Source organism: Salvelinus fontinalis, chromosome 15 (genome assembly GCF_029448725.1).
Source record: "Salvelinus fontinalis isolate EN_2023a chromosome 15, ASM2944872v1, whole genome shotgun sequence".
Classification (NCBI taxonomy): domain Eukaryota; kingdom Metazoa; phylum Chordata; class Actinopteri; order Salmoniformes; family Salmonidae; genus Salvelinus; species Salvelinus fontinalis.
Window position 1 is genome coordinate 26,039,089 of NC_074679.1, and position 288,358 is coordinate 26,327,446.

Here is a 288,358-nt window from a genome sequence, read left to right on the forward strand (position 1 = left end):
TTGGGCTCCATTCCGGTCTTACTTTAAACAGTCCATCCTCTGATGGCATTCATATTAAAACAAAAATAAGTCTGTGTTTGACCCCCCTGTGACTTAAGGGTTAGATGAGCATTTCTTTCAGTTTTTTTCTGGGGGGGGGGGGGCATTAAGGTTGATGTGCTTATTGATAGTGACCTACGGATGCCTTGTTCATCTTTCCCGGTCAGAGACTAAAATGTGAGCTTGTTTTTCACAGTTTTTTATTTATAATTTTAAAAAATTGTTCACGCCTACATAAAATGATTTTTAGTCATTTTTCATTTATTTTAAAACATTGTAAACTTTTTATTTTTGGTCCAGTGGATGGTCGGTCTGTGGCCATGACTGTTTGTGAGTGGTTGCATTTGTCCACCCCTATCCCTTGACTGTTTACAGGAACAATGGTGAGGTGTTTGCTCTGTCCCTGTACTATAGATTGCCTTTTAACCTTTGTAGCCTTCTGCATGGTGTGTTTAACTTGTCTAAAGTATGGTATGTTTAAAGCTATTAAAAAATATATATATTATTTGTATTTTTTCTAGTTGAGTATATTATTTATATTGCTTTGTGTTGTCTTGTGTGTGTAAAACTTAATAAACAGAGTTTTCAAAAAGGTACAGAACGGAAGGCAGTCTCAGGGTCAGGGCAGAAACCTAGAAAACAGGAACTAGAAACAGACAGGAGCAAGGGCAAAAACACTGCTAGGCTTGATGAACAAAACGAACTGGCAACAGAAACAGAGAACACAGGTATAAATACACTGGGGATAATGGGGAAGATGGGCGCCACCTGGAGGGGGGTGGAGACAAGCACAAAGACAGGTGCAACATTTCAGGGTGTGACAGTAGTGGCTTTGCTGGCATGCATCAAATATTTTGGGAGGGGTTTGCCCCACCAAGATTTACATGCTAAAAACGCCAATGGTGATATGTTACATTTGGTATGGTTACATAAGACAGATGGTTACTTAAGGCAATAGGGTGGTTGGTAAGTCAGTTGGTCAGGGGTGGGCATATAACGCGAAGTCGGGGTGTGCGGGCATATAACACGAACGTCCAGCAACCCAAAGGTTGCGTGTTTGAATCTCATCGCAGACAAGTTTTGTACATTTAACTAAGGATCAACTTTGCAACTACTAACTACTTTTTAGCTAATTTGCAACTACATAGCATGTTAGCTAACCCTTCCCCTTCCCCTAACCCTAACCTTAACCCTAACCTTAACACTTTATCCCAACCTTAACCCTAACCTTAAGACATAACCCCTAGCCTAGCTAATGTTAGCCACATAGCAAACATTAACATTAGACACTTAGCCACCTAGCTAACATTAGCCACATCAAATTGGAATTGATAACATATCATATGAAATGGATAATGGACATCGACCATACGAAATGTAACACATCATACTAATTGTCGTGTCCCGGATTTGCATTTACTATATTACGTGAGTCCAGGTTGCAGCCACCCAATTCATCCTCTTGCACTGTGTCCTCACTGAACGCTAGAATACCTGGAGTGATTCTTCCTATCCTCTTTGTTTTAGTTCTATTAAAAGGGAAGTTTAGGCAGAGCCACCCAGCAGTAGAGGAAGAGAGTGAGCATTGCATATTCTCTCAAACAGTCACATCTACTGCTGGCTGAGACAGAGAGACATTGCTGCTGAGTAATGCCCTAATGTCATTTATGCATTGTCAGCCCTTGGGGAGATCTGTGACAACAGTTAAGGATTCTCTGAGACTTGTGTTTTTTGCAAGTACAATGAGTGCCTTGGCTAATGTAAGACTGTAGCTCAGTCCAGAAACAATCCATAGTCCCTATACCCCATAGGCAAAATGAACACAGATAATAAGCCTTTCATAACCCATTAGAGTAACAGAAAGCTGATATGACATGGAAATGATTGATTGCATTCAGTCACATTGACTGATTTGCAAAGTATTGCAGTTGCTTTCACATGTTCTGTCCTAGATAGACCTTGTTATATTTTGGGCAATTTCAAAAAGAGCTTCAGCAGAAACACTACCAGGTGAGCAGAAATTGCTTTGTTACCACAGTAACGTTCGCTTTATTGTATGAAGCCCTCTCGCGAGATTCCAGTACAGTGACGGGAGGGTGGTTGGTAATATTGGTATGATCTCATCCCTACAGCAACTGCATAGCGCAGCGAGGCAAACCAGTAACTTTGGATCCAACTTCTAAGTTAGACTGCATCTCTGAGGAAGGCGCAAAGATCATTGTGATTTTAACGGGAACGGAAACATCTGCTTTAAAGCCATATAGTTAACGTTGTTCCTGTATATATTTCTTTTTTTACACTGAAGGGTCTTCCACTAGAAGCAAAAGGGGGGAAAACGCGTAGTATTGTGTTCATGCCATCCAACGGTTAATAAGGGAGAGACAAGAAAAGGTGAGTCGCAAACCTGCGTTATGTCGTTGGGGAACGATGCATGTCATGTGCATGGTGTTTTGGGGGTAGGCTACATGAGCGCAAGCAACATCTGGATTGTCTCCCCAAACAATTAGCATGTTAAACAGCAAAATATGACCGATTTATGTGCTCTACTAGTAAGTAATCTACATTTGAATACGCAATCAGGGTATTTTCTTTCCCAAAATTAGGAGGGATCCAGAAAGGTTGCTTTGTGGGTTTAGAACGCGCACGCTGCACGTGACTGGAGTGGAAAATGTCAATTTTGGTCATGTCATGATCAATGCAATGCATCACTGTATCATGATTTTCAAGGACAATGTGCATTGTTTCGAGTCCAGCTTGGGTTTGCTGATTTACAGGTGGTATCGAGCAAATTGACATGGTTTAATAGCGCTGTAATAGACCTGTTATGCTGCAGCTTTCGTTGTAGTACTCTCCTTTGGTATATATAAACCAGTGGTTCCCAACCAGGGTAGCCTACTAGGACCCCTGGAGGTACTTGGCCTATCCATAGGGGGTACTTGAGAAGACTCATGAGACCATAGGCCTATGGTAAAATGCACATGAGGGGGTACTTCAGGGGTACTACGGGTAGAGGAAAAATCAGTTGGTACAATAACCGAACATTTGTGAAAAAGGTTGAGAACCACATACATATTGTTAGGTCTGTTAACCCATGCCTCTACAAGTGGTGGGTTAATGTTTCTGAAGGGTTCATGTTGATGGATCTTTCTATAAGCCAGGCAACACATATGCAGGTTGGACTGTCACAAGGCATAACACTATTGTCTACTCAACCACTATAGGTACAGAAGCTGAATTCATGTACAATATTGCTCAACACTGCGGTTAGGACATACAGTATGCTAACTTGGCCTTTAAACTGTCTGTTTGTCTCTTTGTCAGTGAGATGCCTCAAAGCCTGAGGGTTCGTCTCGAACTCAAACAAAGAACACCTACCTTGCATTCTCTGTTTTGGACAGAATGGCCAAATTAACACAGTTTGTTTGGGAAATTGATACTTTACATCAGCTAAAGTAGGCTAACTGATGATCTGACACAGCTGACTAGACATTGCTGTTGTAATAAAGCAGGCAATGTATTAGTTTAGTTCTTAGTTTTACATTGTTGCTCTCAGGATGTACAGCTGTTTAGTAAGTAACACTGTAACTATTGAACTTGTAAAGGCAGTCAATGTTGTTCTCCCCCTTAGACGAGGAGGAGCATGGATAGGACCAAGATGCGGATTGAGGGAAATAAGCCATCTTTTAATGAAAAACAGCAAACAAGACACTACAAACTACAAAACAACAAACGTGACTAACCTTCAACTGTCCTGTGAGGACACAGGAACAAACACCCACAAAACACCAGTGAAACCCTGGCTGCCTTTGTATGACTCTCAATTAGAGACAAACAATACACACCTGTCTCTAATTGAGAATCATACCAGGCCGAACACAAAACCCCACATAGAAATACAAACATAGACAAACCCACCCAACTCACGCCCTGACCAACTAAAATGAATACAAAACAAAGGAAAACAGGTCAGGAACGTGACAGAACTATTACTACGCCAACCCCCTCTACTCTACTGATACTCTCTGTTTATCATCTATGCATAGTCACTTTAACTATATCTACATGTACATATTACCTCAATTAGCCCGACTAATCGGTGCCCCCGCACATTGACTCTGTACCGGTACCACCTGTATATAGCCGCGCTTCTGTTATTTTTGCTGTTTTTTCTTTTCTTTTTTTTCTTTACTTTTCTATTGTTTACCTAATACCTATTATTTTCTTAAAAAAGTCACTGTTGTTTAGGGCTTGTAGGTAAGCATTTCACTGTAAGGTCTACATCCGTTGTATTGGGCGCACGTGACAAATACACTTTGATTTGATTTTAAAGCAAATACTAAAGTATTATTACAGAGTTACTACACAAGAATTAGAGCAGGTTAATGTAAAGTGTTATACATTTCTGGAATATGAAGTAGAGTAGTAAACATTTTATAGGGCATGCAATGTTTTGGCATTGAAGGGCTCCTACAGTGGCAAATCTGGATGCGCTTAGACATGAGATTTTAACTTGGCCTCTCTGGCCAGCTGTTTCTGACAGTTCCAGTAGCTGTCACAAGGAGTCCAAATACAGTCGATTTAGCACTCACTCACTGTTTGTACTTTCTGTCTTCTGCATATAAGAGCTTGAACATCACAGTGTTGAAATTGGAGTCCCCCTGGTACAGGGTTCCCCAACTGGCAGCCTGTGGTTTTCTGAGCAAATTTCATAACATGTTAATTGTTGGACATGAAAGACTGTAAAAACACCAGGACATCATCTCCAAGTGATTTTAATTTTGGAAATATGTTCCCAAGTATTTACAGTCTACAAAGAAATTGTAATTATATTCTGGCCCCCCGAGCATCCGTTCAAGACAACATCAGCCCACGGCTGAATCTAGTTGATGATCCCTGCCCTACTATTTCTTCCGTCTCTCTCTACCCATATTAGTGTATGCTGATCCGTGGCATTGTTCTGTAGGAAACTGGATTGGTTATGGTGGGATGAGTCAGAAAGGGGAAGGAAAGAATATTGAGTTGCATAGTGGACAAAATATTAGCATTCTTTGTAAACATGGCAGATTGATGACTGGGATAACATCAGACAGGTCCATAGTCATAACAATTGAAGACCTCTGTTTTACTGTTGAATAAATATTTTCTTAACCTCATTACTCTTATATTTAGTCTGATATTGTTTTGCTGAAGCAAAATCATCATGCAAACAGGACCAGTGCCTCATGATGATGGAGTTTTCACTTTAAATAAATCTAGTGCTGACACTGTTATGGGGAAAAGTGTCTTTCTATTTTAATCTCCCATGATGGGTGAACCATTCTCTGCTTTGTGCCATAGACAACCCCCCCCCCCCCCCCCCCATGGTTAACATAATACAATAGTATAGGGTAAATGCAGCTCACATATCTTATCACAAGAGTATGACAGCAGGGTCAGGGAGGTGGACTCCAGGGCAGGCTCTTCACTCCTAGCTCTGAATGCTAGATAGGAGGAGCAACAATTGGAGCATAGTTCAGTTTTATAAAGTGCCTCTCTGGAATGTGTTTGAAGTGAAATACTAAAACTAAATGTTTGCTTTGTTCATGACAGGCCTACTCTTATGTATATGTATAACATGTCATGTTAATATAACAGGGTGGAATATGCTTCCAGGCCAGTTAAATACCCTGGCCCGCTGCCTGCCTATTCAAGGTGCTCAAATGTTTACATCCAACAATAATTAGAATAATCAGTTAGAATTCTAATTAGAAAGACACTGTCTAGTCCACCTTGATTTAAATCGTCTTTCTCCTCAAGTAATGTGTTGCTTGAATGGGCAATGTTGCCTGCATTCCCTCCTGTTGTTCCCTCCTGTTGAAGGCTGAGAACAGACATAACAGGCCCTGGGATGTGCCACTGAATGGACTGATACACATGTCTGGTGTCAAGTACAAGGCCATGTTATTTTCCTTTCTATTCTGACTAAGCTCTGTGAAATCAAAGAAGCGGATTGACCTTTTGGCCAACCGTTCCGTAACCATAAAGGATAACGACTAGAAATATATTACGTTATGAAAAAATGAGTAGGCTCCTGTTCGAATGATTAAGCAATGTTTGTCAGACCAAAGGCAGAAGAGTAAATGATTGTCTTGGCAATCTGTCCTCCGGTGCCCTACGATGTCACCATTGAGTTGAATGGGGGTGATAAAGCTGACTGGGATGAGGATGACTGTGGTACTGTCTCCTGTTAAACTGTTGGAATGCCCCGGCTTTGTCTGCTTGGGCCTGCCGGGTATATGTCAACCAATGGAAACAGCGAAAGAGCACGGAACTCACAATGGAGATGATGTAATCTCTTTCAACTCGCTGTCACAGAGTAAATGCAGACGAACAAAGAAACTGCCCCTTCCACCACGTTTGGGGAACGTCGACCTCACAAAAATGATATAGGCAACTGTTAACTTTTGCGGCTTTACAATTATTTATGTGGAGGTCACATTATTTTGCGTTGTGACCCCCCCCCACACACACACACTTATTCTCCTGATGAGGCAGAATGTAATATAGTGGTGCAGTTGCAACATAGCTGATGTGCTGATTTGGGACAAGATGTCTATTCTAATCTAGCCCTGACAAATAGGCCTATTCCCCACAGTATCAATCCACTTCTTGTGCTGCCCTCATAGTCTCAGTCTGTTGCTGATGCGGATGATTTTAAGTAACCTCACACTAAGAGACAGAGTGATACCCTGACTAACTTAATCTAACTCTCAACTCTCAACTCCAACCCAAAGCCACAGTCTCACAAGTCCAGACAGGCTGTAATTCCCATCTTTCTCTGCCTCTCAGGCACAACAAGTGCTGGAAATAGTGTGTTTTGGGGAAAACACATCTCCAACAAACAACCACACAGAGAAAAACAAACTGTTGGAAAGAAAACGCTTCCGTAATAAAATGTTGGTACCTGAGGATGTGTTGAGTTGCTTTAGGCTATCTTGCCTTATAGTGATGATCTGCCTGGTTGTGTCTAAACATGTCAGTCACTGCCTACAGTATCACACTGTCAGATCTACTCCCCCCTGTATCTCCCTCACATACAAAATCTTTGCAACCATTCCTAGTCTATAAACAGAGAACAAGGCCCATGCCTCATGCTGTGTCTTCCATACAATAGTGACATATTATTTTCCCATACGGGGTCGAAACCACACAGCTATACTGTTGTTCTGTGGGCAGAAATCTGAGAAGCAGATTGGAATATGCAGTGGGTTGAGCATGCCTGAATCAGGATATCAATTTGCAGACAGGTCTGTTCAGCTAGTCCTCATTCCTTCACTTTAACGGCTCAACTGTTTTTGTTACTTTCAGGTGCAGCGTCGCGTACAGTGAAACTGAAATTCCATGCCACACAGCACCGCATGAGTTCTGCTCAGAACTTATTTGATTTGAAACCCCCAACACAAAATCTAAAGACGCTGATTGTTAACATTTCTGAAAGAGTTGCACTTTAGGTTCCCTCCTCTTGGTTTCCTGCATCCCAACTAGCAGAAATCCCTGTTCATATTGCTCCAAGATTCCACATCCTCTCTCCAGTCAAAACACGTACTACATTTCCATGGTGTGAGTTGAGTTCCTGCTCCACTCCAGGCATGGTTGGGGGTGAGGAATGAGACTGCTTGGCTCTAGTTCCTTCCTTGTGCTGTGGGAGAATTTCAGAGGCTCTCCTCTGAAACACAGGCAGAGAGAGTGAGGGAACACAATGGAATAGTCAATTGACTGTGTTCTCACCTGATATTGCTAGGATTCACTGACAAGGGGGGACAATTCTGTGATATTCAGAATAACCCCTCCTTTCTTACTGTTTAGTTTTCAGTTATTTAGCAGAATCTTTCCTCCATAGCTACTTACAGAAGTGAGTACATACATTTTAAATTGTATTAATACTGGTCCCCTGTTTGTAATCAAACCCACAACCCTGGTGTTGCAAACGCCATGCTCTACAATCTGAGCCACACGTGACTTTCACTTTGTTGTTGACAGTGCCACACCTCATAGATTAGGAGAATTAGAAATGGGTAACACATCAGCACCCTGCCTACTTTCTGACTTGATAAACTGTCCCACTCCCTATTAATTTGACTGCTGCAGAGAGACACTCTTTCCATCTGTTCCCAGGTGGAGAGAGCAGATGAGGCCAACCAATAACAAACATGGCTGCTGCTTTTCCGGGCTTTCCCCCCAGCCTGTTTCCTGTGTATTTCATTGATGTTTTCCTGGATATCTTGGCTACAGCTTTTCTGCTGGTATGAGATACATACATACATCAACTCCATATTTGGGAGCTCATGCTCTCAGAAATAAATAACAATTCAGTTTTGACAGATTTCGTCTGTTTTCAGATGTTGTTCTTGAGGCCAAGGACGAAGAGCTAGACTACTAAACTGACTCTAGATCTGATAGTTTTAAAGTGTTGAGTTGAAGGGCGGTCTTCTGTTACAATACATTAATTTGTTGATGTGTTGGGAGGAGGGACTGCATGGGAAAGAGGTGTGCCGTCTGCTGTGCAAGGTATCACATAAAAGCCTGCCTGCCAGTATTGCTCAAGGAGAGGCAGGGAGGATTCTTTGTGATGTGGGCCTTTTGCGGCAGGTGGGCAAGTGTTTATGTGGCGCGGCTCCCTGCTTTGAATGCTAATTAGTCGCTAGGGATCATGTACTGTTGGATTCAAAACACCGGCACACCCTGGCCTCTCGCCCCTCTGCTCCACTTGGTAACCTTATCACACCGTTACGATGAACTTTGATGTGTTGTTAGTTAACCTCTGCAGATGTCACTGTGTCTGTAGTGATCCAGGTTGAAGCTCTGATGCAAACATGAGTGTGTGTGCCTGCGTGTGCATGTTTGTATGTTCCTTGGGGAGAATATTAGTGTCTATGGTGTGTGTGTGCGTGCGTGAGATACTCTTATTGTAAAGATGCAAATGAAGGATCACACAGAGCTCAAACCTAAACTCTGCATGTTTTTTCCTTCAAGACTTCTGGGGATTCTGAGCCTTGATTAGAGCGAAGTGGGGGTATGAGTGGGGCGTGGTAATTGCAATCCGCTTTTTCCTGAGTCCTGTGAATCAAGACTAAAATTGAAAAATTGGAACAACTGTCAGATGTTGTCAACCTAATAAAGCATATGCTAATCTGTAGGCCTTTTGTTTTTTTGGACTGTGGATGAGGTCTCTGTATTTTTGCTTTTCTTTTTGATAAGAATAGGAAAGCGCTCCTCCCTAGGCCCTGTGTAGATTAGTTTTGGCTTTTGATCAGCACCGTTCCAGAGCTGTCTACACTGTGGGCTACAGTGTGGTGTGTTTGCAGGTCAGCAGCAGTGCATTATGCAGGTTGGACATTGGTTTCCTGGCACGGACAGTGATTTAGCACGGCTCCTGTTATGCAATGCTGCCTGAATTACTGCTGCACAAATGACTCTGTATGAATTGATTAACTCTGAGGCTTTACTGCACATAATAGGACCAGAAGTGCATCAAGCCATAACTGGAGCCATGCCCTAATCAATGGCTGGAAGTAGTTAACGTGCAAAGGAAACATTGTGGAATTGATGTGGTAAATGGTATAGGCCTAATACAATATGATATGTTGATCTTACATATTTGACTTCACATTGCAACATCTTCCTGCTGTGAGAATATGCTAAGGGGTGCCTACATTTGGCCCATTCACTCCAACAGTTGGTTTCTGTTAGATTTAGCTCATTGAGCAGCAGTACCTGTGTATTTGACGCTGTCACTCTCTCTCTGACTGAGCCAGCTCTCTGTCAGATGGGCTCCTCAGTGTGGAGATCCAGTGTTTCTCCTCTTTAGTATTCTCCTTCGTCATAGCTTGGGACTCCTAACAGCCACAGCTTTCCCCTGTAGTCAGCACCTGCAGGCAGCTAGTACCGGATGTTCTTTAACCGCTTCCATGGTCCTGCAGAACATGAGAGTTAAGGCAGCACTTCCTCTTCTATGAGGTTTGAATGGATTAGCACCTCTTGTTAATCCACAGTCGGTCGAGGGGTTAATTAAAAGAGCTCATCTTTTCCAGAGCACATCTTCTTGTGTGGTAGAGAAGCAATTAGTATGTGACAGCAGCAGGGCAGATTTTTGGCAGGTGTGAGGAGATATTAATGAGGCTTTCACCTTGAGATCTGTGTTAGCAGGGAAAGAAAAGGGTGTCTCACTGTGCTTCTGCTTCTGCTGCATCAGGCTTTCTAAATGACACTGATTGTCAAACATATGCTATTACTCTGTTACTATTCTAGAAAAACCACAGTGTTTGTTGTATTCCCTTCTATTTGTTGGCAATGAGGGATCATCATGTTTTGTACTGAATCACTTTATTATAATGTAGGTCATGGTTATTGAGTGTGCTCTCTCCTGGTCTCATGTTCCTGGTTACAGGCTTAGGCTACAACATATGGCAATGTGAGACTAGGCTTACTGTAGCTGGTTTGACTGGGCTTACTCTAGTCCAGCCATTTGTTTTGCTGGTGTTTGGATGGTAGACGGGAGCTCATGGTAGCTTATATATGTTCACTTAGTGAGTTCCTGACCTTTCCCATACTGAGGTTTCTTAACTGTCACTACAGCTCCTCTCCCATCAGATCAACCCAGCCTACCTTCTCTGACAGCCCTATGTCAAAAAGAGTCATAATAAGCTGACACATCACTGTCCTGTCCTGAGCAACAGTTCTTCTGTGAGGGAAAATGTTAAACCACAAGAATGTATTATAGTAAATCATGCAGTTTATGATTAGGGCATGGTGTCTACCTGTGTAGTATTAATATGTCCTATATTGTAATTAGTAAGCAATATGTAACCATGATTTAGAGGCCTGTTATTTTATGTCTGTGTTATCTAATATGATTAATGCAGTTGTTTCATCATCAGTGTTTTGACAACAGATTCTTTATTTAGTACAGTATATGCTGAGTAGTAACTTAGTTATAAGTATATGAGTTGACAGGTCTGTAGATAGAAGACAGGAAATTGTGCTTTTTTGGAGAGAGGGTTACCATTACCTGCCCGTGAACATTCACTCTTTAGTATAATGTGTTGTCTGTACCTCAGATTGCAGGTAAGCCTTACATAGTGAAAGATATGTTATATTCTCAATTAGCATGTTTGATGTAGCTGGAAATTGAAAATATGAATAGTCCAGATTTTGATGTTGAGCAGCAGTTGAAATACTTTCTGCGTCCACTGTGATTAGTTGACATAGATAAGCTGTGATGTCTCAGTCATTTTTACATTTAATGTGTGATTAATGTGTAATGGACGTTAGTTAGCCTAGCGATAAAGAGCGTCGGGCCGAAATCGATAGGTTGCTGATTCGAATTGCTGACAAGGTGAAAAATACGTTGATGTGCCCTTGAGCAAGGCACTTAAGCCTTGTTGCTCAGGATAAGAGTGTCTGCTAAATGTCTAAAATTAAAATATCCGATTATTCTCAGTATGTTGTTACTACAGATGTAGGATCTTAATTTGATCACTATGTTGTTGCTGAAAATGTTCTTGCACGGCAGGTAATGCATATATAATGTATTCCAGTTTTAAAAAGGCTATAAAGTTTGTAATTTCTCATTTAAAACGTCAGATTTGAAAAACGTACCAACCCCTACAAAATATGTACATTAATTATAATTCACAATAATTCACATTTCCTGTTGCTGCAGGATTATTTTCTTGCGGTAGCAAACTGGCTCCAATTAATGTCTTACATCTGTAGGCTCTGAATAAAAAAATGTAAAGGATGTTTACAGTGCCCTCTGTAATTAGTGGGACAGTGACACATTTTTTGTTGTTTTGGCTCTGTACTCCAGCACTTCTAATTTTAAATGATACAATGACTATGGGGTTAAAGTGCAGACTGTCAGCTTGAATTTGAGAGTACTTTCATCCACGGGGAGTGACTTTCACAGGGGACAGAGGGGACATTCTGAAATTGCATTCCTCACAGTTTTATCATTGGAATGTGATACAAAACGAGGCAACGGTGTGCTGTATGACCATGCGGACGACACTGAGCGGTCGGATAGTCTGTTTGGACTGTTTATCCGGCTAGATAAAAAAAGAAGTCCCCCTCCCCCCTTTTAAAACTAAAGCGCCCCTGTTCATCCATATCGGGTGAACCGTTTAGACATTTTTGTACATAGTCCCACCATTTTAGGGGACCAAAATTATTGTGTCATTTTGGAGTTACTTTTATTGTAAATAAGAATAGAATATGTTTCTGAACACTTCTACATTAATGTGGATGCTGTGGTGTTATTTGTGTATTGCATCCTGATTGGCCATATGAGGGCCTGTGGGAATATATACAGTATAAGTAAAAAATTTAGACACACCTACTCATTCAAGGGTTTATCTTTATTTTTACTATTTTCTACATTGTAGAATAATAGTGAAGACATCAAAACTATGGAATAGCATATATGGAATCATGTAGTAACCAAAAAAGTGTTAAACAAATCAAAATATATATTTTATATTTGAGATTCTTCAAAGTTGCCACCCTTTGCCTTGATGACAGCTTTGCACACTCTTGGCATTCTCTCAATCAGCTTCATAAGGTAGTCACCTGGAATACATTTCAATTAACAGGTGTGCCTAGTTAAAAGTTAATTTGTGGAATTTCTTTCCTTCTTAATGCGTTTGAGCCAATCAGTTGTGTTGTGACAAGGTAGGGGTAGTATACAGAAGATTGCCCTATTTGTCCATATGTGACTCACCCCCTGGATTCCGTCTTATGTAGTAATATTGTGTTTTTTACATTGGATAAAAGTAGAGATTCAGAGATATAAAATGGTATATCATACACTGCATTTGTGAGGAACAATGGGAAGTAATTCTGCTTTGAAAGATGATAAACTTGTAAACTCACTTTTGAGAAAATGGCCTTTGAATGTTTTGGTATCTAGTGAAGAGCCATTCTTTGTCTACACCCATTCAGCATCGTTCAAACCCTCTTAAGCTTTAGCCCCACCTATCTCGTTTTGCTCTCGGGGCGTTCAGAGTGCTCACTTGCCGCTCTGGCCGATGATTTGTTTACCTCTGGATAACATGAAAACAGCCTAACCAGCTCTGCTGGCAACAATTTCATTACGCTTTTTTGCCAACGTTTACTGACACCTGCCATGTTCAACGGGTGTTGTACACTTTAGCTTAAGAGATGTAGCTAGCTAGGTTAACAATGAACTTAGCTAGGTAAACAACGTGTAAGATCACACATGTCTCGTAACGTTAGCTAACGAGTCATCTAGCTAACGCTAGCTAGTTAACCTTTTATGGCTGCATCCCTTCTTCTCAATTTCCGCCTGAAGACATACCCTAATCTAACTGCCTGTAGCTCAGGCCCAGAAGCAAGGATATGCATATTCTTGGTATCATTTGAATAGAAACATTCTGAAGTTTGTGTAAATGTTAATTGAATGTAGGAGAATATAACATAATAGATCTGGTAGAAGAAAAGAGAAAGAAAGAGCATACGTTTTCTGTTTTTTTTATTGTTGTCATCTTTCACATGTACTGGAATAGCCAAACAGTCAGAAAGGATGCTGGGGACAATTTAGATGGAGAACACAAGAGGGCAACTGTAGTTGTGCAAAGTTTTAGACTGATAACTTCATACATACATACATACATACATACATACATACATACATACATACATACATACATGCATGCATACATACATACATACATACATACATACATACATACATACATACATACATACATACATACACACAGTGGCCATGTGGCCCAGTGGCCATGTGTGTGTTTGCTGTTCTACTCCATTCCATTTGAATCAAAAATTGAAAATATATATATCTGACATGGAATATATATATACATACATACATACATACATACGCACGCACGCACGCACGCACGCACGCACGCACGCACGCACGCACACACACACACACACACACACACACACACACACACACACACACACACACACACACACACACACACACCCAAACAAACACAAACACAGGTTATGGGTCATACACATACATACATACACACACACACACTATGTATAGCCAATGTGTACTTTACACATTTCATTACTGATTATATTTCTATAAATTGCACACAAAAAATATTTCAAACAACGGAATTAGCATTGACCAGTCCAGAATTATGTCCTCTCCTTGCAGAAACATTTCTTCAGTCTTTGAGTCAAAACTATGCTCACTCAAAGATTCTTCAAGAAAAAACTCTGTCTCACGTTCTCTATCTAGTTCTTCTATAAGTTGGTGCAAATCTGTATACTTAGATTTTGACTTCGCTTTTCCTGATTTATTCGCCATGATGTTTTCTATGTTTTCTATGCTTTCTCTGTTTTCTATAAATGGTAGAAAATACTCTTCACAAAATACTGCTGTGCGTAACACGTGTGTCTGCAAAAAGTCTGATCGTCAATGGTGGAATGAAGTTCGTTACGCGTGCATTTACTAACAAGGGCTGGTGGTTCAACCCATAACCATCACAAACTGGCGTTTACCTCAGCTCATTGGCTATCTACCCAGCTAGATTTCAAGAAGATCAGTGGTCATTGGGCAGAAATACAGTCAATCAACGAAACTTCGCTAATATTATTGGTGCGCAATGAGGTCATTGCTCGTTGTCTTCAAATCAGTTCCTTTCGGTCAATACGCCCCGCAAAAAGAACTATCACGTTTGGCTGTGTTGCAAACATCCATAGGATTGCAATGAAACCAACCATGACTATATAAACGATTGTTTAGTGTGTGTAATTACGTTGAATGCTTCGTCAAAAGTTGATAGAGACGGAATTCACGACACAAGCTGTTTACAAAATGTTTTGTGTTAGGCTATAAAAATTGATTTTAGCAAAGAAAACAGCACTTCATTTGATCACTGGGACCCTCAGGAGGAGAAATAAGAGCAAGATATCAGAATGTAAGTCATAATTTTACCTTCAGATGTGAATGTGTCAAACCTGTCATGGCGGAAAAAGTTTGTTGTTGTTGATCGCTCTTCTCAAACAAAAGCATGTCATTTTTTTCTCTGTAATAGCTATTTTAAATCGGAAAACACAGTTTGATTACCAAGATTCTAATCTTTTGAAGGATGTAAGACACTTGAATTTTCAAGAATGTTTAATGTCACGATTTTGTATTTTTAGTTTGTCGTCCTGAAATTTCCCGGATGTTGATCCCGTTAACGGGATTGCAGCCATAAGAAGTTATTAAACAACAATGAACATAGTGCCAAATCATGTCGTTACTACCCTGCATGAATCTGCTGGGAGCTAACCAACCAGATTCAATGTTAGCTAGCTAACATTAGGCTCTAACTAACAAAGCAAACGGTTCTGGGATACGAATAATAACATCATACACATAACGTTAGGTAGGGAGCCAGCCAGCCAACGTTTGCTAGTTAGCTAATAGTACACTTTAGCTTGAAATGAAACCACTTTCTGTCAAAATTAGAAATGTGTAACATCTGAAAATGTTGGTAGCTAACATTATATCTTCTCAACTTCTCACGCGTAACGAACTTCATTCCACCATTGACGATCAGACTTTTTGCAGACACACACGTTACGCACAGCAGTATTTTGTGAAGAGTATTTTCAACCATTTATAGAAAACAGAGAAAGCATAGAAAACATAGAAATCATCATGGCGAATCAGATCATATCTTACCTGTATGATGGACGCTTCTCTCTGTCACGGATGTCATACCACGGTTGCCCTTAATTTGAAGATGTAATCCAAAGACAGGTGTTTTCCATCTCTTTAGCCATCATTCCACTGATTTCAAAACTCGATCCTCCAGAAAGTGGAGAGCAATATTTATGCAGCTCCACTACACGATACATACAAAAAAAGCAGCATTCGACAGGATTACCAACACAGACTGACCAGCTCAAATAGACAGAAGCCTTCTATATGGCAGACCAATCCGACGTCCTCTCTCGGCATGTCTAGCCCACTCATTATCTCAGCCAATCATGGTTAGTGGGAAGGTTGCTGTTTATGTCTGTGGCTTAACCAACAATTCGTAATGTAACTATTTTATTAGTATTTACAGATGGCGTACGGCAGGTAGCCTCGTGGTTAGAGCGTTGGACTAGTAACCGAAAGGTTGCAAGATCGAATCCCTGAGTTGACAAGATAAAAATCTGTCGTTCTGCCCCTGAACAAGGCAGTTAACCCAGTGTTCCTAGGCCGTCATTGAAAATAAGAATTTGTTCTTAACTGACTTGCCTAGTTAAATACAGGTAAAAAAAACAAAACAAGATTGTTATTAAGGCACATGAAAGTTCACATGTTCCAGAAGGCATTTCTACACCAAATAACGCATTGTGATAACAAAACAAAAACTTAAAATGGCTCTCCTGTGAAGTCGTGACTTGCCACATACGCCTAGTTTCCTGAAACAGGTCACATATTATGGCAAGAAAAGCTCAAATAAGCAAAGAGAAACGACAGTCCATGTTTATTTTAAAACATGAAGGTCAGTCAATCCGCAAATTTCAAGAACTTTGAAAGTTTCTTCAAGTGCATTCGCATAAACCATCAAGCGCTATGATGAAATTGGCTCTCATGAAGACCGCCACAGGAAAGGAAGACCCAGAGTTACCTCTGCTACAGAGGATATGTTCATTAGCGTTAACTGCACTTCAGATTGCTGCCCAAATAAATGCTTCATAGAGTTCAAGTAACAGACACATCTCAACATCAACTGTTCAGGGGAGACTGCGTGAATCAGGCTTTCATGGTTGAATTGTGAAGCATGGAGGAGGAGGTGTGATGGTGTGTTTTTTTTGCTGGTGACACTGTCAGTGATTTATTTAGAATTCAAGGCACACTTAACCAGCATGGCTACCTCACTGCATTCTGCAGTGATACGCCATCCCATCTGGTTTGCGCTTAGTGGGACAATGACCCAAAACAAACCTCAGGCGGTGTAAGGGCTATTTGACCAAGAAGGAGAGTGATGGAGTGCTGCATCAGATGACCTGGCTTCCATAATCACCTGACCTCAACCCAATTGAGATGGTTTGGGATGAGTTGGACCGCAGAGTGAAGGAAAAGCAGCCAACAAGTGCTCAGTATATGTGGGAACTCCTTCAAGACTGTTGGAAAAGCACTCATAAAGCTGGTTGAGAGAATGCCAAGCGTGTGCAAAGCTGTCATCAAGGCAAAGGGTGGCTACTTTGAAGAATTTTAAATATAAAATGATTTGTTCAAGGCACACTTTGATTTGTTTTAAAACTTTTTTGTTATTATATCATAGTTTTGATGTCGTCACTATTATTCTACAATATAGAAAATAGTGTGTCCAAACTTTTGACTGGTACTATATATGTATATATATACATATATACAGTGCATTCGGCAAGTATTCAGACCTTTTGACTTTTTCACATTTTGTTACGTTACAGCCGTATTCTAAAATGTATTACATTAGGTTTTTTCCTCATCAATCTACACACATTACCCCATAATGACAAAGCAAAAACAGGTTTTTCACATTTATAAAACAAAAAACAAAAAAATATCACATTTACATAAGTATTTAGACCCTTTACTCAGTACTTTGTTGATGCACCTTTGGCAGCAATTACAGCCTCAAGTCTTCTTGGGTATGATGCTACAAGCTTGGCACACCTGTATTTGGGGAGTTTATCCCATTCTTCTCTGCAGATCCTCTTAAGCTCTGTCAGGTTGTATTGGTTAGCTGCACAGCTATTTTCACGTCTCTCCAGAGATGTTTGATCGGGTTCAAGTCCGGGCTCTGGTTGGGGCATTCAAGGACATTCAGAGACTTGTCCCGAAGCCACTCCTGCGTTGTCTTGGCTGTGTGCTTAGGGTCATTGTTCTGTCGGAAGTTGAATCTTTGCCACAGTCTGAGGTCGTGAGCGCTCTAGAGCAGGTTTTCATCGAGGATCTCTCAATGCTTTGGTCCATTCATTATTTCCCACGATCCTTACTAGTCTCCCAGTCCCTGCCGCTGAAAAACATCCGCACAGCATGATGCTGCCAGCACCATGCTTCACCTTAGGGATAGTATTTTCCAGGTGATGAGCGGTGCCTGGTTTCCTCCAGACTTGACGCTTGGCATTCAGGCCAAAGAGTTCAATCTTGGTTTCGTCAGACCAGAGAATCTTGTTTGTCATGGTCTGAGAGTCCTTTAGGTGCCTTTTGGCAAACTCCAAGCGGGCTGTCGTGTGCCTTTTACTGAGGAGTGGCTTCTGTCTGACCACTCTACCATATAAAGGCCTGATTGGTGGAGTGCTGCAGAGATGGTTGTTCTTGTGGAAGGTTTTCCAATCTCCACAAAGGAACTCTGGAGCTCTGTCAGAGTGGCCATCGGGCCCTTTTTCCTCGATTGCTCAGTTTGGCCGGGCGGCCAGCTCTAGAAAGAGTCTTGGTGGTTCTAAACTGAGATTAAACTGAGACTAAACTAAGATAATTTTTTTGTCGGGGAAGGCTCTACTTTATAAAGATACCCTGTTAGTAGTTATTTTACTCACATACATACAAGTCTGATCACACAACATGGTGTCAGAAGTGGACTAGAACGAGTGTATTTACTAACAGATTTTAGCTTACCGAGTTGAAACATTTTGGGAAGAAAATTGAGGAGGCTAATCAGCATGAAACAACAGCGCAGGAGAAGCGCTGCAGCCACCTGCAGCAGTGGGTTGAGGAAGAGGCCAGCCCCCCGTGCAAGATGCAGCGGGAGGGGCACAGATGCTCGCGCACACAATCCCAAGTGCTACATTTAGCATACAGCCAGCAGAGGTTCGAGCACTTTCGTCAGGCGAGTAATCTTCTACCGAGGAGAACCAGGTAAACACTCTCATGTACTGTATAGGTGACGAAGCCGATAATGTTTTGAGGGGTCTAAACCTAAACGAACTGGAGCAACAACAGTAAGGATAAGTAAGAGATGGATTTCAGGCATTCTTTATTGTGAAAAAGAACATGATCTAACTTGCAGAGACAGGCGGAAAATGAAATAGTGTGTTATTTTGTCACAGTCTTATATTCCCTAGCAGAACATTGCAACTATGGACTTTTAGATGATGAACTAATTAGAGACAGGCTAGTCGTTGGGTTATGGGAAATCCCTCAGTTAGCAGAAAAGGACAAACTTCTTATAGACTTACTCTCAATTAAAAAATACTGGTACTAGGGGGCCGACCAAGTCAAAGCCTTCAAAGAGCTGAAGGAGAAGCTGACATCCACACCCGTGCTAGCCCTGTACGACCCAAACAAAAAGTTCAAGGTGTCAGCCGATGGGTCCTAACTGAGGGATTTCCCAGCTGGTTCATCATTCATAAGAAACTTTGCAGCTCACAGACGTTGGATGGCTCCGCCATCTCCTTGACAGCCTTTGTCGGGTTGGGCTGTACTCCTTTGTACGATATAATGTGGCCCAGGAACTTCACTTCCTGCCAAAACGAACACATCAGCCATGTGACAGACCACACCTTCCAGGTCTACAGTCATCTCACCATTCTATTCTGGAAGTGTTCAGGCGCTGAAGCGATGCCGAAAGTTACACAGTTGAAGTAGTAACGTCCGAAAGTGTGATGAAGGTTGTTAGCTTAACTGTCTCTTAGACTAGCGTGATCTTCCAGAAGCCCATGTTTGCATTGAGCTTGCTGAAGGTGTGCTGCTGCAGAAGAAGAGTGAGGAATGAGAACCGTTGCCTATGCTTCCTGGTCTCTCACACCGACCGAGTAGAGATAGGCTCAAGTAGAAAAATAAGCTCTGGGGCTGACATGGGCATGTGAAAGATTCAGAGACTTTCTCATTGGTCAACACTTTCAGTTGGAAACTGATCATAAATCTCTCCTGAGCCTTCTCGGGAACCAACCCTTAGACACCCTTCCCCTACGAATCCAGCGCTTCAGGATGAGACTTAGAGATACATTGCTAATGTCCCTGGAAAGAGTCTGTGGACTGCAGACACGCTCTCACGTGCGCCAGTCAAAGCCAAAGCTACTGCTGCAGAAAGGAGCTCATTGAGATTACAAATATATATGTTAATACCATCATGGAACAGCTTCCAGCAAGGGTTTATTACATGGGCAATCTGAGAGATAAACTCAAAGCCGACAGTGTGAGCTTAAAAGTCATGATAGTGTGTCAGGAAGGATGGCCTGAGTTCAGTGGACGCGAAGGACCACTGAAACTGTACTGGGCAGAACACGCTTTTCTCACAGTGCACGACAGTCTCCTGTTGAAAGGAGCAAGACTTGTCATTCCATCAGCCTTATGAAATTATGTCCTCACTAAGCTGCACGAGGGTCATCAAGGTGTGGTCAAGTGCAGAGAACGCGCACAACAGGCTGTGTGGTGGCCTGGTCTCAGCCAGCAACTGAACGAGGTCACTGTATATTTGATTTGTTCCGTTTACCTGTACTTTAGAGGGTCTTCACACTTACTAGACTTTTCACAAAAATACCTTTGCTACACATATCACTGCAATGTAAACTCGTGAACTTGTCACGTCTCGACTGCTACCTCCAGAGGTAGCGCACAACACTCGCCCGATATTTGCCCCCCTCTAAGCAGGGCCAAGTAAACAGAATTGTCTTGTTGAGCCAACACTTACAGTAAAAATTGTAATAGCGGAGCAATGGTTTTGAAACAGCTGAAATATACTTACATTTTCCTTATTTTTCACCTGTAATTTACCTGTAGTAACAGTCTTTTACATTCTGAAATTGTCACCATAGCTTTAAATAAAATTGTTATGTTTTTATTGTTGCATGATTACATTGAGCCACTGATGTCCAGGCAAGAAGCAACTCCCCAGGGAATTACCAACGTTTTCAATCACAATTTGCTTAAACCTCTAAATGACTTCCATGATATTGATCAAATTAAGCCTGGTTTGTTCTAAGATAACATTAATATGCTAGTGTACGCTTAAGAACACCTATCTAGCTATGGTTCAGCTAAACGTCAGGAGAAATGATTTTGTTTAGCTAGATAGATTGCTCACTAATGTTACCTAGCTGTGTAACTTATGTTATAATATGAATTACACTGTATGATAACATTACTGTACTTTTATACTCGTATGGGAGGGGTAAACGTTCATTATTAATATGCTAACGTTACTTGATCATGAAGCATGTTGTTAGTTAGCTAGCTAGCAGGAGTTGGATGTGTATTGTTAGCTAATTTAATGTGTACGGACAAGAAAATAAACCCCTTAACTGTCTGCTCATGCTAGTGAATTGTTGCATTATTCAAGAGTAATAGGGTTTGGTTGCATTATCCGAAGTGTAATATGTTTTAGAAGAAAAGTTGCTTGGATTCTTAAATAGTTTTTGCTTACTGGATACTTTGATATTTATGGTTAATTTGAGCTGCGGACCAAGAATGTTGCGTAGCCAGCCACAATGAAAAGCAAGGATGTGATGTGAATAGAAAAGAAGAAATCCCTTTCAGCACTCAGCACCTCAGACTCTCCATCTCTCGTAGTGGGATGAGGGCCTTAGCCCCAAGTATCTATGTGTCCTGGCCCACAGTGTGAGAGGATTCTGGATGGCTTCAGACATCACAGGTCTGTGCCATATTGACACCTCTGGAGAGGGAATCTGGCAGGTCACTGTCAACTGACCTTGCTGCTATACTGCAGTTTGTCACTAGAGCCACTCAGTCTCATTTATCTCCCTCTCCCTCCCTCCTTCTCTCACATCCTCATGCACGTTGTGCAAGTGCGCTCACACACAGGGACATAGGATAGATGTTGTTGCTTTGTGTACTTTGTTTGAAACGAATATGATATTTAATCAATCAATCAATCAATCAATTTTATTTTATATAGCCCTTCGTACATCAGATAATATCTCGAAGTGCTGTACAGAAACCCAGCCTAAAACCCCAAACAGCTAGAATGCAGGTGTAGAAGCACCATTTACATGACTTAAGCGTTGTCTAGGGCTGTTGTTAAGTCCCTGTTGTACTGATACCTACAGTGTCCAGTGTGGGAGAAGTAAATGGTTATTTTGGCTGTGTACCAGAATGGACTGGTACTGGCACACATAGCACAAATCTACCCCCACACAGCACCAGCACAGAGCCCGGACATGCACTGTCACTGGCTACCCTTACTGACCCCGGCATGTGTGAATGCACTGCTGCTGTATTGAACACTCACCCAATCATCTCTTGCACTACCTAACGAAAGGGCAAAATCTAAGTGTCTCTGTTCTAATCGCCATCGTGGAAATAATAGCCTATCATTCAGGTGTTATTTGGTTTAACTGCTTGCATTTTCCCTAGATTCCCCCAGACACTACATTCCCCAGACATACATTCTCTCATAGTGAGCATTATCTGCTCCTAATTGTCTCTGACATTGATTAGTGTAGCATTCAAACTATGCTAGGCTACTCGCTACTGTAGCTTTAGCCTGAGAGCGAGCTCCCCATTGTTTTTGATGCTGAATTACTTTCATTTTAGGGCGCGCTGATTTTATTTTATTAGGATCTCTTTTAGTCCTAATTTGGACTAATCTTCCAAGAGTCTTTAAACATTAAAATACAATTAATAATACAATCACATTTTCACATATAACACACATCAGACATAATACACTGAAATATTGACCAGATAAATACTTGAACAGTCTGAAAAGATAGATTGATTCCATCATCTTGTCACGCCCTGACCGTAGAGATCCTTTTTATGTCTCTATTTTGGTTGGTCAGGGCGTTAGTTTGGGTGGGCCTTCTATGTCTGGTGTTCTATGTTGTCCTTGTTTTGGTGTTTCTGTGTGTTTGGTCTGGTATGGTTCTCAATCAGAGGCAGCTGTCTATCGTTGTCTCTGATTGAGAATCATACTTAGGTAGCCTGTTCCCACCTGTGTTTGTGGGTGGTTTTTTCCTGTTTAGTGTTTGTTTCACCTTTCAGGACTGTTCGTTTGTCGTGTTTGTTGTTTTGTCAAGTGTTGCGTATTTTATTAAATAATATGAACACTTACCACGCTGTACCTTGGCCCTCTTTTCATTCTCCCGACGACGTGCGTTACACATCTACCATCTACCATAGTCCTGCACAACCTTTCAATTTATTATATTTCAATGGTTCAAAAGTATTGTTTCAATTTATATATCGAAAGGTTTCTGGTTTGCTCAGATAAATTATTACATTTCTTTATTGCACTGACTCGAAATGTTCTTTAGCCTATTTCTCTTTTCTGCAGTGATAACACATAGATGGTGGACAATCTATTCCTAGTATTGACTGAATGTCGGTCTCTTACCAACTGAATACTGTTGTGAGTGGAGTTTGGCCACTTTAAATGGTGTACATCGTGAAATAAAATAAGTATGTTTTTTTCAATTATCTTGTTGATAAATGACCATCCTAGAGCATTGTGCATGACTACAACAGAATAGTCATATCTCTACCATAAAACAATCCTTGCTGCTTTGTTCTGTGCAATCTGCAGCCTCCTAATTTCACCGATGATGCATTTCCCCAGACCACAGAACAGTAGTTCACCTGATGCTTGGGTTGTTTGCTTAACCTGTTTGGGCTGCAGGGGCAGTATTGAGTAGCCGGATAAAAGGTGCCCATTTCAAACGGCCTCGTACTCAATTCTTGCTCGTACAATATGCATATTATTATTACTATTGGATAGAAAACACTCTCTAGTTTCTAAAACCGTTTGAATTATATCTGTGAGTAAAACAGAACTAATTTTGCAGCAAACTTCCTGACAGGAAGTGGAAAATCTGAAATCGATGCTCTGTTCTAGGGCCTGCCTATAAATGTCCTTGATATATATCAGTATACATGCACTTCATACGTCTTCCACTAGATGTCGACAGGCAGTGAGAGAAGAAATTGAATGTATAACTTGATCTGGGGTCGAACAAAAGCTCTTTGTATGACGTGTCACCAGTTTCCTTTTTTTCTGGAGAGCGCGTGAAGGGACCTGGTTTTGCCTTCTGTACAGCTGTCGTTATAGACGACTAATATCTCCGGCTTTGATTTTATTTGATACATGTGACAATATCATCGTAAAGTATGTTTTTTCAATATAGTTTTATTAGATTATTGAAATTTTTTCGGGACGTTAGGCGTGTTGCGTTGTGTGCCTTTGTTCAGGAATGACAGCTTCGCGCCACTTTGCTAGCTTTCCGTGCTAATTGACTGGAGAAGAGGACATTCTAAATCCAAACAACGATTGTTCCCGACAAAGGACCCCTTGTACAACATTCTGATGAAAGATCGTCAAAAGTAGGACCCATTTTATGATGCTATTTCATATATCTGTCGAACATGTGAAATAGTCGTTTGCGCCCAGATTTTGGGTACTCTCTCGCTATACCTAGACTGGATGTCGTAATGAAGTTATTTTTAGAATTCTAACACGGCGATTGCATTAAGAACTAGTGTATCTATCATTTCCTATACAACATGTATTTTTTTAGTTACGTTTATGAATAGTTATTTGGTCAGAATAGTTGAGTGTCATAAAAATATCCGCACATTCTGGGAAAAAGATGCTACGTTAGCACAATGTATAACCACTGATTTCAGCTCTAAATATGCACATTTTCGAACAAAACATAAGTGTATGTATAACCTGATGTTTTAGGACTGTCATCTGATGAAGCTTATCAAGGTTAGTCAATAATTATATATCTTTTGCTGGTTTATTTGCTATCGCTAACGTGCCTATTGCTATCGCTAACGTGCCTTGATGAATGAATGCGGTAGTGTGGTAGGCTATTGTAGTAAGCTAATATAATGCTATATTGTGTTTTCGCTGTAAAACACTTAAAAAATCGGAAATATTGGCTGGATTCACAAGATGTTTGTCTTTAATTTGCTATACACCATCGATTTTTCAGAAATGTTTTATGATGAATATTTAGGTATTTGACGTTGGTGTCTGTAATTACTCTGGCTGCTTCGGTCCTATTTGTGATGGTAGCTGTGATGGTAGCTGCAATGTAAATTTATTGTATAACATGTTATAAGACTGTCATCTGATGAAGTTGTATCCTGGTTAGTTTGGTTGGTTCTTGGTTAGTTAGGTTGGCTTTGTGCATGCTACCTGTGCTGTGAAAAATGTCTGTCCTTTTTTGTATTTGGTGGTGAGCTAACATAAATATATGTGGTGTTTTCGCTGTAAAACATTTAAAAAATCGGACATGTTGGCTGGATTCACAAGATGTTTATCTTTCATATGCTGTATTGGACTTGTTAATGTGTGAAAGTTAAATATTTCAAAAATATATATTTTGAATTTCGCGCCCTGCACTTGAAGTGGCTGTTGTCATATTGTGCCCGGCTTCGGGCTTGCAGCCCAAAGAAGTTAAGAATCTTTCCCAGTAAATAGTTAGCTATCCTTCTGATCGTGCATGTGTTTTTAATATATATTTTTTTACATACAGTGCATTCGGAAAGTATTCCGACCCCTCGACATTTTCTACATTTTGTTATGTTACAGCCTTAGTCTAAAATGTATTCAATTGTTTTTTTCCCTTCATCAATCTACACACAATACCACATAATGACAAAGTTTAAACAGGTTTTTATAAATGTATAAACAGGTTTTTATTTGCAAATGTAGAAAACACCCCACTCCTTAAACAAAGTTTTAAACTATGCGTGAGTCTCATGACAGTACTTCACAGGATAGCCATTTGAACGAAAACTAAAAAAAAAAAAAAATCTAAATGCGTTTTTTGGCTTTCTGGAACATGTGAACTTTCATGTGCCTCAATATCAAACTAGTATGCCGTCTGTAAATACAAATAAAATTGTTAAATTACGAGCCTAGTTGGTTTAGCCACAGAAAAAGAAAGCAACATTGGCTGAGATAATGAGTGGGCTGGACATGCCGAGAGATGAGTTCGGATTGGTCTGCCATGTAGCTCGCTTCTGTCTATAACATGAGCTGGTCAGTATGTGTAGGTAATCCTTTCTAACACGGCTTTTTTTTAAAGATATCATGTAGTAGAACTGCATAAGTGTTGCTCTCCACTTTCTGGAGGACCGAGTTTTGAAATCAGTGGAATTAGAGTATGATAGCTAAGAAGATGGAGAAAATTCTTCCTTTAGATTGCAAATATGCAGATGGAGTCGAAAAGAAAACACACAGAAGTCTGTTGTATAAAACACCTGCCTCCGGATTACATCTTCAAACCAAGGGCAACCATGGCATCCACGGTGACAGAGAGGGAGAAGTGGCCATTCATGTAAACGGGTAAGATAGTCTTGCTAGCTACATTTTCAGATATTACTCGTTTCAAATTTTGTATTAAAGTCATTTTCATTTCAAGTTAAAGTGTAAAGTGTATTGTTAGCTAGCTAGCTAATATTAGCTGGCTGGCTTGCTAGCTGACGTTACTTGTGTGATCTGTGTAGTAACATTATTTGTATCTCAGAGCCATTTGCATTGCTAGTTATAGCCTAATGTTAGCTAGCTAGCTATCATTGAACATGGCTGGTTAGCTACCTGCAGATTCATGCAGGGTAGTAACATTATGAGTTGGGATTATGTTTCATTGTTTAGCTAGCTAGCTACAGGTCTAAACAAAAGGCTCCACTATACAAGTAACCATTTCAATAGAATGTTCATGATGTCACTACGACAACTGTCGATAGACGAAGCTGGTAAATTCGCTCTGGCTATCTACTCCGATTTCAGAGCACTCGCGTCTGAGTGTGCCTGAGCGCAGAATAACTGACGCATTTATGAATGCTCAAAACCGGTTGAATATGGCCGGTGTCAGTAAATGTTAGCCAAAAGGTGCCAGCAGCACAGTTGCAGTTACCAATGCCCTGGATAACATAAAAAAGCCTTACCAGCTCTGCTAGGGCGAGTAAAATGGTCAGAGTGAGCTGTTCTCTCATTTGTGTCTGGAAGTATCTAGCCACTGTTAGCCAGTTAGCTTGGGTGCTTGACTGCTGTTGTTAGGTCAGAACGCTCTGATCAACCCTACTCCTCGGCCAGAGCGTCCAATGTGTGCTCTGAGAGCGAAACGCTCTGAATTTACGAACTGACAATCTAACAACGCTCTGAGTTTACGAACACCCAGAGCACAGTCTCACACTCTGGCACTCCAGATTAAATTTACGAACACACCTGTAGTATAAACCAGCCTTTAGTTTAGAAATTTTTGGTTGTTTAGTACATGGCCTCAGTGAATCCTTAAAGAGATGGGTGGGGCTAAGGCTTTAGAGGGTGTGAACAAAGCTGAATGTAGTGTAGACAAAGAAAAGCTCTCCAGTTGGTGTATCAAAACATTCAAGTGGGGTTACAAGTTTATCAACTTTCAAAGCATAATTACTTTCTCGTTGTTAGTCAACTGTAGTGTATGATATACCATTTTCTAGCTCTGAGTCTCTACTTTTATCCAATGTAAAAAACACCATTTCAAATGTTGCTTCAAAAGACCGAATCGAGCCGGTCGGTCACATTTACATAAGTATTCAGACCCTTTACTCAGTACTTTGTTGAAGCACCTTTGGCAGCTACCCCGATTGCTCAGTTTGGCCGGGCGGCCAGCTCTAGGAAGAGTCTTGGTGGTTCAAACTTCTTCTATTTAAGAATGATGGAGGCCACTGTGTTCTTGGGGACCTTCAAAACTGCAGACATTTTTTGGTACCCTTCCCCAGATCTGTGCCTCAACACAATCCTGTCTCGGAGCTCTATGGACATTGCGATCTCAAGGCTTGGTTTTTGCTCTGACATGCACTGTCAACTGTGGGACCTTATATAGACAGGTATGTACCTTTCCAAATGCTAAATGCTAAATTTTGAGTCTTATCATAGCAAAGGGTCTGAATACTTATGTAAATAAGGTATTTCTGTTTTTATGTTTAATACGTATGCAAAATGTCTAAAAAACTGTTTTTGCTTTTTGCTTTGTCATTATACTGTATGTTTGTAGATTGATGAGGAAAAACAATGATTTAATACATTTTAGAATAAGGCTGTAACGTAACAAAATGTGGAAAAAGTGAAGATGTCTGAATACTTTCTGAATGCAGTGTAGATTAGTTATTTGAGACGGCCATGATAAGCAGGAGTCTAGCTGCACCCCTAGCAGTTTGGTTTCTGCCACTTCCTCAATTTGTACTTCCCCCATACTTAATTGAAACCCATGTTGTGTTGACCTTTTCCTTGTGGAACAGACCAACATAACCTTTGTTTTCTTGGCGTTCAAAACAAGTTAGTTCTGGCAATTTCCCAGATCTACTTGTAGAGCTTGCTGTACCTGTTGAACCGATTGTCTTGCTTTATAAATTGTTGTATCATCTGCAAGTATAGTAGCTTGAGTTTCAGATAAGGTATAAGGAAGGTCATTAGTAAAGAAGTGGCCCAAGGCAGCTGCCCTGCGGTATTCCACAGTTTAAAGCACGAGGGGAAGAAAACAACCCATTTATATAGGTGGACTGTTTCCTGTCAGTTAGATATGACTGTACCCAATTCAGTGCTGCCTTCTCAAACCCATAATGCAGTAATTTTGTCAAAATTATTTCATGATACACTAAATCAAATGCTGCAATGAAATCTAAAAATAGTAACTCACAAACCTGCCATTATCCATAGCATTGAGCCACTGGTCAATCATATCAACCAATGCAGTGGTAGTGGAATGGTTTTTGCTATAATCATGCTGATTGGCTGTGATCAGATCATTCTTTTCCATATATCCCCATATTTTTCTTCGCACAATACCCTCAAATGTCTTACTGAGTGAACCGAGTAGACCAATTGGTCGACTATTGGCAGGAGTCATTGGTTCTTTGCTGTCTTTCAGAATTGGACACAGGTTAGCATTCTTCCATACATTTGGAAATGTTCCCTTTTCCAGTGACCAAATAAATATGTATTTCAGTGGAGCTGCAATCTGAGTAGCATAACAAAGTAAAAAAATGTCCATAAGATCATAACCTGTAGATTTAGCATTGGGTAATGACTTCAATAGGTTTAACACCTCCTCTACTGACACCAATGGCAGACTAAAAGAGCCTTTTTTTGCTTATAATATGATAATCAATCCATTGGTCAATATCTTGTTTGGAAGAATGGGTGTTTACATTATCTATCAATAAAATACAAATATTTGTAAAAAAAAATAATTGGCAATATCAGCTTTCAAATCAAATTTTGTTCACATACACATGGGTAGCAAAAATGTTATTGCGAGTGTAGCGAAATGCTTGTGCGACTAGTTCCGGCAGTACAACAATATGAACAAGTAATCTAACAATTCGACAACAACTACCGAATACACACAAATCTAAGTAAATGGATGGAATAAGAATATGTACATATAAATATATGGATGAGCAATGACCGAGCGGCATAGGCAAGATGCAATAGATGGTATAAAATACAGTATGTACTGTACATATGGGATGAGTAATGCAAGATATGTAAACATCATTATTAAAGTGGCATTAATAAAGTGAATAGTGATCCATTTGTTAGAGTGGCCAATGATTTCAATTCTGTATGTTGGCAGCAGCCTCTCTGTGTTAGTGATGGCTGTTTAACAGTCTGATGGCCTTGAGATAGAAGCTATTTTTCAGCCCCTCATCCCAGCGTTGATGCATCTGTACTGACCTCGCCTTGTAGATGGTAATGGGGTGAACACGTAGTGGCTCAGGTGGTTGTTGTCCTTGATGCTCTTTTTGGCTTTCCTGTGACATCGGGTGCTCTAGGTGTCCTGGAGGGCAGGTAGTTTGCCACCGGTGATGCGTAGTGCAGAACGCAACACCCTCTGGAGAGCCCTGCGGTTGTGGGCGGTGCAGTTGCCGTACCAGGCGGCGAAACAGCCCGATAGGATGCTCTCAATTGTGCATCTGTAAAAGTTTGTGAGGGTTTTAGGTGACAAGCCAAATTTCTTCAGCCTCCTGAGGTTGAAGAGGCGCTGTTGCACATTGTCTGTGTGGGTAGACCATTTCAGTTTGTCTGTGATGTGTGTACGCCGAGGAACTTAAAACTTTTCACCTTCTCCGTTCCGTCGATGTGGATAGGGGGGTGCTCCCTTTTGTTATTGTTCTCCCGCCAACCTCCACACTTGACAGGCATGATGAGATGTACCAAGTAAGCCCTTAACTGTATTCCATACCTTTTCTGAATCATTTTTACAATCAATTAAAGCATTTTTGTAAAATAACATTTTTTTTGCTGATAGCAGGCTTGGGGGAAGGAAGGCTGGTGCTTTGTTTCGCCACCAGGGCATTGCATCTGGAGAGGCTGAATTTTAGGATGTGGAGATACAACGATTCAACCGCCCCATCTCTGGGTTAATTATATTCCTATTAGAGGTCGAACGATTATGATTTTTCAATGCCGATACCGATACAGATTATTGGTGGACCAAAAAAAGCCGATACCGATTAATCGGACGATTTTTATATATATTTGTAATAATGACAATTACAACAATACTGAATGAACAATGAACCCTTTTATTTTAACTTAATATAATACCTAAATAAAAACTATTTAGTCTCAAATAAATAATGGAACATGTTCAATTTGGTTTAAATAATGCAATAACACAGTGTTGGAGAAGAAAGTAAAAGTGCAATATGTGCCATGTAAAAAAACTAACGTTTAAGTTCCTTGCTCAGAACATATGAAAGCTGGTGGTTCAATATTCCCAGTTAAGAAGTTTTAGGTTGTAGTTATTATAGGAATTATGACGCATCAACTATTTCTCTCTATACCATTTGTATTTCATATACCTTGACTATTGGATGTTCTTATAGGCACTTTAGTATTGGCAGCCTAATCTCGGGAGTTGATAGGCTTAAAGTCATAAACAGTGCTGTGCATCAAGCATCGCTAAGAGTTGCTCGCAAATACAGTAAAGTGCTGTTTGAATGAATGCTTACGAGCCTGCTGCTGCCTACCACCGCTCAGTCAGACTGCTCTATCAAATATCAAATCATAGATGTAATTATAATAAACACACAGAAATACAAGCCTTTGGTCATTAATATGTTCAAATCCGTAAACTATCATTTGGAAAACAAAACGTTTATTCTTTCAGTGAAATTCGGAACCATTCCGTATTTTGTCGAACGGGTGGCGACCCTAAGTCTAAATATTTCTGTTACATTGCACAACCGTCAATGTTATGTCATAATTATGTAAGATTCTGGCAAATTAATTACGGTCTTTGTTAGGAAGAAACACAGTTCGCAACGAGCCAGGCGGCCCAAACTGTTGCATATACCCTGACTCTGCTTTGCACTGGAACGCAAGCGAAGTTACACAATTTCTAGTTAATATTGCCTGCTAACATGCATTTATTTTAACTAAATATGCAGTTTAAAAAATATACTTCTGTGTATTGATTTTAAGAAAGGCATTGATGTTTATGGTTAGGTACATTTGTGCAACGAATGTGCTTTTTTCGCAAATGCACTTTTGTTATATCATCACCTATTTGGCAAAGTTGAAGTAGGCTGTGATTCGATGATAAATTAACAGGCACCGCATTGATTATATGCAAGGCAGGGCAAGCTAGTTAACCTAGTAATATCATCAACCATGTGTAGTTAACTAGTGATTATGTGAAGATTGATTGTTTTTTATAAGATACGTTTAATGCTAGCTAGCAACTTACCTTGGCTTATTGCAGCCACAAGGTCATTTTGACGCTGCACTCGGGTAACAGGTGGTCAGCCTGCCACGCAGTTCCCTCATGGATTGCAATATAATCGGCCATAATCGGCATCCAAAAAGGCAGATCATCGATTGTTATGAAAACTTGAAATCGTCCCTAAATAATCGGCCATGCCATTGGTCGACCTCTAATTGCTATGTTATCTATCACTTCTATTTTACGCTCATCTCGCCCTGTTTGTGTCACTATAGCGTTATCAACCCATAACCTCCAAATCCGTTGAGATGAGGATGTTTGTTTTATTACAAATGGGTCCAGTTTTACCTAAGATAATTTGAAGGGATTATTTACCTTTGTGGAGTTCATTGAGGAAGGTGACAGTCACTACTAAGCAATCCGTTTTAGCTCACCCTGCTCTGCCTCATTTTATATATGGAATATGCTTCTGCAATCTTCTCAAGCTACCAAAAATAAATAAATGGCCCAGTTGCAAATCCTTCCTGCAAGACAAACTTTGGTCAAGGGCTTCTAACATTGATTACTTTGTGTATTGTGGCCTGGAAGAAAAAGCAGCAAATAGTTTCACTGCAGTTGTTATTCAGAATGCAAGGTGGGTGGATGGATAGGGAGAAGTGAAGTCTGCATACACATCCTCTAATCGAAACTGACATTAGTTGAAAGAGAGAAAGACTATAAATAGAAATACGAGCCTTTGGTCATTGATATGGTCGAATCCGGAAACTATCATTTCCAAAACAAAACGTTTATTCTTTCAGTAAAATACGGAACCGTTCTGTATTTTATCTAACGGATGGCATCCCTAAGTCTAAATATTGCTGTTATATTGTACAACCTTCAATGTTATGTCATAATTATGTACAATTCTGGCAAATTAATTACGGTCTTTGTTAGGAATAAATGGACTTCACACAGTTCGCAACGAGCCAGGCGGCCCAAACTGCTGCATATACCCTGACTGCTTGCACGGAACGCAAGAGAAGTGACACAATTTCCCTAATTATAAGAAATTCATGTTAGCAGGCAATATTAACTAAATATGCAGGTTAAAAAATATATACTTGTGTATTGATTTTAAGAAAGGCATTGATGTTTATGGTTAGGTTTGGTGCAACGACAGTGCTAAATCATCATCCGTTTGGCGAAGTAGGCTGTGATTCGATGAGAAATTAACAGGCACCGCATTGAATATATGCAACGCAGGACACGCTAGATAAACTAGTAATATCATCAACCATGTGTAGTTATAACTAGTGATTATGATTGATTGATGAATAGTTTTTTATAAGATAAGTTTAATGCTAGTTAGCAACTTACCTTAGCTTTTTACTGCATTCGCGTAACAGGCGGGCTCCTCGTGAGGCAGGTGGTTAGAGCGTTGGACTAGTTAACCGTAAGGTTGTAAGATTGAATCCCTGAGCTGACAAGGTAAGAATCTGTCATTCTGACCCTGAACAAGGCAGTTAACCCACCGTTCCTAGGCCGCCATTGAAATTAAATTCTTTTTTTTTTTTTATCTGATTGTTATATAACCTTGAAATCGTCCCTAATTAATCAGTCAACCTCTAGTTTTCAGATGTATGAGCAAGAACATACTTTGCAGATGGATGCACCTGGGTAGACCTACTTTGTGGGTCCTCTGTAGCTCAGTTGGTAGAGCATGGCGCTTGAAATCCGAGGATAGTGGTTTTGATTCCTGGGACTAACCATAATAGCGTCACTTCTATTAGCTTCACGACACACATAGTGTGGAACGCCGTTTGGGTCTTTGCGTGTCAAAACAGATACAGTAGCACTGTCAAAGCTGTACAAAAATGTCTGCAAACAAGCGGACACCGGCCATGAACGATGTCTTTAAAGCGTCATTTGTTAGATTACAACTTCTGGGGTAACAAGCACCAATACAACCAGCTTGAACACAATAACCATTAGAAACAGCAGTATTTTTCATTATTCTTAGCAATGATTTTGGAATCCTTGAGAGTAAGTATTAGCAAGGTTGCCACTTGTTGTTTACCTATTGAAATTGAACTTCAGTTCATGAAAATAAATAGCTATCCAAATAGCTACTTAAACCTGTTGCCCAAAGCAAACGTTATAAGCAGCCAGCTAGCTTCATCTGGCTAGTGAAGCTCAACCGGACCGGGTTATGTGTTGTGAAGTTAGCCACAATAAGGATTATGCACAGTAGTGGAATTTGCGGTTTGCCTTCATAATAAAAGTATGTTATTGACAGTGATGCAAATTAATATAAATAGTAGAATTATGCCATACTTTTATTTTGTGAACTGTCTTATATATTAGGGTTATTTTAGATGATGACACCGAGCTATATAGTTAGCTAGCTAATAGCTACTGAAACAGATTATGTAGTTTTGCTATGTTTCTGGGGAAGAACATTGTTTGCATTTTTATGACCAGCACTGTAGGTGTCCGAGACAACTTTGCCAGCATCATAGCATACATATCAATGAATCGTTGTGACATATGAAATACGAGTGATAATGTAATCAATGTGTAATAACTATGTAAAAAATTGATGAACGCGTGAAATTATTATTTTACTATTTGATACATCAAATAGTGTTATTTGACGTTTATCTTTTTTGACACGCAAAGACCCAAACAGCGTTCCATAGAAATCCTGGTTGAGAATGAACAAAGGAATAACGAAACAGCACAGCAAGTAAGTGAAAGAAATAGGTTATGATTATGTTTTACTGTTAATGAGGACATACGTAAATGCCAACAAAATAACTTTTTGGTCAGTGTGTGTGTGTGTGTGTGTGTGTGTGTGTGTGTGTGTGTGTGTGTATATAACCTTTATTTAACAAGGCAAGTCAGTTAAGAACAAATTCTTATTTACAATGATGGCCCGGACGACGCTGGGCCAATTGTGCGCCGCCCAATGGGACTCCCAATCCCAGTCGGATGTGATACTGCCTGGATTCGAACCAAGGACTGTAGTGACGCCTCTTGCACTGAGATGCAGTACCTTAGACCGCGTCCATGTTTGTGTGTTAACTATTTAACTGTACTAGAATGCTTAAAAGACCACTAAAATGTAAAATATCGGTTATCGGTATCGGCCAAAAATGTCATATCGGTGCATCACTACCGATAACCGATATTACAAATTTTACCAGCCTTTTAAGCATTCTAGTACAATTAAATAGTTGAAACACACAAGTTATTTTGTTGGTATTTACGAACGTCCCTATTACCAGTAAAACCTATTTCTTTCACTTACTTGCTGTGCTGTTTTGTTGTTCATTTGTTCAGTCATTTCATTCTCAACCAGGATTTCATCATACATGTCAAGCAGTGAAGTTTCAGCTCTGTCTGTCCGTGGCCTCTTCCTCGGTGCGCAACGTCACTGTGTCCGATTCCATCTTGTAAAGCTGTGTCTGTAACGTTTCACGTAAAACCTGTTTCTTGTCTGCATCGAAGTAGCGGTCCTTGTACCTAGCATCGAGCATGGGGCGACACAGTACAGAGGCTCAGAGAGAATGCCACCGAATCGCTTGTTCACAGCCTCTAGTAGAGTACTTTTGCAAGTTTTAACTCCACGGCCTGTCGCCAGTTTTGTTGAGCAGACGTTTCAATGCCATGACAGAGGGCATCACATCTGCTGCAGAAGCAGCTTATTTCTCGAGTCAGTTGTTCGAATGGCGCTAGGAGTGTGTTCATGTTTCCAAGTTACAAACGTGTCCTCAAATGCCATTGAAATGGCAGCAGCGGTATGAGAACCAGCACATTCTTGAGCATGCAATACGGCTTTCCTCAGAACTAAATCCTCGCCGACCCACTGTGCTGTCAGACTCAGCATGCTCATGGGGCTGACATCGCTGCTCCAAATGTCAGTCGTGAAGTTAATAGCAGTGACGCCCATAGCAAGTAGCTTATGGATGTGCGTTTCAATAATACTGTGTAACTCTGGTAGGGCAACATCTGAAAAATAATGACTACTTGCTAGTGTGTCCCCGAGTTCGAGGTGCTCGACCAGTCGGCGAAAGCCAACATTATCCACGACAGAGAACGGTTGATTATCAAAGGCAATGAATCCATTATCTTGGCGTTAACTTCTTTGGGCTGCAAGCCCGAAGCCGGGCACAATATGACAACAGCCACTTCAAGTGTAGGGCGCGAAATTCAAAATATATTTTTTAGAAATATTTAACTTTCACACATTAACAAGTCCAATACAGCATATGAAAGATAAACATCTTGTGAATCCAGCCAACATGTCCGATTTTTAAAATGTTTTACAGCGAAAACACCACATATATTTATGTTAGCTCACCACCAAATACAAAAAAGGACAGACATTTTTCACAGCACAGGTAGCATGCACAAAGCCAACATAACTAACCAAGAACCAACCAAACTAACCAAGAAACAACTTCATCAGATGACAGTCTTATTACATGTTATACAATAAATCTATGTTTTGTTCGAAAAATGTGCATATTTAAGGTATAAATAAGTTTTACATTGCAGCTACCATCACAGCTACCGTCACAAATAGGACCGAAGCAGCCAGAGTAATTACAGACACCAACGTCAAATACCTAAATACTCATAAAACATTTCTGAAAAATCGATGGTGTATAGCAAATTAAAGACAAACATCTTGTGAATCCAGCCAATATTTCCGATTTTTTAAGTGTTTTACAGTGAAAACACAATATAGCATTATATTAGCTTACTACAATAGCCTACCACACTACCGCATTCATTCATCAAGGCACGTTAGCGATAGCAATAGGCACGTTAGCGATAGCGAATAAACCAGCAAAAGATATATAATTTTTGACTAACCTTGATAAGCTTCATCAGATGACAGTCCTATAACATCAGGTTATACATACACTTATGTTTTGTTTGAAAATGTGCATATTTAGAGCTGAAATCAGTGGTTATACATTGTGCTAACGTAGCATCTTTTTCCCAGAATGTGCAGATATTTTTATGCCAATCAACTATTCTGACCAAATAACTATACATAAACGTTACTAAAAAATACATGTTGTATAGGAAATGATATATACACTAGTTCTTAATGCAATCGCCGTGTTAGAATTCTAAAAATAACTTCATTACGACATCCAGCTTAGAGAGTACCCAAAATCTGGACGCAAACGACTATTTCACATGTTCGACAGATATATGAAATAGCATCATAAAATGGGTCCTACCTTTGACGATCTTTCATCAGAATGTTGTACAAGGGGTCCTTTGTCAGGAACAATCGTTGTTTGGATTTAGAATGTCCTCTTCTCCAGTCAATTAGCACGGAAAGCTAGCAAAGTGGCGCGAAGCTCTCCTTCCTGAACAAAGGCACACAACGCAACACGCTTAACGTCCCGAAAAAATTTCAATAATCTAATAAAACTATATTGAAAAAACATACTTTACGATGATATTGTCACATGTATCAAATAAAATCAAAGCCGGAGATATTAGTCGTCTATAACGACAGCTGTACAGAAGGCAAAACCAGGTCCCTTCACGCGCTCTCCAGAAAACAGGAAACTGGTGACACGTCATACAAAGAGCTTTTGTTCGACCCCAGATCAAGTTACACACTCCATTTCTTCTCTCACTGCCTGTCGACATCTAGTGGAAGACGTATGAAGTGCATGTATACTGATATATATCAAGGACATTTATAGACAGGCCCTAGAACAGAGCATCGATTTCAGATTTTCCACTTCCTGTCAGGAAGTTTGCTGCAAAATGAGTTCTGTTTTACTCACAGATATAATTCAAACGGTTTTAGAAACTAGAGAGTGTTTTCTATCCAATAGTAATAATAATATGCATATTGTACGAGCAAGAATTGAGTACGAGGCCGTTTGAAATGGGCACCTTTTATCCGGCTACTCAATACTGCCCCTGCAGCCCAAACAGGTTAATGGATTTGGCCTTTGAGTTGTCTCGCTGAAATGTTCTTACTCTTTCAAATGACTGCTCGACTTGTTGACTGCTCGATCCACACAGCAGACATTGTGGGCTAGGTTAGGAATGCTGTGTTGCACGTGTAGCTCTATATTTCTTGTGACGTCATTACTTCATCTACCTACGTTATATAGGTATGCACATCAGCTTTGACATCGGTTTTGCACATCGGCGTTAAACTAGACATCGAGCCGATGCCGATGTTGGCATTTTTAGCTACCGATTCCGATATGTTTACTGATATATTGTGCATCCCTAACTGTTATTTTCCCCTTTGTTCCCTAGTTGAAACATTGCTGTGGGAACTTGCTTCCATCCAGCCACAAGAGCATTGGTGAGATCAGACACGAATGTTGGGCGATTAGGCCTGGCTCGCAGTCGGCGTTCCAATTCATCCCACAGGTGTTCGATAGGGCTGTGCAGGCCAGTCAAGTTCTTCCACACCGATATATATTTTTTCCCCCTGTATGAACCTCGCTTTGTACACGTGGGGATTGTCATGCTGAAACAGGAAAGGGCCTTCCCAAAACGGTCGTCTACAAAGTCATTGTTTGCTGTAGTGTTAAGATTTTCCTTCACTGTAACTAAGGGGGCTAGCCCGAACCATGAAAAACAGCCCCAGACCATTATTCTTCCTCCACCAAAATTTACAGTTGGCTCTATGCATTCAGGCAGGTAACGTTTTCCTGGCATCTGCCAAACCCAGATTCGTCCGTCGGACTGCCAGCTAGTTAAGCGTGATTCATCATTCCAGAAAATGTGTTTCCACTGCTCCAGAGTTCAATGACGGCAAGCTTTACAACACTCCAGCCGACACTTGGCATTGTGCATGGTGATCTTAGGCTTTTGTGCTGCTTCTCATTCATGGAAACCCATTTCATGAAGCTTGGCGGTTGTTGCTCCTAGACGTTTCCACTTCACAAACAGCACTTACAGTTGACTGGGGCAGCTCTAGCAGGACAGAAATTTGACCAACTGACTTGTTGGAAAGGTGGCATCCTATGACGGTGCCACGTTGAAAGTCACTGAGCTCTTCAGTAAGGTCATTCTACTGCCAATGTTTGGCTATGGAGATTGCATGGCTGTGTGCTCGGTTTTATACATCTGTCAGCAACAGATGTGGCTGAAATAGCCTAATCCACTAATTTGAAGGAGTGTCCACATACTTTTCTATATTTTGTGTATATGAAAAAAAAACAATTGTGTCCTGATCTTTCTTATATCTCTCAGATATAGGACAAACACTTCAGAACAACGTTCCTTTAGATTTTTGGGGGGACTATCTGTTGCTCCATGTAGTGAATCTGTTATTCAATGTGTTTCTACTGGCTAATATCAGTAATGCCAAATGTAATGTTCCATCCAATAATTGTTATGTATTGTATATTTTTTTGATACCTCAAGGGGTCTTAAAATTCAAACTCAAATAGCTAAATAATCCTTGTTATGAGCATCTTAAAACAATTCCATATGTTAGCTTAGAATCCCCTCCCCGGCTTAGACAGGGATTTGACAGTCTAGAGGGTTAAAGTGTGCTAGCTTTGTAGCAGCCATCAAGGCCACTGAAGTTAGGAAGTATCAGTCATACAGCTGACTGCTGAGCCCGCTCATCAATAAGACCCATTCACATGTTGTACTACTGTGGTGTGTGTGTACCAAGAAGTGACTCGCAGCATCTAGCCTCTGTCATCCTGTCTTGCCTTGCATCTTGTCTTTCTAATGGAATGAAAGCCCTGCTGGTTGAGAAGTGCGGAGAGGAGAGGTGAGTTGGGAGAAAGATGTAAGTGGTAGTTTAGAGACAGGCAGCAGTGAGGGCAAGGAGAGGGAAAGTGCAGCCTAGAGCAGACTCAGACTGACTGACTGACTGACTGACTGACTGCTGCCGCTCTATAGCCAGGAGCAGAGGCAGCCAGGCACCTCATTAGAATGTTTCACATTCCTTTTCAGGCACCAATGCTGTCTCTGCTTCCTCTTCACTGCTCTTGATACCACAGAGCTAGCTGGGGAAAGTTGACGACCTCAGAAGTCTGAGCCTCTCTGTAAAATGGGTCAAGCTGACACTATTACATATGACCAGTTTTACCACCTCATCTCATCTGCACCCACTTAAACACAAATAGAACTTGTAAATACAGTTGAAGTTGGAAGTTTACATACACCTTAGCCAAATACATTTAAACTCAGTTTTTCACAATTCCTGACATTTAATCCTAATAAAAATTCCCTGTCTTAGGTCAGTTAGGATCACCACTTGATTTTAAGAATGTGAAATGTCAGAATAATAGTAGAGAGAATGATTTATTTCAACACTCAATTAGTATTTGGTAGCATTGCCTTTAAATTGTTTGACTTGGGTCAAACGTTTCGGGTAGCCTTCCACAAACTTCCCACAATAATTTGGGTGAATTTTGGCCCATTCCTCCTGATAGAGCTGGTGTAACTGAGTCAGGTTCGTAGGCCTCCTTGCTTGCACACGCTTTTTCAGTTCTGCGCACAAATTTTCTATAGGACTGAGGTCAGGGCTTTGTGATGGCCACTCCAATACCTTGACTTTGTTGTCCTTAAGCCATTTTGCCACAACTTTGTAAGTATGCTTGGGGTCATTGTCCATTTGGAAGACCCATTTGCGACCAGCTTTAACTTCCTGACTGATGTCTTCAGATGTTGCTTCAATATATCCACATAAATATCCTGCTTCATGATGCCATCTATTTTGTGAAGTGCACCAGTCCCTCCTGCAGCAAAGCACCCCCACAACATGATGCTGCCACCCCCGTGCTTCACGGTTGGGATGGTGTTCTTCGGCTTGCAAGCTTCCCCCTTTTTTCCTCCAAACATAATGATGGTCATTATGGCCAAACAGTTCTATTTTAGTTTCATCAGACCATAGGACATTTCTCCAAAAAGTGCGATCTTTGTCCCCATGTGCAGTTGCAAACCATAGTCTGGCTGTTTTATGGCTGTTTTGGAGCAGTGGCTTCTTCCTTGCTGAGCGGCCTTTCAGGTTATGTCGATATAGGACTCGTTTTACTGTGGATATAGATACTTTTGTACCTGTTTCCTCCAGCATCTTCACAAGGTCCTTTGCTGTTGTTCTGGGATTGATTTGCACTTTTCGCACCAAAGTACATTCATCTCTAGGAGACAGAACGCATTCATTCCTGAGTGGTATGACGGCTGCGTGGTCCGGCGGCTGCGTGGTCCCATGGTGTTTATCCTTGCAAATTATTGTTTGTACAGATGAACGTGGTAACTTCAGGCGTTTGGAAATTTCTCCCAAGGATGAACACTTTTTTTTCTGAGGTCTTGGCTGATTTCTTTTGATTTTCCATGATGTCAAGCAAAGAGGCACTGAGTTTGAAGGTACGCCTTGAAATACATCCACAGCTGCACCTCCAATTGACTCAAATTATGTCAATTAGCGTATCAGAAGCTTTTAAAGCCATGCCATCACTTTCTGGAATATTCCAAGCTGTTTAAAGGCACAGTCAACTTAGTGCATGTAAACTTCTGACACACTGGAATTGTGATACAGTAAATTATAAGTGAAATAATTTGTCTCTAAACAGTTGTTGTAAACATACTTGTGTTATGCACAAAGTATATGTCTTAACCGACTTGCCAAATCTATAGTTTGTTAACAAGAAATTTGTGGAGTGGTTGAAAACAAGTTTTAATGACTTTAATGACCAACCTAAGTGTATGTAAACTTCCGACTACAACTGTAAATGGTATTAATCTAGAGAATTATTAAGCCGAACATGAATGATTTTTTATATACACAGAATGCCACCATGAGAAATAATTGATTGTATAAGCTTTGTCAGACAGGAGATCTCAGAAGTTTTTATGACCCTCGACAAAATTACACAACTTCGTGCCAAACCTCCAACCCACCTATAAACACACCACTTTTGTTTGAAACAGATACTACTCGATTAAATGCAATTTGGATAGTGGTGCCACCCACCCTTTATCACTGCTTTCCCCAACACAAAACAATTGACTGTGGTTGAGTAAAATCCTAGGACAGGAGGAGGAGAGAGAGAGAAGGCCCCAGCAGAGATTCTGTCAGTGTCTTCGTTTGGCGGGCCTCCAGATCTGTATCCTTCTGTAGGGTTCAGTTAATCACACTTTGTCAGTGGTTAGCTATGCTCACTGAACTGAGGTTTGCATCCGCTGAAGGGCTGGACCAGGGCATGCAACACCGTGGTGGTGGTAGTGGTGGTGAGCTGTGTAGGAGCTAGTAGCCACAGCGCTGCTTTGAAGTGTTAACACGCCATGCATATTGTATGTCTGTGTGGTCAGTAGAGCATGTCATCACTCCAATTATTGTTTATTGTGGTGTGCTAAGTCATGTGAGAAAAGTATTCCCATGATCAAAGCTGATATAATTGGCGCTGATTGGGACACCAAAGGGGATGATTATGACAGTTTCGGGGAACTTTGGGTATGTGGCTGTTTTCTTTGTAATTTTGAACAGGTTGTCTGGTTCGGACAGTCTCCACCTTTTATTATCCACTCTAACTCTGTCTGGACTTGCCTTTATCTCTCACACACTCATCTCTTCCTACATTGATGACATTTGTGAAATTCCAGCCCGTCCGCCTGCAGTTTGTGCGGGTGTATCGTTATCATAGCTTCCGCGAGGCATGTGTGTTTTTCTCAGGAGCTGTCAGATTCTCGGTTTGCTCCAACAGAAAGGTTGCTACTTGGTTTGCTGCCAGCCGAACAGAGTGAGGGAGGAGGAGGGTTGTGTACAGTATATGTGCCTCTACTGCCTCGTCTCTTCCTGTGCCTCTGCTATGTTTGTGGGCCTCACCTCTTGTTTTTCTACACAACTCCTACCATTCTAGGAAGAGAAGTAAGCCTTGTGTGGGAGAGACTATACTCTGAGTGCACAAAACATTAGGAACATCTGAAAGCGATGATCCCTTATTGATGTCACTTCTTAAATCCACTTCAATCAGTGTAGATGAAGGGGAGGAGACAGGTTAAAGACAGATGTTTAAGCCTTGAGACAATTGAGACAGGGATTGTGTATGTGTGCCGATTCAGAGAGTGAATGAGCAAGACAAAATATTTCAGTGCCTTTGAACTGGTATGGTAGTAGGTGCCAGGCACACCGGTTAATGTTTCAAGAACTGCCACTCTGCTGCGTTTTTAACGCTCAACAGTTTCTTGTGTGTATCAAGAATGGTCCACCACCCAAAGGACATCCAGCCAACTTGACACAACTGTGGGAAGCATTGGAGTCGAAACGGGCCAGCATCCCTGTGGAATGCTTTGAACACCTTGTAGAGTCCATGCCCCGATAAATTGAAGCTGTTCTGAGGGCAAAGGGGGTGTGTTCCTAATGTTTTGTACACTCTATCTATCTATCCCCTCTCTATCTCTCCCTCCCTTACCCACCCCCTTTTCTCCCTCTTTCTCTGTCTCTCCCCGCTCTCTATCTCTCCCTCCCCTAACCCCTCCTTCTCTCTCTCTGTCTCTCCCCGCTCTCTATCTCTCCCTCCCCTAAGCCCTCCTTCTCTCTATCTCTCCCTCCCCTAACCCCTCCTTCTCTCTCTCTCTGTCTCTCCCTGCTCTCTATCTCTCCCTCCCCTAACCCCTCCTTCTCTCTCTCTGTCTCTCCCCTAACCTCTCTCTCTCTCTCCCCTAACCCCTCTTCCTCTCTCTCTCCCTCTCTCTCCTAACCCCTCTTCCTCTCTCTCTGCCTCTCTCCCCTAACCTTTCCCCTAACCTCTCTCTCTCTCCCTCTCTCCCCTAATCACTCTCCCTCTCTCCCCTAACCTCTCCCTTTCCCTCTCTCCCTAACCTCTCTCCCTCTCTCCCCTAATCTCCCTACCCCTAACCACTCTCCCTCTCTCCCCTAACCTCTCTCCCCTAACCTCTCTCTCTCTCCCCTAACCTCTCTCCATCGCTCCCCTAACCTCTCTCCCCAAACCTCTCTCCCGCTCTCCCCTAACCTCTCTCACTCTCCCCTAACCTCTCCCCCTCTCTCCCCTAACCCCTCTCCCTCTCTCCCTCTCTGCCCTAACCTCTCTCCCTCTCTCTCCTAACCCCTCTCCCTCTCTCCCCTAACCTCTCTCTCCCTCCCTTCTTCCCTCTCTCTCTCCCCTAACCTCTCTCTCCTCTCTCTCTCCCCTAACCTATCTCTCTCTCTGTCTCTCTCCTAATCTCTCTATCTCCCCTAACCTCTCTCTCTCTCCCCTAACCTCTCTCTCTCCCCTAATCTCTCTCTCTCTCCCCTAACCTCTCTTTCTCTCTCTCCCCTAACCTCTCTTTCTCTCTCTCCCCTAACCTCTCTCTGTCTCTATCTGTCTCTCTCTGTCTCTGACATTCATTAGGTCTTCTTAGTGGGCCCTACACAGTCAGGACCAGCCTCTTATCAAGGGCTTCTCTGTGCTGGAGAGGAATCCCAAGCTTCCACGGGACAGAGGGAACTTTGTGCCAGCTGAGCAGGGCACTGGGAAACAACTAGAGGTCTCCTGGACATTCCCAGATATGTTGTTGGTTCTCTCATAGGGCGTAGCTTGGCCTCCATGGTGCTCAGGCTGACCAACAGGAGTGTGCCTCTCATCATTTTAAGCTGGCATCAGTGAGCCCTGGCTGTGAGTTGCCTTGGTAACTTCTACAGAATGTGCCCTCACAAGGAAATCACAAGGAAATTACCAAGCTTGTTTTACTTTCTACTGCAGTTTTTTCTCTGTGAGTGTGTTAGTTGTTACCGGAAGCTTTTAGAATAGCTTAAAAAAAAGGTGCTTTTTATAATCCATTCCCCATCTCAGTGCTATGTGTCCTCGGCAGTGGCTTTGATGTTGTGTGGTTGGTGACCCAGTATCTGTGCGTTAGAGACCTCTTTAACGCCCAGAAAACTCTGAGTCAAACTCCCATTCACCAGCTCTGCAAGTGTTATAGTGTCAAAATACATTTGTTGATCACCAAATATAGTTAAATATGGTTAATGTGCTTGGTAACTGGGTCTGTCTGTGTATGTGCTTCATAACACAGTAGCGAGAAATAGCGGTCTTCAACGTCAACTTTTTGGACCAATGGGAAATGGATCCATGGCTTTCCCACCCGACCCGATATTTATTTATTTATTTATTTATTTTACCGTTATTTTACCAGGTAAGTTGACTGAGAACACGTTCTCATTTGCAGCAACGACCTGGGGAATAGTTACAGGGGAGAGGAGGGGGATGAATGAGCCAATTGTAAATACTGTACATGTAGCTCTTTCCCGCAGTTAATGACCTCTTTGGCCTCATGGGTGGAATGTTATAAACATTTTTCAGAATTTAAATGATATATATATATATTTTTACGACAAGGATGTTTCAATGTCAAACGGTTTTGTTATATTTCAGTTTTCTGTGATGTATATCAAGTGTAATATTGGGATGCAAACTCAAAATGGAATACAACTATTTTTTTTAATGCCATAACCATGTGTGTGAGATATATACCTTTGTTTCAAAGTAGATTTGTGTAAGACTACCAAGAATTACTCTGTGTGGCCCTGATTTACAGAGACCCGTTCCGAATGGACCCGAGGACAGTCAGACTCGTTCCGTGGAGAAAAAAAAACAAACAGACCCGTGCTGGTTCAGATCCGAGGGACCTGTTCGGATCCGAGAGACCTGTTCGGATCCTAGAGGCCTGTTCGGATTCGAGGGACCTGTTCGGATCCTAGAGACCTGTTCGGATCCGAGAGACCTGTTCGGATCCGAGAGACCTGTTCGGATCCTAGAGACCTGTTCGGATCCTAGAGACCTGTTCGGATCCGAGAGACCTGTTCGGATCCTAGAGACCTGTTCGGATCCTAGAGACCTGTTCGGATCCTAGAGACCTGTTCGGATCCTAGGGACCTGTTCGGATTCGAGGGACCTGTTCGGATCCGAGAGACCTGTTCGGATCCGAGAGACCTGTTCGGATCCGAGAGACCTGTTCGGATCCTAGAGACCTGTTCGGATCCGAGAGACCTGTTCGGATCCGAGAGACCTGTTCGGATCCGAGAGACCTGTTCGGATCCTAGAGACCTGTTCGGATCCTAGAGACCTGTTCGGATCCGAGAGTAGAAATATAGTGAAAGAAACCTCCGACTGGGTGCTGCCATCGCTATCAATAAACAAGCGATATTGGCCAAATTTTGAGTTGCAAGTGTCTGACACAGATTACAAGCTTGAGCAGTTCTCACCACACAAACACTACATGAACAGAGGACAGGTCCAATCGGGTCCAGTCGGTAAATCAGTTTTAATATCACATACCCAACACCCGTGGTAATTATATCAGACCCGACCAAGATCCGAGACAAAAGTTCGGAAAAGTAAGGCTATATTACTCTAGCAGCACACAGGGCTTTGTGTCCTGGCTGGCCCATCCAGTCTTAATGATGACATCACCGCTGTCTCTCTGTCTTGAGTGGTGCAGCATAATACTCATCTGTCCTCAGGCCCATTGGAGAGGCTGGGAAGTCAGAGCCCCAATTACAGGAAGTTAACCTCACTTCGTGGACAGACTCACGATGCCTCGACATGTCCCACAGACCTGCTAAAATAGACAACTGATAGGGAGAAGGGACTACTGTATGGGGTGGGGGTGGGAAGTGTCAGTCAGAAGCTTCATTCACCTCTCCCCTCCACCCCGCCCAGTCTAATCTGACAGCCCCATGAATTCGGGCCCTCCAAATGTCTGTCAGCAGCCAGATTTAGGCCTGTGGCTGTGTTTCGGCTGCGGTGGCTGTGTGTGTTGTGGTTCTGTTAATATGTCCCTGTGGACACTGCTCTGTGCTGCAGCAGCCAACCAGGCAGGCAGCGGGCCCAAAGCTGCAGTGATTGAAATGCGGAGTGCAAACAGGACAAGGTTTCCCGTGCCACAGCGAAATACCATCCATTAGAGAAGAACACTATCCGCAGAGCCCGGCCTGGCCAGGTGATGAGGTCATGTACTGTGAGCACGACCAACCGCAGGCTCCATTACACTATTCATTTGGAGGTTGGATTTCATAATTTATAATATGACTTCTAACAGTCAATTGTGACAGTGATGTGGAATAATGATGGATTAAGATGCTACTTTTGATATTTTTTGTAAACTGTCTGCTGCAGGAGCCAATTACAGTGTATTTTAAAATATAGACATAGAGCCTGAAATAGAGTGAGTCTGTATCTGTCTGAGCAGTATTCATGTGAGGGAATCCAGTTTTTTTTTTTTTAATGGGAATTAATTCTCTTAATCTGGCTGCAAGCTTTATGCTACTTAGACTACTAGATTTGGGGCACATCAGGAGGGTGCATAATATGCGCAGATTCAGGAGTTTTTTTGTTGTCAAAAACTCCCTCTTTTCAACTCAATGTGCTTATCAGCTCAACGGGGATGCTCAGCCTGGAGCGCTATGTACCCTGTGGAAACTGTAGTATGAGTATACAGTGCATTCTGAAAGTATTCAGACCCCTTGACTTTTTCCACATTTTGTTACGTTACAACTTTATTCAAAAATGGATTCAATTGTTTCCCCCCCTCATCAATCTACACACAACACCCCATGATGACAAAGCAAAAACAGGTTTTTAGACATTTTTGCAAATGTATAAACAAAATTACAACTGAAATATCACATGTACATACGTATTCAGACCCTTTACTCAGTACTTTGTTGAAGAACCTTTGGAAGTGTTTACAGCCTTGAGTCTTCTTGGCTATGATGCCACAAGCTTGGCACACCTGTGTTTGGGGAGTTTGTCTCATTCTTCTCTGCAGATCCTCTCAAGCTCTGTCAGGTTGGATGGGGATCGTTGCTGTACAGCTATTTTCAGGTCTCTCCAGAGATGTTCGATCGGGTTCAAGTCCAGGCTCTGGCTGGGCCACTCAAGGACATTCAGAGACTTGTCCCAAAGCCACTCCTGCGTTGTCTTGGCTGTGTGCTTACGGTCATTGTCTTATTGGAAGGTGAACCTTCACCCCAGTCTGAGGTCCTGAGCGCTCTGGAGCAGATTTTCATTAAGGATCTGTCTGTACTTTGCTCCGTTCATCTTTACCTTGATCCTGACTAGTCTCCCAGTCCATGTCGCTGAAAAACATCCCCACAGCATGATACTGCCACCACCATGCTTCACCGTAGGGATGGTGCCAGGTTTCCTCCAGACGTGACGCTTGGCATTCAGGCCAAAGAGTTCAATCTTGGTTTCATCAGACCAGAGAATCTTGTTTGTCATGGTCTGAGAGTCTTTAGGTGCCTTTTGGCAAACTCCAAGCGGGCTGTCATGTGCCTTTTACTGAGGAGTGGCATCCATCTGGCCACTCTACCATAAAGGCCTGATTGGTGGAGAGCTGCAGAGATCGTTGTCCTTCTGGAAGGTTCTCCAATCTCCACAGGGGAACTCTGGAGCTCTGAGTTCTTGGTCACCTCCCTGACCAAGGCCCTTCTCCACCTAGGAAGAGTCTTGGTGGTTCCAACTTCTTCCATTTAAGAATAAGGGAGGCCACTGTGTTCTTAGGGACCCTCAATGCTGCCAAAATGTTTTTCTACATTTCCCCAGATCTGTGCCTCAACACAATCCTTCCTCGGAGCTCTACGGACAATTCCTTCGACCTCATGGCTTGGTTTTTGCTCTGACATGCATTGTCAACCGTGGGACCTTATATAGACAGGTGTGTCTTTCCAAATCATTTACAAATGAATTTACCACAGGTGGACTCCAATCAAGTTGTAGAAACATCTCAATGATGATCAATGGAAACAGGATGCACCTGAGCTCAATTTAAAGTCTAATAGCAAAGGGTCTGAATACTTTTTTACTTTAATACATTTGCAAACATTTCTTACAAACTGTTTTTGCTTTGTCATGATGGGGTATTGTGTGTAGATTTATGAGGAAAAGGCTGTAATGTAACAAATTATGGAAAAAGTCAAGGGGTCTGAATATTTTCCAATTGCAATGTAGTCTTGTTTTGTTTTGGTTCCTAATGTATTTTGTTCACAATATTATATTGGGTGCAGTGTGCAAATTGTGCTCTTTTCAGAGTGACCGTTTGACCCATCTCCCTGGGGTCACTGGCTTACAGTAGCAGCGCTGATGGCTCCTGGGTAATATGAACCAGTTGTTTGGATAGAAAATGTATACATTTTTTGTGTTTTTGGTGGCAGAAGCATTTGTTTGTACTGCCTTTGATTTTCCGTCAGCTTGTAATAATTTTCGACACACATTAAGGATATAACATGCTTAGAGAATGTGTTTATATTTTTGGTGTCTCATCAGGTAAATCAATTAACGTTCAGATCAATGTCCATTTTCCCAGAATTTTTGACTGTCTGTGTATGTGTAAAGTTGACACAGATGTTTTCCTTGTGTGAATGTGCCTGGCATGGATAAAGCCCATCACAGCATTGACATCCAATGGCTAATGTAATCACAGCTTGTGTGCTGCAGGACTGACTGAGAGGAACCTTAATCTCTCCCAGTTTCTCGCTGCCAAATTGGCTCAATCTGCCAGGGAGGAACATCACTGAGTTCTCTGCTGCCGCCTTTCAAAGGGCCTTTTTTGATGTGGGCTCGAGGTGTTTAATCCAGTATACTGTATCTCAGCATTTTGATTTGGTGAGTCTGCTGTCCACAGCATGTGAAGGGACTTTATAGGGATCAGTAGTCCGCGTCAGTGACAGAGAGGGGGAATTGAGAGCCCTGCCTCCAGCTGAACAGACTTATGTCGATCAGATACTGTACTCTGGACACATTTTTTTGATAGATTCGAAACCTCATGATTTTTGTAACACCGTATAAGTAATTACATAAGTATGTTTCTATTGGTTTATTGAATGACCTAATAATCTACTTTGGGAATTAATTTGAAAAATTTGATGATGAGGTTTAAGGCATCATTTTGCTTAGGTTGGAGAAAATAATTACAACTTTTTGGATTTGGCTGAACTTTCATGTTCCACCCCAGATGTTTATGCTGAAATTGGTTTGAAAAGGTTAGAGCCGTTATCTGGAATTGAACATGTCAGCAACTTCTAACTGAGTCAGAAAGCCGTCAGGGAAAAATCACATCCAAATATGACTCTGCAGGCAGGTTTGTGAAATCCAGATATCCCTTTCAATCCTAATAGAAATGTCGGCACATTTGTAATGCTGTCCTGGAGTTTCTGAAAGCAGCTAGCCGACTGACTCTGTCCCCCCGGACATGTCATGAGAAAGCACATCTGGAAAACCCTGAAATGTAAAAAAATGTTTTTTTTATTTTTTTTTTTACAAATGCTTCCAGATACATTTTTTGTTCTGCAGCCATTTTCATACTCCCACACAGTCAGATGATTAAACTTGGAGAACATTAGCTTGCTTACCTCAAGGCCCAAAGAGAGAGTAGGTAATAAGACTCAGTCCAGTACTTTCCACTGTGCTGCCTGCTAGCCTGTTACAAAACCTAGGAGGATGGCGGAGGCCACATCAGTAACAGAGCACTGTACACAGCAGGCAATTAGCAGGCAGGGATCCTGTGTCACTGTGGAATTGTTTACCTATCCAGACCAGATCTATATGTTTGTATTATTCAACACCAGTCAGTCAGCTTACTGTACATTCCCCAACTGTTTCCTCTCTTCGCCTAGTTAGAGAAAGTTGGTGTCAATATGAAATATGTGCAATTATTGTGCAATTGTTAAGTTTACAGTACGTTCTAATACAAAAACTCTGTTTATTTCACGGTTGTAGCCAGTTGGAGCAAGATGAGCACCCAGTGGATTAGCAGACAGACAGAGCTGTAGGGTCAGTATGGAAGCCTGAGCATTGAGCAACCAGCTCCACAGTCAGCCTAGCCATGCCCTGCTGCTGAGTGCCCTGGTGACCAGCCCTGGCCTTGGCACCATGACCAGTCTGAAGCGCCCACCCATGGAGCGCATCGTCGGGGGCTCTATCCCTGCCTCTGACGAGTTCTACACCCGCCACCTTCGCCTGGCCAACGGAGGGGCACGTACAGACAGCGCCCACCTTCAAGGGGGCCCGGGTGTGCCCAAAATGGGGGTGCGGGCACGGGTTGCCGAATGGCCCCCGAGGAAGGACTTGGGAGCTCTGTGGCAAGTTACCATGGAGCCAGACTCCCCAGGCCTGGCCGGAGGGGGGCAGAGCCACCTGAAACTAGGTCACCTGATGAGCCCCCAGGACTCCTCCATGCTCCGCAACATCCAGAACACACTGAAGAGTAAAACCCAGGGGGCCAGCTACAGCCCAGACAGCCACTACCTGTCCCCGGGAGACTACAGAGTCCCATCCCACAGGAACACCGGCCGCATCCGCCAGCGCAGCAACAGTGACATCACCATCAGTGAGCTGGACGGTGGGGGGGACAGTGGGGAGGACTTGGGCCCCTCAGGGGCCAAGTGGTCCCCTCTACACAGAGAGTATGGCAGTACCTCCTCTATAGACCAGCACGGGGCGTCAGGGGAGAGTTTCTTTGAGATGCTGAAGGGCTACCAGGGAGTGAAGCCTGACCAGCGCAGCCCCGCGCCAGACAGACTAGAGGATCTGCTGACTGCTGGACTCAAGCAGGCCTCAATAGAACTACATGAGGAGACTAGTGAGAGCCAGGCATCCAGCAGAGTCAAGGAGAGAGAGAAGCCCCCAAAGAGACGCTCCAAGTCTGAGATAGGGGGCGAGTCTATATTCCGTAAACTACGCAGCGTGCGGGGGGAATCTGACTCGCCCCGAGCCGGGTCTGATGCTGAGGACGGCCGTTCAGACGATGGGGTCACCCCCCTCAAGCCCTGGGTCTGCCAGAGGGGCTTCTCCCACTACGACGTGCAGAGCATGATGTTTGACCTGAAAAAGGTGATCCAGAGCAGGCAGACGGCGGCAGTGAAGAGGAAGAACACCACCACGGGGGCGTCTGCTGCGGCTGCAGCCTCCACCACCTCCACCATGTCCTCCACCCAGAGCATGGCCTATAGCTCCCCCACTGGCAGTCAGGAGGAGCTCAGCACCGGGGCCAGGGACAGCCCCAGCATGGACTGCGGGGATGAGCAGAGCAATGAACTGCTCCTCAACTGCCCCTGTTTCTGCAACGAGATTGGGGCCACCTGCAGGCGCAGGGCAGGGAGCGGTCCCCCCAGACAAGGGAGTGGGGGTTCAGGGACCATGGGAGGCGAGAACAGCCTGTTTGAGTCGTCCCTCAGCTCCCACTGCACTAACGCTGGGGTGGCAGTGCTGGAGGGGCCCAAGGACAACCCCAGTGCCCTCAGTGATCGGGGCAAACACTACATCGTAGAACACGTGGACCTGGGAGCCTACTACTACAGGAAGTTCTTCTACCTTAGAGGTGAGAACATACACGATGCAGAACATACACGATGCAGAACATACACAATGAAACTTATTCACTTTATACAGTACATGAAGAACTATAACACTAGAATGTAAAATATAAACAAACAGTCTTACACAGCCCATCGTTTAATACAGTTACCAAATTCAAGTGTATGTTTCTACATAGTTGGAAAGGTTATTTTATTTCACTTTACTTCCCTTTCTCCCTATCCCCTCTCTCTCTCTCTCTCTCTCTCTCTCTCTCTCTCGCTCGCACTCCCTCTGTTCTATCTCTCTGTCACTCTCCCTCCTTCCCTCCCTCTATCTCTCCCTCCCTCTCGCTCGCTCTCCCTCTCTCTCTCCCTCAGAACACTGGAACTACTTTGGAATGGATGAGGCTCTGGGTCCGGTGGCTGTGAGTCTGCGCAGGGAGAAACAGGAGGAGCACAAAGAGCACGGCCAGCAGTACAACTACCGGGTCATCTTCAGAACCTCAGAGGTCAGACAGCTAGCCTTCTGACATTACAACCGCTCTCCCTAGATCATGTCACTTATTACGTGATCAAAGATTCTCTTAGTATAGGGGTGTCAAACTCATGTTAATGACTCCCGCTAGATAGATAGAGATTTCTGTTGTTTTAAAATCATGTCACATTGATTGTCTGTAGATTTGTTTTTCTGTAGATCAGTCCCTCTCCCCTATCTCTGTCTGCCTGGTAGGTTCACATTATGTAAGAAGCTCAGAGGGCCATCAGCTGTCCTCTCGGATCAGCTCTGTGTATAGAAACTATAGGAAACGCTCTCATCCTCCACACATCTCCACGACCTGTCAATGCTACACAACCCCAAACCACTATAGAGAACCCTTCTTTTACATTTCACTGGAAAATCATGGCCACTTTTAGTTGGAAGGTCATGCTTTTGGTTATGGAGGGACTGCGAAACAGCACCATTTCCTTCCCAGCTATAGATTTCAGACACCTGCCTTGGAGTGTTCAGAGATGCTTGTCTTGGGGTTTTCTCCCGGTTGGATGGTGGACAGGTGTGTGTGATTAGACCCTCCAGCTCTGTGTGAGACATCCCGGGACCCCAGGGCCCCAAACTTGGGGAACACTGGACGTTTGTTAGGGTCCTCTCCGGTGTGGGAGAGAAAGTTCCCCTCCGTTCCAGCTGCATATAATAGCAGAGTGATTGAGTTCACTGCCAATGCTGAACACAATGCATACTCTGTGTAAACATTATGCTTTGCTGAACAACCCCCACTCCACCCTCCACTTCCTACTTTCCCCAGGCCAAAAGTTTGATTCATAACTGAGCCTTGTTCTTTTCTGTTGCTTTATGTCAGATTCTTTTAGCTAAATAGTTATAAACTAACTCAGGAGATGTTATGGTGTTTGGGAAGCAGAACTGACATGTTAATTTTGTTCCATCTTAAAAATAAAGTTCCATGAACTGGGGATTCCTGAGGCACATTCCTCCTCTTACACTTCTCTCTCTTCCTCTCCTCCTTTTTATCCCTCCATCTAGTTGACCACACTCCGGGGGTCTATTCTGGAGGACGTGGTCCCCTCGTCCTCTAAGCATGGCACTACCCGCGGGCTGCCCCTGAAGGAGGTGTTGGAGCACCTGCTACCAGAGCTGGACGTGCCCTGCCTCCGCCTGGCCCTCAACACACCCAAGGTCACAGAACAGCTGATGAAACTGGACGAACAGGGGGTAGGAGGATACACACTCACATGACATAAAAAGACTCCCTGAATAGCCCTGAGTCATGCTACAGCTGTATGTTGTTAATGGGGCAGTTATCATATTTCATAGATGGCAGACCTTTGGTTGTCTCTACTATTGGCACTATAACATATATTCTGTAGTTTTGCACTGCAAAAATGTGTTAACATTATATCTCTCTCCCCCCCACCGCCCCATCCTCCTCTCTAGCTGAGTTTCCAGGTGAAGGTGGGGGTGATGTACTGCAGGGCAGGGCAGAGCAGTGAGGAGGAGATGTACAACAATGAAATGGCGGGCCCTGCCCTGGAAGAGTTCCTACAGCTGCTAGGGGAGAGAGTCCGCCTCAAAGGCTTTACCAAGTACCGCGCCCAGCTCGACATCAAGAGTACGATCACACACACACACACACACACACACACACACACACACACACACACACACACACACACACACACACACACACACACACACACACACACACACGCAGCAAAGACAGTGTGTTTAAAACTGTGATTGGTATTTTTATTTGACCAAGGATGCAGTGTGACAGGCTCCTGTGTGGGAACCTCTCTGACCCTCTCTCTGACCCTCTCTCTGACCCTCTCTCTGATCCTCTCTCTGACCCTCTCTCTGACCCTCTCTCTGACCCTCTCTCTGACCTCACAGCATGAATTATGAGTCCTTCTGTAGAATCTGCTTAATATCTGCTGTAGGTGGTGCTCTGCCTTGCATGTTAGCAGCTACAGGTTTGGGGTAATCTCTGTAATCTAGAGAGCCTTTCCTGTCCTGTCCTCTCACATGTTTTATGTGCAATCCCGTTTACTTCATGTAGCCTGTCTTGTAACCCCTCATTTCCCCTTGCTTGTCTTATCACTCCATTATACCTGTTCCTCTGACCAACCCTTTCTCATACCCCTAGCTCTCTCTCTTTTCTCCCTCCCTCCCTCCCTCCCTCCCTCCCTCCCTCCCTCCCTCCCTCCCTCCCTCCTTCTGTCTCTGGTGTATTGAGGACTAAATCAGGTCCGCTATGGCTGGCCCACACACTCCACTACATCTTTTATATTCCTCATGAGAGCAGAGCAGGAAATGGCAGCTCATCCCAATCATGCACTTAATTACATTTGGCTATTTTTGTCACTTCCTCTATCCATAAACTCAATGAATATGAACATTCCTATTTTGTCCATACATTTTGATTGTGGTGGCTGCCTGGGTAATCTGGATACCCAGAACCGAATCACAATAAACTTTTCTCCTAGGGTTATGGTAGACTGATAGGGTTGTGGTATAATTGTCCACCCCTTACAATGCCTGCAGTAATGCACAAGAAGCTGTGCTATATCTTTAATATAGTTACATGTAAAGGGCGTTTTGTTTAAGCAACAATAGTATTGAGAGGGCTCAATCTGTATGACTATGATTATTTGTTTTTGTTTTCCTATCACACTATCCGGGCAGACATTGATCAGTCTATGCTATCATGGCTTGTTGTTTGTGCTATGTAATGGGAGACAGTCTAGTACCAGGATCATCAACTCATTTCAGCCGCGCGCCAATTTGTTCTCAAGCGGATGGTCAGGGGGCCGGAACATAATTCTAAATAATTTGTAGACTGCAAATTGACCGCAAGAAGCCCAAACAGATACAATATTTATCTAAAACGTAATCATTTCAAACCTTGCTTACATTTGTATACAATCACATACATCTCTCTATTATGCATTGGAATACTTTGGAACAGATTTCCAAATTTAAAATAACTTGGAGCTGATTTGCTGGTGTTTTTATTCTTTTATCTCCCAATGAAATAAAATAAATAATCTTTGTTTTTTCTTGGAAAAGTTTGGAGGCCAAATAATATCACCTGTGGGCCAGATTCGGCACAAAGGCCGTGAGTTGGGGAACCCTGACCTAGTACCTAAAGCACTGAGCAGATAGGTTGCTGCTGGAGGACAGAGTTGGGTTGCAGTAGCAGTAAAATGGGGCCTTACATTGTGATGCTCCTATGTCTTCCTCCAGCTGATTCCACTGGAACCCACTCCCTTTACACGGCCTACAGGGACTATGAGATCATGTTCCATGTGTCTACAATGCTGCCCTACACACCCAACAACAAACAACAGGTACGGAAGGGCTCTATGATATCACATAAGGAAAATCAAAATGACATGCATTTGGATAACATGTTATGTCATAGATGGATTAAATTATTAATCAAGTTTAATTCAAGAAGAATAGGATATTAATTGAGATGTTGTCATTGAGATTCCTTCATTCTGTGTTGTAGTTGCTGAGGAAGAGACACATTGGGAATGACATCGTCACCATCGTGTTCCAGGAGCCGGGAGCCCTCCCCTTCACCCCCAAGACCATCTTCTCCCACTTCCAACACGTGTTCATCATCGTCCGCGTACACAGCCCCTGCTCCGACAACACCTGCTACAGGTGAGTGTAGACCGCAGTGAAAGCGTGGTCAGACCACTAGAGGACCTGGCAGTCACAAGCAACCTGGAAATCCCCTGGTGCTACAACAGTGGTTGTTCTGAACAACTCATGCAGGTAGATAACATAAAGAGGAAGAGAACCACTGGAAGGCATGGTACAAACCCAGATCAAATGTATTGTGTAACTATTAGCCCTACTCTCCTCTCCACTCTCTCTCTCTGTAGCCAGGGTACTGTAGGCAGTGTATACATTTGTTTGATTATGGTTGACTAGGAGAGATCACCCCTGCAGCTGACTAGCTGATGGGATGGGCCCCTACTCTACTGTTTTCCCTACCCCCTGTGATCGCGGAGCTCTGTGGCATTCTCACTCAAGCACTCACCCCCCTACCACACACGCACACACACTTACTCACGCACTCACTCAACCCTCCTGCCTGCCACACTGCCTTGGAGCAATGGAGTCGGAGCGATCCGAAGGAGTTAGCGGCATGCACATCAAGGATTCCCTTGCTGGACGAGCGAATCAGAGGATTCTTGAGCAGCCGAGCAGAGCTCTGTCCCTCAGTGCTCACAGACCCTCCACGGGAACACTTGTACTGGCTCTGGGTCTGAGCTTAAACCTCATCAAAGTTGGGCTAATTTATTCTGAACCCTCCCCTCTCCAGCCCCCCCCCCCCCCCCCCAGCGCTGCCTGCTAAAGATTGGACGCCCTCCTCAGCTGAAGTTATTCTTTTTTAAAGGGAACATCTTTTGATTCGAAGCCAACAAGTGTTGTCGAGGAGAAGAGGCTGACTGGGAGACATGCTGGTTTGCCTGGTTTTCCTCGTGGATGAAATGGAGAGCAGGACCCTGAAGCAGTGGAGACTCCACTCCACCCAGAGCAGCTCTCAGCTTCCAGCCTCTGGCTCAATCCCATGAATCTAATGAACACACTACAAGTTCCAAACCCTCTCTGTTCTGTTCTGCCACCAGAGAGCTGATTTGCTAGGAGCCTGATTGGTTTGGAGCCTGGGATGCCATTTCAAAGAGGAGTAAGAAACGCACAAGATCTAGCAACAGAACAACGGTTGGACGGCAGCGTGAGCAGCTATAATTAGTTGGAGAAAGATGTGTGTACCTGCAGTAGTGTGATCAGACCAAACAGACAGGAGAGGATTCACTTCAAGGATACTTCTTTTTGTAATGCCGAGCCAAGTCAGGAGTGAGTAGAGGCACTACGGCAGACAAAGGTGGGTCTGGGGTGTGTGTGTGGGGGGGGGGGAATCTAAGGTGTGATGCTGATGACCTGTGTGAAAAAGAGGGGTCAGTGGACAGAGAGGTTTCAGCATGTTCACAAACACACACACACACACACACACACACACACACACACACACACACACACACACACACACACACACACACACACACACACACACACACACACACACACACACACACACACACACACACACACACACACCAGCCCTACTGTGATTTATCTCATATTTCAATATATATCTACTTTTTTTATTGGATCATTTATTTTGTCTTACGTTATGGTTGCATTTTGATTGATCAGACTATACAGTAGCTTTAAATATTGATAGTGGTACAGCCTAGTGGTACAGCCTAGTGATAATCTTGTGCTATCAACTGCTGTCCAAACACAGATAGATTAACTCAGCCCTATTGCATAACGATCAGAGCTTTGTTCAGAAAAATAGGGAGTAGCCTCCTCCGCTCCACTCCTCTTCCCTGTAATCTGGGGCTGGCTGAGAGTGGCCGTCTAAGTGGTAGCTGGCTTGTCAGATGTGCTGAATGTATATTTATATACGCCGGCCTGGTTTAGCGAGGCTTGGGCTGTAATGTCACATGCGATCGTTATGTTATCTGTTTAATGGACTGAGGCTTGTCATGACTCTGACATCAGCCTACCCGAGCCTGGCCTGCAGTGGGTTTCTATAGTGCTGCTGTTCAGCCTTACCTAACCATTGTTGGGTTGTATGAATCAGAACTAGGTTAGCTTTCATGCTAACTTGTCTCATTGTGATGTGAGTAGAAAAGAAACCTGCCATGTAGCCTGCCAAAGACTGATGTATTGTCAGTGTGTGTATGGGAAATCAGGTGGTTACCAATGGATATGAGACAGTTTTTCAAATCCAGGTCTACTTCATGACTAATGAATAGTAATTCAACTTTAGGAGTCCTATTGTGGAGCAACAATGGTAGTTGACTGGGAAGAATAGTAGATCTAAGGAGAGCCTTGCCTATAGGAAGACTCACACCCTCCCTCAGGAAGACTCACGCCCTCCTTTAGGAAGACTCACACCCTCCTTTAGGAAGACTCACGACCTCCTTTAGGAAGACTCACGCCCTCCTTTAGGAAGACTCACGCCCTCCTTTAGGAAGACTCACGCCCTCCTTTAGGAAGACTCACGCCCTCCTTTAGGAAGACTCACGCCCTCCTTTAGGAAGACTCACGCCCTCATTTAGGAAGACTCACGCCCTCATTTAGGAAGACTCACGCCCTCCTTTAGGAAGACTCACGCCCTCATTTAGGAAGACTCACGCCCCCCATTTAGGAAGACTCACGCCCTCATTTAGGAAGACTCACGCCCTCCTTTAGGAAGACTCACGCCCTCCTTTAGGAAGACTCACGCCCTCCTTCAGGAAGACTCACGTCCTCCTTTAGGAAGACTCACGTCCTCCTTTAGGAAGACTCACGCCCTCATTTAGGAAGACTCACGCCCTCCTTTAGGGAAGCCTCACGCCCTCCTTTAGGAAGACTCACGCCCTCATTTAGGAAGACTCACGCCCTCATTTAGGAAGACTCACGCCCTCCTTTAGGAAGACTCACGCCCTCCTTTAGGAAGACTCACGCCCTCATTTAGGAAGACTCATGCCCTCCTTTAGGGAAGCCTCACGCCCTCCTTTAGGGAAGCCTCACGCCCTCATTTAGGAACCCTCACGCCCTCCTTTAGGAAGACTCACGCCCTCCTTTAGGAAGACTCACGCCCTCCTTTAGGAAGACTCACGCCCTCCTTTAGGAAGCCTCACGCTCTCCTTTAGGAAGACTCATGCCCTCCTTTAGGAAGACTCACGCCCTCCTTTAGGAAGACACACGCCCTCCTTTAGGAAGACTCACGCCCTCCTTTAGGAACCCTCACGCCCTCCTTTAGGAAGACTCACGCCCTCCTTTAGGAAGACTCACGCCCTCCTTTAGGAACCCTCACGCCCTCCTTTAGGAAGACTCACGCCCTCCTTTAGGAACCCTCACGCCCTCCTTTAGGAAGACTCACGCCCTCATTTAGGAAGACTCACACCCTCCTTTAGGAACCCTCACGCCCTCATTTAGGAATACTCAAGCCCTCCTTTAGGAATACTCAAGCCCTCCTTTAGGAACCCTCACGCCCTCCTTTAGGAATACTCAAGCCCTCCTTTAGGAATACTCAAGCCCTCCTTTAGGAACCCTCACTCCCTCATTTAGGAAGATTTACGCCCTCCTTTAGGAAGACTCACGTGAAATGGAACAATAGGGAAAACTCTATAAGGATGTCACTCCTCGTCTTTCCTAGTCTATTCTACTGTTTTCTGCACTCTAGGCCCAGTGTCACCAAACCAAATTCATTTCTGTCTTGTGCAAAGTGTGTAAGTTCTCCCAGAGTGGATAGGTATAAGAAATATAGTAAAAGCTACATATTGTCGTCTTGCTTCCTCCTATTCAATTCTCTCAGATCTAGTGCCCTGGGGATCCATTGAGATTGGGTGTAGGACTCCGTCTTTCAGTGTGCTTACTAATTAGTGACCTCTCCCTCTCTCTCTTTCTCTCTCTCCTCTCCCCAGCGTGGCTGTGACTCGTTCCAGGGATGTGCCCTCCTTTGGCCCCCCTATCCCCAAGGGCGTAACCTTCCCCAAGTCCAGCGTCTTCAGGGACTTCCTGCTGGCCAAGGTCATCAACGCTGAGAACGCCGCCCACAAGTCTGAGAAGTTCGGAGCCATGGCGACACGCACGCGACAGGAGTACCTGCGGGACCTGGCAGAACGTCACGTGACCGGCACGCCGGTTGAGCCCACAGGGAAATTCCCCTTCATCTCATTGGCTCACAAGCGGAGAGAGAGGGTGCGGCCATACAGTGGGGCAGAGCTACGGAGCCTGGGGGCGGTGACATGGCCAGTGCATGCGGAGGACCAGGTAGCCGGGGCAGAGAGGGAGTGTCTACTGGCCATCTCCAACGACTTCCTCATCCTGTTGGACCAGGAGGCCAAAGCCGTGGTCTTCAACTGCGCCACGCGCGACGTCATTGGCTGGTCCTCGGGCAGCCCCGCCTCCATGAAGATCTACTATGAGCGTGGGGAGAGTGTGTCGCTGCGCTCCATCAACAACAACACGGAGGACTTTGGAGAGGTGGTGAAACGCCTGGAGGTCAGTAGCAGCACAGTTAGTCTGTGTATTATTACTGGCTGATGGCCTAAAATAATATTTCATACACCATCTGTTGTGACAATTACAGGTCTTCCATGCTTCAAGCCATATAAGATATTTTCCTCACTAACAAATGTGTTATAATGAATACATCTCTCATCTCCTCTGACTGTCCTCTGACTATCCATCTCCTCTGACTATCCATTATGTTCAAAGGAGATATCTCATAGCACTCAGCATTGTGGTGAAATAGCCAGTGTGACCTTATTTGGGGAGGTAGTTTAATCATTCACATGAGATTAGGCAAAGCCAGTTGTCTTCAATGAAAGATTAACGCTGTTTGCTAAGGCTTATTTAATGTTTGTGTTTAGTTAGTGTGTCAGTGTTGTAGCATAATATCCTGCTCTGGCTCTGTTGTGGTTGCCTGGAGCTCTACAGTACCAGTTAAAAGATTAGACACACCTACTCATTCCAGAGTTTTTTTCATTTTTTTACTATTTTACATCGTAGAATAATAGTGAAGGCATCAAAACTATGAAATAACAAATATGGAATCATGTAGTAAATAAAAAAGTGCTAAACAAATCAAAATATATTTTATATTTGAGATTCTTCAAAGTAGCCACCCTTTGCCTTGATGACAGTTTTGCACACTCTTGGCATTCTCTCAACCAGCTTCATGAGGTAGTCACCTGGAATGCATTTCAATTAACAGGTGTGCCTTGTTAAAAGTTAATTTGTGTAATTTATTTCCTTCTTAATGCGTTTGAGCCAATCAGTTGTGTTGTGACAAGGTAGGGGTGGTATACAGAAGAGCCCTATTTGGTAAAAGACCAAGTCCATATTATGGCAAGAACAGCTCAAATAAGCAAAGACAAACGACAGTCCATCATTACTTTAAGACATAAAGGTCAGTCAATGCAGAAAACTTCAAGAACTTTCAAAGTGCAGTCGCAAAAACCATCAAGCGCTATGATGAAACTGGCTATCATGAGGGCCGCCACCGGAAAGGAAGACCCAGAGTTACCTCTGCTACAGAGGATAAGGTCATTAGAGTTACCAGCCTCAGAAATTGCAGCCCAAATAAATGCTTCACAGAGTTCAAGTAACAGACACATCTCAACAGCAGCTGTTCGGAGACTGCGTGAATCATGCCTTTATGGTCGAATTGCTGCAAAGAAACCACTACAAAAGGACACCAATAAGAAGAAGAGACTTGCTTGGGCCAATAAACACGATCAATGGACATTAGACCGGTGGTAATCACGATCAATGGACATTAGACCGGTGGTAATCTGTCCTTTGGTCTGGTGAGTCCAAATTTGATATTTTTGATTCCAACCGCCGTGTCTTTGTGAGACGCAGAGAAGGTGAACGGATCTGTGGTTTCCACCGTGAAGCATGGAGGAGGAGGTGTGATGGTGTGGGAGTGCATTGCTGGTGACACTGTTGGTGATTTATTTAGAATTCAAGGCACACTTAACCTGCATGGCTACCACGACATTCTGCAGCGATACGCCATCCCATCTTGTTTGCTCTTAGTGGGACTATCATTTGTTTTTCAACAGGACAATGAACCAAAACACATATTCGGGCTGTGTAAGGGCTATTTGACCAAGAAGGAGAGTGATGGAGTGCTGCATCATATTACCTGGCCTCAACCCAATTGAGATGGTTTGGGATGAGTTGTACTGCAGAGTGAAGGAAAAGCAGCCAACAAGTGCTTAGCATATGCGGGAACTCCTTCAAGACAGTTGGAAAAGCATTCCTCATGGAGCTGGTTGAGAGAATACCAAGAGTGAGCAAAGCTGTCATCAAGGGAAAGGGTGGCTACCTTGAAGAATCTCAAATATAAAATATATTTTGATTTGTTTAACACCTTTTTGGTTCCTACAAGATTCCATATGTGGTATTTCATAGTTTTGATGTCTTCACTATTATTCTACAATGTAGAAAATAGTACAAATAAAGAAAAACCCTTAAATGAGTAGGTGTGTCCAAACTTTTAACTGGTACTGTATATTAAGTACTTTGCTGCAACCTCTTTCCACCTGACGCTGGTTCAGAAGGCCAGGCAGGGTTACTACCTGTGTCTCCTTAAACACTCGCCCCTGTACACAAACACTTTAATTGAAGGGTGCTGCATCCGCTGGTGATAGATTCAATCTGTGCTGGCGTGTGTCTGTGCTGGCATGTGTATCAGATCTTTGCCATGGGGCACATTTGGGGTTTTATGGTGTGCTTTACAGTAGCAGCCAACAGAATAGTTAAGATTCAGACTTCAGCCAAAGTTGTCTGTCTTTTAATTTCAAATCAAAGTGTGAGGTGTAGACCTTACAGTGAAATGCTTACTTACAAGCCCTTAACCAACAATGCAGTTTTAAGAAAATACCTAAACAAAGTAAGAGATAAAAATAACAAATAATTAAAGAGAAGCAGTAAAATAACAATAGCGGGGCTAGGGGGCAATGCAAATAGTCTGGGTAGCCATTTGATTAGATGTTCAGGAGTCTTATGGCTTGGGGGTAGAAGCTGTTTAGAAGCCGCTCCGGTACCACTTGCCGTGTGTTATTAGAGAGAACAGTCTATGACTAGGGTGGCTGGAGTCTTTGACAATTTTTAGGGCCTTCCTCTGACACCGCCTGGTATAGAGGTTCTGGATGGCAGGAAGCTTGGCCCCTGTGATGTACTGGGTCGTACGCACTACCCTCCGTAGTGCCTTGGGTTCGGAGCCCGAGCAATTGAATGGTCTCGATGGTGCAGCTGTAAAACCTTTTGAGGATCTGAGGACCCATGACAAATCTTTTCAGTGAGGACACATGCCAAATTTTCTCCACTACTGCCCCGTCGATGAGAATGGGGGCATGCTCAGTCCTCCCTATAGGCTGTCTCATCGTTGTCGGTGATCAGGCCTACCACTGTTGTGTCATCGGCAAACTTAATGATGGCGTTAGAGTCATGCCTGGCCATGCAGTCATGAGTGAACAGGGAGTACAGGAGGGGACTGAGCACGCACCACTGAGGGGCCCCTGTGTTGAGGATCAGCATGGCGGATGGGTTGTTACCTACCTTTACCACCTGGCGGCGGACCATTAGGAAGTCCAGGATCCAGTTGCAGAGGGAGGTGTTTCGTCCCAGGGTCCTTAGCTTAGTGATGAGCTTTGACGGCAGTATGGTGTTGAACGTTAAGCTGTAGTCAATTAACAGCATTCTCACATAGGTGTTCCTTTTGTCCAAGTGTGAAAGGGCAGTGTGGAGTGTGATAGAGGTTGCATCATCTGTGGATCTGTTGGGGTGGTATGCAAACTGGAGTGGGTCTAGGGTTTCTGGGATAATGGTGTTGATGTGGACTATGACCAGTCTTTCAAAGCATTTCATGGTGGTCTCCTTGAAACATGTTGGTATTACAGACTCAGACAGGGAGAGGTTGAACATGTCAGTGAAGACACTTGCCAATTGGTCAGCGCATACTCGGAGTACACGTCCTGGTAATCCGTCTGGCCCTGCAGCCTTATGAATGTTGACCTGTTTAAAGGTCTTACTCACATTGGCTGCGGAGAGCGTGATCACACAGTCATCCGGAACAGCTGATGCTCTCATGCATGTTTCAGTGTTACTTGCCTCAAGGCGAGCATAGAGGTTATTTAGCTTGTCTGGTAGGCTCGTGTCACTGGGCAGCTCTCGGCTGTGCTTCCCTTTGTAGTCTGTAATAGGTTGCAAACCCTGCCACATCCGATGAGCGTCGGACCCGGTGTTGTACGATTTGATCTTAGTCCTGTATTGATGCTTTGCCTGTTTGATGGTTCGTTGGAGGGCATTGCGGGATTTCAAAGCTTCCGGGTTAGAGTCCCACTCCTTGAATGCGGCAGCTCTACCCTTTAGCTCAGTGCGAATGTTGCCTGTAATCCATGGCTTCTGGTTGGGGTATGTACGTACAGTCACTGTGGGGACGACGTCATTGATGCACTTATTGATGAAGCCAGTGACTGATGTGGTGTACATCTCAGTGCCATCGGAAGAATCCCGGAACATGTTCCAGTCTGTGATAGCAAAACAGTCCTGTAGTTTAGCATCTGCTTCATCTGACCACTTTTTTATAGACCGAGTCACTGGTGCTTCCTGCTTTAATTTTTGCTTGTAAGCAGGAATCAGGAGGCTAGAATTATGGTCAGATTTGCCAAATGGAGGGTGAGGGAGAGCTTTGTACGCGTCTCTGTCTGGAGTAAAGGTGGTCTAGATTTTTTTTTTACTCCCTTTGGTTGCACATTTAACATGCTGTTAGAAATTGATTTAAGTTTCCCTGCAGGATTCTGATGTTCTGTAGTAAAAACTCTTTCCTCACTTATCCACCTCTTCCTCCTACCCCTCCTTTTCCTCCTATTTCTCGTCCTTCTCCTCCTCTCCTGTCTGTCCATAGCTTCTGACGAAGGGCAGCCAGACCACAGAGATGATCCTGAGGAGGAACGGTCTGGGCCAGCTGGGCTTCCATGTGAACTTTGAGGGCATCGTAGCGGAGGTCGAGTCCTACGGGTATGCCTGGCAGGCGGGGCTGCGCCAGGGCAGCAGGCTGGTAGAGATCTGCAAGGTGGCCGTGGCATCGCTGTCCCACGAGCAGATGATCGACCTGCTGAGGACCTCCGTCACTGTCAAGGTGGTCATCATCCCCCCGCACGAGGACTCCACCCCTCGCAGGTACAGCTTATAGACAGCCAAACATCTATCCATCTATATACCCTCCATCAGTCATATCAGTAGCATGCATTTGGGTACTGGGGCAGCATTGTAGTGTTTTTAGTGTATATTTCTGTTTCCTCTCACAGAGGCTGTTCAGAGCTGTACCACATGCCCCTGGTGGACTATAAGAACCACAAGGAGGGGATGCCCTATGAGTTTAAATTCCCCTTCCGCAGCAACAACAACAAGTGGCCCCGCACCTCCTCCAGCCCCCAGAGCCGCACCACAGCGGCGCTGGGGGGGACGCTCATCAAGGCCCCGGCTTCAGACTATCAGGACCGGGCCGGAGTCATCCCGCGCAGTGTGTCCAGCGATGGGCGCCCTCTCAACCCCAAAAGGTAAGACAGCCATCCCAGCTATTGATATGATATATAGGAGGGAAGGTGTTCAAGCCTAGTGGTGGATAGTGCTGAGTGATTTGTGGTTTTTGAGGTTGGTTCGGTTTCAGTTTGGTTTTTGAAAAATAGTCACGTTTTCAATTTCGGGAACAGATTTTTAATAAATGCATTATGTGAGTTCGATACTGTAACACAGAATAAAACAGTTGATAGCAGTGACTGCCCATTTCTATCACTTATTAGTCCCACTGCCGTTGAAAGAAGAGGACCAAGGCGCAGCGTGGCAGGCGTACATTTTCCTTTTATTTGAAAAGACGCCAAACAAAACAATAAACACTACAAAACAAACCGTGAAACTGAAGGCTATGTGCCATAAACAAAGTCAACTTCCCACAAAGACAGGTGGGAAAAAGGGCTACCTAAGTATGGTTCTCAATCAGAGACAACGATAGACATCTGTCCCTGATTGAGAACCATACCCGGCCAAAACATAGAACAAAAATCATAGAAAACAAAAACATTGAATGCCCACCCCAAATCACACCCTAGCCAAACCAAATAGAGACATAAAAAGGCTCTCTAAGGTCAGGGCGTGACAGTACCCCCCCCCCCCCCTCCCAAAGGTGCAGACTCCGGACACAAAACCTGAACCTATAGGGGAGGGTCTGGGTGAGCATCTATCCGCGGTGGCGGCTCAGGTGCAGGATGCAGACCACGCACCTCCACTGGCTCACCCCACTTTGGTGGCACCTCTGGTGCGGGGACCCTCGTCACCGACCCCGGACTGGGCACCCTCGCTGCGGGCCCCGGACTGGGCACCCTCGATGCGGGCCCCGGACTGGGCACCCTCGATGCGGGCCCCGGACTGGGCACCCTCGCTGCGGGCCCCGGACTGGGCACCCTCGCTGCGGGCCCCGGACTGGGCACCCTCGATGCGGGCCCCGGACTGGGCACCCTCGATGCGGGCCCCGGACTGGGCACCCTCGTTGCGGGCCCCGGACAGGGGACCGTCGCTGGGGGCTCCGGACTGGAGACCGTCGCTGGAGGCTCCGGACTGGAGACCGTCGCTGGAGGCTCCGTGCCATGACTCCTCACTGGAGGCTTCGTGCCATGGATCATCACTGGAGGCTTCTTTCCATGGATCATCACTGGAGGCTTCGTGCCATGAATCATCACTGGAGGCTTCGTGCCATGGATCATCACTGGAGTCTTCTTGCCATGGATCATCACTGGAGGCTTCTTGCCATGGATCATCACTAGAGGCTTCTAGCCATGGATCATCACTGGAGGCTTCGTGCCATGGATCATCACTGGAGTGAGGAGACGTATGGGCAGTCTGGTACGTGGAGCTGCCACAGGGCTCACCAAGCTGGGGAGACACACAGGAGGATTAGTTCTGGGGGAAGGCACAGGACTCACCAGGCAGGAGAGACATACAGGAGGCCTTGTCCTTGCAGAGGCACCGGATACACTGGGCCATGGAGGCGCACTGGAGGTCTCGAGCTAGGAGCCTGCACAACCCATCCTGGCTGGGTGGTTATCTTCACCCTGCAAATGCGGGGCGCTGGCACAGGATGCACTGGGCTTTTTAGACGTACCGGAGACAGTGCGCAGAGCCGGGCGCAGGATATACTGGGCCGAGGAGGCGCACTGGAGGCCTGGAGAGCAGGGCTGGCACAACCCGTCCTGGCTGGATGCTCACCCTAGCCCGGCAGATGTGGGTAGCTGTAATGTAGGGCACCGGGCTAAGAACGCGCACTGGAGACACCGTGCGCTCCACTGCATAACACGGTGCCTGACCAGTACCAAGCTCGCCACGGTAAGCACGGGGAGTTGGCTCAGGTCTCCAACCTGACACAGCCAAACTCCACGTGTGGGGGGGCTGCATCTCAGACTTCCATGCCAGCCGTGTTCCCTCGTAACGCTGCCGCTCTGCTTTCGCTGCCTCCAGTTCCTTCCATGGACGGCGATACTCCCCAGCCTGCCTCCAGGGTCCCTTACCGTCCAGGATTTCCTCCCAAGTCCATGAATCCTGAACACGCTGCTACTCCTTACCATGCTGCTTGGTCCATTGGTGGTGGGAAGTTCTGTCACGGCTGATGAAAGAAGAGGACCAAGGCGCAGCGTCCTGAGCGTTTTCCTTTTATTTGAAAAGACGCCAAACAAAACAATAAACACTACAAAACAAACCGTGAAACTGAAGGCTATGTGCCATAAACAAAGTCAACTTCCCACAAAGACAGGTGGGAAAAAGGGATACCTAAGTATGGTTCTCAATCAGAGACAACGATAGACAGCTGTCCCTGATTGAGAACCATACCCGGGCAAAACATAGAAATACAAAAATCATAGAAAACAAAAACATAGAATGCCCACCCCAAATCACACCCTGACCAAACCAAATAGAGACATAACAAGGCTCTCTAAGGTCAGGGCGTGACTATTAGGCTCTAACCATCATTTATTCACATTACTTTACTTAAATAATATATTTTGGTTGTTTATACTACATATTTGTTTGAGTATAATGATGTCATTATTATTAAATGAATAAACCCCCAATGAAGGTAGTGACTGCCCATTACTGCATATCACTTTTTAATAAACCATCCTTTATTCACATTACTTTACTTTAATAAAATACTTAAGTTGTGTATATTACATTTTTTTTGATGACTTACTATTTAATTCCAAGTCATCTTCTCATCTCTGCTCAGACAGTAGCAGCCAGCCAGCCATCTATCTCTGTGCTCCCCAAAAGATTCATCCTTCAGGCTAGTAGGCTAGTCTAGCTGGCTGGCTAGCTGCCTATTGTCTGACAAAATCACTCTTTCAGTAGTTCTTCAAACTAGACAAGGCATACTTTTAAGGCTGCTAAATAACAACTACATTTCATGACCAAAAGTATGTGGACACCTGCTTGTTGAACACCTCATTCCAAAATCATGGGCATTAATATGGAGTTGGTCCCAACTTTGCTGCTATAACAGCCTCCACACTTCTGGGAAGGCATTCCACTAGATGTTGGAACATTGCTGCAGGGACTTGCTTCCATTCAGTTACAGGAGCATTAGTGAGGTCGGGCACTGATGTTGGGCGGTTAGGCCTGGCTCGCAGTCAGCGTTCCAATTCATCCCAAAGGTGTTCGATGGGGTTGAAGTCAGGGCTCTGTCCAATCAAGTTCTTCCACCCCGATCTCAACAAGCCATTTCTGTATGGACCTCGCTTTGTGCACAGGGGCATTGTCATGCTGAGACAGGATGCTGAGACTGTTGCCACAAAGTTGGAAGTACAGAATTGTCTAGAATGTCATTGTATGCTGTAGCGTTAAGTTTTCCCTTCACTGGAACTAAGGGGCCTAGCCTGAACCATGAAAAACAGCCCCAGACCATTTTTCCTCCTCCACCAAAATGTACAGTTGGCACTATGCATTTGGGTAGGTAGCGTTCTGGCATCCGCCAAACCCAGATTCATCCGTCAGACTGCCAGATGGTGATGCGTGATTCATAACTCCAGAAAACGCGTTTTCACTGCTCCAATGTCCAATGGCGGCGAGCTTTACACCACTCCCGCTGACAGAACTTACAGTCGACCGGGGCATCTCTAGCAGTGCATACATTTGACTGACTTGTTTGAAAGGTGGCATTCTATGACGGTGCCACATTGAAAGTCACTGAGATTTTCAGTACGGGCCATTCTGCTGCCAATGTTACACCTGTCAGCAATGGGTGTGGCTGAAATAGCCAAATCCACAAATTTGAAGGGGTGTCCACGTACTTTTGTATGTAGTGTAGCTAACAACCGCTCTCTATCCCGCTCCTGTCTGTCTCTATTGCTCTTCTTCTTAGTGTCTGTCTGTCCGTCCGTCCAACCGACCAACCCACCCACCCACCCACAGGCTTGCCCGGCAAGAACCAATGAGAACAGGCAGCTGTAGGCTCAATGGATTCTAGTCATTGTAGTTTATTACCACGTTTTCAGAGCTTAATGGAAAGTTCCACCCAAAAACAATATTTTGGTATTTGTTTCATTAGGCCATTGTTGACATACAGTCCCAAAATGTTTTGCATGTCAGCAATCAAGTTTTCAAGATATATAACTTTAAAAATACAGAAATATATCCGGTATGATTGCTGACATGCAAAACATTTTGGGACTATATCAACAATGGCCTAATGAAACAAATACCAAACATTGTTTTCCTTTAACTATGAGGAGTTGGACAACATGTCTTAGAGACAAATCTCTCTAGAGAAATGGCACAAACAGGTTAACTATGAGGAGTTGGACAACATGTCTTAGAGAGAAATCTCTCTAGAGAAATGGCACAAACAGGTTAACTATGAGGAGTTGGACAACATGTCTTAGAGAGAAATCTCTCTAGAGAAATGGCACAAACAGGTTAACTATGAGGAGTTGGACAACATGTCTTAGAGAGAAATCTCTCTAGAGAAATGGCACAAACAGGTTAACTATGAGGAGTTGGACAACATGTCTTAGAGAGAAATCTCTCTAGAGAAATGGCACAAACAGGTTAACTATGAGGAGTTGGACAACATGTCTTAGAGAGAAATCTCTCTAGAGAAATGGCACAAACAGGTTAACTATGAGGAGTTGGACAACATGTCTTAGAGACAAATCTCTCTAGAGAAATGGCACAAACAGGTTAACTATGAGGAGTTAGACAACATGTCTTAGAGAGAAATCTCTCTAGAGAAATGGCACAAACAGCGCGTTGAGCACACAAAAAAAAACTACAAAAACTAAATGGATTTCAAATAATTGAACCGACTTCGGTCAATTAGTTATTTCAAAACAGAAAATAAACAGACATTTTGGTTAATCGCTCATCAGTAGTGGTGGAATCCTTATGCTTCCTTTCTTTCTGTCGTTAAACATATTGAAATAAACTAAATGATAACTCCCAATGTATGTTGGTATGTATCCCTCCCTCAGGTATTCCCCAGGGAATGATAACTATGCCCTGGCCTGTTCAATCGTGATGGGCCGCTCTCCACACACCCGCAACTCCCCCATCAGTCTCTCCTACACAGACACCGGGAGTGCAGGCTCCAACCACTGGAGACAGAAGTCCATGCCAGACGGGTGAGAGAACACTCAGGCCGCAACAAACCTGGGCCACGCTAAGGCCACATTCAGACCATACCCCGATCATACAAAGACCCAAATTCGCTGCAGGGTTTCACTTTAATTGCTTTATTTCCAGATGTAGTCTGTATTTACTTGAATTACTTCTTTGGGAGTTATCCAACAACAGCAAGGAAATGACTGAAATATAATGATACGTTGTACGAACTGATATGTTGTGCTCTCCAAAACTTAAACTACTCTTCTTCAGTAAATGATGCAGCTTGACATGATGCCCTCTTCTTCCATCTCTTTCCCAGGTTCAACAACAATAACCGTCACTCCCCTGTGTCTGCTGAGCGTCAGGGAGTTGGAGAAGGGTCTAACGGGACTAAGCCTGCTCCCGGGTGGCCCCGAGAGGGGGAGGGGGCCAACAGTGGAGCCGATAGAGCCACAACAGGTATGAGGACATGCTTTAGAAAATGTCCTGTCTGGTGTTTTGGGTGATGCAGAGGGTGAGAGTCAGAGATAGGACCACATCTCTATGTTACTCATTTTGTTATCTGGTTGTCTCATTCCTCTGTTTGCTCCTGTCCCTCCCAGACCTAGCTGTCTCCAAGGCTGCAGTACCTCGTCTCCAGGAGCAGGGGGGACACCTGTCCCCCAACAAGAACATCAAGGTCAGGCAGCAGGCTCAAATATGACCAAATATGTATTTTAAGGTTTAGTGAAGAGGCTGCAGTGGACTTACAGGGACCTTGAGCTCTGGCAGATAGACATAGTAATATAGCTAGCTTGGCAATGTATTGTTGTCTATGCCAAAGTAGTCATCTTTATTTACTGTGGTCAAACAACCAGGAAGTGACTTTATGGTCCCTGTCTCTACAGGTGGAAGCTTCCTACTCCTCCAGCCAATCAGGCAGTAACACACTGTCCAGTAACGCCTCCAGCTCCGCCCACAGTGATGAGAAGTGGTATGAGATTGGCTCCAGCAGGACGGGGATGCGGCCTGACTCAGAGCTCAACGGCTACCTGCAGCGGGAGTCCACAGACAGCGGCATCGACGCTACCTCTTACGGGGCCTCAGGGTCCGGGGGCTCCAGGGCCAAAGAGCGGCGGGCCCCAGAGACCTCTCCTTCAGCCCCAGACTCACCCGCCCGCCCAGGGAGCAGCGAGGACCCAGCCCAGAGCCCCCCTGTGTTCCCCTCAGCCCCAGACAGTGGCTCCTACACCCTCAGTGATGCTGCTTCCCATTCCAGGTGTGTGCCTCCCTGTGTTGTGCTACTCTAGAGTTCTATTACAGTCAGCTCTTTATGCAGCCAATATGTTTCCTCTCACGTATCAATGTTTCATTAAGCAGACAGTGATGCATTGTAGTCCATATATATCCCCTATTGTCCCAGATGGAAAACTCCCAAGCCTTGCACTTTGCAGTGAGAGAGGTAGCAAGCAGCAACCTGCTGTGTGTGTGTCTCTGTCTCTGTGCGTGTGCGTGTGCGTGTGCGTGCGTGTGCGTGTGCGTGTGCGTGTGTGTGTGTGTGTGTGAGAGCTAGTTTCTCACAGAGAGAAAGAGAGCACTTGAAACACTGAGGAATGCTGAATGTGAGAGCTCAGCACGGTTAACACTCCAAACCTCCGTTCCTTTGAGTGAACAGAGGCTTTCCTCCTCTCCTCAGCCTCTCCTCTGTGGCCCTGAAATAACTCCAGCACCACCAGACTAGTGACTTTGTTTTCATGTACACACAGCATGTCTGAGGTGGGAGACGCTCGCTTTCATGACAAACTGAGGAGAAATATTGTTTGAAATGTTAAAGTAGAAGAAGTCCAAGGACACTGTGACCTATTCATTTCTCTCATCTCAGATGTGGAGATGTCAGAAATGTAGTGTGGGGAAAAGTGGTGAAAAGTACCAGGTGTTTTTGAAATAGTTTTGAAACTTTTACCGAAATGTGTTCATAGATGAGTGCACATTACAGAAATGTATATACACTACCGTTCAAAAGTTTGGGGTCACTTAGAAATGTCCTTGTTTTTTAAAGAAAAGCAGAAAAAAATTGTCCGTTAAAGTAATATCAAATTGATCAGAAATACAGTGTAGGCATTGTTAATGTTGTAAATTACTATTGTAGCTGGAAACGGCAGATTTTCTATGGAATATCTACATAGGCTTACAGAGGCCCATTATCAGCAACCCTCACTCCTGTGTTCCAGTGGCATGTTGTGTTAGCTTATCCAAGTTTATAATTTTAAAAGGCTAATTGACCACTAGAAAACCCTTTTGCAGTTATGTTAGCACAGCTTAAAGCTGTTGTGCTAATTAAATAAGCAATAAAACTGGCCTTCTTTAGACTAGTTGAGTATCTGGAGCATCAGCATTTGTGGGTTTGATTACAGGCTCAAAATGGCCAGAAACAAAGAACTTTCTTCTGAAACTCGTCAGTCTATTCTTGTTCTGAGAAATGAAGGCTATTCCATATAAGAAATTGCCAAGAAACTGAAGATCTCATACAACGATGTGTACTACTCCCTTCACAGAACAGCGTAAACTGGCTCTAACCAGAATAGAAGGAGGAGTGGGAGGCCCCGGTGCACAACTGAGCAAGAGGACAAGTACATTAGAGTGTCTAGTTTGAGAAACAGACGCCTCACAAGTCCTCAACTGGCAGCTTCATTAAATAGTACCCGCAAAACACCAGTCTCAACGTCAACAGTGAAGAGGCGACTCCGGGATGCTGGCCTTCTAGGCAGAGTTGCAAAGAAAAAGCCATATCTCAGACTGGCCAATAAAAATAAAAGATTAAGATGGGCAAAAGAACACAGACACTGGACAGAGGAACTCTGCCTAGAAGGCCAGTTACCGGAGTCGCCTCTTCACTGTTGACTTTGAGACGGGTGTTTTGCAGGTACTATTTAATGAAGCTGACAAAAAATGACTTTTCTAAGTGACCCCAAACTTTTGAACGGTAGTGTATAATCAAGTAATAAGGCAGAGGGTGAGACTATAGCTAATATACCACGGCTAAGGGCTGTTCTTATGCATGACGCTACACGGAGTGCCTGGATACAGCCCATAGCCATGGTATATTGGCCATATACCACAAACCCCTGAGGTGCCTTATTGCTATTATAAACTGGTTACAAACATAATTAGAACAGTAAAAATAAATGATTTGTCATACCCGTGCTATATGGTCTCATATACCCCGCTTTCAGCCAATCAGCATTTAGGGCTCGAACCACCCAGTTTATAAATATACCTATACTAGTCGTTTGTTTTTCCTCCCAGTACTCTGAGCTCGGGCCACTCAGGCAGTCCCATGGGTCCAGGCTGCAGCCCCAGCTCCTTCCAGGAGGAATCAGCCCTGACCACCTCCCCCACCTCCCACACTTCCCTTTCCCCTGGAGGCCCCAAGAGCTTCTACCCCCGCCAGGGAGCCACCTCCAAGTTCCTTATCGGCTGGAGGAAGCCTGGAGGCACCATCAACTCTGTGGACTTTGGCAACATACGCAAGTAAGCATGGGGGGAAATAGATAAGGAATGTTGAACATACATGTGTTTATTGATAGGTCAATGAGACCATTACACTGTGAGTCTTGTTGTGAAAGAATGTTCTTTCCCCATACAAACAAATCCTACTGTCCTCGATTGTTGATGTTATGGAGGCTTAAGATCTGAGTCAACTGAGAGGAGATGCATTTCCCACCTCAATCATGGCTCACGTTTGTTTATAAACAAGTGCAACACTTCTTCCCAGTGGTTCAACGGAGAACTGCAACATAACACTGCTGGTCTTCACTCTCCGTCTTCCTCAGACGTCACCAGAGTGATGGGTTGCTGGGTGGAAACCCCCAGCTCCGGGCACAACTCAGGGCCCAATCCCCCCAGCGGGTCAACACGTCCAACCTGCAGGAAGACCTGAAGAAACTCATCACCCTGGACAGCCCCCCGCCCTCCTCCCATGATCAAAAGGTAGCTGGCAGCACTGTACTGTAGTACCAACGCTTTGTCACTATCATCCTATTTACTACATTGATGAGAAATCACATTTGAAATATACAGTACCAGTCAAAAGTTTGGACACACCTATTCATTCATGGGTTTGTCTTTATTTTAATATTTTCTACATTGTAGAATAATAGTGAAGACATCAAAACTATGAAATAACACGTATGGAATCATGTAGTCACCAAAAAAGTTAACAAAAATATACACTGCTCAAAAAAATAAAGGGAACACTTAAACAACACAATGTAACTCCAAGTCAATCACACTTCTGTGAAATCAAACTGTCCACTTAGGAAGCAACACTGATTGACAATAAAATTCACATGCTGTTGTGCAAATGGAATAGACAAAAGGTGGAAATTATAGGCAATTAGCAAGACACCCCCAAAAAAGGAGTGATTCTGCAGGTGGTGACCACAGACCACTTCTCAGTTCCTATGCTTCCTGGCTGATGTTTTGGTCACTTTTGAATGCTGGCGGTGCTCTCACTCTAGTGGTAGCATGAGACGGAGTCTACAACCCACACAAGTGGCTCAGGTAGTGCAGCTCATCCAGGATGGCACATCAATGCGAGCTGTGGCAAAAATGTTTGCTGTGTCTGTCAGCCTAGTGTCCAGAGCATGGAGGCGCTACCAGGAGACAGACCAGTACATCAGGAGACGTGGAGGAGGCCGTAGGAGGGCAACAACCCAGCAGCAGGACCGCTACCTCCGTCTTTGTGCAAGGAGGTGCACTGCCAGCGCCCTGCAAAATGACCTCCAGCAGGCCACAAATGTGCATGTGTCTGCTCAAACGGTCAGAAACAGACTCCATGAGGGTGGTATGAGGGCCCGACGTCCACAGGTGGGGGTTGTGCTTACAGCCCAACACCGTGCAGGACGTTTGGCATTTGCCAGAGAACACCAAGATTGGCAAATTCGCCACTGGCGCCCTGTGCTCTTCACAGATGAAAGCAGGTTCACACTGAGCACATGTGACAGACGTGACAGAGTCTGGAGACGCCGTGGAGAACGTTCTGCTGCCTGCAACATCCTCCAGCATGACCGGTTTGGCGATGGGTCAGTCATGGTGTGGGGTGGCATTTCTTTGTGGGGCCGCACAGCCCTCCATGTGCTCGCCAGAGGTAGCCTGACTGCCATTAGGTACCGAGATGAGATCCTCAGACCCCTTGTGAGACCATATGCTGACACATGCACATTTGTGGCCTGCTGGAGGTCATTTTGCAGGGCTCTGGCAGTGCACCTCCTTGCACAAAGGCGGAGGTAGCGGTCCTGCTGCTGGGTTGTTGGCCTCCTTCACGTCTCCTGATGTACTGGCCTGTCTCCTGGTAGCGCCTCCATGCTCTGGACACTACGCTGACAGACACAGCAAACATTTTTGCCACAGCTCGCATTGATGTGCCATCCTGGATGAGCTGCACTACCTGAGCCACTTGTGTGGGTTGTAGACTCCGTCTCATGCTACCACTAGAGTGAGAGCACCGCCAGCATTCAAAAGTGACCAAAACATCAGCCAGGAAGCATAGGAACTGAGAAGTGGTCTGTGGTCACCACCTGCAGAATCACTCCTTTTTTGGGGGTGTCTTGCTAATTGCCTATAATTTCCACCTTTTGTCTATTCCATTTGCCCAACAGCATGTGAAATTTATTGTCAATCAGTGTTGCTTCCTAAGTGGACAGTTTGATTTCACAGAAGTGTGATTGACTTGGAGTTACATTGTGTTGTTTAAGTGTTCCCTTTATTTTTTTGAGCAGTGTATATAAATATATTTTATATTTAAGATTCTTCAAGGTAGCCACCCTTTGCCTTGATGACAACTTTCCACACTCTAGGCATTCTCTCAACCATATTCACCTGGAATGCTTTTCCAACAGTCTTGAAGGAGTTCCCGCATATGCTGAGCACTTGTCGGCTGCTTTTCCTTCACTCTGCGGTCCAACTCATCCCAAACCATCTCATTTGGGTTGAGGTCGGGTGATTGTGGAGGCCAGGTAATCTGATGCAGAACTCCATCACTCTCCTTCTTGGTCAAATAGCCCTTACACAGCCTGGAGGTGTGTTGGGTCATTGTCCTGTTGAAAAACAAATAGATAGTCCCACTAAGTGCAAACCAGATGGGATGGCGTATCGCTGCAGAATGCTGTGTTAGCCATGCTGGTTAAGTGTGCCTTGAATTCTAAATAAATTACTGACAATATCACTTGCAAAGCACCATCACACCTCCTACATGTTTCACGGTGGGAACCACACATGCAGAGATCATCCATTCACCTACTCTGTCCGTTCACCTACTCTGCTTCTCACAAAGACACGGCGGTTGGATCCCAAAATCTCAAGTTTTGACGCATCAGACCAAAGGATATATTTTGACCGGTCTAATGTCCATTGATCGTGTTTCTTGGCCCAAGCGAGTCTCTTCTTCTTATTGGTGTCCTTTAGTAGTGGTATATTTTCAGCAATTCGACCATGAAGGCCTGATTCACACAGTCTCCTCTGAACAGTTGATGTTGAGATGTGTCCGTTGCTTAAATTCTGTGAAGCATTTATTTGGGCTGCAATTTCTGAGGCTGGTAACTCTAATGAACTTATCCCCTGCAGCAGAGGTATCTCTGGGTCTTCCTTTCCTGTGGCGGTCCTCATAAGAGCCAGTTTCATCATAGCGCTTGATGGTTTTTGAGACTGTACTTGAAGAAACTTTCAAAGTTCTTGACATTTTCCGAATTGACTGACCTTCGTGTATTAAAGTAATGATGGATTCTTGTTTCTTTTTGCTTATTTGAGCTATTCTTGCCATAATATGGACTTGGTCTTTTACCAAATAGGGCTATCTTCTGTATACCCCTCTACCTTGTCATAACACAACTGATTGGCTCAAACGCAATTAAGAAGGAAAGAAATTCCACAAATTAACTTTTAACAAGGCATACCTGTTAATTGAAATGCAATCCAAGTTGCTGGTTGAGAGAATGCCAAGAGTGTGCAAAGCTGTCATCAAGGCAAAGGGTGGGTACTTTGAAGTATCTCAAATAGAAAATATATTTTGATTTGATTTGTTTTAACACTTTTTTGGTTACTACATGATTCAATATTTGTTATTTCATAGTTTTAATGTCTTCACTATTATTCTACAACGTAGAATACAACGTAAAAACCCTTGAATGAGTAGGTGTGTCCAAACTTTTGACTGGTACTGTATATAAAAAACATATTCCAGAGTAGTTGATGTGAGTATTTGCTTGATGAATCCAAACTCCCTCCCCTGCTTTGCCACGTAAACTGTGCAACACGCTAAAGGCTGAGTTCATAGGTCAATCAGTAGCCTCACAGTGCTCCTCTCTCTCCCTCTCTCCAGCCCTCATTCCCCGCCCCCCCTCCCAGCCGGCGCTCCCTGCAGAGGACCCTGTCAGACGAGAGCATCTACAGCGGGCAGCGGGAGCCCTCTTACAGCGGGCACAGAGAGATGCCCAACGACCTGCTCTTCAGCTGCTCCACTGTGCCCCGCTCGCCCACCGCCCGCCACGCGCCACCCCGACAACCCTCACATAAGTCTCTGGGTGAGCCTCAGATTATCCTGCATGATCCTTGAGTAAAGGAAATGCCATTTCATCCCAATTGAGCTCTATCTCAAACCAGGGGAGCACGGTTTATCTTAGAGGTGTTATCAGATTAATGCCATAACTCCTGAAGTGTGTTTAACCACTGAGTAATGTGGAGTATAATTGGTCATCTTTTTTAGTGCTTTATTTGATGGGAAAGGCTTCTGATATGTTGGGGCTTTGTTGTAATCTGCTGTCTCCTCCCTCTCTCCTCTCCCCTGCAGGTGACCTGTGTGAGTCGTCCAGCCAGGACCAGGGGGGCATGAGGCAGCAGCTGGGGGACCCAGGCCTCATGCCCCTACCTAACTCTGGAGCTGACCGCACTCTGGACTGGTCCAACCTGGTAGATGCTGCCAAGGCCTTCGAGGGTAGGCAAAGTAAGCTAGAGATGTACTATCTTTAACAGCAGAGGGCAGTGGCGCTCTGTCTCATTGCTTTGTGTTGTCCAGATGAGCTGTGACTGAAGCTGTAACTGTTCTGTTTTTCTCTGGCAGTTCAGAGACTGTTATCTGTAAATGATGAAAGCTCCAGGTCAGAGGTCACAGACACCAGCCCCCAGCAGGCAGAACCCCAGGCTGCCCCAGAGAGACACCCCTCACCTGGGTAAGACCCATTTACCATGCACGTCCAGATAATTCTGTAGACGTAGGTAGGGCCAGGAGTTTATCCCACAACTTGGGCCCAGTTTTTCCCAGCTAGGTCACATGGCCAGGAATTATTCAACTCCTCTGCCTATTTTAAGCCAATTTGGCCCAGGTCATGCTTGTCTTGTTTTAGTTTACAATATGGTAGTGAACAGTGTGTGCCCTCCCACAGTGAGAGCCCAGCCTGTCTGATGGGGAAGGTCAGCCAGCTGGAGTCAATGGTGAAGCTACTACAGGATGACCTTAATAAGGTGAGACAAGACACGGCCAGATCTCTAGCACCTGAGTCTTAGCCTAGCCATTTTGTACTCTACTGTTCACTTCTTACTACACCTTGTGCCCTTTCCCTAACAGGGGTTCAACCAGTAGAAAGAACAGTTGAAAGAGCAGGGCTGGGAATTGCCAGGGACTTCACAATATGATATTATCATGATACTTAGGTGCCGATATGATATGTATAACGATTCTAATGATTCTATATGTATTGCAATTCGAACCTGCTATTTTATTGCGATTCGATGTTCCAAAAATATTGCTCACCATATTCCTACTGCAGAGGGGCAAGAGAGAGCCATGAGAAAACAAGTTTTGATCAGTCATGGGCATCAAAATGCTGAAAACAAATTGGCTCCCTATTCAAAAAGAAGAGTTTGGTGCAGTTTTGGTGCATGTACAGCTAACTAGCACACATGTAATATTGCAATATTGTCAAAACTAATATTGCGATATATCGTCAACAATAATATCCCAATATGTAATTGTATTGAACCCCCATCACTACTTCTCAGTGTGAAATGTCAAACAGGTGTGCAGGGATATCTCTGCAGTGTGGTTCCAGTTCTCCGTATATCAGCAGACCCATTCAGCACCTGCATTTACTACTCTGCCTCCTGGTTGTAGCTGCCCTGTATATCTCCTGAGGACAGTACTATAGAGTAAAGAGAGCTTTCCTCTCCTCTCTGTGTTATTGATGACTCTCCCTATGTGTGTGTCCAGGAGAAGGATACCAAGGTGTCCCTGCAGGCCCAGATACAGAGCCTGAGAGAGCACAACCAGCAGCTCCAGGAGGAGTCCTACAGCGCCTCGGCCAAGCTCAAGAAGTTCACAGAGTGGGTCTTCAACACCATCGACATGAACTGACTCTGTCTATGTGCAGTAGACAGGAGGAACACCTGAACACACGTGACCACAACACACTCAAACTTAAACTGATTCACACAATGGGTGCTCAGAACCGCAGGAGTTGGTCTTTGATTCCTTCTACATTAACTGTGATTCTGCTATTGACATGGACCGATTCACAGTGGATCTAAATGCTGTATGATCAACATGAACTGAATCACTTTGGTCTCCAGCGGTCCCATCATGAACTGATCTGCCAAGCTTATTATTGTCATGATCATCATAGCCCAGGGAAGTTAATACATCTCTGTCAGACATGCAGGGACACTACAGTACAGTGCCAGCGAATCCTAAAGAAAAGATTGCATGCTGTTGATCTCTCAGTCTTTCTCCCTCTCCATCCTCTATCTCCTCCTATAAAACCTCACTGAGCAGTAAGTGGTTGCGGTATTACAGATCCACTGTGTTGAAGAATGTTGGCAATTCATCATCAACTACAGCTGTTCAACAATTTATTTTGTTAATAAAAATGAACAGAAATGTTACCACTTACCCATGTCTCTCTATGGAGTGACCTCATTTCAGGAGAGTAAAATGGGCTTACTGGATGCAGTAGTTCCAGATTGTATTATTGGTTTCTGTGTGAAAACAACTGGGCTGTCTGGGTAGCCGACTGGAAGGTGAGGGTTACTGTTCAGTCAACTTCATAGTGACAATATTCATTCTTGATCTATTTTAATATCCTACCAGACTATTAGTATGGTTCCTTCCTTGCCTGCCTGCGGTTTTGGATCCACAGTGCCACCTTGTGATTATAACATGTCAGATTACATGGAAATACGTACTCTACTTGATCCTGGTCTACAGCGTTTTAGAAGGCCTCTGGTGTCACACCTGATCCTTTTGTACTCTGTAGATGAAATCGCTACTGTATGCCATATAAAGAGGTTATGTAGATCCTGAAATGCCAGTTACAGTCATCTGTAAGTCTATTAGAAGTCCAACCTGACCATTGGTCTGCTTAGAAGGGAGACCTGACACCTATTAATGATGCGACTTGGTAGACCCTCCATATCTACAGTCAGTGGTACTATTAAAACACCCTGTATATAACAAAGGATTCTGATGCTCATCATAATGTGCACCCTCATTCATGTTTTACAGCAGGTAATGATGTTTCCTTTGAGCTGCGATGTATAAAAATGTTTATATCTATTAAAGATATTTTGTGCAATTTTATCTTTGTTCAGGGGTCGTTGTAGTGATTGTGTCTTTGTACAGCAGTCATTAAAGTGTGGGGCTGCACACCCAAATGAAGATATGGTATGTATGATGTAGCCACAGGACAGGGTTCCGCTTATTTTCCACTAATCCATGTAGATTATTTATAGATGTAGTAGATTATAATCATGGTTAGCTTTTAGCGGCAATAGTGCATTGATTTTATACACTCCCCTCTGTATTTATTTGCATAGTGAAGCAACTTTTATCAAATTTGGCTCTAGAATATGGATTTGAGATCTAATGTTTCATATGAGGTGACAGTACAGAATGTCACCTTTAATTTGAGGGTATTTTGAAACGTATCTGTTCTACCATTTAGAAATGAAAGCACTTTATGTATTTAGTCCCCCCATTTGAAGATGTCATAAGTATTTGCACAAATTCACTTATAGTGTATTAAAGTAGTCAAAAGTAAAGCGTGTGCATGACATTTTTTTATGGGCCTAATAATAAAGACGTAATTTAACGTTAAAATTAATTACCTTTTAATGTGGCATGAACACAACCGGTCATGATATTTTCATCTGGTTGTCAAATAAATCACTTCTAAAAGTAGGCTAACTGCATGGTCGTCCACCAACATAATTCCAGCATCCAAACTGCATGTATTCTGGCGCCATTTGATAAATGGAAATAGACATCTGTTACAAAACAGTGTGCCTAATGATATTTAGCTATGGTCATTGATTAGGTCTATATTGATTAGGTCTATTTTGATTAGGTCTATATTGATTAGGTCTATTTTGATTAGGTCTATATTGATTAGGTTTATATTGATTAGGTCTATATTGATTAGGTTTATATTGATTAGGTTTATATTGATTAGGTTTATATTGATTAGGTTTATATTGATTAGGTTTATATTGATTAGGTCTATTTTGATTAGGTCTAAATTGATTAGGTCTATGTTAATTAGTTATATATTCATTAGGTCTATATTCATTAGGTCTATATGAATTAGGTCTATATTGATTATGTCTATATGAATTAGGTCTATATTGGTTAGGTCTTTATTAATTAGGTCTATATTGATTAGGTCTCTATTGATTTGGTCTATATTAATTAGGTCTATGTTAATTAGTTATATATTCATTAGGTCTATATTCATTAGGTCTTAGGTCTATATTGATTAGGTCTATATTGATTATGTCTATATTAATTAGGTCTATATTGATTAGGTTTATATTAATTAGGTCTATATTGATTAGGTTTATATTAATTACGTCTATATCAATTACATTTATATTAATTAGGTCTATATTAATTAGGTCTTAGGTCTATATTGATTAGGTCTATATTGATTACGTCTATATTAATTAGGTCTATATTAATTAGGTCTTAGGTCTATTTCATTAGGTCTATATTGATTAGGTTTATACTAATTAGGTCTATATTAATTACGTCTATATTAATTAGCTCTAAATTAATCATATTTATATTAATTAGGTCTATATTAATTAGGTCTTAGGTCTATATTGATTATGTCTATATTAATTAGGTCTATATTAATTAGGTCTATATTGATTAGGTCTTAGGTCTATATTGATTAGGTCTATATTCATTATGTCTATATTAATTAGTTCTATATTAATTAGGTCTTAGGCCTATATTGATTAGGTCTATATTGATTAGGTCTATATTAATTAGGTCTATATTGATTGGGTCTATATTAATTGATACATCTTGCTGACAAATGTACATTTTTTGTAGCCTGAAAAGGTTGGACACCTGAAATTAGGCTGAACCTGTCCCGGGAAAAACGTGATGGCCACGCTAACACACACATGTCAACATACTAGGCTAGGCTACAATGTTTATTACCATGAACTTCTACTAGGCATACCGGTAGTGATGTAGTAGTAAAACAAAATTGTCTTCAAATCCAAAATAATGTAGGCCTATGCCGTTGCAAAATTGAATGCTTCTAACAGAAAACTATACTGTCATTAATGTACTTGTTGGATGGATTGGATGCACATTGTTGTCTGGATGGAGACTAGTTGTCTAGTGATATTGTCGACCGTCATCAGCTGATCCAGGAAATAAAACAAATATTGATAGAAAATAATAAAGGTAAATAAATGGTCTAGTACTTCTGGCCACGGACGGCACAGAGAACACCAGCACGAGTGTGCACCTGAAAAACAAAGCAATGATCGCTCTAAACAGCTGACTGACAAAAGCAAACAATGGTAAATCAACTGATAAATCTAATGCATTGGGATAAAGGCTATTTTAATCAAGGACGCATGGCAAACAAATGGAGGAAGTACAAGATAAAAATTAATTCTCAAATGAGCACAGCTGAGGCAGACATTCAGCCCTACTGAGCGGTGTAGTCTTAGATATGACCAAATAAAGGGTGTAAACCATGACAGAGAGGTGGGGGTGTTCATTTCATTTGGAAGCTTGTATTTTCATATCTACCACTGTAAAACATCTACCACTGCATTTTAAACAAATAGAAGACTGGTTAAATTAGCATGATATATTTGTTTTTTTTTTGGGGGGGGGGGGGGGGGGGGGTTAAATTGAACCTTTATTTAACTAGGCAAGTCAGTTAAGAACAAATTCTTATTCACAATGACGGCCTACCCCAGCCAAACCCGGCACTCTATGGGACTCCCAATCGCGGCTGGATGTGATGCTGCCTGGATTCAAACCAGGGACTGCAGTGACACCTCTTGCACTGAGATGCAGTGCCTTAGACCGCTGCGCCACTCGGGACCCCCCAATGTTGTACTTTTGTTGCATTAAGGGGAGCTAACGTCTCATTCAGGGGAGCTGAGCTCCCATTCCCCCGTAATTCGTACCCTGCTTGCCAGTCCAGTGGCAGCCTCAGAAGGTGGGCGGTAGCATGTGTTATTTTGTGATTAATAGTGAGCTGCTGTTTTTCCACTGACAGACCATTACACAACAGCCTAACTGAGGCTACAGCATGTCGCACCCAGCCAGATCCACCATGAGAGAGGGAGAGAGAGGAGGGGGTTTTAGGTGATGCCTTGGCATTGAAGGAGTTTTATACAGGGAGGTTATTTGTTGATATAGTTGTAATATTGCTGACCCTGCAGCTGTCTTGAACCAGGTCTTTCTTGCAAAAAACTTGGATAAATGAAGATTAAATAGAAAAATCAAAAGCTAAAAGGACCATGTTTTTCCAAGTATGTTTTCCCTGCTGAGTTCGGAGTTGCTGACTTCTCCAGATGTTCTCTCTAGGTCCTAGGACAGGATTTAGAACATATGCATGCTGTGGTGTACATAGATAAGAACCAGCCCCAGTTTACTGATCCAGTTGATTAATGCAGTGAGTCCAGAGAGGAGCAGAGGTGATGGGGGATGTCAGATGTGGTGATCTCGTGGTTAATATTTCACCAGTGAAGAACTGGCGAATGTCTCCTCAATAATTCAGCATGAATGTAGATGAAGCCTGGCTCCTTTAAAGCTGATTAGAATGAGAGCGCTTTCTCTGCTTGTTAATGATGCAGAGCCTAGATTGTATTAATGGTACATTTGGCTGATGTAAGCGGGAGATGTTACAGTAACAGCTTTGCAGGTCACGGACATAATGCAATACTGTACGGTGTGGGGCTGTAACAGTAGTCCTCCTCCTCTTCAACCGAAGAGGAGGAGTAGTGATTGAACCAAGGCGCAGCTTTGTGAAATGACATGATTTAATAAAGACACGACAAAACAACTAAGACAGAAAACGAACTAGACTTGAATTAACTAACAAAATAACAAAACGAATGTGTAGACAAACCTAGACATACGAACTTACAATAAAACACGAAGAACGCACGAACAGGGAAAAATAGACTACACAAAAATGACGATGTACAAACATACCGAACAGTCCCGTATGGTGCGACAAACACTGACACAGGCGACAAACACCCACAACGAACACTGTGAAACAACCTACCTAAATATGACTCTCAATTAGAGGAACGCCAAACACCTGCTTCTAATTAAGAGCCATACCAGGCAACCCTTAAACCAACATAGAAACAGAAAACATAGAATGCCCACCCAACCTCACGTCCTGACCAACTAACACATGCAACAAACTAACAGAAATAGGTCAGGAACGTGACAGGGGCATGGGGGATTATCATATTGCCATATTACTGTGGTTTATTTTTTACTGTAAGCACCAACAAAGGGTATTGTTAATACATCTCAGCCATAATGGGGGTGGGTAGTAATAGTATATGGTTAACAGTACTATATGAGAAGGTTAAATGGAAGCACTCTGGGGTTACTTTTCTTTGTACATTTAATAATAGACGTGACACACGTAGTCTGACATCTGACATTACTATTCAGCTCTGACTGGTTTGCTTGTGTTTCTGTGAGCTTGATTTTACACAATTCGATGTTGAATGATGTGATTTGCATCCAAAGTAGAAATGCTCCCTTTGACGCAGTTCATCTGATAGAAGCAGAAGGTAAGCTGCATGTTTCTGAGGTGTCCTTGGTTTCAGTCATAGCATGTGGGGTGCTAGGCTACAAGGGAAGGTGTTACAGAGGAATGACAGGGAAAGAATTAGAGTAGACAACAAGGATAAATGCCGCAATACAGGCCCTTGTGCTCTGTTTGTGTTTATATATGTAGCCGGTTAACTGGTTCTGTGAAAAGTCTTTGTGTGTGTGTCTGTGTGTGTGCGTGAGTGTGTGTGTGTGTGTGTGTGCATGTGCACGTGTGTGTGTGTGTGTGTGTGTGTGTGTGTGTGTGTGTGTGAGTGTGTTTGTATGTATTCATAAATTGGCCAGGCAAAGATTTTCTGGGAGAATATTCATTAGGGGAACTTTGGATCTCATTTATAAGAGAAAAAAAAGCTTCCGCCATTTTGGTTTACCATTTAAGCTTGGATGTTCCTAGAGTGTTAAAGAGAGAGGAGAAGACAGCGAGAGAGAGGGGGAGGGCAAGGGAAAGAGATTATCGTCTCTTGCCATCCTGGAACAAGCACATTTTTAGTTGGAATATGTTTCTATAGCATGTTGATGAGAATTACAGAATAACTACAGTACAGTTTGTCAGTTCATTAAGTGGGTGCAGTCTTAGATATCACCATTTAAAACCCAGTAGCCTTTGACTTGCACATTCATTTATTTATGTGCAGCCTGTAGAATATGGGCCTTAAATTAAATGTTAATGAAACCGTGGATTAACAAGCTACACATGTAATCCTCTCTCCATTATTTCAAATTCATCCTGTACCATCAAAGTGTAACTTGGCCTTCATTATGATTTCAGTGTCCTCTTAATGGAATGATTCTTATTTTCAGCATCAGTGGCCTCAAAGACTAGATGTAACATAGTAAATGTAAATCTGTGACACTCAAATTAGTATGATATGGTATGGTTACATAAGACAGAAGATTACTTTAAAAAAATGAAAGGCGGGAGGTTGCTCAGGGTTGATGGGTAGGCGTTTAACGCGAATGTCTAGCAACCCAAACGTTGTGTGTTTTAATCACGTCACGGACAACTATAGCATTTTAGCTAATTAGCAACTTTACAACTACTTTTGAGCTACTTTGCAACTACTTAGCATGTTAGCTAACCTTTCCCCTAACTCTAACCTTAACCCCTAACTCCTAACCCTAACTTTAGCCCTAACATAAACCCCTAACCCTAGCCTTAACCCGTAGCCCTAACCTTAACCCTAACCTTACCCTTAACCCTAAGCCCTAGCCTAGCTAACATAAGCCACCTAGCCACCTATTATATCAATTGTAATTCATAGCATATCATACGAAATGGATGATGGACATCCATAAATGAATACATACCATACAAAACGTAACATATTATAAGACAGATTTACAGTTACTATGTTACGTCTACCCCTGAGTCCAGGTTCTGTGTACAGCTCTCTCTGCCCTGCTTTCCTTCTCTGCTACCCAGCATCCAAAGCACTCCATCTCATTTCCTCTCTTCCAACCCATCTCTCACTCACCCTCTCTCTGCGCTATCTGTCTTTCGCTCCTCCCTCTTTTTTTCTCTCTTTATCTTCTCTCTAATTCCTGCTTACCTCTCCCTTTCCCAACTCAATCTGTCTCTCGCTCCCTCCCTCCCTCTCCCTCACACACACAGACAGACAGAAACACACACAGACAGACAGACAGAGAGGAGAGCACACGTGAGTCGAGGATCTCCCTAACCGCTCATCTCCACTCCGTACTCCCTCCCATGGCAGACAGAAAACTGGAGAAGAGGAGGAATAGAGGAATACTGCAGTGACCAACCAGCTGCTCCACTGCTTTCATCCTTTCTTTTTTAAATTATTTCTCCCCCCCTGCCAATTATACCATGAACATGCCTGCTGCTTGTTCCTAAGGACAGCAAAACAGGGAGCAGTGGACAAGGTATTCTTTTGTTGCTAAGGTAATGAATGCTTCATTAGTTGGGAGATATCAGGAGCATTGTATTGGCTGGCTGGTGTGAGTGAGGGGGATTGGCTGTGGATGATCAACTGCATGTCTGTTTTGTGCCTATTGTACATAAACTTTTCTCCACAGCTCAGAGTCTCCTGTTGAGGCTATAGGATTAGATGGTGACTGTCAGTGTCTGTATGTCGGTGCCTGTGTTCCATCCTGTTAACACTAACACAGACATCTACAGGACTGATGTTCTGTGACGTTAGATTTGCGTGCTTTGGAAATGAAGTTGTTCCCATGAATAATAGGTTGCAGCAGTTCATAGCAAGGAGCTATTGCAGGTCTTCATCTATTCACATAGGAATATATTGTCTTGTAGGTGTCAGATACTTCATACAGAATGTCTGAATGGTTGGAGAAATTGATAAAGGGTGAGGATGTTAACTTAGTTTAGGAACTCCTGGTTACTTAGACATTCTGCTAATCAATGCAGGCTGCAAACAGCTCCTCAATCCATCATCATGGTGGCAATAACAACATTGGATAAAAAGTGGATAATGTGCATGATTACTGCTTCCTGCTCTATAGGCTAATGCTCTTCGTGTGTTCAACAGTTGAAATAAATCATGACTATGAAAGACTCAAAGCAACCTTGAATGTCTAGTGCTGAGCAGCTAGTGGCTTATTGGATGTATTCAATCTCAATCCGACCCTCTAACCATTATAGTCTATGTTTGTTATGGATTACAATGCATCAAGTGGCCACACTTCAAGAAACAATAATTGTACTGAAACTCACTTAGGCAAAATGTTGTTTTACTGATTTATACAATGTATGAAACTTTCATTTCATGCAATTTTGTACAGAATGTGCCATGATGCTCTCTCACTGCTGTTTCAGAATGCACAGCTCCTCCTTTCAGGAAACCATAATAACCCATGAGACTTTCTTGTAGTGGAACACAAACAGTTATTAAAATAAATATGATAAGGCTTTTTTATAAAACTGTTCTTGGAACCTTTATCGTCCCTCTCTGTTCTACATACTCCAAAAACATGAATGTGTCAAATGATGTAATCCTCTCTCTTTCTCTGCCTGACGCATGATTACAAATGCTTACTCCAATCTGATACACATTATTACTCAACTGGAGAGGAATATGATTGTAGCCTTGTGAACTTAGATTATGAAAATCCTTAGTTAAGCAGAATTAAATATCCTGTAAAGAGGGAGAGAGCGAGGGAGTGAGTGAGTGTGAGGGAGAGAGAGAGAGAGAGAGAGAGAGAGAGAGAGAGAGAGAGAGAGAGAGAGAGAGAGAGAGAAACAGAGAGATATATAGTGGGATGGATATTGATCCCTTACGGTAGTACACAGGACTGGCAAGCCTGATCAAAGCACACTATGTGGCTAATGTTGTCTTAGCTGTGCAAATGGTCAAGGTTTTAACCATAGTAGCCCAATGAATTCAATAACAGGCTTATTGCACATTTCCTATGCCTAACACACTATGTACCTATTATAATTATTGTTTACAGTCTCTGACTCACCAATGTCCTGAACACCACTAAGTATCTATACCTTATCAGCAGAAGGCTGTACGATGCCTGTTTATACATGACTGTCGCCAGGACATTTTGCCACTTTCTCTCACAGGCCTGACATTTTTCTTGGCTTAGTCAGTTAGTTTATATTCACCTCACTGTGCTGCATTACTGCCAGGGCTTTGTTATCTGCCTGTATTGTGACAGGTTTTGTCACCTGAGAGAAGAGCAAACATTTGGGGGAATGTCATAATGATAATAATAAACTGACCGTGTTTTTCACCCTGCACCAAATGAATACATTGCTGTGGGGAACTGTTAATCAAATATGGGATATTTGGCCAACCTGGGTAAATGAGTGCATATTCTGAATAGTCTTTGACATTGATGATGGTCCTTTCATCTTACTCCCCTCTGCTCCCTGTCTCTCTGTGTCCGTGCAGCCTCCTGAGCCTAGGACCCAGCAGTCATGGAGGAGGGATCCAGAGACCAGGGACAACAGGGTGTGGGGACAACAGATCCTGAGGAGGACTCTCCCAACATGATCATCTACAGAAAGGTATGTGTCTGTACGCTCTCTGACAGCTCATATAGCAAGATATAGGACAATTTGATCATTTACAAGATGGTACAGTTTCTATAGGTAAGCACCCAATGTAGTTATCCATTGGAAGCAAATTCATTTGAATGTTTCTGAAGCAGATTGGTACAGTAATGAATCTCACAGTGGTTTCTGACACCTCAGCGGATTATCTCTCAATGTCTATAACACATTACATCTCAATATCTGAGCCATATGAGTATGAAAGGAAGAGGCCTACGCACTGGCAGGCAATGAAACATGTTCTAACCCTCTCTGTGTGTGTCTGTCAGAGACAGCCACTGATGTGACCCACACTGGCCACCACACACTTTCTCTGGCAGACTGTCTGTACTCTGCAACCTTCAAACGTTTTAATAAGCTCTCCATCAGTGTGGGTTTGTGGAAGAAAAGGTCCTTTTATGTGTCAGGGGTAATTATATAATCCCTATGGCACTTGAGTCTCAATGGTTGTGCTTCGATTGGAGAAGAGAGAGGAGAGGGTGAGTGGCACCGTTGGTAATAATGTAGTAGGACTCACAGGAAGTGGCTGCTCCTCCAAGGGTGGGCTCGTCTGCTTTCTCTGGAGCCGCTCATAAAGAGGTTGTTATCTTCACTCTCAGCTCTACAGCTTGCTCGGCACAGGCAGGCACACTCAAAAACCTGCTTCTGATCACCTTAAACTAATCTCCGAACTAGTTCCTATGTGCTGATCATTGCAAAACTAAAGCAAAGAGTTGACAGATCCAATCCCGATTCCATTCTGTTATTTTTGTCCTTTTTGCTGATGACTTTGCAATAGTGGGTAGAGAAAAACAAATGATTTGAGAAAAGAAATGGAGCCAATGGAAGATTGATGATGATATTGTTCAGGAAGACATTTTTCACTGATTGAACTTCTTTCTCTAATGTCTGTCTGAAAATGAGTATGCTTATAGGAGGATAATGAGTATAATGAGCTTGTGCCTTGTTCAGTGCTGAAATAAGGTTCCTAGAATGAGCTTCCACTTCCCCGGGCCACCTGAAAGAGCAGTCAGAACATAAGCAGGCTTAATGTGGTTTAATGTGGTCACACGCCATGAAGATTGAAGCAAAAGTAGACAACTTTATCTCCTAGAGCAGTGGGACCCACTTGTGGGTTGAGGCAGGTGTCCAGAAGGCTTGCGGGATTAACATTTTTGTGCATTGCAATAAAAATAAATATATATACTTTATAAATTCAGTGCCTTCGGAAAGTATTCAGACCCCTTGACTTTTTCCACATTTTGTTATGTTACAGCCTTATTCTAAAATTGATTTAAAAAATAATAATTCTCAGCAATCTACACACAATACCCCATAATGACAAAGCAAAAACAGGTTTTTAGACATTTTTGCAAATTTATTAAATTTTATTAAATTAAAAGCATACCTTATTTACATAAGTATTCAGACCCTTTGCTATGTGTCTCCAAATTGAGCTCAGATGCATCCTGTTTCCATTGATCATCCTTGAGATGTTTCTGCGACTTGGAGTCCACCTGTGGTAATTTCAATTGATTGGAAATTATTTGGAAAGGCACACACCTGTCTATATAAGGTTGACAGTGCGTGTCAGAGCAAAAACCAAGTCATGAGGTCGAAAGAATTGTCCGTAGACCCCCGAGACAGGATTGTGTCGAGGCACAGATATGGGGAAGGGTACGAAAACATTTCTGCAGCATTGAAGGTCCCCAAAAACACAGTGGCCTCCATCATTCTTAAATGGAAGAAGTTTGGAACCACCAAGACTCTTCCTAGAGCTGGCTGCCCAGGCAAACTGAGCAACCGGTGGAGAAAGGCCTTGGTCAGGGAGGTGACCAAGAACCCGATGGTCACTCTGACAGAGTTCCTCTGTGGAGATGGGAAAACCTTCCAGAAGGACAACCATCTCAGCGGCTCTCCACCAGTCAGGCCTTTATGGTAGAGTGGCCAGACGGACGCCACTCCTCAGTAAAAGGCACATGACATCCCACTTGGACTTTTCCAAAAGGCACCTAAAGACTCTCAGACCATGAAAAACAAGTTTCTCTGGTCTGATGAAACCAAGATTGAACTCTTTGGCCTGAATGCCAAGTATCACGTCTGGAAGAAACTTGGCACCATCCCTACGGTAAAGCATGGTGGTGGCAGCATCATGCTGTTGGAATGTTTTTCAACGGCAAGGACTGGGAGACTAGTCTGGATCGAGGCAAAGATGAATGGAGCAAAATACAGAGAGATCCTTGATGAAAACCTGCTCCAGAGCACTCAGGACCTCAAACTGGGGTGAAGGTTCACCTTCCAACAGGACAATGACCCTAAGCACACAGTCAAGACAATGCAGGGGTGGCTTAGGGACAAGTCTCTGAATGTCCTTGATTGGCCCAGCCAGAGCTCGGACTTGAACCCGATCGAACATCTCTAGAGAGACCTGAAAATAGCTGTGCAGCAACGCTCCCAATCCAACCTGACAGGGCTTGAGAGGATCTGCAGAGAGGAATGGGAGAACCTCCCCCCCCAAATTTTTATTTTATTTTTTTTATTTCACCTTTATTTAACCAGGTAGGCAAATTGAGAACACGTTCTCATTTACAATTGCGACCTGGCCAAGATAAAGCAAAGCAGTTCAACACATACAACAACACATAGTTACACATGGAGTAAAACAAACATACAGTCAATAATACAGTGAAAAATAAGTCTATATACAATATGAGCAGGTGAGGTGAGATAAGGGAGGTGAAGGCAAACAAAATATATATATAAATAAATAAAAATATAAAAAGGCCATGGTGGCGAAGTAAATACAATATAGCAAGTAAAAAATAACACTGGAATGGTTGGTTTGCAGTGGAAGAAGGTGCAAACTAGAGATAGAAATAATGGGGTGCAAAGGAGCAAAATAAATAAATACAGTAGGTAAAGAGGTAGTTGTTTGGGCTAAATTATAGATGGGCTATGTACAGGTGCAGTAATCTATGAGCTGCTCTGACAGCTGGTGCTTAAAGCTAGTGAGGGACATAAGTGTTTCCAGTTTCAGAGATTTTTGTAGTTCGTTCCAGTCATTGGCAGCAGAGAACTGGAAGGAGAGGCGGCCAAAGGAAGAATTGGTTTTGGGGGTGACCAGAGAGATATACCTGCTGGAGCGCGTGCTACGGGTGGGCGTTGCTATGGTGACCAGCGAGCTGAGATAAGGGGGGACTTTACCTAGCAGGGTCTTGTAGATGACCTGGAGCCAGTGGGTTTGGCGACGAGTGTGAAGCGAGGGCCAGCCAACGAGAGCGTACAGGTCGCAGTGGTGGGTAGTATATGGGGCTTTGGTGACAAAACGGATGGCACTGTGATAGACTGCATCCAATTTATTGAGTAGGGTTTTGGAGGCTATTTTGTAAATGACATCACCGAAGTCGAGGATTGGTAGGATGGTCAGTTTTACAAGGGTATGTTTGGCAGCATGAGTGAAGGATGCTTTGTTGCGGAATAGGAAGCCGATTCTAGATTTAACTTTGGATTGGAGATGCTTGATGTGAGTCTGGAAGGAGAGTTTACAGTCTAACCAGACACCTAGGTATTTGTAGTTGTCCACATATTCTAAGTCAGAGCCGTCCAGAGTAGTGATGCTGGACAGGCGGGCAGGTGCAGGCAGCGATCGGTTGAAGAGCATGCATTTAGTTTTACTTGTATTTAAGAGCAATTGGAGGCCACGGAAGGAGAGTTGTATGGCATTGAAGCTCGCCTGGAGGGTTGTTAACACAGTGTCAAGAGAAGGGCCAGAAGTATACAGAATAGTGTCGTCTGCGTAGAGGTGGATCAGAGACTCACCAGCAGCAAGAGCGACATCATTGATGTATACAGAGAAGAGAGTCGGTCCAAGAATTGAACCCTGTGGCACCCCCATAGAGACTGCCAGAGGTCCAGACAACAGACCCTCCGATTTGACACACTGAACTCGATCAGAGAAGTAGTTGGTGAACCAGGCGAGGCAATCATTAGAGAAACCAAGGCTGTCGAGTCTGCCGATGAGGATGTGGTGATTGACAGAGTCAAAAGCCTTGGCCAGGTCAATGAATATGGCTGCACAGTACTGGTTCCTATCGATAGCGGTTAAGATATCGTTTATGACCTTGAGCGTGGCTGAGGTGCACCCATGACCAGCTCTGAAACCAGATTGCATAGCGGAGAAGGTATGGTGGGATTCGAGATGGTCGGTAATCTGTTTGTTGACTTGGCTTTCGAAGACCTTAGAAAGGCAGGGTAGGATAGATATAGGTCTGTAGCAGTTTGGGTCTAGAGTGTCTCCCCCTTTGAAGAGGGGGATAACCGCAGCTGCTTTCCAATCTTTGGGAATCTCAGACGACACGAAAGAGAGGTTGAAAAGGCTGGTAATAGGGGTGGCAACAATTTCAGCAGATAGTTTTAGAAAGAAAGGGTCCAGATTATCTAGCCCGGCTGATTTGTAAGGGTCCAGATTTTGCAGCTCTTTCAGAACATCAGCTGACTGTATTTGGGAGAAAGAGAAATGGGGAAGGCTTGGGCGAGTAGCAGAGGGGAGGGCAGTGCTGTTGACCGGGGTAGGGGTAGCCAGGTGGAAAGCATGGCCAGCCGTAGAAAAATGCTTATTGAAATTCTCAATTATAATGGATTTGTCGGTGGTGACAGTATTTCCTATCTTCAGTGCAGTTGGAAGCTGGGAGGAGGTGTTCTTATTCTCCATGGACTTTACAGTGTCCCAGAACTTTTTTGAGTTTGTGTTGCAGGAAGCAAATTTCTGCTTGAAAAAGCTAGCCTTGGCTTTTCTAACTGCCTGTGTATACTGGTTTCTAGCTTCCCTGAAAAGTTGCATATCACGGGGGCTGTTCGATGCTAATGCAGAACGCCATAGGATGTTTTTCTGTTGGTTAAGGGCAGTCAGGTCAGGAGAGAACCAAGGGCTATATCTGTTCCTGGTTCTAAATTTCTTGAATGGGGCATGCTTATTCAAGATGGTGAGGAAGGCATTTTTAAAAAATATCCAGGCATCCTCTACTGACGGGATGAGATCAATATCCTTCCAGGATACCTCGGCCAGGTCGATTAGAAAGGCCTGCTCGCTGAAGTGTTTCAGGGAGCGTTTGACAGTGATGAGTGGAGGTAGTTTGATCGCTGACCCATTACGGATACAGGCAATGAGGCAGTGATCGCTGAGATCTTGGTTGAAAACAGCAGAGGTGTATTTGGAGGGCAAGTTGGTTAGGATGATGTCTATGAGGGTACCCGTGTTTACGGAATTGGGGTGATACCTGGTAGGTTCATTTATAATTTGTGTGAGATTGAGGGCATCAAGCTTAGATTGTAGGATGGCTGGGGTGTTAAGCATGTTCCAATTTAGGTCGCCTAGCAGCACAAGCTCTGAAGATAGATGGGGGGCAATCAGTTCACATATGGTGTCCAGAGCACAGCTGGGGGCAGAGGGTGGTCTATAGCAGGCGGCAACAGTGAGAGACTTGTTTTTAGAGAGGTGGATTTTTAAAAGTAGGAGTTCAAATTGTTTCGGAACAGACCTGGATAGTAAAACAGAACTCTGCAGGCAATCCTTGCAGTAGATTGCAACACCGCCCCCTTTGGCCGTTCTATCTTGTCTGAAAATCTTGTAGTTAGGGATGAAAATGTCAGAATTTTTGGTGGTCTTCCTAAGCCAGGATTCAGACACGGCTAAAACATCTGGGTTGGCAGAGTGTGCTAAAGCAGTGAACAAAACAAACTTAGGGAGGAGGCTTCTAATGTTAACATGCATGAAACCAAGGCTATTACAGTTACAGAAGTCATCAAAAGAGAGCGCCTGGGGAATAGGAGTGGAGCTAGGTACTGCAGGGCCTGGATTCACCTCTACATCACCAGAGGAACAGAGGAGGAGTAGGATAAGGGTACGGCTAAAAGCTATGAGAATTGGTCGTTTAGAACGTCTAGAACAGAGAGTAAAAGGAAGTTTCTGGGGGCGATAAAATAGCTTCGAAGAATAATGTACAGACAAAGGTATGGTAGGATGTGAATACAGTGGAGGTAAACCTAGGTAATGGGTGATGATGAGAGAGATATAGTCTCTAGAAACATCATTGAAACCAGGTGATGTCATCGCATATGTGGGTGGTGGAACTGAGAGGTTGGATATATAGTGAGCAGGGCTAGAGGCTCTACAGTGAAATAAGCCAATAAACACTAACCAGAACAGCATTGGACAAGGCATATTTACATTAAGGAGAGGCATGCTTAATCGAGTGATCATAAGGGTCCAGTGAGTAGAGGTTGGTTGGGGTCACGGCGATCCAGACAGCTGGCCGGGTAGCTGGCTATCGGTAGCAAGATAACATAGGATGGAGGTCTGCTTATTTTTATTTATTTAAAAAAAAATAAAAAAATTGTCACCTTGTTCGTTTCCGTCGGTAGATTAGTGGGGTTCCGTGTGGTAGAGGGGATCGATCCAATTGGCAAAATAGATATAGTGACCCAGGAAAAAAAGAAAAAAAAATTGTCCGGTATATTTATTTAGATAGCAGCCGATAAGACAGCTAATAATTAGCAGATGGGTATTCAGAAACGTCGCAATGGAAAAGCCTGTTGAAACCACCTCGGACAATTACATCGGCAGACCAGTCGTGATGGATCGGCGGGGCTCCGTGTCGGCAATAAAGGGTCCAGTCCAATTGGCAAAAGAGGTATTGTAGCCCAAGAATTCGCTGGTAGGCCTCTTCGGCTAGCCGGCAGATGGGCCTAGCTCGAGGCTAGCTCAAGGCTAACTGGTGCTTGTTTCGGGACAGAGGTATTAGCCAGTAGTAGCCACTTGGTTGCAGCTAGCTAGCTACGATGATCCGGTGTAATTGTCCAGAGCTTGCGTCAGGAATCCGGTGATGTGGTAGAGAAAAAGCAGTCCTATATTCTCTGGGTTGATATCGCGCCTGCAGACTGGCAGGTATTGGCCCGAGCTGAAGATGGCTTGTGTCCGAGTTAAGGGTGAAGACCGCAGCAGTGGCTAACTGACTACTAGCTAGTAGCTAGTTATCTGGCTAGCTTCTGATTGGGGTTACGGTTCTAAAGTATAAAAAATAGCAGATCCGTACCACATTGGGTGAGGCGGGTTGCGGGAATGTATATTCAGTTCCAAGATGGAAAGTGAAATTAAAATATATACGAAATGTATACAAAAAAATACGAGGACTATTTACGCGGGACAAGACAAGACAAACACACGTCCGACTGCTACGCCATCTTGAAATATAGGTGTGCCAAGCTTGTAGCGTCATACCCAAGAAGACTCAAGGCTGTAATCGCCAAATGATCTTCAACAAAGTACTGAGTAGAGGGTCTGAATACTTAGGAAATGTGATATTTCCGTTTTTTTTATAAATTAGCAAAAATGTGTTTTTGCTTTGACATTATGGGGTGTTGTGTGTAGATTTATTAGGAAAAAAACAATTTAATCACTTTTAGAATATGGCTGTAATTTTACAAAATGTGGAGAAAGTCATAGGGTCTGAATACTTTCCGAAGGCACTGTATATTGAAAAATATATATAATAAAATAGCCTATAATCTTTGAGAATTTACAATCACCATAATAAATTCTAGACCAAGGGTGAAAGTAAGCCTGTACCGTCAGGGAAGGCATCCCGGAAAAATAAATGGAGGGTCAGCAATATTGGGGGTCAGCAGTGGACACATCAATTCAGGTGTAGGCCCAATTACAATCGCAGAATGTCTTTACAACACTTTTAGGTGTTTTGTAACAGGTGTCTCTTTCCATTCATCAAATTGCGGGTGCACAGTGCACTGTTTGGTGGAGCGTGCGTGGGTAGCCTACAGGAGTGCCTCTCTGAAGTGATTGTTTGACAATCAGATGGAAATATCATGATTAGAGCTGTTGCGTGACCGCATATAATTGCATTAATGTTTCTGGACCCCAGGACGAGTAGCTGGTGCCTTAATATTTCTGGACACCAGGACGAGTAGCTGCTGCCTTAATGTTTCTGGATCCCAGGACGAGTAGCTGCTGCCTTAATGTTTCTGGACACCAGGACGAGCAGCTGCTGCCTCAATGTTTCTGGACCCCAGGACGAGTAGCTGCTGCCTTAATGTTTCTGGACCCCGGGACGAGTAGCTGCTGCCTTAATGTCTCTGGACACCAGGACGAGTAGCTGCTGCCTTAATGTTTCTGGACCCCAGGATGAGTAGCTGCTGCCTTAATGTTTCTGGACACCAGGACGAGTAGCTGCTGCCTTAATGTTTCTGAACACCAGGACGAGTAGCTGCTGCCTTAATGTTTCTGAACACCAGGACGAGTAGCTGGTGCCTTAATGTTTCTGGACCCCAGGACGAGTAGCTGCTGCCTTAATGTTTCTGGACCCCAGGACGAGTAGCTGCTGCCTTAATGTTTCTGGATCCCAGGACGAGTAGCTGCTGCCTTAATGTTTCTGGACACCAGGACGAGCAGCTGCTGCCTCAATGTTTCTGGACCCCAGGACGAGTAGCTGCTGCCTTAATGTTTCTGGACCCCGGGACGAGTAGCTGCTGCCTTAAAGTCTCTGGACACCAGGACGAGTAGCTGCTGCCTTAATGTTTCTGGACCCCAGGATGAGTAGCTGCTGCCTTAATGTTTCTGGACACCAGGACGAGTAGCTGCTGCCTTAATGTTTCTGAACACCAGGACGAGTAGCTGCTGCCTTAATGTTTCTGAACACCAGGACGAGTAGCTGCTGCCTTAATGTTTCTGGACACCAGGACGAGCAGCTGCTGCCTCAATGTTTCTGGACCCCAGGACGAGTAGCTGCTGCCTTAATGTTTCTGGACCCCGGGACGAGTAGCTGCTGCCTTAAAGTCTCTGGACACCAGGACGAGTAGCTGCTGCCTTAATGTTTCTGGACCCCAGGATGAGTAGCTGCTGCCTTAATGTTTCTGGACCCCAGGACGAGTAGCTGCTGCCTTAATGTTTCTGGACCCCAGGACGAGTAGCTGCTGCCTCAATGTTTCTGGACCCCAGGACGAGTAGCTGCTGCCTTAATGTTTCTGGACCCCAGGACGAGTAGCTGCTGCCTTAATGTTTCTGGACCCCAGGACGAGTAGCTGTTGCCTTAATGTTTCTGGACACCAGGACGAGTAGCTGCTGCTTTGGCAGCATCTAATGGGGATCTTTAATAAATACAAATACCTATTACCGCCACACTGGCAATCATGAGTCATGACCACAGAGTTTACTGACCACATGTCAGTAAACTCCTCTTATGCACTCTGGACATGCGTTGGTAGTACCCAACTCGGTAATGACCTTCAGGTTGCTAATGGCCTGGTACTCAGGGCTCTACTGTCCCGGTAACCACTCTGACATCAATGCAAATGCAATTGAAAACACTTATCATCAAAACAGCAGGCCTATCATACTTTTTAAACTCACCTCACTGTGATAATCAAGTTGAAGAAAGAAGTTCAAAAACAGGTTGAAACTGAGTGGAAAAAATTGTCATTGTGGATGTTGTTCCAAAGCCTAACACAAAGAAATGGACAGCGCTTTCTTTATTTTTTTTCTTTTCTTTTTTTTTCTTTTATCCCATTTTCTCCCCAATTTTCGAGGTATCCAATCGCTAGTAATTACTATCTCATCTCATCGCTACAACTCCCGTACGGGCTCGGGAGAGACGAAGGTCGAAAGCTACACGTGCTTCGAAGCACAACCCAACCAAGCCGCACTGCTTCTTAACACAGCGCGCCTCCAACCCGGAAGCCAGCCGCACCAATGTGTCGGAGGAAACACGTGTACCTGGCCCCCTTGGTTAGCGCACACTGCGCCGCTATGCCAATTGTGCGTCGCCCCACGGACCTCCCGGTCGCGGCCGGCTGCGACAGAGCCTGGGCGCAAACCCAGAGACTCTGGTGGCGCAGCTAGCACTGCGATGCAGTGCCCTACACCACTGCGCCACCCGGGAGGCCCTGGACAGCGCTTTCTAAGTTGATGATTCATTCAAAACACTCACACACATATTAGGGTTTATGTATACACATAAGCCTATGAGCCTAAGTCTGAAAAAAAAAAAATTAAAATACTAATTGTGCCCTTATACAATACATAGCCTACTGCATATTATGCACAGCAGTAAAAAAATAACAAAAACTGATTTCAGATGTCTATGTCACATAATTGGTCTAGCCTATTCTCCAAAATTAAACAAATTATAGTAGTCGCCTTTGAGTGTGGACTGTATTATTATGCATACTGGATGGACTGGTTACCCTGTGCTATGCTTCAAACTTTCTATTCATGATACTGGGAGAGAACATATAGGTCTAAGCGATGCTGTAGGTTCATTAATTTTGCAAGGCGGCTAAGCCTACAATTTTATTGAATTTGTATTTGATTTGGAATAGCCTAGTAATAGGGCATTTTTTATATATTCATAGTTAATAGGCTGACACATCTTTAGCTACAGAATATCTCACCCCCATGTGTTTCCAACTCCTCCTCTCTCTCCTTCATTCCTCTCTCCAGCACGCAGAGAGAGGGGCTGTCAACAGTTTAATTAAATATGTTTTGTTGTGAAAACGTGTTACTATCAATGTTCCCGAACAGATTTCACAAGGTTTCCCAAATTAATCACTGGGTAGCTGCAGGAACGGGGTTGGGGAGCCCATGGCATACAAAGTTTTGGCGGAATATCACCTGTCGAGCATTGAGAGGCTGCATGCTCCTTAAACAGTGGTTGATGCATGGAGTGATATAACATGAGTAGCCTGAAAAAGGAACCAGCTGGGAAAGCGGCCTCCATTCACTATAGAAGTGCATATGGATGACATGTTTTATTTCCCCTGCCACTGTTCTTGCCCATTTGATAATGGGTCATTCTAAATCGAAAACTCATTTTAAATGCAACAGAGCGCAAGCTTTTGTTGCTACTTTCTCAAATAATCCACAGCCTATAGTCACATCATGCAGCCCATATATGTTTTGATTTCTAAGCCCTTCTATGGTTTGTATAATTCATAACTAAAGTTGCAAAATAACTCTAAATATAGTGTATAAGACCTGTTTCAAATGGTCACTTTTATGCTCAACATACAGTTGAAGTCGGAAGTTTACATACACCTTAGCCAAATACATTTAAACTCAGTTTTTCACAATTCCTGACATTAAATCCTCGTAAAAATTCCCTGTCTTAGGTCAGTTAGGATCACCACTTCATTTTAAGAATGTGAAATGTCAGAAAAATAGTAGAGAGAATTATATTTTCAGCTTTTGGTTCTTTCATCACATTCCCAGTGGGTCAGAAGTTTACATACACTCAATTAGTATTTGGATGCATTGCCTTTAAATTGTTTAACTTGGATCAAACGTTTCGGGTAGCCTTCTACAAGCTTCCCACAATAAGTTGGGTCAATTTTGGCCCATTCTTCCTGACAGAGCTGGTGTAACTGAGTCAGGTTTGTAGGCCTCCTTGCTCACACATGCTTTTTCAGTTCTGCCCACAAATTTTCTCTAGGATTGAGGTCAGGGCTTTGTGATGGCCACTCCAATACCTTGACTTTGTTGTCCTTAAGCCATTTTTCTACAACTTTGGAAGTATGCTTGGAGTCATTGTCCAGTTGGAAGACCAATTTGCGACCAAGCTTTAACTCCCTGAGTGATGTCTTGAGATGTTGCTTCAATAAATCCACATAATTTTCCTGCCTCATGATGCCATCTATTCTGTGAAGTGTACCAGTCCCTCCTGCAGCAAAGCACCCCCACAACATGATGCTGCTACCCCCGTGCTTCACGGTTGGGATGGTGTTCTTCGGCTTGCAAGCATCCCCATTTTTCCTCCAAACATAACGATGGTCATTATGGCCAAACAGTCTGTTTTTGTTTCATCAGACCAGAGGACATTTCTCCAAAAAGTACGATCTTTGTCCCCATGTGCAGTTGCAAACCGCAGTCTGGCTTTTTTATGGCTGTTTTGGAGCAGTGGCTTCTTCCTTGATGAGCGGCCTTTCAGGTTATGTCGATTTAGGACTCGTTTTACTGTGGATATAGATACTTTTGTACCTGTTTCCTCCAGCATCTTCACGAGGTCCTTTGCTGTTGTTCTGATTGATTTGCACTTTTCGCACCAAAGTACGTTCATCTCTGGGAGACAGAACGCGTCTCCTTCCTGAGTGGTATGACAGCTGCGTGTTCCCATGGTATTTATACTTGCGTACTATTGTTTGTACAGATGAACGTGGTACCTTCAGGCATTTGGAAATTACTTCCAAGAATGAACCAGACTTGTGGAGGTCAACAACAAAAAAATTGGCTACAATTTTTTTTGGTCAAGCAAAGAGGCACTGATTTTGAAGGTAGGCCTTGAAATACATTCACAGGTACACCTCTAATGACTCAAATTATGTCAATTAGCCTATCAGAAGCTTCTAAAGCCATGACATAATTTTCTGGAATTTTCCAAGCTGTTTAAAGGCACAGTCAACTTAGTGTATGTTAACTTCTACTTGGTCACAAACCCGGATCCGGGAGCACCCCCATCAGTAAAAAAGCTGACTAGCGTAGCCTAGCATAGCAAGTACATTTTTACATTACATTTTAGTCATTTAGCAGACGTTCTTATCCAGAGCGACTTACAGTAGAGTGCATACATTTTATTACATTTTATTTTTTACATTTTTTACATTTCATTACATTTTACATACTGAGACAAGGATATCCCTACCGGCCAAACCCTCCCTAACCCGGACGACGCTATGCCAATTGTGCGTCGCCCCACGGACCTCCCGGTTGCGGCTGGCTGCGACAGAGCCTGGGCGCGAACCCAGCCCAGCCTGGGCGCGAACCCAGAGACTCTGGTGGCGCAGCTAGCACTGCGATGCAGTGGCCTAGACCACGGCTCCATACTAGCATCTAAATATCATTAAATCACAAGTCCAAGACACCACATGAAATATACACATCTTGTGAATCCAGCCATCATTTCTGATTTTTAAAATGTTTTACAGGGAAGACACAATATGTAAATCTATTAGCTAACCATGATAGCAAAAGACACAACTTTTTTTCTCCACCATTTTTTTCCTGCATAGGTAGCTATCACAATTTCGACCAAATAAATATATAAATAGCCACTAACCAAGAAACAACTTAATCAGATGACAGTCTGATAACATATTTATTGTATAGCATATGTTTTGTTAGAAAAATGTGCATATTTCAGGTATAAATCATAGTTTACCATTGCAGCCACCATCACAACTCTCACCAAAGCAACTAGAATAACTACAGAGACCATCGTGTATTACCTAAATACTCATCATAAAACATTTATGAAAAATACACAGCGTACAGCAAATCAAAGACAAAGATCTTGTGAATCCAGACAATATTTCAGATTTTTTAAGTGTTTTACAGCGAAAACACAATATAGTATTATATTAGCTTACTACAATAGCCAACCACACAGCAGCATTGATTCATGCACGTTAGCGATAGCGAATAAACCAGCAAAAGATATTACATTTTTGACTAACCTTCTCAAAACATCATCAGATGACAGTCCTATAACATCATATTACACAATACATATAGAGTTTGTTCGAAAATGTGCATATTTAGCGGCACAAATCGTGGTTATACAATGACAAAAGTAGCCAAGTTGCCAACAATATGTCGGGAGAAATCTTGGGAGAGGCACCTAGTCTAATCAGTAACTAATCCTAAACTTGACTAAAAAATACAGGTTGGACAGCAAATGAAAGATACATTAGTTCTTAATGCAATCGCTGTGTTAGATTTTTAAAATTAACGTTACTACAACATACAGCGTGCGTTAAAGCGAGACCGTACCGAGATTAATGGCGGAATATGAGTTCTACATTTTTCAACAGAACAACGAATTAACAACATACATAGTTCTTACTTTTTGATGAACTCCCATCAGAATCTTGGGCAAGGTGTCCTTTGTCCAAAAGAATCGTTGCTCGGTTGTAGATTGTCGTCTTCAACGTTGGAATTAGCAGTAAACATTAGCCATGTGGCAAAGACGTGTCCGACTCACTAAAACGCAGCACTAATAAATATCAGAAAATCGCAATATACTGATATAAACTGATATAACTCAGTTTAATATAACAACATTATGATGTCTTTAACACCTATATCGAATAAAAACAGAGCCGGATATATCTAAGGGCTATAACGGGAGCGTTCTAGAACGACAGCCAGAGCTCCTTTCTGCGTCCTGGCCAGGAGAACAAAGGACGGTCCTCACGTTCCCAGCCCATTTATAAGCTCTCAGATCTGCCTAGCAACACCATTTCAATTCTCACTATTCGCTGACATCCAGGGGAAGGCGTATGCAGTGCATCTCAACCAATAGAAGACAGGCAGATTTATAAACGGATCTCAGAACAGCCAGCAGATTTCAGCATTCTCACATCCTCATAGGAAAATTGCTCTAACTCCAGTTCTGTTTTACTCACAGATATAATTCAAACGGTTTTAGAAACTAGAGAGTGTTTTCTATCCAATAGTAATACTATGCATATTGTACGAGCAAGAATTGAGTACGAGGCAGTTTAATTTGGGAACGAAATTATTACAAAGTGAAAACAGCACCCCCTATTGAGATTAACTTCTGACCCATTGGAATTGTGACACATAAGTGAAATAATCTGAAATAGTCTGTAAACAATTGTTGGAAAAATGACTTGTGTCATGCACAAAGTAGATGTCCTAACCGACTTGCCAAGACTATAGTTTGTTAACAAGAAATTTGTGGAGTGGTTGAAAAACGAGTTTTAATGACTCCAACCTAAGTGTATGTAAACTTCCAACTTCAACTGTAGCCACTCCGAAATGGGAAAAATATCCTTTCTTTTTTATTCAGTTAAGTTCAATTATATTCTTCTTACTATAAAATCATATGATATAAAATAATGTCGTGGGACTTATAAGCACATCTTTGCTAAATGAACAAGCCTACAGTCTACGGCACATAGCGAGATAACATACTGTAGTCCAACTCATATTCTGTTCTTCTGTAAAACGTGTTCTTCATATCATAATATTTTTTTAGACCTGATTAAAATAGATCATGTATTTATTGAGATGGTGTATATTGAATAGATTTTTTACTTTTTAAAATGTAGATGTTCCAAATGTGCACATCAGCGACTTGTATGCATGGAGGCCTGGAGATGCTAAATGTGTTTATGTTAATTAACGGTCAATTACCGTGAGACCGGCAGACTTTTGCATGACAATAGTTGGCTGACAAAACTTCATGACTACCACAGACCTAATAATTGATTTAATGTGTGTTTATATGCCACAGTACACGGTAAAACGTGTTAACAGTTATAAGACAAATCTTTACTAGGCCATCTAGGCCCACAGAGATCATATTCAATTAATAGGGATTTTATATGTAATTCTATGACTACACCTGTAAAAAGCGAGTCCTGTACCGGTAAGAAATTACCTTACCTTTCACTCCTGAGCTTGACAACTAGGCCCAGATTGATTTTGTTATAATGTTTGAGCATAAGAACATAGCATTCACCATCTCAAAATGTGTAGAATTGCAGGAAATTGGATTTAAAACTACATTAAATTGAGGGCTTCAAAAGTTCTTGCCCAGGGCCCAGACAAAATTCAGCCCCCTGTCATGCCCACCACCTAAGCCCCTTTTTGATACAGAGAAAAACCCTGCATTGTTACAAATAATTTCATTATTATATAGTAAATGTCTTAAAATCGGTCACAAGAGCCCATACTCAAATCTACATTCAGTTAAATGTTTTTAACAAGAGGGTATTGTTAATATATTTGTTACTTTTCTTTGGTCTGTGTATGTTTTTTCACCGCTCAACCCTCATGGTGGGTCGCGACTCAAAACACATCTCAATTGGTGGGTCACAAAGTCAAAAAGTTTAGGAACCCCTGTCCTAGATTACGACATCTAACTGTCTGACACACTTCAATGTCATAAATATTCACCCTCCGTAGATTGCAGACAGCTTTTTCAGCCTCTGATTGTTCCTGGCAGATGTACTCTGACAGTAAATCGGTGCCTGGCCTGTGGGCTGCCAATGCTTCCTGATGATGGCCTCAGTAATCACATTAGAAATGTATTTTTCATGCTCCTTATTCAGCTTCCTTTGAGCTGCAGGCATTCAAATCAAATCAATCAATCAAATCAAATGTTATTTGTCACATACTTTGTAAACAGCAGGTGTAGACTAACAGGGAAATGCTTACTTACGGTTCCTTTTCCAACAATGCAGAATTAAAGATAAAAAGTAGAAATAGTGACACGAGGAATAAATACACAGTGAATTACGAATGACAATGACGAGTAAAAATAACATGGCTTTAAACAGGAAGTACCAGTACCAAGTTGATGCAGGGGTACGATGTAATTGAGGTAACGATGTACATATGCTGTAGGTATGGTAAAAGTGACTAGGCAACAGGAGAGCTAATAGAGAGTAGCAGCAGCGGGTAGCCATTTGATTAGCTATTTAGCAGTCTTGTTTAGCAGTCTTATGGTTTGGGTGTAGAAGCTGTTCAGGGTCCTGTTGGTTCCAGACTTGGTGCATCAGTACTGCTTGCAGTGCGGTAGCAGAGAGAACAGTCTATGGCTTGGGTGGCTGGAGTAAATTTTTGGGGCTTTCCTCTGACACCACCTAGTATAGAGGTCCTTGATGGCAGGGTGCTCGGCTCCAGTGATGTACTGGGCCTTGCAGTTGCCGTACCAAGCGGTGATACAGCCAGTCGAGATGCTCTCAATGGTGCAACTGTATAACTCTTTGAGGATCTGAGGGCCTATAGCAAATATTTTCAGCCTCCTAAGGCTGAAGACGCATTGTCGTGCCCTCTTCACAACTGTGTGTGTATCAGCCATGTTAATTTCTTGTGATGTGGACATTGAGGAACTAGAAGCTTTCGACCCGCTCCTCTACAGCCTCAACGATGTGCTCGGCCCTCTGTTTCCTGTAATCCACAATCAGCTCCTTTGTCTTGGTGACGTTGAGGGAGAGGTTGTTGTCCTGGCACCACACTTCCAGGTCTCTGACCTCTTCCCTATAGGCTGCCTCATCGTCGTCTGTGATCAGTCCTACCACCTTTGTGTCGTCAGCAAACTTGATGATGGTGTTGGAGTCTTGCGTGGCCACACAGTCGTGAGTGAACAGGGAGATTAAGCAAACACCCCTGAGGGCCCCCCGTGTTGATGGTCAGTGTGACGGATGTGTTGTTGTCTACCCTTACCACCTGGGGGTGGCCCGTCCAGGATCCAGTTGCGGAGGGAGGTGTTCAGTCTCAAGGTCCCAAGCTTGGTGATGAGCTTGGAGGGGACTATAGTGTTGAATGCTGAGATGTAGTCAATGAACAGCATTCTTGCATAGGCATTCCTTCTGTCCAGGTGGGAAAGGGCAGTGTGGAGTGCAATAGAGATTGCATAACCACCCTGCATACCACTGCTGGCTTGCTTCTGAAGCTAAGCTGGGTTGGTCCTGGTCAGTCCCTGGATGGGAGACCAGATGCTGCTGGAAGTGGTGTTGGAGGGCCAGTAGGAGGCACTCTTTCCTCTGGTCTAAAAAATATCCCAATGCCCCGGGGCAGTGATTGGGGACACTGTCCTGTATAGGGTGCCGTCTTTCGGATGGGACGTTAAACGTGTGTCCTGACTCTCTGAGGTCATTAAAGATCCCATGGCACTTATCGTAAGAGTAGGGGTGTTAACCCCGGTGTCCTGGCTAAATTCCCAATCTGGCCCTCAAACCATCATGGTCACCTAATAATCCCCAGTTTACAATTGGCTCATTCATCCCCCTCCTCTCCCCTGTAACTATTCCCCAGGTCGTTGCTGCAAATGAGAACGTGTTCTCAGTCAACTTACCTGGTAAAATAAAAATAAAAAATAAAAAAATAAAAATAAAATAAAAATAATAATCTGTTGGAGCGGTATGCTTACTGGAGTGGGTCCAGTGTGTCTGGGAAGATAGGGTTGATGTGAGCCATGACCAGCCTTCAAAGCATTTCATGGCTATAGATGTGAGGGCTATGGGGTGATAGTCATTTAGGCAGGTTAACTTGGCGTTCTTGGGCACAAGGACTATGGTGGTCTGCTTGAAACAAGTTGGTATTACAGACCGGGTCAGGGAGAAGATGTCACTGAAGACAATTGCCAGCTGGTCAGCACATGCTTTGAGTTGTTCTCTGATGACAACTGTGGCGCAGCGGTCTACGGCACTGCATCTCAGTGCTAGAGGTGTCACTACACACCCTGGTTCGATTCCAGCCTGTATCACAACCACCGTGATTGGGAGTGTCACGCCCTGACCTTAGCTATGTTTTCTTTATTATTTTGGTTTGGTCAGGGTGTGACAAGGGTGGGTATGCTTGTTTTTGTATTGTCTAGGGTTCTTTGTATATCTAGGGGTTTTGGTATGTCTAAGTATATGTAGGTCTATGGTGGCCTGAATTGGTTCCCAATCAGAGGCAGCTGTTTATCGTTGTCTCTGATTGGGGATCATATTTAGGTTGCCATTTTCCCTTTTGGTTTTGTGGGTTCTATTCTATGTTTAGTTGCCTGTCTGCACTAGCCATATTAGCTTCACGGTTCGTTTTGTTGTTTTGTTCGTTTTGTTCAGTGTTCATTCTTTATATACTGTAAAGAAGAATGTACGCTTATCACGCTGCGCCTTGGTCTCCTCCCTACGACGGTCGAGACAGGGAGTCCCATAGTGCGGCGCACAATTGGCCCAGCGTCATCCGGGTTAGGCCGGGGTAGGCCATCATTGTAAATAAGAATTTGTTCTTAACTGACTTGCCTAGTTAAATAAAAAATATAAAAAATACTGCCTACTGGTGCTATAGAAATGGACTGTGCGTGTGTTTACATGGAAATGCTTATTCAATGTTGTTTTTCCAGGACCTTACATGTTTTAAAAGAGCTGTCATGTTGCAGAAAAGCGCCCGGAGCTGTTCCATTGATTATATTTTAAAGTGGACACTGTAAGCGTTTTAAATAATATTCCTCTATCATCTTGAAGCACTATGTTTTGGCAGGTAGCTTCTGCTACAACAGGGATGCAGTGTTGCAGTTGAGGTGGTGAAGGACTCTATCCCAGCCCCCCGGCATGCTAATGGCCCTCTGGGCAGGCAGCCTGGCATAGACCGTGTGAGAGGATGCTGGAGCTGCTGAGGTAAGACCAGATGGTCATCAATACGCTCTGCCACCTGGGAATAGGCAAGGACCATCGTCCCCTAATCCTGGTCGCACATCAGCCGGAAGAAATGTATTATCCTAACGCAAAGAGCAACGGACAGTTACAGTACAGCCCACTAGGTATGAAAACATCATGAGGGGTTTTCACCCCAGTCTCTGTAGCTGGGAAGATGAAGCTGTAGTACGTGGGGCCGTTCACTGCATGGACGTTAGTGCCATGTCTAAGCCTATCTTTTGTTGAGAGTGAATTGTAATAATATTAACCTGGATGTGCAGTTAGATGAAACTGACTGTGATGACTACACAGAAAGTGGAGAATGCCTGTCCGGTCTGGTCTTAACAGCGTTGTATTGAATCTCAGAGAGGAATTGTTGAAGCAAAACAAGGCAATAACTGTGGCACACCTTAGAGTGAGCTCGATATGTAGTGGATGCACACACACACACATACTTATTTTACTATCCTTGTGGGGACCAAACAATTGATTCCCGTTCAAAATCCCATTTTCCCTAACCCCTAACCGTAACCCTTAACCTAACCCTAACCTTAACCCTAACCCCAAACTTAATCCGTAACCCTAAATCTAACCCTAAATCCTAACTCTAACTCTAAACCTAACTTTAACTGTAACCCTAAACCTAATTGTAAGCCCAACCCTAAACCTAACCCCTAAGCTTAAAATAGCCGTTTTCCTTGTGGAGGCTGGCAAAAGAGTAGGGCCACAGCTCAGCTCCAACGGGGTAAAGCTCATTAACTATTAATAGACAAGTCAGATATCCAGTCCCCAGGACAAATTGTTCCTTGTTCTTCTGTGACACTGCCCTAGGTCTGGGTTCTTCTCTGTGGGGGTGGCTTGCTGTATACACAGCACATTTTTACCCAGGGACTCATGGTATGCTTTCTATCTCTGCCTAGGAAAATCATGTGTTGGTCCTGTATTTAATCTCTGTTTGTAATCAAGTGTTAAAGTGTGGGATTTGAATGTTGTTATGCATCCCATTTGTACCTGAATTTAGAGTGTACAGATGTGCTTTGCATGGTGGTACCAACCTCCAGTCCAGATGCTTTTTGAACAGTGTGTTGATTGTGAGTGACTAACACAGAAATGAGTCCTGCTGAGACCGAGTTGATGAGGCAATTTGTTGTGCCAACGCCTGTTGGGCATTCTGAGAGTAATGTTTCATTACAGCTCCATTCTCAGAGGCTCCACCGTGCAGAAAGCACACCCTGGCTAAAGTTAATGTTCCAACACAACACATACAGTAGCCCACTCTATGTACTTTCTAAAATACAGCTATTTTCAATGTGAATGTTATTTTTCTTGGTGGGTGTACTCTTTAGGCTGATTTAAAGATGTACTCCAGACATTTTTTAAAAACTGTTACTGTTGAAAAGCGATATCCCAAGTATAAATACAGTAAAGTACACACACTAAAGGGTACAAAAATATGTTTTAATCAAAATAGTGTTTTTTAGATATAACTGCAAACTTCAAGGAGTAGGGAGGACATTGGTGGGAAGTCGTGCTATGTCATGATTTACCTAGACCATCTTTTGAGATGTGCCTTTTGTTAAGTAAATTAGGTGTTACATTAGGTGAAAAGGAGACTGGAGTGCCACTTTTAGCCTGTGTCCTTGGAGTGAGAAGATATAAACATAATGTGTACTTCAACTGATATATTAGTCTCAGTCAAGTAATGCTGCTGATTTGTTAACCATCTGTTATGTTTTACCAGCCCCCTGAGACTTAAAGGTCATTACTGTTCAGTACACATGATGAAACATGTTTTACAACATCTTACACAGCAGATTCAATTTTGACTAAATAGCTCTAATCAGTCACTCTAGTCTATTGTCTCTTGAAGTACGATTACACTGTGTATTTAGGCTCCATTCCACAAAATGGTTGTATGAATGGGTGAAACTAAAGTCCCACAGTACATGTCAGATATATACTGGTTCTCTCTCTCTCTCTCTCTCTCTCTCTCTCTCTCTCTCTCTCTCTCGCTCGCTCTCTCGATCTCTCTCTTTCTGTCTCTCTCTCTGCCTTCCCTCATCTCTACCCCCCTGTCCAACTCTCTCTCATTGTCTATTCCTTCACTCTCATTCTCTTACTCTCTATTCCTCTGCTTATTGCACATGAATAATTGAAGCTCATTTCAAGCATTCCATTTTTAGAGAAATATCGAGTCGATTGGGACGTCATTCCTCTCCTTTCTTTTATTCATGTGCATCACATTTATTCTCATCAGTTGGTATTTTTATCCCTTGATGTGACACATAAATGTGGAGAGTTTGGGAGGAAAATAATGACTGGATATATTTACGTTTCTGGAAGATATTTTAGTTTGTTGTGTCCTCAAAAGTAGAATTTTAAATTAAATAGAACTGAGCTATGCAATCAATCAGGGAATGACAGAACGGAAAGTATACATCTCTCATACAGCAGCTAGTGTCAAACATACTGTATTACCCCTCACTCAGCAACAGCTCCTACCCACTGATGAACAGGAGACTGTATAGAGAGCAGCCCTCACCTCACTTTACCCCTCATCCCAAGTCCATTATCTCACCACAGGAAGGACTTGGCACAGTTTGGGATTGTTTATTTTTTACCTTTAGCTGTGAGAGACACAGACAGGCATGCTTTCCACTGGAGCAGGTCTGAGGATAGAAGTGTGCCTGCCTGTCTGCCTGCCTGCCACCGACCATGACTCACTCGCCAATCACCGTCAAGTGCCTCTGGGAGACTGGAGGATAGTGGAGGATATCTCAATACTTCAACAGACTCTCCCCATCATAGGTGTCCACTGGCTCCTCTTCACGGTTCCTGTATGCAGTTTTGATTACACGGTCCAAATGGACACACTGGTTATCAACTCTACTGCTGGGTATGAGGCCTCCTGCTACTTTATCAAGCATGAATGGTTTTACAAGCGTGTCCACTGGTGTCAAGGCAGGCCTATCAGAAGTGCTGGTATGGTGTCACTCATACGGTTGTACTAAAGCTTGTGTATCGAGGCCAGGCTGGGTCTCTAAACTCTCTGCATATTTCACTTTTGATGCTGTTACATTATAAAGGCCAAACTCCACAAACTGTAGTTAACTCAAACTGTTACTTAACATTAACGCTCCCTTTCTTTAATCGGTAATGGACTTTCTGAAAGTTATTTTACCCATCCAAATTATAATAATGCAGATAGCCAAAAACAAATCCTGGAGGTATTTTATTAGATCAGTCACAGTATGTGGGTATACTGTGTTCAAAGGATTATTCACCACTCAATAGTGAAAACGCTGTGATGGAAATTAAGGGCTTTGCTCCAGCTAGCTAGGGGAAATCCTCTGTGTGGATTCTGTCTCTTCTCTCGCTGTCTGTACTGGTACTCCCACTCAACTGCAGTCAAAAGGAGCACATTAAATAGAGACACAGGCACACAAGAGATGTTTATCGTGCTCATTAGGGCAGATGCATGGGGTTCCATATGTGTACATACGGTGATGCAGGGCTCCCCGCAGGCAGGGCACCACTGTGAGCTTGGCAGGGGGAAGGTTGGCAGGAGGGTGTAGGGAGGGATCAGGCGCCACGCTGCCCCACTTCTGCATGCCCCACAACCCCCCCTGCGTCGCACCTCGCCCACTGCAGGCGGAAAATACAGCTTTGAACTCCATAGTAGCGTAAACAGAACATGTCTTCAATATCATCATAAAGTAGATTACTCCAGAAACTGGGTGTGCAGAGCACTGATGACAACCCACCTCATAGCGTTAGAGTTGAAGATGATTTAAATTCATATTTCAATCAGTTGAAATGCAATGAGGTGGGCTCAGAAATCTTTTATGACGCTGATCGACAATGATGCCCCGGTCCTTTTGTGTGTGTGACGTGTAAACAGAATAGCTGCTCTCGTCATCTCTCTGCCTGCCTAGGTGAAAGGACCGAATCCTCCCTGGTCTGACAGTGTGACATGTCTGACAGGCAGGCGTGTGACTGGCAGGCCTCTCTCTGTGGCCCTGCGGTGCTGCTGACACAGTGAATTAAGAGCTGGACTACAGAGTTGGACCATCCATTAGATCATCAGTGTTCTGGCCATTTTACGTTCTATCAGAGAAGTAGAGCAACGTGAGGCTCAGTGGACCTGCCACAGTCAAACTAAACACTCATTCTATTGTATTCTACCAGTCAGTGTTTGGTTCTTCTAACAGAGCCTCTCTGTTAGTCTCATCCTCATCATGCAATCTCTCTGCATTCAGTTCCAGCTTCAAATGAAGCACCGACTTCAATAGAGACACATTCAAACCTCTGGAGGTGTTTCTAAAAACCACTCCTCTACTTCCACAGTCTCACTCTTCTGCTCTGTGAGGGGAGTGTTTTTGTTAAATGCTCCAGTAGATTTTCACACTGTATACTGTTTCTGTGTTGGGCTCACAGCCACTGATGCGTGGGCCTGCGGACTACACATTCTGTCTCCTCAGAGAAAAGCCACAGGGAAGAGGAGCTTGAGGAAGAATATGAGTTCACAGATAAACAACACAGGAGAATATAGTGACACATTCAATGTTGGGTCAATCATGACAGTTTATGGCTGCTTTCTACAGCTGACAGATAGACAGTGTAGTGTTAGCCTGAAATAAAAAATGAATATTGATGTGTTTCACTATTGTCACCAAATAAAGTCAGGGAGAGACAGTGTTGATCATGTTAAACTCTTTCAGCAATTTAACATATCACCATCTGCTCTCCTTTTCTGTCTGTTTTGATGACAATCTGAGGCATACAGATGAGTTTTCCTGAAAATAGCATTTGAATCATCTCCATGGAGCACAAGTCATCAGGTCTGTAAGGTAATGATGGACTGTGGTGTTCCTGGAGTGTTGGAGGGTCTTGTTAATTGCCTGTCTGATGAGGGTGAAGCAGGGATGAGTCACCCGCCCTTAATGTTAATCATCACAGCCAACTGATCTTCCTGGAGAGCCCTCAGAGGGCCAGACTATTGGCCTGGGTTCAGAACATGGACCTGCATCAGAATAGCTTTTCAGGATTCACTGACAGCTCACCCAATTGGAACCATTCTGGTTTTTCTTCTTGTCTTTCTTGTTGTCAGAAAGCCACAGCTCAATGGCGGAATAGGCAATAAACTAAAGAAACTGGAAGAAATACAACCTGGCTTGAATGTTCTCAATCATGTATCCTTATTAAGCTATTGTCCCAGAACACAATATCACCATACCTAATCCATATGGCTAAGCCAAGTTATAAGTTCAGAGAGGATTGACTACAGTTTTGTAACAACCAGTAGAATATAGAAAATACATAACATAACCAGAATATACAGGTAACTGCCAAAATCAAGGAAACACTTCAGTAAATGAGAGATACAAAGTATATTAAAAGCAGGTGCTTCCACACAAGTGTGGTTCCTGAGTATATTAAGTAATTAAAACATCCCATCATGCTTAGGGTCATGCATATAAATGCCCAGTGGCACATTATTTTGGCTACCATGGCTAGAAGAAGAGATCTCAGTGAATTTGAAAGAGGGGTCTCAAAGGAGCATAGGGGGTTTAACGTGTGTGTGTGTGTGTGTGTGTGTGTGTGTGTGTGTGTGTGTGTGTGTGTGTGTGTGTGTGTGTGTGTGTGTGTGTGTGTGTGTGTGTGTGTGTGTGTGTCACCAGATGTCAACACAATTGAGCACTTATGGGAGATTCGGTAGTGGCACCTGAGACAGCATTTTCCACCAACATCAACAAAACACCAAATTCGGTAATTTCTCGTGGAAGAATGGTGTCACACACCCATTTGTAGAATCTATGCCAAGATGCATTGAAGCTGGCAGCTGGTGGTGGTCAGCTACCAGCTGGTAATCGATACTCATGGTAATCGATACGGCCCAGAGAAGAGTTAAGGCTATGCTGCAATCAGACTGAAACATGAGAATAAGCTAATATGGTTATTCCCACGCTCTGATGCGGTACCAAAAATTGAGTTACCAACAAATGCACATTTGTAAATATATGTGCATTATTCATTGAGCAACGTTTTGGATTTGAACTTTTTTTTGTATGCTGCTAATCCCCTGAAGGCCTAATTGTCTCTGCGATGCTGTCACATACAGTGCATATTCACTGGGAGAATGGAGGAGAGAGCATCTCCAGAACAGAGCAGCGCTGTAGGCTTTACTTGAAAGCCTGATAGATGTTGACTTCACAGCCCAAGCAGAGCAGCACTGTGTTAGAAGAACTGTGGAAACTAGGCCATGGAATCCCATTACAGACACACTGACCAGGCTCTGACTGCCTGGGACTATGGTTACAGATGGTGGTTAGAGAATAATATGATTTAGCCAAGGTACTAAGGTGCAAAATCTGATCTGGGACACATCAGAATCAGATTTAGAATCAGAATCACCTTTATTCACCACGTACATTTACACATACTCAGAATTGTACTTGGTAATATGATGCTGCTAGTGATAGAAAACATTTAATGTTAGAGACAGAATACAGACAACAGAGTTTAAACAAAGTTTCAATACATTATATTCAATTAGAGAGAGTGAGCATAGAGCTATAAGCGAATGTGCAGATATACAAATGTGCAGTGGGTATACGGTTGATATACAGTGGATGTACAAATGTACAGTATCAGTATGAATATAGTGTACATTTTGTGATGAGCCCAATGTGTTCTGTTTGCTGAATATCACTGGCTAGACTACAGTTTGATCTGGAGCTACTCCAACTTAACATGCAGCTTCTACAAAAGGCACTGTATTCTGTGCCAAGACGGCAGTACAACTGTTTCTCCAATGAAATGTCTGCAACACTCATATGAACTTGTGCACAGCAGGATCCATCTAAACGTGCTTATGCTTTATGCATTATATTAGGTGATTTTTAATCTCTACATTTCAGCTCACTCTGGTTTAGGTAAAAATTGGCCAACATTACTCAATATCACATTTAAGGGGTGGGTTATCTCTACTATGAAACTTGACCCCCAGAAATGACGGGCCTCATTTCCACGGTGTGACAGGAGCATCAGCAAACACTACTGCTCTGGGGAGACTTTGACATTTCACATTTCCAAGTCACATATTTGCCTTTTTCTCTCTTTCGTGTCCTTAATTCCTGGTGCATTAACAGCTTACCCGTGTTTTGGAGAGAAATATTCCAATTCCTTTCCTGAAATATGTCCTTCAGCAGGGGCCTTTGTAGAGGGAAATTACAAGATAATTGGGATGTTCAAAGTCCTGAGGCAGGTATTGCCAAGCCGTTTGCCTGCAAACTAACTCACTGAATTACAAGCAGCTGTCACGCTCCGATAGGACTAGCAGAGAGAGAAACACAGAAATGACATTTCACATCATTTTGAAATATAGTGGCAGGATATTAGATTACAAAGCATGGCTCATGTCTCAGTGGGTAGAGTCTTCAATAATGCAGGGGGTGTATTGGTCCAGTAGCAAATTCCACCTCCACTGACATTGTAGTTTGTTATTTTTGTTCTCCATTGAAGTAAAATAATAAAAGATGCATAAGCAACTATACATTTGAGCATTTGTGTAAAGGCAGTCAATGTTGTTCTCCCCCTTAGACGAGAAGGAGCATGGATAGGACCAAGATGCGGATTGAGGGAAATAAGCCATCTTTTAATCAAGAACAGCAAACAAGACACTACAAACTACAAAACAACAAACTAACAAACCTTCAACCGTCCTGTGTGGCCCAAACACTGACACAGGAACAAACACCCACAAAACACCAGTGAAACCCTGGTTGCCTTTGTATGACTCTCAATTAGAGACAAACAATACACACCTGTCTCTAATTGAGAATCATACCAGGCCGAACACAAAACCCCACATAGAAATACAAACATAGACAAACCCACCCAACTCACGCCCTGACCAACTAAAATGAATACAAAACAAAGGAAAACAGGTCAGGAACGTGACAGAACCCCCCCCTTAAGGTGCGAACTCCGGGCGCACCAGCACAAAGTCTAGGGGAGGGTCTGGGTGGGCGTCTGTCCACGGTGGCGGCTCTGGCGGTGGACGAGGTCCCCACCCCACCATAATCAATCCCCGCTTCTTTATCCCCATCCCAATGACCACCCTCCCACTAACCCCACCTAAATGAAGGGGCAGCACCGGGATAAGGGGCAGCACCGGGATAAGGGGCAGCACCGGGACAAGGGGCAGCACCGGGACAAGGGGCAGCACCGGGACAAGGGGCAGCACCGGGACAAGGGGCAGCACCGGGACAAGGGGCAGCACCGGGATAAGGGGCGGCAGGTCCTGGCTGAGGGACTCCGGCAGGTCCTGGCTGAGGGACTCCGGCAGGTCCGGGCTGAGTGGCAGCTCCGGACTGTAGGGCAGCTCCGGACTGTAGGGCAGCTCCGGACTGTAGGGCAGCTCCGGACTGTAGGGCAGCTCCTGACTGTAGGGCAGCTCCTGACTGGCTGGCAGCTCCTGACTGGCGGGCGTCTCTGGCAGCTCCTGACTGGCGGGCGTCTCTGGCAGCTCCTGACTGGCGGGCGTCTCTGGCAGCTCCTGACTGGCGGTTTGTCTCTGGCAGCTCCTGACTGGCGGGCGTCTCTGGCAGCTCCTGACTGGCGGGCGTCTCTGGCAGCTCCTGACTGGCGGGCGTCTCTGGCAGCTCCTGACTGGCGGGCGTCTCTGGCAGCTCCTGACTGGCGGGCGTCTCTGGCGGCTCCTGACTGACGGACGGCTCTAGCGGCTCCTGACTGACGGACGGCTCTACTGGCTCGGGACAGACGGGCGGCTCTAATGGCTCGTGGCAGACGGCTGACTCAGATGGCGCTGGGCAGACAGATGGCTCAGACGGCGCTGGGCAGACAGATGGCTCAGACGGCGCTGGGCAGACAGATGGCTCAGACGGCGCTGGGCAGACAGATGGCTCAGACGGCGCTGGGCAGACAGATGGCTCAGACGGCGCTGGGCAGACAGATGGCTCAGACGGCGCTGGGCAGACAGATGGCTCAGACGGCGCTGGGCAGACAGATGGCTCAGACGGCGCTGGGCAGACAGATGGCTCAGACGGCGCTGGGCAGACAGATGGCTCAGACGGCGCTGGGCAGACAGATGGCTCAGACGGCGCTGGGCAGACAGATGGCTCAGACGGAGCTGGGCAGACGGGCCGTTCAGGCACCGCTGGGCAGACGGCAGACTCTGGCCGGCTGAGACGCACTATAGGCCTGGTGCGTGGTACCGGAACTGGAGGTACCGGGCTGAGGGCACGCACCTCAGGGCGAGTGCGGGGAACAGGAACAGGGCACACTGGACTCTCGTGGCGCACTCTAGGCCTGGTGCGTGGTACCGGAACTGGAGGTACCGGGCTGAGGGCACGCACCTCAGGGCGAGTGCGGGGAGAAGGAACAGTGCGTCCAGGGCTCTGGAGACGCACAGGAGGCTTGGTGCGTGGTGCCGGAACTGGAGGCACCGGGCTGGAGACACGCACCATAGGGAGAGTACGTGGAAGAGGAACAGGGCTCTGGAGATGCACTGGAAGCCTGGTGCGTGGTGTAGGCACTGGTGGTACTGAGCTGGGGTGGGAAGGTGGCGCCGGATATACCGGACCGTGAAGGAGGACACGTGCTCTTGAGCACCGAGCCTCCCCAACCTTACCAGGTTGAATGGACCCCGTAGCCCTGCCAGTGCGGCGAGGTGGAATAGCCCGCACTGGGCTATGCAGGCGAACCGGGGACACCACCTGTAAGGCTGGTGCCATGTACACCGGCCCGAGGAGACGTACTGGAGACCAGATACGTTGGGCCGGCTTCATGGCACTCGGCTCGATGCCCAACCTAGCCCTCCCAGTGCGGCAAGGTGGAATAGCCCGCACTGGGCTAAGCACGCGTACTGGGGACACCGTGCGCTTTACCGCATAACACGGTGTCTGACCAGTACGACGCCCTCTTACTCCACGGCAAGCCCGGGGAGTTGGCTCAGGTATCCAACCCGGCTTCGCCACACTCCCCTTTAGCCTCCCCCCAAGAAATTTTTGGGTGAGCCTCTCGGGCTTCCGTGCTAGCCGCGTACCCTCATACCTGCGCTCCTGGGCTGTGGCTGCCTTCTTCTCCTCCCGAGAGCGGCGATTCTCTCCCACCTTAGCCCAGGGTCCTTCTCCATTGAAAATTTGCTCCCAACTCCATTCCTCTTCTCTCCATTGCTTTAGTTCTTTCTCTCTCTCCTCAATCCGCTTGGTCCTGTTGTGGTGGGTGTTTCTGTAAAGGCAGGCAATGTTGTTCTCCCCCTTAGACGAGAAGGAGCATGGATAGGACCAAGATGCGGATTGAGGGAAATAAGCCATCTTTTAATGAAGAACAGCAAACAAGACACTACAAACTACAAAACAACAAACTAACAAACCTTCAACCGTCCTGTGTGGCCCAAACACTGACACAGGAACAAACACCCACAAAACACCAGTGAAACCCTGGTTGCCTTTGTATGACTCTCAATTAGAGACAAACAATACACACCTGTCTCTAATTGAGAATCATACCAGGCCGAACACAAAACCCCACATAGAAATACAAACATAGACAAACCCACCCAACTCACGCCCTGACCAACTAAAATGAATACAAAACAAAGGAAAACAGGTCAGGAACGTGACAATTTGGTTACTGCTGTGCTGCTGGACGTAGCCAGCAATGGATAGGGAATGCTATCCGCAGAGACAATCATACTATACAACACTGAGTGGGGCCAGGATGGTAGAAAAGATAGCTAGCTATATACAGTTGAAGTCGGAAGTTTACATACACTTAGCTTGGAGTCATTAAAACTCATTTTTCAACCACTTCACAAATTTCTTGTTAACAAACTATAGTTTTGGCAAGTCGGTTAGAACATCTACTTTGTGCATGACACAAGTAATTTTTCCAACAATTGTTTACAGACTAATTATATCACTTATAATTCACTGTATCACAATTCCAGTGGGTCAGAAGTTTACATACACTAAGTTGACTGTGCCTTTAAACAGCTTGGAAAATGCCAGAAAATTATGTCATGGCTTTAGAAGCTTCTGTTAGGCTAATTGACATCATTTGAGTCAATTGGAGGTGTACCTGTGGATGTATTTCAAGGCCTACCTTCAAACTCAGTGCCTCTTTGCTTGACATCATGGGGAAATCAAAATAAATCAGCCAAGACCTCAGAAAAAAATTGTAGACCTCCATTAGTCTGGTTCATCCTTGGGAGCAATTTCCAAATGCCTGAAGGTACCACGTTCATCTGTACAAACAATAGTACGCAAGTATTAACACCATGGGACCAGGCAGCCGTCATACCGCTCAGGAAGGAGACGCAGTCTGTCTCCTAGAGATGAACGTACATTGGTGTGAAAAGTGCAAATCAATCCCAGAACAACAGCAAAGGACCTTGTGAAGATGCTGGAGGAAACAGGTACAAAAGTATCTATATCCACAGTAAAACGAGTCCTATATCGACATAACCTGAAAGGCCGCTCAGCAAGGAAGAAACTACTGCTCCAAACCTCCATAAAAAAGCCAGACTACGGTTTGCAACTGCACATGGGGACAAAGATCGTACTTTTTGAGAAATGTCCTCTGGTCTGATGAAACAAAAATAGAACTGTTTGGCCATAATGACCATTGTTATATTTGGAGGAAAAAAGGGGAATGCTTGCAAGCTGAAGAACACCATCCCAACCGTGAAGCACGGGGGTGGCAGCATCATGTTGTGGGGTTGCTCAGCTATAGGAGGGACTGGTGCACTTCGCAAAATAGATGGTACCATGAGGCAGGAAAATTATGTGGATATATTGAAGCAACATCTCAAGACATCAGTCAGGAAGTTAAAGCTTGGTTGCAAATTGGTCTTCCAAATGGACAATGACCCCAAGCATATTTCCAAAGTTGTGGCAAAATGGCTTAAGGACAACAAAGTCAAGGTATTGGAGTGGCCATCACAAAGCCCTGACCTCAATCCCATAGAACATTTGTGGGCAGAACTGAAAAAGCGTGTGTGAGCAAGGAGGCCTACAAAACTGACTCAGTTACACCAGCTTTGTCAGGAAGAATGGGCCAAAATTCACCCAACTTATTGTGGGAAGCTTGTGGAAGGCTACCCGAAACGTTTGACCCAAGTTAAACAATTTAAAGGCAATGCATCCAAATACTAATTGAGTGTATGTAAACTTCTGACCCACTGGGAATGTGATGAAAGAAATAAAAGCTGAAAATGTAATTCTCTCTACTATTATTCTGACATTTCACATTCTTAAAATAAAGTGGTGATCCTAACTGACCTAAGACAGGGAATTTTTACTCGGATTAATTGTCAGGAATTGAAAAAAACTGAGTTTAAATGTATTTGCCTAAGGTGTATGTAAACTTCCGACTTCAACTATATTATAACTATAATAAATCTTCCAACCAACATTGCTCATTTATTCAAACATTAGACCATCCCCCCGATCACACAGACAGGCTACAGAGCTGTGTTACAGGGAGGCGGCGGCTGCTGCATGTAGACAGACAGGCTACAGGGCTGTGTTACAGGGAGGCGGCGGCTGCTGCATGTAGACAGACAGGCTACAGAGCTGTGTTACAGGGAGGCGGCGGCTGCTGCATGTAGACAGACAGGCTACAGGGCTGTGTTACAGGGAGGCGGCGGCTGCTGCATGTAGACAGACAGGCTACAGAGCTGTGTTACAGGGAGGCGGCGGCTGCTGCATGTAGACAGACAGGCTACAGGGCTGTGTTACAGGGAGGCGGCGGCTGCTGCATGTAGACAGACAGGCTACAGAGCTGTGTTACAGGGAGGCGGCGGCTGCTGCATGTAGACAGACAGGCTACAGGGCTGTGTTACAAGGAGGCGGCGACTGCATGTAGACAGACAGGCTACAGGGCTGTGTTACAGGGAGGCGGCGACTGCATGTGGACAGACAGGCTACAGGACTGTGTTACAGGGAGGCGGCGGCTGCTGCATGTAGACAGACAGGCTACAGGGCTGTGTTACAGGGAGGCGGCGACTGCATGTGGACAGACAGGCTACAGGACTGTGTTACAGTGAGGCGGAGGCTGCTACATGTAACAGATCCTATTATAAAACACTTGTTTTCACTCTCTGATTTAATCAAAGAGCCTCCCTGGCATCAAATACCCCCAGGCTTATTTGTGGTTATTAAAAGGCCATTAGAGGATAATAATGGGGACAAGTGGCCCTGCAGGGAGATGAGGACACGGTGACAAAGGACAGTGCCACTGACACCTTCCCCTCTGTCTGTCATGAGAACGAGGAGCCAGCCATGCCCCGGGCACCAGGGAGGGGACAGACACAACCTCATCTGAGGTGAGCGATGCTAGTGACTCCAGTACCCTGTGGCTCTACGCGATGAGGCCCCTCTTTCCTTGTCACATGAGTTGCTGCTCAGCCTGTTCAATGCGGTTTGATTATCAACCATACGAGTGTGCAGGAACAAGACAGTATGTGAAAGTGGGTAGAATGTCACCTCGCAAGGAAATATGAGGTTGTAAAACATTGTTCTGAACTCATTATTGAATCCAGTGTTAGTGGATTCTCTGAAAATAGTAGGTTGCTCTTTTCTCTCCCATATACTGTAAAGCACATTCTGCACATTGGTACATTGGTCCTGATGTTTTCATGTTGCTCTCAGACAGCAGAGTGGGTTAGTAATAGTATCTATATGTCACTGAGGAAGCCAGTGGAAGCTTCCCCAAGTGATGCACTGGTACGGCTCTGTGGCTCTCTCAGAACAGGCATTTTCAATTTGTTTCCCTGTTGTCAGCGCAGCATCCTCTCCTCTTAAGAGCTTGTGAATGTTTTAGTAACACTCTGGTGTGCCATACATAGGATACAGGTAACAGGCACAGTGCTGCAGAGAGGAGGACTGTCACACTCGGGGGGAAGGGAACGGGACCCCATAAAATCTAACAAGGCAGCAGCGACGACAGATAATCCATGTGTGTTTCAAAGGTCAAGGCCCTTACCTCACTGATTGAGCTAGAAGATGGAAGACGGCATCATTTTGGGATGTGGCAAGTGTGTATTTTTCTATGACAGGGACTGCAACGATGCAGTGTTGTCAGATTGTGCATGGTTCTTTCTCATGAGAGTTGAATTATGAACAGATGCCTTCATAGGTGACACAAGGAGAAAAAAGAGAAAACCCCTTTAAATCAAGACGTTGGTAAAATTATTAGGATTCTATGGAGCATTTGGCACACACACACACACACACACACACACACACAGAGGCTAAATAATAATAATAATCTGTTGCTGGATGTGTGTGTGTGTGTGTGTGTGTGTGTGTGTGTGTGTGTGTGTGTGTGTGTGTGTGTGTGTGTGTGTGTGTGTGTGTGTGTGTGTGTGTGTGTGTGTGTGTGTGTGTGTGTGTGTGTGTGTGTGTGTGTGTTTTAATGGTTCAGGATAAGCAGTGGCGGTGGCTCAACCTGAACCGACATTCCTGTTGAGTTTTCAGTGTATCCAGAGAAATAATCTCATCGTCCCTGACCAGGAAACAAACTTAGCTTCATTTAAATACTCTTTGCTGTTATATTAACCCTTTCGATACCAATGACCTGTTAGCATCCAATGAGCATCAGAAATACATTGGCAATACATCTTGATGCAAAATGATCATTATAACACTGATTACAACAAACATAAGAAAGGGTTGTTAGGAGGAAATCAGGCTGCCCCTGTTTTGTGTGTTAGTAGTAATGACATGCTAGCTAGAGGAAAGGCATAGCCAGGTTTGTCTCTGCTGTGAAGATACCTTCTGTACAGAAGTAACTGATCAGTAGTCGTTTCAGTAATAAGGAGAGCGAGATCAAATTTGTTGACTTCCATCTGTTCCAGCAAACCAAATCCTTCAAGGAGTCTGTCGAATAACACAAAACATAGCATTCTCTGCCCTTTGTTTGGCATGGCACCCTGCCTGTCCTCCCTGTCAAGACTGCCTCAGCACTGTAGCCCACGGGACTCGCTTGTCCTGTCCTCCCTCCTGCACCATAAGGTGGAGTGGACTCTGTAATGAAGGAATAGAATTCCTCCTTCTCTCACACAAGGAACAAGCCTGTGGGCTCATGTAGATGTGTAGGTGAGTCAGATCAAGGCCTAAAGAAACATCCCACTAACTTACCAATTTTCTGTCACCATAATAACACAAATGCAGATTGTAGGAGACCCTGATGCACTTTCATATCAGCGTTGCAAAGTCAAGAATGAATTAAACTTTATAATTTTAGCTTTATAAAAATGAAAACGTACATGCATGTTGTATTTTGATTTCTGCTAGAAATGAGAAATCAGACTTGGATTGGATATAAAGATGTTGAGCTACCACACAATGAAAATAACAACTGCCTATAACCATTTGTGACTCAGCTGTTGTGAGTACTTTGTCTAATAGCAGCATTCATGTTTAACCTCTCAGCCACCCCAGATGGTTGTTGCTATTTATGTTGAACACATCACGTCAAAGCGTACTCATCCGAACCACCATGGCCTTCCATCGCCCCTCCTCTCCCAGACAGTGCTAATGATGACAGAGAGTGGGCTTCAGCGACTGCAGCAGCTAAATGGTTATCAGTACAGAGGGGCTGTGATCATCTGATGCCCACACAGAGAATCTATCTGTGTGCATCTTCCCTTTCCTTCTCAAAATAGAACCGTTCTATCCGGGGTTCTCACTCAAGACAGCCACCCTGTTGTCAAACACTCTGTTGTCTTATAGCACTTTCTCACATTTCAGTAGCTTGGCTTTACCTAACTAACTCTGGGTTGTTGTTTGTGTCGCACTGATTTGCTTTATCTTGGCCAGGTCGCAGTTGTAAATGAGAATTTGTTCTCAACTGGCCTACCTGGTTAAATAAAGGTGAAATAAAAAAATACCTCAGAAACAGAGTGAAAGAGTGCAGATGGATGCAACTTAGAAGTGAGACTGACTGTGATTTTAGCTCAGATGAAGGAAACATCCACATGTTGAAGTGGTGAAATGTAAATAAAAAATGAATTCCTTGCAGTCATTTACAAATCTCTCTGACTGTCACCATGTTGCAAGTGGAATAACTCTTTTAAGTGCCTACCAAGCAAATCTGACACACCCAGTACAGTACCAGCAGGGCAACTCTTCCTCCTAGTGCAATATATTGCTGTTGATCTTTTGCTGTTGACAGTTGTAGGGCTGCCACCAATCTCACCTCTAACTCATCTTTTGTATTTGATTGCGCCAGATGCAAAAAGGGTTCACTATAGCGTTTCTTACCCAGTTACCAAGCAGGGCTAAAGTCAGGGCACCTTATTTGACCACAGACCCTCTGGAGTCCTACTGCTACTCAGGATGTAGATGGTGTGAGATTTGTTTGTTTGACCTAAGTGCCTCGAAGACTAGCTGTTGTTTTCAATAGATGTTGGACTGCGGTTTTGGTGAATGAGATCCAAATAAATGGCTGTGTTGGTCTTGATATAGGGTGTTATTGGGCTACTTGTTTCTATCCTGAAATTGCTAATGCTTTTCAAGGACATTCGTCATTGCAGATAATTGAAATTAGTCACTATCTATGGGCCACTTAGTTTTAAAAGTGCACCATTCATTCTGACTGAGGGATTCGAATGTGTTTCTGTGTTGTCTGCACTCATGTCCTTAGCAACCCATTGAGTCTGTAACAACAGATAATTGCATGGGAGGATCTTTTTCTGTCCCCCTTGTCTCACATTGAGAGAGGTATAACCTGGCGAGTCACTCAGGGAAGAGGACGGTCAAGGGCTTCTCTATATCTGGTCCATATGTTGTTGACAGAGTACATTCAAGCTGTAATATTTCCTATTCCCTGCTTCATCCTCTGCTTTCTACTGACATTTGTATTGTTTCTCTGTTTTTCAAAGGGACTACTGACTAGATTATCCCTCTCTAAAGGCCTGATGGGTAATTGTAAACTGAGTATATCTGGCTCTCTTCCCATGCAGGGAAGTGTATTGTGTATTCTTGTATATTTCTGTGTATTTTATTCCTCTTGTGTTTTTATTTTCTTATTTTTTAACTCTGCATTATTGGGAAACAGCTCATAATTAAGCATTTCACACTTGTTGTATTCGGCGCTGAATCACACACACATTCACATTGGGACTTTTCCTGTGGATTTCAGGGACAGTGGGACAGCAGGCTGAACAGCCAATCAAGCTGCAGCTAATTAGGTCTTTTTCAGAATGCTGCACCTCTGGGCAGTTTACCAGGATGGGCTCAGAATTGTTTAGAAGAAAGGTTCAAGGGGTCACAGTCTTATCTGTGGAAACACGGCTGAGGGTTATTTTACGGAAGCCCCGTGCATCACCCCCTCAAAGGAGTTCGCCAATGTTACAGTGAAGGATGATTTCCTCCTGCTTTGTGTGCCAACCTACAGTTAAACAACCACAACCCAGACTCTCATCAGAACAATTTGACAAGGACATGGTAGAATATGGATTTTCACCTTCAGGAAGCTTAAATCCCAACCAGGATTTGAGTGATTATGTTTCGTTTTCTCCACGCTGAAAGATCAATTGTTAGTGTGTTTGCAGTACAATCCAGGCTCTGCAGTGATCAAGAGGATTTAATGAGCTATGTTGGTGGAGGAAAAGGGCTTCAGTGAGGTGTAAAATGATCTCCTTGGTAACAGAAACATACTGTCATAAAACACTGAAACATACACATAAGAGAAATGTATCCTGTTGAGATATTCATAGGACTATTTCAAATACAAATCAAATCAAACTTTATTTGTCACATAAGCCAAATACAACAAGAGTAGACTTTACCGTGAAATGCTTACTTACAAGCCCTTAACCAACAGTGCAGTTCAAGAAGAGTTAAGAAAATATTTGCCAAGTAAACTAAAATACAAAGTAATAATAAAAAGTAACACAATAAGAATAACAATAACAAGGCTATGTACAGGGGGTACCAGTACCGAGTCAGTGTGCGGGGGTACAGGTTAGTTGAGGTAATTTGTACATGTAGGTAGGGGTGAAGTGACTATGCATAGATAATAAACAGAGAGTAAGGGGTGGGGGGGGGGGGGTCAATGTAAATTATCCGGTGGCGATTATATTAATTGTTCAGCAGTCTTATGGCTTGGGGGCAGAAGCTGTTGAGGAGCCTTTTGGTCCTAGACTTGAAAATCCGGTACCGCTTGCTGTGCGGTAGCAGAGAAAACAGTCCACATTGAGGGAGAGGTTGGAGTCTATGACAATTTTATGGGCTTTCCTCTGACACCGCCTATTGTATAGGTCCTGGATGGCAGGGAGCTTGGCCCCAGTGATGTACTTGGCCATTCGCACTACCCTCTGTAGCGCCTTACGGTCAGTTGCCGAGCAGTTGCCATACCAGGCGGTGATGCAACCGGTCAGGATGCTCTTGATGGTGCAGCTGTAGAACCTTTTGAGGATCTGGGGACCCATGCCAAATCTTTTCAGTCTCCTGAGGGGAAAAGGTTTTGTCGTGCCCTCTTCACGTCTGTCTTGGTATGTTTGGACCATGATAGTTTGTTGGTGATGTGGACACCAAGGAACTTGAAACTCTCGACCCGCTCCACTACAGCCCCCCGTCGATGTTAATGGGGGCCTGTTTGGCCTGCCTTTTCCTGTAGTCCACGATCAGCCCTTTTGTCTTGCTCACATTGAGGGAGAGGTTGTTGTCCCGGCACTACACTGCCAGTTCTCTAACCTTTTCCCTATAGGCTGTCTCATCGTTGTCGGTGATCAGGCCTACCACTGTTGTGTTGTCAGCAAACTTAATGATGGTGTTGGAGTCGTGTTTGCCCACACAGTCGTGGGTGAACAGGGAATACAGGAGGGGACTAAGTACACACCCCTGAGGGGCCCCAGTTTTAAGGTTCAGCATGGCAGACATATTGTTGCCTACTCTTACCACCTGGGGGCGGCCCGTCAGGAAGTCCAGGATCCAGTTGCAAAGGGAGATGTTAAGTCCCAGAGTCCTTAGCTTAGTGACGAGCTTTGTAGACACAATGGTGTTGGACGCTGAGCTGTAGTCAATGAACAGCATTCTCACATAGGTGTTCCTTTTGTCCAGGTGAGAAAGCGCAGTGTGGAGTGCGATTGAGATTGCGTCATCTGTGGATCTGTTGGGGCGGTATGCAAATTAGAGTGGGTCTAGGCTGTCCGGGAGGATGCTGTTGATGTGAGCCATGACCAGCCTTTCAAAGCACTTCATGGCTACCAACGTGAGTGCCACGGGGCGGTAATCATTTAGGCAGGTTACCTTCCTTGGGCACAGGGACTATGGTGGTCTGCTTGAAACATGTAGGCATTACAGACTCGGTCAGAGAGAGGTTGAAAATGTCAGTGATGTCACGCCCTGACCTGAGATATCTCTGTTTTCTTTATCTTTTGGTTAGGTCAGGGTGTGACTAGGGTGGATTACGCTCGTTTTTGTATTGTCTAGGGGTTTTGTATTGTCTAGGGGTTTTGTATTGTCTAGGGTTTTTGTATGTCTAGGGTTTTGTATGTCTAGGTATTTGTATGTTTATGGTGGCCTGATATGGTTCCCAATCAGAGGCAGCTGTTTATCGTTGTCTCTGATTGGGGATCATATTTAGGTAGCCATTTCCCCTTTGGTGATTGTGGGTTCTTATTCTATGTTTAGTTGCCTGTCTGCTCTATTTCATATAGCTTCACGTTTCGTTTGTTTTGTTGTTTTGTTATTTTGTTCAGTGTTCTTTCTTTAATAAAGAAGAATGTACACATACCACGCTGCACCTTGGTCCGATTTATACGACGAACGTGACAGAAGAACCCACCAAAAATGGACCAAGCATCGTGTTCAGGAGGAATGGACCTGGGAGGAGATTTTGGGTGGAGCAGGACCCTGGATGCAGGCTGGGGAGTATCGCCTTCCGAAGGAGGAAATAGAGGCAGCGAAAGTGGAACGGCGATATTACGAGGAGTTATACCAACGAGGTAGGCCACAGAAACCCCAATCGTTTTTTGGAGGGGGGCACATGGAGCAGTCGGCGGAGCCGAGGAGTGAACCTGAGCCAGTCAGGGAGTCGGATGAGGAGTTCGACGCAAGATTCCAGAGAGAGGGGCTAGCATTGAGAGCGCTGCAGAGCGGGCGTGCTGAGGTGCGTGTCATCAGCCCGGTGTCAACTGTACCGGTCCCACGCATCAGGTCTCCAGTGCACATTCATAGCCCAGTGCGTCCTGTGCTAGCTTCCCGCACTTGCCGGGCTGGAGTGAGCATCCAGTCAGGAAGGATGGTGCTTCCTCTCCACACTCGTCCTGTGGTGCGTGTCATCAGCCCGGTGCCACCTGTACCGGTCCCATGCATCAGGTCTCCAGTGCGCCTCCACAGTCCAGTACGTCCTGTGCCTCCTCTCCGCACTCGCCCTGAGGTGCGTGTCATCAGCCCGGTACCACCTGTACCGGTCCCACGCATCAGGTCTCCAGTGCGCCTCCACAGTCCAGTACGGCCTGTGCCTCTTCCCCGCACTCACCCTGAGGTGCGTGTCCTTAGCCCGGTATCACCAGTTCCGGCACCACGCATCAGGCTTCCAATGCGCTTCCACAGTCTAGAGCTTCCGGCGACAGTTCCCAGTCCAGAGCTTCCGGCTACAGTACCCAGTCCAGAGCTTCCGGCGACAGTACCCAGTCCAGAGCTTCCGGCGACGGTCCCCAGTCCGGGGTCTCCAGCGACGGTCCCCAGTCCGGGGTCTCCAGCGACGGTCCCCAGTCCGGAGTCTCCAGCGACGGTCCCCAGTCTGGGGTCTCCAGCGACGGTCCCCAGTCCGGGGACTCCGGCAAAAATCCCCAGCCCGGGGCCTCCAGCGAAGATCCCCAGTCCGGGGTCTCTGGCGACGGTCCCAGTCATTGCTTTCCAGTCATTGCTGGGGCTGCTGTAGCTGTCACAGTGTCTGTCCTTGGTGGAACGAATCCAGGAGAGGCTCCCTAACACCCGGCACCCCCTCATCATGACCAGGCCTGCAGCAGCCCCCCTCTGGTCCATAGAGGGTACAAGGAGACCCTCTCCACCAAAGCAGCTGTCATTCACACCTGCATCCCCAGAGAAGAGCAACTAGAGCCAAGTTAGACATCAGCTTGCTATTCACACAGTGTGATGCCTGGCTGGTCCTAGGAATAAGGGGGGTGGTGGAGGGTTGGTTTATTTAAGAATGCTCACAGCCAAAAGTCAGTTTGACTTCTTGCCTAAAAGTCACATGCTCTATATACAGTTCATTGTGATGGCTTGGACTGTTGGAAAGCATACACAAATGCAGCATATGAAGACATCCAGAGCAAGTCAGAAGAATGTATTGGGACCAGTGAACTCTCACTGCACTGAGGTTACACTTATCCGATACTCACTTTATGTTTCATATTGTTGGGCTCTGTTCATATGTTAATTGGGCAGTAAAGAGAATATCATTCATGTAACGGCAGCCTTCCTCCTCTTCGTCTGAGGTGTAGCAGGGATCGGACCAAGACGCAGCGTAGCTCGTGTTCAACATGATTTAATAAACAAGACAGAACTGTGAACACTTACGAAATACAAAAATAACAAACGTGGCTTACCGATACAGCCCTATCTGGTGCAGAGAAAACACAGAGACAGGAAACAACCACCCACAAAACCCCAACACACAACAAGCCACCTATATATGATTCCCAATCAGAGACAACACAAAACACCTGCCTCTGATTGAGAACCATATTAGGCCAAACATAGAAACAGACAAACTAGACACACACCATAGAATGCCCACCCAGCTCACATCCTGACCAACACTAAAACAAGCAAAACACACAAGAACTATGGTCAGAACGTGACAATTCAGCAGAAAGTAGGTTAGAAAACAGTCTTGAAAAGTTCTCAGATTGGCCATTATGACTTTCACAGCCATAAAGGTCTTTGAACAATGACCAGTGTGTCTGTGGTGATGACGGCTGTTGAATCATTAATGCTCTATTACACCCTTCTACATTTTTTATCAAGGTCTCATTTTGGGAGACTTTCTGCTTTTATTAGCTTATTATTAGCTTGTCTGGCACCATTTATGGATATAAGGTAGTTAGTATTAGTCACAATTGGAGTATGCTCTTGTCCTGATCGGTGTTTCAAAACGTTCTGGTAAATGGACATGTATTTCATCTCATCTCCATTGATAGACACAGTTGAAGTCGGAAGTTTACATACACTTAGGTTGGAGTCGTTTTTCAACCACTCCAGAAATTTCTTGTCAACAAACTACAGTTTTGGCAAGTCGGTTAGGACATCTACTTTGTGCATGACACAAGTAATTTTTCCAACAATTGTTTACAGACAGATTATTTCACTTATAATTCATTGTATCACAATTCCAGTGGGTCAGAAGTTTACATACACTAAGTTGACTGTGCCTTTAAACAGCTTGGAACATTCCCCAAAATGATGTCATGGCTTTAGAAGCTTCTGATAGGCTAATTGACATCATTTGAGTCAATTGGAGGTGTACCTGTAGATGTATTTCAAGACCTACCTTCAAACTCAGTGCCTCTTTGCTAGACATGAGAAAATCCAAAGAAATCAGCCTAAAACAAAAAAAAATGGCAGACCTCCACAAGTCTGGTTCATCCTTGGGATAGTACACAAGTATAAACACCATGGGCACATGCAGCAGTCATACCACTCAGGAAGGACATGCGTTCTGTCTCCTAGAGATGAACGTACTTTGGTGTGAAAAGTGCAAATCAATCCCAGAACAACAGCAAAGGACCTTGTGAAGATGCTGGAGGAAACATGTACAAAAGTATCTATATCCACAGTAAAATGAGTTGTATATTGACATAACCTAAAAGGCCACTCAGCAAGGAAGAAGCCACTGCTCCAAAACCGCTATAAAAAAGCCAGACTACGGTTTGCAACTGCACATGGGGACAAAGATCGTCCTTTTTGGAGAAATGTCATCTGGTCTGATGAAACAAAAATAGAACTGTTTGGCCATAATGGCCATCGTTATGTTTGGAGGAAAAAGGGGGACGCTTGCAAGCCGAAGAACACCATCCCAACCGTGAAGCACGGGGGTGGCAACATCATGTTGTGGGGGTGCTTTGCTGCAAGAGGGACTGGTGCACTTCACAAAATAGATGGCATCATGAGGCAGGAAAATGATGTGGATATATTGAAGCAACATCTCAAGACATCAGTCAAGAAGTTAAAGCTTGCTCGCAAATGGGTCTTCCAAATGGACAATGAACCCAAGCCTACTTCCAAAGTTGTGGCAAAATGGCTTAAGGACAACAAAGTCAAGGTATTGGAGTGGCCATCACAAAGCCCTGACTTCAATCCTTTAGAAAATGTGTGGGCAGCACTGAAAAAGCGTGTGCGAGCAAAGAAGCCTACAAACCTGACTCAGTTACACCAGCTCTGTCAGGAGGAATGGGCCAAAATTCACCCAACTTATTGTGGGAAGCTTGTGGAAGGCTACCCGAAACGTTTGACCCAAGTTAAACAATTTAAAGGCAATGCATCTAAATACTCATTGAGTGTATGTAAACTTCTGACCCAATGGGAATGTGATGAAAGAAATAAAAGCTGAAATAAATCATTCTCTCAACTATTATTCTGACATTTCACATTCTTAAAATATAGTGGTGATCTTACCTAACCTAAGACAGGGAATTTTTACGAGGATTAAATGTCAGGTATTGTGAAAAACTGAGTTTAAGTGTATTTGGCTAAGCTGTACGTAAACTTCCGACTTCAATTGTATCTCCCAGTCATTGTTTCAACTGAAACGACTGTTTGAGGTAGAAACTACAGTTGGGAATCTAAGCCACACAGCATATACAGTACCGTAAGTCCTGGTAGTGTTTCTGTGTTGATAATAAGTTGAGCAGTCCACTGTAATGGCCTGCCAGGGAGCGTCACAGGGTGGCTGGCTGAGTAGCCACTGCCCCGACAGCAGCATGGGCCCTCAGTAACCTCACAGATAAGAGGGACGGATGACAATGGGCCCCAGCAGACACACACACAGGCACACACACACACATACCTCTTCCCCGAATGCCGTTAATAGAGCTCAGTGTGGAGGGGCAAAGTACTGTTATCGCCAGCTAGCAGGAATGTTCCGCTCTCAAAAGCCCTTCACAACAAGATGCAAATACCATTAGCTTCCACAGTGAACAGATACTGCTGGTTTCTGTACCCCTGCTAAGTACTTCATGCCCACTGTCATTCTATGGGGAGATAATTAGTTATTTTCAGACCTGTTATGGAGTTCAAGGTTAATTATTTAACAAGAACAAAATAACCAAATCCTTTTACTGTTGTCTCTCTCGGGGTGTGTGGAGCGGCATTGTATTGCAGCGAATGGAGGTAATTTCATAACTTATTTCCATTGTTTTCTCTCAAGGTTTGTATTCAGACACAGGAAGACAGTAAATCTGGTTGGACTGATAGTGCCGTTCTAAAAGATAAGAATGTAACTGTACTGTAAAATCCTTGTTTTCTTCTCTCTGAAAATACAGAGTTGAAGTGGTGGTCTCTCTCTCTCTCTCTCTCTCTCTCTCTCTCTCTCTCTCTCTCTCTCTCTCTCTCTCTCTCTCTCTCTCTCTCTCTCTCTCTCTCTCTCTCTCTCTCTCTCTCTCTCTCTCTCTCTCTCTCTCTCTCTCTCTCTCTCTCTCTCTCTCTCTCTCTCTCTCTCTCTCTCTCTCTCCTCTCTCTCTCTCTCTCTCTCTCTCTCTCCTCTCTCTCTCTCTCTCTCTCTCTCTCTCTCTCTCTCTCTCTCTCTCTCTCTCCCTCTCTCTCCCTCTCTCCCTCTCTCTCCCTCTCTCTCCCTCTCTCTCTCTCTCCAACTGCACAGTCTGTGTAAAGAAGCAGTCATTCATTCGAAATTGTCTTGCCTCACTATTCCTTCTCTTCTCCACTGTCTGAAACATTATCGGACTATTATTAAATCCACACGCATCTAAAATGTATTACTCAGGTATATTAGATTCATGACTTGAGTGTCTGAGTCATCTATTTAATATTTAGCCAGTTGGCAAGGAGATAATTGCCTTCGATTGTGAGGCTTGCAGAAGAGTAAATATAGAAACGTATACTGTTTTCGTAACACTCCTTCTAGCCAGAGACGGACCTCTGTCTTCTCAACACTCCTTCTAGCCAGAGACGGACCTCTGTCTTCTCAACACTCCTTCTAGCCAGAGACGGACCTCTGTCTTCTCAACACTCCTTCAAGCCACAGACCGACCTCTGTCTTCTCAACACTCCTTCTATCCAGAGACAGACCTCTGTCTTCTCAACACTCCTTCTAGCCAGAGACGGACCTCTGTCTTCTCAACACTCCTTCTAGCCAGAGACGGACCTCTGTCTTCTCAACACTCCTTCTAGCCAGAGACGGACCTCTGTCTTCTCAACACTCCTTCTAGCCAAAGACAGACCTCTGTCTTCTCAACACTCCTTCTAGCCAGAGACGGACCTCTGTCTTCTCAACACTCCTTCTAGCCAGAGACGGACCTCTGTCTTCTCAACACTCCTTCTAGCCAGAGACGGACCTCTGTCTTCTCAACACTCCTTCTAGCCAGAGACAGACCTGCTGTCTTCTCACCACTCCTTCTATCCAGAGACAGACCTGCTGTCTTCTCAACACCCCTTCTGTCCAGAAACAGACCTCTGTCTTCTCAACACTCCTTCTAGCCAGAGACGGACCTCTGTCTTCTCAACACTCCTTCTAGCCAGAGACGGACCTCTGTCTTCTCAACACTCCTTCTAGCCAGAGACGGACCTCTGTCTTCTCAACACCCCTTCTAGCCAGAGACGGACCTCTGTCTTCTCAACACTCCTTCTAGCCAGAGACGGACCTCTGTCTTCTCAACACTCCTTCTAGCCAGAGACAGACCTCTGTCTTCTCAACACTCCTTCTAGCCAGAGACGGACCTCTGTCTTCTCAACACTCCTTCTAGCCAGAGACAGACCTGCTGTCTTCTCACCACTCCTTCTATCCAGAGACAGACCTGCTGTCTTCTCAACACCCCTTCTGTCCAGAAACAGACCTCTGTCTTCTCAACACTCCTTCTAGCCAGAGACGGACCTCTGTCTTCTCAACACTCCTTCTAGCCAGAGACGGACCTCTGTCTTCTCAACACTCCTTCTAGCCAGAGACGGACCTCTGTCTTCTCAACACTCCTTCAAGCCAGAGACGGACCTCTGTCTTCTCAACACTCCTTCTAGCCAGAGACGGACCTCTGTCTTCTCAACACTCCTTCTAGCCAGAGACGGACCTCTGTCTTCTCAACACTCCTTCAAGCCAGAGACGGACCTCTGTCTTCTCAACACTCCTTCTAGCCAGAGACGGACCTCTGTCTTCTCAACACTCCTTCTAGCCAGAGACGGACCTCTGTCTTCTCAACACTCCTTCTAGCCAGAGACGGACCTCTGTCTTCTCAACACTCCTTCAAGCCAGAGACGGACCTCTGTCTTCTCAACACTCCTTCTAGCCAGAGACGGACCTCTGTCTTCTCAACACTCCTTCTAGCCAGAGACGGACCTCTGTCTTCTCAACACTCCTTCTAGCCAGAGACAGACCTCTGTCTTCTCAACACTCCTTCTAGCCAGAGACAGACCTGCTAATGGGTCTACTGAGTTATGATTGTTGCTCTCACCAGGTCATCAGACCAGAGACACAATGGTTGTAGGGGCAGGTTGTTGAAATAGTGACCAATGTTTGTACTTGTTGAGAAACCACCTATTCTTATTTATACTGTCCTTGGCCTGTTAGTTGGGATTGGCCAAAATACTGCACATCTCTATGGTTGTCGTTGTGAGGGCAGAGATACACAGTACTGAGGCATGCCGTGCAACTGCAACCTGCTGCAACCACTTAGGAGAGGAGGCAATTGGCTCTTGGTGCGCTCGCTCAGAGCTGAATTTCTGAGGCTAAGGAGGCTGCTGGAACATGCAAATGTGTCTATTTGAATGATGGATGAGAGGAGAGGGAGAGAAGGGGGTCAGGAACATGCTGGAATGACAGTGGCACACAACTGAGAATTGCGTGACTTTATCACTGTCCCCTATAGGGCTCTATACAAATGGCTGATAAAGAGCGTTTTCTGATTGTTGCTGAATATTGATGGTAATGAACGAGTCGATCCATGCCATCTCCCATTTAACAGTGCAGATAAATACAGATGACCTTTCTGAGATGGTGAAGCAAACGGAGCAGCCAAATCAAATCAGCTTTGCACACAATCAGGCCTTTGAATTCATCCAAGCATAATCGTCTTTGTTACAGTCAGTCAGTATGTGGGTGTGTGTGTGTCTGAGTCTTGAGCTGCGAGCACGGTGCGGCCGCGCCTAATTTTAGGCTGCTGTTGTGTGATGTGGCGGGGTGCTTTCTGCCTGCAAGGAGTTTGAGGTGTGATGTTTATCTTAACCTCTGGGGAATCGCTCTCACAGCCATCTTCAATGGGCCTAGTCTCCCCATTGGTGGGCCTTGTTACTGTGGGAATTGTGGGGCTGGATAAACAGACCCTAGATTTCCACATTAGAATTGGATTGTTTTATGAAAATTTATCATTTTAATGGAGAAACTGTGGATGGTTTGGTTTGTGCTCTAACCCTGATCACTTTTGTTGTGTCTCCTCTCCCCGTTAGATTGAAGATGTCATTATGCGGATACAGGATGAGAAGGCAGGAGGGGTGGCCATCCGAACTGTCAAGAGCTTCCTGTCCAAGATCCCCAGTGTGGTATCAGGTGACCAGCTGTGTGTGTGTGTGTGTGTGTGTGTGTGTGTGTGTGTGTGTGTGTGTGTGTGTGTGTGTGTGTGTGTGTGTGTGTGTGTGTGTGTGTGTGTGTGTGTGTGTGTGTGTATTTGTGCGTGCGTGCGTGCGTGCGTGCGTGCGTGCGTGCGTGCGTGCGTGCGTGCGTGCGTGTTGTCTCATACAATAAGAGAAAGCAGAAAGAGCAGACAGAGAGTCAGAATCATTAAAGCAAATATGACCTTTCAGGCTCATTTGACTTGCTGCCTCTGCAGATGGGGACAGATGAGGCCGCCTGGCACTGACATTGTAGAGAGTGGCTGGTTGTGTGTTTTATGACACGGTTTTAGGGGGCAGTGTGAGTGAGTAAGACTGTTCTGGCTGGTGTGTGTATGTGTGTGTGTGAGTCAACAGAGTCAACAGTAGCCATGGGGCTGGGGAATAGGAGAGGAGGGGGGGGGGGTCCCAGTAACGTTGCTCTGAGTGTGACTCACCCCCTCACGTCTCTTTAGGCCTGCGGGCTCACGCTTCACTCTCCCAGTCTCACTCCTCCTAACATTATGCCAAATATGTTGCTGTCCAGGAGTTAGAGAAAAGATGGTTACCTGGTTTCAAATCAAATTGTTGTGCTTGGCCATACAGTCGTGGGTGAACAGGGAGTACACCCTTGAGGGGCCCCGGTGTTGAGGATCAGCGTGGCAGATGTGTTGTTGCCTACCCTTACCACCTGGGGGGGGCCCGTCAGGAAGTACAGGATCCAGTTGCAGAGGGAGGTGTTTAGTCACAGAGTCCTTAGCTTAGTGATGAGCTTTGTGGGCAGTAAGGTGTTGAACGCTGAGCTGTAGTCAATGAATAGCATTCTCACATAGGTGTTCCTTTTGTCCAGGTGGGAAAGGGCAGTGTGGTTTCCTGCTAGACCAAGATCACATTGTTCCATTTGGATTGTTCCTGCAAACACATACTCAGCAATGCTACATTTAGCCTTAGCCAAGGGCGTTGTAGCTGTGCTGTAAGCTAAAAGTAATAGATTGTTGAGGGGAGACCTGTTAACTATTGCAGCTGTTGAGTAGAGGCTTTCTGTGTGTGTACAATGCCATTTCATTGTCCCTATCAACCGTTCTTCTGCTTTGAATACCAGGAGCAGACATTGTGCAGTGGCTGATGAAAAACCTCTCCATTGAGGACTCAGGTATGTCTGCTATGTATACAGCCAACCTGACTGGGATTGACCCCTGTTGTCAGTCTCTACTCAAGCCATTTTTCTCTACTCAGCGTTAGTCTTCTCTCCTGTAGCTGAAGCCATTCATTTAGGGAGCCTGATCGCTGCCCTTGGCTACCTCTTCCCGATCTCCGACCACGTCCTCACTCTCAAAGATGATGGGACCCTGTACCGCTTCCAGGTAAGCTACCATTGTAACTTCAGGCACCAGTAGACGTACCATCCCTACACTCTCAGAAAAAAAGGGTTCAAAAAGGGTTCTTGGGCTGTCCCCATAGAGAATCTTTTTTTTTCTTATTTTCTACATGGAACCAAAAGGATTCTCAAGGGGTTTTATGTGGGGACAGCTGAATAACCCCTTTAAGTTCTAGATATGTCACGTTCCTGACCTATTTCTGTTAGTTTGTTGTATGTGTTAGTTGGTCAGGACGTGAGTTTGGGTGGGCATTCTATGTTTTCTGTTTCTATGTTGGTTTATGGGTTGCCTGGTATGGCTCTTAATTAGAGGCAGGTGTTTGGCGTTCCTCTAATTAAGAGTCATATTTAGGTAGGTTGTTTCACTGTGTTCGTTGTGGGTGGTTGTCTCCTGTGTCTGTGTTTGTCGCACCATATGGGACTGTTTCGGTTTGTTTGTTCATTTATGTGTAGGCTATTTTCCCTGTTCGTGCGTTATTCGTGTTATGTGAGTCCGTCGTCCAGGTCTGTCTACACCGTTTGTTGTTTTGTTAGTTTATTAGTCAAGTTCGTGTTTTCGTGTTATTCTTTAAATTATGTCTTCAAACTCCGCTGCATTTTGGTTCCCTCACTAGTCCTCCTTTTCGGTCGAAGAGGAGGAGGAAAACCGTTACAAGATAGCACCTTTTGTTCTAAGAGTGTAGTGGTCCCAAACTGGATTTACTGTCCACACCACCATCCATAACATGATTTTTGACCATAAATTATCCTGTGCGCTGTCCAGAACAGTAGCCTCAATACCTTGTGGCTGGTCACTTTATGCTCTAAAGCAGAGAAAACCAGGGGAGAGTGTTCTAACAGAGTAACTGAATTGAGAGATTCCTATAGTCTGATCCCCAGTATCAGGTCAAGTGTTGTAATTGGTCTGGACTCACTACCCTTGTTCTCTCCCTTAACCCGTGGGTAAATCACTACAGATATTATCACTATATTATAAATATCAATAACAATTTTGATATTATAGATGATATCAGTTGGAGAGGCACAATGTACAGTGTTGCGTATCTACTCACAGCATCCCACAATCTGGCATTGCTGTTCAAATCAAATGTTATTTGTCACATGCTTCGAAAATAACAGGTGTAGACTAACAGTGAAATGCTTACTTACGGGCCCTTCGCAACAATGCAAAGATAAAGAAAATAGAGAAATAATAGAAAATGTATATCACATTATAATAAAAGTAATAGTAAATACACAATGAGTAACAATGACTTCAATATATACACGGGGTCATATTACCGAGTTGAGGTAATTGAGGTACCCCGTTACTTTTTCCACATTTTGTTACGTTACAGCCTTATTCTAGAATGGATTAAATATTTTTTTCCCTCATCAATCTACACACAATACCCCATAAGGACAAAGCAAAAACAGTATTGAGACCCTTTACTCAGTACTTTGTCGAAGCACCTTTAGCAGCGATTACAGCCTTGAGTCTTCTTGGGTATGACGCTACAAGCTTGACACATACAATATGTATTTATTTCTATTTTATTTAACTATTTGGGGAGTTTCTCCCATTCCTCTCTGCAGATCCTCTCTGGCTCTGTCAGGTTGGATGGGAAACGTTGCTGCGCAGCTATTTTTAGGTCTCTCCAGAGATGTTTGATCAGGTCCGGGCTATGGCTGGGGCACTCAAGAACATTCTGTCACGCCCTGACCTTAGAGAGCCTTTTTATTTCTCTATTTGGTTAGGTCGGGGTGTGATTTGGGTGGGCATTTTAGTTTTTCTATTTCTTTGTTGGCCGGGTATAGTTCCCAATCAGAGGCAGCTGTCTATCGTTGTCTCTGATTGAGGATCGTACTTAGGCAGCCTTTTTTAATTTTTTAATTTCTTTATTTCACCTTTATTTAATCAGGTAGGCTAGTTGAGAACAAGTTCTCATTTGCAACTGCGACCTGGCCAAGATAAAGCAAAGCGGTGTGACACAGAAAACAACACAGAGTTACACATGGAGTAAACGATAAACAAACCAATAACACAATAAACAAGTCAATGACACAGTAGAAAAAAGAAAGTCCATATACAGTGTGTGCAAAAGGCATGAGGAGGTAGGCAATAAATAGGCCATAGGAGCGAATAATTACAATTTAGCAGATTAACATTGGAGTGATAAATGAGCAGATGATGATGTGCAAGTAGAGATACTGGTGTGCAAAAGAGCGGAAAAGTAAATAAAATAAAAACAGTATGGGGATGAGGTAGGTAGATTGGGTGGGCTATTTACAGATGGACTATGTACAGCTGCAGCGATCGGTTAGCTGCTCAGATAGTTGATGTTTAAAGTTGGTGAGGGAAATAAAATTCTGCTACTTCAGCAATTTTTGCAATTCGTTCCAGTCACTGGCAGCAGAGAACTGGAAGGAAAGGCGGCCAAATGAGGTTTTGGCTTTGGGGATGATCAGTGCTGGAACGTGTGCTACGGGTGGGTGTTGTTATCGTGACCAGTGAACTGAGATAAGGCGGAGCTTTACCTAGCATAGACTTATAGATGACCTGGAGCCGGTGGGTCTGGCGACAAATATGTAGCGAGGGCCAGCCGACTAGAGCACACAGGTCGCAGTGGTGGGTGGTATAAGGTGATTTGGTAACAAAACGGATGGCACTGTGATAGACTGCATCCAGTTTGTTGAGTAGAGTATTGGAAGCTATTTTGTTGGTCCAATCCATCTCTAAACGAACGTGACAGAGGATCCCACCACCAAAGGACCAAGCAGCGTGGCCAGGAGGAGCAGACATCCTGGGCCCGGGAGAGATAGGAGGAACAACGGCGACTTCGAAGTTCACGACCACGACGGAAGCCCGAGAGGCAGCCCCCCAATTTTATGGGGGGGGGGGGGGGGGGGGGGGGGGCACACGAGTTGGTCGGCGAAGCTGAGGGGCGAGTCTGAGAACGAAGAGGAATATTGGGAGAGACTGAGCGAGGAGTATTGTGGGATAGTTGAGGGGAGTGATAAGGTAGAGTGAATGGTTTGGTGTCTGGAGCAAGGCAGTCGCCGTGATGAGCGTGGGACCAGTCAGGCACCATGTTTTGCGGAGATACACAATGTGTCTCCAGTGCGCATCCACAGCCCGGTGCGTTTTGTGCCAGCTCCTCGCACTTGCCATGCGAAAGTGAGCATCCAGCCAGCACGTGTTGTGCCGGCTCAGCGTTCCTGGTCTCCAGTATGCCTCCTCGGTCCAGGATATCCTGCGCCGGCTCTACGCACTGTGTCGCCAGTGTGCCTTCACAGCCCAGTGCGTCCTGTGCCAGCGCCCCGCACTTGCCGGGCTAAAGTGAGCATCCAGCCAGGACGGGTTGTGCCAGCTGTACGCTCCAGACCTCCAGTGATGATCCATGGCCCGAAGCCTCCAGTGATGATCCATGGCCCAGAGTCTCCAGCGACGGTCTGCAGTCCAGAGTCTCCAGTGACGTTCTGCAGTCCAGAGTCTCCAGCGACGTTCTGCAGTCCAGAGTCTCCAGCGACGTTCTGCAGTCCACAGTCTCCAGCGACGGTCGGCAGTCCAGAGTCTCCAGCGACGGTCGGCAGTCCAGAGTCTCCAGCGACGGTCGGCAGTCCAGAGTCTCCAGCGACGGTCTGCAGTCTAGAGTCTCCAGCGATGGTCGGCAGTCCAGCGCCTCCAGCGACGGTCGGCAGTCCAGAGTCTCCAACGACGGTCGACGGTAGAGAGCCTCCAGCGACAGTCTGCGGTCTAGAGCCTCCAGCGACGGTCTGCGGTCCAGAGTCTCCAGCGACGGTCTGCAGTCCAGAGTCTCCAGAGAGCCTTTTTATTTCTCTATTTGGTTAGGTCGGGGTGTGATTTGGGTGGGCATTCTAGTTTTTCGTTGGCCGGGTATGGTTCCTAATCAGAGGCAGCTGTCTTTCGTTGTCTCTGATTGGGGATCATACTTAGGCAGCCTTTTTTCCATGAATCAGAGAGGTGTGGGGGGCTGCCATAATCGAAATACATGTCTTCGGCGCCCGGGGAACAATGGGTTAACTGCCTTTCTCAGGGGCAGAACGACAGATTCTTACCTTGTCAGCTCAAGGATTCGATCCAGCAACCTTTCGGTTACTGCCCAACGCTCTAACCACTTTACCTGCCGCCCCTGTTTTTGTTTTGTTCTATAAATTAGTAAAAATGTCTAAAACCCTGTTTTTACTTTGTCATTACAGGGTATTGTGTATAGATTGATGAGGAAAAGATTAATTTAATCCATTTTCGAATGAGGCTGTAACGTAACAAATGTGGAAAAAGTCAAGGGGTCTGAATAGTTTCCAAACACACTGTATATAACATATGCAGTATATTTTTTCCTTAATAAACTCAGCAAAAAAAGAAACGTCCCTTTTTCAGGACTCTCAAAGATAATTTGTAAAAATCCAAATAACTTCACAGATCTTCGTTGTAAAGGCTTTAAACAATGTTTCCTATGCTTGTTCAATGAACCATAAACAATTAATGAACATGCACCTGTGGAACGGTCGTTAAGACACTAACAGCTTACAGACAGAAGGCAATTAAGGTCACAGTTATGAAAACTTAGGATACTAAAGAGGCCTTTCTACTGACTCTGAAAAACACCAAAAGAAAGATACCCAGGGTCCATGCTCATCTGCGTGAACGTGCCTTAGGCATGCTTAGGCCTTAGGCACGAGGACTGCAGATGTGGCAAGGGCAATAAAGTGCAATGTTCGTACTATGAGACGCCTAAGACAGCGCTACAGGGAGACAGGACGGACAGCTGATCGTCCTCGCAGTGGCAGACCACGTGTAACAACACCTGCACAGGATCGGTACACCCGAACATCACACCTATGGGACAGGTACAGGATGGCAACAACAACTGCCCGAGTTACACCAGGAACGCACAATCCCTCCATCAGTGCTCAGACTGTCCGCAATAGGCTGAGAGAGGCTGGACTGAGGGCTTGTAGGCCTGTTGTAAGGCAGGTCCTCACCAGACTTCACCGGCAACAACGTCGGCTATGGGCACAAACCCAACGTCGCTGGACCAGACAGGACTGGCAAAAAGTACTCTTTACTGATGGGTCGCAGATTTGTCTCACCAGGGGTGATGGTCGGATTTGCATTTATTGTTGGAGGAAGGAGCGGTACACCGAGGCCTGTACTCTGGACCGGGATCAATTTGGAGGTGGAGGGTTCGTCTGTGGCGGTTCACTCGCGTCCGATGTGTCACAACATCATCGGACTGAGCTTGTTGTCATTGCAGGCAATCTACGTTTGCTGAAATGAACGCAGTTGACAGTGAGAGGACGTTTCTTTTTTTGCTGAGTTTATATTTATATTTTCATTATTTAGTTATTTGTACTTTTGTTGTTATTTGTACCTCTTGGTCCACCCTCAGGCCTGGGCCCAGGGGCTTCAGCCCCAGGAAGCCCCTGCATTAAGCCGGCCCTGCATGCATTGTGACATTCAGCACAGTAAGTTATAGTGTAGTGGAGGCTGAATGGTCCCTAGTCCTGCTGAAAAGCTCCAGAATAATGAGTCACTATGGCTGGCTAATCCCAGCTAGGAGCAGCTCCCTTTGGGAAGCGCTAAGCTGGCAGTCCTCTCTTCCTCTGCACTTTTCTCTGTCACTCACCCATCCCACTCCTCCCCCAATCTACCGGAGAATCCATTTATGCACACTTCTTTTCCCTCAGATTAAAATGCATGACGTGCCTTTTTCTGGAAGGGGACGCGTGTGTGTCACCCATATTCAATCGGACTAAAAATACCCTTCCTCTGATGTTATGTGTGGTGCAACAAGTGAGCGTCATCATTGACAATAAAAGAGGACCTGCATGCTCTTTTGAGTATGTTGATGCCCTTTTGAGTATGTCTCTGTGCCAGCACTGAGGAGCTTTGACAGAGGCTGTGTGGGTACACTGTGCTATAAATAGGTGCTGCATCTTTGGAAGCCCTGCTTTTAATGACAACTTCCTGCTGTGCTTTGAGATAAATCTGTGATGTTTCAAGTAAAAATATTTAATGCATGCTACGTCATTTACATAATATTAGACATTAGCAGAATCTTTTTTTAATACCACACATACAGTACCAGTCAAAAGTTTGGACACACTACACACTACTCATTCAAGGGTTTTTCTTTATTTTTACTATTTTCTACATTCTATAATAATAGTGAAGACATCAAAAATATTCAATAATACATATGGAATCATGTAGAAACCAAAAAAGTGTTAAACAAATCAAAATATATTTTATATTTGAGATTCTTCAAAGTAGCCACCTTTGCCTTGATGACAGCTTTGCACACTCTTGGCATTCTCTCAACCGGCATCACCTGGAATGCTTTTCCAACAGTCTTGAAGGAGTTCCTACATATGCTGAGCACTTGCTTTTCCTTCACTCTGCGGTCCTACTCATCCCAAACCATCTCAATTGGGTTGAGGTTGGGTGATTGTGGAGGCCAGGTCATCTGATGCAGGACAACATCACTCTCCTTCTTGGTCAAATAGCCCTTACACAGCCTGGAGGTGTTTTGGGTCATTGTCCTGTTGAAAAACAAATGTGTCCAAACTTTTGACTGGTACTGTATGTGCAACTTGCTATTCAGGTAGGATGCAAAAAATATATATATATTTTTTAGCATTTGTTTTATTATTTTTGTTATGGAAATCATTTTTATTATTGTAGGCATGTGTATTAGTCTAAATCAGTTCTTTAAATAGTCTATGCAAAATGTATTTTGTTTACCCCGGTGTCCTGGCTAAATTCCCAATCTGGCCCTCAAACCATCATGGTCACCTAATAATCCCCAGTTTACAATTGGCTCATTCATCCCCCTCCTCTCCCCTGTAACTATTCCCCAGGTCGTTGCTGCAAATGAGAACGTGTTCTCAGTCAATTTACCTGGTAAAATAACGGTGAAATAAAATAAATAAATAAATAATTCTGAGCAGACATTTTCGTTGGCTAAATTCTGTATTTAGTTTAAGATAGGTTCTGTTGTAAAGGCCTGTTGTAAAATCAACATCATTAGCCTATTTGCTGTCATTTGTTGGGTATGGTAGGCACTAGCCTTTCTTGGTAATTGCTGCAATACAGCCTGTTCAAAACCTTTGTGAATGTGTAATCCAGTTCGCAAGTGTTTTGTTTCATTCTGTTGAGCCATTTTCTTTGGCCAAATCAAGTTCCAACTGTAATGTTGTGTTTACCATGATTTAATATCCTGCTCATATTTTCCCGATAAACAATGGCTTGACTTACTTTTGATATTACCTTAATAAAGTTTAGAAACGTTTGTGAAGGTTTGGTGTGGTGTGGCTATTAGCCTCTATTATACTGAAGGCCTATGACATGAAGGCAGTGCGCTCAGGCGCTCCAACTGACTCTGACAGTTGAACTTGAGGTGAGGAATAATGTTTTAGGCCTACCAGAGTTACCCCTATAATATAACAATATAATACTTATCTTTATAAAAAATATTCAGATAGAAAATGTATGAATTAGCCTCCTTCTGTATGCCTATATCTGTATAGCAGACGAAGTAGCCTATCTGACAAGGATAAATTAATGAATGTTGGTGTCATAGCATGCCTACGGCATCTCTCTCTCTCTATCTCTGGGGTTAGGACTAAGCTTCTCTTCCTTTATATTTACTTTTTAAATATTAATATCATACAGTGGACACCTAAGTCTATAGGCCTATGCATGCAAATCCTTGTTGCATTTAGTGCTCACATTTCCCACAGCTGAACATGAGGTGGACTATTATTGTTTTAGGAAAGTAAATACCAATAAAACAATGGGCTATAAAGTTTTGCATATGCTACACATCGAAATTCGAAACACAAGGAATAGTGTTTTTGTCATTTGTTATAGACTGTTTTTAAGTGTGTGTATATGTGGCTCATTTGGCCAATATCCCTTGATTATTGATGGTGCTGGCTGCGTGGGTGGACACCCTAATGGGTTACACACCCAATGCATATGGATGACTGGTAAATTCCTAAAATGTCCAATAAATTATAAATCTTCCAGGGTCCCGGTCACTTGTTTCCGTTAGCCAGTAATAGCTAGATTTTGGCAGATAAAAATATTGAAAAGCCCAAACATTTTATTGGCCTCGGCCAATTGTGTGGGAGAAGAAGAAAAAAGTTTTCGGAGTTTGCCAAATGGCGCCTAAAGGACTCTCAGACCATGACAAACAAGTTTCTCTGGTCTGATGAAAACCAAGATTGAACTCTTTGGCCTGAATGCCAAGCGTCATGTCTGGAGGAAACTTTGCACCATCCCTACGGTGAAGCATGGTGGTGGCAGCATCATGCTGTGAGGATGTTTTTCAGTGGCAGGGACTGGGAGACTAGTCAGGATGGAGGGAAAGATGAACAGAGCAAAGTACAGACAGATCCTTGATGAAAACCTGCTCCAGAGCGCTCAGGACCACAGACTAGGGTGAAGGTTCACCTTCCAGCAGGACAACAACCCAAAGCACACAGTCAAGACAACACAGGAGTGGCTTCGGGACAAGTCTCTGAATGTCCTTGAGAGGCACAGCCAGAGCCCAGACTTGAACCCGATCTAACATCTCTAGATAGACCAGAAAATAGCTGTGCAGCGACATGCCCCATCCAACCTGACAGAGCTTGAGAGGATCTACAGAGAAGAATGGGAGAAACTCCCCAAACACAGGTGTGCCAAGCTTGTAGCATGATACTAAAGAATTCCCGGAATCACTGCCAAAGGTGCTTCAACAAAGTACTGAGTAAAGGGTCTGAATACTTACAGTTGAAGTCGGAAGTTTACAAAAACCTTAGCCAAATACATTTAAACTCAGTTTTTCACACTTCCTGACATTTAATCCGAGTAAAACCTCCCTGTCTTAGGTCAGTTAGGATCACCACTTTATTTTAAGAATGTGAAATGTCAGAATAATAGTAGCGAGACTGATTTATTTCAGCTTTTATTTCTTTCATCACATTCCCAGTGGGTCAGAAGTTTACATACACTCAATTAGTATTTGGTAGCATTGCCTTTAAATTGTTTAACTTGGGTCAAACGTTTCGGGAAGCCTTCCACAAGCTTCCCACAATAAGTTGGGTGAATTTTGGCCCATTCCTCCTGACAGAGCTGGTGTAACTGAGTCAGGTTTGTAGGCCTCCTTGCTCGCACACGCTTTTTCAGTTCTGCCCACAAAATGTCTATAGGATTAAGGTCAGGGCTTTGTGATGGCCACTCCAAGTGCCCCAGTCCCTGCTGCAGCAAAGCACCCCTACAACATGATGCTGCCACCCCCGTGCTTCACGGTTGGGATGGTGTTTTTTCAGCTTGCAAGCCTCCGCCTTTTTCCTCCAAAGATAACGATGGTCATTATGGCCAAGCAGTTCTATTTTTGTTTCATCAGACCAGAGGGCAATTCTCCAAAAAGTACGATCTTTGTCCCCATGTGCAGTTGCAAACCGTAGTCAGGCTTTTTTTACGGCTGTTTTGGAGCAGTGGCTTCTTCCTTGCTGAGCGGCCTTTCAGGTTATGTCGATATAGGACTCGTTTTACTGTGGATATAGATACTTTTGTACCTGTTTCCTCCAGCATCTTCACAAGGTCCTTTGCTGTTGTTCTGGGATTGATTTGCACTTTTCGCACCAAAGTACGTTCATCTCTAGGAGACAGAACGCATGTCCTTCCTGAGCGGTATGGCGGCTGCGTGGTCCCATGGTGTTATACTTGCGTACTATTGTTTGTACAGATGAACGTGCCAAAACTACAGTTTGTTAACAAGAAATTTGTGGAGTGGTTGAAAAACATGTTTTAATGACTCCAACCTAAGTGTATGTAAACTTCCGACTTCAACTGTATGTAAATGTGATATTTCAGTATTCAAAAAAACTGTTTTTGCTTTGCTTTGTATGGGGTATTGTGTATAGATTGATGATATATATATATATTTTAATACATTTTAGAATAAGGCTGTAACCTAACAAAGTGGAAAAAGTCAAGGTGTCTGAATACTTTCCGAATGCACTGTATGTATCTTGTTTATCAATTATTGCACAACAATTCTAAATGCAATCACTTGTTACAAATTCTTAGCTTCAACAGACAGATTAGTCTTCTACTTTCAGCAGTAGGCATTTGCTTTCCAAATAGTATCCCAATGTTTTTTCTTGTGCATTTAGAAATGTGCAAAAAGCTAATTGACAGCCACAACCAACCATCGAAATATAATCCATAGGTGACAGTTCCCAGTCAAGGGTGCGTTCGTAAATTCACTCTGGCTATCTACTCCGATTTCAGAGCACTCTCGTCTGAGTGTGAGTAACTGATGCATTTACGAACGCTCAACACTCATTGAATAGGACCGTAGTCAGTAATCGTCAGCAAAGAAACTTAATTAAATTGTTGCCAGCAGCAGAGTTACAGTCACCAACGCTCTGGATAAAATGAAAACAGCCTAACCAGCTCTGCTAGGGCGAGTAAAATGGTCAGAGTGAGGTGTTCTCACATTTGTGCCTTGAAGTAGCTAGCAAGCTAGCCACCATTAGTCAGTTAGCTTGGGTGCATGACTGTCGTTGTGAGGTCAGAACACGTGGATCTACCCTACTCCTCGGTCAGAGTGTCCAGTGTGCGATCTGAACGCTCTGAGTTTACAAACGGATAATCTGACAATGCTCTGGCACTCCAGATTGAATTTACAATTGCACCCCAAGTCAGGCCTGGCAAACAATGCTCGTGTACCCATGATTTTAACAGTCAAAGTGCCAGGGTTAAAGGTTCCAAAATTCTTCTATAGATTATTTGTCTTTGGCCACAATGCAACAAGCTGTTCTATATTTGGCATGCATGCTGCCCAAATTGCTTGTGATAAAACTTAATCCACAGCTATTTTTTAAAAGCTACTGATCCTCTGTGGCTAAATTATGCTCTCTGGTGTAGTATTTTGAATTTCTACATTTATTTTAAATAATTTTGGCAAAGGTATTTCAATTTGCAGCACCTTCAGCACCCCTACTTCCCGCAGCTTTGAGCAGAGTCACACCATAAAATGTCACTGCTGCAGTTTGGTTTAGACTTGAGAAAATACATGTTAACCTGTCTGCTGTGTTGATTCTGACACATATTCATATCTCAATCATCTTGTTAGCCTTTTGTTGTTGAAGGGGCAGTGCAGTTATGATATTTCCACACTATGAGGTCGAAATAACACTCAGAAACTGTGAAAATTTTGAGATTGCACTTTTTGTGTAAGCTGTCTGAAAAGAAACCTTGAAATTTTAACCTGTTCAGGTGGTATAGAACTTTTGGCTCACATCATGATGTCACAGTGTGATCTGACTGTTCATCTGGGTAAGGGGGTCGGCTCTAGACCATCCTATCAGCCAATCAGGGCTGTGTATGTAAATATCTTCACATTTGTTTCCTAACACCCACATGATCAGACTGAGTATTTACATTACACATTTTCACTAAACACTCACAGTGATCTTATAGACATACAGTGCAGATTTAAAAATAAAATGACAAAGACTGCATGGGGGCTTTAAGCTAATTATATGAGTGATATTGGAGATGTCTCGGCACATCTCTGCATTCTAATTCTGCCCATCATTAGAAATGATGGATCTGAGAAATACATTATTTATGCATCATGGAATGAACTGTGAATCTGAAATATCAATTGCAATAATCAAAGAAATCTGGATGGAGAATATAGCTATTGTTCTTACCTAGATAGTTATGCAGAGCATAAGAAGGGCATTGATTATCACACCACTCATCTTCTTTAAACTTCAGCATGTTCGTAGAGAGGGAAAGGCATGAACAAAGAGTATGGACGGTTTGTGTGTTCTCCAGCATCTTCATCTCAACATGACTTAGGGCAGGGGTGTCAAACTCATTCCACGGAGGGCCTAGTGTCTGCAGGTTTTTGTTTTTTCCTTTCAATAAAGCCCTAGACAACCAGGTGTGGGGAGTTCCTAACTAATTAGTGAAGTTAATTCATCAATCAAGTACAAGGGAGGAGCGAAAACCCGCAGACACTCGGCCCCCCGTGGAATGAGTTTGACACCTGTGACTTAGGGCTATGAGTCAGGGTGGACTGGACACAACATGCATATTAAAACCGGGGCTGCCCATCTTCAAACCAAACTGTGTCTCAGAAATGTGTTTAAAACCTCATTATTTGAACATTTTTATCCACATACTCAACACAAAAATGTTTACTGAGTGAATCAAAACGAAAAGGAACTGTTTACTTCAAACACTGCGTGGAGAAATTTGTCTGCATCAACATTAGGAAAAACAGTAAAAAGGAGACCCTCTCCAGTCTTGTGCAGATGCTCTGATGTATAAATGATCTTAAGATGATGAGTAAGTTAATGATCTCTCCACTTTCCTCCTCAGGCTCCATACTTCTGGCCCTCTAATTGTTGGGAACCTGAAAACACAGACTATGGTAAGTTATGTTGTGGTCCCTAAGGGTGGATTGAGAAATATCATTGAACTCAAATGTGTCTAAATGTTACCCCTCATATTTTCATTATGCGTAACCCCCAGCTATTCCCCCCTGATGCCCCTCCCTGCCAGCCTAACCTATAGCCCTGCTCAGTGCAGAGTGAGAGGCCCAGACTGTGTCATATCCTCCTGCCTAGAGTGTAAACACAGACTATGGATCTGTTGTTGTCTCACACCCAGTATTGATTGAGTGGCCCACTATGTAATGCATCCCACTATCTCCCCAGTAGGATCTAATTTTACCCCCAGGTCTGCAGCGCTATATTAGCCAATCAGGGTACAGAGGTCTTACGTGACATTATTGTACATCTCCAGGGGTTCATGTTTGCATGGCATTTCTCCAGCCTGATTATGTAAATGGAAAAGTTGCCAACTGTCTCATTAAATATTGCTCACCGCACTCTGATCAGAACAGATTTACTCAGGCGGAAACCGAGTAGGTGGCATTTGTTTGCAAGAAATAAACTACACTTACAACTGGCGATACAGCATATGTGACATTTGTTTGGCAATATCACTAAAGGCAGGCAGTCTGCCAAGCAACAGTAAGTAACTGACTACACTCTGCTGTCTTCTCTCTCCTCTGCAGCTATTTACCTGTGCAAGCGCACCATGCAGAACAAGGCCAGGCTGGAGCTAGCTGACTACGAGGCTGTGAGTCCCCTATTCACCCTACTGGAACTGTCGTCAGTACACTATCAATACACTACTGACTCTTTAACAGAGGTATCAACTACACCACTACAGATTCTCTCAGATCACATGCTCCGGAGCTCTAGTCTATTCCATGCTCCGGAGCTCTAGTCTATTCCATGCTCTATAGGTTTGGTCAGAGTGTTGTTTTCCACACAATTCAAATAGGTGACTTCATTTAATATGTATGACAGATGTTTTGTATTGCTCATTTGCCAAGCAGATGCCCTTATTATATGCAAATTACAACAGCCGTGATATTACTTCCTGGTTACGCTGAGCTGGCTAGCTCTATGCAGCAAAAAGCATTATAGCGATGCAATTACCCAAGAACCTTCACTGGTTTACTCTTACCCCTCATATCTCTATAATTGGGGGGTCTTACAGGAGAACCTGGCTCGACTGCAGAGGGCCTTCGCCAGGAAGTGGGAGTTCATCTTCATGCAAGCTGAGGCGCAGGTCAAGTGAGTGGACAATAACTAGGCAAAAGAGCACGCACACAACATATTGTGGTTTTGATACTTTGTCTATTGTGCCCTATGTCAGTGTATTCCTTATATTTCATGCATTGATGCAGGTGCCAGATGCATACCCCTCGGTTACTTTCTAGGTGATATTTTACTCATTGACTTTTATCACTGTTCCTTCCACTACATCGCCATCTGCTGGTTGACATTTGTAAACACGATATCAGGACATGAGAAAAACCTAATTGGTCATGATTACCCTTTCAAATGATTATAGTCTGAGCACTAAGTATTTACTGTAGTTGAGAGATAATACATTTTAGCGTTGTTACATTCAGAGTGAGAGAGAGAAACAGTCCAACCAAGCACTGATCAGTAAATGTCAGTTATGTAAGAGTTGTACCCTACCAGCCAGCGGCCAGACCACAGATTGTTTGGTGACGAAACAAGTTGTGACTTCCACTTTGAGCTTTTACCCTCCTCTGGTCTCTCATTAAGAGTGACATGTCTGTCTGTGTTCTCAGTATTGACTTGGCTCTGTCCTCTCTCCCCTACCCTCAGGATCGACAGGAAGAAGGACAAGGCTGAGAGAAAGATCCTAGACAGCCAGGAGAGGGCATTCTGGGACGTCCATCGCCCTGTGGTAAGCTGAAAGGAGGAGGGGAGGAGGGTGGTGGTGCTAAGCTGAGAGGAGGAGGTGGTGGTGCTAAGCTGAGAGGAGGAGGTGGTGGTGCTAAGCTGAGAGGAGGAGGTGGTGGTGCTAAGCTGAGAGGAGGAGGTGGTGGTGCTAAGCTGAGAGGAGGAGGTGGTGGTGCTAAGCTGAGAGGAGGAGGTGGTGGTGCTAAGCTGAGAGGAGGAGGTGGTGGTGCTAAGCTGAGAGGAGGAGGTGGTGGTGCTAAGCTGAGAGGAGGAGGTGGTGGTGCTAAGCTGAGAGGAGGAGGTGGTGGTGCTAAGCTGAGAGGAGGAGGTGGTGGTGCTAAGCTGAGAGGAGGAGGTGGTGGTGCTAAGCTGAGAGGAGGAGGTGGTGGTGCTAAGCTGAGAGGAGGAGGTGGTGGTGCTAAGCTGAGAGGAGGAGGTGGTGGTGCTAAGCTGAGAGGAGGAGGTGGTGGTGCTAAGCTGAGAGGAGGAGGTGGTGGTGCTAAGCTGAGAGGAGGAGGTGGTGGTGCTAAGCTGAGAGGAGGAGGTGGTGGTGCTAAGCTGAGAGGAGGAGGTGGTGGTGCTAAGCTGAGAGGAGGAGGTGGTGGTGCTAAGCTGAGAGGAGGAGGTGGTGGTGCTAAGCTGAGAGGAGGAGGTGGTGGTGCTAAGCTGAGAGGAGGACGTGGTGGTGCTAAGCTGAGAGGAGGAGGTGGTGGTGCTAAGCTGAGAGGAGGAGGTGGTGGTGCTAAGCTGAGAGGAGGACGTGGTGGTGCTAAGCTGAGAGGAGGAGGTGGTGGTGCTAAGCTGAGAGGAGGAGGTGGTGGTAAACTGAAAGGAGGAGGGTGGTGGTGCTAAGCTGAGAGGAGGAGGTGGTGGTAAACTGAAAGGAGGAGGGTGGTGGTGCTAAGCTGAGAGGAGGATGTGGTGGTGCTAAGCTGAGAGGAGGAGGTGGTGGTGCTAAGCTGAGAGGAGGAGGTGGTGGTGCTAAGCTGAGAGGAGGAGGTGGTGGTGCTAAGCTGAGAGGAGGAGGTGGTGGTGCTAAGCTGAGAGGAGGAGGTGGTGGTGCTAAGCTGAGAGGAGGAGGTGGTGGTGCTAAGCTGAGAGGAGGAGGTGGTGGTGCTAAGCTGAGAGGAGGAGGTGGTGGTGCTAAGCTGAGAGGAGGACGTGGTGGTGCTAAGCTGAGAGGAGGAGGTGGTGGTGCTAAGCTGAGAGGAGGAGGTGGTGGTGCTAAGCTGAGAGGAGGAGGTGGTGGTGCTAAGCTGAGAGGAGGAGGTGGTGGTGCTAAGCTGAGAGGAGGAGGTGGTGGTGCTAAGCTGAGAGGAGGAGGTGGTGGTGCTAAGCTGAGAGGAGGAGGTGGTGGTGCTAAGCTGAGAGGAGGAGGTGGTGGTGCTAAGCTGAGAGGAGGAGGTGGTGGTGCTAAGCTGAGAGGAGGAGGTGGTGGTGCTAAGCTGAGAGGAGGAGGTGGTGGTGCTAAGGTCTGAAGGGATAGAGAGAGGGCATGATGAAAGGACAAGGAATGTTACAGTGAAAGTCCTGTAGGGCTCCACTGTCAGAACAATAAAGTGTTTTAATGTCTGGTGGGGCCTGGTGGTTAGCCTGAATTAATTTGGATCCTAGTGGGGCTCTGTATTAGCCAACTCCAGGTTTGAATTAAGTCTAGCCTCCAGGCTAGGGAAGGATGTTTCTGGTGACCCACTATAATCTGACCTGGAAACTAACTCTCTCACAGCCAGGCTGTGTAAACACCACAGAGATGGACATTCGCAAGTGCCAGAGAGAGAAGAATCCACAGAGGGTGAAAAAGGTAAGGAAGAAGGCTTTTAGTGATGAGTTGTCTCTGTTTATGTATGTATGTATCTGTGTGCGTGTGTTGAGGGTGAGTGTATAAGCAATACGGAAACAAATTGACAACAGAATTTCAGCATGCTTATAGGGAAGGACACTCAACAAGCACAGCACTTACACAAATGACTGATGATTGGTTAAGAGAAATTGATGATAAAATGATTGTGGGGGCTGTCTTGTTAGACTTCAGTGCAGCTTTTGACATTATTGATCATAGTCTGCTGCTGGAAAAACGTATATGTTATGGCTTTACACCCCCTGCTATAATGTGGATAATGAGTTACTTGTCTAACAGAACACAGAGGGTGTTCTTTAATGGAAGCCTATCAAATATAATCCAGTTAGAATCAGGAATTCCCCAGGGCAGCTGTTTAAGCCTCTTGCTTTTTTCAATTTTTACTAACGACATGCCACTGACTTTGAGTAAAGCCAGAGTTTCTATGTATGCAGATGACTCAACACTATACACGTCAGCAACTACAGCAACTGAAATGACTGCAACACTCAACAAAGAGCTGCAGTTAGTTTCAGAGTGGATGGCAAGGAATAAGTTAGCCCTAAATATTTCTAAAACATAAAGCATTGTATTTGGAACAAAACACTCACTAGACCCTAAACCTCAACTAAATCTTGAAATAAAGAATGTGGAAATTGAGCAAGTTGAGATGACTAAACTGCTTGGAATAACCCTAGATTGTAAACTGTCATGGCAAAACATACTGATGCAGTAGTAGCTAAGATGGGGAGAAGTCTAGCTATAATAAAGCGATGCTCTGCCTTCTTAACAACACTATCAACAAGGCAGGTCCTACAGGCCCTAGTTGTGTTGCACCTTGACTACTGTTCAGTCGTATGGTCAGGTGCCAATTGCAATTGGCTCAGAACAGGGCAGCACGGCTGGCCCTTGGATGTGCATAGAGAGCTAGTAATAATAATATGCATGTCAATCTCTCCTGGCTGAAAGTGAAGGAGAGATTGACTTCATCACTACTTTTATTTATGAGAGGTATTGACATGCTGAATGCACTGAGCTGTCTGTCTAAACTACTGGTGCACAGCTTGGACACCCATGCATACCCCACAAGACATGCCACAAGAGGTCTCTTCACAGTCTCCAAGTCCAGAACAGACTATGGGAGGCACACAGTACTACATAGAGCCATGACTACATGGAACTCTATTCCACATCAAGTAACTGACGCAAGCAGTAAAATTAGATTTAAAAAACAGATAAAAAACACCTTATGGAACAGCGGGGAATGTGTTAGCAACACAAACATTGGCGCAGATGCATGCATACACACGAACACGCACGCGCACGCACACGCACACACACACACACACACGCACGCACGCACACACACACACACACGCACACACGCACACACACACACACACAATAACATACACACTATACATACACATGGATTTAGTACTGTAGATATGTGGTAGTGGTGGAGTAGGGGCCTGAGGGCACACAGTGTGTTGTGAAATCTGTGAATGTATTGTAATGTTTTAAAATTGTATAAACTGCCTTAATGTTGCTGGACCCCAGGTAGAGTAGCTGATGGGGATCCATAATAAATACAAATACAAATAACAGATTTGTATATCCATTCTGTCCATGTTCAGTCGGTGTATGGGGTAACAGACGACACCCAGACTCAGAGTTCAGTCCCCCAGTCCCTCCCGTCCCAGCCGGCCAGGAAGCCCACCAGAGAGGACGTGCAGAAGGAGGTAACACACTGTGATGCTCCTGACAGGTCATTACTAACACTGCCATTATCCATTATTTCCTGCTGTCTGTCTGTTTGCCTATCTGTCTGTCTGTCTGCCTATCTATCTATCTGTCTGTCTGTCTGTCTGTCTGTCTGTCTGTCTGTCTGCCAATCTGTCTCACTCATCAATCATAACGCCAACTCTCCTCTTGATTAATGAGCTACTCTCTCATTCTGCCGTCTTTTCTCTCTCAGATTTCCTTCTTGAACATGCAGCTGGACAGACACTGTATGAAAATGTCCAAAGTAGCAGACAGCCTCATGAGCTACACAGAGCAGTTCATGGTCTACGATCCTTTAGCGTCAACTATTGAACCGTCCAACCCCTGGATCAGCGATGACATGAGTTTCTGGGACCTGGAGGCTAGGTGGGTTCATTGGGAGGCAGTGTGGGGCACAGGAGGTTGGTGGAACCTTAATTGGGAGGATGGGCTCATAGGAATGGCTGGAATGGAATAAATGGAATGGTAATCGAACATGGCCTCCATGTGTTTGATACCGTTCCATTTACTCCGTTCCAGCCATTATTATGAGCCATCCTCCCCTCAACAGCCTCCGGTGGCGTGAGGCCATAGGCCCCATGGACCGACCTCACTAGTCAAACATAATCACTCCTCAAATGACTAGTGGGGTCAGGCAGAGGGTTAGTGCTCTCAGGTGCTGACCGAAATGTCATGATACCCCCATGGCTAGCTCCTCTTTCTTTCCCTATTCCTCCACATTTTAAACAGCATGCACACCCACAACGTATGTACTGTGGGAGCGTAATGTGAGAATAGCATGTGCAGTAAACCAGCTCTATGCTAGGTTTGATTGGCATTCTGAGATGCCTCACAGTCGTCTCTCTCCGTTCTTCCCTGTGAGCAGCCGGGACCCCAGCCAGCACCGTGTGAAGAAGTGGGGCTTCTCTCTGGAGGAGGCCCTCAAGGACCCAGCGGGACGGGACGCTTTCCTCAAGTTCCTGGAGTCAGAGTTCAGCTCAGAGAACCTCCGGTGAGAGGTGGAGCCTTATAGGCTCAGGCAGGCACAGTTCCCAATGATAACACTGTCACTATCTTCTTCCCTTCTACTGTTTCACATCCATTTATATTCCCCAGGCCAATAGAGGCTTTTGAGTGGCAGCAATGAGATTAAATGGAATGACCGCTATGCATGTCCACAAGGGGGTGCTCTCCTCTCCTGGCAGTTTAACACGAGGAAGTGAATGCAGACACTGATCTCTATTGGCTGTGCCCTACCTGTGCCCCTTGACTAGGTTCTGGTTGGCAGTGCAGGACCTGAAGCGGAGGCCCCTTGAGAACGTGGCGGCCAGGGCCCAGGAGATCTGGCAGGAGTTCCTGGCAGAGGGTGCACCCAGCTCCATCAACCTGGACTCCCACAGCTATGAGCTCACCAGCCATAACCTAAAAGATCCTGGACGATACAGCTATGAGGACGCACAGGTACATATCACAGTCTCCCATATTCACTCAAACACATATGCATGCACACCCACACAGACTGTCAATATTACTGCTACTACTGCACACACATTCAACCACTCACACAAACACATAACATCATAATCCCCACCCACACACTGCTGGCTGAGAGGGGGGTGGATGGACAGATGGAGTGAAAGGAAATTAAGTGAATGGTGGTGAAGAAACGATGTTTTTCAGGGTCTAATGGGCTGAGTAATAACTGTGAATGGCACATACATTCATCCTAGATTCGAACTGTATTTGCTTTGTTTGAGGGAAATTGCCTCACGGTGCATTAGCTTCAATGGCTATACGATGGCTTTGTGTTCATTCAGCCATCTCAGGAGACTCCTTCTTCCCACCATGTTATCATCAAGCATGGTTTACACTCAGCTCCTTCCTTCCCACTCTTACATAATCAACTCAACTCAACACACACACACACACACACACACACACACACACACATACACACACACACACACACACACACACACACACATCAACCATCTCTCCTTCTTCTCCAGGAACACATCTTCAAGTTGATGAAAAGTGACAGCTATGCACGCTTCCTGAGATCCAACATTTATCAGGACCTCCTGCTAGCCAGAAAGAAGCTGGTGAGCTGTAACTAACACCTACTCAGTCACAACTCCACCATCTTAAACCTGTGATAATATGCATTTACTAAATATGGTTGAAAGCACTCCATACTTTTATTTGGAAGATGCAACTTTATTCTCAAATCCACACTTTCTACAGATACTATATCACCATTTACATCTGAACTGAGACGGCTTACCTTTGCTCGAGTATTCATGTCGTTCAGTTTATTATATTATTTGACTCCTTCGGATTTATACATTCACAGCTCTCTAAAATTGAAAGTAAAGCAAGTCCTGTTATACTGTGTACTAGGATGATCAGCACCACAGCAGATCAAAGCATCATCTTCTCTTGGTGAGCAGCAGCAGTGCATCCCTGTGTTATGTAGTCCCCTTGAAAGACTCCCCCCCCCCCTGCTGGCCTGGCCCCTAGCTCTTCTACCACAGCCACTGCTTCTGGCTTCATGGCCTAAAATGTAACCTGTGTTTTTCCTTGACACTTTTCTAATCTTCCCTCATCCCCTCCCCGTGCCTCTCACCGTTTCCCACCCCCACACCATGCTTCCCCTATTCACAGACAGAGGGTGAGCAGGGCCGCCGTACCTCCCTGGAAAAGTTCACCCGCAGTGTGGTAAGTCACCAGGAACTGGGGCTGTATCACAGGCACGCAACCTAATGAAGATCTTTTTCAAGTTCAATATAATTGTGCAGGCTAGTAGTGCAGAGGTCTGATGGTATTTATTACCATTTTAAGGACAGGTAAGTGCTCAACATTTATGCAGGGGTAACTAGTCTTAGTACTTTCTTGGCACAGCACTGTACACAAACTGCATTATTTTTCAAAAACTCAGCCAGTAAAGTTTGTTTCCAATTTCCAGGGCAAGTCGTTGACGGGCAAGCGGCTGACAGGGCTGATGCAGTCATCCTGACACTGCCTGGGCTGGAAGGGCACAGACAGACACCCCTGGAGGGGTCATGACCATGCAGGGAGAGGAGCGCTGCTGGGGTGGGGAGCTTTGCTCTGGTGGGTCACAGACAGTACCATGCAGCGCTGGAATTAGGACTACTCACAGAACCACAGATCATCCCAGCTGGGGGGGGGGGGGGGGGGGGGGGGGCTTGACCCACTCACCACATGGCATGAACACAGTACAAGCACATACAGTAGGGCTACATACAAGCTCAATGAGGCATAGTGGGACATATACAGATATACATAGAGTTGAAGTCGAAGTTTACATACACCTTAGCCAAATACATTTAAACTCAGTTTTTCACAATTCCTGACATTTAATCCGAGTAAAAATTCCCTGTCTTAGGTCAGTTAGGATCACCACTTTATTTTAGGAATGTGAAATGTCAGAATAATAGTAGAGAGAATTATTTATTTCAGCTTTTATTTCTTTCATCACATTCCCAGTGGGTCAGAAGTTTACATACACTCAATTAGTATTTTGTAGCATTGCCTTGAAATTGTTTAACTTGGGTCAAACGTTTCAGGTAGCCTTCCACAAGCTTCCCACAATAAGTTGGGTACATTTTGGCCCATTCCTCCTGACAGAGCTGGTGTAACTGAGTCAGGTTTGTAGGCTTCTTTGATCGCACACGCCTTTTCAGTTCTGCCCACACATTTTCTATAGGATTGAGGTCAGGGCTTTGTGATGGCCACTCCAATACCTTGACTTTGTTGTCCTTAAGCCATTTTGCCACAACTTTGGAAGTATGCTTGGGGTCATTGTCCATTTGGAAGACCCATTTGCGACCAAGCTTTAACTTCCTGACTGATGTCTTGAGATGTTTCTTCAATATATCTACATAATTTTCCTGCCTCATGATGCCATCTATTTTGTGAAGTGCACCAGTCCCTCCTGCAGCAAAGCACCCCCACAACATGATGTTGCCACCCCTGTGCTTCAAGGCTTGCAAGCCTCCCCCTTTTTCCTCCAAACATAACAATGGTCATTATGGCCAAACAGTTCTATTTTTGTTTCATCAGACCAGATGACATTTCTCCAAAAGTACGATCTTTGTCCCCATGTGCAGTTGCAAACCTCAGTCTGGCTTTTTTATGGCTGTTTTGAAGCAGTGGCTTCTTCCTTGCCGATCGGCCTTTCAGGTTATGCCGATATAGGACTCGTTTTACTGTGGATATAGATACTTATGTATATGTTTCCTCCAGCATCTTCACAAGGTCCTTTGCTGTTGTTCTGGGATTGATTTGCATTTTTCGCACCAAAGTACGTTCATCTCTAGGAGACAGAATGCATCTCCTACCTGAGCAGTATGACGGCTGCGTGGTCCTATGGTGTTTATACTTGCAAACTATTGTTTGTACAGATGAACGTGGTACCTTCAGGCATTTGGAAATTGCTCCCAAGGATGAACCAGACCTGTGAGGTCTTGGCTGATTCTGAGGTCTTGGCTGATTTCTTTTGATTTTCCCATGATGTCAAGCAAAGAGGCACTGCGTTTGAAGGTAGGTCTTGAAATACATCCACAGGTACACCTCCAATTGACTCAAATGATGTCAATTAGCCTATCAGAAGCTTCTAAAGCCATGACATAATTTTCTGGAATTTTCCAAGCTGTTTAAAGGCACAGTTAACTTAGTGTATGTAAACTTCTGACCTAATGGAATTGTGATACAGTGAATCATAAGCGAAATAACAATTGTTGGAAATATTACTTGTGTCATGCACAAAGTAGATGTCCTAACCGACTTGACAATACTACAGTTTTGTTAACAAGACATTACTGGAGTTGTTGAACAACGAGTTTTAATGACTCCAACCTAAGTGTATGTAAACATCCAACTGCATATACATATACAGTTCAGTCTGCCCACACTAGGCAGTCAGCAATAAGGACAGCAGGAGGACAATTTTCTGTTCTGTATTTAACAAATCTCTTTTTTTATATCTTTATCTTTGTCTAAATCTGTATCATATTTTTTTCTTATATAGTACACCATATAATCCTATTTACTGATGGAAACTTAAAACCTATTATTTTTGCAGTGATTGGGAATATATTTTTGTTTGCCCATAAATCTAAGGTATTGTAATTGTTATTATAGAAGCGACTTTGAGGGAAATTCTCCATGTTTTATTACATTCCAGGAGTAGGCATAAGGGCTTGATAGAGAATCTACAATTAATCATTGCATGTTTCATCAAATTGTGTTTGTTTAGAATTCATGCTATGGTTGGATTTTTATTTATTGAAAGCATGAAGTCCAATTGAGGTCATAGGCCTATTTTTCAAAGGAGACCTGGCCAACACAGACAATCATACACTGAAGAGAACACCTATCATTTGATTAAATCAATATAGACAGCTTTAAAGCTTGAAAACCCTTTCCCTTATGGAAAATCTCAATAATGTTGTCTCTGAATCAGTGATTTCAGCCTTATTTAATATTTCACACAGCACCAAGTTTCAAGTTTTAATGTCACATGCACAAGTACAGTGAAATGCCTTTCTTGCAAACTCAAAACCCAACAATGTAATGATCAATAACAATGTGATACATGGTGTTTCTGTATTATCCTGCACCTATTCAAGCAGATACATGCCAAATAAATGCCACATTTGACCAGTCAGAGCTATTTAAGTGACATTCACATGCCTTACAGGCCCCTAATAAAATAGCCCTGCGTCACTACCACTTTGGAATGTCACCAATGTCATCTAATGGAGACTAAACACCATGCACAGTCCTCTATGGGCCATGGTGGCCAGGCATGCCCGAACAGGAGGACTGTGGCAGGAATATTTATTTGGATGTCGAAATATGTCATCACCCCGCAATCAGAAGGATCCTATATCGCTTAACAGCCCAAGAGAAGCATGTTTCATTTAGTGCTAGCCTTTTTGTTGCATTCATGTCAATGTAAACCATGACTTACATGCTCAGTCATTACAGACATATGTGTATGTATTATTCCTCATGTTATGTTGTTGCAAGCAATTGTTTTATTTGCCAAACAGTGTGTATACTTGTTAGGGAAAATTCTCTGTGAAATGAAGTTTAGGGAGTTTGAGCTGGGGAGAAAAGGTTACGTGCACAGCCAACCAGCAAGCTGCTTGATTCTTCTTCTTCTTCGCCTTCTTCTTCTATCTTCAAACACAACCAAGAGGGAAATTACCTCGATCTCCACCACTGAACAGAACAACGAACATCCCTGCTGAAAGGACATAAACCAACAGGATGCACCTGACTGATATCACATCCACCACTGGAACTGGAAGATACATGATTCATCTGAAGGCCTCTGCTGCATCGCTCTTCTACTCTCCCAAAGTGCTGAGATAGAGGAGGGTATCATTCACAGCACAACAGCTCCCTCTTGTGGTAAGGGGGGGGCATATGATCAACTGCCAGAGTCAATATTACTAAAGTCAAATACTGAGAGAATTACAGTATTTAAAATAAAATTAGAGTTGCTGCCATGCACTGTACAGGTTGATATTTATATGATTATCATAAACTAAAAGCTCTTGACTATTAGATAGAAATGCTTAATTTATTGAGGGATAGTTCACCCAAATTACAAAATGACATATTGGCTTCCTTACCCTGTAAGCAGTCTATAGACAATGTATGACAGAAATCCATGCTTTGGTTTAGTTTCCATGGCAGTTTCCAAATGCTAACGTTTTAGGCTTTGTAGCACAAATCCCACAGGTTGACATTTATTGTCACGAATCTTGCCCTGGAAGCAGAATGGAACAATTTCTGCTAGCTAGGCCAGCATTTGAAAACAGTGCCACCACTGCCAGGCAAACTAAACCAAAGCATGGATTGCTGTCATACCTTGTCCATGGACTGCTTACAGGGTAAGGAAACCAAAGTATAATTTTGTAATTTGGGTGAAATATTCCTTTAAAGAATATTGTCTGCACAAACACAATAGCACTGTGTGTATATAAATTGGCTATATAGATTTCCATTATCTAAAAGCACATGTTATGGTATGGGCACATTACTATGCATGTAACATATCCAGGGCATTTGTGCTTCTAGTTTCTCAATCAGCAAAATGACTATTAGCACTCTAAAAGACCCATGCACCTGATATCTTGTGGGGACTAAAAAATAAAACCTTGGGACCTCCATCTACATGGTGTCCACCTCTCATTTACAGTAGCACATGTGGCACCCAGTTAGTAGCATTTTGGTAACCAGTTAGTAGCATATTGGTACCCAATTAGTAGCATATGTGGTACCCAGTTAGTAGCATTTTGGTAACCATTTAGTAGCATGTGGTACCCAGTTAGTAGCATTTTGGTAACCATTTAGTAGCATATGTGGTACCCAGTTAGTAGCATATGTGGTACCCAGTTAGTAGCATTTTGGTAACCATTTAGTAGCATATGTGGTACCCAGTTAGTAACCAGTTAGTAGCATATGTGGTACCCAGTTAGTAGCATATTGGTAACCAGTTAGTAGCATATTGGTAACCAGTTACTCTTATAACTGGGTAGTAACGTAAATACTACAATAGCAACAATGGGGTTAAATAGGACCACAGCAAAACATCCCCAAACATCCGGAGTGGGCGGAGTCTCATTCTTTATTTTCTTTCATTACAATAAAAATAGTTTAACAAACAAAGACGTCATTCTCTCGATTTTAGTTATTTACAGTTGAAGATAAAATGACCGGTCAAGTCCATTTCATCTGTTCTTGGCTCCATTCCAACCCCTGCACTCCCCGCTAACTCAGGAAGGCTTGCTGAGAGCTCTTGGGTTATTGCCGTCTTTGACGAGGTATACAGGCTATGCAAGATTATATGATTGGTGGTGATGACACTTGTTATACAGACATCACTGACTTTAATGAGTGTTGTTTGGAAGTGCACCATGCTAGACCCGTTTGTTAGAGGAAGTCACCAGTGAAAGAAAACGTTAACCATAAACCACACACTCTCCGCTGACTCCAGGGGGGTTAAAACAGATGTAAGACTTTAATTTGATCACTCTTTTGCTGCTGAGAACTTGCAGATTAATTAATTGAAAATCTGCACTAACACAGTTATATTAACAATATGACACTTTCATGTAGCCTCATTTTGACTAGCCAATAGCCTGACCACCGATCAGGCAAAATTATGGACTAAACATTAAAGTCCTGTTGCTGTAGAATTATTTTGCTGCGACAATACAGGTCAAATTAAGATCCTACATCAGTACCAGGTTGTCATTCCAAAATGACTGATGACCATGTAATTGATAGGGAGGTTGTTGTTGATTACCAAAATAATTATCTATAAAAAAGACCTAGAAACTGTGGATGAAGGTGTCCCTGAGGGAATTCAGTGTTAAGAATGTGTATTGTAAGTGAGCGTCTAATGTGCCAACATTTAAGACATTCCTTTCTACTTAAATGCTATCTTGCATTTTCAGGTTCTTTTAGCTAATGGAACAACTAACAACTTGCTCATATGACCACATGGAAGAACACATGACTTTGTGTGACAGATATACAATACATCAACACGTTTGTGGCTCAATATTCCAAGCACCCTTTACACTTCATAAAGTATCTATGCCTAATATAGCACTCAAATCAAAATGTCACATAACATTGTTTTACAGCTCTTCTGCAATTGTACATAACTCTCCTCGCATTATGTACACATGGTATGTATAGGTAACTGGCAAAATAAAGTAAACACCAACATAAAGTGTCTTAATAGGGCGTTGGGCAACACGTACAGCCAAAACAGCTTCAATGCACCTTGGCATAGATTCTACAAGTGTCTGGAACTATATTGGGGAGATGCAACACCATTCGTCCATGAGAAATTCCATCATTTGGTGTTTTGTTGATGGTGGTGGAAAACGCTGTCTCAGGTGCCACTCCAGAACCTCCAATAAGTGTTCAATTGCTTATCCCCATCCATTAAAAAGTGCAAGCATGCACACACACCCAAGCAATATTAACCCCCTAGCTAAGCTCTTTTGAGACCCCTCTTTAAAAAATCACATCTTCTAGCCATGGTAGCAAAAAACTAATAGGCAACTGGGCATTTTTATACATCACCCTATGCATGATGGGACGTTTTAATTGCTTAATTAACTCAGGAACCATACCTGTGTGGAAGCACCTGCTTTCAATATACTTTGTATCCCTCATTTACTGAAGTGTTTCCTTTATTTTGGCAGTTACCTAAAAGTGATTCTGGACAAAAGTGTTTGAGGAATCAGAGGAAGTAGAGAAATTGGAGTAATGTGCCCAAGAACTCAGTTGGGCACAGTTCAGAATGTTTTGTTATTGCAATGGTTTGTTAAAGCTGGGCTAAATAGACAAGTGTTAGTGTGATGACTAAACTATGCGCCATCCATTTTATTTTATTGCCCTTTCTGATTCCTTGTCAACACCCTCATCAGGTATTTCTATCCTTTTGACCAATGGAATACATCATGAGGCAGGCAGGGGAGAGTGGCCTGATACTGACTGCATCATTATGCAGACACAAGAACAATCAACAGCAGTACAAATCATATGCCTGAGTAGTAGTACTGTAGTAGTAATAGTAGGTATTGTAGAAAGACATATCAACAAAGCCAGAACAAACAGAAGACATCAGAATAATCAGCAGATACACTTAAATGACACTAAGGACCCAATCTGTCAATATTCTGTTCAAAACAAAGAAATATAGCACAATTCTGAAACACGAGGATGGATGGGATTAAAGCAAACTCTACATTAGTTTGACATTAAAGAGAGCAAGAGAAGAGAGGAGAAAAGAGCATGTCTAAGTAGTCCAGAGGTTTTGTTGTATTAGTGACGGAGTTCAGCACCGTCGCTATGGCAGGGGTCAGAAGTTAGAGGTCAGAGTGGTTTCAATCAGGTCACTGGGTCACTATGGCTGTCAGAGCTGGTTCCCAACTGGGTCACAGGCTGGCACAGTGATGAAGTTAATGACATCTCAGTGTCACATTGGATCCCATGGGCATGGTGGACACAGCCGTAGAGTAGCAACACACATGGTCCAAACACACTCTGTGGGCACAGAACCCACAGCCCTGACCTTTCCTTATACAGGAAAGGTACCGTACAGCACAGTGCATTGCAGTGCAGGAGAGACTCACTGTATGTGGAGCCACTCGTTTTCTACGTTCCTTCTGGGATAATCAATACGTATTCTCAGGGTGGAAATTCAAAAAGAGAAAATGTCTGAGTCAGAGAGTATGGGGTCGCTGGCAGGCTGGCTGGATGGCTGTATGGTGTCTGACTGTCAGCCAGATAGATTTTTTGAGTCCAGTGGAGGGGTGTGTAGAGGCCCAGTGTTGAGCGTCCTGAACCTCACCCCTCACTGGCTTCACAGCCCTCTGGATCTTCATTCCACGGTAGGCCTACAACAGAGAGAAATAGGTCAGACTCACCCCTCTACAAGATAACTGGCATAAAACCAGCAGCAGTTGTTTTTTTAATCTTTCTTTGTTGATGGTGATCGAGATTAACATGAGCATTTTTACATTCAATGTTCTTGGAAGTGCAAAGCCCTCTAGCATGATCTGATGGAATAAGGATATACCTTGCATTTAAATGAGAAAGCGCTGTACTACTATAATGTGTGAATAGGACCTAGGTGCTTACCTTTCAGCTAGCCATGCCCTGCTTCTGTTATGTCTTCATAGCTCTCTGCTTCATCCACACACGTCAATCCTTCACTTCACTCCTTCCTTGCCACATTATTATAATCCAGATAATGAAGCAGTGGAGGTGTCATCTAAAAGCTCCTCTTTCCAAACTGCCTGGTGATTCCAGTGACATCAACAAGCCGAGGGATGGGTTGGTGTTGACATTCATTCCGCATCCAAACTCAAGTTTATCATTTAAGTTGTTTAATTTAAGATAAATTATTGAATTTCATTTTCTCTGGCAAATCATCCCAAAAAGAGCAATACAATGATATCCACGTTCCAGTGTTTGTTTATAACATAATTGCCTTTTCTGTTCCAGGGGGGAAAAAATCCAAGAAGTGATTCTTCCTTCAGTTTCACATGAAGAGCAAGTCACTTGTCAAGAAACACCGTTTCTTGTTGCTTTCAAAGTTAATATAAAAAACATGTTCATAAATTATTAAACAAGGTTCAGTAGATAATAAAATAACACTTCTTGCATTTCTCTCCTGAAATAATCACTTGTGCTTTCCACAACAACAAAAAAACATTTAAAATGAAGCAGCAGACTTTTGCTAGAGGTTATCCATATTAAAAATAGTATTTAAACCTAGTAAGTTCTTCTCTATCTGTATCGGTTGGATGTCCCCTTGCCGTTTGACGAGGGCTCTTCAAGCTCATCATCCTCAAAGCCGTGAAACGTGGATGTGTCGCTCTCTGAGGTGGTGCCAAATAGTTCCTCTGCCCTGGCAAACGGCCTGCTGTCCTCCTTCTCTTCTGGGCGTCCAGCTGGAACAAGATGACAGGATGAGGACGGCATAACAGCTACAGTACAGCAATCAGTACAGCTTAGTCATAATCATGGTGTGGATGCTGTGTAGCAGAGCAGGGTACTCACTGGAGCACCGGCAGACTGAGCAGGGTACCCTCTCCCCAGATTTACCCCTGTTGGAGCCTGGTGTGCACCGGCACAAGTTACAGTAGTTATTGGTACTGGCAGACCCACCTGGGCCCTTCTGACCTGCAGAAGAAGGCTGGATCAAACACTGAGCCCTGAACCAAGCATTCAGACATTTTAACAATTTATGGAGAAAAAAAAAAGTTTTCAAAAGACCTCATTAGACAGGGCTGACCGGAAAATGATTAGTGTACATCGTTAGTTAAAATGGAGCTAGTGAATTTGCACTGAAGACAGAAATCACATGTTCAGAGCCCATTGGAGGTAGTCAGCCATGAGGTGCAGGTGGAACTTTAAGCTCAGGGTTCCTAAACCTGGTGCAGTGTTACACTTACAGAGGTACCGCTATCCCTACTTTAGCGAATTGACTGCAATAAAGCTTGAAGAAACATGCAAACCATGTACTAGGAAAAGCAATGATGTTTAAAATCACCCCCACATATGCTCTCTGTACATTTCTGTTGCTGATAGCGACACCAGAAGAGAGACATTTTAGAGGCCTTGAATACGAGTGTCTTACGTTTGTGTCTGTCAGAGCGTTGTGTGGAGGGTGACCGGGAGGACTCGGACCCCTTCTCCTCTGCCAGGTGGGAATGGGTGTAGTGGTAACTCAGCCCTGTACGGTTTTTGTAGCGCTTCCCACAGACTGAGAGCACAAAACAGAGACAAAACATTCACTTCTTTCCTGAGAATGTGTCTGAGACAAATTGCATTTACAGTTGAAGTCAGAAGTTTACATACACCTTAGCCAAAAACATCTAAACTCAGATTTCACAATTCCTGAATAATAGCAGAGAGAATGATTTATTTCAGCTTTTATTTCTTTCATCACATTCCCAGTGTGTCAGAAGTTCACATACACTCAATTAGTATTTGGTAGCATTGCCTTTAAATTGTTTAACTTGGGTCAAACGTTTCGGGTAGCCTTCCACAAGCTTCCCACAATAAGTTGGGTGAATCTTGGCCCATTCCTCCTGACAGAGCTGGTGTAACTGAGTCAGGTTTGTAGGCCTCCTTGCTCGCACACGCCTTTTTAGTTCTACCCACACATTTTCCATAGGATTGAGGTCAGGGCTTTGTGATGGCCACTCCAATACCTTGACTTTGTTGTCCTTAAGCCATTTTCTACAACTTTGGAAGTATGCTTGGGGTCATTGTCCATTTGGAAGACCCATTTGCGACCAAGCTTTAACTTATCCACATAATTTTCCTGCCTCATGATGCCATCTATTTTGTGAAGTGCACCAGTCCCTCCTGCTACAAAGCACTCCCACAACATGATGCTGCCACCCCCGTGCTTCACGGTTGGGATGGTTTTCTTCGGCTTGCAAGCCACCCCCCTTTTCCTCCAAACATATGGTCATTATGGTTATTATGGCCAAACAGTTCTATTTCTGTTTCATCAGACCATTGGACATTTATCCAAAAGTACAATCTTTGTCCCCATGTGCAGTTGCAAACCGCAGTCTGGCTTTTTTATGGCGGTTTTGGAGCAGTGGCTTTTTCCTTGCTGAGCGGCCTTTCAGGTTATGTTGATATGGGACTGTGGATATAGATACTTTTGTACCTGTGTCCTCCAGCATCTTCACAAGGTCCATTGCTGTTGTTCTGGGATTGATTTGCACTTTTTGTACCAAAGTACGTTCATTTCTAGGAGACAGAACGCGTCTCCTTCCTGAGCGGTATGACGGCTGCGTGGTCCCATGGTGTTTATACTTGCATACTATTGTTTGTATAGATGAACGTGGTACCTTCAGGCGTTTGGAAATTGCTCCCAAGGATGAACCAGACATTTTTTTCTGAGGTCTTGGCTGATTTCTTTTGATTTTCCCATGATGTCAAGCAAAGAGGCACTGAGTTTGAAGGTAGGCCTTGAAATACATCCACAGGTACACCTCCAATTGACTCAAATTATGTCAATTAGCCTATCAGAGGTTTCTAAAGCCATGACATCATTTTCTGTAATTTTCCAAGCACAGTCAGCTTAGTGTATGTAAACTTCTCACCCACTGTAATTGTGACACAGTGAATTGTAAGTGAAATAATCTGTCTTTAAACAATTGTTGGAAAAATTACTTGTGTCATGCACAAAGTAGATGTCCTAACCGACTTGACAAAACTATAGTTTGTTAACAAGAAATTTGTGGAGTGGTTGAAGAACGAGTTTTAATGACTCCAACCTAAGTGTATGTAAACTTCCAACTCCAACTGTATGTGTCACCCATCTTCAGTTCTAGACACATTGGAGATTTTGTGAAAATTCTAAAAGACCCTTAAGTCAAGATGTTTTTGTCAATGCACTGAAAACATTAGGATCCATTTCAACAGCAAGTCAAATACCCACCGACACAGTTTCAGGTAGTTTTCAACCTTTAAGCATTCATGTCATTATTGTTGCAACATGGCTTTATTGCATCTTCAAGTGTGCCCAATAAGGTTGCCAAATAAGGTCATATCTGTAGACTAAGAAAACATGCCATGAGAATTTCATCAAGTTGAGTTCTGTAAATAGACTGATAGGATCCAAATGTTGGAGTTTAGCTTATCTGTTGGAGAAAGGAATGAAAATACAGGGAAATGGTTCACTACTCAGTAATACGGAACACTCTCAGGAGAAAGCATAGCCCTGATGTGGGAACATAAGGAAAGTGAGGGAGAAATGTGTGGCAAGAGTCACACATACAACATGGACTCATTGTTAAGAGAACGGATGCACAGTACACAAGTTACACCAATAAGATCACTAGGAATACTAATCAACTATGGTCTTTAACTACATCAAACAACTTCAAAATGTCCTAAGATACAAGTAAAAAGGCAACAAGTCTAGACACTGGAGGCTGCAGTTTGACGTATGCTTTTGTTTGCATCTGTCTGAAACAGAGAAAACACAAAGCAAAGCAGAAAAAGAAAGGAAAGAAAATGGTATGTGTCACTCAGTAAGAGTCACCACAACTAAAGAAAATCCAATACCCCTGCCTAGGTTTTCCACATGCAAATTGTGTGCCTACTGGACTACTTTAGACGGTACATTGACAACACTGGTCTCCTCTCTGTGCTTCTCATTCATGTGGAAACACATGCCTCTGAGTTCTCCAAGGGGGATTTGAATGACTATTATGTACATCATGTTGATATGTTAGGGTTTAATTTAGTTTGAGTTAACGCCTGTGGGCTAGCTTGTTGACATGCTATCCATAGGGAACCACAGCACTTAATCACCAAATGCTATTTGTTGAGTTTATTCTGCTGATCTGTGTATATGTATTTGTATATACACTGAGTGTACAAAACATTAAGGACACCAGCTCTTTCCATGACAGACTGACCAGGTGAATCCAGGTGAAAGCTATGATCCCTTATTGATGTCACCTGTTAAATCACTTCAGTCAGTGTAGACTAAGGGGAGGAGACAGGTTCAAGAAGGATTTTTAAGCCTTGAGACAAATGAGACATAGATTTTATTTGTGTGCCATTCAGAGGGTGAATGGGCAAGACAAAAATATTTAAGTGCCTTTGAACGGGCTATGGTAGTAGGTGCCAGGCGCACTGGTTTGTGTCAAGAACTGCAATGCAGCTGGGTTTTCACGCTCAACAGTTTCCCGTGTATATCAAGAATGGTCCACCCCCCAAAGGACATCCAGCCAACGTTGACAACTCTGGGAAGCATTGGAGTCAACATGTGCCAGCATTCCTGTGTTTGTTGAATAATGTTTTGAATACCTCTACTCACCACCCTCACACAGGTGTGGGAAATTGTAATTATCCCCTAGGCACTTGCATAAAAAACGATGGCACATCTCTTGATGCTCTGATGAAGGCATAACTGTCGAAAAGCGTTGAAATGAGGTGTTTGAGGTGTTTTTTGTTTTGTTTTGTAAGCATTTTGGAGTGCTGCCATTTCCCAATGTTATTGAACTTGGGATTTCAATTGACAGCACCTAATCCCGTTGTAGAACGACTTCCAGAACAGACCAGAGAAATCAATATAACTTTTGAATAACTACCTTATTGAAGCATGGTAGTACATAATCTCTCTTTAGGAGAATGTTCTTAACAAAAACAAACCACTTGGAGTGGAGATCAAATGTCTCCTGACTGGATGATATAATAATTGATCCGATATGTGAGGAAGGTCGATAATTTCTTGACTTTTCTACTTACTGTCACAGCCGTATGGCTTGTCCTGGTCATCCATCTCTGTCCTCCTGCGGCCTGAACCCCGACCCTGTGGGGACAAAACCACCATCACCATGGTGACCAATCACACGACAGCGCTAGTCCTGCAGAGGCCCCAGTGATTCAGTGATCCAAAGGAAGTTGCAAATGAAACAGAAACCTACAGTACAAGCCCATATCATACTAAACTAAATGTCCAACTGAAAAAGACCACCTTAGAAAGGTAAATATAGCACACTCAAGAGTGCATCAATGTAGCAAAAATCTTTCCTGCCAGCCAACAACTATGTGGTAGAATATATTTCTAATGCATTAGATGAAACGGTGATTCATTAAAATAGCATTTTGTTGGAAAGATGCACAGAGTAGAAAGCGAAGGTGTTTTGTATAAGAATTTACATTTTTACAAATAAATATGATAAAAAATGTAATTCACTGGCAAAGAAAGCAGCCAACAAAAGATAAGCTAATTTCTACAGGTGCATTCAACTGGCTGGCAGGAAAATATCTTAGGTGAGATGGTAGTTAGTAGCTATAGGTTGTCTGTTTCCTTTGTCATCAATGTCATAGTAACAGTCTGTATGGAGGAAATGTTTCTCAGGACAGGTCGTTTCTGAAGCTTATGCCTGGGTTGTGTTGAAAAACATACTAATCTACAATGACTATACAAAAGATTAAGAACACCTGCTCTTTCCATCACAGACTGACCAGGTGAATCCAGGTGAAAGCTATGATCCCTTATTGATGTCGACCTCCCGGGTGGCGCAGTGGTCTAGGGCACTGCATCGCAGTGCTAGCTGCGCCACCAGAGTCTCTGGGTTCGCGCCCAGGCTCTGTCGCACCCGGCCGCAACCGGGAGGTCCGTGGGGCGACGCACAATTGGCATAGCGTCGTCCGGGTTAGGGAGAGTTTGGCCGGTAGGGATATCCTTGTCTCAGTATGTAAAATGTAATAAAAATGTATGCACTCTACTGTAAGTCGCTCTGGATAAGAGCGTCTGCTAAATGACTAAAATGTAAAAAAAAAAAAATGTAAAAAAATGATGTCACTTGTTAAATCCACTTCAAAATCAGTGTAGATGAAGGGGAGGAGACAGGTTAAATAAGGCTTTTTAAGCCTTGAGACAATTGAGACATGGATTGTGTATGTGTGCCATTCAGAGGGTGAATGGGCAAGACAAAATATTTAAATGCGTATGAACAGGGTAGTAGGTGCCAGGCGCACCGGTATGTGTCAAGAACTGCAACGCTGCAGGGTTTTTCATGCTCAACAGTTTCCCATGTGTATCAAGAACGGTCCACCACCCAAAGGACATCCAGCCAACTTGACACAACTTTGGCAAGCATTGGAGTCAACATGGGGCAGCATCCCTGTGGAACACTTGACACCTTGTAGTCCATGCCCCCAAAAATTTAGAGGGCCAAAGGGGAGGGGGTTGCAACTCAATATTAGGAAGGTGTTCCTAATGTTTAGGAATAAGAGCATATATATATATATATATATATATATATATACACTGCTCAAAAAAATAAAGGGAACACTTAAACAACACAATGTAACTCCAAGTCAATCACACTTCTGTGAAATCAAATTGTCCACTTAGGAAGCAACACTGATTGACAATAAATTTCACATGCTGTTGTGCAAATGGAATAGACAAAAGGTGGAAATTATAGGCAATTAGCAAGACACCCCCAAAAAAGGAGTGATTCTGCAGGTGGTGACCACAGACCACTTCTCAGTTCCTATGCTTCCTGGCTGATGTTTTGGTCACTTTTGAATGCTGGCGGTGCTCTCACTCTAGTGGTAGCATGAGACGGAGTCTACAACCCACACAAGTGGCTCAGGTAGTGCAGTTCATCCAGGATGGCACATCAAAGCGAGCTGTGGCAAAAAGGTTTGCTGTGTCTGTCAGCGTAGTGTCCAGAGCATGGAGTCGCTACCAGGAGACAGGCCAGTACATCAGGAGACGTGGAGGAGGCCGTAGGAGGGCAACAACCCAGCAGCAGGACCGCTACCTCCGCCTTTGTGCAAGGAGGTGCACTGCCAGAGCCCTGCAAAATGACCTCCAGCAGGCCACAAATGTGCATGTGTCAGCATATGGTCTCACAAGGGGTCTGAGGATCTCATCTCGGTACCTAATGGCAGTCAGGCTACCTCTGGCGAGCACATGGAGGGCTGTGCGGCCCCCCAAAGAAATGCCACCCCACACCATGACTGACCCACCGCCAAACCGGTCATGCTGGAGGATGTTGCAGGCAGCAGAACGTTCTCCACGGCGTCTCCAGACTCTGTCACGTCTGTCACATGTGCTCATGTGCTCAGTGTGAACCTGCTTTCATCTGTGAAGAGCACAGGCGCCCAGTGGCGAATTTGACAATCTTGGTGTTCTCTGGCAAATGCCAAACGTCCTGCACGGTGTTGGGCTGTAAGCACAACCCCCACCTGTGGACGTCGGGCCCTCATACCACCCTCATGGAGTCTGTTTCTGACCGTTTGAGCAGACACATGCACATTTGTGGCCTGCTGGAGGTCATTTTGCAGGGCTCTGGCAGTGCACCTCCTTGCACAAAGGCGGAGGTAGCGGTCCTGCTGCTGGTTTGTTGCCCTCCTACGGCCTCCTCCACGTCTCCTGATGTACTGGCCTGTCTCCTGGTAGCGCCTGCATGCTCTGGACACTACGCTGACGGACACAGCAAACCTTTTTGCCATATATATATATATGAGCACTTAAACTACGGTACCAATATTAATAAATATTATAATGAATTGATTCAGATCAGTCTCTAGCACTGAGTGCTATTCAGACAACAGGAAGTGCTCGCAGCACAGATAATGATGCAAATATAGTACCACAGAGTTTCTAAACCCAGAGGCCCAACATCACGAGACTTCCGAGAACACTTGCGAAGCAGACTTGGCAGACCAGACCGGGGTTTGAGAAGACAATGAGTGAAAGTTCATCCTTAATTAATATTTTTCTCTACTTCTAAAAGGCACACAACCTATTTTCAAGCCAATGTCTTAAGTAGCTGAACATGTTATTACTCAAAAACATTATATCGAAAGAGTGCCTTTGATTTGATGGCATGCACACGTGCATTTGGGGCAAAACCACCGTTAGATGGTTATATGCATGATCTTAGCTAGCTAATGTAGCAAATGTGATTTCTACTGAATGAGTTATGAACTAGGACAGTCATGTACATTAGCAGCAGTTTACTACAGTACAGCATGTCTCTGTGGATCACTTACTCTGCCTTTTCCTCTGTGTCTTTTTTTGGGGGGGTCCACTTCATAGTCCTCATCGTCATGGTATGCACCTTCAGCTGCGTCCGCCTCCAACACCCTCTGTGGTGGGAAAAAAGGGAATAGACGGATCAATCTCTTGTCTGGAGGCCAAAGACACTGCCTGTCTCTCAGTCTGAGGAACAACAAAATTAGGTAATAAAACATGTTCAAAAAAGATGGTTGTAATAAACTATAAGGCCATAAACCTCTGATACTAGCTATTTGCATATTTAAAGTGCATTATGACAGTGTGCCCTTTTATACCTTTCCAGGCAGTTCTGGTATTAGGCTCAGACTGGTTATAGTCATGGCAGAGGTTAGGTAAGCTGATCCTAGATCAGAGTACTCCCTTTCCCTTTAAGCCATTGGGATAAAACTTCATTAGGACCCACCTGGATTTCTAGGAGACTCTCCTCATCCTTAGAGTTGTTCCTCTGGTCTAGGCCCTCCCCTCTGAGAAGAGCCTCCAGTGTGGTGTCCTGTGTGGGAAGCGTATCCTTGCCTGTGAGTCCTCCATCTGGATACAGAGCAACAAACACACACAAATAAATCAAACAAACCTGGGAGCCGCTCCTCACATCAGTTAAAGTAGACATGTATACCAGTAACTCTAAAGACACTGACAGGCATCACCCCATCTAGTCAGTCTTTCCCAGGAAGATACAAATGGCTTGCTTTAACAAAGCATCACTATAAAATGCCAAATCCCTTCATTAGGGAGGTATGATACTTTCTGTATAACTTATGTTTCTATTCAGCAAATGAAGGATACATTAATCCAATGTGTAATGCCTTGTTACAAAGCTAGTCTAATCTGGGATTGCTATTTAAAGCACGCTACCAGGGACGACCTGCCATAAAAATAAATAATGCAAAGCCATAACTAAACAAACCTTAACCCTGGGTCGCTGATTCTCCTAGTCAAACTAGGAAATGTCCATAAACGTAGGTACATTTGTGATTTGGGTGAACTGTCCCTTTAATGTGAAATGTTCCAGAGCTTTTCTGTTGAGATAGAGGTCAAAACAAAGAGTGTGGATGAGATAAAACACTAACATTGGTTGGTAGTCAGTCTATCATGGACATCATATTCAAGACTTTCTCTTCACTGATGGGTATTTCATTCAGGCTTATGATTTTAGAAAAGAGGACAGGCTTCAAAGCCTCAAGCTATCATACCGTCACAGACACTCATCTCCCCAAGTAAAATCACCTAGCAGTCTCAATCCCTGAGCTGAATGGTACCATGCAGCAGTTGATAAGAGGTGAGGATCTGAGTAGGTAGAGGTGGAGATAATGTTGCACGGTATATCGAAACTTTGGAAATACTTTGATACTGGAACATGAAAAATGGTTCGGTACTAGAATTTTTGTTACTTTCGTACTTCTGTCAAATGTGTCTCGCATCATATACAGATTAAGAGGATCGAGTGTCTAGTAATTTGTCTGATTCTTCAAGGAGGCAGTAGCTAGCCAGGATACTTGCGCTTGTGTATGCAGTCGAAACAGCTTGAGCCACTTTGAGAGGCAAGCGAGAGGAGACAGCATGGCTTCTTTTTGCAAAAACATCCTACCTCCACGCTCACAACTTGTTGACAAACAACTTGTTGACAAAACTGTCTGCAGAAGTGAACTATAGGATTATTTTGATTACAGAGCAGATGAGGGCCATCCCACCAAAACAACTAAGCAAAACACAGGCAGAAGGGGCTGACCAACTGGTGAGTGTCTTCACTGACATTTTCAACCTCTCCCTGTCTGAGTCTGTAATACCAGCATGTTTCAAGCAGACCACCATAGTCCCTGTGCCCAAGAACACTAAGGTAACCTGCCTAAATGACTACCGACGCGTAGCACTCACATCTGTAGCCATGAAATGCTTTAAAAGGCAGGTTATGGCTCAGATCAACACCATTATCCCAGAAACCCTAGACACACACCAGTTTGCATACCACACCAACAGATCCACAGATGATGCAATCTCTATTGCACAGCACACTGTGCCTTTCACACCAGGACAAAGGAACACCTATGTGAGAATGCTAGTCATTGACTACAGCTCAGCGTTCAACACCATAGTGCCCCCAAAGCACATCACTAAGCTAAGAACCCTGGGACTAAACACCTCCCTCTGCAATTGGATCGTGGACTTCCTGACGGGCCGCCCCCAGGTGGTAAGGGTAGGTAAGAACACATCCGCCACGCTGATCCTCAACGCGGGGGCCCATCAGGGGTGCGTGCTCAGTCCCCTCTTGTTCTCCCTGTTCATTCATGACTGCATGGCCTGGCACGACTCCAACACCATCATTAAGTTTGCTGATGACACAACAGTGGTAGGCCTGATCACCGACAAGATGAGACAGCCTATAGGGAGGAGGTCAGAGACCTGACCGTGTGGTGCCAGGACAACCTCTCCCTCAACGTGATCAAGACAAAAGGAGATGATTGTGGACTACAGGAAAAGGAGGACCGAGCACACCCCCATTCTCATCGACGGGGCAGTAGTGGAGCAGGTTGAGAGCTTCAAGTTCCTTGGCGTCCACATCACCAACAAACTAACATGGTCCAAGCACACCAAGGCAGTTGTGAAGAGGGCACGACAAAACCTTTTCCCCTTCAAGAGAATGAAAAGATTTGGTATGGGTTCTCAGATCCTCAAAAGGTTTTACAGCTGCACCATCGAGAGCATCCTTATTATTCAGTTGTACATCTACATGTCTACCTCAGTAACCTCATTGTTGCTATCCCTGCATTTCAGTTGCATGCCTCCTTGCACTTTCAATTTGCCTTCATTGCACATTTAGACTTGCCATTTGCCTTCATTGCATATTTATACATCCCACTTAATAACATACATTATACTTAATTGTTTTACTTGTACATTTTTTGTACTCTTATATTTGCACTTCTGGTCTGATGCTAACTGCATTTCATTGTACTGTACTTGTACAATGAGAATAAAGTTGAATCTAATCTAATCCTGACGGGTTGCATCACTGCCTGGTATGGCAACTGCTCGGCCTCCGACCGCAAGGCACTACAGAGGGTAGTGCATATGGCCCAGTACATCACCGGGGCCAAGCTTCCTGCCATCCTGGACCTCTATACCAGGCGGTGTCAGAGGAAGGCCCTAAAAATTGTCAAAGACTCCAGCCACGCTTGTCATAGACTGTTCTCTCTGGTACCAAAAGCGAGCGGTACCGGAGCGCCAAGTCTAGGTCCAAGAGGCTCTTAAATAGCTTCTACCCCCAAGGCATAAGACTCCTGAACAGCTAATCACCCAGACTATTTGCATTGCTTCCCCCCACTCTGGAACGCTGATGCTACTCTCTGTTATTATCTATGCATAGTCACTTTATTAACTCTACCTACATGTACATATTACCTCAATTACCTCGACACCGGTGCCCCCAAACATTGACTCTGTACCGGTACCCCCTGTATATAGCCCTGCTATTGTTATTTACTGCTGCTCTTTAATCATTTATTATTCTTATCTCTTACTTTTTAAAGGTATTTTCTTAAAACTGCATTGTTGGTTAAGGGATTGTAAGTAAACATTTCACTGTAAGGTCTACTACACCTGTTGTATTCGGCGCATGTGACAAATACAATTTGATTTGATTTGAACCCAGACACGTCACAAGGGCTATCAAGCTGAAGCATTGGTTTAGAATGTTGAGGTCCAGTTGCGGGTGTAGTAGGAGAGGGTGGAACTAGGTTAAACTGGGCCGACATTCCACTAATTTTCTCATTCATGAAACATCTGATCTTAATAAATGCTTCTGTTCCCAAAACTAGAATATGTTAGGAGCACAGTGCACTAAACTTTAGAGACTTGATGCTTTGCAAAAGTTTGAAAACATTTTGTGGTGTAAAAGGAGTGCAAGGTTGATTTGAGTTTGTCTACAAGTGCACTTCACAGAGGCGGTGTTTCCTAATGGAAATATGCAAATACATTCTACAACGCGCCAATAGGATCTCACTAGCTCGTGCTTGGCTTTGCCTACCTCCTTGCTTATTCTGCCCACTATGCTTCATTTGCTCCAACTGTAAACGATACAGATTAACTATCTTGGGTTAGTTATAAATATCTTTGAGCAAAAGTAGTTACAAAACAGTGCAGTGCAGTGCAAGGGAGGTTTAGTTCTAAAACGACATAAAAAATATTTTAACGATGACATTTGCATTGTAACATTGTCGTTATTCTACTAGCAACTAAATTTGAATTATTTTTGAGTGACAATGACATAAACATCTATTCAGCATCTCATTCATGTGAGCATTATAATATGATTACAACCCAAAAGTAATGTGAAATGCACTCATAACGTGACAGTAAAATATTTTAGACTACTTTACATATGTCTGGGCTTGCTAGCAGTAGCCAGCCAGCAGCCCTGGGCAAATAATTGCACCCTGGGAAGTGAATACTCTTTGGGAATCGTATGATGTGTAAAATCCATTTATTTCTATGGTGTGTAGACGATTGCAATATAACAGCTTCAGGAATTAGCTTCAAAGTGTTTATGTAGTTTTGGAACTAAACATTTAATAAATTACAATATTTAGCTGTAATGAATAATGTCTATGGAAAGTCATTTGACCCAATATTATGGCCACAGACTAGCAAATTAACCCTGATATGTATCAAATTACATTTAAAACAGTTTAGACTGTCATTGTACAATTATTTTGTTTGCTCTAAGTAGTGCTGAGCGATAAATCGAAACATCAGATATTTTTCCTTTATTAAACAACTAACATTAAAAGAAATCTGAGCTCAATCCGCACATCGCAGAGTTATTAAAACTCGTTTTTCAACCAATCCACAAATTTCTTGTTAACAAACTATAGTTTAGGCAAGTCGGTTAAGACATCTACTTTGTGCATTTTTTTTGTAAACAATTGTTTACAGACAGATTATTCACTTATAATTCACTGTATCACAATTCCAGTGGGTCAGAAGATTAAATACACTAAGTTTAAAGAGCTTGGAAAATTCTAGAAAATTATGTAATGGCTTTATAAGCTTCTGATAGGCTAATTGACATAATTTTAGTCAATTGGAGGTGTACCTATGGATGTATTTCAAGGCCTACCTTCAACTTCAGTGCCTCTTTGCTTGACATCATGGGAAAATCAAAAGAAATCAGCCAAGACCTCAGAATTCTTTTTGTAGACCTCCACAAGAGCAATTTCCAAACGCCTGAAGGTACCACGTTCATCTGTACAAACAATAGTATGCAAGTATAAACACCATGGGACCACGCAGCCGTCATCCCGCTTAGGAAGGAGAAGCGTTCTGTCTCCTAGAGATGAAAGTACTTTGGTGCAAAAAGTGAAAATCAATCCCAGAACAACAGCAAAGGACCTTGTGAAGATGCAGGAGGAAACAGGTACAAAAGTATCTATATCCACAGTAAAACGAGTCCTATATCGACATAACCTGAAAGGCCGCTCAGCAAGGAAGAATCCACTGCTCCAAAACCGCCATAAAAAAGCCAGACTGCGGTTTACAACTGCATATGGGGACAAAGATCGTACTTTTGGAAAAATGTCCTCTGGTCTGATGAAACAAAAATACAACTGTTTGGCCATAATGACCATCGTTATGTTTGGAGGAAAAAGGGGGAGGCTTGCAAGCCGAAGAACACCATCTCAACAGTGAGGCACAGGGGTGGCAGCATCATGTTGTGTGGGTGATTTGCTCCAGGAGGGACTGGTACACTTCACAAAATAGATGGCATCATGAGGCAGGAAAATTATGTGGATATATTGAAGAAACATCTCAAGACATCAGTCAGGAAGTTAAAGCTTGGTCGCAAGTGGGTCTTCCAAATGGACAATGACCCCAAGCATATTTCCAAAGTTGTGGCAAAATGGCTTAAGGACAACAAAGTCAAGGTATTTTAGTGGCCATCACAAAGCCCTGACCTCAATCCGATAGAACAATTGTGGGCAGAACTGAAAAAGCATGTGTGAGCAAGGAGGCCTACAAACCTGACTCAGTTACACCAGCTCTGTCAGGAGGAATGGGCCAAAATTCACCCAACTTATTGTGGGAAGCTTGTGGAAGTCTACCCAAAACATTTGACCCAAGTTAAACAATTTAAAGGCAATGCTACCAAATACTAATTGAGTGTATGTAAACTTTTGACCCACTGGGAATGTGATGAAAGAAATAAAAGCTGAAATAAATCACTCTCTGCTATTATTCTGACATTTCACGTTCTTTAAATAAAGTGGTGATCCTAACTGACCTATTAAATGATTAAATGTATTAAATGTCAGGAATTGTGAAATATAAATGTATTAAATGTATTTGGCTAAGGTGTATGTAAACTTCCGACTTCAACTGTATGTCCCCCATTACCAGTAAAACATAATCAAAACCTATTTCTTTCACTTACTTGCTGTGCTGTTTCGTTGTTCATTTGTTCAGTCATTTCATTCTCAACCAGGATTTTTATGGAACGCCGTTTGGGACTTTGCGTGTCAAAAAAAAAGAACACTATTTGACATGTCAAATAAGCTTGTTGACCAATCAGGACCTGAATATGACTGCACGTCACATATTGATTACACTATCACTCGTATTTCATATGTCACAACGATTCATCGATACGTATGCTATGATGCTTGTAAAGTTGTCTCGCGCACCTACAGTGCTGGTCATAAAAAAAAGCTAGCTAGCTCAAGAATGCAAACAATGTTCTTCCCCAAAAACATAGCAAAACGACATAATCTGTTTCAGTAGCTATAGTTAGCAAGCTAACTATATAGCTAGGTGTCATCCTCTAAAATAAGCTTAATTCATAAGACAGTTCTTATTTGATTAATGCTGGTTGTACCCATCTATGTGAAGGTAGCCACAATAAGGATTAGCCACAATAGTGGACTTTGCGGTTAGCCTTCAAAATAAAGGTATGGCATAATTTTACTATTTGTATTAATTTGCATCACTGTCAATAACATACTTTTATTTTGAAGGCAAACCGCAAATTACACTATTATGCCTAATCCTTATTGTGGCTAGCTTCACAACACATAACCCGGTCCGGTCGAGCATCACGAGCCAGATGAAGCTAGCTGGCTGTTTATAATGTTAGCTTTGGGCAACAGGGTTGTTTAGCTGGCTACCCATTTATTTTCATGAACTGAAGGTCAATTTCAATAGGCAAACAACAAGTGGCAACCTTGCTAATACTTACAAAGATTCCTAAATCAATAATGAAAATGACTGCGGTTTCTACTGGTCATTGTTTTCAGGCTGGTTGTACTGCTCATTGTTTCCAAGCTAAAGCTAGCTACCCCAGAAGTTGCGGTCGAACAAATTATGCTTTATTACCAACGCGGTATTGTAAACACATCATTCGTGGCCGGTGTTCACTTGTTTGCAGACTTTGTTGTACAGCTTTGACAGTGCTACTGTATCTTTTTTGACACGCAAAGACCCAAACAGCATTCCATAGTATGTATGTTGTGAAGCTAATAGCAGTGACACTATTACTGTGTAACTCCGGTAGGGCAACATCTGAAAAATAGCACACTTGGTAGTGTGTACCGGTGTCCGACCAGTCGGCGAAAGCCAACATCACCCACGACTGAGAACGGTTGATTGTCAAGGGCAATTAATTCCATTATCTTGGCTTTAATGGATTTGGCCTTTGAGTTGTCTCGCTGAAATGTTCTTACTCTTTCAAATGACTGCTCGACTTGTTGACGACTCGATCCACACAGCACACATTGTGGGCTAGGTTAGGAATGCTGTGTTGCACGTGTAGCGCAAAATTTTACGTGGAGCCATTACGTCCTGTACCTACGTTATATAGGTATGCACGGTAGCTTTGACATTGGATTTTAATATTGGTGTTAAACTAGACATCGGCCAATACCAATGTTTGCAATTTTAGCTAATATCGTCCGATTCCGATATGTTCACTGATATATTGTGCATCCCTACTAAAAATAAATAGAAGCAGGTGATAGAGTGAGTGAGTAAATGGTCAGGATTGTAAGTGAGGAGCAGTGACAAACTCCATTTCATAACATTTATTAAATGCCGTGTTGTGATTCCTGTAACTCTCCTCCCAGCAGGCAACCATTTGTTACATGTTCTAGTTCTCAAAAAAAAAGTTTACTCGGTTACTGAACGGAGCACTTTTCAATTGATAAAAAGTGACTAGCAGGCTGTTTGATTTCCACACTGAAATTAAATGATGTGCTTTCAGTTAGATGATCCCAGATCATAAGTAATAAGACAAAAGAGTGGGTGATGAGACGTGGCAGAGAGAGACATTGGACTTTTGGGGGGTGGGAGTAAACTGGTATTTCTATTACCTAGCTGTAGGCCACAGAGGCGTAGACGAGAGTCCATGGAGGTGTGCAGCCGTCTCTTCTTCCTCCAGCAGCGGGCAGGGTATGTATACATCTGACCTGCAGCCACCCCTATAATAATAATAAATGAAACTATTCATTACAACCTCAAACTGCTAAAGACAGACACACAGAGACAGGAACTAAAGAAAACACCTTTCAATCGCCCCCACCCAGATACATAATGTGTTGCTTACTGACCCTAAAAATATCCTTACACGGGTGTATACAGTGTACTCGTGAAGTATTCAGACCCCTTCCACTTGACATTTTGTTACATTACAGCCTTATTCTAAAATGAATTAAAGAAAAACATTTCCACATCAATCTACATACATACATACATAATGACATGAGTGAAAACAGGTTTTAGAAATGTTTGCAAATGTATAATAAACATTTACATCGGAAATACCTCATTTTACTGACCATAATTTTCACCATTGGACTCTGTAGGTGAACGGATGATCTCTGCGTGTGTGGTTCCCACCGTAAAGCATGGAGGAGGTGGTGTGATGGTGCTTTGCTGGTGACACTGTCTGTGATTTTATTTAGAATTCAAGGCACACTTAACCAGCACGGTTACCACAGCATTCTGCAGCGATATCCCATCTGGTTTGCGCTTATTGGGACTATCATTTGATGACCCAAAACACAACTCCAGGCTGTGTAAGTGCTACTTGACCGAGAATGAGAGTGATGGAGTGCTGCATCAGATGACCTGGCCTCCACAAACACCCGACCTCAACCCAATTGAGATGGTTTGGGATGAGTTGGACTGCAGAGTGAAGGAAAAGCAGCCTACAATGCTCAGCATATGTTGTAACTTCTTCAAGACTGTTGGAAAAGCATTCCTCATGAAGCTGGTTGAGAGAATGCCAAAAGTGTGCAAAGCTGTCATCAAGGCAAAGTGTGGCTACTTTGAAGAATTTGTTTAACACTTTTTTGGTTACTACATGATTTCATATGTGCTTTTTCATTGTTTTGTTGTCTTCACTCTTATTCTACAATGTAGAAAATATTAAAAATAAAGAAAAACCCTTGAATGAGTAGGTGTGTCCAAACTTTTGCCTGGTACTGTATAGTGTAGACTACTGAATAGCCTATTTACGCCGAAGTTAGAGCGGCTCAACTCTTTTGCATTTTCAAAAAATGATGGTTCTCAAAAAGAGTTTGAATAGCTACCATAATCCTGTTGTGATGAATAATAATACTTAGCTTTGTATTGTTCTTCTTGTGGATTTGCTCAAACTGTCTTCCAAGTTATTTGCAATGGACTTGTTGGAAGAGTGATGTGTTATGTAGGGTTTGGGAGAGAGAGTGAGAGAGGGAATGAAACCCAGCCATTGTTTCACTCACACTTCCTATTGTATTGTTTTCACTGATCCTCACTCTGCTCTGCCTGTCACTAACACTGTGCAACATACCAGTGAATGTGATCGTGCCTAATAGAGGAGCACTAGCTGGTTCTGCCTGGTGTCTACAGACTCTCCACTGAGAGAGGGCCTTCTCCTGTAGCTGGGCAGAGGTAGCTAGCATTGCAGCAAGCCGGAGTAAGTTGCTGGCTGTCTGACTGGCGGGGGTAGAGGGAGACTCGGGCTGCATGCAGAATCAGCTCCTTGCTGCAGGCTGCCTGCTCTATTTTTAGCCTGCAGCTCCAAGGGGGAAAGGCTGTCTAGTTGTGGAGAGTTGAAAGTCAACGTGTGCAGACACATTGGTGATGGGCTTCGGTGTGAATGAGCCCTCAGAGTAGCTAGCATATGGTAGTTAGTGAATACCCCTGGCTCTCTCTCTTCTATCTCCCAACTAGGGTTGTCACGATACCACATGTTTTACTTCAATATGATACCAGGTTTAATATCATGAGTCGATACTCAATACCAAAACAATACCTGATACCGAAACGATACCACGGCAAAACAACACACACACACACAAAAAGCTAGTCATAAAATAACCACTGGGCTTTATTTTGTTTAAACGTGAAAAATATCTTGATAATTGGTAGAACAAATAAAACAACACATTATATATTCAAACACCATATTAAATAACATAAAAATACCTTACATTTTCCAAAACCATGTCTGAGACTCGGAGCTAGTGCTGAGCAATTTATGCTTTTTGAGGTCATTTCGGTTCGATTATTTAAAAAAATTATCACAGATTTCGGTTTCAATGTAATATTTTTAAACATTAAATGCTTTGTGCATTATGTGGGATGAATGCTGTAACAACACAGAATAAAACAAAGTACCATGATGGTAGTGACTGCCCATTACTGCTTCACATTACTTTCCTTTAATAAAATATTCCAATTGTGAATAAGGCATACTTTTATGACTGCTGAACTATCAATCACTTAGATGAGGTATTCCCAAACTGGGGTACGCGCAATGCCGTCAGGGGTACGCCAAATAAAAATGTGATTCACATAAAAAAAAATATATAATCTTCACATTTTCAAACAGTCCATTTATATTTTCCAACGGGGCTATACATTTGGGTGAGTTTTTTTCTCTCGCCTGAGTAGCCTCGTTTCACTGCCAAAAATAAAATTAAAGCATTTAATGTTCAGCGAAATAACAACACAATGTCAAATAAAGGTAGCCTAGTCAAATAATGAACATCCACTCACATTAACCGTTACTCTCTTGCGGGAATTCCACAAACGGTCCGTATGTAACCAAACATAGCTGTTGCTCATTCCGTTTGCTCGAAAATTGATAAATGGTAAAAATAAATTAGTAAAGACCCGCGTCAAGAGACACATAAAAGCTCTCCTAGTAGTACTGCTACTACCAGCAGTACCACACCTGCACCTGTCGACGACACGAGATGTTCTGCTTCCACAAGCACATCCAATTCTAGCATCAGTAATTCTACATTTGTTGTTAGCCCAGCTAGCATGGACACTGACAGTTGTGAATCTGATGCAGCCGAAGAGCTACTGCCCCCTTACCCGGGAAAGCACCAAACAACAGACAGGGACGTTGGACCATCGAAGAGGCGCAAATATGATGAAAACTACATTGATTTGGGGTTCACTTATATTCGGAGTAGTGCCTTTCCTCAGCCAGTGTGTTATATGTGCAAAAGTACTATCTCACAACTCGATAAAACCTTCACTCTTGCACAGACATTTAGAAACAAAACATGCCAATTTGAAAAATAAGCCACAGGAGTTTTTGTAGAATTAAGATGGCTTTCGAGTAGTAAGACATGTATAAAAGCAACAGATGACATCAGTGACATGGCAGAAGATGTTTTGAAACAATCACTGCTTCGCATACAAGCCAGTGAATTCTGTGCATTACAGCTGGATGAGTCAACAGACGTGGCGGGCCTGGCACAGCTCCTGGTATATGTCCGTTACGTTTATGGGGGGGGGGGTCAATTAAGGAAGACATCCTCTTCTGCAAACCACTGGAAACCAGGACAATTGGAGAGGATATTTTTTAAGTACTGGACAGCTTTGTGACATCAAATGGACTTTGGTGGTCAAGATGTGTTGGTATCTGTACTGATGGCACAAAAGCCATGACAGGGAGACATAGTGGAGTGGTAACGCGCGTGCAAGCAGTTGCTCCCGACGCCACTTGGGTACACTGCAGCATCCACGAGAAGCTCTTGCTGCCAACGGAATGCCTGACAGCTTGAAAGACATTTTGGACATTACAATGAAAATGGTTGACTTTGTTAAAGCAAGGCACCTGAACTCTCAACCATGTAACGCTTTTACAACACACAGAATTGCGCTGGTTATCAAGGGGCAAAGTACTGACACATTTTTTTAAATTCAAAAGACAAAAACAAAGCTGCTGTTACGCTACTTGCACTAATATGCAGTGCCTGTTTGTTAACTATTTAACTGTATTAGAATGCTTAAAAGGCCGCATTTTGTTTTGTAAATATCGGTTAACGGTTAACGGTTATCGGTATTGTTTTTTTTTGGCAAGGAAAATATTGATATCGGTATTGGCCAAAAATGTAATATCGGTGCGTCACACATTTTTTGCTGTTCATTTCTTCACTCCCACTCACACACATTAAGGGGGCTTTCACACCAAATTGGTTTGGAGCGTTTTTTTACGAACTCTAGTGCGTTTCCCCCCTTAGTTCGGTTCGTTTGGACTGGTGTGAACACTATATGCACTCGAGAGCGCACCGCACTGTGGTTCACTCAGAAAAGGTGGTCTCTGTCTGATTCCATTCGTAGCATGGTTTGCTGCAGGTGAACACGCAGTCCGGACCAAACACAGGAAAAGAACCAGAGGTGTGCAGTATTATTTGTTGTTTGACTGCGAGTATTATGATGAAATGCACACAGTAGCCTCCCAAACTGATATCTCTGAAACATTTGAGCGCCTCCGATGCAGATTAGAGGAGATGAGGCTATGCAGCTGATATACACTACATGATCAAAAGTATATGGACATAGAACTTCTTGTATAACATCTCATTCCAAAATCATGGGTATTAATATGGAGGTGGTTCCTCCCTTTGCTGCTATAACAGCCTCTGCTCTTCTGGGAAGGCTTTCCACTAGATCTTGAAACATTGCTGCGGGGATTTGCATCCATTCAGCCACGCGCATTAGTGAGGTCGGGCACTGATGTTGGGCGATTAGGCCTGGCTCGTAGTCGCAGTTCCAATTCATCCCAAAGGTGTTCGATGGGGTTGAGGTCATGGCTCTGTGCAGAGCAGTCAAGTTCTTTCACACAAATCTTGACAAACCATGTCAGTATGGACCTCGCTTTGTGCACGGGGCATTGTCCTGCTGAAAAAGGAAAGGGCCTTCCCCAAACTGTTGCCACAAAGTTGGAAGCACAGAGTCGTCTAGAATGTCATTGTATGCTGTAGTGTTAACATTTCCCTTCACTGGAACTAAGGGGTCTAGCCTGAACCATGAAAAACAGCCCCAGACCATTATTCCTCTTCCACCAAACTTTACAGTTGGCACTATGCATTGGTGCAGGTAGCGTTCTTCTGGCAACCACCAAACTCAGATTCGTCCGTCGGACTGCCAGATGGTGAAGTGTGATTCATCACTCCAGAGAACGTGTTTCCACTGCTCCAGAGTCCAATGGTGGTGAGGTTTACACCACTCCAGCATTGCGCATGGTGATGTTAGGTATGTGTGCGGCTGCTCGACCATGGAAACCCCTTTCATGAAGCTCCCGACGAACTGTTATTTTGCTGACGTTGCTTCTAGAAGCAGTTAGGAACTCGGTAGTGAGTGTTGCAAACAAGGACAGATGATTTTTACGCGCTTTAACACTCGGCAGACCCGTTCTGTGAGCTTGTGTGGCCTACCACTTCGCAGCTGAGCCGTTGTTGCTGCTAGACGTTTTCCATTTTACAGTAACAGCACTTACAGTTGACCGGGGCAGATCTAGTAGGGCAGAAATTTGACAAACTGACTTGTTGGAAAGGTGGCATCCTATGACGGTGAAGTAACTGAGCTCTTCAGTAAGGTCACTCTACTGCCAATGTTTGTCTATGGAGATTGCATGGCTGTGTGCTCGATTTTATACACCTGTCAGCAACGGTTGTGGCTGAAATAGCCGAATCCACTCATTTTAAGGGTTGTCCACATACTTTTGTATAAACAGTACTAGTCAAAAGTTTGGACACACCTACTAATACACCAACTCATTCAAGGGTTTTCCTTTATTTTTTATTATTTTCTACATTGAAGAATAATAGTTTAGACATCAACACTATGAAATAAGACATGGAATCATGTAGCAACCAAAAAAATGCGTTAAACAAATCAAATATATATTTTATATTTGAGATTCTGCAAAGTAGCCACCCTTTGCCTTGACAGCTTTGCACACTCTTGGCATTCTCTCAACCAGCTTCATGAGGTAGTCACCTGGAATGCATTTCAATTAACAGGTGTGTCTTGTTAAAAATCAATTAGTAGAATTTATTTCCTTCTTAATGCGTTTGATCAGTTGTGTTGTGACAAGTTACGGGTGGTATACAGAAGATGGCCCTATCTGGTAAAACACCAAGTCTATATTATGGCAAGAACAGCTCAAATAAGCAAAGAGAAACGGCAGTCGTCCACCATTACTTTAAGACATGAAGGTCAATCAATCCGGAACATTTCAAGAACTTTCAAAGTCTCTTCAAATGCAGTCGCAAAAACCATTAAGCACTATGATGAAACTGACTCATGAGGACCGCCACAGGAAAGGAATACCCAGAGTTACCTCTGCTGGAGAGGATAAGTTCATTAGAGTCACCAGCCCCAGAAATTGTAGCCCAAATAAATGCTTCACATAGTTCAAGTAACAGACACATCTCAACATCAACTGTTCAGAGGAGACTGCGTGAATTCTGGCCTTCATGGTCAAATTGCTGCAAGCAAACTACTACTAAATGGACACCAATAATAAGAAGAGTATTGCTTGGATCAAGAAACACGAGCAATGGACATTAGACCGGTGGAAATCTGTCCTTTGGTCTAATGAGTCCAACTCGAGATTTTTGGTTCCAACCGCCGTGTGTTTTTGAGACGCAGAGTAGGTGAACGGATGATCTCTGCATGTGTGGTTCCGACCTTGAAGCATGGAGGAGGTGGTGTGATGGTGTGGGGATGCTTTGCTGGTGACACTGTCTGTGATTTATTTAGATTTCAAGACACACTTAACCAACATGGCTACCACAGCATTCTGCAGCAATACGGCATCCTATCTGGTTTGAGCTTAGTGGGACTATCTGTTTTTCAACAAGAAAATGACCCAACACACCTCCAGGCTGTGTAAAGGATATTTGACCAAGGAGAGTCATGTTGTGCTGCATCAGATGACCTGGCCTCCACAATCACCCGACCTCAACCCAATTGAGATTGCATTCCAGGTGAAGCTGGTTGAGAGAATGCCAAGTGTGCAAAGCTGTCATCAAGGCAAAGGTGGCTACTTTGAAGAATCTAAAATCTATTTTGATTTGTTTTACACTTCTTTGGTTACAACATGATTCCATATGTGTTATTTGATAGTTTTGTTGTCTTCACTATTATTCTACGATGTAGAAAATAGTACAAAATGAAGAAAAATCTTTGAATGAGTAGGTGTGTCCAAACTTTTGACTGGTACTGTAAGTATTCAGACCATTTGCTATGAGACACGAAATTGAGCTAAGGTGCATCCTGTTTCCATTGATCGTCCTTGAGATGTTTCTACAACTTGGAGTCCATCTGTCGTAAATTAATCTGATTGGATATGATTTGGAAAGGCACCTGTCTATATAAGGTCTAAGAGTTGACAGTGCATGTCAGAGCAAAAACCAAGCCATGAGGTTGAAGGAATTGTCTTTAGAACTCCGAGACAGGATTGTGTCGAGGAACAGATCTGGGGAAGGGTACCAAAACATATCTGCGGCATTGAAGGTCCCCAAGAACACAGTGGGCTCCATCATTCTTAAATGGAAGCAGTTTGGAACCACCAATACTCTTCCAAGAGCTGGCCTCCCAGCCAAACTGAGCAATCAGGGGAGAAGGGCCTTGGTCAGAGAGGTGACCAATAACCTGATGGTCACACTGACAGAGCCCAAGACTTCCTCTGTGGAGATGGGAGAAGCTTCCAGAAGGACAACCATCTCTGCAGCACTCCACCAATCAGGCAGGCCTTTATGGTAGAGAGGCCAGACGGAAGACACCCCTCAGTAAAAGGCACATGACAGCCATCTTGGAGTTTGCCAAAAGGCACCTAAAGGACTCTCAGACCATGAGAAACAAGATTCTCTGGTCCAATAAAACCAAGATTGAACTCTTTGGCCTGAATGCCAAGAGTCACGTCTGGAGGAAACCTGGCACAATCCCTACGGTGAAGCATGGTGGTGGCAGCATTATGCTGTGGGGACGTTTTTCAGCGGCAGGGACTGGGAGACTAGTCAGGATCAATGGAAAGATGAACAGAGCAAAGTACAGAGAGATCCTTGATGAAAACCTTCTCCAGAGCGCTCAGGACCTCAGACTGGGGTGGAGGTTCACCTTCCAACACGACAACAACCATAAGCACACATCCTAGACAATGCAGGAGTGGCTTCGGGACAAGTCTCTGCATGTCCTTGAGTGGCCCAGCCAGAGCCCGGATTTGAACCCAATCCAACATATCTGGAGAGACCTGAAAACAGTTGTGCAGCAACGCTCACCATCAAATCTGACAGAGCTTGAAAGAATATGCAGAGAAGAATGGGAGAAACTCCCTAAATACAGGTGTGCCAAGCTTGTAGCGTCATACCCAAGAAGATTTGAGGCTGTAATCACTACCAAAGGTGCTTCAACTGAGTAAAGGGTCTGCATACTTATGTAAAAGTGATATTTCATTTTTGAATTTTTTTAAACATTTGAAAACATTTCTACAAACCTGTTTTTGCTTTGTCATTATGGGTTATTGTGTGTAGATTGATGAATGAAAAAAAACGATTTAATCTATTTCAGAATAAGGCTGTAACATAACAATGTGGAAAAAGTAAAGGGGTCTGAATACTTTCCGAATGCACTGTATATGAATAGTTCTCCCTGGAGGTAACATGAACACTATTGGATATCATTATATTAGACATGTTTGTAGCTGTAGTGGCCAGAGGGATATATTTAGACAGATGACATTACCCACTAAACGTCAACTGAATGATAGTTTTAAGGCTATTCCATGCTAAAAGAGTGATGCCGAGACTCCGATTTTCCACTTTAAAAAATATATGTCAAACAAAAACCAATGATTGCAAAGTTAAACAAACCATACAACTGTAGTATGCAAAATGACTACTTTGAACAATTTCAACTGAACATTTAACAAAAACACATTTACTTGAAGAACAGTGCAGATGCAAAGTTTGGTAAGAGAATGACAGCACAAACCGCAATCATTGTTTTTATTTGACATACATTTCAAAGTGAAAAATCTGAGTCTCAGCAACACTGTTGGCGTGGAATTGCCCTTTAGTAAACCACAGAGCCAGCCATCATAACTCCCAACCAACAGAGTAGTGCTTCTCTACCCACCAGGGCTGCGATGGTGGCGCTCCATCCAGATGTAGCAGTTGTTCTGTGCCACACCGGTCTGGGAGTCCAGGAAGGGCAGGCGCACGCTGCGCTCGGCACACAGGCGGGCATTGTAGCTGCGGCACTGCTCAATGGCCTCTTTGTAGAACTGGTCACCCAACCTGCAGCAGGGAGACCATTCAGACAGAGGTCAACACCACATGTGGTTGGCACAAACATGCATTTGGTTATGTGGCTGTTATAGACACTGAAATAGGCCCAAATACCAGATTAGTGGCTAACCAGACAATTCATTTCAGCCATGACTCACTGACCACCATGGAACACTAGAAATATCCCTACAGACCGTATGTCTTCAGGGGAAGAGAAGTTTCCATTTGACTGTCATATACATTAAGCCATGTAGATCTCGTAGACCTCAACCCAGCCCCAAACAAAACTATAAGATGAGTTTGTATAAGCCGTCATTGTAAATAAGAATTTGTTCTTAACTGACTTGCCTAGTTAAATAAAGGTTCAATAAAATTAATAAGTAAAAGGTTTTCCTGATCTGACCGATTATACACCATGTAAAACATTATAGGGTTGGTGTTGGCTACATTCTGGAAGCATATTTTCACCTCTTCATCCTCTGTACTGCTCTGTCGGCATACAATCAGGGATGGCGGGTCATGGGCCGTTCCCTAGCGACCAGCAGAAATGCAATGATGATTACAGTCAGCTTTTAAATGATGTAAATCACCAGGGTCAATCAAATAATCAAACAAACACTATTCCCAGGATCTTCAACCACTGATTGAAGTGGCTCTACCATGGAGAAACAACATGACTAAGATTAATGTTGTCTGTGTGATGCTTACATTGCTCTTTGCGGAGACTGGCGTGACTTTCATATAGCCTAGCTCAGGGTTCCCCAACTGGCGGCCCGTGGCCCAAATTGGCCCCTCAAGTTCTGAGCAAAATCTATAATATATATATATATTTTTTTGCACTTTCATTCATTCATTTCAAGACTGTAAAACACCAGCAAATCAGCTCCAAGTGAGGTTTGAAATGATTATGTTTTAGATAAATATTGTATCTGTTTGGGCTTCTGCGGTTTCTACAAATGATTTGTAATTACGTTCCGACACCCTGACCATCCACCCAATAGAAAAAATTATAATAATTGGCCTGCCGCTGAATCTAGTTGATGATCCCTGGCCTTTCCTTTCATCATCTGGAAGAAAAATCTGGCCTTAACAGCCATTTATAATCTCCACCCGGCACAACCAGAAGAGGACTGGCCACCCCTCAAAGCCTGCTTCTTCTCTAGGTTTCTTCCTAGCTTCCTGCCTTTCTAGGGAGTTTTTCCCTAGCCACTGTGCCTCAACATCTGTATTGCTTGCTATTTGGGGATTTAGGCTGAGTTTCTGTAAAAGCACTTTGACATGTGCGGATGTAAAAAGGGCTTTATAAATACATTTGATTTGATCATGACCTCTGGGTCGCTGGGACATGACTGAATCACATGACTGATTCTACACAGTAGTGAGCTTTGGTTTCTATTTAGGGCGATGAATTAATGAGGAAGGTGATGTGCTAGGCGAGGGCATCACAATATAGAATGTGTTCAAAGAGTCTCATGTCTAACATATCAAAATTTACAGACACTACTACTGCTAACATTATCTTAATGATCTTATAGTTTGTGGTGCTTTTTTCCAATGCAGGTGATAGTTTGGCAGCCCCTTAGGGTATCAATGTTAATATTTGCTGTGAAAGGAGGAGATTTCACATTCAAACCTTCAGTCCCTGCCACACAGCTCATATGGTAATTAGTCTGCTTAATTAACCTCAGCAGAGCCGCTAGCACACAGACAGGTTTTAATTTGACTACATCAAAGATGAGGATAAATGCTGAATCTAACACAAAAGGCAGCAACGTATCCCTGTGTAAAGTTCTACCTAGCTGGGCCCGCCACTGGTATAGCCTACCCATAATACATTTTCACTGCATGTTCTCGATTACAATACGTACAAGCAGCCATTTTGAAAAGGCACACTTAATGAGGCGCTGTAATCGTAGCTCTCCCAGCCTCAATTAGAGATACGGAGGTCTGTGAGAAGAGGAGGCATTGGCACGCTTGGGCCAAGCAAAGAAGGCCAAATCCGCTTTCTCTCTCTCCTCCTTGTCCTACAAATCTATCCTCTCTTTCTCCCTAACTCTCTGATTAGACAACTTCCAACAGATAAACAGACATGCTTGGAATGTTTTCCCTCACATAGAGGAAGGCACTGCGGTGAGACAAAGCCACAGTGTTTGAGGATTCTTGGAATGAGGATGCGTGTCAGTGTGGTTGTGAAGAGTAAACAGTCCCAGGTACACAAGGCAAGAAGAGGGAAAAGAGAAAGAAAGAAGGGGAGAGCACGAGAGAGACAGAGAGCACGAAGCTCAGAGAGAGGTTAAAGACAAACCATCAGAAAGGATAGCACGATAACTAGCAGGCTGCATTGTTTCCCTTCCTCGTGTTATAAACCAACAAAGACAGTGAATAGTAGGCTAGATAATAATGCCAATGTTATTCTTTGCCTTGTGGAAATTCCATAGAGCAATGAGCTCACACATGGCATTTCTAAAGGTTCTAAAACTAGCCTCTGAGCAGCACAGGAATTTTACAGGAACAAATCACAAACGGGGGTTTATGCACATGCAGAGTGGCCAACTGGTAAGCGCTCGCTTGAGGGTTTAATATAAAATAGTCTATCTGAAAAGGTGATTGAGCAGTGAGTGACAGAGTTTATTAAACTTGAAATAAACCTCAAGACTAGACTACGGATAATAATGATGACTATTCTGCCTGCCCAAACTAAAGCACCATGTTCCTGGGACCAGAAATGACTAATATGTCATAGCACCTCAATCATGTTTCAGGATTGCATGCCATACAACAGTTACATGTGTTGTGGCTGTTAACAATACAGTCATTAGGCTACTAACCCACTTAAAGAACATTTAGGCCTTAAACTACCATCATGTCATGTGAATCTGAATGCTGTACCTAGATCACTTCAGTCAAGCTTCAGCGTCTGACCAAAAACATCCAGGGGAATAGAAAACAAACAAGCCGCGAAAGTCATGTTAAAAGCTCCCTCTGTTATGAGGTGTCAACTGTCTGCCTCAAAGGCTGCTGCATGTCTTTCATCCTACTAGTGCACTGGCCCTGAGCAGCAGATGCAGCAGCCTAAGTGAGAGACATCTCCAACACTCATCATGAGTGAAAAGCCTCAGCGTCTGAGAGCACAAGAGGTGAGAGAGGCGCCGCTCATACTCACATACGTTTTTTCCCCACTGTCCGTTATTTAGCACCTTTGTGTGACATTGAAGTGGTTGGAAGGTTGTTCCAACAGTAAAAATACATAGCAGAGCTAACCAGACACAGACACTGTTGTGACTTAGCTACAGTAAGGGAAAGCCAAGCTCAAAAGCACACACCATCTTACAGATGTGAGTGAGGGGGAAACAAAAATAAAATCTTGTGGCTGCTGGGGCCTCCTCTATCAGTGTGCTCCTGTCAACAGTTTAGGCGTCGCATGTCTGTGCCCAGCCCTTAGTTTGAGCATTAGATGAACACACATTTTGCATAATAGATAATGATAACTCAGTTTCCATGAGGCCAGACAAGCCAAGTGATCTGCAGAAGCCTAATTCAGAACATTAATTCCATTTACTTTTACACTACATTTGAGGAACCCCTAGAGTTTTAACTGAGCAAAAATATAAAACACAACATGTAAAGTGTTGGTCCCATGAAATATGGGGGGGGGAAATGCACCAAATTATTTTCAGTCTTCAACATAGAAATGCTACCAAAAAATGTATTGAAACTTGTTACAAATGATGGGAGTCACACAAGATTCACAGAATGATATTTTGAAAGAGGAAGTAAAGTACTTTAAAACCTGTTGAGGATGGGGGCGCTGTTGAGACTATTTATGCTAATTGTGTAATTTTTGAAACGGCTTCCCACAAAATCCTTGATCGTACAATATGCATATTATTATTATTATTGGATAGAAAACAGTCTATAGTTTCTATAGGAGTTGAAATTTTGTCTCTAAGTGGAACAGAGCCCATTCTACAGCAATTTCCCTGACATGGAGTCAGATTTGAGAAATGTTGGCCACTGTTCTGAAGTCAGTTAAAAGGGCACTGTTATTGCTATGACTATACGGACACTTCTTACGTCTTCCCCTGGATGCCTTTACGTGATGACGATTCCAATGGGGTCGATTGCGCGTTCACAGGCACTACAAATGAAAAAACCCTGAGGCTAGCAAGTCTTTTCTTGGTGCGTAACGCGCGTGGAGGACTCCGACCCGCTCCTGTTCCAAGCGTTAGTTTAGCCTGTTATATTTCTCCGGTCATCTTTTCACTCGTTATAGGAGTTAAAAACATCATAAGGTAGTTAATTTAAAGCGTTTTATAGCAATTTATATCCGTTTAGTGCGATTTTGGGACATTTATTTTTGAAACGATGTGAATAGCCGGGCACGCTTTTCAGTTCATCCCGAACGCAGTTGGCATTTCCACATGGCAAGAGGACAGCTTTCCACCAAAAGACGATTACTCCCAAGAAAGGATCCTTTGCCCAAGATACTGATGGAAGAACAGCTCAAGGTAGGACATTTTTATTATGATAAATCGTGTTTCTGTCGAAACATTTTAGTGGCTTAGGACGCCATGTTTTTTGACGTAGCTTCGCTTGGCGCAAACTGTATTGAAAAGTAAGGATAAATTAAAAAATGTAATTCCGCAATTGTATTAAGAATTAAATTGTCTATCAATCCCTGTCCACCCTATATTTTTTAGTCACGTTTATGAGTACTTATGTATAAGAGTAGATCACTGTCTAAGTGGCGCAAGGACATTTTGTGACCAGCTGAGCTACATTTCACATTGTCTAACCATGATTTTGGTGGCTAAATATAAACATTCTCGATCAAACTCTATATGGATTGTGTAATATGATGTTACAGGAGTGTCATCGGAAGAATTCTGAGAAGGTTAGTGAAAAAATTAATATCTTTTGGCGATGTTGACTTTTATCGCTCACTTTGGCTAGAATCAATGCTGGGCTGCTATGTGCTATGTGCTATGCTAATATAACGATTTATTGTGTTTTCGCTGTAAGACACTTAGAAAATCTGAAATATTGTCTGTATTCACAGGATCTGTGTCTTTCGATTCGTGTATGCTGTGTATTTTTACGAAATGTTTGATGATTAGTAAGTAGGTAAACACGTTGCTCTAAGTAGTTTTTCTATTCCATTTGTGACGGTGGGTGCAATTGTAACCTATGCCATCTACCTGAAATATGCACTTTTTTCTAACAAAACCTATCCCATACCATAAATATGTTATCAGACTGTCATCTGATGAGTTTTTTTGTTGGTTAGGGGCTATAAATATCTTAGTTTAGCCGAATTGGTGATGGCTACTGGTGTTGGTGGACAAATAAAAGATGGTGGATTATGCTAATGTGTTTTTAGGTAATAGATGTACATCTTTACATATTGTGTCTTCCCTGTAAAACATTTTAAAAATCGGACATGTTGACTGGATTCACAAGATCTGTGTCTTTCATTAGCTGTATTGGACTTTAATGTGTGAAAATTAAATATTTAAAAAAAAAAACTTTTTTTGAATTTCGCGGCACTGGTTTTTCAGTGGGGGGGGGGGGGGGGGGGGGTGTGCCGCTAGCGCCACGCTGATCCTAGACAGGTTAAGAATATGTTTTTGTTTCAGTCTCCTCCATCTCCACTAACCGAAGCTAATTGTATGGATTTCTTTCCTATTAATAATGTAAAATTAACATCTGTACAGAAAGACTCATGTGAAGGCCAAATTACAGAGGAGGAACGTCTTGATGCAATTAAAGCCTTTAAGTATAGGAAAACTCCAGGGCTGGATGGCATACCAGTGGAAGTATACAAAACAGTTTTTTGATATACTCAGAGGACCTTTATTAGCATGTTTTAACCACTCCTATATAAATGCAACAAGAAGGTCTGATTTCATTATTACTGAAACAGAATCCAAGTGTATATTTAAAGATCCAGTCCATTTAAACAATTGGAGGCCTCTTACACTTCAGTGTTATGATGCAAAAATTCTAGCTAAACGCTTGGCGCATAGAATTAAAAAGGTATTGTCAGATGTTATCCATCCTAAACAGACAGGTTTTTTACATGGATACTACATTGGAGATAATATAAGACAAGTACTGGAAACAATAGAATACTATGAAATATCGGGGAAACCAGGCGTGGTTTTCATAGCTGATTTTGAAAACGCTTTTGATAAAGTACGACTGGAGTTTATATATAAATGCCTAGAATATTTCAATTTTGGATTAAAGTTATATGATAAACCTAGGTGTAAAATAGTAAATAATGGCCACATCTCAGACAGTTTCAAACAGTCAAGAGGAGTCCCGTGTGGCTCAGTTGGTAGAGCATGACGCTTGCAACGCCAGGGTTGTGGGTTCAATTCCCACGGGGGGACCAGGATGAATATGTATGAACTTTCCAAGTTGTAAGTCGCTCTGGATAAGAGCGTCTGCTAAATGACTTAAATGGAGTAAAACAAGGTTGTCCACTATCGGCATATCTATTTATTATTGGTTTTACTGCTAACCTACAAAGCATTACATGGGCTTGCTCCTACCTATCTTTCCGAGTTGGTCCTGCCATACATACCTACACGTACGCTACGGTCACAAGACGCAGGCCTCCTAATTGTCCCTAGAATTTCTAAGCAAACAGCTGGAGGCAGGGCTTTCTCCTATAGATATCTATTTTTATGGAATGGTCTGCCTACCCATGTGAGAGACGCAGACTCGGTCTCAACCTTTAAGTCTTTACTGAAGACTCATCTCTTCAGTAGGTAATATGATTGAGTGTAGTCTGGCCCAGGAGTGTGAAGGTGAACGGAAAGGCTCTGGAGCAACGAACCGCCCTTGCTGTCTCTGCCTGGCCGGTTCCCCTCTCTCCACTGGGATTCTCTGCCTCTAACCCTATTACAGGGGCTGAGTCACTGGCTTACTGGTGATCTTTTATGCCATCCCTAGGATGGGTTTGTCACATGAGTGGGTTGAGTCACTGACGTGATCTTCCTGTCTGGGTTGGCGCCCCCCCTTGGGTTGTGCCGTGGCGGAAATCTTTGTGGGCTATACTCGGCCTTGTCTCAGGGTGGTAAGTTGGTGGTTGAAGTTTTTCCCTCTAGTGGTGTGGGGGCTGTGCTTTGGCAAAGTGGGTGGGGTTATATCCTTCCTGTTTGGCCCTGTCCGGGGGTATCATCGGATGGGGCCACAGTGTCTCCTGACCCCTCCTGTCTCATCCTCCAGTATTTATGCTGCAGTAGTTTATGTATCCGGGGGCTAGGGTCAGTTTGTTATATCTGGAGTACTTCTCCTGTCTTATCCGGTGTCCGTTGTGAATTTAAGTATGCTCTCTCTAATTCTCTCTTTCTCTCTTTCTTTCGGAGGACCTGAGCCCTAGGACCATGCCTCAGGACGACCTGGCATGATGACTCCTTGCTGTCCCCAGTCCACCTGGCCGTGTTGTTGCTCCAGTTTCAACTGTTCTGCCTGCGGCTATGGAACCCTGACCTGTTCACCGGACATGCTACCTGTCCCAGACCTGCTGTTTTCAACTCTCTAGAGACCGCAGGAGCGGTAGAGATACTCTTAATGATCGGCTATGAAAAGCCAACTGACATTTACTCCTGAGGTGCTGGCTTGCTGCACCCTCGACAACTACTGTGATTATTATTATTTGACCATGCTGGTCATCTATGAACATTTCAACATCTTGGCCATGTTCTGTTATAATCTCCACCCGGCACAGCCAGAAGAGGACTGGCCACCCCTCATAGCCTGGTTCCTCTTTAGGTTTCTTCCTAGGTTTTGGCCTTTCTAGGGAGTTTTTCCTAGCCACCGTGCTTCTACACCTGCATTGCTTGCTTTTAGGGGTTTTAGGCTGGGTTTCTGTACAGCACTTTGCGATATCAGCTGATGTACGAAGGGCTATATAAATAAATTTGATATGATTTGATTATTGCCATCGAAATGTTAGCTGTTAAAATTAGATCCAACAATAATATTAAGGGATTAGAAATCCGTGGCTTAAAAACAAAGGTGTCATTGTACGCTGATGATTCATGTTTTCTTTTAAAACCACAATTAGCATCCCTCCACAACCTAATAAAGAATCTAGATACTTTTGCTAACCTCTATGGATTAAAACCAAATTATGATAAGTTTTGGATCACTGAAAAATGCTACTTTTACCGTGTAGTTTACCAATAAAATGGTGTGACGGGGATGTGGACATACTCGGTATACATATCCCGAAAGAAAGAAATGATCTCACTCCAATACATTTTCATTTCATTTTTACCGTGTAGTTTACCAATAAAATGGTGTGACGGGGATGTGGACATACTCGGTATACATATCCCGAAAGAAAGAAATGATCTCACTCCAATACATTTTCATCGAAAGTTAGCAAAAATAGTTCAGATCTTGCTACCATGGAAAGGAAAATACCTGTCTATTTGTGGAAAAACCACCCTGATTAACTCTTTAGTCATATCACAGTTTACCTATTTGCTTATGTTTTGCCTACACCTAGTGTCACGCTTTTTAAATGAACAAAAAAATATTCAATTTTATTTGGAATGACAAGCCAGACAAAATTAAAAAGGTCTACTTATATAACGAGTATGAATTCGGAGGGAAGAAAATATTAAATATTAAAGCATTAGACCTTTCACTAAAGGCATCAGTCATACAAAAGTTATACTTAAATCAGAAATGGTTCTCTAGTAAATTAGTAAGAATGAATCGCCCCATGTTCAAGAATGGCCCTTTTCCCTATATTCAGATTACAACTGCTCACTTTCGGTTATTTGAAAACAAAATAATTTCCAAAATATAGATTTTTTTAAACAAGCCTTAGAAAGTTGGTTGCAATTTCAGTTTAATCCACCTCAAAAGACAGAACAAATAATACAGCAAATATTGTGGTTAAACTCAAATATACGAATTGATTTATTTTTTTAAATGTATTTTTCAAACAAAAAAAAATTAAATGTATCATTTTTGTAAATTATATCATAAATAGGACTGGTGGAGTTATGTCACACGTGCAGCTAACACAGACAAATGAAAATGTCTGCTCTACCCAAAATTACAACCAACTAATTGCAGCATTACCACAAAAATGGAAGAGGCAAGTGGAAGGGGGAAAAAGTAAAGAACTTGTCTGTCGGCCCTACATTAAAGACCAAAAATTGTTAAAGAAAATTGTGATAAATAAAAATATATACTAATTTCATTTAAGGACCAAAACATTGCAAAATAGTTGGGAAGAGATTTTCGATGTACCGATTCCATGCCACATGGTTTATGAATTGACACGCAAAATGACGCCGGATTCAAAACTTCAATTTTTTTTATTTAAATTATTATACAAAATTCTTGCAACCAATAGAATGTTATATATATGGGGGATACAATCTTCCCAGCACTGCAGATTTTGCTGTGAGGAGGCAGAGTCATTTGATCATTTATTTTGGTACTGTCCATATGTAGCCCGTTTTTGGTCACAGGTCCAGGAATGGCTGAAGAATTGCAACATTTACCTAGAACTAACGCTGCAGATAGCAATACTGGGTGATTTGAAAAGTCATACTCAAATCGATCAATAATATAATCATTATTTTAGAAAAAATGTTTATCTTTAAATTTACAATCTGTAGAAGCTATGAGAATAGAAAGGTTTAGGACTTTTGTGAAGCATCAAATCACAGCACAAAAAAATATACGGCAAATAGAAATCCAAAATGGATGCTGTTAAGCGATAGACGGGTGGGGTTGAATGGAGCTGAAGGGTGGGGACTAATAACAACAAGAACCAATGTAAAACATACGGGGTCTGTAAAATGTATATAGGTTCAGAAATGTTGTGAAATAGCACAGTTACAAATAGAAATAGAGGAAGGACTAAAAACAAACAAAATATCACTATTGTAAAACGGATTGTGTCTGTAAAGTGCGTATAATATGTATAAACTGAAGGTAGAAGCCCAAGTGTTATTGTTCATTAGTTTACTCCAATTGGGGGAGGGGTGGTAGGGTTTGTGGGGAATAATAAAGGTTTATTTGATTTTAATGGGTATATATAAAAAAGGGTGTATATGTATTTATGTATGTATTATGTATGTTTCTATATATGTAAACCCAGCAAAACAAGAAATGTCCTCTCACTGTCAACTGCGTTAAATATCAGCAAACTTAACATGTGTAAATATTTGTATGAACATAAGATTCAACAACTGAGACATAAACTGAACAAGTTCTACAGACATGTGACTAACAGAAATAAAATTATGTGTCCCTGAACAAAGGGGGGGGTCAAAATAAGTAAAAGGTAACTGTCATTAAGTACTGCATTAAGTACTGCAGTGCATCTCCTCCTCATAAAATGCACCAGATTTGCCAGTTCTTGCTGTGAGATGTTACCCCACTCATTCACCAAGGCACCGGCAGGTTCCCGGACATTTCTGGGGGGCCCTAGCCCTCACCCTCACCCTAGCCCTCACCCGATCCAACAGGTCCCAGACATGCTCAATGGGATTGAGATCCGGGCTCGTCGCTGGCCATGGCAGAAAACTGACATTCCTGTCTTGCAGGAAGTCACGCACGGAACGAGCAGTATGTCTGGTGGCATTGTCATACTGGAGGGTCATGTCAGGATGAGCCTGCAGGAAGGGTACCACATGAGGGAGGAAGATTTCTTCCCTGCAACACACAGCATTGAGATTGCCTGTAATGACAACAAGCTCAATCCGATGATGCTGTGACACACCGCCCCAGACCATGTCGGACCCTCCACCTCCAAATCGATCCCGCTCCAGAGTACAGGCCTCGGTGTAACACTCATTCCTTCGACAATAAACGCGAATCCGACCATCATCCCCAGTGAGACAAAACCGTGACTCGTCAGTGATGAGCACTTTTTGCCAGTCCTGTCTGGTCCAGTGACGGTGGGTTTGTGCCCATAGGCGACGTTGTTGACGGTGATGTCTGGTGAGGACCTGCCATACAACAGGCCTACAAGCCCTCAGTCCAGCCTCTCTCAGCCCATTGCGGACCGTCTGAACACTGATGGAGGGATTGTGCGTTCCTGGTGTAACTCGGGCAGTTGTTGTTGCCATCCTGTACCTGTCCCGCAGGTGTGATGTTCGGATGTACCGATCCTGTGCAGGTGTTGTTATACGTGGTCTGCCACTGCGAGGACGATCAGCTGTCCGTCCTGTCTCCCTGTAGCGCTGTCTTAGGCGTCTCACAGTACAGACATTGCAATTTATTGCCCTGGCCACATCTGCAGTCCTCGTGCCTCCTTGCAGCATGCCTAAGGCACGTTCACGCAGATGAGCAGGGACCCTGGGCATCTGTTTTTCAGAGTCAGTAAAGGCATCTTTAGTCTCCTAAGTTTTCATAACTGTGACCTTAATTGCCTACCGTCTGTAAGCTGTTTGTGTCTTAACGACCGCTCCACAGGTGCATGTTCATTAATTGTTTATGGTTCATTGAACAAGCATGGAAAACAGTGTTTAAATCCTTTACAATGAAGATACAATGAAGATATGTGAAGTTATTTGGATTTTTACGAATTATCTTTGAAAGACAGGGTCCTGAAAAAGGGACGTTTCTTTTTTTGCTGAGTTTATATGTATATGTATGTATATATATATATATATATATATATATATATTTACCCCAAAAATATATGGGGGATTGGAAATGATGCAGACAATTACATTGATGGCAGCAACAATCTATCATCAATATTAAAGCTGATCCTCCCCCTAAAATATATATATAAAAAAGTGTTGGTCCCATGTTTTATGAGCTGAAATAAAAGTCTGCAGAAATTTTCCATATGCACAAAAAGCTTTTTCTCTCAAATTTTGTGCACAAATTTTGCACACACATCCCTGTTAGTGAGCATTTCTCCTTTACCAAGATAATCCATCAGAAGCTGATTAAACAGCATGATAATTCCACAGATGCACATTGTGCTGGGGACAATAAAAGGCCACTCTAAAATATGCAGTTTTGCCACACAACACAATGCCACAGATGTCTCAAGTTGAGGGAGCATGGAATTGGCATGCTGACTGCAGTAATGTCCACCAGAGCTGTTGCCAGAGAATTTAATGTTAATTTCTCTACCAAGCCGCCTCCGTCCTTTTAGAGAATTTGGCAGTACGTCCCACCGGCCTTACAACCGCAGACCACGTATAACCACGCCAGCCCAGGACCTCCACATCTGTTTTCTTCACCTGCGGGATCGTCTGAGACCAACCACCGCGGCCACCCGGACAGCTCAGTTTCATGAGGAGTATTTCTGTCAGTATTAAAGCCCTTTTGTGGGGAAAAACCCATTCTGATTGGCTGGGCCTGGTTCAACAGTGGGGGGTCCTATGCCCTCCCAGGCCCACCTATGGCTGTGCCCCTGACCAGTCATGTGATATCCATAGATTAGGGATTAATCAATCAATCAATCGTATTTATAAAGCCCTCCTTACATCAGCTGATGTCACAAAGTGTTGTACAGAAACCCAGCCTAAAACCCCAAACAGAAAGCAATGCAGGTGTAGAATCACTGTGACTAGGAAAAACTCCCTAGAAAGGCCGGAACCTAGGAAGAAACTTAGGGAGGAACCAGGCTATGAGGGGTGGCCAGTCCTCTTCTGGCTGTGCCGGGTGGAGACTACAACAAAACATGGCCAAGATGTTCAAATGTTCATAGATGACCAGCAGGGTCAAATAATAATAATCACAGTGGTTGTAGAGGGTGCAACTGGCCAGCACCTCAGGAGTAAATGTCAGTTGGCTTTTCATAGCCGATCATTCAGAGTATCTCTACCGCTCCTGCTGTCTGTAGAGAGTTGAAAACAGCAGGTCTGGGACAAGGCAGCACGTCCGGTGAACAGGTCAGTGTTCCATAGCCGCAGGCAGAACAGTTAAAACTGGAGCAGCAGCACAACCGGGTTGACTGGGGACAGCAAGGAGTCATCAGGCCAGGTAGTCCTGAGGCATGGTCCTAAGTAGAGGTCGACCAATTAATCGGAATGGCCGATTAATCAGGCCCGATTTCAAGTTTTCATAACAATCGGAAATCGGTATTTTTCAGGACACCGATTTGGCCGATTTTTATATATATTTTTTACACCTTTATTTAACTAGGCAAGTCAGTTAAGAACACATTCTTATTTTCAATGAAGGCCTAGGAACGGTGGGTTAACTGCCTTGTTCAGGGGCAGAACAACAGATTTTTACCTCGTCAGCTTGTGGATTCGTTTTTGCAACCTTCCGGTTACTAGTCGGAAAGATATCAGTTTGTCTCTGTGAATGGTCTGTCCTCTGACAAATCAACTGTACATTTCGGTGTTCCTCAAGGTTCCATTTTAGGACCACTATTGTTTTCACTATATATTTTACCTCTTGGGGATGTTATTCGAAAACATAATGTTAACTTTCACTGCTATGCGGATGACACACAGCTGTACATTTCAATGAAACATGGTGAAGCCCCAAAATTGCCCTCGCTAGAAGCCTGTGTTTCAGACATAAGGAAGTGGATGGTTGAAAACTTTCTACTTTTAAACTCGGACAAAACAGAGATGCTTGTTCTAGGTCCCAAGAAACAAAGAGATCTTCTGTTAAATCTGACAATTCATCTTGATGGTTGTAAAGTCGTCTCAAATAAAACTGTGAAGGACCTCGGCGTTACTCTTGACCCTGATCTCTCTTTTGACGAACATATCAAGACTGTTTCAAGGACAGCTTTTTTCCATCTACGTAACATTGCAAAAATCAGAAATTTTCTGTCCAAAAATGATGCAGAAAAATTAATCCATGCATTTGTTACTTCTAGGTTAGACTACTGCAATGCTCTACTTTCCGGCTACCCGGATAAAGCACTAAATAAACTTCAGTTAGTGCTAAATACGGCTGCTAGAATCCTGACTAGAACCAAGAAATTTGATCATATTACTCCAGTGCTAGCTTCCCTACACTGGCTTCCTGTTAAGGCAAGGGCTGATTTCAAGGTTTTACTGTTAACCTATAAAGCGTTACATGGGCTTGCTCCTACCTATCTTTCCGAGTTGGTCCTGCCGTACATACCTACACGTACGCTACGGTCACAAGACGCAGGCCTCCTAATTGTCCCTAAAATTTCTAAGCAAACAGCTGGAGGCAGGGCTTTCTCCTATAGATCTCCATTTTTATGGAACAGTCTCCCTACCCATGTGAGAGACGCAGACTCGGTCTCAACCTTTAAGTCTTTACTGAAGACTTATCTCTTCAGTAGGTCATATGATTGAGTGTAGTCTGGCCCAGGAGTGTGAAGGTGAACGGAAAGGCTCTGGAGCAACGAACCGCCCTTGCTGTCTCTCCAGGGCCGGTTCCCCTCTCTCCACTGGGATTCTCTGCCTCTAACCCTGTTACTGGGGCTGAGTCACTGGCTTGCTGGTGCTCTTTCATGCCGTCCCTAGGAGGGGTGCGTCACTTGAGTGGGTTGAGTTACTGACGTGAACTTCCTGTCTGGGTTGGCGCCCCCCCTTGGTTGTGCTGTGGTGGAGACCTTTGTGGGCTATACTCGGCCTTGTCTCAGGATTGTAAGTTGGTGGTTGAGGATATCCCTCTAGTGGTGTGGGGGCTGTGCTTTGGCAGAGTGGGTGGGGTTATATCCTTCCTGTTTGGCCCTGTCCGGGGGTTTCTTCGGATGGGGCCACAGTGTCTCCTGACCGCTCCTGTCTCAGCCTCCAGTATTTATGCTGCAGTAGTTTATGTGTCGGGGGGCTAGGGTCAGTTGGTTATACCTGGAGTACTTCTCCTGTCTTATCCAGTGTCCTGTGTGAATTTAAGTATGCTCTCTCTAATTCTCTCGTTCTCTCTTTCTCTCTGAGAACCTGAGCCCTAGGACCATACGTCAGGACTACCGGGCATGCTGACACCTTGCTGTCCCCAGTCCGCCCGGCCTTGCTGCTATTCCAGTTTCAACTGTTTCTGCCTGCGGTTACGAAACCCCTACCTGTCCCAGACCTGCTGTTTTCAACTCTTAATGATCGGCTATGAAAAGCCAACTGAGATTTATTCCTGATTATTATTTGACCATGCTTGTCATTTATGAACATTTTGAAAATCTTGGCTCTCCCTAATTTTCTCCTTCTCTCTTTCTCTCGGAGGACCTGAGCCCTAGGACCATACGTCGGGACTACCGGCCGTGGTGACTCCTTGCTGCCCCCAGTCCGCCTGGCCTTGCTGCTATTCCAGTTTCAACTCTTCTGCCTGCGGTTATGGAACCCCTACCTGTCCCAGACCTGCTGTTTTCAACTCTTAATGATCGGCTATGAAAAGCCAACTGAGATTTATTCCTGATTATTATTTGACCATGCTTGTCATTTATGAACATTTTGAAAATCTTGGCTCTCTCTAATTTTCTCCTTCTCTCTTTCTTTCTCTCGGAGGACCTGGGCCCTAGGACCATGCGTCGGGACTGCCGCCCGTGGTGACTCCTTGCTGTCCCCAGTCCGCCTGGCCTTGCTGCTATTCCAGTTTCAGCTATTCTGCCTGCGGTTATGGAACCGCCACCTGTCCCAGACCTGTTGTTTTTCAACTCTTAATGATCAGCTATGAAAAGCCAACTGAAAATTATTAATGATTATTATTTGACCATGCTTGTCACTTATGAACATTTTTGAACATCTTGGCATAGTTCTGTTATAATCTCCACCCGGCACAGCCAGAAGAGGACTGGCCACCCCTCATAGCCTGGTTCCTCTCTAGGTTTCTTCCTAGGTTTTGGCCTTTCTAGGGAGTTTTTCCTAGCCACCGTGCTTCTACATCTGCATTCTAGCTGTTTGGGGTTTTAGGCTGGGTTTCTGTACAGCACTTCGAGATATTATCTGATGTACGAAGGGCTATATAAAATAAAATTGATTGATTGATTGACTAGTCCAACGCTCTAACCACCTGCCTTACATTGCACTCCACGAGGAGCCTGCATGGCAGGCTGACTACCTGTTACGCGAGGGCAGCAAGAAGCCAAGGTAAGTTGCTAGCTAGCATTAAACGTATCTTATAAAAAACAATCAATCTTAACATAATCACTAGTTAACTACACACGATTGATATTACTAGTTTATCTAGCATGTCCTGCGTTGCATATATTCAATGCGGTGCCTGTTAATTTCTCATCGAATCACAGCCTACTTCGCCAAACGGATGATGATTTAGCACTGTCGTTGCACCAAACCTAACCATAAACATCAATGCCTTTCTTAAAATAAATACACAAGTATATATTTTTTAACCTGCATATTTAGTTAATATTGCCTGCTAACATGAATGTCTTATAATTAGGGAAATTGTGTCACTTCTCTTTGCGTTCCGTGCAAGCAGTCAGGGTATATGCAGCAGTTTGGGCCGTCTGGCTCGTTGCAAAATGTGTGAAGTCCTTTTATTCCTAACAAAGACCGTAATTAATTTGCCAGAATTGTACATAATTATGACATAACATTGAAGGTTGTACAATATAACAGCAATATTTAGACTTAGGGATGCCATCCGTTAGATAAAATACAGAACGGTTCCGTATTTTACTGAAAGAATAAACGTTTTGTTTTGGAAATTTCCGGATTCGACCATATCAATGACCAAAGGCTCGTATTTCTATTTATAGTCTTTCTCTCTTTCAACTAATGTCAGTTTCGATTAGAGGATGTGTATGCAGACTTCACTTCTCCCTATCCATCCACCCACCTTGCATTCTGAATAACAACTGCAGTGAAACTATTTGCTGCTTTTTCTTCCAGGCCACAATACACAAAGTAATCAATGTTAGAAGCCCTTGACCAAAGTTTGTCTTGCAGGAAGGATTTGCAACTGGGCCATTTATTTATTTTTGGTAGCTTGAGAAGATTGCAGAAGCATATTCCATATATGCATATTCCATATATACACTTTGACATCCGGTTTGGGGCGAGCGGTCGCATTTGCATTCGCTCTGCATTCGCTCTGCAGGTAGTATAACTTTTATAACTTTTCATTACATTTCATTATAGTACAACGATTTAATTTGTCCAACCTTAGCAATTTCTTCTTAACTAGCTACATAGCCGTCTGTGTATCAAAGATAACTGCGTAATTATCGTATTTCGTCGTCTCGTTGTCCACTGCTATCTGCCCAGCAGCTAGCAAACGTCCACCGTCTACCGAATAGTAGTATAACTTTTCATTACATTTCATTATAGTACAACGGTCTGATTTTCATTTTCATTACAGTACAACGGTTTGATTTGTTTGATCTTAGCTAGCTACATAGCCGTCTTTTATCAAACATAATTGCGTCGTTATTGAGGTTCGCTAGCGAGCTATTTTCGTTCGAAATTAACGCAACGTAGCCATCACTGCTAGCTAGCCAGCTTGCCACCGAAGAGCATTGTAGAAACGATTACAATACAACGGAACGACTTGTTTTGTGTAGTGTTAGCTAGCTACATAGTTTTCTTTGCTAGCTTTGTATCTAAGATAATTGTGTAACTTTGAGTAATTATCGGTTAGCTAGCCAGCTAGTTTCGCCTGCCGCGCTGCTGTCCTCCTACCTAGCCAACACTGCTAGCTAACACTGCTAGCTAGCCAACTTCTACCGAATAGCAGCACTGTAGAAACTTACATTACAACGGAACGACTTGATTAGCGTAGTGTTAGCTAGTTGTCTTTGCTGTCCTTGTATCCATGATAATTGTGTAGTTTAGAGAAATTTAGAGAAACTGTCGAGGTCACCTAGCCAGCTTCACTTTCAACAACGCAGCTACTGCTAGCCAGGCTACTTCACCAGCCAGCAGTACTATATCATTTTAGTCAATAAGATTTGTAATTTTATTGATTTTTTGCTACGTAAGCTTAACTTTCTGAACATTCGAGACGTGTAGCCCACTTGTCATTCTAATCTCCTTTGCTTTAGCGTAGCCTCTTCTGTAGCCTGTCAAATATGTGTCTGTCTATCCCTGTTCTCTCCTCTCTGCACAGACCATACAAACGCCTCACACCGCGTGGCCGCGCCCACCCTAACCTGGTGGTCCCAGCCCGCACGACCCACGTGGAGTTCCAGGTCTCCGGTAGCCTCTGGAACTGCCGATCCGCGGCCAACAAGGCAGAGCTCATCTCAGCCTATGCCTCCCTCCAGTCCCTCGACTTCTTGGCACTGACGGAAACATGGCTCACCACAGATAACACTGCTACTCCTACTGCTCTCTCTTCGTCTGCCCACGTGTTCTCGCACACCCCGAGAGCTTCTGGTCAGCGGGGTGGTGGCACCGGGATCCTCATCTCTCCCAAGTGGTCATTCTCTCTTTCTCCCCTTACCCATCTGTCTATCGCCTCCTTTGAATTCCATGCTGTCACAGTTACCAGCCCTTTCAAGCTTAACATCCTTATCATTTATCGCCCTCCAGGTTCCCTTGGAGAGTTCATCAATGAGCTTGATGCCTTGATAAGCTCCTTTCCTGAGGACGGCTCACCTCTCACAGTTCTGGGTGACTTTAACCTCCCCATGTCTACCTTTGACTCATTCCTCTCTGCCTCCTTCTTTCCACTCCTCTCCTCTTTTGACCTCACCCTCTCACCTTCCCCCCCTACTCACAAGGCAGGCAATACGCTTGACCTCATCTTTACTAGATGCTGTTCTTCCACTAACCTCATTGCAACTCCCCTCCAAGTCTCCGACCACTACCTTGTATCCTTTTCCCTCTCGCTCTCGTCCAACACTTCCCACACTGCCCCTACTCGGATGGTATCGCGCCGTCCCAACCTTCGCTCTCTCTCCCCCGCTACTCTCTCCTCTTCCATCCTATCATCTCTTCCCTCTGCCCAAACCTTCTCCAACCTATCTCCTGATTCTGCCTCCTCAACCCTCCTCTCCTCCCTTTCTGCATCCTTTGACTCTCTATGTCCCCTATCCTCCAGGCCGGCTCGGTCCTCCCCTCCCGCTCCGTGGCTCGACGACTCATTGCGAGCTCACAGAACAGGGCTCCGGGCAGCCGAGCGGAAATGGAGGAAAACTCGCCTCCCTGCGGACCTGGCATCCTTTCACTCCCTCCTCTCTACATTTTCCTCTTCTGTCTCTGCTGCTAAAGCCACTTTCTACCACTCTAAATTCCAAGCATCTGCCTCTAACCCTAGGAAGCTCTTTGCCACCTTCTCCTCCCTCCTGAATCCTCCTCCCCCTCCCCCCCCCCTCCTCCCTCTCTGCAGACGACTTCGTCAACCATTTTGAAAAGAAGGTCGACGACATCCGATCCTCGTTTGCTAAGTCAAACGACACCGCTGGTTCTGCTCACACTGCCCTACCCTGTGCTTTGACCTCTTTCTCTCCCCTCTCTCCAGATGAAATCTCGCGTCTTGTGACGGCCGGCCGCCCAACAACCTGCCCGCTTGACCCTATCCCCTCCTCTCTTCTCCAGACCATTTCCGGAGACCTTCTCCCTTACCTCACCTCGCTCATCAACTCATCCCTGACCGCTGGCTACGTCCCTTCCGTCTTCAAGAGAGCGAGAGTTGCACCCCTTCTGAAAAAACCTACACTCGATCCCTCCGATGTCAACAACTACAGACCAGTATCCCTTCTTTCTTTTCTCTCCAAAACTCTTGAACGTGCCGTCCTTGGCCAGCTCTCCTGCTATCTCTCTCAGAATGACCTTCTTGATCCAAATCAGTCAGGTTTCAAGACTAGTCACTCAACTGAGACTGCTCTTCTCTGTATCACGGAGGCGCTCCGCACTGCTAAAGCTAACTCTCTTTCCTCTGCTCTCATCCTTCTAGACCTATCGGCTGCCTTCGATACTGTGAACCATCAGATCCTCCTCTCCACCCTCTCCGAGTTGGGCATCTCCGGCGCGGCCCACGCTTGGATTGCGTCCTACCTGACAGGTCGCTCCTACCAGGTGGCGTGGCGAGAATCTGTCTCCTCACCACGCGCTCTCACCACTGGTGTCCCCCAGGGCTCTGTTCTAGGCCCTCTCCTATTCTCGCTATACACCAAGTCACTTGGCTCTGTCATAACCTCACATGGTCTCTCCTATCATTGCTATGCAGACGACACACAACTAATCTTCTCCTTTCCCCCTTCTGATGACCAGGTGGCGAATCGCATCTCTGCATGTCTGGCAGACATATCAGTGTGGATGACGGATCACCACCTCAAGCTGAACCTCGGCAAGACGGAGCTGCTCTTCCTCCCGGGGAAGGACTGCCCGTTCCATGATCTCGCCATCACGGTTGACAACTCCATTGTGTCCTCCTCCCAGAGCGCTAAGAACCTTGGCGTGATCCTGGACAACACCCTGTCGTTCTCAACTAACATCAAGGCGGTGGCCCGTTCCTGTAGGTTCATGCTCTACAACATCCGCAGAGTACGACCCTGCCTCACACAGGAAGCGGCGCAGGTCCTAATCCAGGCACTTGTCATCTCCCGTCTGGATTACTGCAACTCGCTGTTGGCTGGGCTCCCTGCCTGTGCCATCAAACCCCTACAACTCATCCAGAACGCCGCAGCCCGTCTGGTGTTCAACCTTCCCAAGTTCTCTCACGTCACCCCGCTCCTCCGCTCTCTCCACTGGCTTCCAGTTGAAGCTCGCATCCGCTACAAGACCATGGTGCTTGCCTACGGAGCTGTGAGGGGAACGGCACCTCAGTACCTTCAGGCTCTGATCAGGCCCTACACCCAAACAAGGGCACTGCGTTCATCCACCTCTGGCCTGCTCGCCTCCCTACCACTGAGGAAGTACAGTTCCCGCTCAGCCCAATCAAAACTGTTCGCTGCTCTGGCACCCCAATGGTGGAACAAACTCCCTCACGACGCCAGGACAGCGGAGTCAATCACCACCTTCCGGAGACACCTGAAACCCCACCTCTTCAAGGAATACCTAGGATAGGATAAAGCAATCCTTCTGCCCCCCCCCCCCCCTTAAAAGATGTAGATGCACTATTGTAAAGTGGCTGTTCCACTGGATGTCATTAGGTGAATGCACCAATTTGTAAGTCGCTCTGGATAAGAGCGTCTGCTAAATGACTTAAATGTAAATGTAAATGTATAAAATGAGGCAGAGCAGGGTGAGCTAAAACGGATTGCTTAGTAGTGACTGTCACCTTCCTCAATGAACTCCACAAAGGTAAATAATCCCTTCAAATTATTTTAGGTAAAACTGGACCCATTTGTAATAAAACAAACATCCTCATCTCAACGGATTTGGAGGTTATGGGTTGATAACGCTATAGTGACACAAACAGGGCGAGATAAGCGTAAAATAGAAGTGATAGATAACATAGCAATTAGAGGTTGACCGATGGCATGGCTGATTATTTAGGGACGATTTCAAGTTTTCATAACAATCAATGATGTGCCTTTTTGGATGCGTATGGACGATTATATTGCAATCCATGAGGGAACTGCGTGGCAGGCTGACCACCTGTTACGCGAGTGCAGCGTCAAAATGACCTTGTGGCTGCAATAAGCCAAGGTAAGTTGCTAGCTAGCATTAAACGTATCTTATAAAAAACAATCAATCTTCACATAATCACTAGTTAACTACACATGGTTGATGATATTACTAGGTTAACTAGCTTGCCCTGCCTTGCATATAATCAATGCGGTGCCTGTTAATTTATCATCGAATCACAGCCTACTTCAACTTTGCCAAACAGGTGATGATATAACAAAAGAATAAACGTTTTGCTTTCGAAATGATAGTTTCAGGATTCGACCATATCAATGACCAAAGGCTCGTATTTCTGTGTGTTATTATGTTATAATTAAGTCTATGAATTGATATTTGATAGAGCAGTCTGACTGAGCATGGTAGGCAGCAGCAGGCTCGTAAGCATTCATTCAAACAGCACTTTCGTGCATTTGCCAGGAGCTCTTCGCAATGCTTCAAGCATTGGGCTGTTTATGACTTCAAGCCTATCAACTCCCGAGATTAGGCTGGTGTAATTGATGTGAAATGGCTAGCTAGTTAGCGGGGTGCACGCTAATAGCGTTTCAATCGGTGACGTCACTCGCTCTGAGACATGGAGTAGTTGTTCCCCTTGCTCTGCAAGGGCCGCGGATTTTGTGGAGCGATGGGTAACGATGCTTCGAGGGTGGCTGTTGTCGATGTGTTCCTTGTCGATGTGTTCCTGGTTCGAGCCCAGGTAGAGGCGAGGAGAGCGACGGAAGCTATACTGTTACACTGGCAATACTAAAGTGCCTATAAGAACATCCAATAGTCAAAGGTATATGAAATACCTGCGCCACCAGAGACTCTGGGTTCTCGCCCAGGCTCTGTCGCAACCGGCCGCGACCGGGAGGTCCGTGGGGCGACGCACAATTGGCCTAGCGTCGTCCGGGTTAGGGAGGGTTTGGCCGGTAAGGATATCCTTGTCTCATCGCGCACCAGCGACTCCTGTGGCGGGCCGGGCGCAGTGCGCGCTAACCAAGGTGGCCAGGTGCACGGTGTTTCCTCTGACACATTGGTGCGGCTGGCTTCCGGGTTGGAGGCGTGCTGTGTTAAGAAGCAGTGCGGCTTGGTTGGGATGTGTTTCGGAGGACGCATGGCTTTCGACCTTCGTCTCTCCTGAGCCCGTACGGGAGTTGTAGCAATGAGACAAGATAGTACTAACAATTGAATACCACGAAATTGGGGAGAAAAGGGGGTAAAATTTTAATTAAAAAAAATAAAAGGAACCACCAGCTTTCATATGTACTCATGTTCTGAGCAAGGAACTTAAACGTTAGCTTTTTTACATGGCACATATTGCACTTTTACTTTCATCTCCAACACTTTATTTTTGCATTATTTAAACCAAATTGAACATGTTTCATTATTTATTTGAGGCTAAATTGACTTTATTGATGTATTATATTAAGGTAAAAGAAAAGTGTTCATTCAGTATTGTTGTAATTGTCATTATTACAAAAAATAATAATAATAATAATAATCGGACGATTAATCGGTATCGGCTTCTTTTGGTCCTCCAATAATCGGTATCGGCGTTGAAAAATCATAATCGGTCGACCTCTAGTCCTAAGGCTCTCTAATGAATTTATTCCAATTTACTAATTTCCTTATATGAACTGTAACTCAGTAAAATCGTTGAAATTGTTGCATTTATATTTTTGTTCAGTATAGTTTAGGGCCTATGAGGGCTGGAGTTACAGTGTTGGAGTTACAATGTTGTTGTCTAGACCTTGATACTCTGTTATAGCCATACATTTTCCAACAGGCTGAAAAAGGGCAATACAATACACATTTTTCAGAATAACCCTTTCCTCCACCAACTTCTGCCTTTTGAGATCTGTTTAGGCAAATGTATTGGGTTTTGTAGGTACATGTCAGCTTTACAGGAAGCCAGAGCTGCAGCATAGAAAAAGGGGAGGGTCTAGAGAGAGACTGCATCCTGACAACAGGCCCTTGATTACAACCATCAGCACAACAGAGCCAGGATGAGGGCTAGAGGAAAACCAGACGATAGGCCTACACCTCACTGCAGTACCAATACACATAAAGCATGACTCACTCAAAGCCAACCGCAGAGTAATGGCATAGTGTCATACAAGACTTCCTATCGAACACGTTGACCCTATAGCTAAGATAGCCTGTTCACCGAGTCATCTTTAAAGATAACACACAGGCTCAATATTTATGCTCCATTTTATCAGTAGCTTGTAGAGGCCCTTCTCCCTCTTCTCATCTCTTCTTCTCACCCTATATCTCCCTCTCATGCATACAGGAATTAACACACACACACACACACAGTGTGGGAGGAGCAACACTTAAGGTACACCCACCACATCCTTCTCTATAACAAAGCCAACAAGACTCCCTAATTAAATTTGCCTAATCTCAAATGAGAATACTCTTGATACAAAATTGTCAAACTGGTCCACATGAGCAACATCCAATTAGTGTCAAGTGTGACTAATTATAATCTGAAAAATGACGTGTGGCTAATTATAGCAGATTGAAACACTTCATTAAGCATAGCTTATAGCGAGGAGACATTCCACATTTGAATGTTAAAACCTCTCTACGAGATGAAGAAGCAGCAGCTTCAGGCACAATAGAATGTGTAGGTTGATCTTGTTGGATGCAAGGATAAAGTGGTTTAGAGGAAATTAGTTCAGCAAAATGTATTTTAAAAAATGGCACATGCTCAAACTAGGCTACATTGTGCCAACTGGGAACCACAGCCATGAAATTATGAAACAAGACTATCCCTTTATGCTTGTCAGTGGTAGAGCTCTTCCCTCTCATTTATGCAGTCATGAATGTATAATAACAATGGCAATCATACGTAAATGGCGGGTATAGGCGAGGAGCACTCCCTTGATCCTGTAGGGCCCATGGGGGTGCTAGGGTACTTCTACTGAGGAGCAGATGGGTCTTCTGTCCAGCAGCGTAGGCACAGGTGGGCCTGGGCCCACCCAATCAGATTGAGCAGATATGCTCTCTCTACTTGTTCCAAACGGGACATTAGTCTTTTTACCTAAACATGCAAACAACCTCAGAATTCAGAGCAGTGCACTGGAATGACATTCAGATTAACTGGAATGGCATTCACTCTCATAGGATGGTTGGCCAAAAATAACTGAAAGCCACACCCCCAATAAGTCACAAATATGACCGCATTGAGGGATATGTCACTGTGTTTCTATGGCTATATGCACCATGCCACTGCCTACTTTATTTGTTCATTTAGCAAACAAGACTGCCCCCCCCCCCCCCAAAAATATAATCATATTTCCCCACCCAAATTTTTGCAGGCCCATCCAACCAACATTTTTTCTCTACACTACTGACATCTGCCATAGCATCCTGATAAATTGGCCCAGGATCCTGGACCAGGTTAATCTGCATCACTCCTCCATTTAAAAAGGCACAGTCAAGTTATATCCCTCATTCTTCACCTCCTGACAGTCTCACCATCTGTACTGCACAGTCCAAAAGGTCTGGTTATACCTCAACTGTCCTGCTGCACTACAACAATCTGTCAGCGTCCAAACATGGATAGCAACAAAGAAATGGCCTACCGGTAGGTCTTGTCCATGTCTTTGAGAAACTGTACATACAGGTGTTGCCAATACCACTCAATACATACAAACTTGCCTTGAAACTATTAAATTGACAATTGTTTTTTCTCAACTTCAATGGATGAATAGATATTTTCTGACAAAAGAATGTTAGATACAATGTTAAAGGGCTCCCGAGTGGTGCAGCGGTCTAAGGCACTGTGCTAGAGGCGTCACTACAGACCCTGGTTCGATTCCAGGCTGTATCACAACTGGCCGTGATTGGGAGTCCCAAAGGGCGGTGCACAATTGGCCCAGCGTCGTCCGGGTTAGGCTGTCATTGTAAATAAGAATTTGTTCTCAAATGACTTGCCTAGTTAAATAAAAAGATACTACAAAACATTTATGGAGTCATGGACAAACACGGTAGAGACTCATAAAGTGGTGCACACAGAGCGTAGCATAAAACTGAAATTATGGCACTGGCGTTACAAAATACATAGGCCTACTATCTCCAACTGAAATTCCGGGGCTCACGTTGCTGTCACTTCGCTTTCGGAAGGAAAGGCATGCAAATGTAAAATTCTTCCTCCCTTGCTCTACCGGGTCCTGGACCTGACCACATCTGCGCTCAGCGCCAAAGTTGATATGTCGACAATTCACACCAACTATAAACGACTCTCTGAATCGGAATGTCAATGTTTTTACGTAAATATCCAACATGAATGTAATATTGTATTTTATTCGTCCTCGTCACAGAGCAATGCATGTTGAAACACTTTTGTGCTTAATTTTGAAGTAGGATTAAAAGTATCGGTCAAAGCGTCTCTGGATGGGGAGTCAATAAATTAGCAGGTTTAGGCTATAGGCCTAATGTGTAATTCATATATCATTCGCATATCATAGCCAATATTATAGCTGGAATACTGTAAATCATAAGCAGAAATGTCTAATAAAAAACTAAGTAGGTGCTACTTTGGTGAAAGCAGTGGCACATTATGCAAGTAGACATACACAAAATGCTAAGACAGCATTATTTCTAATTTGCACGCGTCTTGTACTTGCTTGAAAAGACGGATCATTTTATTTGAAGTATTGGCAACAAAGTAACAAAATAGAATGTTATCAATTTGTCAAAATTACTTACGCTTTTAGTGGGTTCTGAATGACAGCCGCCATTTTGCTACACTGTAACGCAATATCAGCGTCTTGCAGTTCTGAGGGAAACCTACGCAAAAGCAACCAATCAGGGCTCGGGGTAAAATCGTTGGCCAATGCATCCACAGTATACGTAAATAAGGCGTGGCCTGTGTGGTAAACTCAATGAGTAAACTGTCAAAACGATTTTAAAGGGTTCTGCCAGTATTTATATTGTTGAAAACGGAATACCGACCATATGTCTATGATACAGACTTCTTGAAGAGATAGCTAAAGTTGTCAGAAACTTTCTTCCCACCAATGCAACAAAACTAAGGTTGTCAGGGTTTGAAGAACACATCATTATTAGAAATTTGAAACAGAACCTGACTAAATATCCATAGCCACCTCCCCAACCAAATAATTATAAACAGCCATGAGCTGATAAGACTTTAATAATATAGTTATTCCACCACTTATGGACATTGTCAATATGCAGACATCCACACTTTCTCACGATCTATGTTCAATAACAGCATAACATAGTGTTTCATACCTCTTTCTTGTCTGTGCATTAGGAGTGTCGATTCGAGAACTCAATCCATTATCATTTCGGTCACAAAGGTCTCTCTCAAGCAATAGGTTTGGAAAACAAAGGACTAGATGGGGACATAGCTGACATTCCTGGTTATTATTCTGTGCAAAATTAGCAACACAGACATGACTTAATTTCATACAATGACATCATTCAATCAGATAAACATTTTGACAGCAGACAAGGCAGATTCCATCGTAATTTCTATACCTCACTATCTAGGGTTACAGCTTAGACAAAAGGGCAAAAATAAAATACAAATCTAACAAAATGACAATTATCTTAAATGCTTACAGGACAACCTTTTTTTTCTTAATTTTCTTTTTTTCCAAACACAGATAATAGAAATAAACATTCTATATGCTTGGTTGGCATGTATCCAGGTAATATTGTTCCCTGGGTTCTGACATTTCAGCCTCTTATTCATCTAACCATCAAAGAAGTGAAATGGTTAAGGTATAAATGCTAGCTGACTGTGCATATCCACGTGTTGTATGAATGAAGGACAACCGATTCCAGTCAAGAAAGAAATTGAACTCCAATATACCAATAACAGTATTCAGAAATAAAACCACATTAAACTAACTTATGACTTACTGTCTACATATAGCATATCATCTCTCAATTATTAAAAAGCACAAACTAATATGAAAGAATGAGCATGCAATCTATTTGACACTGCAATCTGTAACATGGATGACAAATAAAGCCACAGAAGCAGAGGGCTGAAAACAAATGCTGAGTTCATTGTCCCACCAGCCTATGGTGATCAAACAAGATTCAAACAAACGGTAGTAACTGCCACACCATTCAAATTCTAGGTGCATAATGCACATCATGTGTATACCCTCAAGTAACAGAAATTGTCAGATACATTACAAAAATACCACCCAGTATAAGTTAAAATATAACAATGAGGTTAGGTATTGATTTCTTCAGAGATCACCAGACCCTCTGAACATCTCAAAGGCTATGCATCTTTCAGACTCAAGCTAAACAATTGTTTTCTACAAAACAAAGTGTCTAAAATCCTGAATTCACATTCTTCTAGCATAATTCCATGTCTTCATAGAACCATAACCTCTGAAATAAATATGAAGTTAGTGTCAACAGAAGCAGTAACCCAAAAGGCTATTTGCAGACCAAATATCCTAAATCTAAAGTTGACCAACTTGACAGACTGGTTGAAAAATGGGATATGGGTGCTCATGCATGCTCAAATCTAAGTCAAATCTTTGTTTTTTTGTTTTTTTCTGGCCATAAGCAGCAGCTTTGTAAAGCTGCAACAGACTTAGAGCAAACCTAAAATAGTGGAGTAGAGCATGCAATTAACCTGCAGCAGGGACTTCACTGACACCATTATCCCCTCAACATTAGTAGTAACATCAGAAAACAAGGCCTTATGGAAAGTATTGATTAAAACTAACCCCCTCCCCAGGGTTCTCAAGAAAATAACATTGCTAACATGCTAAAAATTTACTTTTTTTCCATGGTAGAAAAATATTTTTAAACAATTTTTAAAAAGCTGTGATTTGGGTAAATGAGTTCAAAATATCTTCCTGGCTCACTCTTTTGATAAGGACAAATTACATAGATGTGCCTGTTGTTCCACAAGGCATCAGAAACCCTAAAACTAGATTTACTAAAAACACACTTGCCACAGACACGGGACAGAACCATTTAATGGAGGTCTATAAGGGGTGGGTGGAGGGTTAAGAGGTGGTTCAGTCCAGTGTTGTAAGGGAAGAGGGCCAGCCCCGTTAAAGGTCTCCTGGTTTCTGGTTGCAGTTAGCACAAACACGGACGGGGTGGTCCCAGCCCCGCGACGGGACCGGACGACGCTCCAGCGAGCACTCATCACACACGCCTTGCCCGCAGGCGCGACAGTGGTGCTTGGACAACTTGGCAGTGAAGCTGCACTGGCAGTTGTGGCAAGAGAGGATATCCTGGTCAGGCACCCAGTAGGTGGGACGCGCAGCATCCTTGACCAGACCTGAAGAGAGAGCGGACACACAATAAAAAACGACTTACAATAGAATGGTTTACCATTGCACTTCCAATAACATGTCGAACAATAAAAGTATCCTAATACTGCAGTATCTAAAAATATTTTTATTTGTGATAAGGAGCAGCAGAGACATTTTTCATATGCCACCAGATGGCAGCCTGTCCATGGGTTTAAATTCCTGCAGTCATTGCCCATTACACAATTCTATCTGGCTCTTGTGTTACATAACACTCACCCAGTGGGATGTCAATAGCAGTAACCACGGCACCCAGTGTGTTTGACACTGCTTCTCCAACCTTCCTGGCTAGGTTTCCACCTTCCTCATCTTCAACCTCTGCATGCAACAGCTCTGTACAAAGCATACAACTATGTTACCACTGTACAGTATGGCTAAAATAAACACGTATGCAGACTAAGTAAGGCTAAAAACAGATTTACAGGCTAAGTATACTAAGTTACCACTGTACAGCATGGCTAATAATAAATACATACAAGCTGACTTTTGGCTTTGATGTGTTGGTACCTGTATGTGTGGCCCTCTGCTCATAACAGGTGTCACAGACTCTCACGGGGGCCAGACCCCAGCCTTTCTCTGGGACAGGTGTGGCTTTGGACGAGCATGTGTCACAGAACCCTTCCCCACAGGCACGGCAGTGATGCTTGGTATCGTTGTCTTGGAATACCTCTTGGCACTTAAGGCATGTCTGGACATTACAGGGGAAAAACAAAAACAAGAGGCAGTTATTGACTGGGGAATCTAGGACGAGGGGTCGATCTGAGCCTTATCTTGTGACCTGCAAACATGGGTTGTGTAACATTGGCCCCCAGCTGAACAGCAGCGAAGGGCAAATAAACAGGTTCCTGGACAAGAAAGTGTTGACTCTACTGTTCCACGTATGATGTGTGTGGTTGGTCCTCTGTCACTCACCAGGATGAGGGAGTTGGGTTTCCAGTAGGTCGGTGCGATCTGATCCGTTAGCCAGGAGGTGACAGCCTTGGCAGGCTTCACACTGAGCTCTGACACAGACTGGGCCATGAAGTTAACACCATCCAGCAGACGCTGTGCTGCATTGCTATTGTCCTTCAGGAATCCATCTGCCTGTGGAAAGTGAACATTGAGTTGCAAGAAGTTTACAAGTTCTTTTGTTTACATATAAGACTATGTTGAGAATGTGGAAATAATACCAATAGGCATTTAAAAGTATTTTAGTAGGTATGTGTTGTGGTAGTTCTCTTACCCCAGCCCATATATGCTGGATTTCAGTGCGGACCACTGTATCCACTGGGTCCTGGTTCCCATACCAGTACTGCCGGCTCCGATAGATCACCCCACAGTTTGGACATTCAATCACGTACCTGCAGAGAGACACAAAAACACAAAATTTACATTTTACAGAGCAGTTATAACCATATACAGTGCATTTGGAAAGTATTCAGACTCCTTAACTTTTCCTACATTTTGTTACAGCCTTATTTTAAAATTGATTAAATTGTTATTATTTCCCTTCAATCTACACACAACACCACATGACAAAGCTAAAACAGATTTTTTGAAATGTTTGCAAATTTATAAATGTAAAACAAGTATTCAGACCCTTTACTCAGTACTTTGTTGAAGCACCTTTGGCAGCGATTCAATCCCGAGTCTTCTTGGGTATGACGCTACAAGCTTGGCACACCTTTATTTGGGGAGTTTGTTCAATTCTTCCCTGCAGATTCTCTTATGCTCTGTCAGGTTGGATGGGGAGCGTCACTGCACAGCTATTTTCAGGTCTCTCCAGAGATGTTCGAACAGGTTCAAGTCCGGGCTCTGGCTGGGCCTCAAGGACATTCAGAAACTTGTCCCAAAGCCACTCCTACGTTGTCTTGGCTGTGTGCTTTGGGTTGTTGTCCTGTTGGAAGGTGAACTTCCGCCCCAGTCTGAGGTCCTGAGCAGGTTTTCATCAAGGATCTCTCTGTACTTTGCTCCGTTCATCTTTCCATTGATCCTGACTAGTCTCCCATTCCCTGCCGCTGAAAAACATCCCCACAGCATGATGCTGCCACCACCATTCTTCACCGTAGGGATAGTGCCAGATTTCCTCCAGACGCTTTGCATTTAGGCCAGAGTTAAATCTTGGTATCAGACCAGAGAATCTTGTTTCTCATGGTCTGCCCTTTGGCAGACTAAGCAGGCTGTCATGTGCCTTTTACTGAGGAGTAGCATCCATCTGGCCAATCTACCATAAAGGCCTGATTGGTGGAGTGCTGCAGAGATGGTTGTCCTTCTGGAAGGTTCTCCCATCTCCATAGATGAGCTCTGTCAGAGTGACCAGTGGGTTCTTGGTCACCTCCCTGACCAAGGCCCTTCTCCCCTGATTGCTCAGTTTGGCTGGGCGGCCAGCTCTAGAAAGAGACTGTGGTTTCAAACTTATTCCATTTAAGAATGATCAAGGCCCCAGTGTTCTTGGGGACCTTTAATGCTGCAGATATTTTTTGGTACCCTTCCCCAGATCTGTGCCTCGACACAATCCTGTCTTGGAGCTCTACGGACAATTCCTTCGACCTCATGGCTTGGTTTTTTCTCAGACATGCACTGTCAACTGTGGGACCTTATATAGACAGGTGTGGGCCTTTCAAAATCATGTCCAATCAATTGAATTTACCACAGATGGAATCCAAACAAGTTGTAGAAACATCTCAAGGAAGATCAATGGAAACAGGATGCACCTGAGCTTAATTTCGAGTCGCATAGCAAAGGGTCTGAATACTTATGTAAATTGTAAAAGGTATTTCAGTTTTTTTAAATGTGTAAACATTTTCAAAAATTGTTCTAGCTTTGTGATTGTGGGGTATTGTGTAGATTGATGAGGAAAATGTTTAATTTAATACATTTTAGAATAAGGCTGTAACTAACAAATTGTGGAAAAAGGGGTCTGAATACTTTCCGGATGCACTGTACCTCAAGACAAACAACTATCTGGAGACATATCTGGAGTGCACCAAATAAGTTAGTAAATGGCTAAGGGTTAGCAATGAATGGATTGGTGATTCTAGATCAAAAAAAAGAAAATCAACCCCAACCGATGACCTCTCACTCACCCTGACCAAGCGTATCTAGCAAGGCCCAGCCAAGGAGAGTCTGAGGACGCAGAGGTCTTGGGAACCACCACCACTTCCTTTCCCCCTTCGTAACAGGCCTAGTGGGACAACAGAGGCATTGCGGTCAGCCTGATACCTAGTCAGATCTTCAGAATGTCATATGGCAACAATGGGCTCAGGTAGTACAAGATTTAGGAGGATATCCACAGGACTAACCTTACAGGTGTAGATGCGATTGTCGTATTGGGGTGAGTAACGGCAGCGGTGTTTGGCCTCATGACACACCCCCTCCCCAAGGTGGTTCATGCTGTTCTTGCAGCCAGAGCTAAAATAGCAACAACAATGTGACTTGTTAAAACCCTCGCTGTAGTCAGTGGCATGAGATGGAGAAAATTAAATAAATGAGAGGACTTACCCGCAACTGAGGCAGAGGCAGGAGCAGGTGAAGTACTCATCGGGGAAGAAGCAATTGTGGGCTATGAGCTCATCAGAGATCTCCCCATTGAAGCGCTCACTCAGGGCCTAGACAGAGAGAAACAACACATCAGAGATGTCATACACATAGCCTGACTAGATTGTTCAAACATTGTGAAAGTAAACAGATCTGTAACTAATGAATAGCAATGTTTGCAACTTGCTAAAACATCCCGCTCTTGTTTTAGTGTTTGCCTTATGTAAATGTAAGCCTGTTTGAAACTGTTTTGGAGCCAGTTGACTACTGACTGAGTTATAAGCATGTCTACTACCTGCAAGGCTTTGAAGATGACGACTGGGGAGCGAGGGGAGCGGGTGGCGTTGTTGTCCAGCAGCTGCTCCAGGGTGCGCTGCAGGACACCAAAGTCTGTTGGGGGGCTGCAGGTACGCGTGCCTCGGTACTGGATGGAGCTGAATGCCTCTGGGAAACGGCCTAGCTTCCTGAACCGCTCAAGTAGCAACCGATCTACAGACTCTGATGAGTTGTCTGTTATAAATGAGGGAGAACGAAGAACAGGAGAAGACAGACTTAACTTATATATATATCCCTTCATAAAAAGGACATTTCACTTATTACGTTGATCAATCAAAACTGAGATGGAAGGTGCCTCACACAACAACAAAAAGATTCTAGGACAAAAAAGTCAAATTCTAAAGACAACATTCACTGAACAAAAATATAAACACAACATGTAAAGTGCTGGTCCATGTTTCATGAGCTTAAATAAAAGATCCCAGAAATCCCAGCTTATTTCTCTTAAATTTTGTGCACAAATGCTTTACATCCCTGTTAGTGAGCATTTCACCTTTGCCAAGGTAGTCCACCTGACAGTTGTGGCATATAAATAAGCTGATTAAACAGCATTATTACACAGGTGCACCTTGTCCTGGGGACAATAAAAGGCCACAAATGTGCAGTTGTGTCACACAATACCAAAGATGTCTCAATTTGAGGGAGCGTGAAATTGGTATGCTGACTACAGAGCTATTGCCAGAGAATTTAATGTTAATTTCTCACCCATAAGCCACCTCTGTCATTTTTGAGAATTTGGCAGTACGTCTAACTGGCTTTACAACTGTAGACCACGTGTATGTTTTATCTCAATCATGGACACTGTTACTAACACTTGTGGCTGCTTTGAGTGATGCATTGGTGTCTCTACCTTCTTGCTCTTTGTGCTGTTGTCTGTGCCCAATAATGTTTGTACCCTATTTTGTGTTGCTACCATGTGCTGCTGCCATGTTGTGTTGCTGCCATGCTGTTGTCTTAGGTCTCTCTTTATGTAATGATGTTTTGTCTCTTGTCATGATGTGCGTTTTGTCCTATATTTTTTATTTAATTTATTTTTAATCCCAGCCCCCATCCCCGCAGGAGGCCTTTTGGTACGCCGTCTTTGTAAATAAGATTTCATTCTTAACTGACTTGCCTAGTTTAATAAAGGTTATATAAAATTAAAATAAAAGTACGGCGTCATGTGGGCGAGTGGTTTGCTGATGTCACTGTTGTGAACAGAGTGCCCCATGGTGGCGGTGGAGTTATGGTATGGGCAGACATAAGCTACGGACGACGAACACAATTGCATTTTAACGATGGCAATTTGAATGCACAGAAATACCATGATGAGATCCTGAGGCCCATTGTCGTGCCATTCCACCGCCATCACCTCATGTCGCAAGAATCTACAGACAATTCCTGGAAGCTGAAAATGTCCCAATTCTTCCATGATTTGCATACTCACCAGACATATCACCCATTGAGAATGTTTGGGATGCTCTGGATCGACATGCATGACAGCATGTTCCTGTTCTTGCCAATATCCAGAAATTCACACACTCATTGATGAGGAGTAGGACAACATTCCACAGGCCAAAATCAACACCCTGATCAACTCTATGCAAAGGTGATGTGTCGTGCAGCACAAGGCAAATGGTGGTCACACCATACTGATTGGTTCTGATCCACACCCCTACCTTTCTTTTAAAGGTACTGTATCTGTGACCAACAGATGCATATCTGTATTCTCAGTCATGTGAAATCCATAGATAAGGGCCTAATTCATTTATTTCAATTGACTGATTTCCTTATATGAACTGTAACTCAGTAAAATCTTTTAAATTGTTGCATGTTGCATTTATATTTTTGTTCAGCATATTTTAAGGGATATAAAATAATTTACAGTTCAACAGCCACATACTTTATAAGGAAAAGGTCTCTAGATTACTCAAACTGCTTGACTGGTCAGTTACCTGTTCACACTATCAAAACAGCTCTGTTGGAATAACAAATACTAGTCTTAGCGTGTCAAAGGGAGTAGGATTTTGCACCCGTAATTACCAAATCACATGTTTTATGATCTTCTATAGCAGCATTCTTGACATTATGCATGAATCTACTGTATTCCTGCTTCCACTGTCAAGGAAGGTGAAATAACAATGAGACTGATGAGTGCAGCAAGTAACAATCTTTGATTTGTGTACAGTACACTATGGTAAGTGTTGACTACAGTATTTCTCAGCACTGACCTGAGCCCAGCAGCTTGGTGTGGACGGTCTCATGGAAGATGACGACGGCCGGACCCAGGGTAGACAGAGGCACGTCAAGGCCACAGCGAGCCGTAGTGGCCTTCAGCTCCTTAGTAAAATGCTTCAGGTAGGCGTCTGACGCATCGCACAGAAACTTGAAGAGGTCGTCATGGAGGCGGTCAGCATGGGTACGGTAGATTATGAGGTCGGAGATAGCTAGCACCTTGAGAAGAAGACGTGTTCTTTGGCCCTGGTTGGAGCTGTTGCCCAGCAGGCCCTCTGTGTCAATGACCACCACCTTGTGGATGGGGTCGAATGCCGCCCACACCCCCACTGTGCAGGACTCCTGCGTGGGGGAGGTCTTGAACACCTCCCTGCCTATGAAGAAAGTGTGGTTCAGAGTGTGGGATTTGCCCTCTCCTGTATTGCCAAAGATGGACACCACCTTGATCAGCTTGTCAGGCTTGCAGTTCAATTTCTTCACAAACTCGCCATCGTCCTTTACCTGGAGAGAAAAAAAAAAAAAAAAGAGTAGAGTTAGCAGATGAGGTAATTCCATTTCACAAAACACAATTTAGTTTAGAAACAAAACTGACAGAATGCAAAAACTCAAAGGACTTTTTTTATGCCCTTCACTACCCACCTGCATCTCCTCATTCGCATCAACCAGAAGAAAACTGCAGACTTTCTCCAGAAGTTTTGCCTTCTGGATTTCTGCCTCATCTACCAATAAGCTTAAATTGATCTCTGCAGGTTTGGGTGGAGGGGTTAATTTGACTTCAACAGGTTTTGGTGGAGGGGTTAATTTGACTTCAACAGGTTTTGGTGGAGGGGTAGAGTTGATCTCTGCAGGTTTGGGTGGAGGGGTTGAGTTGAGCTCTGCAGATTTTGGTGGAGGGGTTGAGTTGATCTCTGCAGGTTTGGGTGGAGGGGTTGAGTTGAGCTCTGCAGGTTTGGGTGGAGGAGGATAGGCAGTGAGTGGGTGCTTCTTCTTGTTACCTCCATTGTGGGTGCTTTTCCGACACGGTTGGCACAAGTTGACTTTGCAGTTCTGGCAGCGGACGACAGACCTGTGGCGGCGGCCATTCACTGTCCTTTCCTTCCCTCTGCAGTTGTCACAGTAGGGTACATGCCATGGACCTATCGCTACCCGTTCATGGTTCTGCAGGCCCTCTTGACTATGGAGTTCCTGCTCACAGCGAACACACTGCAAGCTTCTACATTCATCACATTCAAAAGCAGCCTCTTCTGAGCCCCCACAAGCATAACTCTCTTGACAAATTAGACTGGTGTTAATTTCCTTTTCTGATGAACCATGACCACTCATTTTTCCTTCACAAGCCAAATCTGAACAGTTTTATGCTAGCTGGAGTAATATGACTATAACGCCAAATAGTCCCAAAAGAAGAGTAAATAAATATCAATTAAGTAGTTTCAGTGATAACACTTGACCTTAGTATTAAATATTGTGTGCTTTATAGGCTACACCTACACAACACCTAGAACATAGACAACTTGATGTAAGTAGACTTAACAGGGTTGCATGGTGACAGTGTTCCAATTGACCTGTAAAGGTTCAAGATCCTCTACAATTTTTTACAGCTTATTAGCCAACAATTACTGCAGCATTCCATACATTTAATACAAAAACGTCAATATGTGACACATTGCAAATATAATACTGTGAGGCAATATGGTTGAATGTTTGTTCTGGCTATTTTAAGTCAACCTGCTCTTGACAACAACATACATTACGGTTATAACTGGCTTCATGAACATTATAACACTGCCAGAATAAATACGTTACAGCAAAGTAAAGCTGGAAACTCAATGTATGCAATAAAACAAATGTTTGGCAAGACAACTTCCCTGAAACATATATCTAACCACACTAACATGAATATGTGCAAACTGGCACCAACTTGAAACCACAGCTGGGAAAACTAGCAAGCTGTTTAGAATCAAACATAAATTACTTCCCTTGTTAGCTAGCTTCCTAATTGCTACCTAGCTCGAAAATAAAATAACCTAGCTGACAGCTGCCTAAAAAAAAGCTAGCTAGTAAGTTAGCTTCCTGTAGCTTGACATTTAAACAATAGTTAGCCAACTAACGTAGTTAGCTAGTTTAAAATAACGTTATTCCAATGTCAATGTGACAAACTACGAGTTCTGATCAACAAAACACCGAAAACAAATCACAATCGCCCCTGTCTGAAACAGCTAACATTAGCTGGCTGGCTAGCTAGCTGTGTTATCCAAGCTAGACAGTTTTGGTAAACTCGGTTGTCAATAATATTATAGCCGAATGCTAGGATAACAACTGGTCGGTCAAAAAAAGCATACAAAGAAAAATAGCCCAATCCGTTTCGGGAGACTTTAAAATATATTATTGCATTGAATCCTTCCTAGCTTTGTCATTGTTTTGTTCCTCAACCCCTTCCCTAGCGAATTTCTGTGCGCTATGACTGTTGTTGTTGCCAGCCAGGTCAGATCAGCTGATCAGATTATAAATGCAAATGAAGGTGTATGCTGGGAAATGAAGTCGTTTTGAATAAAACAAGTAGACGTTGTAGTCAAATATCTATCAAATTGTCTATGATAAAATGTGTACTTCTACATAAAGACACACACAGACATGGATGATGGATTTTCTAGTAAAATATGACATTTTATCAGAAAGATATTGGATTGTACAACCTGATTTGGTTGTGTGTTGAATCTGTGAAAGGGAACTCCTTCTGACACTACCACTAATATTGCAAGACTTTGAATTTGATCATTATGAATAATTAATTTTCCTGACAGAATTAACAAATATAGCTTTTCTATGCAATTTGTAATATGCTTTAAACAAGTAAAAGCTCAGTAGCTTCTGTAATATTCAGTTACAGTAGAGGGCAGTAGATAATTTATAGTTTGAATCCTTGGGTAAACGACTACCTGATAACAAAATCCTATTTCTCTATGGTTTGATCATGTCAATGGGTTTGATGTGAGACCTGCCCAGAATGAAAATGTCCTTAAGTGGACACAATGTAATTGTGTCGGTATGAATGTGACAAATTATTATCAATCGCAATGTGCTTAACCTTAGTACCTGTGTTTAACCTACACCAGGGTTCCACAACTGGCGGCCTGCAGATGATTGATTTTCTTTGATGTCTTCATCCTTTGCTTGCCCCACAAGTTCAGAGCAAATATACTGTATATATACAGTAAGAGTCAAAAGTTTGGACACACCTACTCATTCAAGGGTTTTTCTTTATTTTTACTATGTTATACATTGTAAACTATGAAATAACACATATGGAATCACTTGGTAACAAAAAAGTGTTAATCAAAGCAAAATATATTTGAGATTTGAGATTTTTCAAAACAGCCACCCTTTGCATTGATAACAGCTTTGCACACGCTTGGCATTCTCTCAACTAGCTTCATGAGGTAGTCACCTGGAATGCCTTTCAATTAACAGGTGTGCCTTGTTAGAAGTTAATTTGTGGAATTGATTTCCTTCTCAATGCGTTTGAGCCAATCAGGTGTGTTGTGACAAGGTAGGGGTAGTATACAGAAGATAGCCCTATTTGGTAAAATACCAAGTCCATATTATGGCAAGAACAACAGTCCATCATTACTTTAAGATATGAAGGTAAGTCAATCCGGAAAACTTTGAAATTACTACTAAAGGACATCAATAATAAAAAGAGACTTGCTTGGTCCAAGAAACATGAGTAATGGACATTAGACCGGTGTAAATCTGTCATTTGGTCTGTTGAGTCCAAATTTGCGATATTTGTTTCCAACCGCCGTGTCTTTGTGAGATGCAGAGTAGGTGAACTGATGCGGCTCTCCGCATGTGTGGTTCCCACCGTGAAGCATGGAGGAAGAGGTGTGATGGTGTGGGGATGCTTTGCTGGTGACACTGTCTGTGATTTATTTAGAATTCAAGGGACACTTAACCAGCATGGATACCACAGCATTCTGCAGCAATACACCATCCCATCTGGTTTGGGCTTAATGGGACTATCATTTGTTTTTCAACAGGACAATGTGTAAGCGCTATTTGACCAAGAAGGAGAGTGATGGAGTGCTGCATCAGATGACCTGGCCTCCACAATCACCCGACCTCAACCCAATTGAGATGGTTTGGGATGAGTTGGACCGCAGAGTGAAGGAAAAGCAGCCAACAAGGGCTCAGCATATGTGGGAACTCCTTCAAGACTGTTGGAAAAGCATTCCAGGTGAAGCTGGTTGAGAGAATTTCAAGATTGTGCAAAGCTGTCATCAAGGTAAAGGGTGGCTACTTTGAAGAATCTAAAATCTATTTTGATTTGTTTAAAAAAAATGGTTACTACGTGATTCCATTTGTGTTATATTATAGTTTTGATGTCTTTGCTATTATTCTACAATGTAGAAAATTGTTTAAAAAATAGTAGGTGTGGGTGTGTCCAAACTTTTGACTGGTACTGTATATTTTCATGTTTAAATTGTTGGACATAAGACTGTAAAGAGGGGATTTCCTTATATGAACTGTAACTCAGTAAATTCTTTGAAATTGTTGCATGTTGAGTTTATATTTGAGGTAGTGTTTCCATTTGGTCAGATGAAGCAGAAGAACTTCTTCCACCCGCCATTAGAGAAAGTCTTTGCACGATACAAGAGATTGAGCTTCTTTGCTTTCTGACAGGTCTTGTGTTTGATGGCAACAAAGATAGCAGAGTCAAATGCTTCTTTTAGGTTCTTCTGGGTCACTGTGGAAAACTCCACATAGTCGTGGGCTCTGATCTTGTCTGCCAGCCCCCTGACCTGGAAGCTTACCACCGGCTTGTCCCTCAGCTGGTCCAGATGGATAAGGATGTTAAAATCATGCCGGCGGTCCAACTGTGACCCCACTAGAATTATGGGTGAAGCAGGATGGAAGGTGCGGATCTGGGGGATCCATTTTGAAGTGATGCTCTGGAAAGACACAGGGTTGACAACACTGAAGCAAAGAATGAAGACATCTATTTGATTTTAACACATTGAGTGAAAATTATCAAACTCCTGCAAAAAAACAAGGAAATGACAGATGAATTCACTATACATATGTGGAATCTTAATTTGAGGCAGCATGCTACCGCAAGGAAATTGTTCTGCAGCAACAGGAAATGTGAATTATGATTCATTAACATTTTTGTACGGGTTGATACATTTTTCAGAAGGGAAAATCAAGTCTGAAATTTCAAAGTGAAAATTACAAACTTCAGAAAACAAATGATTGTGCCAGAAGAGATGGCTGCTGTTTTACGGGCTCCTAACCAGTTGTGCTATTGTGTGTGTTTTTTTTCTGTTAATTGTAACTTATTTTGTTCATAATGTCTCTGCCACTGTCTCTTATCACCGAAAAGAGCTTCTGGATATCAGGACAGCGATTACTCACCTCGTACTGGACAAAGATTTTTCTTTAATGAGTCGGACACAAAGGATTTACTTCAGACAGCCGACAAGGCCTAAATCCCCGTCATTCGCATGAAGAAGAGACAGAGATATCGGGGACGTAGTTCGGGGTGCCTTGTAAGGATCCGATGGCGAGTGAGTAATTCCCCTCTACCATCAGTCCTATTAGCCAACGTGCAATCATTGGATAACAAAATGGATAAGCTCCGATCACAACTATCCTACCAACGGGACATTAAAAACTGTAACATCTTATGTTTCACAGAGTCGTGGCTGAACGACGACATGGATAACATACAGTTGGCAGGGTTTTTGGTCCATCGGCAAGATAGAACAGCTACCTCCGGTAAGTCAAGGTGTGGCGGTCTGTGTCTATTTGTAAGTAACAGCTGGTGCACGGAAACTAGTATCAAGGAAGTCTCAAGGTTTTGCTCGCCTGAGGTAGAGTATCTCATGATAAGCTATAGACCACACTATTTACCAAGAGAGTTTTCATCTATATTTTTCGTAGCAATCAACGAGCTGTATAAGGCCATAAGCAAACAAAAAAATGCTCATCCAGAGGCGGCGCTCTTAATGGCCGAGGACTTTAATGCAGGGAAACCTAAATCCATTTTACTAATTTCTACAAGCATGTTAAATGTGCAACCAGAGGAGAAAAAAACTCTAGACCACCTTTACTCCACACACAGAGACGTGTACAAAGCTCTCCCTCGCCCTCCATTTGTAATCTGACCATAACTCTATCCTCCAGATTCCTGCTTACAAGCAAAAACTAAAACAGAAAGTAACAGTGACTCGCTCAATATGGAAGTGGTCAGACGACGCATATGCTAAGCTACAGCTCTGTTTTGCTAGGACAGACTGGAATATGTTCCGGAATATGTTCTTCCGATGGAATTGAGGAGTCCACCACATCAGTAACTGGCTTCATCAATAAGTGCATCGATGACGTCATCACCACACTGACCGTACGTACATACCCCAACCAGAAGACTTGGATTACAGACAACATCTGCACTGAGCTAAAGGGTAGAGCTGCCGCTTTCAAGGAGCGGGATTCTAACCCGGACGCTTCATATGCCCAGTCAAGTTACTGTCATGGTTCCACCACATTTCAGTCAGTGGAGGCTGGTGGGAGGAACTATAGGATGACGGGGTCATTGTAATGTCTGCAATGGAATAAATGGAACGGTATCAAACACAACAAACATATGTAAACAAGGTTTGACACCATTCCATTTAATCCTTTCCAGCCATTACAACGAGCCCGTCCTCCTATAGCTCCTCCCACCAGCCTCCACTGATTTCAGTGCAAAGGGAAGGGCTACCTATCTACCACTCCAACCAAGATGCATGAATTGAGCAGCAAACTGAAGTGAAAAGGAAATGCAGCAACTCCTTGAGGACAATGGCCGTTGATAAGCGCCTCTATTGTTTTGGACATTTATCAAGGTTTACAGAGCAAAAAATTGAGTTTTTTATTATATTTCAAAATGGTGTTCTATGGATGGGTTTCTAATGTGTTCTTGTATTCCCATTGTGATTGGATCCCTGAACATGAAGGTGCATATGAAGTACATAAAAGCCTCCTTTAAGTCTCTATAGTAAATTTAGCAGTAAGCTGAATCAAGATGGTGATCTGGTAATGATTGGAGAGAAGAGTGGAGAGGTCAGAGATAGCCAGAATTGTAAATTGGGCTAAGGAACAGAAGTTGGGTATTGGAGAAACGCCATTAGTGCGTGCTCTGCAAGCAATACAGATGAAGGCACGACAAGAGTGTTGTGAATGGATAGACGTGGCTATGGACAGCGAGGAAGAAGGAGACGAGCTGAGTGCAGTGGGAAGATGTGTGTTGAGGAAGAATGGTGCCAAGTACAAACCGCATTCTGCTATCTGAGAAGACATTGGCTGTCCTTTTAAGTTTTGAAGCAGAGTCTTTACCTGATAAAGTCATGTTAGGATATCAGTTATCCAGTGAGAGCTTTTGTGCCAAACCAACCAAAGTGTTTCAGATGGTAGGGTCAGAGTAGAACAGAAGGTGTTGTATGCTGAGGCAATGAAGAGAGTAGAGGATGATGGGTCAAGGTTGAGTAGTAAGCCTAGGCCAATACAGAATGATACAAATTTGTGCTTCAGTGAAGTTGTCTTCTTAACAGTCATTGCCATGGTTATCATCTGTACCTATAAGGGCTCAGGGCCAGACCCAGATGCAGACACGGGAGGCAGATAATTTGAGTATTTGATATTTATTAGTTCCAAAAAGGGTAGGCAAGAGAATAGTCGTGGGCAGGCAAAAGGTCGAAACCAGATCAGAGTCCAGGAGGTACAGAGTGGCAGGCAGGCTCGAGGTCAGGGCAGGCAGACTGGTAGGCAGGTGGGTACGGAGTCCAGAAAACAGGCAAGGGTCAAAGGGGGACTAGCAAAAGAGAATAGCAAAAGGAGGACGGGAAAAACACGCTGTTTGACTTGAAAAAAGACGAGACAAACTGGCACAGAGAGACAGGAAACACAGGGATAAATACACTGGGGAAAATAAGCGACACCTGGATGGGGTGGAGAGAATCACAAGGACAGATGAAACAGATCAGGGCGTCACAGTACTGTAGAAATGGAACGTAAATCACAGAAAATACAGTGGCAAGAAAAAGTATGTGAACACTTTGGAATTACCTGGATTTCTGCATAAATTAGCCATAACATTTGATTAGATATTCTTCTAGTAAACTTATAACACACAAATTATTGTATTTTTATTGTCTATCATTTAAATATTCACAGTGTAGGTTGGAAAAAGTATGTGAAGGCTAATGACTTTTTCCAAAAACTACTTGGAGTCAGGAGTCAGCTAACCTGGAGTCCAATCAATGAGACGAGATTGGTTAGAGCTGCCCTGCCCTATAAAAAACACTCACAAAATATGAGCTTGCTATTCACAAGAAGCAATGCCTGATGTGAACTATGCCTCGAACAAAAAAGATCTCAGAAGACCTAAGATTAAGAATTGTTGACTTGCATGAAGCTGGAAAGGGTTACAAAAGTATCTCTAAAAGCCGTGATGTTCATCAGTCCACGATAAGACAAATTGTCTACAAATGGAGAAAGCTCAGAACTGTTGCTACTCTCCCTAGAAGTGGCCGTCCTGCAAAGATGACTGCAAGATCACAGTGCAGAATGCTCTGAGGTTAAGAATAATCCTAGACTATCAGCTAAAGACTTACAGAAATCTCTAGAACATGCTAACATCTCGGTTGACGAGTCTACGATACGTAAAACACTAAACAAGAATGGTGTTCATGGGACGACACCACGGAAGAAGCCACTGCTGTCCAAAAGAAACATTGCTGCATGTCTGAAGTTCACAAAAGTGCACCTGGATGTTCCGCAGCGCTTCTGGCAAAATATTCTGTGTACAGATTAAACTAAAGTTGTGGTGTTTGGAAGGAACACAAAACAGTATGTGTGGAGATAAAAAGGCACAGCACACCAACATCAGAACCTCATCCCAGCTCATCCCAGCATCCCAGCTGTAAAGTATAGTGGAGGGAGCATCATGGTTTGGGCCTGCTTTGCTGCCTCAGGGCCTGGAAGGCTTGCTATCATAAACAGAAAAATGAATTCCAAAGACATTTTGCAGGAGAATATAAGCCTAATTGAAGCTCAAAAGAAGTTCGGTGATGAAACAGGATAGCGACCCAAAACACAGAAGTAAATCAACAACACAATTGTTTCAACAGAAGAAAATACGCTTTCTGGAGTGGCCCAGTCAGAGACCTGACCTCAACCCAATTGAGATGCTGTGGCATGACCTCGAGAGCGGTTCACACCAGACATCCTAAGAATATTGCTGAACTGAAACAGTTTTGTAAAGATGAATGGTCCAAAATTCCTCCTGACCGTTGTGCAGGTCTGATCCGCAACTACAGAAAACGTTTGGTTGAGTTTATTGCTGCCAAAGGAAGGTCTACCAGTTATTAAATCCAAGGGTTCACATACTTTTCCCACCCTACACTGTGAATGTTTACACAGTGTGTTCAATAAAGACATGAAAACGTATAATTGTTTGTGTGTTATTAGTTTAAGCAGATTGTGTTTGTCTATTGTTGTGACTTAGATGAAGATCAGATCACATTTTATGACCAATTTATACTGAAATCCAGGTAATTCCCCCAAAATATTTATTTCACCTTTATTTAACCAGGCAGGCCAGTTGAGTTCTCATTTACAACTGCGACTTGGCCAAGATAAAGCAAATCAGTGCAACAAAAACAACACAGTTACACATAAACAAACGTACAGTCAATAACACACTAGAAAAATCTATGTACAGTGTGTGCAAATGTAGAAGAGTAGGGAGGTAAGGCAATAAATAGGCCATAGAAGCGAAATAATTACAATTTAGTATTAACACTGGAGTGATAGATGTGCAGATGATGATGTGCAAGTAGAGATACTGGGGTGCAGAAGAACAAGAGGGTAAGTAATAATATGGGGAGGAGGTAGTTGGGTGTACTATTTGGCTGTGTACAGGTACAGTGATTGGTAAGCTGCTCTGACAGCTGATGCCTAAAGTTAGAGAGGGAGATATAAGACTCCACCCCAAAGGGTTTACATACTTTTTCTTGCCACTGTAGATGAGATGGCAGCTGCAGAGATGTACTTGGCTGTACTAGGTTTTACTGCAGAAGAGTTACAAGGTGTGTTGAATGACCGTCGGCCTGGTGTTACAAGGTGTGTTGAATGACCGTCGGCCTGGAGTTACAAGGTGTGTTGAATGACCGTCGGCCTGGAGTTACAAGGTGTGTTGAATGACCGTCGGCCTGGAGTTACAAGGTGTGTTGAATGACCGTCGGCCTGGAGTTACAAGGTGTGTTGAATGACCGTCGGCCTGGAGTTACAAGGTGTGTTGAATGACCGTCGGCCTGGAGTTACAAGGTGTGTTGAATGACCGTCGGCCTGGTGTAGGATCATTCAGGGTCAAAGTAGTGGAATGGGGTGGTGTTTTTTTTTATAAACCATTGGTATATAGGTGGATGGTAAGGGTTAGTTGATGGTACAATTTTAAATTTTCCCACTTCCTTTACAATTTTTATATGACAAAATGTAAGTTGATTGACCGCACAGTAGGTGGTGGAATGCACAAACAAAATGTGCGAATGCCATGATACCAAAGAAGTATATTACATTTAATACACTAAGGAATGCTAATAGTGTGTTGATTTTACTTTTAAGAATAAAGAAGAGTTGCTGAATTCCCACTTTACTACCGTATGAAATTCCACAGAGGCAATGAAAAAACAATAAAAACAACAATATCAGATTCACCACATAGGCCTACAGCTTTACTGCAGTGCAAGCCTAAGCATATTCAACTTTTTAAGTGACCAGTAAATGCAGTTTAAAGTTTACTGGAAATGCGCTCACATCGCTCGACTGCACCATTCAAGATTGTGATCAAAATGTCAACAACTTTTGAAATTATCCATTCTGGATACTTTTATCTTGGAAAGCAGAATATTATGCCTATTGGCCTATTGTAACAACAATGATCTCCATTGGTACTGGGCATTATTTCTGGATTACTTTATACATTGTAACAGTTTAAGTACAGATACTTACAGGCCTACCACAATAATTCTACTCTAGCTGCTGCATAATACCCTGTTACTAATAACTAATAAACAATACTATTTACTTAATGTAGGCCTATAATGTGTGACTGTCACCGCTCTCTATAGGAGGCAGTGTTGTTCCACTGTCAGCTACAATATCTGTCTCTCCAGCCCTGTGTGTGTGGCCAGCTCCCTCTGTGATTCCAGACCTGCTTGTGGCTTCCTTTCCTCTCCCAGATCTGATTGTCCTCTGAAATAGCTCAGTTGAGTGGGCATTGTGGCTCTGTCAACAGCTTGACAGTTGCTCTTTGGTCAGCTCAGCTGTCAGATGCAGGAGCAGGATCCTCTGCTACAGCAGCATGTCCCAAGTTCCATTTCAGTGGTGGGATTTTCTCTGGAGTGATTTCCCACTAGTCAGGAAGATACACAGAGGATCACCTGCATTAGCCTCTACAAATCTGAGTGTTCAATGGACATGCCTCTACACTCGTCTCTAACATAGATTACATCATTCCGAACAGTCCCTTTACAAGTCAGAATGTTTTTCCCCACAAAAAGGCTATATTACAGACAGAAATATCCCCCCTCCCCTCCCCAGTTGTGAGGCCAGTTGGATGTACTGCCAAATTCTCTAAAATGACATTGGAGACGGCTTATCATAGAGAAATTAACATTAAATTCTCTGGCAACAGCTCTAGTGAACATTCCTGCAGTCCAATTGCGCGCTCCCTCAAAACTTGAGACATCAGTGGCATTGTGTTGTGTGCCAAAACTGCACATTTTAGAGTGACCTTTTATTGTCCCCAATGCTCACTTACAGCGATTCAAATAAATGTGAGAGAAATAAGGTTTTTGTGCATATGGAACATTTCTGGGATCTTTTATTTCAGCTCATGAAATGGGACCAGCACTTTACATGTTGTATTTATATTTTTCTTGAGTCTAAATGTAAGACGTGGGGCATGCTTACTAACCAAGCTTTTGCAGGTGTTTACATGGTCTTGAACATGTGCAAGGTGATGGAAATCTCAGTACTAGCATTTTAAAAAGTTGGTTTAATAATACTTTCCGTTGGATATTTTGTCTCAAACTTCCAGCTGCATAAGGACCAACCGCCCAGACAACCGGTAGTTCAAATGTAATTTTATTGAACATTCTGGCTTGCAGAGGTCGTGGGAGGAACATTTCCAAACAATTGTATTGCTTTGTTTCAGACTGTAATACCTAGCTATCACCATCGGATGTATTAGGTTACACCGGTGTGTGCCCAGTGTTTTAGAGCCTTCAAGGTTGTGCATGCAATCATTCCTTCGATGAAAGACTACAATTCACATTTCTTAGTATTTTGATTTACCTGATTCACAGAAATTATATATGATATATTAATAAGGAAGAGTTGGAATGTGCATTGTTCAAATTAATATTTTTGTTTTATTTAACCTTTAATTAACTAGGCAAGTCAGTTAAGAACAAATTCTTATTTACAATGACGGCCTACAAATATATATGAAGATTTTTCAGTCTGAGGGACACAATTATGTATTTGTGAAGTTATTTCACCACAATGCCCTAGTATAGGCCTACTGCGCAGAAAACACAAGATGTGACTTGGGACAGTGGGAATACATTTAGGGGGAAAATATAAAATTAGATTGACTTCCTTATCTGTTGAAGCATGCAGGAAATTCTAGGAGCATTGTGTTGTAAATTCCCTACTTCCTGTTTGCCGTTGTTCCCCTCTCTCTCATTCTCTCTCCCTCTCTTTCTCCCACCTGCAGTGTGAGTGATAGGGAATGTATTCCCCCTCGGTAGAAGGACAACATCTGGACCCTGTCTTCATGGTATCACCAGTCCCCATACTGCATTTTGGCACAGTGATTCACAGGACTTGTTCCCACATCCAAGGTAACACTGCCATACACAGGAAACAGACCGTTATAGTTGGATTTCCAATTTCCCTTTTCTTCAATAGCTGCTCTTAACAAGTTTGACCCGGGCACAAGCTTCGTGTGATTATATAACTTGCATGCAATTAGTGTGAAAGAACAGTTATTAAATGAATGGAGTCTACCTATTTATTGCTATTTGCTGCATGTCCTGACCTGTGCTGTAGGTGTCAGCAGCACTCTGTTTTCAGGATCATCTGACTGTTAGGCTTCATTGTACTGCACAGCTACTTAGTTTACCTTGCCTAGTCTTTATAGTTCTCACGCCTCAGTTACTGTAAACATGTTTTTGATACACTGTACTGACCTTTACTGTACTCCTCCTGCGTGGTTCATAAAAAGAGCAATCCATTAGTATTCCACATCTCTGTATCAGCATCACCAGACATGAGAACTATATCCTGACACGGATTTGGAGGAGTAATCTGCTTAGTAATGGTCTCTGAATGGATATCTGCAGGTCACCACAACAGAGCTTACAATACACTAGCGTACAGGGCTCCATTCACAGGCTATCAAAGCTGTGGCCTTTGGTCTGTAAAGCAACTTTACAGAAGATATAAAACAGTCCGTCAACGCAAATACATCTGAACCAGTTCTTTAAAATATGTTAAAGAGTAAACACAGTAACTGAATTTCACATTTTAGACCGAATTGGAGCACAACAGAAAATCTGTCAGAGAGGTGTTAAAGGATTATATATCGTAAACTGGAGATCAACGTGCCACTGGCATAGATAGGGTCAAATGGGGTAGAAAATAATCTCTTTGCATATGTGGGGTATGTTTTCCTGAATAATCTACCAGTGAAAGTAACAGCATCCTTCAAGCCTGCGCTATCAGTTGAGTATTTGCAGAGCACGCCTTCATCAAACGAGATAGGTTACAGATTTTTCTGGGACCCCGTGATGATGCTTTTACGGATCCGCTTTCCTCTTGTGTCCTTTGGCATCCGTCTTAAAGCTCAGACACACTGGTAGATTTGTCAAACGTTTGCCTGCCGACTGTACTTAGCACCTCTGAACAGAGTGTTGTTCACACAGCAAAGACCTTGGAAGTCATCAGCCTTGTTAAAATGCTCCAAACCAGGTGGCAGTAGCATTGTTTAGCAATGCATACCCGTGAGTATTGCTTAAGGTCTAGAATAGATTCCAAGCTATCTGCACTAATGTTGCCATTTTGTAGAAAGCCCTTGTTGATACTAGCCAGATAGCCACACGCTTTTGCTCTAGCAAGAGAAGGAATGACCTCCCACTGTGATAAGTACCTATCGACAGTCTATTGACAGTGAGATTCTCTGTGTGTTTCATGAGTGTCTCTCTAACAAGGGGGGTGAGCTGAGAGGTATTGTAGTCTATAGCGCTCCTCCAGGGGTGGTTGTTCCTGGCAGGACTTTTCATTCCCAAACCCAAGGTACAATTTAATAGTAATATATTCCGATATAGTTCTGAATATTTAGAGCCCGACTATGCAAATAGTCAGTAAGGGTCTATATATGTAAGTTACTTAGGCCCATTACATGTATGGTTAGGCAGAGAGGAACCAGATGTTGACAGGGCCAGACTGGTTTAGTCTGTATTTCTGCACCTCCCCTGGAGACAGGATACAGCCCTTTCCCAAGTCACCTCCCTGGCCTATAGCTCCCTCATTAACAGGGTAGATTCATAGGAATTCAGAGCTCTGTTAATCTCCCCTGTTGCTCATATTTTTGACTTGTTGCCAGTTGTGGCAGAAACTACTCACAGTAAATCCCACACACCAGAGTACAATTCCTATTCCTCTCTGCGCGTTGTCTGTAAGTAAAGCACAAGTGCTGATTTGGGGGTCACCCGACCCTGCGTGTATCCTCAGATCATCCATTTACTTATCTACAGTATCTATCCATCCATCCTTCAATCCATTAATTCCTGCTCCATTAAGCCTTGGTAGTGGTCCAAAGGAGGGGGAGCCCTAATCCCACTTTGTCCTCAAGAGAAAGCCATAGGAGGTCTGTCCTTGATGACAAGTACCACTGCTCCAAAAGAAACGGTCAAAAACTGATAGTAAGATTCATGTTCATCACTGCGTGTTGGATGGCCATAGGATATTTAGTCCAGGTCAGTGAATTAACTACTAATTTGAATACATGTTTGGTCCATATCATAGCTAGCCTCATCAGTAATAGATTAAGGTGGTGGAGTTAGGTTTCAAACATTGTATCGCTTGCTTAATACGCTTCCAGTGAGGGATCATTAAAAACGACTCATCGCCCTTCAGACATACTCTACTGTTATACAGCAGAAACTGTATCTGGACAAATACAACAAAACCACATTAGGCATAGTATCTCTGGACCACAACATTGTCAGTCCTCTGTCAGCACATTGGGAGTGGGGAGGTATGAGTTTTTTGGGGGGCTGAAGGGGTGTAACTTTAGTCTTTTCTTCAGTGGGTTCTGGGGCTTGGTCTCCTTCCTGTTGGTGCGTCTCCCAGCTCAAGCCTACCATGTCTTGGAACACGACACCTTCAGAGCGTCTCTCTGATCGGACCCTGGGTCCACGGGTCAGCTGGATCAACTGGAGCGCTCCTTCTCCTAGCTGAAGTTGAATCTCTTCCCTCTGTCTGTTAGCACCTATCACAAGTCTAACTAGGATGGTGTGAGCTCTGTCTGCTGTGCTAGTCACATTAAAGGTTGTATTGTGCTACTCAGCTGAGCTTGTGTGGTAAAGCCTATTATGAAACACAGTTGTATTTCTTGGAACCACACTAAGTTTCACACATGAGAGCACCTATAGTCCTTGCCTGTAACCACCACAGCATTTGTCCCCAGAATGCATACCTGAACATAAAATTCCAGTTGAATTTTCCTATGTTGGAAATACGGACTGTGTGGCTTTATCCTGGTTTCCCTGTGGGTCAGTCTGTCCAGCTCTTTTTGGGATTCCCCAGGAATCCCCTATCCCACCCCTGTCTGTCTGCCTGTCAGCTCTGGAGATGAGAGGGCCCCTGGTGCCAGAGGATTTTCTTCAGTCTTCCACTTCCCTTATGCGGTTAATATTTCCCTCCACCATACCCCATCATATCAGATTGCCATTTTTATATATCAGCATTTGGAGGGAGAGTGACCTTGGTTTCAAAAAGGGGCAGTGGTGTAAAGTACTTAAGTAAAAAATACTTTAAAGTACTACTTAAGTAGTTTTTTGGGGTGTCTGTACTTTACTTTACTATTTATATTTTTGACAACTTTTACTTTTACTTCACTACATTCCTAAAGAAAATAATGTACTTTTTGCTCCATACATTTTCCCTGACACCCAAAAGTACTCGTTACATGTTGACAGGAAAATGGTCCGATTCACACACTTATCAAGGGAACATCCCTGGTCATCCCTACTGCCTCTGATCTGGCGGACTCACTAAAAACAAATACTTTGTTTTTTAAATTATGTTTGAGTGTTGAAGTGTACCCCTGGCTATCTGTCAATAAAAAAAAAAAATGTGCTATCTGGTTTGCTTATATAAGGAATTTGAAATGGTTTATACTTTTACTTTTGATACTTATATTTATATATTTAATAAAAGTATATTTATAACCAAATACTTTTAGACTTTTGCTCAAGTAGTATTTTATTGGGTGACTTTCACTTTTACTTGAGTCATTTTCTATTAAGGTATCTGTCACGATCGTGTGGCGGATTGATGGACCAAAACGCAGCTTTAGGAAAATAAGCCATCTTTTATTTCTTAAAGATGACGAAAAATAAACACGAAACACTTTAACAAAACGAACAAAACAACAAACGACCGTGAAGCTAAATAACGTTGTGCACTTACACACACAGGCTACAAACGTTCTGACATAGACAATTACTCACAACCAATGAGAGCCCATGGCTACCCTAAATAAGGCTCCCAATCAGAGACAACCGAAATCAGCTGTCTCTAATTGGGAACTCATTCAGGTAACCATAGACTCTCCTAGATAACTAAACATACATAGACAACACTAGACACATGTACTCCACACAAACCCATATACTATACCCAACAACCCTTTACCATAAAACACCCAAAACCAACAAAACACAAACATTCCCCATGTCACACCCTGACCTAACTAAAATAATAAAGAAAACAAAGAATACTAAGGCCAGGGCGTGACATAACCCCCCCCTTAAGGTGCGAACTCCGGGCGCACCATTACACAGTCTAGGGGAGGGTCTGGGTGGGCTTCCATCCACGGTGGCGGCTCCGGCTCTGGTTGTTCATGGCTCTCTGACGGCTCTGGCTGCTCATGGCTCGCTGGCGGCTCTGGCAGATCCTGTCTGGTTGGCGGCTCTGGCAGATCCTGTCTGGTTGGCGGCTCTGGCAGATCCTGTCTGGCTGGCGGCTCTGGCAGATCCTGTCTGGCTGACGGCTCTAGCGGCTCCTGTCTGGCTGACGGCTCTAGCGGCTCCTGTCTGGCTGACGGCTCTAGCGGCTCCTGTCTGGCTGACGGCTCTAGCGGCTCCTGTCTGGCTGACGGCTCTAGCGGCTCCTGTCTGGCTGACGGCTCTAGCGGCTCCTGTCTGGCTGACGGCTCTAGCGGCTCCTGTCTGGCTGACGGCTCTAGCGGCTCCTGTCTGGCGGATGGCTCTGTAGGCTCATGGCAGACGGGCGGCTTTCAGGCTCATGGCAGACGGGCGGCTTTGCAGGCTCATGGCAGACGGATGGCTCAGACGGCGCTGGGGAGACGGATGGCTCAGATGGCGCTGGGGAGACGGATGGCTCAGATGGCGCTGGGGAGACGGATGGCTCAGATGGCGCTGGGGAGACGGATGGCTCAGATGGCGCTGGGGAGACGGATGGCTCAGATGGCGCTGGGGAGACGGATGGCTCTGTAGGGAGGAGAAGGAGAGACAGCCTGGTGCGTGGTCTAGGCACCGGCTGCGCTGGAGAGGAGGAAACAGCAGGAGAGAGAACCCGGAGAGACAGCCTGGTACGGGGGGCTGCCACCGGAGGACTGGTACATGGAGGTGGCACCGGGTCTACCGGACCGTGAAGGAGGACACGTGCTCTTGAGCACCGAGCCTCCCCAACCCTACCAGGTTGAATGAACCCCGTAGCCCTGCCAGTGCGGCGAGGTGGAATAGCCCGCACTGGGCTATGCAGGCGAACCGGGGACACCACCTGTAAGGCTGGTGCCATGTACACCGGCCCGAGGAGACGTACTGGAGACCAGCTACGTTGGGCCGGCTTCATGGCACCCGGCTCGATGCCCAACCTAGCCCTCCCAGTGCGGCAAGGTGGAATAGCCCGCACTGGGCTAAGCACGCGTACTGGGGACACCGTGCGCTCTACCGCATAACACGGTCTCTTACCAGTACGACGCCTTCTACCTCCACGGTAAGCACGGGGAGTTTGCTCGGGTATCCTACCCGGCTTTGCCACACTCCTCGTGTGCCCCCCCCCCAAGAAATTTTTTGGTCTGACTCACGGGCTCCCAACCGCGTCGTCGCGCTGCCTCCTCATACCAGCGCCGCTCAGCCTTCGCTGCTTCCAATTCCTCCTTTGGACGGCGATATTCCCCTGGTTGAGCCCAAGGTCCTCTACCGTCCAAGATCTCCTCCCAAGTCCAGAAGTTCCTGTTGCTCCGTCGAGCATTCCCATACCGCTTGGTCACTGTTTGTTGGTGAGTAATTCTGTCACGATCGTGTGGCGGATTGATGGACCAAAACGCAGCTTTAGGAAAATAAGCCATCTTCTTTTATTTCTTAAAGATGACGAAAAATAAACACGAAACACTTTAACAAAACGAACAAAACAACCGTGAAGCTAAATAACGTTGTGCACTTACACACACAGGCTACAAACGTTCTGACATAGACAATTACTCACAACCAATGAGAGCCCATGGCTACCCTAAATAAGGCTCCCAATCAGAGACAACCGAAATCAGCTGTCTCTAATTGGGAACTCATTCAGGTAACCATAGACTCTCCTAGATAACTAAACATACATAGACAACACTAGACACATGTACTCCACACAAACCCATATACTATACCCAACAACCCTTTACCATAAAACACCCAAAACCAACAAAACACAAACATTCCCCATGTCACACCCTGACCTAACTAAAATAATAAAGAAAACAAAGAATACTAAGGCCAGGGCGTGACAGTATCTTTACTTTTACTTAATTATGACAATTGAGTACTTTTTCCACCACTGAAAATGGGATTATTAAAGTAATGTTGTGACATTAGCCTCAATATATTGACATATCCACATGGGACCATAGTCTTTCATGGAATTAGTGCCTCAACATCAGATTGAACATTTTGGCCTTTGAAACATCTGTTTGCCCCTATCAGATCAGTCCAAGCTCAAACATCTGGTCTTTTGAAGCATGATAGGATCAATAAAAAAGCAGGAAAAATCTGGCAAGATTTTCTGATTACCTTCAAACTGTAAAACATACCCTTTTCAAAGGAGTAAAGAACTCCGAACAACACATAATATGCATAATTGATTCCTACCATGCAGTGATGACTGATTTCATTAATCACTTCAGGAAATAGCTCCCTATAATTCAACAAGTTTGAGTCAGGAATATTTGTCTTGGCCTAGGCCCTAGAGAGAGAAATGATGGTGAGACCTCGGGCTCTGGGGTTGTGATTGTGATATATTATATACACTACATGAACAAAAGTATGTGGACATCTGCTGGGCAAACACACAGTATAATTCCAAAATGATGCGTATTAATATGGAATTGGTCCATCTTTTGCTGCTATAAAGCCTCCACTCTTCTGGGATGTTTTAACATTGCCATAGGGATTTGCTTCCATTCAGCCAGTCAAGTTCTTCCACACCAATCTTGACAAAACCATTTCTGTATGGACCTCGCTTTGTGCATTGGGGCATTGTCATGCTGAAACAGGAAAGGGCCTTCCCCAAACTGTTGGCACAAATTTGGAAGCACAGAATCATCTAGAACGTCGTTGTATACTGTAGTGTTAAGATATCCCTTCACTGGAACTAAGGGGCCTAGCCCGAACCATGAAAAACAGCCCCAGACCATTATTCCTCCTCCACCAAACGTTACCGTTGGCACTATGGATTCAGGCAGGTAGCATTCTCCTGGGCATCCGCCAAACCCAGATTCGTCCATCAGACTGCCAGATGGTGAAGCATGATTCATCACTCCAGAGAACATGTTTCCACTGCTCCAGAGTCCAATGAGCTTTACACCACTCCAGCCGATGCTTGGCGTTCCGCATGGTGATCTTAGGCTTGTGTGCGGCTGCCCGGCCATGGAAACCCATTTCATGAGCTCCCGACTAACAGTTATTGTGCTGACGTTGCTTCCAGAGTGTCATGAGAATTTTGTTCTCAATGTTCCTTAACTGAACTTCAATTAAAATACTCTGTCTGTTACTAAGAATTTGTAAGGTTCTTATTAAAATGAAACAGACAGAGGCCAGTCCACATTGTCAGCATGTTTAGTTACGAGAGCTCTGCTTATCATTTCCTGTACATTGGTCTATATACCTCACATTTCGTCATAAATGTCCCTCCTCCTCTCAGAAACAATGACAATATAGTTCACAAGTCTTCTCCTTCTCATACATTGTCTGCCACCTGTTATACAATCTACTACAAGCCCAAGGTCTCTCCCCTCCCTGGGTGGGGACAGAATGTCCTGAAAGGAACACAGTAGTACAGCTTGTCTGTCGATAGCTCCTCTTATCATTTGTTTCACACTTGCACCCTGCTTACATAATAAAAAGGAACAAAAAGTAATTGTTCTAATTCTGACTAAAACTACACACATCAGATTTAGATTTATGATTCTAATAAATGTCATACAATCATACAGTGACAGGGTAGAATTCTGTTAGTTATAGTTCTATGTTAAATGTATACATCATTTAGTCATTATTCATAAAAATCATAACACAGAGGCAGTTTGGAACGTGCTAGTGAGTGTTGCAACCGAGGACACACGATTTATACCCGCTACGCGCTTCAGCACTCGCCAGTCCCGTTCTTTGAGCTTGTGTGGCCTACCACTTCGCAGCTGAGCCTTTGTTGCTCCTAGGCGCTTACACTTCACAATAACAGCACTTACAGTTGACCGGGACAGCTCTAGCAGGGCAGAAATTTGTGCCATGTTAAAATTCACTGAGCTTTTCAATACGGGCCATTCTACTGTCAATGTTTGTCTATGGAGATTTCATGGCAGTGTGCTCGATTTTGTACACCTGTCAGCAATTGGTGAGGCTGAAATAGCCAAATACACTAATTAGAAGAGGTGTCCACATACTTTTGTATACATAGTGTACTTTAGACCAGTCTTGTCCATCTGTAACAAGCACATTTTAGCTCACAGCACTGATAATATTGGACACAGACACGTCTCTCTGTTTTTTCAGAGAAAGTGAAGAAAGTAAAAAGTGAAAGTAAAAGTGAAGAATGAAAGTCATGGCAATCATCAGGAACCTGAATCAGAAGGTTCCAGTGACTGAGAATGGGCAGTAGATTAAGGAACCCAAGCACAAACGCAGAACATCAAAGGAAAATCTATATAGAGAACCGGATGATTTTAGCTAATACAAGATTGTATCAAGTTGTCCCAAAGGGGGGGCAGTTATTTCAAAGGGTAAGTGAAGTGAGGTTTCCTGAGTCCACACAGCCCCCTTTGGGATGTTTCAAATCTGGATTTGTCCTAGTAGCATTATCCAGGATCACTGTTTGACCTGTGATGAAAATATGGTGTTGGACCAAAACAGTGCTGACAAATGTTGACAAATGATGCTTCACTCATGGCTCACCACACAACCCATTGTGTTAAGCCAAACCATTACCCTCAAAGTGAAAGCCACATTTTTATATTTTTTATACATGTTACAACAAGCTGTAGTTGTCAGGTTGGCTGAAATATTATTTGAAAAACACACCAGGACTGGCCTGGTTCCTAACTGTTGGGTCAAAAGGGAACCCCATTATCTTTGAAAACAGCATGATGGATCACTAGCCAATGACACGTGACTTGTGACCCAGAACAATGCCCCTGGCAGGCAGCAGATACTTCCCACCTCAGGTAAATTACCTATGGAAAGACTGCCAACTATGGAGGAACAAACTGTCAGAAATGTGTAGCTGACAATAAGCTAGCTAGGGAACCCCCTAACTCCCAAGCATTAGAGGAATGCTGGCCAATATCAATTCCATTGTCTAACCAATCAATGTGCTGTTGATGAACTGAAACGATGATATGAATGAAACAATGTGCAGACAGAGTTACAGTTAGAAGGGCTTTTGTGTTCCTTACTGTAATTAGGAGGCCAAGTAGCCCCGGCACAGAGGCCCTCTCACAATAAGTTAGCTTCTCCTTTATTGTCCTCTGTAAATACAACATAAAACCGCTGTGGAACGGCATTGAGATCCAACCTCTGTGGGTCTGTGGGAAAATTAGGCTCTGCTTCCTGTTCTTTGAGAGAAAACACTCTCCAGAAAAATGGCAGGAAACATCCAGGGCCTTTTGAAATTTGTTAAGTGAATTTGGTGTTTACAGAGTGCATATGTCAGGGCCATCTCTATCTATACCAAGGATCTTTGCCCTTTGGTGGAAATAATTAAAGGAAAGTCTAATACACAGCGACATCAGTTATTCCACGTTATTTATTGCCCGTAAATAATGCACAGGAGCATGAACAGCCTCAATTCATCGGACATAGACTCTACAAGGTGTCAAAAGAATTTCGCAGGGATGCTTGTCCATGTTGACTCCAATGCTTCCCACAGTTGTGTCAAGTTGGCTGGACGTCCTTTGGGTGGTGGCCCATTCATGATACACACAGGAAACTGTTGAGCGTGAAAAAACCCAGCAGCGTTGCAGTTCTTGACACAAACCGGTGCGCCTGGCATCTACTACTATACCCCATTCAAAGACACTTAAATATTTTGTCTTGTGCCTTCACCCTCTGAATGGCACACAAACACAGTCCATGTCTAAATTGTTTCAAGGCTTAAAAAGCCTTATTTAACCTGTCTCCTCCCCTTCATCTACACTGATTGAAGTGGATTTAATAAGTGACATCAATAAGGGATCACTGCTTTCACCTGGATTCACTTGGTCAGTCTGTCATGGAAAGAGCGGGTGTTCTTAATGTTTTGTACATTGATTGTATATTGCATAGATAGAATGTTCTTGACCTTCAGAAAAGGTCACTCATAATCTGTCCTCTCTGCAATGTCTTCTACCAACTTACTATGTCAACCTCTCTTCTTGTCCCTTCCTCTTTTCTCTTATTCATGTCACTTTGCTACTGTATCTCACACAGACACAGCCAACAGGGGGAGCTGTTTGCTCATCCCTCCCCAATCAGTTACATTGTCCAATGTCTGCTATTACAACTCAAACCAGACTTGGTCTGGAAAAACGTTTTCTTTGTCAGTATGGTTTGCTTTGTGTTGACAACCAACATGGTGCAATCTTGATGATAGGGCGCGATAGCATCACTCAGCGAGAGTACCATATGGTCCCGGTGTCTTTGTTGTGTTGCCACGCAGGTGACTGGGGGCTGAAATGCAAACAGACAGCCAGTGTTTACCAACACACAATCAGCCCTCTCTCCAGACTGTTTTATAACTACACATCAATTTGATCCCCCTCCCCACCCGTCTATCAGTGAAAGCCAGAAGTCTTCCAAGAGATGATCTCACAATGCTATTTACCAGAAGGCCCCAAAAACACCCCACAACCAGACGCGGGTGGCCATGGTGTGCTCAAGTGGAAATTAGATTAGGGAAATTAAATTAAGAGTAGTAAAAGTGCCATTCCACAGAGGAGGGTTGGGCTAATGAAGCAGGGGGCAGCTCTCTGGCTGAGAGGCTAATCAGGTCAGTCCTGGTTCAGGCCCCAGCCCCCAGAGCCCTGGTGCCCGCAGATTGGATTATAATATCCAGAGGTTGTTAGTTGTGCTCTGTATGGAGGTGGGACACGCATCAGTCAAATCACTCTGTAGGGAATGATAGATGCGATGGATTGAAGTTTGTGTCTTATCATCATAAGATGATGGATGATTGTTATTATGTTGTTGTCCCTGTTTGCAGAATCAGGTAGCTAGACCATTAACAGCATGTGGGTACATAAGTCAGAACACGTAAGTTCTGACTCAGACCCTGTTGCAAAGCAGAGCTGCTCACAGACCTTTTGGTGTGCTCAGGCATGTGTGAACTTTGAGCTAACAGGTTGATATGGCATTTCAGTTTGAATGAACGGCTTACAGTTGAAGTTGGAAGTTTACATACACTTAGGTTGGAGTCATTAAAACTCGTTTTTCAACCACTCCACAAATTTCTTGTTAACAAACTGTAGTTTTGGCAAGTCGGATAGGACATGTACTTCATGCATGGCACAAGTAATTGTTTACAGACAGATTATTTCACTTATAATTCACTGTATCACAATTCCAGTGGGTCAGAAGTTTACAAACACTAAATTGACGGTGCCATTAAACAGCTTGGAAAATTCCAGAAAATGATGTCATGGCTTTAGAAGCTTCTGATAGGCTAATTGACATCATTTGAGTCAATTGGAGGTGTACCTGTGGATGTATTTAAAGGCCTACCTTTAAACGCAGTGCCTCTTTGCTTGACATCATGGGAAAACCAAAAGAAATCAACCAAGAGCTCAGAAAAAAAATTGTAGACCTCCACAAGTCTGTTTCATCATTGGGAGCAATTTCCAAATGCCTGTAGGTACCACGTTCATCTGTACAAACAATAGTACGCAAGTATAAACACCATGGGACCCCGCAGCCGTCATATAGGAAGGAGACGCGTTCTGTCTCCTAGAGATTAACGTACTTTGATGTGAAATGTGCAAATCAATCCCAGAACAACAGCATAGGACCTTGTGAAGATGCTGGAGGAAACAAGTACAACAGTATCTATAGCCACAGTAAAACAAGTCCTATATCGACATAACCTGAGGCCGCTCAGCAAGGAAAAAGTCACTGCTCCAAAACCGCCATAAAAAAGCCAGACTACGGTTTGCAACTGCACATGGGGTCAAAGATCGTACTTTTTGAAGAAATGTCCTCTGGTTTGATGAAACAAAATAGAACTGTTTGGCCATAATGACCATCAATATGTTTAGAGGAAAAAGGGGGACGCTTGCAAGCCGAAGAACACCATCCCAACCGTGAGGCACGGGGGTGGCAGCATCATGTTGGGGGGGTGCTTTGCTGCAGGAGGGACTGGTGCACTTCACAAAATAGATGGCATCATGAGGGAGGAAAATTATGTGGATGGAAGATTATGTGGAGATATTGAAGCAACATCTCAAGACATCAGTCAGGAAGTTAAAGCTTGGTCGCAAATGGGTCTTCCAAATGAACAATGACCCTAAGCATACTTCCAAAGTTGTGGCAAAATGGCAACAAAGTCAAGGTATTGGAGTGGCCATCACAAAGCCCTGACCTCAATCCTATAGAACATTAGTGGGCAGAACTGAAAAAGGGTGTGCGAGCAAGGAGGCCTACAAACCTGACTCAGTTCCTCCAGCTCTGTCAGGAGGAATGGGCCAAAATTCACCCAACTTATTGTGGGAAGCTTGTGGAAGGCTACCCGAAACGTTTGACCCAAGTTAAACAATTTAAAGGCAATGCTACCAAATACTAAGTGAGTGTATGTAAACTTCTGACCTACAGGGAATGTGATGAAAGAAATAAAAGCTGGAATAAATAATTCTCTCTACTATTATTCTGACTTTTCACATTCTTAAAATGAAGTGGTGATCCTAATTGACCTAAAACATGGAATTTTTACTTGGATTAAATGTCAGGAATTGTGAAAAAGTGAGTTTAAATGTATTTGGCTAAGGTGTATGTAAACCTCCGACTTCAACTGTAACTTTGATATGCGGTTTCAGATTTACTGCCAACCTGTTAGCCATTGTTAGTGTTAGATTAGTGTGAAGTATTTGTTCTCTGTTATGTGGAGCCTTTTATGTCTGTAATGGTTTCATGTCCAGTGGAACCAGTCTGTGATGGGGTCAGTTGATCCTCAGTGGACACTAGGCCTGACCTTGGGGTTTGGGATTACTTCCAGTATTGAGGACCAGTAACTCTTAAGTGCCCAGACTCCATTAGTGCCCTAATCACTTTCTTTTTTGACGCACTCTCAGGATGACCTTCAACCTCGTTCTGACCACACAAGGTCAAGGGTCTGGGTTCAGCCAGAGTACATATTAGCATGCAGGTGGAGGCTAAGGGGATGATTACCCAGGAACAATGTTTCTGGAGCGTGCCTCCTATTCCCAACAGACTGCTATTACCATGAGGAAGTGTGACGTCGCTCTGTTCTTCCTCAGTATTGTTTACGCATGCTCCTTGTAATCAATGCACATGCAGGTGAGAGCACAATGATACATTTTCTATGTCAGATGACCACAAAAAGGAGAACATGAGTCCTTGGGGCTGAGAAGGGTGAGAGGGGAAACAATTGAAAAACAAATTAGACGAAAGTTTCAGAGCTAGAAATGTTTAGCCTTCGTAAATACCAGACTGATTCTTGCAGATATCCGTGCACCAACGTTCATGTAAGCTTGCAGGATCAGGCGGCTTTGCAAGGTTAAGAAATGTCTGCCCCTCATTAACCAATTACAGTTTTATTTTTATTTGATTAGGGTTTTTACTTTGTCTTAAATGACCACTTACAGTGAGCTCGGGCCATGTGGTTATGTAATGGAGATGGTCAGGGATGATGACATGGCCTGTGCCTGATCCCTATGCTCTAATTGAGTGACCCCCGGGTCAAGTTTTCACTCCTATATGCCTCCAAGGAACCCTCATGGAGGCTTTGTGAGAGCTCTATTGATTGGTAAGCCCTTATTATCAGCTCATCTAAGAGGTGTTAGCTTGACAGTTCATTATATTCAGGATAACCAACTGGTCATCACGTAATGATTAATCACTGATCTAAGAGAGCGGTTGCTCTCTGTTTACTGTCCATGAGAATGTACATGCACACATTCATGGTGTACTGTATTCCTGTTGTACTAGCCATATTGCTGTCTTGTTTTGACTTTAAAGCAACCACTCAGACTTTAGTGTAGTGGGTTTACATTGCCTTTAGTAGCTTATTAAGTACACATTAGTAGATCACACATCTGTAGCAGTACATTAGCAGGTTATTGAGTACACATTAGTAGATCACACATCTGTAGCAGTACATTAGTAGGTTATTGAGTACACATTAGTAGAACACACATCTGTAGCAGTACATTAGTAGGTTATTGAGTACACATTAGTAGAACACACATGTGTAGCAGTACATTAGCAGGTTATTGAGTACACATTAGTAGAACACACATCTGTAGCAGTACATTAGCAGGTTATTGAGTACCGACGTAGGTCTTATTGAGGACACATATTTTACAATAACAACCTGGAAGTATCACATAAATCCAGGTCTTCAACATGGTTTTAACCCCCACCATATCATGATGTTAATTTATTCCCAAAGCCAATTGAAGTATTTTGACTACAGAGGATATTTTCAAAACAGCCTACAAAAATGGTGTGGATTTATGAGTCAAGTCAATTGCATTTTGCACTTAGTTGAAATAGAGCCCAAATGGTTTTCAGGTCATGCTTTGTTGTTTCCTGAGTCATCAGATAGTGATACATTATGATTGATAATAGTGCAGAGGATTTCATACTCTGTTACGAATATGCTGTTGGCCTCTAATTGAAGTGTGTAGTCCTATTGGCACACAGAGGGGCCCAGTCACATAAGGTGTCATCAGACGCTTCTGTTGACTGAGTTTCCATTCGTCCAATTCATCATACAGGCTTATACTTCCATTTATACTATTTAAACAGCCTTTGCCTTTCCTAGCAGAGAGCATATTTTTTTTTACGACTTTAACCTTTCACCCATTTAGAGACAGCTGTCTTGGAATCTGGACCAGTGTGCCTCTGAAGGAGCTCAGCCCAAAAAGCATGCACTGCTGAGAACTATTTTTGTTGGGTGTGCACATGTTCTCACAATGTAATCAAACTCCACATGCAGGGCCTCCCGGGTGGCGCAGTGGTCTAGAGCACTGCATCGCAGTGCTAACTGCGCCACCAGAGTCTCTGGGTTCGCCCCCAGGCTCTGTCGCAGCCGGCCGCGACCGGGAGGTCCGTGGGGCGACGCACAATTGGGCTAGCGTCGTCCGGGTAAGGGAGGGTTTGGCCGGTAGGGATTTCCTTGTCTCATCGCGCTCCAGCGACTCCTGTGGCGGGCTGGGCGCAGTGCGTGCTAACCAAGGGGGCCAGGTGCACGGTGTTTCCTCCGACACATTGGTGCGGCTGGCTTCCGGGTTGGAGGCGCGCTGTGTTAAAGAAGCAGTGCGGCTTGGTTGGGTTGTTCTTCGGAGGACGCATGACTTTCGACCTTCGTCTCTCCCGAGCCCATACGGGAGTTGTAGCGATGAGACAAGATAGTAATTACTAGCGATTGGATACCACAAAAATTGGGGAGAAAAGGGGATAAAAAATTAAAAAAAAAAAAAAAAAAAAAAAAAAAAAAAAAAAAATTCAACTCCACATGCAGGGAATGGGAACCCCCTCTGCCCCCCGTGTATCACTCTCAACACACACAAAGCACTTCTCATGTGAGTCTGTGAAGTGGCTCTCCCAGGAACATAATGTACTAGCACACTGCATGCCCTCCAGGACATCTACAGCACCCGGTGTCACAGGAAGGCCAAGAAGATCATCAAGGACCTCGGTACCGGTACAGAGTCAATGTGCGTGGGCACCGGTATTGAGGTAATATGTACATGTAGGTAGTTATTAAAGTGACTATGCATAGATAATAACAATGCAAATAGTCTGGGTAGCCATTTGATTAGATGTTCAGGAGTCTACACTGATTGAAGTGGATTTAACAAGTGACATAAATAAGGGATCATAGCTTTCACCTGGATTCACCTGGTCAGTCTATGTCATGGAAAGAGCAGGTGTTCATAATGTTTTGTACACGCAGTGTGTATATATATATATTTACATTCTGGACTCTGACATTGCTTGTTCTGATATTTCTTAGGGTGTTCTCACACTTGGTCCCTTTCAGACAATTTTTGTCCAGTGTGAAAACTACAAAAGGAACTCAGACCCTCGAGGGGGTCTGAGTTCAGTTCGCTTGAAATCCTCAGTCCGTTTCCCTTTTAAAGGGCAATGTGAACAAAAAGCTCCCCAGGTTCACTTGTCATTATTCCCGCACCACACACTAAACTATGCAACACAGTTTCCCCTGCCATAACCCCTCACTGTTACGCCCTGATCTGTTACACCTGTTCATGTGATTGTCTCCACCCCTTCCAGGTGTCTCTTATTTTTCCCAGTGTATTTATCCCTGTGTTTCCTGTCTCTCTGTGCCAGTTCGTCTTGTATGTTTAGTCAAGTCAACCAGTGTGTTTTTTCCCGTACTCCTTTTTGCTATTCTCATTTTTCTAGTCCTCCCGGTTTTGACCCTTACCTGTTTCTGGACTTTGTACCCGTCTGCCTGACCATTCTGCCTGCCTTGACCATGAGCCTGTCTGCCACTCTGTACCTCCTGGACTCTGATCTGGTTTTGACCTTTTGCCTGTCCACGACCATTCTCTTGCCTACCCCTTTGGATTATTAAACATTGTAAGACTCCAACCATCTGCCCCCTGTGTCTGCATCTGGGTCTCGCCTTGTGCCTTGAACGTACGAACTGGCCATGACAGACCCAGCAGACTTGGACCAGCTCCGCCACGCTGTCTCCCTACAGGGAGCCACCATTAAGAGACACGAGGAGTTGGTACAAAGCCTTTTGGAAGGGCTCAGGTCCTTGACGGAATGCCTCGACCATGGGTTAAAGGCTATTATGGAGCAAATCAGGGAGTTAGCTCAGAGGCTACCTGCCACCTCTGAAAAACCCAATCACCCAGTAATTTTTTACCTATCTGTGGTGAGTTGATACAGCCTATCCCGGCTCCCCGAGAACCCCGCTTACCTCCTCCGGAGCGATATTCGGGGAATCATGATACCTGCTGTGGTTTCTTTCTCAGTGGTCGCTTATTTTTGAGCTACAGCCATCTTTGTTTCCTTCAGACAGATTGAAGATAACATATATTATTACGCCAATGTAGGGAAGGGTGCTCTCCTGGGCTACGGCAGTTTGGGAGCAACAATCTGCCATTTGTGGTCATCTGGAGGAATTCATGGCAGAAATGAGAAAGGTATTTGAGTCTTCGGTCTCCCCGAGACAAAGGTGGCCGGTAAACTGCTTGACTTACGTCAAAACTACCGTAGTGTGGCAGACTACGCGGTTGATTTTAGCACGTTGGCCGCAGAGAGTGCCTGGAATCCGGAGTCTCTTTTCGATACTTTTGTGCACAGATTATCTGAGGAGGTAAAGGATGAGCTAGCTGCTCGAGAATTGCCGATGGATCTCGACTCTCTTATCACCCTTACCATTAAAATTGATGGACGCCCAAGGGAATGCAAGAGTGAGAGGAGGTCTGGTCTCGGGCACACTCGTGCACCCACTATGGTGCATTCACCTATGGCGCATCTCAGACATAAATTACTGCAGTTTAAGGCCCTCCATAGAACGTACTATATGCCAGTGAAACTGAATTACATGCACTCAGAAATGTAATTCCCCTGCTGGAGGTGTAAAACAAAAAAGGGGACATATTTGCATATGTTATGGTCTTGGGAAGGCTGGCTGAATTCTAGCAAAGAGTATGTTCTTTTGTCTCAGCATATCTACAGATTCTCCCTTCTCCCTGTTTTTGTTTGCTTGGAAATGTTGATACTGGAGACTGTTATCTGAAGAAACTGTCTAACCAAGCATTTATAGTGGCTAAGAAATGCATTGCCTGTAAAGGCAGTCATTGTTGTTCTCCCCCTTAGACGAGGAGGAGCATGGATAGGACCAAGATGCGGATTGAGGGAAATAAGCCATCTTTTAATGAAAACAGCAAAACAATACACTACAAAACTACAAAACAACAAATGAGACTAACCTTCAACTGTCCTGTGAGGACACAGGAACAAACACCCACAAAAGCCTACTGCCTATGGCTACCTTAAATCTGGCTCCCAATCAGAGACAAATGAATGACAGCTGTCTCTGATTGAGACCCAATCTAGGCAGCCATAGACATAACTAGACAACCTAACAAACACTATCCCATACACATACAACACCCATGGACTAACCAAACACACACAACATACAATGCCCACCCCAACTCACGCCCTGACCAACTAAACATAATCAAAATAACATAAAAATAGGTCAGGAACGTTACATTGCCATTAAATGGAAGGTTGGTTATCCTCCCACAATGTCAAGTCATTTATCACTAGATTTGATTTATTACAAGATTAAGGGTATACTGGGAAATATATGGAATACAATACAACAATACAACAATACAACAAAAGGCGTCTGTATTGAAAACATGCCCATGTCAGGGGAGATACCTATTTAGGCATCCCTAGCTGCTGGGCTACTCAGTCCTGGCCCTGGTGGTCTGTCGTCCTGTGGGTTGTCAGGCCCCGTGTGGCTCAGTTGGTAGAGCATGGCGCTTGCAACGCCAGGGTTGTGGGTTCGATTCCCACGGGGGGCCAGTACAAAAAAAGTATGAATGTATGTACTTGTAAGTCGCTCTGGATAAGAGCGTCTGCTAAATGACTTAAATGTAAATGTAAATGTTGTCACTCTGGCCTTGGCCTAAAACACCCGAAGCAATAATGAATGTTTCACTAAGATCCTAAAGCTGAGTGGGGTGTGTTGGGGCACTGTAGGGTGGTGGACCCCTAGGGACAGGACTGGGCGACCCAGCTATATTGTGTGCAGTAAAAAGTCCATGGAGAATAAGAACACCTCCTCCCAGCTTCCAACTGCACTGAAGATAGGAAATACTGTCACCACCGACAAATCCACTATAATTGAGAATTTCAATAAGCATTTTTCTACGGCTGGCCATGCTTTCCACCTGGCTACCCCTACCCCGGTCAACAGCACTGCCCTCCCCTCTGCTACTCGCCCAAGCCTTCCCCACTTCTCTTTCTCCCAAATACAGTCAGCTGATGTTCTGAAAGAGCTGCAAAATCTGGACCCTTACAAATCAGCCGGGCTAGATAATCTGGACCCTTTCTTTCTAAAACTATCTGCTGAAATTGTTGCCACCCCTATTACCAGCCTTTTCAACCTCTCTTTCGTGTCGTCTGAGATTCCCAAAGATTGGAAAGCAGCTGCGGTTATCCCCCTCTTCAAAGGGGGAGACACTCTAGACCCAAACTGCTACAGACCTATATCTATCCTACCCTGCCTTTCTAAGGTCTTCGAAAGCCAAGTCAACAAACAGATTACCGACCATCTCGAATCCCACCATACCTTCTCCGCTATGCAATCTGGTTTCAGAGCTGGTCATGGGTGCACCTAGCCCGCTCAAGGTCATAAACGATATCTTAACCGCTATCGATAGGAAACAGTACTGTGCAGCCATATTCATTGACCTGGCCAAGGCTTTTGACTCTGTCAATCACCACATCCTCATCGGCAGACTCGACAGCCTTGGTTTCTCTAATGATTGCCTCGCCTGGTTCACCAACTACTTCTCTGATCGAGCTCAGTGTGTCAAATCGGAGGGTCTGTTGTCCGGACCTCTGGCAGTCTCTATGGGGGTGCCACAGGGTTCAATTCTTGGACCGACTCTCTTCTCTGTATACATCAATGATGTCGCTCTTGCTGCTGGTGAGTCTCTGATCCACCTCTACGCAGACGACACTATTCTGTATACTTCTGGCCCTTCTTTTGACACTGTGTTAACAACCCTCCAGGCGAGCTTCAATGCCATACAACTCTCCTTCCGTGGCCTCCAATTGCTCTTAAATACAAGTAAAACTAAATGCATGCTCTTCAACCGATCGCTGCCTGCACCTGCCCGCCTGTCCAACATCACTACTCTAGACGGCTCTGACTTAGAATATGTGGACAACTACAAATACCTAGGTGTCTGGTTAGACTGTAAACTCTCCTTCCAGACTCACATCAAGCATCTCCAATCCAAAGTTAAATCTAGAATCGGCTTCCTATTCCGCAACAAAGCATCCTTCACTCATGCTGCCAAACATACCCTTGTAAAACTGACCATCCTACCAATCCTCGACTTCGGTGATGTCATTTACAAAATAGCCTCCAAAACCCTACTCAATAAATTGGATGCAGTCTATCACAGTGCCATCCGTTTTGTCACCAAAGCCCCGTATACTACCCACCACTGCGACCTGTACGCTCTCGTTGGCTGGCCCTCGCTTCACACTCGTCGCCAAACCCACTGGCTCCAGGTCATCTACAAGACCCTGCTAGGTAAAGTCCCCCCTTATCTCAGCTCGCTGGTCACCATAGCAACGCCCACCCGTAGCACGCGCTCCAGCAGGTATATCTCTCTGGTCACCCCCAAAACCAATTCTTCCTTTGGCCGCCTCTCCTTCCAGTTCTCTTCTGCCAATGACTGGAACGAACTACAAAAATCTCTGAAACTGGAAACACTTATCTCCCTCACTAGCTTTAAGCACCAGCTTTCAGAGCAGCTCATAGATTACTGCACCTGTACATAGCCCATCTATAATTTAGCCCAAACAACTACCTCGTTACCTACTGTATTTATTTATTTTGCTCCTTTGCACCCCATTATTTCTATCTCTACTTTGCACCTTCTTCCACTGCAAACCAACCATTCCAGTGTTTTTTTTACTTGCTATATTGTATTTACTTTGCCACCATGGCCTTTTTATATTTTTATTTATTTATATATATATTTTGTTTGCCTTCACCTCCCTTACCTCACTTGCTCATATTGTATATAGACTTATTTTTCACTGTATTATTGACTGTATGTTTGTTTTACTCCATGTGTAACTATGTGTTGTTGTATGTGTCGAACTGCTTTGCTTTATCGTGGCCAGGTCGCAATTGTAAATGAGAACGTGTTCTCAATTTGCCTACCTGGTTAAATAAAGGTGAAATAAATAAAAATAAAAAGAGCTCTACAGTTCTATTAGTCCTATGAGATTAATTATATGGAGGATTCGCTGTTTCTGTGTGTTAATGTATTTTTGAAGTGTATGTGGGTTTTTTTGTTTTGTTTTTTGTTTCCAAATCTTTCCCTTGGGAACCAAAAAAAATGTAATGTGTGAACTGGGAAGGAAATTGTGTTGATAGAGTGTTAAGTTTTTGACTAGACTGGTGGGGGTCGGGTGTGCAAGCAGCTCGGGCTGGCTGGTCTTCCTGGCTGAAATTTGATATAGAGGAAGTCTCTTTTTTTCAAGAGTTGTTCATTTGTTAAACTATTGGTTAAAGGTGCAACACAATATTTATTATTGAATTCTTATTAATCACTTAAACATATTGAATAATGATCTCTTACCTAGCTTGATGACTGTGGGCAATTTTGCTTACTTTTTGTTCTAAATGGAGAAGGCATGCAGGAAATGAGCTTAAGATGCTCAAAAAGTAAGTAATGGATAGCCAGGGGCGCACACCAACACTCAGATATAATTTACAAACAAAGCATTTGTGTTTAGAGAGTCTGCCAGATCAGAGGCAATAGGGATGACCATGGATGTTCTCTTGATAAGTGAGTGAATTTGACAATTTTCCTGTCCTGCTAAGCATTCAAATTGTAACAAGTACTTTTGGGTGTCAGAGAAAATGTATGGAGAAAGAAGTACATTATTTTCTTTCGGAATGTAGTGAAATAAAAGTAAAAGTTGTCAAAAATATAAATAGTAAAGTAAAGTACAGATACCACCCCCAAAAAGCTAAAAAAAAAAAATAAAGGGAACACTTAAACAACACAATGTAACTCCAAGTCAATCACACGTCTGTGAAATCAAACTGTCCACTTAGGAAGCAACACTGATTGACAATAAATTTCACATGCTGTTGTGCAAATGGAATAGACAACAAGTGGAAATTAGAGGCAATTAGCAAGACACCCCCAATAAAGGAGTGGTTCTGCAGGTGGTGACCACAGACCACTTCTCAGTTCCTATGCTTCCTGGCTGATGTTTTGGTCACTTTTGAATGCTGGCGGTGCTTTCACTCTAGTGGTAGCATGACACGGAGTCTACAACCCACACAAGTGGCTCAGGTAGTGCAGCTCATCCAGGATGGCACATCAATGCAAGCTGTGGCAAGAAGGTTTGCTGTGTCTGTCAGCGTAGTGTCCAGAGTATGGAGGCGCTACCAGGAGACAGGCCAGTACATCAGGAGACGTGGAGGAGGCCATAGGAGGGCAACAACCCAGCAGCAGGACCGCTACCTCCGCCTTTGTGCAAGGAGGAGCATTGCCAGAGCCCTGCAAAATGACCTCCAGCAGGCCACAAATGTGCATGTGTCTGCTCAAACGGTCAGAAACAGACTCCATGAGGGTGGTATGAGGGCCCGACGTCCACAGGTGGGGGTTGTGCTTACAGCCCAACACCGTGCAGGACGTTTGGCATTTGCCAGAGAACACCAAGATTGGCAAATTCGCCACTGGGCGCCTGTGCTCTTCACAGATGAAAGCAGGTTCACACTGAGCACATGAGCACATGTGACAGACGTGACAGAGTCTGGAGACGCCGTGGAGAACGTTCTGCTGCCTGCAACATCCTCCAGCATGACCGGTTTGGCGGTGGGTCAGTCATGGTGTGGGGTGGCATTTCTTTGGGGGGCCGCACAGCCCTCCATGTGCTCGCCAGAGGTAGCCTGACTGCCATTAGGTACCGAGATGAGATCCTCAGACCCCTTGTGAGACCATATGCTGACACATGCACATTTGTGGCCTGCTGGAGGTCATTTTGCAGGGCTCTGGCAGTGCACCTCCTTGCACAAAGGCGGAGGTAGCGGTCCTGCTGCTGGGTTGTTGCCCTCCTACGGCCTCCTCCACGTCTCCTGATGTACTGGCCTGTCTCCTGGTAGCGACTCCATGCTCTGGACACTACGCTGACAGACACAGCAAACCTTTTTGCCACAGCTCGCTTTGATGTGCCATCCTGGATGAACTGCACTACCTGAGCCACTTGTGTGGGTTGTAGACTCCGTCTCATGCTACCACTAGAGTGAGAGGACCGCCAGCATTCAAAAGTGACCAAAACATCAGCCAGGAAGCATAGGAACTGAGAAGTGGTCTGTGGTCACCACCTGCAGAATCACTCCTTTTTTGGGGGTGTCTTGCTAATTGCCTATAATTTCCACCTTTTGTCTATTCCATTTGCACAACAGCATGTGAAATTTATTGTCAATCAGTGTTGCTTCCTAAGTGGACAATTTGATTTCACAGAAGTGTGATTGACTTGGAGTTACATTGTGTTGTTTAAGTGTTCCCTTTATTTTTTTGAGCAGTGTATATATATATATATATATATATATATATATATATATATATATATATATATATATATATATATATATATATGTATATGTATATGTATATATATATATATATGTATATGTATATGTATATGTATATATATATATATATATATATATATATATATATATATATATATATATATATATATATATATATATATATATATATATATATAATACAGTTGAAGTCAGAAGTTTACCTTCACCTTAGCCAAATACATTTAAACTCCGTTTTTCACAATTCCTTTACACGGATCAGTAAGAAGCATTTCAAGGTCCTGGAGTGGCCTAGCCAGTCTCCAGATCTCAACCCCATAGAAAATCTTTGGAGGGAGTTGAAAGTCCGTGTTGCCCAGCAACAGCCCCAAAATATCACTGCTCTAGAGGAGATCTGCATGGAGGAATGGGCCAAAATACCAGCAACAGTGTGTGAAAATCTTGTGAAGACTTACAGAAAACGTTTGACCTCTGTCATTGCCAACAAAGGGTATATAACAAAGTATTGAGATAAACTTTTGTTATTGACCAAATACTTATTTTCCACCATCATTTGCAAATAAATTCATTAAAATTCCTACAATGTGATTTTCTGGATTTTTTTCTCATTTTGTCTGTCATAGTTGAAGTGTACCTATGATGAAAATTACAGGCCTCTCTCATCTTTTTAAGTGGGAGAACTTGCACAATTGGTGGCTGACTAAATACTTTTTTGCCCCACTGTATATATATAAACTCAGCAAAAAAATAAACGTCCTCTCACTGTCAACTGCGTTTATTTTCAGCCAACTGAAAGTGTAAATAATTGAATGAACATAACAAGACTCAACAACTGAGATATAAACTGAACCAAGTTTTATAGACATGTGACTAAGAGAAATGGAATAAGGTGTACCCTGAACAAATAGGTGGTCAAAATCAAAAGTAACAGTCAGTATCTGGTGTGGCCACCAGCTGCATTAAGTACTGCAGTGCATCTCCTCCTAATGGACTACACCATATTTGCCAGTTCTTGCTGTGAGATGTTATCCCACTCTTCCACCTTCAAGTTCCCGGACATTTCTGGGGGGAATGGCCCTAGCCCTCACCCTCCGATCCAACAGGTCCCAGACGTGCTCAATGGGATTGAGATCCGGGCTCTTCGCTGGCCATGGCAGATCACTGACATTCCTGTCTTGCAGGAAATCACGCACAGAACGAGCAGTATGGCTGGTGGCATTGTCACATTCTGACCTTAGTTCCTTTGTTTTGTCTTTTGTTTTAGTATGGTCAGGGCGTGAGTTGGGTGGGTTGTCTATGTTAGTTTTTCTATGATTTTCTATTTCTGTGTTTGGCCTGATATGGTTCTCAATCAGAGGCAGCTGTCAATCGTTGTCCCTGATTGGGAACCATATTTAGGTAGCCTGTTTTCTGTTGGGTTTTGTGGGTGGTTATTTTCAGTCTCTGTGTGTCTGCACCAGACAGAACTGTTTTCGGTTGTTTCATTGTTATTTTGTTATTCAGTGTTCTGTTTTCATGATTATTAAACATCATGAACACTTACCACGCTGCACCTTGGTCCTCACCTTCTTCCACCGACGACAGCCGTTACAGGCATTGTCATGCTAGAGGGTCATGTCAGGATGAGCCTGCAGGAATGGTACCACATGAGGAATGAGGATGTCTTCCCTGTAATGCACAGCATTGAGATTGTCTGCAATGACAACAAGCTCAGTCCGATGATGCTGTGACACACCGCCCCAGACCTTGACTGACCCTCCACCTCCAAATCGATCCCACTCCAGAGTACAGGCCTCAGTGTAACGCTCCTTCCTTCGACGATAAACGCAAATCCGACCATCACCCCTAGTGAGACAAAACCGCGACTTGTCAGTGAAGAGCACTTTTTGCCAGTCCTGTCTGGTCCAGTGACGGTGGGTTTGTGCCCATAGGAGACGTTGTTGCCGGTGATGTCTGGTGAGGACCTGCCTTACAAGAGGCCTACAAGCCCTCAGTCCAGCCTCTCTCAATCTATTGCGGACAGACTGAGCACTGATGGAGGGATTGTGCGTTCCTGGTGTAACTCGGGCAGTTGTTGTTGCCATCCTGTACCTGTCCCGCAGATGTGATGTTCGGATGTACCAATCCTGTGCAGGTGTTGTTACACGTGGTCTGCCACTGCAAGGACGATCAGCTGTCCGTCCTGTCTCCCTGTAGCGCTGTCTTAGGCGTCTCACAGTACGAACGTTGCAATTTCTTGCCCTGGCCACATGTGCAGTACTCATGCCTCCTTGCAGCATGCCTAAGGCACGTTCACGCAGATGAGCAGGGACCCTGGGCATCTTTCTTTTGGTGTTTTTCAGAGTCAGTAGAAAGGCCTCTTAAGTCTCCTAAGTTTTCATAACTGTGACCTTAATTGCCTACCGTCTGTAAGCTGTTAGTGTCTTAACGACCGTTCCACAGGTGCATGTTCATTAATTGTTTATGGTTCATTGAACAAGCATGGGAAACAGTGTTTAAACCCTTTACAATGAAGATCTGTGAAGTTATTTGGATGTTTACGAATTATCTTTGAAAGACAGGTTCCTGAAAAAGGGACATTTCTTTTTTGCTGAGTTTATATATATATTGTGGCCTAGTTACAGTTTATCAAATTAAATATATTTTTTTCTTACCCATCTACACAAAATACCCCATGAAAAAATAAAACATGTTTTTAGAAATCTTTGCAAATGTATTGAAAATGAAACACAGAAATATCTAATTTATATACGTATTGTCACGTTCCTGACCTATTTATGTTAGTTTGTTATGTGTGTTAGTTGGTCAGGACGTGAGGTTGGGTGGGCATTCTATGTTTTCTGTTTCTGTGTTGGTTTTGGGTTGCCTGGTATGGCTCTTAATTAGAGGCAGGTGTTTGGCGTTCCTCTAATTAAGAGTCATATTTAGGTAGGCGTTGTCACAGTGTTCGTTGTGGGTGATTGTTTTCCGTGTCTGTGTAATTGTTTGCACCATACGGGACTGTTACGGTTTGTTCGGTTTGTGTAGTCTAATTGTCCTATTCATGCGTTCTACTTGTTTTATGTAAGTTCGTCGTTTAGGTCTGTCTACACCGTTTGTTGTTTTGTTAGTTTAATCAAGTTCGTGTTTTCGTTTAAATAAATATGTGTTCAAACGTCGCTGCGCCTTGGTTCCCTCAATACTCCTCCTTTTCAGTCGAAGAGGAGGAGGACCGCCGTTACAGAATCACCCACCAATCCAGAGCCAAGCAGCGGAATTTCGAGCAACGGGAGAGTATACAGGACTTGTGGAGTTGGGAGCAAGTATTTAATGGAGAAGGACCATGGGCGAAAGTGAATCACCGTCCATGGGAACAGCTGGAGGCAGTTCGGAGAGCTGAGGAAAAGAGAGAGTGGAACCGGAGTTATGAGGGAACGCGTCTGGCACGGAAGCCCAAAAAGCCCGTGAGTAACACCCAAAAATTTCTTGGGGGGGGGGCTAAGAGGTAGTGGGCCAAGGGCAGGTAGGAGACCTGCGCCCACTTCCCAGGCTTACCGTGGAGAGCGGGAGTACGGGCAGGCGCCGTGTTACGCAGTAGAGCGCACGGTGTCTCCTGTACGAGTGCATAGCCCAGTGCGGGTTATTCCACCTCCCCGCACTGGTAGGGCTAGATTGGGCATTGAGCCAGGTGTCATGAGGCCGGCTCAACGCGTCTGGTCTCCAGTGCGTCTCCTCGGGCCGGCATACATGGCACCTGCCTTACGCATGGTTTCCCCGGTTCGCCTACATAGCCCGGTGGGGGTTATTCCACCTCCCCGCACTGGTCGGGCGACCGGGAGCATTCAACCAGGTAAGGTTGGGCAGGCTCAATGCTCAAGAGAGCCAGTACGCCTCCACGGTCCGGTATTTCCGGCGCCACCTCCCCGCCCCAGCCTAGTACCTACAGTGCCTACACTACGCACTAGGCTACCAGTGCGTCTCCTGAGCCCAGTTCCTCCTCCACGCACTCTCCCTGTAGTGCGTGTATCCAGTTCGGTGCCTCCAGTTCCGGCACCACGCACTAAGCCTCCTGTGCGTCTCCAGAGCCCTGTACACACTGTTTCTTCTCCCCCTACTAATCCTGATGTGCTTGTCCTCAGCCCGGTGTCACCAGTGCCGGTACCACGCACCAGGTATAGAGTGGGCTTTGAGAGTACAGTGTGCCCTGTCCCTGCTCCCCGCACTAGTATGAAGGTGCGTGTCCTTAGCCCGGTGCCTCCAGTTCCGGCACCACGCACCAGGTCTACAGTGCGCCTTATCCGGCCAGAGCCATCCGTCTCCCCAGCGCCGTCTGAGCCATCCGTCTCCCCAGCGCCGTCTGAGCCATCCGTCTCCCCAGCGCCGTCTGAGCCATCCGTCTCCCCAGCGCCGTCTGAGCCATCCGTCTCCCCAGCGCCGTCTGAGCCATCCGTCTCCCCAGCGCCGTCTGAGCCATCCGTCTCCCCAGCGCCGTCTGAGCCATCCGTCTGCAATGAGCCTGCAAAGCCGCCCGTCTGCCATGAGCCTGCAAAGCCGCCCGTCTGCCATGAGCCTGCAAAGCCGCCCGTCTGCCATGAGCCTGCAAAGCCGCCCGTCTGCCATGAGCCGCTAGAGCCGTCCGCCAGACAGGAGCCGCTAGAGCCGCCCGCCAGACAGGAGCCGCTAGAGCCGCCAACCAGACAGGATCCGCCAGAGCCGCCAACCAGCCATGAGCGTCGAGAGCCGTCAGCCAGCCATGAGCGTCGAGAGCCGTCAGCCTGCCATGAGCGTCGAGAGCCGTCAGCCTGCCATGAGCGTCGAGAGCCGTCAGCCTGCCATGAGCGTCGAGAGCCGTCAGCCTGCCATGAGCGTCGAGAGCCGTCAGCCTGCCATGAGCGTCGAGAGCCGTCAGCCTGCCATGAGCGTCGAGAGCCGTCAGCCTGCCATGAGCGTCGAGAGCCGTCAGCCAGCCATGAGCGTCGAGAGCCGTCAGCCAGCCATGAGCGTCGAGAGCCGTCAGCCAGCCATGAGCGTCGAGAGCCGTCAGCCAGCCATGAGCGTCGAGAGCCGTCAGCCAGCCATGAGCGTCGAGAGCCGTCAGCCAGCCATGAGCGTCGAGAGCCGTCAGCCAGCCATGAGCGTCGAGAGCCGTCAGCCTGCCATGAGCGTCCAGATTCGTCAGTCAGCCATGAGCTGCCCTTCAGCCAGAAAGGGCTATATACCCAGAACTGCCCCTCAGTCCAGAGCTGTCTCTCTGTCCGGAGCTGCCTTTCAGTCCGGAGTTGCCCCTCTATTATGATCTCCCTCTCTATCTTGATCTACCTCTTTATTCTTATCTATCCCTCTGTCTTGATTTATCCCTCTGTCCCGGTGCTGTCCCTGTCATGGATGTTACAAAGAGGATTTTGTGGGATATGGGTGGACATTTTTAGGGGTAGATGGAGGTTGGGATTGACTATGGTGGGGTGGGGACCTCGCCCGGAGCCTGAGCCACCACCGTGGTCAGATGCCCACCCAGACCCTCCCCTAGACTTTGTGCTGGTGCGCCCAGAGTTCGCACCTTATGGGGGGGGTTATGTCACGTTCCTGACCTATTTATGTTAGTTTGTTATGTGTGTTAGTTGGTCAGGACGTGAGGTTGGGTGGGCATTCTATGTTTTCTGTTTCTGTGTTGGTTTTGGGTTGCCTGGTATGGCTCTTAATTAGAGGCAGGTGTTTGGCGTTCCTCTAATTAAGAGTCATATTTAGGTAGGCGTTGTCACAGTGTTCGTTGTGGGTGATTGTTTTCCGTGTCTGTGTAATTGTTTGCACCATACGGGACTGTTACGGTTTGTTCGGTTTGTGTAGTCTAATTGTCCTATTCATGCGTTCTACTTGTTTTATGTAAGTTCGTCGTTTAGGTCTGTCTACACCGTTTGTTGTTTTGTTAGTTTAATCAAGTTCGTGTTTTCGTTTAAATAAATATGTGTTCAAACTTCGCTGCGCCTTGGATCCCTCAATACTCCTCCTTTTCGGTCGAAGAGGAGGAGGACCGCCGTTACACGTATTCACCCCTGAGTCAATACAGTGCCTTGCAAAAGTATTCAACCCCCTTGGCATTTTTCCTATTTTGTTGCCTTACAACGTGTAATTTAAATTGATTTTTATTTGGATTTCATGTAATGGACATAAACAAAATAGTCCAAATTGGTGAAGTGAAATGAAAAAAAATTACTTGTTTAAAAAAATAATAAAAAACGGAAAAGTGGTGCGTGCATATGTGTTCACCCCCTTTGCTATGAAGCCCCTAAATAAGATCTGGTGCAACCAATTACCTTCAGAAGTCACATAATTAGTTAAATAAAGTCCACCTGTGTGCAATCTAAGTGTCACATGATCTCGGTATATATACAACTGTTCTGAAAGGCCACAGAGTCTGCAACACCACTAAGCAAGGGGCACCACCAAGCAAGTGGCACCATGAAGACCAAGGAGCCCTCCAAACATGTCAGCGACAAAGTTGTGGAGAAGTACAGATCAGGGTAGGGTTATAAAAAAAATATACGAAACTTTGAACATCTCACAGAGCACCATTAAATCCATTGTTAAAAAATTGAAATTATATGGCACCACAACAAACCTGCCAAGAGAGGGCCGCCCACCAAAACTCATGGACCAGGCATGGAGGGCATTAATCAGAAAGGCAACAAAGAGACCAAAGATAACCCTGAAGGAGCTGCAAAGCTCCACAGCGGAGATTGGAGTATCTGTCCATAGGACGACTTTAAGCCGTACACTCCACAGAGCGGGGCTTTACAGATGAGGGGACAGAGATAAAAAAACATTGCTTAAAGAAAAAAATAAGCAAACACGTTTGGTGTTCGCCAAAAGGCATGTGGAAGACTCCCCAGACATATGGAAGAAGGTACTCTGGTTAGATGAGACTAAAATTTAGTTTTTTGGCCATCAAGGAAAATGCTATGTCTGGCACAAACCCAACACCTCTCATCACCCAGAGAACTACATCCCCACAGTGAAGCAAGGTGGTGGCAGCATGATGCTGTGGGTATGTTTTTCATCGGCAGGGACTGGGAAACTGGTCAGAATTGAAGGAATGATGGATGGCGCTAAATACAGGGAAATTCTTGAGGGAAACCTGTTTCAGTCTTCAAGAATTTTGAGACTGGGATGGAGGTTCACATTCCAGCAAGATAATGACCCTAAGCATACTGGTAAAGCAACACTTGAGTGGTTTAAGGGGAAACATTTAAATGTCTTGGAATGGCCTAGTCAAAGCCCAGACCTCAATCCAATTGAGAATCTGCGGTATGACTTAAAGATTGCTGTACCCATCCAACTTGAAGGAGCTGGATAAGTTTTGCCTTGAACAATGGGCAAAAATCCCAGTGGCTAGATGTGCCAAGCTTATAGACATACCCCAAGATACTTGCAGCTGTAATTGCTGCAAAGGTCGCCCTACAAAGTATTGACTTTGGGGGGGGTGAATAGTTATGCACGCTCAAGTTTTCAGTTTTTTGTCTTATTTCTTGTTTGTTTCACAAGAAAAAATATTTTGCATCTTCAAAGTGGTAGGCATGTTGTGTAAATCAAGTGATACAAACACCCCCAAAAATCTAATTTAATTCGAGGTTGTAAGGCAACAAAATAAGAAAAATGCCAAGGGGGTGAACACTTTCGCAAGCCACTGTATATATGGCCAGTTTATTATGTACACCCATCTAGCACCAGGTCAGACCCCCCTTTGCCTCCAAAACAGCCTGAAGTCTTCGGGTCATGGAAATATTGCTCAATTGGTATCAAGGGACCTAACATGTCCCAGGAAAACATTCCCCACACCATTACACTACCGCCACCATCCTGTACCATTGACACCAGGCAGGATGGGGTCATGAACTCATGCTGCTTATGCCAAATCCTGACTCTGCCATGAGTATGACGCCACAGGAACTGGGATTCGTTGGACCAGGCAATGTTTTTCCACTCCTCAATTGTCCACTTCTGGTGATCGCGTACCCACTGGAGATACTTCTTCTTGTTTTAGCTGATAGGAGTGGAGCCTGGTGTGGTTCTCTTCTGCTGCAATATTCCAACCGTGACAAGGACCGACAAGTTGTGCGTTCCGAGATACCATCCTGCACACCTCTTTTGTACTGCTCCATTATTTGCCAGTTTGTGGCCCGCCTCTTAGCTTGCACGATTCTTGCCATTCTCCTTCGACCTCTCATCAATGAGCTTTTTCCACTCACAGGACTGCCACTGACTGGATATTTTTTGTTTGTTGCACCATTCCCTGTAAACCCTAGACACTGTCGTGCGTGAAAAGCCCAGGAGGTGGGCCGTTTCTGAGATACTGGAACCAACGCGCCTGGCACCGATGATCATACCACGCTCAAAGTTGCTTAGGTCACACATTTTGCCCATGCTAACGTTCAATCGAACAGTAACAGAATGCCTCAATGTCTCTCTGCCTGCTTTATATAGCAAGCCACGGCCACGTGACTCACTGTCTGTAGGAGAACGGGGTGATGTACCTAATAAACTGGCCACTGAGTGTATATATTTATTTTTGGAGGGGGGGTGGGGACCCCCTAGAAGTCCCCTCCCCCTCCGGAAAGACACAGTGCATGTCAGAGCAAAACCCAAGCCATGAGGTTGAAGGAATTGTCCGTAGAGATCTGGGGAAGAGTACCATCATCATTGAAGGTCCCCAAGAACACAGTGGCCTCCATCATTCTTAAATGGAAGAAGTTTGGAACCATCAAGACTCTTCCTAGAGCTGGCCGCCCGGTCAAATTGAGCAATCGGTAGAGAAGGGCCTTGGTCAGGGAGTTGACCAAGAACCCGATGGTCACTCTGACAGAGCTCTAGAGTTCCTCTGTGGAGATGGGGAACCTTCCAGAAGGACAACCATATCTGCAGCTCTCCACCAATCCGGCCTTTATGTTAGAGTGGCCAGATGGAAGCCACTCCTCAGTTAAAGGCACATGAAAGCCCGCTTGGAGTTTGCCAAAACAAGATTCTCTGGTCTGATGAAACCAAGATTGAACTCTTTGGCTTGAATGCCAAGATTCACGCCTGGAGGAAACCTGGCACCATCCCTACGGTGAAGCATGGTGGTGGCAGCATCATGCTGTAGAGATGTTTTTCAGCAGCAGGAGACTCGTCAGGATTGAGGCAAAGATGAACGGCACAAAGTACAGAGAGATCCTTGATGAAAACCTGCTACAGAGCGCTCAGGACCTCAAACTGGGGCGAAGGTTCACCTTCAACAGGACAACGACCCTAAGCACACAGCCAAGACAACACAGGAGTGGCTTCGGGATAAGTCTCTGAATGTCCTTGAGTGGCCCAGCCAGAGCCCAGACTTGAACCCAATCGAAAATAGCTGTGCAGCAACACTCCCCATCCAACCTGACAGAGCTTGAGTGGATCTGCAGAGAAGATTGGGAGAAACTCCCCAAATACAGGTGGGCCAAGCTTGTAGCATCATACCCAAGAAGATTCAAAGCTGTTATCGCTGCCAAAGGTGCTTCAACAAAGTACTGAGTAAAGGGTCTGAATACTTATGTAAATTAAATCTTTCAATTTTTTATGTTTAATATATTTGCAAACATTTCTAGAAACCAGTTTTTGCTTTGTCGTTATGGGGTATTGTGTGTAGATTGATGAGGGGGGGGGGGAAACGATTTAATCAATTCTAGAATAACGCTGTAACGGAAACAAAATGTGGAAAAAGTCAAGGGGTCTGAATACTTTCCGAAGGCACTGTGTAGAAGTAGACTGAGTGGCCTAATGGATAAGATGTCGGACTTCGAATCGGAAGATTGAGGTTTCGAGTTTATTCGTGGCCGTTCAATTTCACTAGCTTTACTTGTTTAGACAGGTTCCCGATTTCCCTAAATAAGACATGTCTGTTGTTGCCTAGAAAAGTTAGGACATTGTTATGTAGATTTAATAATCACAGACTGCGTGGCCTAATGAATAAGGAGTCTGATTCTGCATCAGACAATTGAGAGATAGAGTCTCTTCATAGTTGTTAAAATCACTAGCTTTCTTCATTTAGATAGGTTCCCAATTTCTCTACATAAGACATATCTCTTGTTGCTGGGAAAAGGTAGGATGTTGTTATATAGCTTTAATAATCTCAGACTGCGTGGTGTAATGGTTAAGGTGAAACTGTGGTACGCCACTGATGTAAAGGTAAAATGTTCTGTTTTATATGAGTAGATTCTTCAATCAGCCTTCATAGTAAAAGACCATAGGAGACTACTGTATGATTAAGTTATTCTTTGATATGTAATCAAAGTATACAATAAATTCTGTTCATGGCTATACTAAAAAGCAGATTTGTGTACAAACATAGTCCTTATTAACCAAGTTACTGGTAAAGGTTAAGGTGAATTCTGTCACCATTTTTGCACAAGATTGCAGAAAATATACAAATTTCAGATTTCCCTTTACACACCTTGTAGAGAAACATACAGCACCTTACTTGTAATCGCATTGCCCATTTAGCTTAAAACATTTCAATGTCATGAGCGTTCACAGACAATGGACAACAAAAACAGTGATCATGACATGTTGACCCTTTTTATGAGGTGTAGTGACTCGCACTCTCTTCATATTGTCATTGTCTTCACATTGATGATATTAACAAGTAGGGTTGGGCGTGTCGTAGCATTGAGTGGTCGTATCGTTGGTCTGATGTGAGTATCCCTGACCCTGGTAGTTCAGATGAGCAGAGCCAGGGCGGCTGCCTCTATGGAGAAGAGATGGTCATCCTCTACCTCAGGACAGTACAGCCTCATGAACTCAGCCAGGCGAAGGAGGTACTCTATGTTGTGGCCCGTGTTGCCTCTGCAGATGGCAATCTGAGCAGCTATCTCTGTGGGAGTGGCAGGCCCAAGGTATATAGGGTTGTCAGAGGTGGCGATGTAGACCAGGGCAAGCAGAGACCCTTGGCACTTCTCTCTGGGAGTGAACTCCACCATCTTGGTGACGTAGCCCCCCAGCACAGCCTCTCTCACATTCAGATACTGTAGAGACTCCTCCATTTGGGAGTCGCTGACCTCGTAGGCTACCCCCCAGGTGCAAGCCTGCAGTGAGAAGAGATGGATGTTAGACTGGGGAAGGAGAAGTAGGTAATCAGATTGAACATATAGAATATATTGATAATTTTGACCAAGATGCGCACCTACAGCAAGACATCAATATCACCTGAGAAAGTATCCGAGCCAGCGAAACAGCAACCCTCTGTCTTAGCACGTGTAGCCCGTGTATCTGATGCCGTATGGCCAAAAAGAGTATGACGTGTTATTATTTTTGGCCAAATAGCATCAGATACATGGGCTACAGATACTAAGAAAGAGGGGTGCTGTTTGCCTCGCTCGGATGCTTTCTCTGGTGAAATAGATTCAGCCTCTTGCGAAATGAAGAAAAATTATGAAACATGGATAGACACAATGATAAATCATACATTTTTGGGGAAGCCTGGCTTCCCTTGGAATCCATGAATACACAGCACTTTGTAGGCTGAATGTCATTACACTTACAGTGTTTGTAATAGGTGTCCTTCCATTCAAATTGCGGGTGCACAGTGCACTGTTCAGATGCTGGACTTACTTTGGAGTAGATGAACATGTGCAGGTAACCTACTTAAAGGAGTAGTTCACTATTTTACAGCTTGATGTTAGATGGTTCCTCACACTGAAAATAGTCTATGGGCCAAGAGAAGCTGTAATCCATTGATCCGTTTTCTTTAAACAGCCACTACAAACTTCAGCTAACTTTAGCCACCACAAGCTAACAATCAATGGAAGTGCTGGAGGCATGTTTTTTATTTTTTATTATGTCCAAATCACCTGAAATCAATTCAAATCAACTCCCTATTTGGTTTGATGGTACTTAAGGTGGTACGTTGGCCATTTTTTTTTAAACATGGTCAAATGCCACCATCACTTCCATTGATTGTTAGCGTGTGGTGGCTAAAGTTAGCTGAAGTTTGTAATGGCTGTTAAAAGAAAAATGAACCATGGACTACAGTTTCTCTTGGCCCATAGACTACTTTCAGGGTGTGGGACCATCTAACATCAAGTTGTAAAATAGTGAGCTTCTCCTTTAATCTACTTTTCGAAGTGATTTGTTTGACAATCAGATAAAAACATAATGGCTGGTTGTGTTCATGACACATTAAAAGGTCAAAGTTAAATTACATGTCTTTACTATAAAGCCCATAAAAAATAGAGACCCCCCTAATGTCACAGTATAATTTGCACTCTGGATGCCACTTTCAAGTGAATTTACAGATGTATGCTAAAATCCTTATAACAAATCCCGACCTTGAATCCAAACACTGTAACAGGTGTTTTGAAATTGATGTATGATTTATTTGATCAGGGAAATGTACAAAACCTAAGCTCAAACATTTAACCAAAAAATCTGCCTCGCATCGATTAAGGTTCAATATGTTATGCCCCCCCCCCCCCCCCCCCCCCCCCAGTGTCAATGTATTTTACAACACAAAGTACAGTACTTATTCATGGTAGACAGGATCAAAACAAATGTGAGCTGTATGTGTGTTCTGGGTTATTTTGAAACAAAGCCACTTACATCATGATCTTCCACTAAAGTCACCACTCTACCTGGCTGTGGAGGATAAGTTTTTTTAAGACATTTTTTTATTAGACTTTCATTTGACTTCACACTTTCTGTAGCTCAACAGTTTGATCTGAGATAATATGATGTCTGTCTACAGCAGCAGAAAATATACTGATTGCATTTCTGAAGGTAAAGACTTACCAAGTCTTTGTCTCCTCGATGAAAATTGTCCCCATGCCAGAAGCGTCTACTATATCCTTTGATATAGCCGACATAGTTTCTCTTGTATTTGAAGTCTGGTTTCCAGACTAGTGAGCCATATCCGAATATCCACAGGCTGGGTTTTTCTGGTGCAGTAATGTCCAGAAGCTTCATTAAAGTTAGTTGGTCGTGTTCAGGTAATATTTAAGAGAAGATGTAATGTTTTCCCTATTTTCTTCTGTCAAGAAAAAGCCCGCTGGGCACACACCGGTTGAATCAAAGTTGTTTGCTCGTTGAACCAAAGTGGAATAGACGTTTAATTGAGGTCTGTGGCCAGTGGGAGCTGTTATACGATGTTACCGGTGGAGCTCACTCTCCTTTGTAGATGCATTCCGAAGCATGAGACCGCTAAACTATTCGCTATAAATGCCGACAGTGGTTTTTCCGAGGCGTTTCGAATAGTATTGCTAATGCGTAATAACCCTATCATAGCCTACCCAAAGATGTTGATAACATGTAAAAGAGCTGATGCATAGGCCTAGTATCTCTCACCGCAACTTCTATCTGTACAATCAGTTTGGTGTGTCTACCAACCAATATGCAGTAACGTTACTACTACAACAGTATATTGGTGTACAGACAGACACGTGTATGTGTTGTGGCGGGACGTCAGACCAAGACGTTGCTGACCAATGATATCATAAAAGAGGTCGTACTAGAAGCACAAACCGACCAATTAGAAACCTTATCGAGAGCAAAACATTCTCTGGAATCCTGTTTTCGAACGTTACAATGTCGCCATAACAACGTATCTGACGAACAGACACTGAAAACAATAACATGGGATTATATGAGTGATCTGTAGGGGAGAGTGGGGAAAATTGAGCCAAATGCGTAAAGTGAGCCACAACTGTTTCTAGGAAACCATAAACAAAATTAATCATTTGACCAAATATTTAGGAAGAGGTCATCATTTCATGGAGTCTGTGAAGGAAGAAACCACATGGCATGGAAAAAGAGGTAAGCAAATTGGGTCCTCAAAAATATTTGCACAAAGTCAAATGAATGTATTGTGTTAGAGGTTTCATGATGCTTGTTTCTAAATTGTTTATTTTTTTTTAAATTTATTTAACCTTTATTTAACTAGGCAAGGCAGTTAAGATCAAATTCTTATTTACATTGACGGCCTAGCAGGGAACAGTGGGTTAACTGCCTTGTTCAGGGGCAGAACGGCGATTTTTACCTTGTCAGCTCGGGGATTCGATCCAGCAACCTTTCAGTTAAAATTATTAAAAGACAAAAAAAGTGGTCTCTTGGCAGCACTTACCCCAGGTATGGGGTAAATTGTGCAAACTGAGGTAAATTGTGCCAAGAGACCACTTTTTTTGGACAAGCTATGTTTTCAAAACTGAAATGTTTATATTAATTCTGATTATTACCAGGGAAATATATGTGGATATCTTTATCGGGAAATAATACTATTTCTATTGACGGGGTAATGCTGAATTTAAAAAAAAATCTCAATTTACCCTACTCTCCTCTACTGTCTGAATTGATTTTGAGCATCACAACTGTTTTGATAAGAGAGGGGATTTATTAAGTGGGTAATTTAATCTTTACTTGAGGTGTCACTGGAAGTAATGTACAATGTAGCCTACTGTACTTGCAATCTTGTAGTCGTTTGATTTACTGAAAATGGTATCTAATAATCATGAGTCACATAAAAGACAGACGTATAAAGTAATTCATGAATTACTTCATTCATTAATTCTTCCATCCGTTCATTGTATTTCAGAGGATAGTTTACATAACACAGAAACGGCAAGCTATTTTTGCCCCATTTACAGGATGTTGAAGCTCTTACATTATGTTCCCTGGTTATACATAGATTGACAGTGACACTGGCTGTCCAATGTCCAAACTTGTGAGTTGAATTGAGTATATCCTGTAAAAATGCTTTGCTTGAGATCTTGCAATTCCACCATGGATGTTGGTGTGATAGTAGTGTTTGAAAAATACATGTTTATTCTCTTTGAAGTACTTTGAAGTACTGTATGTATATCAATGTTTGCTTCATTGCTCTCCACTGTCAGGAAAGTAAGGCAAGCAGCAAGCATGCAGTCTCTTTTTAACCATGTGTGAAAACGGAGCTCCCATTATATCCTTGAGTGTCACATAGTGTGATACCGCAGAAGCAGCTAATGAGATTAGCTATAAATAGAAGCATTAGCTTGCAGAATAAGATCCAAGTATTGTAAAGCCCTTTTAACATCTGTTCTCTTCTTAGGTGTCTCTCTAGCACCCTATGTAAGCTTGTATCATACCTGATCAATGAATGACGCTTAAGTAGCCGATTTACCTTCAGCCCTCTTTGACCTCAGGCTAGGACAATGATGTTTTGGTCCTACCGTGGCATGAACAACACAGTCTGATAATGGTGTTCCATATACAATAGCTTATTTGATATCATCACAAAATCTTAAAATATAGAATACTCCCCTTGCCTCTAGTTATCCAATTCTTATTTTAAGTATTGAAGGAAATATTGGAAGTAACTTTCATGTATGGTTTACTGCCCCCATGTGTTAATTAAGAACGTTACAAAAAGAAAGGAAACCTCTGTCTGAAGTTACTGTATTTCCTGAGATCAGATGCCATTTCCTCAATGTTAACATGCAAATTATTGTCAATACACTCTATTTTGAAAACTGTTTTAGGTTTAATTTAGATTTAATTCTCATTGTTTGAGTGTTGTAAAGCAGTCATTTACTATTTTCTTTATATTCCTGAAAGTCACTAGTTGGGGTCTCCTCAGTCGAGCACTTGATTCTCTTCTGTTCAAGCTGGCCCGAAGCACGTTTAGGTACTCGCTGTCTATCAGTCATTTACTATGTTTGTTTTTTATAGGACTTTGAGGATTTTTGTGATGAATAAATGCCTGTATAATCAAACATCTTATCCTTGTGAAGAACATAGAGCAATTGATAATGATGTTTGCAACCGTGGGAAATAGGAATGGGAGAAAACATTTTTTATCAACATGCAGTCTTTTTGTAACAGATGTGAGAGAAAAGTTGTTGGCCGGTGTCCTGTACATTTTAATCTGACGGGATGCAGGAAATGATGTCAATTGGCCAAAAACAGGATGCTTTGATTATAACACAATGAAAATATGTGGCTTTATGGTAGATGTCTGAAAGGTTTATAAAATGGGAAAGAATATGTGAAAAAGACAAAGATGTGGGTGTTAGGGTTGTTAAGACGAAATAATGAATCAAACTAATCAATATAATAGCAGAGATAGATGATCAGGTGTTAAGCATGTGATAGTTGTCTTTGTTGGGAGATCTGGACTGGCTGGGGTGTTGTGTTGGCTTTAGCACCCCTTCAAGGCTGCCGGTAACTTGGCACTGGACTCTTGGGGCCCTATTTGCTGCGTTCACGCTCAGTTAGAGAGGAGGCACTGATTTTCCCAGTGGTGTAGGGTCACACCCCAAAGCATCTGCCTGGTTTTGTTAAGTAGCCTCTTTTCCAGATTGTGTTCCCTCCTCGTCTCAATATTTTAACTTATGGGGTGGACATCCAAGGAAACAGCTTGACATTTTAACACCAGAAAAGCCGAGTGAGTCATTTGGACTCGATATGAATTTAAAATTCTATTACCTCTACAAGTGTTTAAGTAATGTCCCCTCCATCCTTGACTTTTCCTGAATAAGTTTATTTAACACATGTATGTTGTAAGAATTTCGATATCACAAACAGTTTTGTCAAAAAAAATTATCCTACAGAGTCACATGCAGCAACGGATAGCCTACAATAACATAAACTAATGAATATGCTATTGAGTTCTTTTTTTTTTTAAATAGTCTTATTCTGATGTTACCCAGACCTTCATAAACACAACCCACATATTTATTTCTTCGATAGCATATATGAAATGTATTTATTAGACTGTTAAGAGCAGATGAGTCAAAATGACTGCTCATTGACTCAAATGGAGTCAAGCCAGTTTAAAGCAACTTGAATGCTTGACAACCAGGTGCATAAGGATGAGATTGATGTTCTTTTTGGAGAAAAACCCCCACTTCCATACAAATATTGACCATTCTGTGTACTGTACTTCAAAAATTTTATTCATTTTTTTTTAATATATAACTTTTGTCCATATTTCTCACATTGCTGTCAAATACAATACTGTCCACTAAATGATTGCGTGCACATTGATTTCACATCACATTGACTCACCAGTCACCACCACCACATGTGATTACTAGAACTGCTACAAGGTCATACATCATCTAGACAATGAAGCCATTTCCACAAAAGGGGATGGACTTCAACGGAAGGTTCTTGATCATTCCAATATCTAGGCAAATTGAAAGCTCTATAGTTGACCACTTCTACTCAACATGAAACCAACAAACAGTGTACCAGATATGTTTTCATTGTTTAAAAAACAACAATCACAACAACATTAAACATTAAAATAAATTCAACTTTTTGGGCATCAAATTGAAAACCGTTGTACACCGACTTCTAAATTTATAAATATACATTATATACAAAATAATCGTATAAAACATAATAGAAAGACCAGTGCTTCATAATATTTAAATAACTAGTGAAATACTAATTTTTAAAAACAACATTATTGGTTCAGTAATGTCAATTCTAATTATAGGCGTCCTTGGTATGATAGTCACTTTTGTTTTTCTTTGTTTTCATTTCTGGGCAATGTTGCATAATAAGAAGTAAAAATAGCTTCTTCTTGAATCCCCCTGGCACTACGTCATTTATTGCATCAGTTGTTTTCTCTTAAAAGTATTTTCCCTTCAGTTTTTGTTGTGCAATGGATCCAAGAAGAAGCAGGGCATCAAGCTCTATAACCCATACTTAAGGCTCTGTGATTCGGGATGCATACATTCTTTATTAACATTTTTTATGTAAAAAATAATAATAATAATAATTTACAAAATTGACATAGGCCTGGGTCTCAAATATTCTCAAAAAATGAACCGTTTCTAGTATTTTTTTTCTCTCCTTGAAAGTTTATTAAACAAAGTCTCCTTTTTTGCATACTGTAGCACATCACCAGGGTAAATGGAAGTAGCTGGCTTCTTGTTGGCAGTAAGTTGATTGGTTGGTTGCTGATGATCAAAATAAGGTGGAGTATCTCCAGACAGAGCCCTCTCGTCCTGCTGATGGGCAAGGTGGCATAAACACATAGGCCTGTTTTCCATGGATATGGTGGGACAAGTCCTGTCAAGGGGCTGAATCTGTCAGTCCACCCTGAAGGTGAAACATCCAAAAGTCCAAGTTGTGTATTATTTCTCACAGTCTGTTCAGTCCTTACATTCTAACAAAGTTCTGTAGTTTGAGTCCTATTGCATTCATAGAGCACACCGGCTCGGTCCAGTTATCAAGTTTTCTAGAGCAGCAATTCACAGTTAAATAAATCCCTGTCTGTTTCTACACTGTAAACAGTCCAGAAGATATCCATTCTTCAGAATGTCTGATACCCTCCATGTATTATACCTGGTAGTAGAAGACAAAAAGTTAACTAGTTTAATCATCAGAGCAATATAATGGAAACCTTGATACATTTTTGCATTGCTGATTGATAACTGTTAATGACACGCTGTCAAGAGTTGCAGGAACATGTTCAGAGGAAATGTGAAAAAATAAGCTTACCTCAGTTGCTATGACGCATTCATTTTTCTCCTCTGCTATCACAAACACAGACTGGTATTTTGAATCTCTTGGAGAACATATCGTTGCTATCCTACACTCTGGCCTTTCGCTGTAAATGAAAAGAAAACATGTCAACACTTAAAATCCAAACCACTGTCATTTATCAAACACTGGAGAATAGGAAGTAGGTCAAATCTATCCAGGTTGTCATCTGCAGGCAGCATTTGAACTTACCTGTACTTTCTACTCAACGGCATTTTCTCCTCTATCGTCTTTTTACAGTTCTCATCTTTATCATCTTGCGACGGTTCCTCCTTGTACTCCTTGGAGGTTTTGTAGTCCAAGTGGTAGTTGATGTGTTTGTGGTTTTGGGACTTCTCCCTGGGACAATCCACCTCTAGGTCCAGGTCCACCTTTTTGTTGGTGTTCTTCAGCTGCAGGTCAGAAATGAGGTTCTCCTTCTGGAAATGTGAAAGGTTGTTCATGGTCTCTGAGTCCTGCTCCCTCTTCCTCTGCTGCTGGATGTGGCGCAGGACCATGGCCACCATGAAGATCAGCACCAGGAGCACCACCAGGCCCACACCCAGACAGATGGCTGCCCAGTGGAGCCTGTCTTGGGGCTCTCTAACGGGGCTGGGGCTGGGGCTGGGGGGGATGAGTAAAGGCACATCGTAGTACTGGCACTGGGTGCCGCTGAAGTGGGCTGAGCAGGTGCAGTCAGCAGGCTGGCCTTTGGCCCCATTGGTGCAGGTCCCACCGTTCAGGCAGGGTTTGGAGGCACAGCTGTCAGTGGGCTTGTCACAGTTGCGGCCGGTGTAGCCCAGGGGGCAGATACAGGTGTAGTCGTTGATGCGGTCCATGCAGGTAGCTCCACTGGCGCAGGGGTTCATGGAACACTCGTTGATGTTGATCTCGCAGCGTGGGCCAGTGAAGCCTGAGCGGCAGCTGCACCAACGTGTGGTGCCATGGATTACACAACGTCCACCTGAACAGAACAGCCCAGCATTATCAAACAGTGCACTTCATATTCAATTGAGGTTAGCTCTAATGCAGATGTCTCTAGAGAGAACATTCCAAATTGATTTGTTTGAGTAAGTGCTCTGTACTGACGGTGTAGAAAAGAACTCAAAGACAATAAACAAATTCCTTCTAATTGTTGTTGTTGAGATGTGGAGACAGTGGAAACTATCACATACCATTTGTACAGGGCAAGGAGGTGCATTTGTCCACTTTCTTCTCACAGTTGAGTCCAGTGAAGCCCCCTGGGCACTCGCACATGTAGCTCCGCCCATTGTCCCTTTCTCTGCACTTCCCGTGGAAGCAGGGTGAATCGGCACAAGTCAGCATTCTGTGCTCGCAGTGCGTCCCCTCGAACCCCTGTGGGCATGCACACCTATAGCCGTTCTCAAGGTCCTGTTGGCCACAGATAGACAGAGGTTATCACAGCCCACTGTCACAGGAAACAATCCCAGCAAAATTCAGTGTAGGTTTCTTGCTGTGCCTCTCATTTCGATGCCCTTGCGACTCCACATTATTATCTCATAATTCTCATGCCCCCTGTGCCCCAGTTTGAATTACATTCATTTACAGGAGAGAGTATGTGAACTGGCTAAAGGTCTGTCTGTTGCATTCTTCTATACCGGCCTAGAGATGTGGATAGATACAGGAAAAACAAAAACAGGAAAGCCTGTGTGTGCTGTGTGTTGTGGGAAACGGATAGGCTTTCCGGGCTTACCAAGCACTGGCCTCCGTTCCGACAGGGCTGGCTGTCGCACTCCCTGACCTCACTGTCACACTTATCCCCTGTGAAGCCCGGCTGGCAGGTACAGGTGTAGCTCCCCTGGCCCGTGTTCATACAAGTGGCCCCATTACGACACGGCTTGTGATGGGTGCAATAGTTCAGATCTGTGGATAAATGTGTATATGAAAAACAGTTACTCCCCGGCCCTAGTCTCCTATCATAATCAGGATGCCTGATGACTCTTGCAATATTATAGGAACATGTCATATTTATACTGTCATATAGCATGTGGTTTCCCCCTATGGGTTATTGAACAGCAGTACTTCTGTATTGTTTCACAACAGGACCCAGAGAAGCCTGAGACACTGACCTTGGTCACAGAGGAGGCCTCCCCAGCCCTCTTTGCAGGTGCACTGCCAGGGCTGCTGACAGGTGCCATGTTTGCAGGATGGATGCCTTTTACACTCATTACAGAAGGTCCCCTGCCAGCCCTCTCTGCATCTGTCACAAACAAAACATCACACCTTTAGCACTGTGTACTTACACACATGCAGGCAAATACACATGCAGGAAGGCAAGCATGTATGTAAACACACACACACACACACACACACACACACACACACACACACACACACACACACACACACACACACACACACACACACACACACACACACACACACACACACACACTAGATTAACTATTGTATACTTACACACACTGTCCTGGCCTTGAGCAATTTCCATTTATTTTGCTGCACCCTTCCAGGCAAATTGCTGCATATAAAAAATTAGACAAAACAGGAACTTTATTTCTTTGTAAACTCATTCAACAATAGATCATAAAGCTTCTGGCTCGGATTAGGAATCCCCTTCCCACTGTTGTAGTATCAAAACGGTTACCTGTCTATTTCTAATGAAACCTTAATTTGCTGTTTCTGTGTTGTGACATTGAATTTGCATGGTTACAAGACTAGTGTTTAACGGCTGGTTAGGCCTGAGCAGATGCTTGGTCTCAAAAGCGGACAGCTGCCCCATTGTTGTTGGTAGGCTGTTGAACCCTGTTTGCAGCTGCTGCCCTACCGCTCAACAATAGAGCACGCAATTTAGTGGCGCGTGGCTGATAATAATGCCGCGATTAACCCGGCGCGTGCTGCTTTACCAGAACGCTACCCGGGATTATTCTACCCACATGTGCCCAAAGTTGTGAGAAATCTAGGGGTGAAGGGGCTGGGTTGGAAGGGAGCGCGCCTCGCTATTTTCGCTCATCCTTGTCACTCCAAACTGCAAATCTAAGCCTTTCTAGAGCAGCGGCATCTCGACACTATGGGCCCTATTATGCAAATACTTTGAGAAATAACATCCTACTATATATTGTGAAAAGTCTTCTTAAGAAACCCAGAACATTTTATTCTGATTGCTTACGTTCTTCGCAGTATTGTCCCTTCCAGCCCGGTAGACATGATATTTGCCCGTCAGGGTTGCAGGTGTAGTGGCCAAAACGGTCGTCTCTTGGAGCGCATATTTTTGAACAACTGTCCCCGTAGTAATTTGCATGGCAGATGAACCGGTATGAATACCTTAACTCCGTCTGCCTCACACTCTGCACATCCTGGGACCACTCATCTCCTACTTCCAACTTTCTTTGAATGGCAAAATAACTAATCAATAAGGCAGGGTTGTTTGTATCTGTTGGGATAGAGAACAAAAAACATGCGTCAAGATAGTGTGGCCTATCAAGTAGCCTACTACTGTATGATTGCATGATTAAAAAAAAAAGCCAAACAAACAGTGCACATTGTCTTGAATTATTTCTCTCAATAGGATAAATAGATGGTAAATATGTAATGGAAGTTTTCAGTTTATGATAGGCATATATCAAGGCCTGTGCCCTATTCTTTCAAGTGGGTCGGTGGACGGCGATTGAAATGTCATCTTCCTTTATGTCAGCAAAACATGTTCAACCCATTATTCCCCTTCCAAAGGGCGGAACAGCAAAAGGTGTAAAATACAGGAAAAGCAGTCATGAGGCTTTTGGCAAGGTTTAGATATTCTCACTAAAGACTTGAACACTTTCCCACGCTTAAAATAAACCAAAGGAAGTGCGATTGTGTTGGACACAGAGCATGAAAGAAGTGCTCTGTTGCACGTAATTCATCATTACACATGGACATCAACACATTCATATTTCCAAGTTTCATTATAACGGCAACATTTCTTTATACATTGCATTTATTAATACTGCATAAATTGCATTTATTTATACTGCATAAATTGCATTTAATTATAATGCGTAATGATTTAAATCTAGAGCATAGGGAGTATTTGTCATGCATCTGTAACAGTGCCATGTATCCCTCTAGCGGTGGTCATGTATGTAGCGCGCCACTCACCTTCAGGTAGGTCCGCTGAAGGAGAATACCATGCTTCAATGATTAGAGAAAACGAGCCCTAGGAGTGGAGAAAAAATATTATCCTACCATGAGTTTCATTTTTTCAGTTACACATATTTTTTCCCTATTTTTTTCTTCTTTAGATAACATATATTGAATGATATGTGGACTAGGCTAATGACATACTAACATGTTTTCATAAATCCTCATGCACGTCTGTATAGGTTAGTGCAGTTGTTTGATTTATGCTTTGCTCTTCACCACCCATCTTATTGCAAACACCGTTATTCAATGTATCAATAGGCATATATATTCTCAACCACTTCAATGTGGTATTATAGGCAATGCATAGTGTCTTACCGGCCATGCAAAGTGGGTGAGTGGCAGGCGAATAGGTTTAGTGAACGTGCCGTCCTCCATGACGCTGAACGAGTTGGTGCCTAGTACAGGTGTAACGACACTGCCGAAGTAGCAGTCACCTGGTGACACTACGGTCTGGTAGTTCTTCAAGCAAACTCGGAAAAAAGTCCTACACGCTGGACTACAAGATACGCCGTTTGCCAGCAAACCTCTATTATTCTGAAACTGATGAAGATCAAGCTCGAATACACCAGATCCCAGAACCTAAAGGAAGAGAATCAATTAATAAATATAGAACAATATTCCATTGCAATAATTTACATTGCGCATTATTATAGGCGTATTATATGCTATTACATGGTGCATTATTAAACTGTTGCTGTGTCAACATCTAGGCATGAATGATTCCAATAATAGTTTAACTATAAAATTACCTGCTTAAAAATCGTTATAATAATTGCGATGATAAAGGTAAACCAAGTTGCCATTCTTTTCCACAGATCGGTTCGTATCCTTTGAAAAATAACCTGTTCTCCACAGAGGGCTCCTATTCCAAGCAGTGATGATGAAATATGAAATTTGGAAATGAGAAATAAATAAATCCTTCTTCAAAACCTTTTTGGGCGAGACCGAGCTCCGCAATCCAAAACGCGCAGAAGTTTAGAAACCTTGTTATCCAGACAGTGAGATGCAGGTTAAACGCATAACAGTAACGTCAATATCCACAGTTTATTCATCCTTCTGTCTTTACGTTGACCTTCCATCTTGATCCTGCTGAAAATGTGTTTTCTCTTGGCGTTGTGTCGATGCAACTCTTGCGCTTTGCTTATACAGAAAGCTTCTGGTGGCGCCAAGATTGTTGTGAAAATGTGGCAGGACATCAGTCACAGAGAACTCTGTTTCTTAATGAAGGGTGTTTCACGTCTCGGTTCACGTTATATACTTGTGTGTCATTATGAATACTGTCAATCAATAAACACCGCCCCTTTCCATCCACGCCTGTTGCAACCAACCCTCATGTCCAATTTTAATAATCCTGCCGTTGTCTCTCGCAGGAGACAGACTTCTGACTATCAACAATTCGGCATCTGTTGATATGTTTTTGGTTCACTGAAAGGGGTTTTCAGCACGTGTAGCCTTACAGCAATTTTGAATTTGTTTAACAAAGGATCATTTATATATGTTGTTACGCACTTTTATTCCAAATATATTTTGAATAATTATTATTTTATTAATTATTAGCAATTAAATGTCATCCTCT

At 43.7% G+C, this 288,358-nt stretch overlaps 7 protein-coding genes and 1 non-coding gene across 12 annotated transcripts; 3 read left to right on the plus strand and 5 right to left on the minus strand.

The window, feature by feature from the left end:
* The first annotated feature begins 2,157 nt into the window (after nucleotides 1-2,157).
* LOC129811643 (signal-induced proliferation-associated 1-like protein 1) lies at nucleotides 2,158-81,330 on the plus strand. Of its 2 annotated transcripts, none has more exons than XM_055863105.1 (21): nucleotides 2,158-2,430; nucleotides 50,397-51,996; nucleotides 52,352-52,482; nucleotides 53,511-53,699; nucleotides 53,922-54,096; nucleotides 55,731-55,834; nucleotides 55,999-56,156; nucleotides 59,984-60,563; nucleotides 64,981-65,255; nucleotides 65,384-65,635; nucleotides 70,592-70,741; nucleotides 71,044-71,183; nucleotides 71,327-71,403; nucleotides 71,612-71,982; nucleotides 74,010-74,234; nucleotides 74,537-74,693; nucleotides 78,082-78,283; nucleotides 78,550-78,702; nucleotides 78,820-78,928; nucleotides 79,142-79,220; nucleotides 79,966-81,330. In XM_055863105.1, the coding sequence occupies exons 2-21, from the start codon at nucleotides 50,550-50,552 to the stop codon at nucleotides 80,107-80,109; spliced, it is 5,118 nt and encodes a 1,705-aa protein (XP_055719080.1). In that variant the 5' UTR covers nucleotides 2,158-2,430; nucleotides 50,397-50,549; the 3' UTR covers nucleotides 80,110-81,330. The 2 variants fall into 2 exon arrangements, with proteins under 2 accessions (XP_055719080.1, XP_055719081.1); XM_055863106.1 differs by having other exon boundaries at nucleotides 78,550-78,693.
* Nucleotides 81,331-87,308: 5,978 nt separating this feature from the next.
* Nucleotides 87,309-159,368, plus strand: LOC129811645 (regulator of G-protein signaling 6-like). 3 transcript variants are annotated; one of them, XM_055863108.1, is made up of 17 exons: nucleotides 87,309-87,766; nucleotides 89,745-89,860; nucleotides 136,753-136,852; nucleotides 137,996-138,046; nucleotides 138,130-138,257; nucleotides 150,666-150,717; nucleotides 151,366-151,430; nucleotides 151,857-151,933; nucleotides 152,498-152,579; nucleotides 154,302-154,376; nucleotides 156,050-156,154; nucleotides 156,391-156,563; nucleotides 157,063-157,188; nucleotides 157,451-157,637; nucleotides 158,186-158,278; nucleotides 158,841-158,894; nucleotides 159,142-159,368. In XM_055863108.1, the coding sequence occupies exons 2-17, from the start codon at nucleotides 89,771-89,773 to the stop codon at nucleotides 159,190-159,192; spliced, it is 1,509 nt and encodes a 502-aa protein (XP_055719083.1). In that variant the 5' UTR covers nucleotides 87,309-87,766; nucleotides 89,745-89,770; the 3' UTR covers nucleotides 159,193-159,368. The 3 variants fall into 3 exon arrangements, with proteins under 3 accessions (XP_055719083.1, XP_055719086.1, XP_055719085.1); XM_055863111.1 differs by having other exon boundaries at nucleotides 138,151-138,257; XM_055863110.1 differs by having other exon boundaries at nucleotides 87,309-87,747.
* A 4,453-nt stretch (nucleotides 159,369-163,821) lies between these two features.
* LOC129811646 (zinc finger protein DPF3-like) lies at nucleotides 163,822-219,150 on the minus strand. The gene is made up of 10 exons (XM_055863112.1): nucleotides 219,047-219,150; nucleotides 192,730-192,890; nucleotides 183,672-183,779; nucleotides 175,721-175,845; nucleotides 175,293-175,388; nucleotides 172,023-172,086; nucleotides 168,379-168,504; nucleotides 167,799-167,921; nucleotides 166,875-167,689; nucleotides 163,822-166,630 (listed from the first exon to the last, which is right to left on the minus strand). Exons 1-9 carry the CDS (start codon nucleotides 219,076-219,078, stop codon nucleotides 167,526-167,528), a joined length of 999 nt encoding a protein of 332 aa, XP_055719087.1. The 5' UTR covers nucleotides 219,079-219,150; the 3' UTR covers nucleotides 163,822-166,630; nucleotides 166,875-167,525.
* Nucleotides 219,151-219,473: 323 nt separating this feature from the next.
* Nucleotides 219,474-230,212, minus strand: LOC129811644 (zinc finger FYVE domain-containing protein 1-like). Its single transcript, XM_055863107.1, has 11 exons — nucleotides 228,361-230,212; nucleotides 227,718-228,222; nucleotides 225,467-225,681; nucleotides 225,136-225,242; nucleotides 224,937-225,045; nucleotides 224,721-224,818; nucleotides 222,878-222,995; nucleotides 222,568-222,738; nucleotides 222,163-222,343; nucleotides 221,875-221,988; nucleotides 219,474-221,624 (listed from the first exon to the last, which is right to left on the minus strand). The coding sequence occupies exons 1-11, from the start codon at nucleotides 229,042-229,044 to the stop codon at nucleotides 221,392-221,394; spliced, it is 2,535 nt and encodes an 844-aa protein (XP_055719082.1). The 5' UTR covers nucleotides 229,045-230,212; the 3' UTR covers nucleotides 219,474-221,391.
* A 2,101-nt stretch (nucleotides 230,213-232,313) lies between these two features.
* Nucleotides 232,314-235,108, minus strand: LOC129812098 (rho-related GTP-binding protein RhoV-like). The gene is made up of 2 exons (XM_055864045.1): nucleotides 235,096-235,108; nucleotides 232,314-232,717 (listed from the first exon to the last, which is right to left on the minus strand). Exons 1-2 carry the CDS (start codon nucleotides 235,106-235,108, stop codon nucleotides 232,314-232,316), a joined length of 417 nt encoding a protein of 138 aa, XP_055720020.1.
* Nucleotides 235,109-259,267: 24,159 nt separating this feature from the next.
* trnaa-ugc (transfer RNA alanine (anticodon UGC)) lies at nucleotides 259,268-259,343 on the plus strand. Its single transcript has one exon. It is a non-coding gene; the product is annotated as a tRNA-Ala (tRNA).
* Nucleotides 259,344-274,143: 14,800 nt separating this feature from the next.
* LOC129812146 (glutathione-specific gamma-glutamylcyclotransferase 1-like) lies at nucleotides 274,144-277,512 on the minus strand. Of its 2 annotated transcripts, XM_055864067.1 has the most exons (3): nucleotides 276,910-277,512; nucleotides 276,721-276,756; nucleotides 274,144-275,207 (listed from the first exon to the last, which is right to left on the minus strand). In XM_055864067.1, the coding sequence occupies exons 1-3, from the start codon at nucleotides 277,081-277,083 to the stop codon at nucleotides 274,842-274,844; spliced, it is 576 nt and encodes a 191-aa protein (XP_055720042.1). In that variant the 5' UTR covers nucleotides 277,084-277,512; the 3' UTR covers nucleotides 274,144-274,841. The 2 variants fall into 2 exon arrangements, with proteins under 2 accessions (XP_055720042.1, XP_055720043.1); XM_055864068.1 differs by lacking the exon at nucleotides 276,721-276,756.
* Nucleotides 277,513-281,024: 3,512 nt separating this feature from the next.
* LOC129811647 (delta-like protein 4) lies at nucleotides 281,025-288,021 on the minus strand. The gene is made up of 11 exons (XM_055863113.1): nucleotides 287,532-288,021; nucleotides 287,098-287,361; nucleotides 286,738-286,795; nucleotides 285,770-286,033; nucleotides 285,061-285,121; nucleotides 284,712-284,842; nucleotides 284,336-284,505; nucleotides 283,797-284,013; nucleotides 282,835-283,585; nucleotides 282,601-282,709; nucleotides 281,025-282,444 (listed from the first exon to the last, which is right to left on the minus strand). The coding sequence occupies exons 1-11, from the start codon at nucleotides 287,583-287,585 to the stop codon at nucleotides 282,439-282,441; spliced, it is 2,085 nt and encodes a 694-aa protein (XP_055719088.1). The 5' UTR covers nucleotides 287,586-288,021; the 3' UTR covers nucleotides 281,025-282,438.
* Nucleotides 288,022-288,358: the final 337 nt, after the last annotated feature.

Bases quoted from the DNA above. Each gene is read 5' to 3' on its own strand.
- LOC129811643 (XM_055863105.1), top strand. From the start codon at position 50,550: ATGACCAGTCTGAAGCGCCCACCCATGGAGCGCATCGTCGGGGGCTCT. The intron at 52,483-53,510 runs GTCAGACAGCTA...CCCTCCATCTAG, and splicing joins TCATCTTCAGAACCTCAGAG to TTGACCACACTCCGGGGGTC. The intron at 60,564-64,980 runs GTCAGTAGCAGC...GTCTGTCCATAG, and splicing joins AGGTGGTGAAACGCCTGGAG to CTTCTGACGAAGGGCAGCCA.
- LOC129811645 (XM_055863108.1), top strand. From the start codon at position 89,771: ATGGAGGAGGGATCCAGAGACCAGGGACAACAGGGTGTGGGGACAACA. The intron at 150,718-151,365 runs GTAAGTTATGTT...TCTCCTCTGCAG, and splicing joins ACCTGAAAACACAGACTATG to CTATTTACCTGTGCAAGCGC. The intron at 157,189-157,450 runs GTGAGAGGTGGA...CCCCTTGACTAG, and splicing joins TTCAGCTCAGAGAACCTCCG to GTTCTGGTTGGCAGTGCAGG.
- LOC129811646 (XM_055863112.1), bottom strand. From the start codon at position 219,078: ATGGCGGCTGTCATTCAGAACCCACTAAAAGC. The intron at 183,780-192,729 runs GTGGGTAGAGAA...TTATTATTATAG, and splicing joins GCGCCACCATCGCAGCCCTG to GGGTGGCTGCAGGTCAGATG. The intron at 172,087-175,292 runs GTAAGTGATCCA...TTGTCCCCACAG, and splicing joins GACACAGAGGAAAAGGCAGA to GGTCGGGGTTCAGGCCGCAG.
- LOC129811644 (XM_055863107.1), bottom strand. From the start codon at position 229,044: ATGAGTGGTCATGGTTCATCAGAAAAGGAAATTAACACCAGTCTAATT. The intron at 224,819-224,936 runs GTTAGTCCTGTG...TTGTCCCACTAG, and splicing joins ATCGCATCTACACCTGTAAG to GCCTGTTACGAAGGGGGAAA. The intron at 221,989-222,162 runs GTACCAACACAT...TGCTTTGTACAG, and splicing joins GCAGAGGGCCACACATACAG to AGCTGTTGCATGCAGAGGTT.
- LOC129812146 (XM_055864067.1), bottom strand. From the start codon at position 277,083: ATGAAGCTTCTGGACATTACTGCACCAGAAAAACCCAGCCTGTGGATA. The intron at 276,757-276,909 runs GTAAGTCTTTAC...TATCCTCCACAG, and splicing joins ATCGAGGAGACAAAGACTTG to CCAGGTAGAGTGGTGACTTT. The intron at 275,208-276,720 runs GTAAGTGGCTTT...TTCTCACTGCAG, and splicing joins CTTTAGTGGAAGATCATGAT to GCTTGCACCTGGGGGGTAGC.
- LOC129811647 (XM_055863113.1), bottom strand. From the start codon at position 287,585: ATGGCAACTTGGTTTACCTTTATCATCGCAATTATTATAACGATTTTT. The intron at 283,586-283,796 runs GTATGTGATAGT...TGTTCTGTTCAG, and splicing joins CTCCTTGCCCTGTACAAATG to GTGGACGTTGTGTAATCCAT. The intron at 282,710-282,834 runs GTAAGTTCAAAT...TTTCATTTACAG, and splicing joins CCGTTGAGTAGAAAGTACAG to CGAAAGGCCAGAGTGTAGGA.